General features: G+C 43.6%; 6 protein-coding genes across 6 annotated transcripts; 4 read left to right on the forward strand and 2 right to left on the reverse strand.

Moving 5' to 3' along the window:
• Window positions 1-8,877: 8,877 nt before the first annotated feature.
• PXDC1 (PX domain containing 1) lies at window positions 8,878-32,911 on the forward strand. The gene is made up of 5 exons (XM_058034297.1): window positions 8,878-9,303; window positions 22,012-22,103; window positions 22,388-22,505; window positions 25,207-25,318; window positions 31,272-32,911. The coding sequence occupies exons 1-5, from the start codon at window positions 9,048-9,050 to the stop codon at window positions 31,387-31,389; spliced, it is 696 nt and encodes a 231-aa protein (XP_057890280.1). The 5' UTR covers window positions 8,878-9,047; the 3' UTR covers window positions 31,390-32,911.
• A 76,669-nt stretch (window positions 32,912-109,580) lies between these two features.
• SLC22A23 (solute carrier family 22 member 23) lies at window positions 109,581-218,800 on the forward strand. The gene is given in 12 exon segments (XM_058022569.1): window positions 109,581-110,451; window positions 110,453-110,902; window positions 127,591-127,694; window positions 132,916-133,070; window positions 183,614-183,782; window positions 189,001-189,128; window positions 195,522-195,611; window positions 201,135-201,237; window positions 204,243-204,475; window positions 207,120-207,152; window positions 208,941-209,064; window positions 214,398-218,800. Coding segments are annotated over 12 exon segments (2,022 nt in total). The 5' UTR covers window positions 109,581-110,370; the 3' UTR covers window positions 214,750-218,800.
• Window positions 218,801-219,779: 979 nt separating this feature from the next.
• PSMG4 (proteasome assembly chaperone 4) lies at window positions 219,780-225,802 on the reverse strand. Its single transcript, XM_058025052.1, has 3 exons — window positions 225,626-225,802; window positions 225,442-225,517; window positions 219,780-220,324 (listed from the first exon to the last, which is right to left on the reverse strand). The coding sequence occupies exons 1-3, from the start codon at window positions 225,800-225,802 to the stop codon at window positions 220,203-220,205; spliced, it is 375 nt and encodes a 124-aa protein (XP_057881035.1). The 3' UTR covers window positions 219,780-220,202.
• Window positions 225,803-239,363: 13,561 nt separating this feature from the next.
• On the forward strand, window positions 239,364-242,002 carry LOC131093631 (tubulin beta-2 chain). Its single transcript, XM_058040887.1, has 4 exons — window positions 239,364-239,509; window positions 240,012-240,120; window positions 240,391-240,501; window positions 240,710-242,002. Exons 1-4 carry the CDS (start codon window positions 239,453-239,455, stop codon window positions 241,768-241,770), a joined length of 1,338 nt encoding a protein of 445 aa, XP_057896870.1. The 5' UTR covers window positions 239,364-239,452; the 3' UTR covers window positions 241,771-242,002.
• An 11,506-nt stretch (window positions 242,003-253,508) lies between these two features.
• On the forward strand, window positions 253,509-256,277 carry LOC131092951 (tubulin beta-1 chain). The gene is made up of 4 exons (XM_058039925.1): window positions 253,509-253,652; window positions 254,295-254,403; window positions 254,684-254,794; window positions 255,003-256,277. Exons 1-4 carry the CDS (start codon window positions 253,596-253,598, stop codon window positions 256,061-256,063), a joined length of 1,338 nt encoding a protein of 445 aa, XP_057895908.1. The 5' UTR covers window positions 253,509-253,595; the 3' UTR covers window positions 256,064-256,277.
• Window positions 256,278-256,279: 2 nt separating this feature from the next.
• BPHL (biphenyl hydrolase like) lies at window positions 256,280-275,400 on the reverse strand. Its single transcript, XM_058039939.1, has 7 exons — window positions 275,253-275,400; window positions 272,246-272,349; window positions 270,103-270,269; window positions 265,813-265,966; window positions 263,379-263,510; window positions 259,629-259,752; window positions 256,280-256,643 (listed from the first exon to the last, which is right to left on the reverse strand). Exons 1-7 carry the CDS (start codon window positions 275,360-275,362, stop codon window positions 256,556-256,558), a joined length of 879 nt encoding a protein of 292 aa, XP_057895922.1. The 5' UTR covers window positions 275,363-275,400; the 3' UTR covers window positions 256,280-256,555.
• Between the last annotated feature and the right edge of the window lie 7,042 nt (window positions 275,401-282,442).

Consider the following 282,442-nt stretch of genomic DNA (forward strand, 5'->3'; position numbering starts at 1 on the left):
CATTTACAGTAATCCTGTAGTAGGACATTGTAGCAATTCCTGCTGCATAGCCCTCACTTTCAGCAGAAATTGAGAATTTGTACTTTTGAATTGACAGTGAAGACCCTCCCTCTCACACAAGATGAGTTGGGTTGGTGCCCATGTTGCTGCCCATTTTTGTTGGCTCTGACCCATGGGATATAACAGCATTGTGTGCTAAAAACTGGATGCTTCTGTAGATTTTTTAGCTGGTCTAATTTGGAGCTCACTGCACTTGAAAATTAAGTTGGTGTCCAGGGGGATTAGCGCTGGAATACAACAAGCCTTTACCTGCATGGTATGGAAATAAGAACAGGCACTGGCTTTGCATCCCATCTTCTCCCAAATAAAACAAGCAACCTATCATTAATGCTGAACCTGATAGGTTTTTGTACTTGAAACATCTATGCAGTCAAGTCCAGAGTCTTTTTAACATGGGTAGAAGGTTTTTTCCCAGCAATTTACACTACAACCACTGTATGTCTTTTGCTTCATTCTTCATGTTTATCTAAGCCTTCACAGTGGGTTCTGTTGAGAGTCCTTAGTTGATGTTACAGAAGAATTAACAGTGTCCTATGCAAACACACAAATTTTCTAGGTTTTTTTTATTAATTTCATTATATTGAAAGTGACAAGAGTTGTCCATCAGATCTTGGCTTTATAAGGAGAGGGTGCTCTGCTACCTTTTGTGACCTTTTTCAGTGTGTTTTAAGTGTACATGATCCCAAACCATATGGATGTTTAAGATCTCTGGCCTCTATAAGGTGACAAATAATAATAAGGAATTTAGGGAAAATATTTCTCATATGTCTGCTTGGAAGGGGAAAAATCCCATAAGGCCAACACAGTATTTGATTTAGAATGCTATAAAGGGAAATATTTTTTCTCATAGAGATAAAAAGCCTCGATTCACACATGAGCTGCACCAAGTAGAACTGATGAATATAGCACAATAGTCCTAACAGATTCACTACAAGCCCTGTCCTGAATAACAAAAAAAAGAAACAAAGAGGAAGGGGGCAGGGAAATGGTTACCTTCTTGCTCTTGGGAAGAGTTAAAAAATAGAGTGCTAGCAATATAAGGAAAAAGGGGAAAATAGTCACATATTATTCATGCTTCACTTGTGTTTGGTACATTCACACAGGCATATTACGCATGAAAAGAACTCTGAAATGTAAATAGAGACATTCATTGTGTGGTTTTACTTTCTTTTTTAAGAAGGAAGGGAATAGAACAAATGGACTCCCCACTCTGCTCTTTCTCAGAAGAAATCTCTTCTGCAACCATTCTGATGAAAGCGTAATTAACCTTGTTTTCATTAATGGGTCTTTCCTTTGTAGCTCAGATGACAAAAAATGGGAGAGAGCATGGGCCACCCTTGGCGATCAAGGAAACTTCATAAAAAGTGAGGCTGAGGTTGTTGTGCACAAACTGAACTATCAAAGGTATGATGGCTTGAATTCAATTCCCGTAATTATACTAATGATGCAGAACGTAGCCAGGCCAAAATAACTCAGGTAATTACTTAGCATATTGCTCCAGTTTCTACAGTGGCAGTTATTGTTTACATCTCTAATTATGCTGTGTAGACACATCAAATCACTCACGCTTGTTTTGACTTCAACTATTTGAAGCAGCAAACACCGATGAGCTGTGTCTTATGGATGCTGCCGTGTGAATGAATGCAGTTCAGCAGTACTTGTTCCTCAGGTTCAGGGTCCAATCCTGCATGTCTGTCATACTCAGAATTCCTGTTGCTGTGACTCCCTTATGTATTTCTTTCATTGAGAGCTTCTCCTTGCCTTAAGCAGATGTTGGAGGGCTCTTTGTTCACATAGCTGAGCACTTTGTGTGCCCTTAATTTTAAGAGCATGAATAGCCTATTGCAGGTCAGCAGGATGGCTCAAATGTTTACAAGAGAGTTATTGCTGGTTAAGACACAGAGTTTTCATCTAAAACAAGGGCAATTTCTTCTCCTGGGGTAGTGTAGCAAGAGCAAAGGAAGGACTCATTTCAATTGCTAACAACAGCAGCAAAAAAATACCTCGTTTGAAGTTGTTATCCACTGCCTGCCATTTTTAAACTGAGTGATTTTTCTTCACAAGAATGAGGGGGGGAAAAAAAAAAAAGGAAGAACATTAGAACAGTTCATCCTTAAAAAAAACCCAAAAAAGGATTTGTTAGTATGTGCAAATGGCTCTGTTGGACATGTACACCTCCAGTGGTCATATGCACTGTGATTGGTTTCCTTCCCCTGCAAAACAGTATGTTCTCTAAGGGCTGTATACAAACTCACATGCCAAATGCTACAAATACTTCAGGCTTTAGGATGACCTCTTTCTGCAGTCCTAAGCAAGCTGCTTTCTCTTCTCTGTGTCTCAGTCTCCCCTTCTGCAGACACAGGATAACAATGCTCATCTCTTTTAACACTTTAGGGCTTCCTATTTCAAAATGCAATACAAATTTGCAGTGTTAAGACATCTGAAGGATCATTACAAACCATAGTGAAGGCCAGCATTGTGGACCTTTTTATTGCCCAGATGGCTGATTGCACTAGGCTAAGAGTCTGAAAACACAGATAAATTTTGTCTTGCATATTTTGATGCCAATGGTTTTCTTAGCAACCTACAGGTACATTTACTTCATTTTGCTCTGCTAGAAACATAGTGAAGACATATTTTCTGTGTTGTCTTCAGGAAAAAGGCTCATAAAGGGTAAATTGTCCCACTAGAAATATTCTCCTCTTAGATGAAGTTAGTTTACCCTTTGGCAGGAATATACCTAGCTTTCAACTGCAGTTACAGCTCCTTGAGCATTTATAATACACTTTTTAATGGAAGGAATTTCAGGCTGTTCTATTAAATCCAATTCAATGTCAACTCTAAGGGAGAAGAAGGGGTCTTTCAAGTGCTTTTTTACCCAGAAAACATGTTACAGATTCTAAAAATAGGCTGTGCATACATTAATGCCTATATTATGAGGTAGCCAAAAGTGGAAAGATGTTGAGGACTTTTCAAACTCCCCTTGGCTCCAGGAGGGCTCAGTACTTCACAGAATCTGCCTGAGGGAGAGGGAAGGAGAACAAAATGAGAATACACAGTCCCAGCAGTGCCCTGGCTATGCATGCAAACATTTTGCAGTCAAAACTCCCCACAGGAGCATGAAAGGATGTTTCAGTCTGTAGCTCATTTAATCAAGGGCTCCCCCTCAACAGAGGTGTTCAGAAGGAATGGATCTTGTCCTGTGAACAACAGGCTAAAACAGGAGAGGCTGCTTTGACTTTGGCTTGTACATCAAAAAAAAACCCTTTTAGCAGAATAGTGCATATTGGGGGAGAACAGAAAAAAACCCTATGCCCACCCACCCCATGTTGTTTGCAGGTATTACAGAGGAGAGGCTGCTTTTTAAAGCCCATCATTTCCTTCCACTGCTTGAGTAAGTGTATAAAATTTAAATCCCTATTGCTTTACGAATTATTTTGTTGAGCAATTGATTAAGATTTTTGTTATTCCAGCACTGCACTGGCAACAGAGGCAAATGAGCTAACTGAGCTTCTTTGCAAAGACTTCAGTCTCCTGTTTTACCAAATCTGATAGCGGAGGATGGAAATGTTACCCTATTCTTCACCGCAGTGTTCAGGCCATCCACGTTGTCTGACAGAAAGATTTTAAAAAGGCACCAGACAAAAGCTGACAGATGACTCCAGACCTGGGACTTGTGGTGGCCTTTTGACTTAAATGACTTCAGGTATTGAATAGTAAGTGGCAATTATTAATGGAGCCAGGCAGCTTGGATATAATTTTTGCTTCCCTGTGCAAAGAAAACCTTGCACAACCAGAGAGCCTCTTAGCCCACGGCAGGCATTGTCACTCTCCTGCCCCTCCTGGACTCTTTCCAGGGTGATGCACCAGAAGTTATTTAGACTGATTTTTTAGATCAGCGTTTTGCAATCCTTGAGCTTTGGTGGCAGTAGCAGCTAAAGGAAAAATACTCCCTTGTCGTCCCTTGTCTGGTTGTTCCCGCTCTGTACCTCAGTAATGTGGTTTTAAGCATGGTCACGTGGCAGGGGTAATCACCGTGGTGCGGAAAACATAACTCTGACAAGGCCAGGCTGCCTGCAGTTCACAGCCTGCCTCCATCCTTGAGTTCCAACTCAGCTTTTCCGTGAGAAGCTTCACCTTTAGGTGTCCCTGTCCCAGAGACACTCACCTTGGTTTCAGGTGGAAATGCATGTTGGCTGGTTAGTGGCTGCCACTGTTATAGTAATCTATTTCCTTTAAAGAGGTTAATGGTCCAAACTGAAGTCATGAAACCTGCCAGTTTCACTGGTCAGGTCATGCTCACAAAAGATATGGCTCATTTATTCCTTAAGGTGAAAATTTTCTTTATCCCTTGTTTGCAGTTCTCGACACTCCTTATTACTTAATATAAAGCCTGCCAAAATGCCAAAAATGAGGACTGTAATTATGAAAATAGTAGAAAAGCCTCTTCCTCCTCTGAGAAGTATATAGTTCATGGATGTGGACAGAAAGAGGATGAATCATCATGCCTCTCTGCTGAGGGTGTTGAAGCCACAATTGTAAAAAGTAGTTCTAAAATGACTTTGAAACAATGACAGGGAGAGATCTTAGATATTTAGATGAAGTTCCTCCTAAATGTTGATGCAGTCTGGGAGACAGTAATTTTTGGGGACTATAGTGAGGGCAGAAGAAAATGCTGCAGTGGACTGTAGGCTGTAGGACATGTGAAGAAAAATGTAGATAGTACAGAAATAGCCTTTAGAAGTCTTCATCGCCTACTTTTATATGACAGAAGGTGAGTATCCCTATAATTTCCACTACACTGATGAAGAAACCTGAAAAAGTAGGGCTAACATGTCACAGCACAAGGTTAGAGCTACGAGCTCATTTGGCTTCATTTGTGTTTCTAGCCCCAGTTCATAACCCAATTATAAGAGCCAAGACTTACCTTCCCTTGAGCTTCTTAAGCACCATAATTTGGCCCTGGCATGTTTTCAAATCCAGGCAATTTTGCTGCATCACTTCGATTGTGTTTGCATTGGTTTGGTCAGAGCAACCTTTGCAGGGCCTGAGTCCTTTCAGCAAGGTTATTAAGAGTATGTGGAAGGTACCCTGCATGGATTTTAAAAGAATGAAATCCTTTACAAGTTTGTGAAAGTAAAAGGCAAGACCATAAAATTGATAGGTTAAAATCAATCTAATAAATGGCCAAGCAAATGCATGCATTCCCATAACATTTTAATACTCCAGTGAGACAGTAAGATCACAAAAATGCAAGTGGATAAAACATAGGTTGTTAGCTCTTTATTCTCTAAAGTGCAATTGCCAGTAATGGCTTTTGTCTCAAAATTTAAAAATGGAAAATAATAAAACTGCATGTCCCACAAGAAGGAATAAAATGCATTTTAATAAAGCACATCTTTCTACTTTAAATAAAGTCAAATACATTTTCCCATTTTCTGCTCAGGAGAAACCATGGCAGAGTGCCTCTGTCCATGCTGCATATATGTAAAAAACTTCTCAAATGTAAAGGCCCAGCCTCTCAGTATTTTTAAAAGCTCACAAGAGATACAAGTTGTACTCTGACAGTAAAAAGAGCTAATAATAAAAGATACTTTCATCTGGAAGATGTCTATGTCCTTTGGGACTGTCAGGCCTTCCTGAACATCCATTTTACATTCCATGAAGCAGATAAGCTTGTGAATTCCACCATCCTCCTCAGCACACTGCTAGTCTAAAGCAAATTTTTCCACATGTAAGTGTGGAACGAAAAAAAAAAAAAAGGAAAACATTTCTGGAGCCACAGAGTCATAGATGTTTATTACTAACCCAACTTTTATGAATATCCCTTGTGCTCATATTTAATGTGTGGTCAACATTACATTGCTGTAATAGGGGCTCTCCTGACCTAGGGGGAGACAGGACATATATATGTGCATGTCCTGCCACCTGAGCTGACAATGAGATTAGATTGCAGTGGGTTACCAACTTGGCCCCAGGCAACAAGTGCTAGAAATGCTCAGTGGCAGGATTAAAGCTGTGCAGAGTTCTATTTTTCACTCCAAAAGGGGATGTTGTACTTTTGGACTTACTGGATTAATGTTTTTCTGAAACAGGATCGTTCTCTTAGGGGAATAACAAACTGACCCTGCATGTTCAGCATTAGGCATAGGAGTACTTCTACCTTTCATACTTGTAAAATTCAGTAGGATCTGGCATCAGGATGACAGTTTCAAGCCCTTTAGGTATAGAATTTTCAGCTTAGGCTCATTTTCTGTGAGCATGCAGTGACAGGTACACCGGGGTTTGCATGACTTGAATATTTTCAGTAAGTTGGAAGCATAGCACCAGTCAGACTAAAAGAGAAAAACAGAACCAATTACTTAATGCTTAAACCTACAGGATGACACATGCCGACTTTAGCCCAAATTGAGAACCCCCAGTCACGACCTTGTGGAGTCCAACTGAAGCCAGAGCTCCTACTCAGTGCTGAGAGCCTCAGAGGTTTATTGAATGACACACAGGTCGTGGGAAGGCCAACAACAGCAAAAATCATTCTATTGCAAATCCAGAAAATATCAGTCAGAATGAGCAGAAGTCAAGTGCTTTCATTGCTTAAACAGAAGCAGTGCAAGGCTGGTATCTTTAAAAAAGGGGGGGTTACTCTCGTGGTTCTCTTCCTAGGAGTTTCACTTCCTTTGGGTGTGTGGTTATTTCAGCTTAGCACAACAAGTGCCAGAAGAGAAGGCATTTTATATGCTTGGGTTTTTTTATATTGAAGAACAGGAAAGACCACCATGTAGTTGAACAAGAGGAGGGATTACAAAAGCCTACCCTGAAAAAAAGGGGCTATGTGGAAATCTTTCTACAATACAAAGGTTCACAGTAATTCCTTTCCTGTAAAGCCACACTGAACTCTCTGAACAGCTAATATGTGGCACCTGGGACATGTCTAGCCTGACAGTGATGTGAAAACTCTTTTTGTGGTGATCCAAGGTGATTCTCTGCCACATGTTTTGCCCTGTGAAAGGCTACACACCTCTTTAGGGGAAACAAGTGCCTTCAGGTTGTTTGCTTTTTCTGGTTTCGTACAACAGCTCTGGGCCTGGTACTGTGCTCTGTGAAGTCAGTTTAGCAGGAATAGGATCTGCTCTGTCGTCTTAAGTATCGCCCACCTGTTCTCAAAACCACAGATTTCTCTAAAGAAATGTCTGCAGGTGCAATAGAGCAAGGCTGCAGCAAACAGTCACGTGCCTTTCTGTTTGCAGAGATGAGGCTCAGTTGCTTGTTTGCATTCTTTATATATGACTGTGCTTCAGAGAGAGCTAAACCCGGTTTTATTATGTACAGGCAAAGCAGAAAATATACAATTGGGACATCATTACAACTGTTGGAGTTGCTTTAACGTAGAGGCATGTGGAACCTGAATGATGCAGGCAGCTTACCTGCAATGCTATCTATTGAAAAGAGTGTGGTTTAGTTATTTAATTATGCATTTTACAAAAACCTATTATCTTTCACCCTTGTGCCATCCCATCATGCTTATTTGTGCTACCCCAAGCTGATCCAGCCATGATGTTCTCCAAGCACTGCCTTTTGGCTGATCCTTGTAACAGTGGTCTTTCCTGTGGGCTCTGCTGACTTTTCTGAGAGATTAAACAGCACCTGAATTTTTACCATGTGAATTCTTGGTCTCCTGAGCCACAGATGTCACTCTGGCAGAAACTGGCTTAAATTTTGTAGTAGTGTGAGTGTATCGACCTCTGACCTCCCCAAATTATACAAACAGAAGGGTCTCTCCTGCCCTGGGCCATGGCATGACCCAGAGAAGTTCCTCCCGCCTCCCTAGGCCCTGCCGAGCCCCTCTGTCTCAGAAAGCCTAGTGCCGGAGGCCACTGCCTTCCAGCAGAATCCCGTTTTGGATGATGCATCCTACATCACTGCGCTGTCATTTGCTTCACCTTCAGTACGCATATCTTAACCCCGCAGCTCCAAGGCATTTGCAGGCATCCAGGCATCTCCCACACACTTCCTCGCTCTGCGGTGCTGCTCCGGTTTTGCCAGATGCCTGCTGCCGACTGCTGTGACCCCCGCCAGCTCTCCCCGTCCCCGCTCTCCGGGCGTTCGGGCACCGCATGGCATGTGGTCCCGGCGGGAAGGAGGGACTGTACTTGCAGCACAGACCTCCCCATCTCCCTGCCGTACGCGATGCTGCTGGAGGCTCCTTCAGGGATGCCGTCCCGCCAGACTATTATTAAAGGGCCGAAGGAGTCCCAGGCACCAGCTGTGTACTCCCTTCCTCCTGTTTTCCCTCTGTGTGCTGGCGCCCCTTCCCGCTGGAGGGCAGGCTCGGCTGCCGGGGGCTCCACCGAGGGCACGGCGGGGGCGCTGATCCTCCCTGCCGGCTGACAGCCTGGCAGTCTCCCTCTCCCTCCCTCAGCTGGCCGGGACGGAGGCTCAAGGAAAAAAATAAAAACCGAAAAAAAACTTCTGGGGTCACTGCGAGGAGAAAAAAAAAAATGCCTCGTTATGTCTGCGGTGTCTACGAAAACGTCCCGAGAAGGAAGAGGAGGATCCCGCCCCGCGGGGACCGCAGGGTTCGGGGAAGGGGTGGGCGCTGCCTGCGGGGCCGGGACCGGGGCGTCCCCCCGCCTTTGGACGGGAGGGGCTGTGCCTTCCTGCGGAGCCGAGAAGAAGGGGCCGAGCCACCCTGCTCCCCGCCCCGCAGGGGGTGAGCGCCGTCCCGCTCGGCGCCGTGGGCTCGGCGGGGCAGGGTGCCCCGGCCGCCGTCTATGAGGCACTAGCGAGCCTCCCTCCAGCGCCGGGAGGCGACACAGCCCCGGCGGGCAGGGCCAGGCCGGGGGGGGCGTGTGGCGGGTGGCACCCCCCTTCTCTCTTCCTCCTCCTCCTCCTCTTCCTCCTCCTCCTCCTCTTAACTTGGCCACGGCGGCGCGGGGCGGTGCGCTTCGCCCTGCGCCGGCGGCGGGGGATGTGCGGGCGGCGGCGGGATGGCTTCGGCCGTGTTTGAGGGCACCTCGCTGGTGAACATGTACGTGCGGGGCTGCTGGGTGAACGGCATCCGGCGGCTCATCATCAGCCGGCGGGGCGACGAGGAGGAGTTCTACGAGATCCGCACCGAGTGGTCGGACCGCAACATCCTCTACCTGCACCGCAGCTACTCCGACCTCGGCCGCCTCTTCAAGCGGCTCCTCGACTCCTTCCCCGAGGACCGGCCCGAGCTGTCCCGCTCCCCCTTGCTCCAAGGTCTGAGCGGCTTCCGCGGCCCCGGCGCTCTGTGCTGTGCGGGCGGGCGGGTTTCGGCCGCCGCTTCCCCGGGGTGGCGGTGGCCGGGGAGGACGGGCGGGCGGGCGAGCGGTCCCTCTCGGCGGAAGGAAGGGGGAGAGGAGCTGGAGCCGCTGAGAACCGGACGGGGGGGCAGAAAAACTGCGGGGGCGTTTTGCGGTCGGAAACTCCTCCCGGGATGTTGATTTGTGTTTCTCCTTTTTTTTCTCTTTTTTTTTTTTTTTTTTTTTTTTTTTTTTTGACTGTACATTTGGAGCCGAGGGCTCCACGCAGGACGGTGACCCCAGTATCGCTGCTGCTGTCTCCAGCTGCGCGGCTCCGGGCTGGGCTGGGCTGGGGGAGCAGAGGGATCCCCGTTGGCGCTGCCCCTCTCCGGTGCCTCCGGGCTCCCCGAGGAAGGGTTGGGGGAGGTTGGCAAGGAAAAGGGTGTAGCTGAAAAATCTCCGCATGTTGCTATGTTGTTTGCCACAAGGAGAGGGCAAAAAAAAGGGCTGCGGCGCTTGCCAGGGGACGGAGCAACTCTGGGAGCTGGCATAATTCCTCGCATAACTTCTGAGAAACGGGAATTGCAACAGCGCTCAGTAGAGACGTCTGTTCTCTTCCAGTTTCTGAAGTGGATTGACCAAACTCGAGGGATGTTGTCCATGCTCAGGCATTGCAGAAGCAGGATGTACCCTAGATGTCTTTGCGGGTTGGGTTTAGTTTGTTTAATTGTTGGGGTAATTTTTAGGTAGAGTTACGTGTTCTACTCTGACGTATTTCAAGTGTGTAGAGTGGTGAGGAGCATCCAGTCATCTGAAAATGGGTGTACACCTAGCCCTTCCAGTCCCCCCACTTGTTTGAGTTACGACGTAAATGATTTGGTTGACAGGAACGGGGAAAAGCCGATATTCTGTGCCGGATTTTCTCTGTGAGAGGGTGGGTAAGTTTTCCCAAGCTCTTACCTTGCTAGTGGGACCCCCTTGGAGAGGGTCTGCATTTTGCTGTTCTCTGAACTTGGTCTCCACCGCTCGTAGTGGTGTAAACCCACGGGACTTCATTCCTGGGCCGTCCCTGTGTGACAGCGAGCTCTGTTCCCTGCCAGTGGCGATCTCTCCCGGGCTGCCTCCCCAAGGATGTTTTCTGACAGGTGTTTATAGTGACACAGGTCTTTTTCCATGCTCCTGCCAGATCCCTAACCTCTGGTGGTGGGCTTGGTTTGGGTTATTTTATGTGCCGTATATTAAAACCTTTCCCTGTCCAAGCTTCCCCGTGTGGCGGGAGCCGCAGCCCTCTCCCCGGCCGGTGTCCCCTGGCTCTGCTTTCCCGGCCCCGCCGCCCCGGCGCTCGGCAGCGCTGGCGGGCCCCGAGTGCCCTCTGCAGACGGCGGCGATGGGCGCAGGGCAGCCGCGGCTCCGCAGCCCCGCTCGCTCCGGGCTGCCGGGGGAGATGTCCGCAGCGCTGGGTGCCGGAGGGGCTGGCTCGTCCCGCTTGGGTGCAGGCTGGGAATGGGGCTGTTCCTGCGGAAGCCAGACCCCACCTCTTAGCCCGGGTGCGATTTTTGCTAGTGCTGAGAGGCGGTAAATTCTCAGTAATAATGGCCTTCAAGTGTATGTGGCACCTGGGCCACGGCTTTTGAGGATGCTGGATAGGTTTGGAGCGAGCCTGCCTGTGGCCTGCAGGGCACAGCACCTACCGGAGTGACTATGACTAGAAATTGACGTGCCAGGGTGCCCGTAGTCCTTCTTGCTGGCTTTACGGGCTCTGAAGAGTGGCTTGGCAGCTGGACTGGGGTGTGTGCTGTGTCTGGCTGTAAATGGACTCGATCCTTGGCCTGCTGCCCCTCCCAGTGCTCCTTCCCCATTGGTTACTCACAGGAGCTGCTGCTTGTCCTAAAGCCCTTCTCATTCCTCAGCGCCTCTCTCAAGCGAGCATGGTTCCTCTCCTGTCTCAAAGCCTGCCTGAGCTTTTGCAAAGTGTTCAATTCGTTTCACTTCTCTCCGAAGCATTATTTGTGCGGTTTGAGCCAAATGGGATTATGGTCCCTTGCACTGGATTTACTTGACAGTCCCAGGTAGATACACCATTCATGCACGAGCAGCTGGGAAAGATTAACCATCCTCAGCCTGTGTTGCTCAATCTCTGCCTAAAACCTGGAGCCTTGGCTTACCTTTATCTCAGGAAGAGGCACACTGCATTCAGTAGAATGGTGAATGAGCAAAGCATCAGTTCAGGATCTGAAAAATCGAAACCTAATATAAGTAGATTATGATCTGTTTAGCTTGTTGAAAGGGTGGGGGTTAACTTTGCAACAGAGGCAGAATAAAAATCAGGAGTAGTTTCTAAGCAATTACAGCGTGCGTCACAATTTCAGCAATTCTCTCTTTAAAATTATGCTGCTCCTGCTCTAAAGAAAATTACTTTGCAGAGTATGCTTCTCTGCCTAAAGAACACTTCATCAAACCAACATTTTAAATTGGCTGGTCACAGCCTCTGATAACTTGACAAAGTTGAAACATAAAAATCTCATTTAACTAAGTGACAGTGATGCAAAGCTTTGCATGTAAAAAGAGATTGCATGTGGCATGTCCAGTCTTTACAAAATTCATGGGGTAAGCATGGTTTCTTAATGCCATGTTTAAAAGCAGATGTCGTGCTGTCTACAGTGAAGCTCAATGTACTTTAACCAACAAAAACACCTGACAAAAGCCCATTCTTGTGTGTGTTAGCATTTAGTCATATACATTTGTGTGTATTTATATATATATATACAAATGTATTTGCATATGTATGTGAGTTTATGTGTGTGTGTGTGTGTGTGTTTATCTTGGGCTTCCTGAAAGAAGGTGAATATCAGCTGTGCTTTTATCTGGAGGAAGTGATAAAGTGTTGCAAGCCAAATTTGCATTGCATTGAAGGACTCCAAAGTCCCTACAGATTTGCCTAAGGAGCATTAAAAGGACTAGCATTATCCTACAGCTCAGTCAAGCTGCAGTGTGTTATGTGTAAGGGATATTACTGAGAGGGGAAACTTGAGCTATTTGATGTTATTAACTTTTTAAACAAAGGTTGTAGTTATTTTAAAAACGTCAGCAATTTTAGAAAGAATTGGTTGTTACCTCTATTGCTGGCTTCAGCAGACAGTTCATGCTGTGCAGGAGTGTGCTTCTTTTCTTGCTCAGCATGAGGAAACCATTCTCTCCATTCCTTCCTTGACCCCTCATCCTCCCGGATGAGCTTCCACAATGCTATCCCCTTCCTTATTTCTGGAGCTGCTGAGTGCTTTGAGATTGCAGGGGAGAGGATGGGAGGTGTAGCTGTCTGCAGTGGCTGTTCATCTTGCCCTTTCTTAGATATGAGAGGAGGGGAAGTCCCAGGGGGGAGTAGGGCATTCCCACAGTTTTGTCTTGTCTTTGGTAACTAGTAGGAACGCATGGCAGAGTGCACTCTCTGGAATGTACACTGATGCTAAAGGCCAAGGACATTCAGCAGCACAAGGCATCTCACTGGGAAGCTGGTAAACAAGGTTAGATATGTGCATACCTGCAGGGTGACTAAGTATGATTCACTGTGATGTTGCCAGTAACTTGCTAGTATTTTATTTGTCTTTGAAATCTGCCTGTCCCTTGCTCTAGGCAGATGTACAAAAGAGGATCACAGGAGAACACGGGTTCGTTCACTCCTGCAATGAACACAGCCTAATGTTACTAAACTGTTTCTCTATGCAAAGTCTACTTTTGAATTTAATCAGTTTTCTTGAGAAAGGCAGAGCTATGGACTTAGAAGCTGACTTAAAATTGATGGAAATAGTAATGGTTGCAGCAGACCAAACAGACACCAGAACTGAGGTATACATCTGGAAAAGGACTCTTGCTTTCCCCACCCCCCTCCTGTCCTATTTTCTCTAAATACCATTTGTGAGTAGGTCTCATCTAAGGTTTATCCTTGAACTTGATCCAGCTTCAATACAGTCAGCAGTCACACACCTCCCTCACCTCTGACTTCAGTGCAGGCAGAATCAACTCCTTAAGGAAGCCAAAAGAGCACATTAGCAGTCTTTCAAAACTGGGATTTGTTTTGCCTTTGGAGTGCCAGCCAGGGTGCTTTCTGGCAATCCTCCTCTGCACTTGTTTGTTGCCTTTGTTACCAAGACAGAGGCTCAGATGCTTTTCCAATGTAACTGTTCATATTGTACATACCTGTAGTGCCTGGTCCTGCTTTGATACTCTGAGCTGCCAAATCAGAAGCCCTCTGACAGATTTATTTTATTACTAGATGGGTCTCCCTTCCCAAAGTTCTCATTTTCCTCCTTTCCATGCCTCCTCTGACTCATTCTTTGTCGTGTTTTTTTTTGGTTTTTTTTTTTTTTTTTTTTTTTTTTTTCCCTTGCTCTTCTTTCTGTTATTTTCTCTCTGTTCCTTTTCTTTTCCTCCAGGTTTCCCTCACCGGTGTGCTGCCATCCATGGTTATTTATGGCTCTGCAGAACTTCTCTGTTCCCTTCCACCTTGCAGGTGCTCAACCTCTGTCCATCCATATAAGTTTTCTAGTAGTGGTGGTGATTTCCTGTAGAAACCTTGCACCTTTATTTTGCCTCCTAGCGTAGAAGCAGTCACTTTACCTGCAGCAGAGCTGAGCAGTCCCTCACAGAGACTAGGCTGAGCTCTAGCTCCAAGCCCTGTGCCTGCCTCTGGGGTGCCATCCTCCTGCAGGAAGCAGGTGTTTTCCATGTCCCAGTGCCTGTGCAGGGAAGCTCCTCCAGGGCTGCCATTGGAGGGATGTGCCCAACACAGAGGACAATTCCCAAGGAGCCTACCCAGGAACATTGTTTGCTTGCAAATGCTGTACTCACAACTTCGTTTTCTATATGCTGCATTTTTGTTGTTGTTGTTTACAAGACCATCTGGGAGTGTGATTTATGAGAAGAGGGAGCTCTACAGAAGCAGCATAGTGGTTTCCACAGACGGCAGCTGTTTCTCGGTGCTGTGACAATACAGATAAATACACTGCATCTATTGTGCTCTTTTCATTGTTGACATTGTCAACAGTTCATTAGTGGAGCTTGCTCAGAGCTTCTGTCTGGCAGACAAAAGATGCAGCTCTTGGTTATCAGGCTCTAGCAGAACTGTATAACCAAAATTAAGTTTGTGGCTTCTGGGTTTGTTTTTTTATCAGCTGGATTTCATGGTTCATTTGTAATAATGGAGATAAATGGAGCTGACTGTGTTGTTATAAAGCTAGACACAAGTTGCCTTTTTGTGGTGAACCAAGGCAATGTGTCAGGGAAGGTTTTGGTGGAAAGGAATGGAAATGAGGTGTGTTTTTCATGACAGCTCTCACCTGATAAGAAACCAGCACTAAAAATGGTTGTAGGAGCTTGCATTTTTCAGCAGGTTTTGACTGCTTTGTTCACTCCTATCTCATGCTTCTTTGACATCTTTTTCTTTCTTGTGGTTCATCAAGCATCAAGACAGGGAATTCTGTGGGGAAAGCCTGTCTGCTGTGTTCTGCCACCAAAACATGCCTTCTCCATTCCAGAGATCCTGGGAGATCCCATAACTAACAATACAATGTGTGGATAACCCATCATCTTGAGGGTCTGAGTTTCTCAGCTTTTAACTTGCCTCCTTTCTTTGCATGGGTATTCGAGAGTGCCAGTGTCCTCAGGTCATTGTCATTTTTGCTTTGGGAGATTGTAGTCACAGTTGTTTGGACAGGACTTCTCCCCATCCTGAATCTGCTTCATATGAACTGCAAAAGAAGAAAGGTGTGGGCAGGCTTTTGAAAGCTCTCTCTCTTTCTGCATCAAACAGACTTATCTCAGTATCTTCAACATGTTTGCTACTACCCTGTGGAACTTCTGAAAATAGGGAGTGACTAAAATGAATTTTGTGTACTGATACCTCTTTAAAAATTTTGGTCCTCGTCATCAAGCTTAAGAAGGGCAGCACAATGTGATAAATGTCAAAAGTCCACCTCCCTACACCCACTCTTCTTTTCAGCTCTGCTGTGTTCTTTTAGTTGCTCCCTCAGTAATGCCACCAAGAGGGATCTTGTCAGCGATATTGCATTGATAGCAAATCCTTTGTAAAGGCTGTAGTGACTCCTGTCACATGAGATGGATGAACTCCCCCACAAGGGGAGGGGGCAAATGTGTCTGCCCAAAAGAGATGGGTTGAAGAATTAGGAGAGAGGCATCAAAGAGGAGTTGCTAGAGCCGCCAGACTTAAGTCAGACCAGTGCTGTAGCTAGCTCTAGGATCCTATCCCTGGTGATGAGAACCAGATGCTGCAGAAGACAGCACAAATAAAAGGCAGAGAACAAAAAAATGACAGTCCTGGTCTCTAGTAATTGAAGATCTGACATCCCTGATTGCCTGTAATTATCTGCCCTTCTCTGGATCTTATCAAGTCTTTGGACTTAAGGGATCCCTGTGGTGTTATTTCTGCAGTTATTGAAGAAAAGTTGTGTGAAACAAGCTTTCCCATCTGCTGTGTTTTTTTTCATTTCCTGCCTTTACATACCCCTGAGTATTCCTTTGCCCTTCTAGCAATCTTTTATCCTTCTTTCCTTCATCAGAGAGGAGGCAGCCGTAAATGGGAGCTGGTTTGGCCTTTTCAGAATCCAGCCAGAGGTGGCTAATGCCATAGTTCCCAGGTGGCAAGGTTGAGGGAACAGTGTTTGGGGTGAGGAGGGATCCTACCTGGCAGCTGCTAGGAGGAGTGAGGTATGGTGGCCATGAAGCAGGGGAAAATGACAGCTGAAATGGTGTTGAGAAGACCCAGTTAAGCAGATGGAAGAATTAGGAAGCAGGGCAAAGGAGCAAATCAGCAGAAAAAATGGGGCTGAGTTGTCTGTCATCCTTCAGCCCTGATCCATGTGCCAGATGAGTAGCTTCAGTTTCTGCATGTTTCTGTGGAATATCTGTCTGTGGGTCTGTTCAGAAGTCGACTAGATGTGGTCCCTAGCATCCTGATCTGAGTTTGGACCTGGTCTTTTTTTGGATGAGTCAAATTAGACTCTAATTTAACATTATTCTCTAATGACTAGGACCTTCCTTCTATTGCTCCATCTACATCCTGGATTGTGTGTGTGCACAAAGCTTAGAACATATCTGAGGGAAAGGGAATGAGGGAAAAAGGATAAAAAAGTTTTAGCACTGCAGTGGTAATGAATGCTGTAACTGGGGAAAAGAGGTACATCTCCCTTTGAAGTCTGGTGAGGAGAGACAGCAAAGTAGCAGTGTCCCATGCAAGGCAGCTTATATGTTTTCCCCAAAGATTTGAAATCCCTAACTGCTGCTTGGAGTCTTGTGCAAAGAGAGAAGAACGGACTCATGATTTAAATCTATAAGCCTCAAATCTTACTTGCAGTGTAGTTTAGCAGAACACACTAGGATTTCTCTCTGGATTTATTTGTTACTCATTTTTTTCCCTTTGATACCTAGTCTGCAGTCACCCTATAGGGAATGGAAAGACAATTAAATGAGAGGGGTTCAATGCAACTTTAATCTTCATGAAACACACAATATTTAGGACTATTGGCATTCTGTCTTGCATGTATCTTAGAAAGTACACCTTGGCTTCTTGTTCAGCTTCCTGTAGGTATAGAACTGATTTTGAGAAAATAGGGTATCTCATGGACATTCTTTACTCCTGTCCTGACCAAAAACATGGGGTGTAGTCCTTCAGACTGGAGAGATGGGGTTTGCCCACAGTTTGGTATCACGTATACATAGTGACTTGTACATCTCCAGAGAAACAGACTTCTGTGTGTCATCATTGACATGACATTACAGATACATACTTGACTTGGGCATGAACTTACTCTTCCTTGGAGGGCACTAGAGGATTTTTGAGACAAAGCTCATTGTGTATGCTGACTGTCAAGACTGCTCTGTGATTTCATTATGAGCACATGCTGCAATTCCTGTCCTGCTTCCTGTGGTACAAACATGGGGTGCATTATCTGTGGTTTTCAGAATGTCATTAGTTGCTGATTTGGTGGCTCACAGCAGTAATAGGACAGCCCTACCAAGGCTTGTGTGTTCACATCAGGAGTTGGCTCTCTGTTCGTTCTCCCCTGCTGCTGAGCTCGTTTCCTGCCTGTGTGCAGCTCTGGGCCCCTCTCCCACGCTGAGAGCCAGCGTGCCAGGTACACAGCTGCTGGCCTGCTCTCCCAGCCTCCTGCAGCTGCCCCAGCACCAGGGTGCCAGGCCAGGAGGAAAGCTGCAGGCTTCTGGTGCTGCTTGTGCCATACTTTTCCAGACACATGTTGCTCTGCGCAGAGTTGTTACTTACACTTAGTTTAAAACAGAAAGCAAATCCTTTTCAGTTTTAAGGACTCTGCCCGGGGCTCTTGGTCTGGAAATGGGCAGAGAAAATGTCAAAAGGATTGAATGAGATCACTGATTATGTAATAAAAATAAAGCAGTCTCCCAGGCACAGGTGAGTGCCACACTGGGTTAGGCAGTGTCGTCCCTCTTGTCACCCAGCCTGTTGGCTCCCCTGTGTGCAGGGTGAAGGAATCTTACAAGTTTGGGGTATTTGGCAGCAGGGTTTGTGGCAAAAAAGGAGCCAGCAGGACCCCAGTTTATGTCAAACCCTATAAACATAGGTGTTTATAGCATTTCAATCACTTGGAATAACCGCTAATTGTCCAAGTACAGTGTAGGTAACAAGACAGCAAAGTTTTCCTGGGAGGAGTTTGTTCATGTTTTCCATTAGCAGTCCAGACAAGGGCCAGAGCTGAGAAAAAGGCATGAGAACAGCCTTTCACCATGACCTCACTAACAAATTTCCCAGCTCTGAGTTCAGCTCTGTTGCATGACTGAACAAGTGAAGAAAGCACAACTGGTTCCAAGATACTGGCTGCTTTACTGGTATCTTATTTTTATTTTATATCAAACAGAGTAAGGGTTCTTGGATAGTAAATTCTATTTCCCAGATGGAAATACAGGCTAGACGTGTGTTCATGGCCCATGGGCAGAGACAATAGCCTCGGGACATGTTGTTGCTGCTGTATGGATGCCTCATATGTGGCCAGGGGGTCCCACACACTTCAGATGCATCCACATTTTGGTGCATTTGTGTCAGGGTTAATGAATGGTGGGGGTGCTGGGCTCTGTCTGCAGTGTCAGCTAGCGTGTCTGTGTGTCTGTTTGTTCAGGCGTTTCCAGTGTCTGGAGATCCTACATCAGTCTCTGGCTTTTTTTTTTTCCTCTGTCTTCCTGCCTTGACAAATCTTCCAAACAGGAAAAAGAAGACAGGCAAAGGAGAAACCCCCACAAAGTGAAGGATAGGCCTGGAAACTTGGGTGAGGTTCTATGATCCTTCTTTACACAAATTCTGGCTCCTGCTCAAACCTAATATAGTGCCTGGGTGAGAAAGGAGCTTGGATGGGGCATCCTCGCCTGCAGTCTCTTGCTTCTTCTGTGGAGGCTGGGGTTTCCTGAGGTGAAGCCTCTGACAGGAGTGGTTTGAGGTATTGCCTGCTGCTCACCTAATTGTGCTGGCAAAACAGAAACAGCTCTGTGTTGTGGTGTGGGAGAGGAAATGAGATGCAGGGGAGGGTGGGAGCACCTTAAGCCAGTGTTGACACCAGAGACTTTACCTTGTGAAACCCCAGTGTTCCTCGTGCACGTGGGTGCTATGGATGATAACAGCAGCCAGTTAGAGAGTGCTGAAAGGGATGGAAAGGAAGGACCAGGACCTCCACTGCTCCTGGCTGCTTGGGCAGGCAGTGCCTCACTCTGGTCAGTGTGGCTGTGTGGTTGGGAGCAGTCTCTGAGGTTGTGGGATCATGGTCTATGACTAACTGAAAACCACAAGAGCATCTGTTAGCTTTTAAAAACCGAGACTTGTAGAATTAAGATAAATGAGGGCCTTACAAACTTCATGACAATTGCAGAAGAAATTACAGGCTTAAATATATGTATATGAGGCCAGTCAAGGGGTTTCTGTTTGTCTGGGTTGCAGATGTATGAAAATAAAAGCTTTAGCCTGGCCAAACTGAACTCCCTGTATGGGGAATTCATTTAAGGTCAGCAGCCTTACGTCCCAAAGCTGCACATCTGCAATCACTGAGCACATATATAGGAAGCTGTCCAGGCAGATGTATCACCCTCCTTCCTACGCTGTCTGCTTTTTGGTTTTGATATTACTGAAAGCTTCAGTAAGAAACACTTCTATGGTGTCAGATGTTACAAGTTTTCTGTGCCAGTTTCCAGGTTGGAGTGTGGATTGGCATGGCTGGTGTCTTTCCAAGAGGTGGAAGGAGATAATATACCAGAGCTGGAAATTCCTTGTGAATGCAAGAAGCTGTAAAACCTCCCACGGGGGGATCTGTGACAGTGCAACAGGCTGACAGCCTTGTCTGACTTCTTGGTGAAGCATAAAAAGACCATGTGGAGCTGCAGATGCTTTCCCTGATTACTAATGAGAGAAGTCCTGACCGCTTGGCTGCTTTTCCTCATGGGATGAATGCTCAGGGTTGTTGCCGAGGTGGTTTTGGTTTTTTTTTTCTTCTTCTCCCCCTCCCAGTCTGAATATCTTCATTTGTTTAAAAGTGTCCCTCTTCCTGGTAAAATACTAGTTCCAACAGTGCATGCTTATCTGGGAGATGGTCCGAGATCGAGGGCAGATTTGGGAGGGAGCAGCTGGATGCTGAATCCCTGGTGGATTGGTGGTGAGGTAGCAGCCACAGCTGGGCAGTCTCTGCTCTGACTATATCAGTGTTTATGCACAATGGATCAAGACCAGCAGGAGAAGTGGAGCAGCACCCCATGGCAGCTGGCACCAGGGTGGCTGGCTCTGTTTTCTCTGGTTTTTTGAGGTGGACTGCAGCACGGTCAGCAGTGTGTTGCTAACATCATGGATGGGTGTCTGAGCTGTGGGGCCATTGGCAGCTTCTTCTTTCTTTTAGGGAAAATGACAGCCCTTTAACTGAAAAATCTGAACTCAGTCCAAATGTGGGATGGGAACTACTTGTGGAGGGGCCAAGCAAATCCACCCAGCCTGCACCCCATAGTTAGGATGATGAAGGGTGCTGGAACGCAATTCAGGTCTGTAATGTCAAGCACAGCCCAGCGACTATGCAGTCTGTGGACCCATGCAGATGAGTTTATTCACATTTACAGCCTTCCAGAGAATTTCCAAGGAAAGCTACCCGACTGTAGTGTACACCAGCCAAAGCAAGACACACAGCATCTCCCTTATATGCCTGCTGGCGTGCATTGCTCAGCTGTCAGGAGAGGGGGCGAGTTGTACCTGGGTGAGGGGATAGCCAAGCTGAAAAACAGGCAAAATGAAGCACTCTTGAGCAAGAGAAAGACTTGTACAAATAGGGGACTTTTGTGGGACAACTGTCAAGTAAACCTGGTTGCTTTGGAGACAATCTCTGTTTTATTTAGAGCTGTAACTGGAGGAGAGCTGAGAGCTTCCAAGTCACACTTTTGTCTGGAAAGTTTCTATGGGATTGTATCTCGTTGGTAGCAAACAACAAGGACTGGTGCAGACTGAAACTGTTTGTAGATGTTGTTCCCACACTCTGCAAGTTTGATGGCTCTGTGTTTTAGGAAGATGCAGATACACTTACACAATGTAATATATTGAAGTGCTTTCTCACAGACTGCTTTGCAGATTTTTAATTTTGATGGTTCTAATTGATTGTGTCTTTTCCTGTTCCAGCTTTTTGTTCGGATTTTTTTTGTTTGTTTATTGTGGCTTCTTATATTTAATAATTTCTCTTAAAGATTTCATTTTCATGAGTACATCCTGCTGCTTGGAAAAGATGCACAAATGTAGAAGTTAAATGATGATTTGCGTAGAAAAAGTAGGTTGCAAGCATCAGCAATAAAAGGCTCACTAGAGGGATGTGAGATTTTGGGATTTACTTCTCATATGCCCCATACATGCATCCAGCCTGTGCTGTATTTCCTTCAGTCTGTTGGAGGAGGGGAAAGTTAGAGATGTCCTGCAGGTTATACATACAAAATATGGTATCAGTGTTTGAGATCACCATACCAAGTAATTCCACATTGCATTGAAATGCATCATTCAGGACATTGGGCAGTGAAATTTTGGTCTTAATCCCTTCTGCAGCACTGTGGTAATTCAGTGACTGAATAGATGAAAAAAAAAAATCCTAACAGTTATCTTGCACTTGATACTGACAAACATGATACTGACAAATTTTCCTTGGGCCACTCACTGGGGCTTACAGTCAGAGAAATACAAAACTTCTCTCAAAGCCTTTTGTTTAGCCTGTGTTTATTTTTTTCCCCTCTTATCTGTAGGAAGTGTCTTTTGGTTTTCTTGGGTTTTCTTTTATTTTTTATTTACAGAAAAAAGGATGAATAATGATTCTTGGAAGCTGAAAGCGGGCTGTTTAACTATCACTGCTGGGAATGCTGTGTAGTGAAACTGTGGGTGAGGGAGTAGGTGGTTCTACTTCTGCTTGTCTTGCAATTCCTACATATGGTCATAAACAGCTGAGTTTGTGTCAGGCTTGCAACTCTGCTTGTAAACTACACCCACCTCAGTTTGGGGTGCATGCTTTATCATCAGTTGGTTTAAAAGACATTTCTGGAAGGCATATTTGAGGTTGTTACACATCTTCCTGAGGGGCTGCTTCTGGCTGCTAAAGTGTTCCAGCTTTTGTTTATGCTTGTGATCTGTTTACTTTGTTTCTAGGGCTCATCACAATAAAAGAAGCCCATGATATAGAAGCCAGACTTAATGAAGTGGAAAAGCTTCTGAAGACTATTATAAACATGCCCTGGAAGGTGTGTAAGCCAAGTTCCAATTTAGCCCAGCTTGACTCCTCCTTCATGGGGACATGCACTCTCATGCAGATTAGAATGTGATGGGCTTTGCCAAACTCTGAAAGAAGCAGCAATTTATTGAGTGACTTGGAGGAATGCTGAGTGCCAGAACTCTGTAATGATGCCTCCAAGCTGTCGCTTATTATAAGTCCTTTTGTCATACTATGAAGGGGTGGGAATGGAGAAGAGGGACAAAGCAAATTACTGGTTAAAAATGGATGTTTGTTTTTATTTCTCTTTTTAAGTATTCAAGATCTGAAGTTGTCCTCACGTTCTTTGAGAGATCTCCTTTGGACCAAGTTCTAAAAAATGACAATGTCCATAAAATTCAGCCAAGTTTTCAAAGTCCAGTTAAAATATCAGGTAAGAATTGTTATCTACCTGCAGTTGACACAAGAATGGAAAAATGAAAATTACTTCCTTGCTGTTGCCATTATTATTTCTCTATCAACAATTCAAGATGTCGTTCTCAATAGTGCTTTGTGATACAGAGCATATAATTTTCCTTGTAATACTGTGCAAGGTGCATTCAGACAATAAAGTGGCAGGTGACATGGGAGGCTGACAAATGCAAAGCAGTGAATGTGAGGAAAATGCAGTCCTTACTGCACATCATCACATATGATAGTGCTGTTAGCACTTAGAAAGGAGATTTTGAAGCTACTCATACAGTTCTGTGAAAGGGTAAGCTTGGTGCCAAGCAATGGGCAATATCAGCAGTGAGAATATTAGGTACTATTGGGAAAGGAGAGGGAAACAGAGAAGAGAAGCATAGCTCCCTCTTGAATACAATATGCACAATTTTGGTTTCTTCATCTCAGGATATAATAGAATTTAAAATTATACAAATAAACAGAGAGAATTCAAGTTGTTGAACAGCTTGTCTAAGAAAGGGGTTAATTAAAGAAGGACACCTTCACCTGTGAGATGAGATGAGATGACAGACTGGTGTGATGGAAGTCTACAAAGCTGTGAATAAAGGAGGTCAATTACCCTGTACTTCTTCTGAAACAAGAGCTATAGGTTATCGAATATCATTGACAGACAACAGGCTTTAAACAAACAAAAGAAAAGTTATAATATTGTTTTGTTTCCATACAAAGCATAGTTAAGGAGTGGAACTCACTGTCATAGGATATGGTGGAACTGAAAGCAGAAGTGACTTCAAAAGGGAATTAGACAGGGAAGTGGAGGACAAGTGCATTGAAACCTGTCACAGGTGGAGACATAGGAAGTTCTAAACCACAGATTGCTAGTGGGTGAAGTGGAGAGCCTATCCTTGCCTATTCTTTTAGCCTTTCCCCTCTTCATCTGCTACTGACCATTGTCAAAAGGTCTATGAGCTTCTGGTGTGCCTGGTTTTGTATTTCTATACTGAAACACTTTGTTTAAACCTAGTGCCAACTCCTGGTTTTGTGTCACCAGAAGAGCTTATTTACAGTTAATTGAAGTTAAATACTACATAGTCCTCCAAGGTTTATAATATTGCAAGGAGCTGGTATAATTTTTCTTTGGTACTAACAAAACTATCTCAGCTGAATAATAATAGCATGTTTTAATTCTAAATTATTGTTGGTAGTGACGAGTCACACCTCATTAACTGGAGGAAGATTCTCCTACCTATGCAGCTATCCAGAAGCATCTTGTGGTAATTAATTTCATCATTCAAGTGATTGCTGCAATTAATGCTAAGAACATAGGTGGAAATTTGATGTTAATTGATATTTGCCTCATCTGGATGTTGCAAATGGAAATGTTTCAGTGTCTGGCAGCACTGTCAGTAGATGGCAGTAAATGATAATGGGTAAAGCAGTTCATGCAGCAGTGAAATGCTTTAACTCTTAGGTCAAGTCAAGGACACTAGGAAAATACTGACATTCCTGTTACTCATAGTACAGCTCTCTACCTGGCTTGCAGTCTTGGAAAAGCAGGCAAAAATGTTTTGTATTCTCTGAAAAATCAAGCTGTTCCCCAAAAGGTCCTGCTCAGAATGGTAGGTGGTGGAGAAGAGAGAGAGAAAGGGCTGCCCTCGAAGATGAAAGCTGAATTTGAATTTATGGTGGAAATCTTATTGTACACCATAAATTCACAATCACACAATGATGGCTCAAGATGAGTCATGTGAAATGTGATTCTGCTGGGGTTCAATGTTTTCACAACCCCCAAATGTATTCTGCTAAAGGGAGCTGCAGTAAAATAAGGAATGAAAGTCAAAGATGAGTCTCAAAGTGAGTATTGGCTTTACCTTAATGAGGAGCATGTAATGTTAAAAAAAAATTACCTCCTCTCTCATGCCTCATCTGCTGTTCATTGCTTGAGCTGTATATATAGGTGAAATTTGTTGGTGTGTTTTCTGCCTGCCATATTTTGTACCACAGGCTAATTTTTTTTTTGTTGTGCTGATAATGCAAGGCTGTAACACAAGGTCATAGTGTCTTCAGGCAGATCAAGAGTTATCCTACTTAATTCAGTGCTGATTTTTTTTGAAAAGTGCATTTATTCAAAAGAAATCCTTGTGACTTGCCTAGTTTGATTTTCCATAGAGCACAGATGTGGATAACTTCTCACATCAGATACTGTTCTTTAGTTATTAATTCTCCCCATGGTAGTAAGTCAGTGGAATTAGGTGTCAATTTTAGATATTCTGTATTGGAGGCTTCTAACACAGTTAGAAACAAATAAGCAGTATTAAGGGCAGTGTAAAACATGGTATTTCTTCCTATGTCTTGGGGGTTAAATTAACTTGTATGGTCAAGTCTTGACCTTGTTATGCCTTTTTTATTTTTACTTAAGCCCAGGACTGTCTAAGAAAAATACAATTATAATTTGGTAGTGGTAGTTGCTTCAGATGCTGTGTCATTAATTGGTTAGGTGAATAAAATTACTTGAGCACTGTCAGTTTGCAGATTTTAGAAGCTGTGAAACCAGTTCTTCATTCCTACTTTCCTGTGCAGATTTTCAATGTCATATGCACATATCAGTTCATTGCCATGTCAATTACATACGATACACAGCTCTTTTCCAGCTTTTTTTTTTAATCTTGTTTTCTTTCTTCTCCCAACAGAAATCATGCGATCAAATGGATTCTGTTTAGCCAACACTGAAACAATAGTCATTGACCACAGTATACCTAATGGGAAAGAGAAGCACCTGGATGTAGATTCAGCAGAACATTTGTAAGTGGCGTTTGAGCAGGAGCAATGCTGTCACCTTCACTGTAGCTTTCCCACCCCCCTAGCAAAATGTTATTGTCTGCCTAAGAGCAAGACTGGTACAGCTGTCATCCTGACTGGTTAAAGGTTACTGGGCCTGATTGCTAACACTTCATAGTAATTTACTGTTAAAATGGGTAAAATGGGAGAATGATTGACCACAAAGTGATCAATCCTCTGTGTATGAAAAAAGAACTGAGGTTGCCATGGGGGTGCTGCGAAGGGAGAACAGAATTATTTCTTTCTCTCATGACTGTGATGAGAGCTGGTTTGAGCCCAAACTTGGAAACTCAAATAGCCTAACAAATGTCATATCCTGCTACAAAGGACAGTAGAATGTTTGGAAAGCAAGACACTGTTCTCAGAGGGGAAGGTATCCCTGAAAGGTCAAAAACTGAACAAAGGTCAACAGCTGCACAGCTGGGACTTGGTGTAGCATGTGTATATCCTTAGGGAAAAGGCAAGTTAGACTGATTTCATTGGAAAGTTCTGCTTCCAAGTGCATATAGGTATTCTGGGGTCAGAAACCTGTAACCAGGAGGGCGTCTATGGCCATAAACTAAAGCACAAGGAGTTCCATCTCAACACGAGGAAGAACTTCTTTACATTGAGGATGGCAGAGCATTGGAACAGACTGGCCAGGGAGGTCATGGAGTCTCCCTCTCTTGAGGCATTCCAAACCCACCTAGACATCTTCCTGTGTCACCTGCTCTGGGTGACCCTGCCTTGTCAGAGGGTTGGAGTGAATGATCTCCAGAGGTCCATTCTAACCCCAACCATTCTGTGATACATGTAGGTCTTAAGCCAGTGACTGTATGCACAGATGGGTATTGATGGAAATATGCTCTTACAGATTTCTGTTATATCAGGTGATTGATATTTCAATGAGCTTCAGGTAGTGAACCATTTTAATATTTTTGATGAGAAATATTGACCTACTTTTTCATTAGAGCAGTCGAATGAAGGAAAGAGAATAATGAAAGACTAATGGAGCCTTTCTCTTTGAATGCAATGATCTGTCTTGTCATATTTGAAATGCCAGTCTGTAAGAAGGTTTAGAGCTTGGCAACATTTTGTCAGAGGCTGGAGAGTATGTCTGGCTCGAGTGTAATTTCTTGAAGTCTTTTTATTAACTTATCACTTAGTGTTTTGAATCTTGACCTTGCTAACAGCATTTAAGCTTATAAGATAGTAATAATGAGGCTGAAATGGCACACTAGAGGTAATTCTGTAAGGCCAATACCTGAAAATTAAAATTTTTATAATTCACAGTGGATCATTCTTTGTACTGAGAATGACAAATTATAGAGGAAAATTACCAAAGAAAGCATTTTCCTGCCTTACTTTAATTCTTTAAAAAAATTTATTTAAAAAATATTTATAGCTAGTTTTGATTTTGAAAATGTGCTCCAGCCCAAGCAAAACTTACCAGCCTGAGATCAGAAACTACTATCATCTAACTGTCATCCCATTGGAGTCAGAGACTGTTAAGGTCAGAAAATACTAATGTGACAAAAACTGAATGGTAGGCATAGTTTCCCATAAACTGTAGTGGAAGAACTGAATCCAGGGTAACAGCCTGACTTTGTTTAACTTTCCAAAGGATGTGAAGTCAAGAGTCAAGAAGTTAATAAATTTCCAATGTGTGTTTGATACGGTGCCCTAAATTTTCCCATCCTGCAGCTGTATTTTATAGCCAAGACATAATAGCTAGGAGATAGTGGAACCAGTGCAGCACAGCTGTTTTGTAAAAATTGAACCTTTTACAAAAGCAGAGATTTTCTATACTGTTGGTTTAAAGGTATGTTATTAGCCCAGAAAGGAAACTTTAAAACCTTTCAAATCCTATGCTGCTCCCTTTCAGTTTCAGTAAAACTGGATTTCTGGTGTGTTCTACCCTGAAATCAGAGTTAATTCCTTGTGGACTTGATATCCTCAGATGGGAATTTTTTCCTTTCAGCTGCATTAAACTCTTTATGACTTCTGGGTTTTGGCTGCTGATGGACTTGAATGAGACATTTTGCAGAGCAAGCCTGGATTTTTTGGGAAAAACTGCTTGAAGCTTCAGCAGGAACTGCTCATTCCCTATACTGGTTAGCTGTGTAGCCTGCAGAGCTGCCTGACTAGTGATCCATCAGCTGAAAAGTCTCATACTTGTTGCAAAAGAAACCACGGCACTTTTCCAAATTGCAGTTGCTTACTGTGTTGTTCTGAAGTAGGTCTTTTCTGCTTCCTTCATTTTCTCTCTGATTTTAGTTGACACTACACCACACCGTTGTAAACTATAGTGAAGCCAGTGTGCTCAGCATCCATGTGGCATAACTAAAGGCATAGTCCTTTTGTGTGGGGTTCTTGGACTGTAGTCTAAAGTCCTTTTGAAAGAAAAAGGTGGTAAATAAATGCATTTGAATTCATGGTTTGGTTTTGTTACAGAGGTACCTTTCTCTTCTAGGCCGGCAGCAGAGTCTATGGCATTGGATAAGCTGCCTTTTTGGCAAATTCACTCCAGTGCCTGAAGAAGGTCTGCAAGAGAGTTGTAGAGGGAATTTTCATGGGGGCATGTGATAGGATAAGGGGGGGTGGCCTTAAGCTGAAGGAGAGTAGGTTTAGATTAGCTGTTTGGAAGAAAATCTTTAGATAAGAGTTGTGAGATACTGAAACAAGTTCCCAAAGTTGTGGATTCCCCATCCCTGGAGGCATTCAGAATCAGGCTGGATGGGGTCTTAGAAAACTGACCTAGAGAAAGGTGTCCCTGCCCATGGCAGGGGCATTGAAAGTCCCTTCCAAAGCAAACCATTCTATGATTCTGTGATACGTGCATCTTTTAAATACTTCTAGTGGCAGTGACTCAACCCCTTCCCTGGCAGCTTATTCCAATGCTTGATAACACTTTCAGTCAAGAAATTTTTCCTAATATCTAATCTAAACTTTCCCCAGTAGAACTTGAGGCCCTTACTTCTTGCCCTGTCACTTGTTACCTGGAGAACAGTCCAACCCCACACCTGGCTACCCTCCTTTCAGGCAGCTGTGGAGAGTGATAAGGTCTCCCCTGAGCCTCCTCTTCTCCAGGCTAAAAAACCTCAGCTCCCTCTGGTATTTCTCATCAGACTTGTGCTGCAGACCCCTCAGCAGCTCTGTTGCCCTTCTCTGGACGTGCTCCAGCCCCTCAATGTCCTTCTTGCTGTGAGGGGCCCAGAACTGGACACAGGATTCAAGGTGCAGCTTCAGCAGTGCTGGGTACAGGTGGACAATCCCTGCCCTGCTCCTGATGGCCACTATTTCTGATACAGGTTAGGATGCCATTGGCATTCTTGGCCACCTGGGCACATGCTGGCTCCTGTTCAGCCACTGCTGACCAGCACACCCAAGTCATTTTTTGCCAGGCAGTTTTACAGCCACTCTGCCCCAAACCTGTAACTCTGCATGGGGTCACTTGTTGCGACACAAGTGCAGGACCCAGCATTTGGTCTTGTTGGAGCTCATACAAGTGGCTTCAGCTGATCAATGCAGCCTGTCCAGATCCCTCTGGGAAAGCCTTCCTATCCTCCAGCACATTGGCACTCCCACTCAGCTTGGTGTCATCTGCAAACTGCCAGAGGGTGCACTTGATCACCATGGTCAGACCATTAATAAAGATATTCAACAGGACTGGCCCCAAAACTGAGCCCAGGAAAACACTACTTGTGAAAGACTACCAAATAGATTAAAATGATAAAGAATTTTGTCTTACAACACAAGAAGTAGGCTCTTGCAAAAGACAGTGTGTCCATCAAGGTACTTAGAGGAAAAAAAAATAAGGGCAGCAGTTCAGTCATTTAGGAATCTGAAGGTCCACAGTAGAGTTGCAGAATTTCTTTTGAGAGAAAGAGCTGTTGGTAACAGCACAAAAGCATTTTGACTATTGATGTCATACAGAGCTTCTGACTGTGGTAAACAGTCCTGGTTTATTGAGTTTGGTTTTGTGTGAGCACTCCAGAGCAGTGCTTTGCAGACTGCTGTGCACACACTTCATTTTTGGTGGCAAGAAAAGCTTTCTGCTTAACCACAGCATCTAATGTCCACTGCTTTGCTCCTCACATTCTGCTTGTAGTAACCTATCAGTGAGGCTGGAGAACTACAAAATCTGTGGGACCTTTCAGATGTAATAATGTGGTTTTATGCTGATAAGAGAAACAGAGCAGAATCTGAATAGCCTTCTTGACTCCTCTTCTGCTTTCTTCACTCTATCTGCCCCTCTGGTATTTCATAATCTGTTGTTTCTGGATCACTTGCAGTCCATAAGACAACACAATGTGATCTGTGAAGTATTTTCAAGATACCAAGTCAACTCCCTCGTGCACTCGTTCCCACACACACAGGCAAGTAAACAGCCTGGAGGGACTAGAGGAATGAGGGTAACAAACATTGAAAGTTCAGTCTCATTGCTGTTTCATTTAAAGTGAAGAGCAAAGCCACAGCACTGCAGGAGAAAATCTGTGAGTTTCTGCTCAAGAAAAGGTTCTCTATTTTGGCTCTCATTGTTGGAAAAAAAAGAGATGAGAAGGACCAGGAAGGAGTATGGAAAAGACAGAACTGTGGCTATATGTTGCAGGATGTATAGACCAGGCTGTGCTATAACCCATGAGAGTTCTAAATAAAATTTTGGGAAGAGATGGGAGTGGGAGACTTATCTGTTTGTTTTCCCTGCCACCCTTTTTCAGGTCCTTTGAAATACTCAGCTCTTACATCCCCCTCTAGGGCGAGGTTAGAGGGATGTCCACAGTTGTTTGACTTATCTAAAGAGTCTAATTAGTTAATGTAAATATGAGATGCAGTTTTAAATATTAATTATTTTAAAGCTCATCTGTTTATCTGCCATTCAGAGAGCTTCAGTAGGCCAGCTGGGCTGATAAAGTATTAGAGACACATGTAAAAGTGAGAGCTAGGTTAGAATTTCTTTTTCCATCTTGTACAATTTTTCAGTTTCTACTTCCTTGTATTTCACACTCTGTCATAGTGAATGAAATTTCTTTCAAAATATTAAAGAGAGAGTTTGAGAAAAAGAAACTTTACAGTTCTTCAAAACCCCTTTAGAACTGAGGTGAAATTTAGTCCTTGGCCTGCAGTGACTGCCTTTAACTGTTAGGCTATCTAGGAAGAAGATAATGTTTCTTACCACAGAAATTCAAGCCTTCTTGAAATGGGAACATGTGTAACAGTGAGAAGTGTAGGTTTTAACAGCTCAATGCCTTCTGGTTGAGAGTTGGTATGAGACAGTAGGTGATTCTTGCAAAAGTGCAGGTTATGAAACAGGTGTTGGGAAGTGGGGAGGAAAATACCAAAACAAGTGAAACTAAATTTGGGAATCTTTTTATATTTGTAGATCCTTTGATTGTCAAAATCTGAACCTTGTGCCGTAGGAAGTACAGCTAGACTCTGGAAGAAGGACGCTCTAGTCATTTTTTCCTACCTATGTTAGACACTTGGCCTATTAAAAAGCTAAATCCAGAGAAGGTACCTGTGAAGGGAAGGACTGAGAGTCCAAATTCAGATGTGAAACAAAGGCAGTTTCTTTTTCACTTTTATGTGAGAATTGAGGCATCATGAGTTGTTGACACATGCTGTGGGAACAAAATAGAAAGATGTGGACTTCAACTGCGTGATTCACTCTTACAAGACTCACTTGCTGCTTTCTTCCTTCCTTCCTCACTAGTAACTTTGAAAGTCAGGGGTGACAAGATTAATTGCTTACATTCACCATGGTTCTCACTGGCCCATGGTTTAGTCATAAACACATGAGTATATGAGATGAAGGAGGTGTGGATGAAATCAGCTCCAAGTGCTTCTCCCACTCCCTTAGTACTTTTTTCCCCAATTCCTTTGATTTTCTAAATGACTTAATGCCTTTTGGTGGTTTTTTTTTTTCATCTCTCCTTAGGTTTGAAAGTGTTAGTGACTTTACCTCAGAGCTGGAAGACAGTGATGATCCAACAGCTTATGTCACCAATTTGACATACTACCACCTGGTCCCATTTGAGACTGACATTCTGGACTGAGGCTGCTCAGGGGTGCAGCCAGCCAGCATCCAGCCAACCTCTTCATCCATAGGTTCTGCTATCTCTGGCATTGCATCTCTGTGAATGAGGCTGTGCAGACAACACCAACAGCAGGAAAGCTGCAGCAAGAGTGCCACAAAGCTGGTTTTGTAAATGTGGTCCTCTGTTGTGTGTTATGGAGACATCTTGTGAGGAGGTATCTGCTTTGCTGCTGACAACAAACCCACTTTCTGTGAAAGCAAGGCAGCAGAGGCTTCCTGGGGATCAAGGAAATCTCTGCTATGTCTGTGGGAATTCCCACCCTTACACAGCTGTCAGAAACTTGTGCTGAAGCAGGCACAAGTCACCCGTGCCCCTTGTGGTGCAAGTTGAGTTCCCCTTTTAGGATACCACCAGAAACTTCCTCAGATGGCGTGACCACACTTTTTATGCTTTGTAAGCAAGAAGACAAGCAAACCAGCTGAACTTTGTCAGTTCCCTCTGCAGTTGCTTAATGGAGGTCTCGTGGGTCACTTTTTGCTCAGCTACCGGATGATTGGTGCCTTACACGAGATGTCAGAAATACCATTGAGTGCCTCCAGGACACAGAACACACGAGCTGACAGCTTTACTTCTTTTAATCGTGGGCTTTTGTATAATCATTGGAAGGGCAACTGCTCTTTCCTGGAATAGTAAAGCAGGCAGCAACTGGCAATGCAATGAGCTGTGCATGATGTTTGGGTACCCGGATGATTTCAGAAGTCTGGAAAGCCGATGGGAAAGCTGAGCTGCTCCGCTAAGAAGGGTCAAGGCTGCAGCAGGCACTTTGATAATATTTTTTCTTTTCATGTGGACCAGCATATGTGAATGGTGCTTACAGATGTTTACATCAGAGAGATAATTCCCTATGCATATTTCTTCCCAGAGGATGGGAAGGAAGACACTGAGTTTTATGTTGTGTTTGGACTGAAAAAGAATGATAAGCTGCAGTGTGCCTACAGTGGTAGGAAAAACAGTCTCTCCACTGCCACCCTGTCTCAAGGAGTTTGTCCAGCTTTCTGAGATCTGCCTGGAGAGGTCACGTGCAGGCCTCCTTGTTGTGTAATGCCATGGATTTCAGCAGAGATGGGACCGTGGGAGCAGGAGTGGGATTGGACCCTGCAGCCTCTTGACTGTTGAGCAGTGCAATGTTAATGTCTCCTTGGAGTCTGTCCCTTGCAGAGCACCCTGAATTCCCGGCTCACTGTGAGTGCTCAACACTCACCAGCATGACCTTTCATTGAGCTTTTTGCCATCTGTTTGCAAATATTATTTCGAAGGGACTGAAATGGAAAGAAATGCAATTTTGGACATGTTTCTTGGACAAGAGGCTTGCTTGGTCCTGAAGAAGCTGATACAACTCCCTTCCGCAGACTCTTCATTTCTATCTATAGAATAACAGTCAAGCAGAATTTGTTAATGTAAATAATAAATTATTGAGAATCCTAATTCTTTTACACAGTATGTTTTTAAAATATATTTTAATGAAATAAAATAAAATATAACTCACCTTCAGTACACTTCTGCAGCTTCAAACAGTGCCTTCTTTTTTTTTTTTTTTTGTCTTGTTTTGAGTATACTTTCCCAAATTTTTCGCATCCTCTTTCTTTTCCACATAGTTTCTGAAACATGCTGAGTAATAGCAATTTCTGTGCTCCACGTGTTATTTATACTGTAGACATGGTGTGTATCCACATGGAACCTCTGCCTAGCTGTTGATCTTAGGTCTAGGTGTATGTGGTTAAATGCCACTCAGCTTAGTGGAAGATTTCCGTATTTTCACTATCATCAGTGAAATCAAATTTGGACATGATTGTTTTTTAAGATGAAGCAGATTCTTACAAGGTAAATTTCTGTAGTGGAAAGGAATATGTCATTACTCACTCAAAGACTTTCTGAGTGGCCTCTTCAATTAGAATTGGGAAGATTTTTTTAAAATTTTGTTTGTTTTACTCTCATTTGTGGAGGGATAGAATGTAAGAAAATAAAGATAGTGCAGAAGGTAATCTCACACCTGAGGAGTTGCAGCTGTACTAATCACCAAAGATTAGGAACAGGCTTGCCCTTAATAGGCCACAGCTGTGTCCAATAAGAAGAGTGCTACAAAAGAGTGGGGTAGGTGGGTAAGGAGTGAGTTGGAGTTTGTTGGCTGTGCTGGGATCAGTACTGTGAGGAGATGCCCGTGAGACACCACCAAGAAGGTATGAGAGCTTTGCAATATGATGACAATGCTCATTAGTTTTAATTTTTCTGCTAGTGTTCTTAGTTAACCATGATGAAGTAGAAATAGCATCTGGTAGACATGTGTATTGGACTGTATACTGGAATATTTTATTTCAATTCCTGACCTTGCTGTCAGCCTACCACATTGCTTTGGGTAATTCTAGTTCATCTCCCTTCCACTGAGTTTTCCTTGACTGATATTTTGAAAAGCAGAGTTGTTGGCTTTTGATGCAATGTTGTCCCCTAATTCGTTTGAATTTTCTGATGAATTATTGACCACATGATAACTACTTATCTTTTAAAACACTTTAAATTGCACGAATTAAAAAATAAATAGAGAAGTATTGTTAGTTTTTAAATGTAAAAAATTAGCGTTGTTATTCATTAGTTAACCTGTTCGTGATTCTAAAAGAAACAATTGGTGTAAGGATTTTGTCCCCAAACCCCTCTCCACACCATGCCAAGATACTTCCTGTGTAAGGCTCGTCCTTGAAAAGCTGGTCTATGTTTTCTCTGCAACTTTGGCTTCTGCCCTTGGCACGCATCGTGGGGATCATGTGTACCAGTGCTTGCTATGAGCTGCCTGAGCAGGGCTGGAGTGTGCTGGTATCTGGGGAAGAGCAGGAGGTATGTGTCTCTTGGCAGGAGCAGCAATGACAAAATCTTTTGGGTTTTATTTTTTGAGTCATGAAATATGCTGACATTATAGTGTTGCCAAATCATAGGAGAATTAGGGAAGACAAAGTGTATCACACACTATGCTGTGTTTTGTCCACCAGTCTCTTTTTTTTGGTTGCATCAACTACTATTTAAAAACTCAGTCTTTGATTCCATGTGCATTCTTCATACTTCATAGCAGCAATAATCTGTAGCTCAGTATCAAACCCTAAAATAAAAAAGTGGGGAAAAAAGAACTTTTTCTAATTGCTTCCTGTAATATGCATTCCTGCTCTAGTCAGTTATCTCTGAACTCCCTTCCTCACACATACACAAATTATTCAGGCTATTTTACTAATCAGCTTTCATCAATGTAATTCCTTTCTTGTGGAAATATTCACACCCTGAAGTGTAGTTCTTAAGTTTTATAGCACACAAACTATTCCTGTTTTCAGTGCTGTCAGATAATTTCTTCTTGCTCTAAACTCATTTTCATTCTAATTAGCTCTGTTAGTAATACATACATTAGGGGATTTAGCTAAGGGCAAAATACCACGGTAATAAACATACTATATCTAGATGTAAGAAATGGAGAATTCCTATTTACCTAAAAGCAGCTGTGAAGATTGGTGGGATGCATTTACAATTGAGCTGTACGAATCAGAGTTTCCTGGGCTTTCTCAAACCCTGTTATCATGCCTCTGTTTCTTACAGTTAATGTATATAACCCCACTATGCTCTGTTGGGAGAAAGAACATCTTGAACTTTGGTATCAGAGAAGGGAAGATGGAACACCAAGAGTTAGTTGAGACAGAATTTTGGAGTGCTTAGTTTTTGTCCAAGCAGGACATCTAGCATGCAGATGCCTTGCACTGCAAGATAGGAGTTGCTGCAGAGGTTTGGGTTGTCATTCTTCACAGAGTGCTGTTAAGGGAACCTGCTCAGGTAAGGATTTAGAGAAAAGCTCCTTATTTTCTGAAGATGCCTTGTCTAACTTTTCAGAGTAGTGAAGTTAATTTTCTCTTGTCCAGTGAGGCTACCTACATGTTTGAACTGAAGAACTGGCTGGTAGGAAATAATTTCTCAGCTGCACAAATGCCCACTTCTGCCAAAAAGTATTGGATTAGAGCCCAGTCCTGGCCTGGGCTTGGAGATGCCTTTAACCATTCTTCTTGTAGTCCTCAAATTCTGCTAAACAATTTTCAGAAGCTTTTAGATAGAAATGGCATCTGATACACTGGCAAGAAGAAAACCCAAATGTGAACAGGGATTCTTGATTAAAAGCATCCCAGCAGCAGCTCTGTGTATGTATTTTCCAGCAAACTTCAAAAATGAGAAGATTCTTCACTAAAATGTTTTACAGCATCTGTTGGCACTCTGTACAAGGCCTTGCATGTACCTCTGGTACAGCTGTTTCTGATGCAGCCTGGTAAAAATCAATGCTTGGCCACAGTTGCAGCAAGTGTGTTTGTAAGGTCTGTGAAGTACTGAGCTTCCTTTGGATCCCCTGGCAACTCACAGGAGGCTCTCAATTCCTTGGAGGCACCTGTCAACTCTACAAATCTCTGTGCAGTCACATTAAAATTCCTCCAGCATTCTGGGGGTCCCAAGCAGCTTTGACAATTTCCATTAGAAGTTAGCTCCATTTAGCATTGCAGTTTGGAAACCATCTGCAAGTAATCTTGTTTAGCTGTATCACCTTGTACTGGGTAGGCTGGAAATAGAAATAATTACATGTACCAGAAGCCAACTTTGTTATGTAAAATGGGAAAAAAACCTCACCATCAGCACCACCACCAGCAAAACAGCCATTTCCTATTATTTTCCCTTGTAGCCATTAAAATTAGGTTGAACAGATTCCATGACTTTTGAATGAACATGGGCTCATTTCAGAAGAGGAATATCCCAAATTTTGCCAAGTTTCCTTTTGTCTTATGGGATCTGGCTTCAGTGGTTAAGCATGGTAATAGCACATGGTACGTTCAGCCATCTCACAGTGGCCTTCAGAGAGGAAAACAAGCTGTGGGTGTAGGTCAAAGGGAGGGCAGGAAGCACAGGCATGGCTTGGAAGGAGAAGGAATGAGAAATAAATGAAGGATTGTAATGCAAACTGAGAAACAGAGGAGGTCTCCAGGGATAGTTTCAGTCTTGAAGCTGAAGTAATTCATCTTTGTCAGAGAGCTCTGCTCTGGCACTGTCTGGGTGCTGAATCATACTGCTCCTCACCCAGTATCCTGCAAGGAATGTTGCCAGCCCTGGCTGCTTTTGTTGAGAGGAGATGTCTGTGTCTGATCAGGTGCCTTTGTATAAAGTGAATATGCTGAACTTTCTGGAAACAGATATTTTGCAGCAACAAAATTGATTGTGGTTGCCACTTCAAAGCACTGCACAGCTCATGTAAATGGTTTAGGAATTCAGCTTCTGTTTTAATTATTCCCACATGCACCTTACTCTGCATGCCTTGTGCCCATGTGTGTAGGATTAAAAATGCAGATAGCTGCAGGTGATGGCCATGGGGGCCCTCACAGGCTTGGATTGCCCTGACCAGCATCAGCTGGGACCTCACTCACAACCTCCAACCATTCAGCTCCATCCTTTAGGACTTTTAGCATTTTTTAAGTGGACTACAAGGGTGGTTTCTTCTAGTCCTGCTCCTGAGTTGTTGGAGGGATTCCTTGGGCTGCTTTCTGATGTGAGCTGTGTCATGCTTGATGCGCACTTGGGTGACTGATGACCACCCTACTTTGTTCACAGTGAGTTCCCCTGTTTTGCTTATTATGAGAAGCCTCATCTTTACAAGCATTTCCTGATATTAGCATGATTTTTCCTGTTTTAGAGAAATGCTTTCCCGAAATGTCTATAGAGACTCTATGCCTGGGGATACATTCTTTGTGTAAGACGTGAGTTAAGAGTATAGTTATTTTGTTCTGGAAAGTATAGCTGCTTGATGACTCAGCTGCTAGAAAGCACTGATGTAACATTGGTATTTATGATAAATTAATGTTGCCCTGGGTTTTAGAATAAAACAACAACTTCTATTCACATGTAGTTTCCAAAAATAATCACGTTACAAGACTTTGATGGCTGTGGGATTTTCTTGTGTTTCTTCTCTGATTCCAACCATTTTCAGAAGTCAGTGGGCAGTTTACTTGAAATTATTTATTGATGCCTTCCCTCTATAAAGCTAGTAAATATCTAATCCAATAAACAAGCTGACATTATTATAACTAGAAATTTGAACCGATCTTGGTCATATAACCTGTGGTTCCAGGGGGTAAATATGATCATTACCAGAGGATGAGTGGAGGTGTTCCCTGGCAGAAGACCCAGAGATGTCAGAGGTTTGATAGGTGTGGCATCACCATGGTGCCTGCACTGGTGCTGGGTGTGTTCAATGTGCAAGCAATCAGTTTCTCAGAAAGAAAAAATTCATCTCCTTTCTACTTAATATCATAATATCCTTGAGGTTAGTTGTGGACAGGTGAAGAGGGCTGGCAGTCCCATTCCTCAAGCTGAGGAGACAACAGGGACATTTACTCAATATGCACTGAAATGTGCAGAACTGCAGATTCTGAGCTGTGGGAAGACTTGTAATTCAATTTGTCTCCTTTGTGTTTAACAGCCTGAGCAATGATGAAGGTGGCAGGCCAGCTGTGGAGGATGGGTGATTGGATGCATGACTGAGGGGAGGCAAGGCTGGCTGCTAATGGGAGTAAGCAGACACCAGCAGAACAGGAGCGAGAGTGCCAGTCAAGGGATACAGTAACAGGTACGGCAGCAATATATTGTGAACCTACAGGGCTTTTGCTTAAGACCTTGCAGGCATTTAAGTGGAAAACAGGTATTATTTTCCATAGGGCTACAGTGCCAGACAGGATTTTTATGAAGCATGCAACAGAGCTTCAACATTCATATCTTAGTGAGTCAGAGGAGAGGCGCAGAGCAGTTAAATGGACATAAGAAATAGAAAAGATGGAATTACACTTTAGGTGGCTCTGAGATTGCAGATACAGACTTGGTGTTTTAGCCTGATGAGGGAGTATCAAGCACTGTAGTGCCTAGTAGAAGAATAGAGATTTTTCACCAATAGAGTGGTTCAGGTTAATGAAGGAAGCAGGAGGCTATTAGAATTTAATGTGCAAGTTTATTAGGCATCTAAATGGTGATTCATTAATAGCTGCAAAGGAAGATTAATATCTTTCATTCTATATGCAGTTAGATGCTCTCACTTGGAAGCCTCCCCTAATACAATTAATTAGCCTGAAGAGGGAAATTATGCTCCATGTGTACAGTCCTGTTGTCATTCCAGTCACTGAAGCAGCCTCCAATCTAACACATATCCTATGGGGCTGCTGTGCTAAAAATAGCTGCCCACTGCTTACTGCTACAGCAGAGGGCATGACTGCAGATTAGACACACAGGCTCCTACAGCACTCCTGGATGTGGAACTCTTGGTTAAAGCAGATGTGCACAGCACACAGCTGAAGAAGTGTGACTCTGAGCAATTAAAGCCTGTAGTGAGCTGTCTAGAGCATAGGAGTGATTTCCCCAGGTGGGAAAAGCAGCTTCCCACCTGGCTGTTGCCACACTTCAAGAAGAGGTGAAATTGAATTTCTGCTTAGATCAGGACTTGAGATGGCTCTGCTCTGCATGGTGTTTATATACCAAGCTATTCCCGAGTAACTCACCTCTAAATTGGTGTCAGCACAAGTCCTGTAGCAGGATCTGCTACTCATCCAATTTAAATGCATTACCTTTCATGCACCAGCCTGCAGATACAAGGTATGGATTTTGTATCTCTCCCTCTTTAGGTCCAGCACAACAATTTAAACCTTTTGAATGGTAAGGACCTGGGAGAAAGGATATGATGTGCAATGAAAAGTACTGACTCCTTAGGCTCTCTTCCTTTGACTGTGGCCTGTATCCTAGGTTTATGTAGTCTGAGGCATTTATGTGAGCATAAGAAAAAGCCCTTTCTGAGAGCCTTTTAGACCAGGATTCCAAGTCCTTATTCCATTAAATATTCAGAGCTGAGGAGTGTCTTGTGATCCATTGTAACTATTATCATCAATAACCTTTCCTATCCTCTGGGTGGACACTATGAAATTCCCTTTTCAGAAGCCAAGTCAGGACATTCAAATCAGGATTAATGTTAAAAGCTGAAAGTGAGACAATTATTGTGTTTGTTTTCATCCTACCCTGTTAATACCAGTGCTGCTTAATCTTAGAGATGGCACTGGAATCTGATTTAAGATCAGTATTTTAGGCAGCTGAGCTAAACATTAGTAGGCATGACAACTTTAGGAGCCAAAAGTTATACAGAGTTTAGTTATATTAATAGGAAATTATATGGATGGGAGGGAGGGTGAAATTTTAGATACAGTCTTCCTTCATAAGAATTACTATGTTCCTAAAATTATTGCCAACATAATGGTTTTAAAACAAAACAAGCCACAAATATTGTCTCAGCCTCCTGGTCTGATTTTCCATATATTTCTATACATGCCATTATAGCAAGGCTTTTCTTAGGGCAATTTTTATTCTGAACAGTTTCATTATAAGAAGATATATTCTGATTTTTCTTTCCCCTGATGCTTGTATGGCTGTTTTTCTTCCTGCTGTTCTCCTGTCACTACCACCAAGAAGGCTGCAGCAAAACAGAGGAAGCAGAGAAGGGGGGAAAAACTAAATTTGAAACGCAGAGCACCATAAAAGTGCATTAATTTCCTTAAATAGAATCAGGAGAAACTAGAAGATATTTTAGTATCGGGGTGGGTTTTATACCAATAAAACCTGCTGTTTTAAAAACCTGTCTTTCCGAGGTGCTCTTCCTGTTCTGCTCCCCTTGCTGTTCACTTATACCTTGTTGAGATGTGGCTATAGAGCTTAGATTGACTTTTGGTTTTAACTTTTTGTGCCTCTGTATGTATTTCAACACAGAGTTATCAATACTGCATTAGCATTCTTTTTGAAAGCTATTTAATAATTAGTATTGTAGAGGAGAATTTTCTAAAGCATAGTCAGTGGAAGACTATATGCTATCTCCTTTGTAGATTGGCATAGTAAAATTGTTGCCAAAATAGAGATTTTTAAAAAGGAAGATGTGCTAGCTGAGGCTATGAGCTGGCTACATTGACACAATATGATGTATTATATTCATGAGTAAATTTTAGGTGTTTCAGCATGAAAAGCTATTTTCAAGTTTCTGAGTATGTCTTGACAAGACTTAGGGATATCTGATGCCCAATGATGTGCTAGTTTATTTATACATGCTGAACACAGAGGAGGACCATTTTTGGTAGATTTTTCACAGAAAAGCTCATCTTGTCCCTGCTCTGTAAATGAAGCCTCTTTCTTGACTTGCTGAAGTTAATGGCAATCTTCCAAGTTTTCCTAGCTGCATTCAGGGCTGTTGCTGTTGACATTTGTTACAGGAAGGAAGGAAGGAGCATTCTTTTGTTCTTAGTAGCAAAGTTTAATCCCCTTTAAGAGCAAGAGGAACTGACAGGCAGCAGTTAAACAACCAGTCTGAGGTCACACACAGGGGTTGTGTGTGGTGTATGCAGTGGATGAGCCTCCTCTGGTAACACCAGAATAAACTGGAGGTCCCGTTTTCCCTTATCTCCACATCTATTTTCAAAACCACTCCTTAGGTTTGCTTGTCATGGGTTTGAAATTTATGATAATAATATAATAAAAATATGAGACTCAGATAGGAAAAGGACTTGGTTGTCCTTCCATCCTGTCTGCCAAGCAGAAATGGAGCTGAGGCTACTGGACAGCGCACAGAGCCAGGAGTGAAGGTGAAGCACAATAAGTGGGACAGTGCCCTCATGGTGGGTCCCAGGCAGAGAGAGCAGAATGGACTGGGTGATGGTGACCAGGGCCAGCCAGGAGTCCAGCTGGATACCCAAGTCTGTTGTGACAGGAAGGTGCAGGGTTGGGAAATTAAATTATTGGGTCAGATTTGGGTGCTCAGGGCCATGTACTAACTCCTGGGTAAAATTAATCCTAACTTCACATATAATATTCTGAGCTAACACTTTGTTATTCTTATGTAAGAGTGAAACTGTGGATTTGTAATAGTTCCATGAAACCATCAGATAGTACACAGTAGCATTGGAATAAAAGATTAGATACTATTACTTTGTGGAAAGAGAACAGGCATAAAGAGTCTGACCCCCCCCCCCCCCCCCCGTCAATGCAGTTTTGATCCTCTCCTCTCAAATATATCACAGCAGAGGAAGTCTGAAGAAAGGTAATTCATTTGAGCAAAGGTATGAGATGGTATCTTACAAGGAGCAGTTAAGTAGGAAATTTGCATTGTCCTTTCCCAAGGATGGGTGGATACTGTGATAGAGATCTACAAAATCATGAGTGACAGAGGAGCCAAGAACTTGATTTCTTGTTATTTCTTCTTGCATGTGAACTGTGGCCCATCAAGTGACACTAGTGGGAGGCAGGCTTGGTGCAAACAGGAGGTGGCTGTTCCTGGGAAGTGAATGAGGCTTGTTGTACTGGCTGCCAAAGGATGGTTTGGACAGGAGCCTGGAAAAGTGTTTGGAATAGAGCTTCTTTGAGTCTTACTATCTAGATAAACCACAACAGGCTAAAGTAGTCCCTTAAGGCTGGGGTGAATGTTAGTGTGAAAGTATCTGCCAAGTGGCACTTGTTTTTTACTTCATTTACACACACTGTTGGAGACAGAAAACTGAACTAGATGGACCAAGGTATACAATGCTACCTTTACTGTGATTTAGCTCCTATCTTTACTTTTTACTTTTGAAGTAAAAAGTCTAAGTTACTGTTTTAAATTCAAAGCACATCTGTCCTAGGCATGATGCAAGGTTGTCATATACTGCCATGAAAATTCACTATTTTGTCCTTTGATCTCCCAGATCTTCAGAAAAGGTTTGACACTGTGCAAATCTTCAGAGTATAATAGCAGTGTTAGAGATGAAACAGAGGACTTTGTCTAATGCCAGCTGTCCAGTGAGGAAGGTCACCAATCCAATGGCAAGCCCTCCAGCATGAGAATACTGTGGTTTTATTCTGTCTTGCATCTATCAAGACAGAATGCTGTCTTCCTGTTCATGTGAAGCCTTCTTAAAATATTTGTTCCTTTCCATCCTTCTGCTTTTGCGTTTTGAGGGAATTTGCCATGAGTGGTTTCCATGGTTACGGGGATACGGCTGCTCTTGGAGTGGGAAATCTGCAGAGAGCAAATAGAAAAACCAATTGCATCTGGGACAGGGTAAATGTGCTTTGTATCCTTAATGGTCATTCCGGCCCAGTTGGAAGCTGATATGAAATTGGAAAAAGAGATGTTATTCTTAACCCCCTTGTCTTACTGGGAAATGTAGCACTCTCCTTTACCTTCTTAGATTGCTGAAAGCCCTCTGATTTCTGTGGTCCCTTGAGTACTAAAGGGCAGGAAACAGGCTATGTTGCAAAATAGCTACTAAACCAAGTTGTGCAATTTTCTTGTGTAAGAAGAAAAATGGGTTTTTCTCTCTTATTAGAGTTGTACACTTCCATTTTGTTTTTCCTCCAAATAAAATGGAGGAAAATGCAGGAGCAATGGTTCTCCCTTTGTCTTTGCACTCTTTGGCAGCATTGTCAAATACTCATGCCTCTGACCAGCTCTGTAGGGCACTTGGATGAACCCAGGAATAATGCTGGGCACATCCACAGGGGTGCAGGGCATGCACAAAGATCTTCTTGTGAAGTAGCTGCATTGAGACAAAGTTTGTGGTAAACCTGAAGCCAGCCTTGTCCCATGACTGGCACTGAAGAACACACTGCCTCTGCTATAAAAGTTGAGAAGGCCTTGCCCACAAATACAGAAGGTGAATTAGCATGTCTTTCTGAAAAGGTCAGTACAGAGCATCTGCATATGCTTGTAGCCTGGTGGGAGGAGCCAGGAGATAACTGAGCCACCCTTTAGGAAAACTTTTTATTCTGGAGTGGTAATTGCCAATCAGGTAACTTACAAGACCTGACTGTAGGGAAGAGAAAAAGCAATAAACAAAGCGAAATCCTACATTAGAAATTAAACTTGGTGGCTTCTCTTGCTCTCTTCCTCCACAGATTTTAACTGTAGTTCTTTGCCACTTTAATGCAGAATCACTTATCTGAACAAGCATCAACACAATTTTCAAGGTGAGTGCAGCTGCGTCTTGTAGATGCTGATAGAAACACTCAGGGGACAGACTAACTGATGTTCCAGACAAGACTATCAAAGGATTTATTCTAACTTGTTTTATTGTCATTAATTGATAGAAATCCTTCAGTTAACTACATTAGTAAAAAATGAGCCTTTTGGCAAAATACACACCAAAATCCACCCCATTTTTAAAATGTATTTTTCTCATAATGCCTAAGTTGCAGATACTTTGCAGTCTTTTTGTTTGCAACTTCTACAGTAGATTTCTGCAGTACTTAAGAAAAATAAAATGAGTTTTTGATAGAAGAAGCATCTAGCCATTTAGGGAAGCTTACCAAGCAATAGAACATTGCAAATGGCAATAAATATTCAAATCCCAAAGCAAGATATTTCCAGGCTTCCATATTCCAATAAAATGATTAAAATGAATGCCTTGCTATTTATAGAGGGTGCCAGCTTAACACCATAAGATATTCATATTTATTAGCATGCTCTTGTACTGCTGCCAGTGCTGAAGGGTTGAGGGACTGCTTGCCATGATGGATGGCTTTCTGCCGGGCAGAGCCTGCTGCTGATGCTCAGCCACCACAACAGCCACCTGCCAGCCACGAGGTTCTTCTGACAGGGCAGCAGCCCCTTGATGGGGAGAATTTGTGGCTGATATTTGCTGGTGTTCTGAATCCCCTGACAGATAAGCCCATGATATAACTTTTTAATGCTGCTGACGGTCATAGGGCACAGCTGTAGCTACACTGAATTTGGAGAGAGTTTTGAGATGTGCAGTAGTAATTGTGTACCTCTGTCAATTAGCATTTGCCTGGCTCTGTGTTCTATCGCTTTTACGTCAAAAAAATAACCTCTTGCATCTTTACCTTTGATGGTCATGCAGCAGTCCCAGAAAAATGTGGGGCTCTTCTAGTTCCACAAAAATTAAGCTGGATCTTCAGGAAGTGATGGTGGAGGGTACAAAAAAACCCCAAAGGAGCAAGCCAGAAATACTTCTGCAAAGCACAGTTTATTGTAGCTGGTTCTTTTTCACCATAGTACTCTGTGAGAAGAAGTTCTGCCAGCTGTGTGTTAAATGAGATGAGTAACATCTGCCTCACGCTCATTAAACATCACATACATGATACCCTCTGCAGAATCTGGTGCTAATTAGGCTGTGTAATGAGAGTTATTCTCCTTTTAATTAATGTGAGCAGGGTAGATTTTCAGTAATATCTGAGTGAGTGAGGAACTTACATCTGCTTTGCCAAAAGCAGCTTAGAGAAGCATTTCACTGGACTGAAATGCCATGCAAGCAGCAGTAGCAGTGGCTGTTCTTTAAACTGGGCCACAGGCTGCACTGGAACTGTTGATTAGCTTAAATCTGTTAATTCTGCTGTAGGGAGCTTAGTTATCAGTGGAGTGATGTGGTGGAATTCCTTTCACTTTCCTTCCTTTCTTCTGTCTTGCTTTCTCCCCTGATACACAGGTGGCTATTCTTGAGAAGTGTTGCGCTTGAAAACTGAGTCTTGGGCAACAGCCAAGGTCTTGATCCAGCTCTTAGTGCAGCAAGTGGAAAGATGCCCATTTATGTGAGAAAATCTTCAGATGGCCCATGACAAAAGATTTAATGGAGCCTTTTTTAGTAGTTAGGTTTGCCCTGACTTCTTGGTCTGTGTAATAACTTTGTCTTCTAATGTGTGCAGTTCATAGTCTGACACAGATAGCCTTTTGCAGGGGACAGGAAAAAGATGTTTTTAAAATAAATTCATGTAAGAGGATAGAATATAAAAAAATAGTGTAGGAAGTAATCTTACCCCTAAGGAGTTTCATCTGGGCCAATATCAAAGATTAGGAACAGGCCTGACTTTACCAGGCCCCAGCTGTAACCAGTGAGAAGAAGAGTGCTATACAAGAGTGGGGTGGCTGGGTGAGAAGGGAACTGGAGTCAGGTGGCTCCTTTGTGAAGAAGAAAGAGTCAGTGCTCTGAGGAGCTGCCCACCAAGAAGGTATGAAAATTTTGCAATAAGGAGACAACAGTATGGAACCCCTGCAATAAGATGACAACAAATCTGGATATGTGGAGGTCGAGACTTCTGTACAACCCATAAAAATCAGTCTTTAGGAGAAGTAGTAGAGGCAGGCCTTCTAAAGGCAGGTCAAACACAGGCTCAAGGAGCAGTTATTAAATAATGATAAAAAATTGCTCCATTAGAGCCACAAAGGATCTGTACCATCCATGTAGCAACATTGTCAAGGATGCAGCTCAGCAGTGGGAGATACAAAGGTCTGGCTTTGCCAGACACAAACTTGTCCCCACTTCCCTGCCAAAGCCTATCCTATAACTCCATTTCTAATGCACGGCCTCCTTGTCATGGGAGCTGTGGAAAATTTGTGCATTCTTGAAGCTGGGGATCTCCACGAGGCACAATTTAGACCATTAACCAGGAGCCAGTGAAGTCAAGACAAGCTCTAAGTCATAGCTGAGAGGCAAGATGGCATTTCTTGGGAGAGGCTGGCTTCAGCAGGAAGCAAGATCCCAGCTCCTGCAGAACCCCTGAAAGAAGACCTTGTGTTGCCCTACCCTGCTGCAAGCTTCTCCAAGGATCCTGCTGCTGCTGTGGATCAGGCTGCCTCCTCTGCCCCTCACTGCTCCAGGCAGCAGCACCTGTCCCTGTGCAGGAGGGTTGGAATCTGCTCCTGCAGCTCCCATGGGTGCTCAGCAGCTCTCCTGCAGCGAGCGGCAGCACAGCCCATGGGGCTCACCCCAAAGTGCTCTGATGGGGAGAACTCCTGGTCATCCCATAGTTCACACAGATGGATACACTTTGTGTGGGCTAGGGGCTGCTGCTGGGCAATGAAGGTAAGTAATCTTTTGCAATAGGTTAAAGAGTCAAAAGGCTTTGAGCTGAAACCAGGTGCTGAAGCAGAGCTGAACATGTCTGGTGCTGAGCTGATGAGGAAAATTGCAAAGGCATTCCCTCCCTCTGGTTTCAGCTTTATCACTTAAGTTACTACATTTGGTGAGGCTTCAGAAGCAGCAAGCAAATCCACAGAGGTAGAGCAGTGGTGCAAATGTGTCAAAAATCAGCTCTGCAGTGCTATTCTCATCTGATTTTTATTGAATGTTGTGGAACATGTGGCTATTGTGTAATAGATAGGAATTCAATTACTAGTAGAGGTAGTCCAGCCTGTTTTGAAGAAAAAAAGAGTTTCTGATGCTGTAATAAGGATAACTAATTTCCAGTTTAAGGTAGGCTTAGAAGAGCCTGGCTAAACAGATCTAGCACGTACATTTAGAAATAAATGCCAGAAAAAGCCCTGATTTGTTATGTTTCAAGTGAAAAGGATGTAACTCTGTTCAAAGGAATCATAGCTACAGTTTTGATTTGATCTACCAGCATTAGCTGAGTATATGCTCTCTAGAAAATAGGTCACAGCAAGAAAGGCAGTCAAATTTAAAGACAAGAAATATGAGTGGTAGTGACTAGGGAGATTAAGGTGTTCAGTGGTAGAATGGCACTACATGACAAACAGACCTCTTTCAGCTGGGCATAAATATTAATGCCTTCCACATTCATGCTAGACAGGGCCTTTTATTAAAACCTACTACATAAGAAAATTGGAATCTGCATTTCTTAGGTTGGAGGCTTTGAGCCTACTGTGGCTGCCTAGTCGGAAAAATGTAAAGCTTTTTTTGTAAATGGTCATTCTTTCATCAGTTGTGAGAGTGGGGAATTCCAAATCCAGTTTGACACATGGCTTTTCAGGACAATAGCTTATTAAATAAATATAAAATAAACACTTAGTTCACTTCCTTGCTGCAGGTATCCATTTGTTCAGTAGTTGCTTGCCATTCTAGCTTGCCCTCCAGATTTGTGCCCATGATGTGAGAATAGCCAGGGCTCTTGCTTGAATGTTCCCCTTTCCTAGCTAATATATTATCTCAGCTGTTTAAGAAATATAGTTTTGAACATTTTAGGTGATGTACTCAATATTGTGATTACACATTGTTCTTGTTTGTAATTATACCATCAAGATTACAATGTGACAGTCTGGGAAGAATCCACCATGCCATTCTTAGTGGTGTAGTGCTGTTACTAGGGAAAATTTGTTTAGGATTGTCCTTTTCTAGTGTGATTAAAGGAATTAAATGCTTCATAAAGTCAGATTCAAAGATTTGAGATAAACATACATGTATATTGGTGTGTATGTATATATATACAGACATTTATATTTGAATATTCACCAGCGTTTCCATATGCTGAACAAGGCTTAGACTTTAAAGGAAGATTTTGAAAATTTGGATACAGTTTCTGGGCAAGTACTTAAATCAGTAATTTCATTACCTCTGTCCCTGTTTGTTTCTTGGCTGCTTCTCACTTTTCATTCTTCCCTGTGGAAGGGAGCTTAAGACTCAACCAATACACTTAACATCTTTCCTCAAACATGAGACATATCGAGGCTGGGGCCTGATGGAATTTCTCAAAGGTATTGCTTTTGCTGAGGTTGTTTGTGCTCTAACATGAAGCAATAGCAGTGTGCACGAGGGCACTTAGCTATCAGGAACTAGCCTGGAATTTAACAGAGAAATTTAGAGAAAAATTGTAACCTTTCATCAAGAAGCAAGGCTGTTTTTGTAGTCTTCTACTGGCTGATGGCTCTTTATTAGATTAGATTGGTAATGTTATTATGGAAGGAATTGGCCTTCATGATAGCTTTAGGATGCTGTGAATGTAATGGGAGTTGTAGGAGGAAAAGCAATCATCTCATTGATTCAAGTAATCAATGAAATAATCCTATTCATTCCAGGTGCTTCAGTGATAAATGTGACATTATTCTCTCCACAATCTACCAGAAACAGGTATTTTTGTGAGCATTATTCAGTCAGAGGTTTTGCAGTATGTCATGCTTCTTATGTTGATTCCTGGTGCACTCCCAAATTCTGGTGTGCCTGTGCAATAGCTGATTTGGGATGGTCATGAGGAAATGCTTGCAGAAAATGCCTGTTCACTCTGTGCAGGACTAGAGCTTTGGTGTTTAAAATAATTTGAATAACAATGAAGATTAGTGTCAAACTGAGAGATGAAAAGGGGTTTACAACCTCCAAAATGCAAGATGGCCTGGGGATGATGCAAAAGTGAGCTAAAAAGGAGACCTGTTCTGAGAAGTCCACTTCCAGTTCTCCAGGCAGAGAAGTCAGTGGCAATCTCTGTATGCTGGAATCTGTGACCAATTGCTTGTCCTCAAAGCAGCTGTCCTGAAGGTGGGGAAAGTAGGCATAGGAATGGTGATTTTGTATTCTGGTTTGCATCCAGCACACAAGCACTCTATATGGAAGGCATAGGAGTGCTACAAGAAAATGCCTTCTTTCCCCTGAAATGTAAAGAAATCCCACTGGATTCCAGAGATAAGCCACTGTCATGGAGATATTTTACAAAAAATCCTTTTGACAGGAACTTTTTCTCCTGAGAAGCTGAGATGCCTCAGAGGAAAAGAAAAACAATTATCTGCTGCTGTAGAATGCAGCAGGTGCATCCTTGATTGGTCCATGTGAGTTGTTTGTACTGGATGACCAACCACAGGTCCAGCTGTGTTGGGACTCTGGTCAGTCTCATGATTTTATTATCATTCCATTCCCTTCCTTGCTAGCCTTCTGATGGCTCCTTTCTTTTTTTATAGTGTAGTTTTATTATATAATTTTCTTTTAATATAATATATATCATAATAAATCAGCCTTCTGAAACATGGAGTCAAGATTCTCATCTCTTCCCTCATCCTGGGACCCCTGTGAACACCACCACAAGCCACCCTCCTATAGAGGTCCTATATTGGACCGAGCCAGAACAGTTCTTTAGAAACAGTTTTCTCTCTTAATCTTGCCAGCAATTTTAATTCATGCAGGCAAAAGAGTTGGCATTTGCTACTAACGTTGACAAGATATTTCATTTATTACACTGATTCTCAAAAGCAAAACCAAATAAGTCCCTTTCCCTGTGTTTTGGGGTTTTTGTTGTTGTGGGGTTTATTTTGGTTTTCTTGGTAGCCTATCTGTTCAATAATTTAATGACTCATTAAACATCTTGGAGGCAGAAGCCATCATATTGTACTAAAGCTAATACAAGTCAGTCCTTCCTCTTGGCCAGGACATCATAAAAACTGCAAAATACCGATGGATTATTTGGAATACGAGTTTCCAAAGAACAACTCTGACATTTTCTGTATCCTCAGAATGACTCTTTTGTGCTAAGAAAAATGTTACAAACACACACGGAAACTCTCATTTCCTGATACCTACTTCTGAATGTTCTAAATACTTTCTCAGCTTTCCCTTCCCCTTAGCTGTTCTCATTTGCTGTTCCCTACTGAATGGCAGGTTAACAATAGAAGAAAGGACAGATTAATTGTCATAGGCTGTTGTCTAGAGAGTGTTTTTAAACAAAGCTTAGCTGAGAATTAAAATCCTCATATATCATGTCCACGTCTACAGAGACGTGTCCAGGAGGGTGGCTGCTGCTGCTGCAGTCTGAGACCACCTGGATTGTTTGGACATAGGTAAAGTTGAAAATCACCTTTCAATCAATAGATCAAGCTGGATTCTTGATGGCTATGTTAAACTGCCATTTTTGGGTATCTTATGAGACTATGGAGGGAACCACAGTAAGGTACTCCAAAACTCTAGTGGTTTTGAAGGGGTGATCTTCATGGAGAAAATACCACAAGCATTTAACTTTCTTCTTTTTCAAAGCTAAGATATATTTACTCTGTGTGGGCTGTGTTTCACTGCTTTGTTGCTTTAAAAAAAGATTTCATCAGTGTATTTAACAATGTTATCTATAGCTCTCATTCAAGGATCAGTGCATAGACACAGAGCTGAGCCATACACTAATGTACTGAGGCAGTCTTTTGCTATTTCAAACATGTTTATAGATTGTGAGGAAGAAAAGTCTTGAAAAAAGAAGCTTCTATGTTTTTATGGCTATAAACAAATGATCATATAACTAGGGTCTGAGTATGATGAAAAGGTTGCTAGTATTTTAGGGGGAAAATAATTCATATTTGTAAAGAAAAAGCTCCTAAAATTAGTTTGACATTCACCTACAGTTTAATTTATGTGATTGACACAGAACAAAAATAAGGATGTAGTGCTGTTCAGGTGAGTTTTCTAGTTGACAGCAGTCTGGGGCGAATTGCAATTGCTTGAGACTTGAAATAGCTTTATTTGAACTAACTTCTAGCTGTCGTAGAAAATCAGTTTGGAAACCCCACTCTCCTTCTGATCACTAACCCTGTATTTTGGGGTTTGGAATGGCTGTGTTTGGAGTACCCTCAGCAAGCACCCAGGGTAAGGAGCTAATCTGGATCCAGGTGTGAATGGGAAGATAGACTGAGGGGTGGGGAGGGTCCCCAAGATCCCTGCAGCTTGTTCTTCTTGCTGTGTGGAGCAGATTGGACCTGCAGGTTTGAAAGGAAACCCTCTAAGTAATCTTTGCTAACAGAGCCCAGTGCCCTGGCCAGAGGATATAGGAGTCATTTTCTTGAGGTGCCTTGATCCCTCAGTTCTGCTTTGGGATTAAACACTTGTAGCAACAGCCACAGCAGCTGCTGCAGCAACTCTTTCCAATACACCAAGCTGAACAGGGGGTATCCCCTCATACTGAAGAGGCTTGATCCTGTGGAGTTCTTGGGCCAAATGAAGCACATAGATCACTCTGCTGCCTGTATGTCCAGCTGTTTAGTCAGAGCATGGTGGTGTCTTCCCTGTCAAGGCCTGTTTAGAGAGGGGACAAGCCCATCAGCCCACCTGTGTGTCTTTTATGGTTCCAGATTGAAGGCTGGTGGCAATTTAACAGCTTGTGTGCCTGGACATGTTGTCCAGCATTACATGATTGGTTGGCAGAGTATATTCTCTGGATTTAATTTACAGGGAAACCAGAGCAGCAGATGAAATAATAAAGATAGTTGGGTAAATGGGGTTTCTATTTACACAGATTTCTTCCCCCCCCACTCTGAACCTTGGCACTTTCATGGAGTTGCTCTGCTTGGACTTGTCTGTGCCTAGATCTGGCTGCATGAGGCTGCCTGTGTCTCAGACCACAGCTCGTTCCCTTCATCTTCCTCATCAATATAATTTGGCATCTGATTGCATCTGATTAAATCAGTCAGCCACTGGCTTGCACCAGTTGTGGTTTTGATGTAGTGGTGCATGAGGTTAAGTAGCTAGTACCAAGGGAGGCTTGTTGCTGCTGCACATTCCAGTCAGGGATTTACTTTTTTATGGAAACTGTTTTAAAATTCTCTCACACAGCACTAGAAAGTGTCATTTCTTCCAGAGGTATGATGAAAAGTTAAGTAGGTCATTTTTTATCCTGAAGATATAAAGCTTGAAAATGAAATCTCCTGAAATAGTATCCACTTGGTAAATCTAGCAAGGGGTATTTTTGTCATTGCTTGATGATGCCATCAAATAGATATAATGCTGCTGCAGTTTGGGATTACTCTGTGGCACTGGGTCACTGTTGGCTCTTGCTTTGAAGCAGGCTTTCAGTGATGTGAGCCTTCAGCAGCAAAGTGAAAATATTGTGAAACTACAGTTGGTCTTCAGTGACTTTGGAAATGAGCTGAACATGTGTGTTCACCTCCTGCTCTGTGTTTGCCTCACTCTTCCTTGTAAAAGGAGCAAAGGCAGAGCAAATTGCAAAGTGGATTGAAAAGGAAGCCTCTCATTTGACTAGGAATAGCCTGAGTTGCTGGCTGCTGAGCAGTCTCCCCTGGATCCCTTAAATCCCCATGGTCATATTTTTGTGTTATGTGCTATCAAGATCTGAATGCCTGGGGATGTGCTGTTCAGATCCAGCTATTTAAGGAGCAACATGAAAGCTTATAGAAATGTTCTTTTTTTCTTACTCGTGGTACTCTTCTGCTGAGTGCTCTTCAGGAGCACACAGAAGGCACAAAGTGTTCCTCTTCTGAAAAGCAACTTGTTTAAGTGTTTATCCTGACATTGTAATTCAGGTCAGAGAAGGTTGGGCTTTGCTTGTGCTTTCAGAATCTCTGTTGCTTGTAAATATGACACTGTTTGTAATCTTTCAAGCTACATACATACACATATGCTAAAGTGTATGCATGCATATACTTTGTCTTTAGAAATAAATGCCTCCTCTCTCTGCCACTACCTATTTTTAGGGTACATTTTCCATACATTCCAGGCTATGGCATTTACCAGCTCTTGTCCCTGCTATGACAGAGCTGCAGCTCAGAGTTGTGCCTAGGATGGCAACAAAACATTCCAGCTGTTCCTAATTTTCTTTCACTGAAATAATTCATAGAGGCTTAAAGTTGATGGTAATTGTGGGTGGGCAGATGGGGGATTGTTGGTCACCAGGGTTCCCATGAGACCTGATAGGTGTGTTGTGTTCCCTTTGCATATTAAGTGGTCATAGCTTAAAGCAAGGACAATTCCTGTCTGCGTTTTTGTTAGGGCTGTGCCTGCCTCTGTGTGGCACTTCCTCTGCATTCCTAGTACCTCTGGCTTTCTGGCTGACCACTAATTTCCAGGAGCTGCCCTCCAGATGTACAGACAGCTCTGTCTTTCACCTCTACATCCTACCATATGCTGAGGTTTGTGTTGCAGTAACCAGAGCATGTTCTCTTAGAGCGAAAGATAACTCATGACAGCTTGCAAAATCCCTGCAGACATCTCTTAAACCAGACTGCCTGCTCATTTCAGTTTAAGCAAACACACAACACCACAAAGGGAAGGGAACTGGCTTCTTCTATAAGGATCAGAGCAGGATGAGAACAGGATTCTTCTATAAGTGACAGGTTCAATCCCACCTCCAGCCTCCACTGTGTTTTCATCTGTTCTCTCTGCTTGGCACTGTTGCGTGTGCTTCAGATCATGAATCCACAGGATCTTCTTTGGATCAGCACCCAGCCATGTTTAGGGCATCATCATGAAAGGCATGGTCTATCCCAAATATAGTTCCTGGCCTGCAGTATGACCAGTAAGATCCCTGGGCTCTTGTGCCTCAGTTTCTCTTGTGAGTAATAGAAATGGTGATGTTTCTCTCAAGAGCTACATGAATCTATGGGCAGGGAACACTGCAGATTAATCAAATCTTATGGTTGGTCACTAAAATTTTGTAGACAAGTGTGAGAGGCAGCAGTAGGAGCCACTGGTATAATGCAGAGATTTCTAATTCCACTGGGTGGCAGCTGAGACTGAGCTTAGGTGAGGAATAATGCTTTCTCCTTTGGGTTGAATGCAGTGACTTTTTGCTAGAAGAAAACAGATCCAGAGCCAAGCCTACTGCAAGGTCCCAATGCTGTAACCATCTACGATGGTAATTTACCTTGTGTTTACATTATTTGAATCCCCTATTTAATACAGACAATAAAACAAGATCTTTTGAACCCAAAACCCCATCAAACCTGCTGGGTTTGGATTGCCAGTCATTTACAATTGTTTTAAAGGCTTATAAACCCACATCATATCAGCAGAAGTCCATCCATTTTTCATTTGATCTATTTCCTACTGCAGTCTGTTTGAAAACCAAGCCATGAGAAATCATGTCTCAAAACTGTGTTTGTTGAGGAGGCAGATAAGCAAACTTCTGCTGTGCAGGGGAGATCATATTGCCTACAGCCTCCTTCTTCCAGCTGTGTCAGGCCCTGGCAGAAACCAGCTATTGTATAAAGAGCCTCTGGGCCTGAAATGGCATTCTGGCAATCCTGTAGTGCTGCTGACAGAGTGTGGTGGTGGGTGCTGGCCTGAAGGCACGAGTCAAAGCCCTGTGCCGTAAGGGAAGGCACTACACTTCATCCTGTGCCATCTGGCATTATCAACACCCTCCACCACTGCTGCCCCCAGCATGAAACAATCTCTCAGTGGTCTCTTCCCACTGTCCATCTCAATGCTGGTCCCCAGGGAGGGATCTCTCTGGTGTCTGTTTCTTTCTTGGTGCTTTTGTACTCTTGGACCTAACAAATGGATACCAAGGAGAGCAGGGCACTGAGCCATTTAGCAGTTGGGTCTTGCTTTTCTGTTCAGGAGGCAAAGAAGGAGGCTGCCATCATTCACTCCTGTGAATGATGGCAGCCTTATGAATTAGGCTACAAAGCTGTGGCAAGAACTGTTCAGAGCTGGTTAAATGCTGGATTGGTGCTTCAGGAATATCTGGTGTCTATGTCTCCAAGGGAAAATAAGTCTTATTATCCTTGCTTGCTGGCTTTCATCCTGTTTCTTGAGCACCTTGTCCTTTCAAGGAATTCTTACACAAGCCAAAGATTTCTTTGCATTTGGGCTTTTGGAGGAAAAATAACCCTTTCTCTTTTTCTCTCTCTCTTTGTGCTGCCTCAAAATGAATCACCACCATGGACTTTGACACAGAGCTTCTCATTTTTTACTGCACACTCACTTGAAGTACAAGTGCCTCACTTAAAGATTTTTTTTCATATCTCTTCTTTTCTTACCTCTCCAGTTCATTCAGGGAATGCTGTTCATGTGAGTGCAGTGGGCAGCAAGGGGCTGCAGAAGTGCTCTAGGAAGAATCCCTGTTTCAGAAGAGCTAGCACAGCTGTGCAGGGCTGGCAAAGGCAGCTTTCATAGGAATTGCCTTCAGGCTGACCAGAGGGCATGACAGGAACAGCAAGGCTGTGGTTCACCTGCCCCTGGAGTATTACTTATTTATTCTCCTGCCATCAAAGAGCCATTCTCAGCCTAGACTTAACAGAGAGATCTGACACCTGGGTTCTTCTTTGTCCAGCAGATTTGGGCTGCAGAGGAGAAGCAGGGTGCAGGAAGTCTCTGCAAAGGTGTAAAAGGCTGGCCTGGGTGTCAGTGTATTTGCTTACCAACATGGGAGGGTTTGGGTGTGAGAGGGAATGCCATGTACAATTAGAGAGTGAGAGAGCATGGAGGCTCATTCTTGGGGATTGAGTGTTAATGAGGTTTGACAAGAGTCACAGATGCAGGATGAAATGGTTGCAAAGCTAAGACAAGGCTGGCTTTAAGCCTGAGACACCTTGCATGTTCCTGCTGAAGACATGCCAGTGAGCATGCAAAATGAGGGGCCCTTGTTTGTGTCTGAATTGATTTTTGAAAGGCGTTTGAAGGCTGGGGTGGATGGGCAAGGGACACTCAGAATCTCTGCTGGTCAGAGTGACTCTGAGATAGGTACTTTTTTTCTTAGCCTGGCAGCTGAAGGAGGAGTGAGGATTCTTCTGTTCTCAAGGTTGTTTATTATTTTTTATCTGTCTGGCAGGTCAGGTTGAGGCACACTGACTGCCCTTGAAGGCGATGTTGTCTCTTGTACTAAAAACTATGTGCACATTATTTACAATAACTTCCCAATACCTATCACCTATGTTACACAGTGAGTTTCTACCTTAAACCCATCCAAAAATGCCAACATCACTCAGAAGATGGAGGCCAGGCAGAAGAAAGAAGGACAGGGTATGCCCAAATTCCTCCATCTTGAGACCCCGAGCCCCCATTTTAAAAACTCCATAAATCTATTTTTCACCCTGTGACAAACTAACTATTATTTTACTTAAACTTTCTTGGCTTGTAATTCTTCATATAAAGGTGCAAATTTGCTCCATGGGTCAAAATCAAAGTCATGGGTGTGTCTTGGGCTCTGTGCCAAGGTCTCTGAGCCCCCTAGCACAGCCAGAGAGATGTCCATGGCTTCCAACATGGGGCCATCCATCAGCTGTCCTTCAGCAGCACAGCTCCAAGAGTGTGGAGTGTGGAGAGCAGTGCAGGAGCAGGTGCCCTGAGAAAGGAGAGGGTTTAGCTTTAGCATCTCTTTCTTTAGTGCTCTGTGACACTGCCTTACACTAGGTGAGTAAGAAGCAATGCAGGTTCCAGCAGTGCAGGCTGACATTGTGTAGGAGACAATGAGAATGGTTTTACACTCTAAACTTTATAGATCACTTGTTGCTACTAGGTGGCACACTAAAAGCTAAAGAACAACAGAAGCAAGGTTGTTGGATTTACATCTGTTGCACTCGTGACATTGTTGCGCCAAGCAGTAATAATACACTGGAAAGCAAACAGCAATGAAACTGAATTCTCTGCCTGGACAGCATAGACTGTCCAAAGGGAGCCCCAGATAAAGAAATTAACCCAGGAAAAACTGAGGCTAACTTCAACTCTGTAAAGAGACCTAGCTGAATCAAAATAATTCAACATAGCTTGGCATATAGCTGTGACACCTGGTGCCCTCCCAAAATAGTAGAGGACTTTAAAAACTTTTGTCCATCAAATGGAAAAAATCCTCCACTGGGGATGAAATTGAGAAAGAACCTATCACATGTCCACTGAGCTGAAATACAGCAGAAGTGAAATATACACACTCCCTCCAAGAAGCTGTCAAACTCAGCCCGGTGCCCCATGAGGTACAAAAAAAAAGCCTAAAGCCCTTTATAGGGAGAAGCAGAGCAGGTTGCAGTGGACAGCAGGTGGAGATATCACCCTACACAGCAGTGCTGCCTGGGGCAGGTGCAATTCAAGTGTGCTAGAAAAACTGAGCAGAGCTGTTTGCCTCTTGAGAAGCTGTTTCTGTTTTCTTGTGAACATCAGCCCCTCCTGAGGCTGCGTCCACCCTGCTGGGAGCAGCACCATGCTGTCACTCAGCCTACTTCAACCCCTGCTCCTTGCTTTGTCCCTCTGCTAACTAAGAACAGAGCTGCAAGGCAAAGCAGCTCTAGAAGCTCTCTGGCTCCCTGCCCCGACCCTGGCAGCAGCTGGGCAGTGTCAGGAGCCTGAGGTGTGCCAGCAGCAGGCTCTGCTCTGCCCCCCTGGCAGCGCAGGCTTCTCTGTCCCATGCACCCCAGCCTGACCCGAGGGCACCCCCCTCCCCAAGCTGGTTTGCCAGTGAGTTTCAGGCTGCTTCTTGATGAGTCTGCAGCAGGTGGTGGTCTGATTGAACAACAGATACATAAGCAAAAGGGCTTGATACTGCTTGTTTTTGCACTGGCAGAACCATCAGGTAAGAGCATAGAGACTATCTTCCCTGGTGCTCCTCTCCCATCCTAAAAATCCCAGAGGAAACCTTTTTTCTTTGATGTTATTTAATTTTATTAAAATTAATTCTATTGACTGATTCAACTAGGTTTTATAGGTAATTAATCTGAAGTTGGTGGTTAGAAGTAAAACTAGTTTTACTAGTGGGATGCCTACCAGGAGCACTAGCATTTAGTGAACTGCTTCTTTTGTTTCAACTTGTTTTCAGCAATGCCAGCTCCAGGCTTCTGGAAACATGAACCAATTCCCTTGTGTATCATAAGAGTAGCCACACCACACAGACAAGGCCACAATTAGTGTCTGGGACAACCACAGGAGAGAAATATGTACATGAAACCCAACACTGGACTTAAAGCTGGGGGTCTTTGAGGAGCTGTGGGATGATGGGCTGCAAGGCATATCTGTGTGTCACATTCTTCACTGCTGTCATTTCACTCTGGTTCCTCAACACATTTTCTGCATGTTGAGCTGTTCTAAAAACAGGGTCAAGTGCTGCCTGCCTTACCCTTTTGTTTACCACTGGAACAGATGGATCATTCACTTGTGCACTGCTCAACATTTGAAACCAAAAGCCATGTAATTGGAGCAGGGCATTTTGGACTGATCTGTACAAATAGTTGAACTGACTCAACTGTAATCAGTTATGGAAAACATCACTTGGAAACACAGTATTTTGGCTGATAGCAGTTAGGTGTTAATTTTGTAGTTTATGAACCTGAAACAAAGTTTTAAATTGATATGACATCTTACCAACTGAAAGGTAAATTGTTTTAAGTCATTACTGATATAAATTATTACACCTGTGTCCCCAAAGGAGTTTCTGAGGGATTAAGTGAATCAGTTTAATAACTGATTGCAGTTAAACTGGCAGGAACTATTTTGTGTAAACTGGTCCTTGGGGCTGGGAGGTTTCACAGTGAATCAGGTGAAGAGTTGCACAGCAGCACCTGAGGAGAAATATCAACAGCTGTTTGGAGCTTCTCACATAGCTCTGCTCTGCAAGGATGTTAATGTGTGTCAGCAGAGCACCAATTTTTTGGTATTGTTAGAAAGAACAAAGATCTTCCATAAACCATATCAAGAATGCTGACAACCAAGTGACAAAAACTTCTAGTACAGTATGGATAAATTGTGTTGCTTCCAGTTTCCTAGAAACGTACCAATGTAGCATCTAATTTCCAGCAGGCTCTGGTAGAGCAATTATTGCTTATCTTTGCCATCTGGGAAGATGCTTCTGGATCTGGTTATGATGTGAAGTGTATAAATTTTGCATTGTGTGCACCAGCTCCTTCTGACAGAAATGTGTTTTTGTGAGCATGTCTAATCTCCATCAGACTTGCTCTGGACATGGATTAGTATTGATATGTTTTAGATGTTTACTGAAGAAATAGCAGCCAGGGTATGCATTATTCTACTCCACTGTCCCCTGACTGAGGTTGTGTAGGTTGTGCCACACACATACTGTGCTGTGGTATAGTTTCCTTGGAAAGATAAGAGGATTTCAATGAAACCTTTAAGTCAGTGATATGGAAGAGAAAAATGTCCTCAGTACTCCTGCTGTGTATGGGCAGGAAAAGTTAGCAAATATTTTAAGGCAGTGGCAGTGAGAGCACAGATCATACAATTTGTGGCGTTTTTGGAGAGTATTGGTCAGATAGCATTCCCTTAGGCATCCAGATGGATAGGGTTCAAAACTTCCTCTTGAATATTGATGGTAATGGGAACAACTGTTCACTATCATGTTCAGGTGTAAAAAAGATGTGGCTTAATGGGCACAAAATCATCTGTTTGCAAAGAGCAGCTCGACCTTCCCCACCAGATGCAAGCTCCTAGGGCAGGCTCCAGCTGAGCCTGGCCCATGTACCAGACCCAGACTGGCTCTGACCCTGCACCCAGCCCTGTGCTTGGGAGGACCCAAAATTTGGCTCCACGGGCCTGACTTCCACATGTCAGGCTTGGGCTCTACGGCGCTGTCTGTGCACCTTGAAGCTGAGTTTGCCATCACATCAGCTAGCACAAAATGCCATAATCTCTTTTTGATTGTGAAACACAGATCATACACTGATGACTGCTATCTGTCACCTTTGACAGCCCTCTTGGCAGGGAGCTTTGTGATAGATTTGACATAAAGATTCATTTCTGTTGAGTCAGGGAAGGAGTAAATGAGAATCTGGACAGCTCATACTCATTCGGTCTATGGTGCAAGGATTTAGGGGCTTCTGACCTTCTCTGGTTTCATTGTTTTGGTGGTTGGTTGGATTTTTTTTACAGTTAAACAATTTCAATGAGCAAGATTAACTTCACTGCAGTAAGTAGAAAACACCATGCCCTTGTTAACAGTCTGTCAGCCTGGGCCTTCTCCCTAAATTGATGTAGGACAGGATGGGTGTCAGTTTCTGAGGAGTCAGTGATGGAGGGTGGGAAGCAGTGTGATGTGCTCCCAGTCCATGCTCAGTAAATTCACTGAGCTATGCACACACTGCGCAGACAGAGACTATTCCAGGAAGGCATCAGGCTCCACTAACTCTCACCACAGAACCAAGCTCATCAGGAGCTTGCAAGCCTCCAAAGATAGTCCTTATCTTCTCCTTACTTTAACTGTGAAACACACAAGAAATACAAAACAATCCCTGGCTACAGAACACTGTCAGCATCTGGTGTTTTTAGGGGAAATGCCCTGGGTTTTTCTCCTGTACCCATGGTGGTACTGAAAATAATCTGAATTGCTAAGAATCAGAAGTAGTGCGTTCGTCATTGCATGTAACAAAGAATTTTAATGACATCCTATTTATATCATAAAAGGCACTGTGCATGTGTCACCCTTGTGTTTTGATGTAGCTGTCTCTCAAATATCTTCTGATAGACATCTCTGCCAGTCATTGAGAGGCAGTAGGAGTAAAATATGCTAGGACATTTAACACAATACTGAGTATTTTTATTTGCCTTGTATTCCTGGCTGTGTAGTACTCCAAACTACATTTCACTAGTCAGGTTTGGGAGGGGTTTCCTTGCCAAGGAAGGGCTATGCTGCTGTGAGATTCTTATAGCTGTCTGTTATCACATGATGTGCTACAGCAGAGAGACCCCCACCCACACATAGAATACCAGCATTTGTGCTCTGCTTGGACCAGACACGGCAAAGAAATACCAAAAATATGAGGGACAACTGGGGCAGAAGGACAAGGGTAAGAGCAATAAGGGAAAGGGGTGCATGGCTGTGAACCCCTGCAGGGATAAATGCTGCATGAGTCATCTCATGCAGTCCTTTGGCTAGTCTCAGTGCTCCCACCATGACTCAGGGTTTAGGAATGAGGATGCAAATGCAGGCAGCAAGTATAGGCCCCTTGTGGCTAGCCAGCAGTTGTGTTTTCAAATCATCAAAACCGACAAGAAAGACCTAGCCCTGCCATTAGTCTTTTGTTCCAGCTTCTAGCCTAAAGAACATAAATGAAGACAGGAGGTGATTGTTCTCAGCAGATCCCACCAAACTGGGAAAGCAGCAGATGAAACAGCTGCACAGATATCCAAGATCCAAAAGATGGTTCCTATCCCAGCAATTTTTAGGAAGGCCACACTTTCTTCTTGTATAACTTGAGATTTCTTTCAGTGACATCTCTGAGTATGAAATTTAATTCTGGTGGATGCAGACAATGGTTTTATTTGCTGGTGTTTTAAATAATTTTGTTTAAGAATAATGATATGTTGTATTTATGCTGAAAATTCCAGGAGGAAAGTGACTTTGCTGTGATAAGAGATTCTACTTGTAATAACCATCACAGAGATGGGGAAAGCTAACCCAATATCACACAAACTCTCTCCATCACAGCTGGGAACAAAATAGCAATCTGTTGGTCCTTGGTTCCCAAAATGAGATCCTTCCCCAAAAGAAGTATTTGCAGAACTATTACATGGCTAACGACTGTTGTACATCTTTGTGCATTAGTAGCTGTCTTCTACACAGTTTTTTTTATAGATGAGTTTGCCTTGATAGAGAATTGAGACTCTGTTTCAGATGCACTATCCTCTGACATGGTTTTCATTGCTTTCATTACTGCCTTGCCCCAGTCTTCATTTTCGTCACACTTTGGGGTTTTTCTAGGTTTTATAAGAATAAATGTGATTTGCCCTGGGAAGAAAAGACACAAATTAAACCAAATCTTCACTGTGCAAATAATCTGAAATATCCTATCCAGTATCCAAGAATGATGGCCACCTTAAAGAAAGGTATCTGTTTTTTCCCAACCCACTTATTTTTTGTTTTTGATTGCAGGTAATGCTCTTTATTTTACATTGCTGTGTAGACATTTAAAGCTGTGCAAAGTGAGTATTTTTTTCAAAACTCTTCCTATGTCACCCTGACAAAAGTGACCATACACAGAGTGGGGTGATACAGAATTTTTTTCTCTGAGCTGACTGGATCCATCAGTGTGGAAGATTGAACACGCTGGCATTCAGCTCTGTCAAAAGAGAAACTCCATAATGTGCTCTGTTTCAGCAAATACTGATCTCCTTTGTTGCAAGGCTTTCTGTATGCATCATTAGTCACTTGACATTCTGTGTACCCTAGAAACCCAGAAACAGCAGCATCAATGCTTATTTGTTTATATATTTTAAGAAATTTCATTTATGGTTTGACTTCGGTCACATCACAAATTATCTTTCAAGAGCCTGTCTCATCAGAGAATAGCTGGAGACTGGCCAACATGCCCATGGCCTTGCCATTTTTATTCCTTACTCCAATGACTCAACTGACCCACACCCCTAGGACCTCCATAGTACTCATGACCTCCCCGAGGAGTGCTACAACTATTCATAGCTACAATTCACAGGCTGGCTGGCACAGAGGACCACATTCACCAGACAGGGGTAGAGCTAAGCTGCTTTAGCTGGAGGCTTCATCCAGCAGATGGAGCAGCTGCCTGACTCTGTGGAGATGCCTGGATCTTTGTCCAGGGCAGTGTGATCTGGTGGCCTGGTAATTATTAACTAAAATGTGGTCATTATTATTTGCTAGCATCCACAGGCATGAGAGAGAGCTCTGCCCCACTGGATATTTTGGAAAAATTTTACTACTTCCTGTGCTTGTGTGCTCCCATTAAAATAGTTTCCAACTTCAGAGTTTGTCATTAGGCTCTTAGAGCTGGCAAGGCAAATGGTGATCTTTGCTGTAAATCTAGAATGTCATCTGACACTGGCTTGACTGATGGAAACTGATCTTAGATGGAGCCCACTGTAGGGCTCAAGAGAAACCTGCTCATGCTCTATAATTATCAGTGGCTGTAGTCAAAGGAGCTGATGCACCTTGTGGAGTTAAAGACCCCCAAGTTGTAATGACAGGACCTGTGGGTGCCCTTTACCTTGCATATAAACTCCACATCATCCCATGGGAATGGGAACACAAGGCAAACCTAGCATTCCCAAGGTTTTATGTGCTGCTATTACATTTCCCCTATTCCATCCTGGAATACTTTTCAGCCTTACCTACTCTTTTTGCCAACCTCCTTAGCTGGTGTCACGTTCTGTCAGCTGGGTAAAGTGCTGGTACATTTACTTCAATCTTGACATTGTGACATGTTCTTTAGAGATAATGACAATTTCAGACAGACCATGGCATGACAGGCCCTCATTCCCATGCTGTTTAAACGTGTACTTCTGTAGGAAACCAAGGAGGAGAGATAATGATGCCATCTGTACCCCAACTATGAATCTGGGCCTAAGAATGCAAAATCTGCAGCTGCCCTGAATGTGGGAGCTGCTCTTTGTCATGTCAGAGCTCCAGGCAGGGGGACTGCCTCCTCACACAGAGCTTAAGGGCCATATCTTTGCATCTTCTTAAGCTCAAGCAGAGCTGGAGGGGCAGTTCAGGTGTCACAAAGGCCATGTGCTGCCTTTCTCCACAGAGGCAAACTTGGCTACTCACCAATGTCTTGCCCACTTGTGCTGTTTAAAGCTGTTCCATGGATATGGAGGGTTGTTGCCAGGGCAATAACACCTTGCAGAGAGGCAAAATTACTCAGTGTTTTTCCTTTTTATGACACTTCAAAATGGCAGAAGTCCTTGGAGCTGTCTCTATCTGTCAGTTTGGCATGTTTCACCACAGAATCAAGGGAAGTTCTACCTGTCAAATCGTTCTGTTGTGGCATCTTTTCTACAAGCATTTTTCCTATATATTTATACCTCTATCAAACAACAAAGGTCATGGAGACCATGGATTTGTTTTCAGTTACAAGTGACTGGTTGCAAATCTCCTTCTGACCTGGAAACTGCTTTTGGCAGAATCCTGGACCCATTTCCCACTGGTTTCCTTGCCATGGCTTAGTGATTGCTGTGGGTTGGCTGATCCTTCACCCACAGTTTCCTTGCTGGGGTTCAGGCTAATGTCAGAAATGAGAGCACTTTCTGGGCTGCTTCTGCTCTTTCCAGGATTAGATTTGAGATTTCCAATATATCTGGAGGTAATGCCCATTTTCTCCTGCACAGAGCAGAGCTCTGCTTCCAGAGGCAGTCTGGCCCTTGGTGATTAATTCTTTGGTTAAAGCCTAGGTGCCTTTGATTTAGGCAGGTTTTCTTTTGCTTCTAAGATGTCTTCTCATGTTGCAATATTAAATATCTAAACCCCTCAGGGATTAATTAGCAATAAGTGATACAGGATGTGGTCTGAAAGCTAGAAAAGAGATCTATATTGACAATATGCAGAGACCATGTTTGAGACAAGAGGCCAGTGTTTGATGGAGCCCTGGCTCCTACTTGGCATTCCTGAACATCAAGATAAATTCTTCTTAAAATACATCCTCCTTTCTGATTTTCTGTAGTCTAGCTGTGCTTTGTCTTGACTGGTCATAATAGAGAGTCTACTTTAAATCCCAATTTTCAAATTTCTTCTATCTTCATACAGTAACATCTTAGAAAAGCAAAACTGAAGGTTACATTCAAAACAAGTATTGCACTTCGACTGTGTAGCTTCTGTTGCTTTGGTAATCTCAAAAAATAAATTCATAGCAGATCTAATTTCCTGATTTTCTAATTAGCTACCTTCCTTACACTTGGCAAGAGGAATATATCCCTTGTGGATAGATCAGTGATGTTTCTCTCTGACACCCCTAAAAGCTTCAGTATGATATCAGTACAAGCAGTACTAAAATCCAATCTCTGAATTTTTTGTCAGCTATTGTCTAAGATGCAGAGTCAAGTTAAATACAGTGGACTGGACTTCTCAGGGGGAGCCTTTCCTGCCTCTTCATGTCTTTATTCACTTTTCTGACCAGCCAAGGTGCCAGTTAGTGCCAGCTGCCACGTGATGTTATGGAAACCTACCCAGCCAGAACCAAATGGAGACAAGACTGCCATGAGGTGACACTGATTGCTTTAGTGAGCCAAGCAGCTCCTGGAAAGGTGATCTTAACCAGGCCTCTGTGTGTCTCCCAGCCTTTCTGTGTGAGTGCCCTCTTAACACAGCTTCTCTTTTTGACTTCAAGTTAAGAAACCTGGCATTTTCCCCACAGCCAAGCTGTAAAAACATCAGCTGTTTGAAAAGTTTTCTTAAGGAAACAACAATGGCAAATGTCTTGTCTCCCCTTCCCCAAGCGATGCTCACACCATGAAAATTAACCCCTCGGAAGTGCAGAGCTTTTGTGCCCAAAGGAAATAGTGGAATCTTTACCAGGTTGACAAGCCCTGACAACCTCTGACATCTTATATTGCTCTTTCTCTGTCCCTGTGCCAGGGTACGCAGATACCCAGTGGATATTCCTGGGAAAGGAGCCTGTCAAGCTGCACAGGAGCTGCTTCAGAGTTTGAGTTTGAGTGGCCAGAGAAAATTGATGCCATTTCCTACCCAGGTTGTGGCCTGGCAAGGTGAACTGACTCATTGCAAGAGAAGGAGGGCTAATTCTCTTGGAATGGGAAACAGGCATACAGATTTCCCCTCAGGATGAATGAGAGCTCTGTGGTGAGAATGAGAGCTCAGATGTTTAGGATGAGCTAATTTCCAGCCTGGTTTTATAATCTCTTAGCAGACTTTGACACGCATCTGCCTGTGCAGTGAATTGTTGCATTTCACTGGTGAGTAGGCATTTCTGAGACACTGGTTCTTGCCAGCTGAGATGACTTTGGTCACCCTGACATGTCTTGCCCTTTCTTCTGGGGAGTACGGATCACTTTAATTCTGATTTATTTATTTTTAACATAAAGGAGACAAAACATTTCAACTTTATAATAGAAAGGGTTTGCAGACAGTTTGGCTGTATATATTTGTTGGTGGAGTTTTTTTAGGGTTGGACTTGCTGAATTTTGGTTGTTTGGGAGTGTTTTTTGGTACAAGCAGTGACATCTAGCTCTAGAAACCAGGTTATGGAAAGCAGAAAGATACATGGAAATGTTCATTGGCTTAAATTCTGCAATGGCTTAATTCTGGAATGGTCCTAATGGCCTTTCTGGATCTCTCCCACTAGAGCAGAATTGTTGATCATGCAAGACTTCTTCCATTCTCTGCAGGGGGTGGAAAAATTAAGAAGTACAGTGAAAGCTGGGAGCTGGAGTAGACTATTTTTGTGGTGTCATGTATCTCTATGAGTTTTATGGCTTTATTTATCTATGTCAAGAGCCTGTCTTTGCCTCTTTTGTCTTTTGCCTGTGACTTGAACCCAAAACTTCCAAGGAGAAGAGCAAATTCCAGGCTGATATTCTTTTGTGTGTGCAGCAGGCTCAGATCAGACTATGCTGTCTGTGAATAAGCTGCAGAAAAATCTGTAGGGTAGAAAAGAGAGAGGTTATTAAAAGCCTTGGCAGGGGTCTATGAGTTCACAGCTCAGAAAGGGAGCTGTTGAGAGAAGAGACAGGACCCTCAAGCATGGGGCTTTTCTCCCAAAATAATATGTAAGGCAGGAATGAAAGTGAAGAAGAGTGTTCCTGTGGAAGAGCTCTAGAGAGGAGGTGAACATGCTGACTGAAGGAGATTGAGAGAGGCTGAAGGGGCAGTCAGGTGGAACCAGGTTAGAAAGAATCCTGAGGGAAAATCTGATGCCTTGTAATACCTCACCAGCTCAGTCTTTGCTGGGCAGCTGATTGTGGTTGTTCATGATCAGGCAGATGCCTCAGCTGCTGCTGGATCTCACACTGGTGGATGCTGCGTTTGTGGTGCCTCCCCTTTGACTTTGTGTTTGGAAAGAGTTTAGACTTGGCCAGTGGACTGACCTTCCTGCTGTGTTAGAGCCTGAGGGATGGAGAGAAGCTGAGGTAGGTGCTGGGCAGACACAAGCTGTGGCCTCTCCAGGGTCTGCTTACCTGCAGGCAAACTTTTGTTAGATTTGATTCAGAGTTCTTCTTTCTCATATGATGAGCAGCAAATTTCTAAGTCCTCTGTTAAATCAGTGTGTTCAAAATACTCCCAGACCAACAGAAGTCTCAGAAAAAATTGTCATCTTCCATAAAATATGGCTGAAGTTAATGCAGGTGCTGTCTTGAGTCCATGATAGTGAACACATCCTCAATCAAACAAATTGAAAGGAATTGCTCAGTTTAGGAGGAAAATATTGATGGAAAGCAGCTGAGGTGAACATCCAGAAACATGCCCTCTTTCCAAAATGTAAACATTTCCGTCTACTGATTTTGAAGAATGCATTATCCAGATTGTTAGCATTGCAGGAGTGGTGCTCAGATATACTTGCACATGCTATCAAGGTTGAAATTACTTTTCCTCCATACAAATGTATCTACATGTAGAGTCTAGCTATAATCTGCTTCTTTAAAATCTCTATTGCCTTATAGTAAGCTGAAAATTAGATAAGTGAGTCTGGCTTTACAGTTTGAGCTCTTCCTGACTTCCCTATGATATAATGAACTATTAAGTACCTGGACCAGTTTTGCTGAACCAGTAAGTTCTGAAATATCTTCATTTTCTTGTGCTGCCTTAGAAACCTTTTGCTCCTTTGTGGAACTCAAAGATGCTTTAATTTTCTGGGATATCTTTAAGAGATACAGGCAGAGCAGATGGTAATATATTTGTGTACCTGACAGTGTCATCAGCATTCTAAGAATGGTTGAATATCTAATACTATATTCTAATACTATACATATTCTATTTATAGCATATTTTCTATACTATATACTATTCTAATACTAATATTATAGTCTATAATGTAATTGTATATAATATTATACTATCTATTCTAATACTATACTCTGAGAAATTACTCTCAAAGTAAATGTTATATATGCTATGTTCTGCATGAATAAACCAAAATACATAATTAAGTTTTGAGATGTCCAAAGGCCAACCAATGATAGTTATCATTTACTTTCCATTCTAGATTTCTTTTCTGAAAGCCTTTATCATACAAATTCCTTTGCAATAACTTACAAGACTTGCTGATGAGGAAGGGCAGCTAGTTTGAGTCCTCCTGACAATTTCTTACTTCCTTTTCTTATCTTTATTATACTATGTGGCCAAGTGACAATCTTGACTCCTAGTGGAAAGAAAAGTGTGTTTGGTTTTGTCCTTTCAGGTTTAGTTTCTAGTTTGATCAGCTATGGTGCCACTTGAATGTGGTTGTATATAATTAAACCTCTGTGTGTGTTTTTGTTTTGCTTGGGTTTTGTATTTAATGTAAGACCAGTGCCTGTCTTGGCTGTGGCTTGGCTTACACTGGTTCTGCAGCTTTGTAGCAGAACCCTGAGAGCTACTCAGAAGAGGAGAAGAGAAACCATTAAATTCACAGGGTACCAAACTGCATGTGTTGTTAGCATTCTGCAACATCTTTCTCTGGAATAAGGAGGCATCCAGGAGCCTTTCCCAGGATTAGCTGGCAATGTGAGAGTGAAGAGTGGTCTCACCTGCCCAGTGCAGAGCACTGATCATGGAAGCAGGTTAGGAATGGGATCATGAAGTCTGGCTGTGGTTATTGCCTTGGTTAATGAGGCAATCTCTCAAGCAGGATCTACTGCTTCAGTGCTTAGCCTATAGCTTGAAGTCAAGGCTGCACAGAAAGCCTAGAGGTGCAGAAATCTCCCTTGTGGAATGTGTAGCAATATTGAAAAGATTTGATTCTTTTTTGTTAGGTTGGTCCTGAGAAAAGAAGTAATGCTACAGCTGAGTTAAGCTGTGAGGATCCTTGTAAGCAGTAGCGGGAGGCTGGAACATGCCATACTCCACACCAACATTTTTAATGGAAGTTATTATAGGTTTATTTAAAAATTCTAAAATTATTTCCTGGAATGGATTGGAGTGGAACATTTTTCCAGGTGAAAAGAAGATAACTGCCACTGAAAAAGGTGAAAAAGCTTATCTGGAGAGTAACTGAATAAAAATGGTCTGAGATGTGGATCTCAGCATAAGAGTTGCTGTTGAGATGTCAGACTGTAGTAGAGGCAAATGCAAGAAACCTTCTTGCTCGTTAGCTTTTAATGCTCTCCTCTGTCACTGGTTTGTAGGTACAGTGTTTTACTTATTTATGCCCAAGGTGATGTATGTGAATGAGAGCTGGCAGGAGCTGCTGAATAATGGATGAAACACCCGAATTCTGCTGGTGGCAATTTCCGCAGAACGGGGAGTCGGACGGAGGGCTTGCTGAGCGCTCTGCTATTGCTTCCCTGGCAATGGCAAGAAACTTCCAGCAAGTCCTGGGATGTCTCAGTGAAGAATGTCTTTCTGCAGAGTGTACCTTGACATCTTACATCACGGTCTGTTTAATTTTCTAGCTGATTGCTCCCATTTCTAATGAAGAGTCTGACCAGCACTGGCGTGCAAGAATAGCAATTTCCCCTTTCCACCACCTTTTGCAGAGCTTTCAAAGTGCATTCTTAAAGCCTTTATGCACAATTTCTAATGAATAAGCTTTGCTAAGAAAGACAGCAGAAATGTATTAATTAGAGTAACCTAATGGGCTGGCTGAGCTCTGAATACAGCAGTGGCAGGAGATCACTGAAAAGCTTCTGCCCTTATCTGGCCTTAATCATATATCTTGGTTTCCAGGGCACTTGAAGGCTTTATTTTGAATGCTTCAGAGATTACACTGACTAATATGGGAACAGGGTCATTAGTGTAATAAATCTCAGGTAAATGTAGAGGTACCCTTAGGAAACCTTTCTATATTTGGCTGCTGATAGCAGTTGTCGGACAAGTCTATAAAAAATAAGTGTTGACATATGGTGTAGGGTACAGATACACACAAGTCAAATGGTAACGCTGCCATTTTTCCAGCAAAATGAGGCCTGGCAGTCTAAGCTTTGGCAACATGGCTCTGCAACGTGCCTTGCTTGCCCTGGAGCAAGCCAAGCTCCTCCTTGCTGGGCAGTGGTGTTTGTCTATACAAGACAAACACTAAAGGTCTGATTACAGTTCAGTGACTTGCTCACAAAATGTTGGATTCTTCTCAGCCCAGCTGGCAAAATAGGTATTTTTAACCTCATTTGTAGGAGGGACAGGAGTTGGTTTGGCTACAGCAGCCTGGTTAAAAACATCTGACCATCCCACGAGCTGTGGTCCAGGATTCACTTTGCTTCCTGTTATAGCCAAGCAGGGCTTGACTTCAGTGGGACTTCATTTGGCTCACCCTTTTGATGACCCTGGGCTTGCAGGGTGTGTGGGAGGGGTGCTGGCTGGCTTGATCTGTGTTTTGCTCTTCAGTCCTGAGGGCTTATCTAAAAGTTCACACCGGATAGGAGGGGCTGGAAAACGTGTGGAGAGGAAGAAGAGGAACCAGCCAGTTGTGGGACTATCAAAGGGACAACCCAGTGACATTTGCAGTAAACCAGCTGCCCTCCATCTGGAGCTGCTGTGCTAGGCAAATTGGTGGGGAAGGGATTTTAATCCTTACCTGCCTAATCCCAACCTCCTGGGGATATCCTGCAGTACAACAGTGATGGAGAAACAGCTACCCTGCCTCAAGTAAAGCTGTCAAATGATGCCCAAGGATGTTTGAAAGCACACCAGCAAGATTGTTTAGTGGGCCTGCCTTTGGACAGTGTGATTGAACTGCATCCTAATGAGTTTGTTGCTAATTCCACCCCAGCTTGCTCTGTTACTGTAAACTGATGGAGATATCTCTGCTGGCTCCCTTGCTCCAGCACACAAAGGCTGCTCTGTGTGCATGTCTGCAACAGTGTCACTGTTTTCTTTCTTGTTTTTAATCCTTCATTCCCAAGTGATTCTGGACAGATTGTTTTTCTTTCTGTATAGCTTTGTAAGGATAATGAAGTAGCAGAAGCTGTGGAGGGGCTGTGGGGGAGAGAATTAACACTCTGTTCCTAGCTTTAGGATGACCAGATGCATGAGGGGGACCTGACCCAGGGAGGGCTGTTCCCCCTGCAGTCCCTGCACAGCTCCTGCTCTTAGGCTGGGACACAGCTCCACTTTGATTAAAAACAAAAACGGCCAAAGAAAGCTGAAAAAGGAGAAGGGGGCAGTGCTAAACTGTGCATGTGTGCCATTGGGTAATCTCAGAGGGACAAATTCACAAAATCCAACACAATGGTCCTGGGACACAAGTGTTACCTCTTTGTGGCTCTGTGTGTGTCACTTTTGTCATTACTTTTCACAGGTCTGGGAGAGTCTCTGTTCATCTCTGGGTTTGACAGCAGCTGCTTTTTTGGCTCTGGCATGTGCCCAGCAGCTGAGAGGGATGGAGACTGGGGGTAGATCCTGTACAGTGAAGCAGCACCACAGGGTGCAGGGGGGTTCAGCACTGTGGATTGGAGAGCCTTTCTGTAGGACAAGGTGTAAGGGATGGCATCAAAGGGGCTGGGGAAAACAGCCATTTTCTGCAGAGCCATGGTGGCACTGCCCTGACCTGCTCTGCACTGCTGGGCAGGCAGGCAGTTTTGGTAGTGCAAAGTCATCTTCTGTGGAGGGTAAATGGGGCATTGGGTTTGGGGAGGGGTTGTCTGAGAAAATTGGCTTCCTTCTGCATTACATTATAGCATGAAGGAGGAAGGTAAAGGATGTGTTACCTAGAATGAAACCTTTGGTGTTGGAAATACCAGCCCCCTCAGACCATCCAGAGGCTTTCATTTGGTCGCAAAGATGTCTCTTTCCTACTTACTCTGTCTGAAATTTCTTACTGAATTCCTGACAGCTTTCAGAACATCACAGACCCACTCTCTTCCCCCTTGCTGTGGAAAATGAGACTTTGGTGTCTTCTAGTCAAAACAAAACTAGTTAAAAGGTATAGGGAGTAAAACCTGCTTTCTAGTCCCTCTCTTGACCACCAGCCCTGGTGGCACAGGCTGCTGTGCTCTAAAGAGGGAAGCTGGCTGCTCACGGGTACCTGGCTCACACTAATAGGCCTGCCAGCAAATATTTAGCAAAATATTTAGCAAAAAAAAAAAATCTTTAAGCAAATATTTAGCAAATGTCCAGAGCTACCAGTAAGAAGGATGGTTTTCAAGCAGTTTAAACAATTCTGATCCTTTACAAGGTAGTGGTTGTAAGGGCTGGGGATGTATTCCAGCTCCTCCATTACAAAGAATGACTTTCATTGTTGTGCATTTTTCAGCAATATCCCACTGTGTGGGGCTTCCCTCTAACTTTAAAATTGTCCTGCTCACCTTTAACCCACAGTGAAAGTGCTGATTCAGCATATAACTTGTGCTGTGGTGTACCTTGCCCCCTTAAACTGAGTTAGAGAGAATGAAGAGCACTTTGGATTGCTTCGCCTTTTTAATCTCTCCAAATAATAATTTGGATCTGGATCTCCAAATAATAATTTGGATCTTTAATCTGGATTTCCCAGTTACCCAAAATATTTGTTTTTAACAGTAACTGAGGAATCCCACTTCTGAGTGAGAAGTTAGTGTTATTTATATTAAACATGATCAGGGTTTTTTTATTTTTGTATTTATGTTTTGGATTTTCTATTTGTTTCTGCTTGTACCCACCTACTTCAGCTTTCTGGAGGGAACTACACCACTTGTCCAACAAACAGTTGTCTCTAAAGCCCAACTGCAGGCTTGTCATGAGGCATTTTTGTGGGACTTTCCTCCATGGACTCCTTCCAAGCCTGCCTGTGCTGTTCCTCCCCAGTCTCATCTGTTTCACTGCAGAGTTTGCTTTTTATCTTTGGTATAAATGGTCATTGTTCAGCAGTAGAAAATAATCAGGCCAGAAAACCTGGCTTTGTTCCATCAAGTCAGGTGCTTTTTTTATCCTGCTTGGGAGTGGGGGTGGGGGGATGGAAATGAACCCCTCTAGCTCTGTGTTCCAAATGCCTTTTTCACCTTCTGTGGTGGTTCTTTTGCCTTATGGATGCTGATAGTTGTGGCTGGAGGAGGAAAGCATCTTATCAGTGCCTCTCAGGGCTGCAGTGAGGGAGAGACAAGGCCAACCATGCTGGCAGCTGCCTGTGCCCGAAGGTACAAAAATCTGCTGCAACACTGCACAGGTGCCACACCACAAAGGATGGCTACTTCTTCCCTTTGGGCAAAACACAAAAATGTTATTTCTGAAGTGAAGGGGAGGAGCTACAGCTTAGGCGAAGGGTGATGTTTTCAAAAAAACAGACAAACCCAAATGCATTCTTTTTTCCCTCCCTCTACCCTATTTGCTAATGATATGACTTCTCCTAAGCTGTAAACAATATTTGAAAGTCTTCCAGCTCTAAGCTTGAGAATGTCAAGGGGAAAAAAAAGGGGGGACAGTTTGGCAGGAATGCTATGGAGCTCTTCCTTTACTTTCTGAAAGCAGTTCAGGCAGCCCCAGGGACACTCATGCTATAGTTATTAGTCACGCTGAGTGCTCAGTCTTTCAGAGCCTGTTTACTCTCAGTAAGAAAGGGGAAAGTCCAGCAACAGTCAATCTGCAAACATGAACACATGCCTTCATATTTCCTTGGGGTTTTATTCTCAGATTTGGCATTTCTGATGACATAATAATTAGAATGGAGTACTCTGCATAGTTAATCTGCTATTGTTTACTGATAGATGAGACCTAATTTAACAAAGATCTTCTTTTCTTCTTCCTTGTCCCTACGTGTATTTATCCTTTCCCTAGTTTTTAAGTGCCTAGGGTTGCTTTTTAACAAGTCTGACTATCACAGGAATTAGCAGTTGTTCTCATTGAAATTAGCTGCTGCTTTTCCAAATGTTCTCTTTCCCTTCTTTATTTAAAATTTAAATATTTGTTCATAATGTCTCTGTTTAGTTATCTGGACTGCACAGATGTCTGGAGGGATGATACAGGTCTGAAGGTGTGGTATTCCTCCCAGTGGGACAAAAACTAATGCAAGCAATGCAGGCACTGATGACTCCCAGGGCTAGGAGGGTTACTAGAGTACAGCTAAAAGCCCTCTGAAAAGGAGCCAAGAGGTTGACCCTGCAACTTCAGTGTCATGTCAAAAGGAAGGTGCCAAGAGGATTAAACTGTCTTTAAAATAGAGAGTATTTTTAGAGAACCGGGCTTTTAAGTTACATCTGTTTTGCTCGTAAACTGACTCTGGTCTGATTTTGCAGAAGCTCAACTGTTAATTTTCCTGCAAAGCAACTCTGAACCTCTTCACTTTGTAAGGTTTTAAAGCATTGCTGTGTTTGAACACGTCGTTCAAGTCTGATAGGTCCAAGCTGAAGTCATTTTGCAGGCTGGATGAATTTGACTATCCTGAATGTCCAGAAGGTGGGGTCAACCTGATCCAAGATTTTCAGTAGCAATAAGGAATCAATGGCAAAATGTGAAATTTCAGACCTTGCAAATGCTTGTTTTAGCAATTCATAGATAGTGTGTGGAAAAAGCACTCTGAGTATTGCAGCTGCTAAGTTTTGTTTTATTCTGTGGAACAGAGTTATCCAGTGGACAGGGAGAATGCCTTTTAGTGTAGTCTTTTATTTGTGCTTTGTAAGATATTAGCAGAGGAATATCCAAATGAAGGGGAGGCAAAAATCAAGACCAGATCCTCACATGCCTCATTAGCCATGTGAGCAAACAAATTTCATTGAGGGATAGGAATGGAACAAAAGCAATAATTGAACACTAATGTTAACGTGACTTTTATATGGTTGTTACTGGAAGCGATGTGATCTTGCTATGTAAGACTTTTTTCAGATCTTTAAGTTCTTCCACTTAAAAGAAAAAAAGAAAAAAACAGCATTAGGAAATGCTGACCTAGCTGGTATCTATGAATAGTCTTCTTGGTAAGCATTCCAACTTGTGAGCAAAGCTTTGAAATCTTCCCCTGCTTGTAATGGAGCTGAATGAGTTCAGCAGTAAATATGCAACAAGTGTAATGCCCGCTTCCTCTCTTTGTTCCCCCGAGAGTCATTCCAATGAAAGAAATTCAGTGCACACTAATAAAGTGGGTAGGTAGCTATTGCAGCTTAATAGCTTCTGCTCGACCATTTTCCTTGGCAAGGAGCTTAAGGAATATTTCCAGTGAGGTCATGGTATCTTCATCATGGGCTCTTATCAGGAATTGCCTTTCCTGGTGTCAAGTCCCAGTGCTGCAGATACGCTGCCCTTTGGAGCCCTGGGCTGCTCAGGAGACACAGAGTTAAACACACAGCTGATCCCCACAGCCCATTGTTATTGCTGCAGCCTTCTCCACTTGCACTCAAAATGTTTTCCAAATAGAATATTTACTGGGAATTGTTCTGCTTGATTTTCCCCCCCCCCCCTTTTTTTTTTAATATAGCTTGCAATTCCTTGCATCTTGCTAGAATTTTTTTAGCAATGATACCTCCTTTCTTCAGCTTCATTTTAGTGAGGTGTAGGGTAAAAATATTCTACTTGTGCTACCTCCTGAATGTCGTGCTCCATCAGGTCCAGTGCAGATACCTGAATAACACACCCAAGTGTTGAGCAAATTTACTGAGCTACAAAGGATGATGAGAACATGTCTTCCTTTGGGTCATCTCCTGCCTACAGGAACTTGCCCAGTTCTGCTGTAGGATACCAGATAAACAATGGGATCTCGGGGTGGGGTAATGCAGGAAGGTCTAAAAACTGTTCCTCGCTGCCTGCAGGTAAAATAAGTGCAGACAGAGTAGAGGAAAATAAATTGTTAGTCAAGATATTTGCATTGTATCCATGCACCTTGAGCCATGAGCTTGTTGAACACTCCTCTGCAGAAGAGGACCTGGGCCATAATTTGGCCTGATCTTGTGCCAGTGTTGCTGCATCTGATCTGGGCAGTGCCCCAGCCTAGAGCTGTCGCCTCCCTGCACAGTTCAGGGACTCCTTGGTGGAGGCTCCCTGTGCAGGCAGGGGGTGGGGACAGCAACTGTTTGAGCCAGAAATGCTGCTGGGTTTTACTCAGTGAGCTGTGCCGTGAGTTCCCCTACCCACCCCCTGAGCAGATCTTATGTTGAGTAAGTGTTAACAGTGTGAACCTCCTCAAAAGAGGAACGGAGTCATCCTTCGTCTGCAAAAGTGCGACTGCCTGTTCCCTCTTTGGTCTTCTAGGGATCTTTGGCAAATGGTGAAATAAGCTAGAAATAAATGCTGTGGACTGAGGAGCTGGTAGTGCCTTACCTTCCAAAGGGTTTGCGTTCATAGCTTGGCATCTCTGAGATTTGTCCTTCTTTTGATGGTTCTCCATCCTCTAGCAAGGTGGGAGTCTGCATGGCACCATTCTCCATGGCAGGAGATTCATGTGGGTCTGCTTAGGGCATCTCCACCTGTTTGGACCCTTACTCTGATGTTTTAGGTATAATAAGCATATTGAAAATACCCAAAGGAGTCCCTAACTACCAGAGGTTGAAAAGGAGGTAAATAATGTGACTATATATACCCCTTGCTTAGAGAGACTATAATGCTGATAATTTGCTTGGTGTCCTCTAAACTGATGTTCTCTGTTCAGTTCTGCTTGATTTTATTCCTAGCTTGGTACAAATGCATGCTCTGCTCCTAGAAGATAGATTATCTAGAAATCATGCCTGAAAGAACTTTTTAAATTTGGCTTCAACATTGAAAAGGAACTCAAGTTCAGATGCATAATATAATTAAGTGCAGTCCAGTTTCAATCAGAACCTGTTATTTTTGCCAGACAAACTCCAAATTGAAAAGGGGCAGGGCATTTCTGATGAGCAGCGGACTAACTGAAAAATTTAGAACATAGTTATTTAGTATCCTGGGTCAAAGTCAGTCAATGGCTGAGTAGAATAAAAAGATCTTGAAACACTTATATTTAGAATATATTTTAATGGTTAATTGCTTATTTCAGAAAGTTTCTCAAAATTGCTTAAGCTTTAGGAAATCAAGCCAACATAAAACCAGAATTTCTCCATTACTTTGTTCTTGGGTTTTTTTGTTAAGAAGTAAACATTTACATCTGCAAGTTTGGGCACGAAGGTCATGCTGACAGGCCTGTAGTTCCCCAGATTCTCCTTACAGCCCTTCTTGTGGATGGAAAATAATTAGCAATAATTGTGCCTCCAATTAACCTGGTTGGTTATAACTCTGACCCCGTGCAAGGCAAAGCCCGAACATGTTACACATCCAATGCTGCTACTAGTAACTTGTTCAAATTTTTACACATGGGTGGCTACTATTTATAACAGTTTCTATAGCTGAACCCTCAAGAGTTACTTTTTGCCTCCCAGAACATCATCTAAAATGTTGTGCATCAAACTCTGCTTTGGAGGTTGGTTTTGTGCCCTACCTTTTGAGAAGATTACTGATTTAAGGAGTTCTGCACAGTCCTTGCAGCTCCTGAAAACCTGGCCATTGTCATCAGTGCTCACTTGTGGATGCAGGGCCTGATTTTTTAAGCCAGGTAACTTAAATGTCTGCATCACATCTTAGAGCATATTTCACATAGTCCCTACATATATTTGGTGCATTCTGGTACTCTCCAGGCAAACACACAGCTACTCAGAGCCCCTCCCCAGAGCCATCATGTTCATAGTTAATGGTCTTCAGCCACCTGAGAGCTATGACAAGAAGTTTCCACTATTTACACTGGCCCTGTAGGCCGCAAAGTGCTGCCTCTGGCATGGCTATCCACAAAAAGGGCTGGTTTTCCATCTGTGGGTGTACTGTGCTCCCTTTGTGGAGCACCTGATTCCACCAAAGTGTAGAGGAGCAGGAAGCAGTGGTGGAGTGTGGATCTGGGTGCTGCACCCTTCAAGGTGCTGGCACTGTGACCACACGTGGTCTGGAGTGAGCAAGGAAGAAACAGGAATGGGTGCCCATGGTCTCAGCAGAGGAAAGTGCTGCAGAGGTCTGTAGCACCTCCTGCAAATTGCTGCAGTTGTGAGGACTCGCTGCTGTTGTGAGGCTGCTGCTTGGTGGTCTTCTGTCCTGTTAATGCAGGCAGCAATGGGCTGCCTGTTCCATCCTCATAAAGGAAGCCTGTTTTGTAGAGGACATGATGCAAAGAGCCTGCAAGCTTGAAATGTCTGGATGTCTTCCAATTTCTATTCCCAGAAGTCTTGTTCTAGCAAATGCTGTTGAATGTACACACAGTACAAAGGGGTGCAGGGAGAGGCTCAGCAGGAGATGGGATCATACAAAACATCATCAGTCTTGGACTGTCACAATTAAATAGTCTGCTCTAGATGTTTTTAAGTCAAGCTGGAATGATTAATTGTTTGTGGAATCCCATTACCTGACAAAGGCTCCAACCTGACTCAAATATATGATCAGCTACAGTTCTGCATTTAGGGGCTTGATTTCCAGTCTTGCTGTAGTCATGCTTTTGGACTTCAGGATGCAGCTAAGCGGGAATACTCAACTTGTGTGACAGCCATTGGGAAAAATCCAGATATTGGGAGAATCTTCACCCACTCCAGCAAATGGATAGTCTTCATTTGTTAGCCTATCACAAGGGAAAATAAACAAAGATTTCCCCCTTTCTCAAACACCCAAAATTTCTGCTTCCACTGTCTGAGTTCACAGCAGTTGATAGTCCCTAAATTGCCCAAGACTGTAATTGTTTCCTGTTTATTTAGGCTTAGATATTCATAGACCCAGTTTGAAAAATTACTATACCAGAGTCAAGTAATGAAGTTTGCTTAAGGAAGTCTTGCAGTCCAAGCAAAAACTGGAAAAATTTTCCCTCTTCTTTCACCTGCTGAGGGTGAACTATTGACAAGTACAACAGAGCCGGGCTCTCTCCAGCCTCATTTAATCTCTTTAAACCTCTGCATGCAAGAGCTAGGTTCCTTCCCCATATGCTCCTGGGAGCATGGGAACAAAAGAGGAATTAATGAACTACCTTGAAAAACCAGCAACTTGGAAAAAACAAACCATAGCAATATAAACGAGCAAAGGAAGAAGAGCAAAAATGTATTAGTCATGTTTTAACTGCTCTCAGAACTCAGTACGCTTAACAGTTCAAGACAGAAACCCCAGCAGTTTCATGTTCAGTTCTAAACATTAGCAACTTACAAAGAAATGAAGTGAGGTCTCCTGAGAATGAAATTGTTTATGTCTATTCATATGGTCAAACAAGGGTTTTTGTTGTTTGCAACCTCCCTGCTTACTCCTTCATACTTTATTGTATTCAGGACTTCTAGGCAAATTCTTTTTTATAACAGTAGACAGTTTTGCCTGGGTTTCAAGAAAACTTATTTCATAGTGCATCACCTGAGTGTGCCAATATGTTTTTAATTTACGAAAACTTTTGAGTGGATGAACTTGAGACTTGAACAAGAGCTCTCAGGCTTGAATATTTTCTTGCTTGAAGAAACCATACATCAGAGGTGAAGACACTTAGAGAACCATTCAATCCAGCAAAGCTGCCAGGTGTCCATCAACAATTGGGCTCCCATCTTGAGAGTATTTTCATTTCTCAGCTGTCAACAAACTCTGTAATTTTTCATGCCATATCTTCACCACTTATCTAACTCCCTTTCTCCTCATGATGCAGTAAACATAAAGGAAATAGTCAAAGTGAGACTGTGTGCTTTGCATTTAATAGATGTTGTGATCTGACCACAGGCCCCCAGTGACTGCTCATTGTTCTCATTCCTTTGGCATATTGACTGTGCCAAAAAACATCATCCTCTGTCTGCTATCAAAGACATTTCCCCCTCCCTTTCCTTCCTCTCACCAACTCCCTTTTTCTCTCATTCTTTCATTATGCTCTCGTAGTATTTCAGGTTTCAGGAGTGTTTGGTACAATTTTTGGGCATCCACTTTGATGGGCTCATTCTTTGCATCCAGTTCTGATTTGGAGGCATTAGACCCTTCGTGCATGATGTGCTGGGTTTTTGGGGTTTTTTTGTGGTAGTCTTTTTAAAATCAATATCTGTATGTATTAATTGCAGGCACTGGGTTAACGCTGTGGGATCACAGGTGACCTTTAATTTTGCTGTGTTGCTTCAGAGCCTCAGAGCCTGCAATTCTAATCAAGCAGGTTTGCTGTCTTTACTGTGTTTCCCATAGGATGTTGCTTGCAGTGATATTTGGATGATGGAGAAAATTACATCTTGGGAAAACTTTTAGTGATTTTATATACGTGGCTGAATTAAGTGGTAGTGCATGAACAGCAGTTGCTATATGAAAATTACCAATGATGATGTTTTAAACTGAAGTGACATTTCACACTATTTTCTTTAAAATTAATGCCTAATGCCTCATTTAGCTATTTCACTAAGAATGTGTGGAAGAGGGTATTTCCATGAGTTTTGAAAGTACTTTTTAGCTGTAGATTAAGATGTTGTTTAAAAAGGGGCCAGAGTGATGGCCAAGCCTTTTCATATCTGATCACAAGTCTAGTCTTTCTGACAGTTGTTCAAGAGTCTCTCAAAGAGGAAAAAAAAGAGGTCTAGAACAAAACCTTAAATCAGAACACTATGACTGGAGGTCTGCAATTAGATTTGGGAGGTCTGCCTGGTATTTTGGTCAGAATCCAAGCTGTTCAATGTCAGCACCACATTACCATCACAGATATCAATGTGGCTTATTATTTCAAGTGCTGGAACCAGCAGGACCTGAAGAAGCTGTTCAGCCTCAAAAGTAACGGTCCATGACCCAGAAAAACTTCCAAGTGAGGTGAACAAAACCAATGAGAAAGTGATCTAAAAGAAGCACAAAGGCACAAGACTGACAAGACTTGTCAGCCCTGGAAGCAGAGACCTTGAGGCACATGAACTCAGTGGTCCAGGTGCTGTGTAGTCCACATGGCAGAGGGGACAGAGCAAGTGGATGAGACGGATTCGTGCTGGCTGTATGGAGCTGGGTCTAGTTACGGAGGACATCCCATGGAGAGGACATGAAGCTGTTTGTTCCACTCTCTGATAAGAGGCTTATGAATTGGCCTTTGCCAATAAGAAGCAGAAATTCAGACTGATACACTCATGTAAAGAGGCTGGTGACTGCCAAAGACTAGTGGATTTGTCTCTGTACATTAATCACAGCTTGGAGAAAGGTTGAGTGAACAGTATGTCTTGCTATACTAGTTCCAGAATGAAGCATAATTTCCTTCTGCAATGCTCCTAGTCTCAGTGCACTTCATTAGAGCCACCAGCCTGAGATTTGCTCAGTGGGAGCAGTGGCATTTCCAGCATCTGTTGAGCTGACTTTCAGCCCTCTGCTGCCAGTAGATTCTGTAGGTAACAGTGGAGACAGCAGAAATATCAGCATCAAAGAGAAGAAATTAAAAGAAAGAGTATGGGAAGTGGGATTTTAAATACAGTTAGTTTTCATATCTATTCACTAATCCTGTATTGCTGAGAGCTAGCACTTAAACCAAGGGTCACTGAAGCAGAATAAATGGGCAAAAGATTTTGAGCAACACCTGAGGAGTAGAATCCCCACTATCGACTTTGAACAGTGGGAGCAAAGGAAACTCTTTATTTTCTTGTATGTAACCGGTGTTACAGACCAGGAGCCTCCCCTTGTTATGTCAGAGCAACTGCTCTCAAGTTTAGCTGTGAGCAAGGGAAGCTGGGGAATAAACGTTTCTCTTAGAAACACAGTTCACAGTGTGCTGGACTTGACTTCTAATCTGGAGACATGATATTGGCAGCACTGACAAGCTACAGCTATGGAGGGAGTTCTGCCTTGCCCCAGAAGGGGACAGGTGGGCAGAGCATCACAGGTGGGAGCCTAAAAATTTCCCTTGGGCTTGAAAGGCTGAGCTCTACAATCACTCTGAGCAAAGCTCCAGACCCACATAACATAAGCTGTGTTTTACAGTCAGTGACTATGGAAAGCTTACAGCTTTTGAGTTGCTTTGGTCATTACCTGTGTCTGTCACATGGCCCTGCAGCTGAATGGCAAGATCACAGGACAAGCTAGCAGGGGAGAAAACTGACATTATTCCTGGTGGAATATCATGCTGAGACCCTGGCTTCCTGTTGGAAAAACAGGAAATATTGGGGTTTTTTTCTGGAAGGATGGACTAGTTTCAGTGCTGGGGCACCTTCACAAAAGTCCCTCCGCCTTTACAACTGAGCAGTTTTTTGTTCCCACTGTCCTCAGAATAATAGCTAAAAAGAGAAAAAGCTTTTGAGTAGGTTCATTTTATCTTGCCTGTAAAAGACTGAGACCATGGGAGTTTGTATGCTTTGGGGTTTTGGACAACCCACTCCTAAATGACCCAGCTGGTTGGACTGCTACTAGCTGTTCAGAGACACCACTATATAAAGTGCTTCATTGTGAATTTTTTTTCAGTATTGAGCTTAAATTTTCCTTTTGGATTCTTGCTGCCTCTTCCTAGAGCACTTAAACAACAGCCAATCAATTGCAAAATTAGGAGTAGGGATGGACAGGTGGTCCTTTCCTTAGCTTCTCAGCACTGAACTGTCAAAACTACTTGTCTAGTTTTCTGTTGTAAACACGCCTAGGTGTGAATTGCTAAAGAGCTTTTTTTATGAGCAGCAATGAAGTTGATTGTTTCAGGTGATTTGAAAAATTTACAAGGTACATTGTTAAAAGGCATATGCTTTTTTTCCTTCTTTGTGGTTTGTATCCTCAGTCTCTTTATTATTAACAGAATTTGTCTGTATTGATAAAATTTGAATATTATTCTTTGAATATTACTCTTCTAATTGGGGGAATCTGGAAGGTCAGCTGTTTTGCATTAGTGGTTTGCATTTGTGGGATGATGATGCAGAAGTGGAAAGGTTCTTTTGTAGGTATGTGCTGACAAGTTAAGTGTTTGGTACAACTCTGGGGCAATGAAATTACTGCTGCAAACTTTTGCAGCTGTATCACAGAACAGAAATACCTACAAAGATGGAATACAGTGTACACACAAGATCTAGAAGTTTTGTTTGCTTTATTTTTTGAGCCACACATGACTTCCTTTAAGCGTAGTGAATGACATAAGTTATCTCTTTCTATACTATTAAACATTTTAAGTTATCGTCCCCACTCATCCTTAACATATATACACTCCTGCCTCAGAGGTGTTTTCAGCAAGCTGAAAGTACACCCTCTTACAAGTAAGTGTGGCTCTCCAGGCAAAAGTCCAGCCCTCACAGTGAGCCTCATCCCGGGCAGGATGAAGCAATCAACATCAAGATCTCCACTGAGCAGAGACTCACAGAGGGAAACTTGTTGCTGTTTCACTCTGCAGCTGAAGAAACATACAGTAGTGGCAGGGAGCCTTGGGGCAGCTGATTTAAGGATTGATTTTGCAAGCTGTTCCTTACTATCTGACATTCATAAAATTCATCTTGAACAACTGGTTTTCCTACTGAACTCTTCAACTCTGACCAGAAGAGGATCCTGCTGGCTGGACACATTCAGATCATTTCTGGAGCTACACAAAATGGTACCAGATGCACTGAGATTAGTGAGTAGAGTTTGAGGGGTTTTTTTTCCTGTCAGTTGTAAGAATTTCCTCTAATCCTTCCCTGGGAACTTAGCTAATGTGAACAGTAAAGGCTCTCCCCAGAGACAGCCTCCCATTGCATTCAGCTCTGTACTCAGAAAATGGGGCTGGATTAAAAGAGCACAATTGCTGCTGGGCAGTTGGTTTGTGGCCAGCCGTGTGGTAGAATAGCTTGGACATAAATTTTCATTTAATGCAGAGTTGCTAATCAACATCAAGCATGTGAATGTCAGTGGCTGATAAATTTAATTGGATGTTTGTTTAAGAGCATTAAAGGAAGTATGTGCTTGAAGCATCAAAGAGTAAGTCTTAGAACTTCAAACAATACTCTGGTTACATTTTTGGGAAGGGCTGTCACCAGATCTGTGCTCTCTGGCTGCTGCAGTGATACTCTATTGCATCAGTTTCTGAATTTGCATGGCACTTACTAAAATGTGTGTGTACATAAATAGGTTATGAAAGACAATATACATGTACATAAATACACTTTGGAAGAATGATGTCAAAAGAACATTGTTGTGGTGGGCAGCAAAGACCTAGCTAGCATCAGGAATGCCTGCCAAATCCTGATTTGCTCCTCCTGTCATCCCACCACCATGTATTGTGGGCACAGTTCTTTTTTGATCACACACTGCATTCCTAGCAGGACCATGACTGCAGAGCATGGCTCTGGTGAGAAGCTGGGACTGTGGGAAGAAGCCAATTTCTCCAAAGGAGCACATGTGTGCTCTCTCTGTCCACAGTAGGTAGACCAAAGTTTTTAGCCAGGCCAAGGAAATGTAGGTCAGGCTTCATGAAGAAAATGCAAACAGCAAAATGCTGACATAGAATTACCTGGAAAGATGGAAGAATTGCTGGTCCTGGAGCTCAAAGTAAGGCAGAGCAACCTCTTTCTGCATCATGGGAAACAAGCGGATTAAGTGGCTTCCACTTTCTTTCCCCACATTTCCATCCCATTGGCTCTGAATCCTTGTTTTGTGCCTCTTTTTCACTAAGAACTAAAGTTAGGAGATAGATGACAAATGGGGCAGGCATTGGTAGAAGGGGAAAGGAGCCTTTGGCAGCTGAATATGGTCCTAGAGAAAGGCATTCCTTCCCATCCTGCAAGGCACTGCAGAAATTTTGCAGCTCTCAGTTGCTTCCAGTTGGCATTCTGTGTGTGTCCACCTGCAGTCTCATGTGAAGGATTAAACCCTAAATGTTTAAACTGAAATAGCAGAATATGCACTCTGAATACGTGATGTTGACCTTCCCAGAAAGCTGCATCCTTCTGTGCACCAGCAGCTTTCCTGTAAAGTGAGGGTAATTCAGCATTTTCAGTGGCATTGCACAAGAGGGTTTGTTAATACTTCAGAGCACTTGGATGCTGTAAGGATGTGTGGTGAGGATGAGACCATAAGGAAAGGATTAATTTTGTCCCTACAGTGGGGACTGAACAGTGCACCATAAAGAAAGCCAAGGGCTACGAGCTGAGTGACAAGAAGACAAAACATTGAATGAGTTCTGATTAAGTGACAATCTTTCATTCTTGTGTTGGATGGTGCAGGAACACCAGGGGAAATGCTGTATGGAGTGTTTTACTGAAGATTGTACAACAATTCAGTTTCCAATCACATGAATACTAAAGTGGGTGACTTGCCTCTTTGTGAGGAATGCAAAACCACTCCTAAAGCACACACAAGCATCTACCTTAAACGAAGAAATACAACCAAAAAGCTTCATCTTTGTAAATTTGAAGTCTGTGCCATTTGCCAGGTATTGGATCCCTCAGTCCTGCACATAGACAAGATGACAGCAATGGCAAGCTGATGTTCTCCAGGCAAGTAAGTGCTAGAGGTCTGGAGCTCTTTTGCCAGCAGCTGTGTGTTGATAAATGTTGATGCATAGCAGAGGATTTGGGTAGCCTGACCTTATCCCAGATTTGGGAGGGGGCATACTGAAGAAGGCATAGACTTTTTTTGTTGCAGTCTTTGTCCTATGCTTGTTTTCACTGAAAAGATTTTGGTACCTTCTATTACTGTCTTGGGCTGCCCAACTACACTGGATCACGTTAGACATACATTTTAAAAATTATCATTTCTCATAACCCCATCCTGCATAAATGGCCAAACCATTGTGCATTTTTTGTGGGAAGTGTTGGGTATATTAAATGCAGTTTTGTCTACAAGACCCTGTCAGTCTGTATGTACTTGCAGAAATGGCTTGAGACTGCGAGGCAGAAACTGTAGGAAGCTTTAAAATCTCTTGCTGTAACAACCATGGCAATCAGCAAACCTAAGTCATGCTCTGACTCCCAAATTTTCTCTGAACTTAAGAAATAAATGTAGGGCTTTGTCAATCATCTAAGAATTGCTATGCATGGTGTAACTACATGCCAGAAGAAGGGAATATCAGCCTCTCCTACAAGATCATACTGCTCTACTTATTTTAATCACTCCATTAGTGGTTAAAATTCAGGGATAAATCTGAGTGTCCTAACAATGTCCCTGTGAATGTACATCTTTCTAGGGAGAGCATGAGTGCTTTGTTCTTCATTCCAACAACTTGTCTCCAAACACTCCTACATCTTTATTTTGCAGGACATAAACCAGGATGTTATAAAATGCCAGGAATGAGAAACACAGTGAGAAACACTGTGATTCCCCCAAAAAAGTAGACTGTGCAAGGGACAGAGTGTAAGGTACAGGTTCCCACAGGGATGCAGCTGGCATACAAGTATGACAAAGTAAAATGATGGGCTCCTGACTGATCACAGCTAGGCTTTTGTCAGCCCCTTCAGGAAGAAGCTGAAAGAATGATGCAACCTCCAGTAAAACACATCTCATTCCTTCTTGCTGTCCATCTTAGGCAAATGATGCAACACCTGGGGCTGCTGACACATTGAGCTGATCTCACAGCTGACTAAGGAGAAGGCAGTCAATGAAATGTGAGACTATGCCCACAGCACGATTCTTTTGTAGTTTCTTATGATCAAAAATTATTAGATCAGCAGAAAAGAAGACCAAAAGAGATTATATTCTCCTGGGACTCCCTAATTTTAGATTACAGAGTGAGTTAGTCAGATGAGACACATTTAGAATGAATAGGAGCATCTTTCTGTGCATGCTTGGGAATTCCTTGCTCCAATCACAAAAACCCACTAATAGAGCAGTAGCAAAGCAGGAGCTGAAATTCTCATTTCAGTCAATTTCTGCCCCCATTTACCCCAGTGCAGACACATTTCTGCCTGGTGCTCTGGCTTAGCTGCAGCCAAGGACTCGAGGTCACGCCTGGAAGATCTTTACTGATGCTCTTGATGCTTGTACTGCAGAGCTCCCTGCCCAATTAGAGATAGAAAAATCCATATTTTAAATATTTTTTTAACTTGAGTACATTGCATCTAGTGCTTGAGACAGTGTAATTACAACAATTTGTCACTGTCTGTAGTGTTGCTTCTCTGAAAAATAAACAGAGATCCTACAGTCTTTGAATATGTGCTGACATTAATCAGCTTTTCCCTGATTGTAACTATCATCCTCAGTAGGTATTCAGTTAACAGTCCCTCTTTCGTTGTGAAGCTTGAAATAACAATATTTGGAATATAATGCAATTAATTTCAAGGTTTCTTGCTAAACATATTGTAACCCTTTTTTAGTTCAAACAATGATATTAATGATACTTTAGAGGGAACGTGGAGTTCTTTGACACTGTACTCCAAGACTTCCTGGTTAACAATAATAAAACCTTTCTGCAGTGTGATACTAGCTAGACCTCTTGCAGAACATCTTCAGGAGTGGAATATTGCTCCTCTGGGAGCATAACTCCAACTCTGTCAGCAGGGCAGGCCAAAGCCAGCACCTGCTCAGGGTGCTACCAAGGCAGCTTGCAGCACCATCAGCCATCTGTGGCTGCTGCACCACCAGTGAACAAGGAGTGAATCCTCGAGCACTAGCATACATTCAAAAGCAAAATCTCCTAAATCAAGTAAGTGTCCACAAAAGAGGGAGAGAAGAAATGGCAAAGGTATTGAATTACCTCTGGGATATTGTCACCCAAATATTAATAGAAACCAAGAATTTCTAGGCCAGGTCTCCAAAACAAGCCCTCAGAGTCACATTAGTGTGTATGTGAACTGCAAAGGCTTTCACAAAACCTCTCACCTGAAACAGACAGCACACACAGGCTCCAGCATCTCCTCCCCAAGGATAATGCATGGAAGGATGTACAAGAGACACGTCCCATCTCAGTCCCACCCTGTTCTCTAGTAATTGTAGGCTGGCTAAAGATCTGAAGTGTAACACTTAATTTCTCTTCTTAGGTTTGTGTAATTATTTGTAGCTTTATTCCAAGTAGTCAGAGAAATGGTTTGGTCTCTCTCTGAATTCTGCTGTGATCACTGACACCCTGAGGCACAGAAGCTCTTGCTCTTTGTGAAGTCCTTACCCTCCCAATTTTGTAGCATCACCTTTTAGAGCCATCAGGCCTCTCCCGTGCCATTGTGTCTTGATTTAGAGAGAACAGAGTTTCTACACCTTGGATCATTCATAATTTATTATTCTTTTCCATCTCCCATGTCTAGCTCCTCCTTGGAACAAGAAATGCCACCTAAACTTGAGCCTTTCTAGGTCTTTGGCTGCTCCTCTTTTTCCTTTTTGAAACGTATTTGGTTATTCAACAGCCATTTTTTAAGATAAGCAGCACTGAGCATGCTGTTGTAAGAGGCTAGCCCATTCATTCATTCCTTCATTCCTCTTAAACAAATGACCTTTTGGCATGATAATCTTAATCTTGTCACTTATTCTTGTTTCCTTTTGACAGGAGTTGGAGACTGAGCATAAAACTTAACTGAACTGTGTAGATTTTGAAAACATGTTCATTTTTCCCTAATTTATCTATAAATTAGGTATTAAGAAAGAAAAATCTGGGTAGAGGAAAAAAACCAGAATTTATTTCTCCTCTACCCCCATGACAGTTTTTACTGTTCCATGCAAAGTTTAAGGATTTCAACCACAGATGTGTTGTCTTGACCTGAGGTGTATGCTTGAGATAATTAGGAGCAGAAGTAGACTGTTGGAAAACCTACAGGTTTTTATATGAAATAAAATCCATACCAACCTAAAAGGCTAAGATAAACAGAAATGTTAATCTTATTTTCTTTTCTCATAGTATATTTTCCCCCAGACTTTAATTTCTGTAACTTTGAAATACTGCAACAAATAAGGAAATCACAGTTTGAGTCAAGCTATGGCCAAATATATAAGATGCAGAATCCTGGAGACATTTGACATCACAGCATTATTAACCTTTCATTTCATTAAGATCTAGTGGATAACTGTACTTCCAGGCTTTTGCATACAGACAAGCATTTAGATTGCAGGACATGTGATTATAAATTTGTGCTTATACAAATGTTTCCAATGTATCAGCCATCCCCTGGATGCTGTTTTACAGTGTCAGCAAGTTTAATGTTTATTAACCATGGGGTGAAACAGAAATGTGAAAGCAATACTGCTTCTCAGTTTACTGTGCAGCACTCACAGGCTGAAATGCACCTGAAAGCAGAGGAAGGCTCATGCAGTATTCAGGACCCAGCACAGGTGAGAAATTACATGCATGACAAGCTTGATATTCTGCCTGGGTTTTGCACAGTGAGGCTTGGCTCACAAGAGCTGTGCCTGATGTAGGATTTAATAAGGCAAGGGAAAGGAGGGGGTGATGGGGAACCTCACCTAAAGCAGATTAGGATGCTGGGCTCATACTGCTCTGCAGGCTGGCACAAAGCAGAGCATTGACCAGAGCCAGCCAAAACTCTTGTTTCGTTGGTGGTTGCCAGGTAGCGTGAGCCTTCTGAAGGGTTTATTATCCAAGTAACAAAAGAGGAGGGTGAGTTTTCACTGACACAGAAAGATTACATTGCTGAGGTTCATCTCTGCACAACAATTTTTTCCCCTGTTGTTGCTTTTTTTCTGTCTTATTCCAAGTAAAAAGAGAGCATGTTGGAAGTGGGAGAGAAAAAGCAAAGCTCAGCCTGTAAAAAGAATGGAAACTCGATCTTAGAGTGATTTTAAGATATTCCAGAACTTTTCAGGGACCAGGAATCTGTAAGTTTGAGCTACTGCCTCACCCCAGGACTGCATTTAAGATTGCGGAAGTCAGTGAAGTTGTGGACTGGTCTCTTATCTGTGGAGAAATATGCATCCCAGAGTAATTGCTTAAATGAAGTAATGGTTGGTATGTGATCTCCCAGCTCAGGGTTTCCCAGGTTAAGGGACACAGCCAGCATCTGTATGTTTGGCAACAGCAGGACACACATTTTTACTGCTAGTGCCACCAGTGCTTACAAGGACATGAGCAGGTTTACCAGGGAAGGGAACAGATCAAAAGAGGTTTCTCTGTTTTTTTATCAACTCCTTGCATGACCTCTTGGCCCATCTATCTCAATTAAGAATCACGTTTAAACTTGCAATGCTTTATTTGAGCTGCCTACTCTCAAAATGCAGCCTCCAGCTCTCAGCTATTTTCACCTTCACATAGCTCAAAGCAAATATTGGAGGGGGGAGGGATGGGTATGATATTTAAACCTTACAAAAGGCTGGGAAAAGCCCAATTCTCTTTCAGTCTTGTTCCCCAGAACACCAATATCTCCAACTGATAGCTATTACACAGGCCACTTACTTTATCCTGACAGTCTCTGCTGGAGTTACTGACCACAGCTGGACTCCTGTATTTCAGAAATGCTCACTCCAGAGCTCAACTGTGTGTTGGGTGAGACAGGATCTGACTGCTGTAGGAAGCAGCAGGGCTGAGCAAGGCAGACACAGATGCTGAGGGCTGGAATGCAGAAAGTTTTGCCGTCTCTGGTCTAGGAATGTAAATGAAATAGTTATAGCAGAAGAAATTACTATAGCAAGCTAAGTAATCATGATGCAAATCAGAAAATTTTTTTAAAAATTACTGCATCACCAGTTACTTTTACTTCTAGTTTCTTATCCTTCTGTGCTACACAAGAGTTTCCCATAAAGAATTATTTTTACTGTTGTTATTGAAATTGTTAACAAGAGAGAGCTTAACTTACAAAATAATTGTCACTTCCTGCAGTGTTTTTTTTTTTATTTTTTATTCCATTATGTGCAGCACTCCAGCCTGGCCACAGGCTCCAGTATAAGTTTTCTGCTTGCAACAGGAATTTACTCTGCCTGGTAGCTTCTCTTTCTACCCCTCAGCAGCAAGCCACAGGCACTGAATGGCCAAAATTGGCCCATGTTGAAATTTGTTCTCCCGAATGGATCATACTTGTCCTGGAAATGGCCAAAGGACTTTTGTCTTCAAAGCCCTCAAACCAGCAAGTCCATTTTGAGCACAAGGCTCAGAGGGCAGGGCTGCCTCCTGCCCTGGTCAGATGGCACCCAGTGCCGTGTGAGCACACCTGGCTGAGGGCTTTTCTTCAGTATTGTGAGTCAGTCCTGGGAGCAGAAGAGCTTTTTGAGGGATGAGAGAAAGGACTTGGAATTGCCATGTCTTTTGTGGGATTTTTTGCCTGCTAACAATACTTCCTATGCAGACTGCTTTTCACATTGTGTTTTCTTCCTCCCCCTTGGGACAAACACTGCTTTTCTTTACCAAGAGGAAGGATGTAGTTGCTTACAGACCTGGGGGAGAGAGAGTTTGCCTCTGCTGTCTTTGTTGTATTCATTTGTGGGTTTCATAGCCTGTTTCTTAAGATAAGCAAAGCTTGAACAGTCATGTTTTCTGTCTGTCTTCCTACACAACTATTCTTGAATTTGTTGACAAATGCAATTTTAACTTGATAAATGTTCTTGAGATATCAATGATACTGTATTTCTGTAAGTTTTCAGGAAATAGATGGCAGTTCAGCAGGAAAGATTGTGCTAACATTCTAAGATACAAGGTAATGAATTGATTCTTTACAGCGGAGAATCCACATGGAAGAAAAAACAGGTGCCTGTAATTCTTCCATCTGGAAAGCTGCTATAGAAAACAGGAAGAGGGCATGCAAAAATTAAATATGGTATTGTCAAGACATGAGCAGCACTAATTATATATATATATGTATATATGCAAGTGGAGCATACAGGGTATGCTTTGGAGACAAGGTGATGGTGCAGCCACTTCACTCAATGGGCAAGAGGAAACTTGTTTAGGGGAAGGGTCAGGAGGTAGTTTAGTTTAAAATGCTGGCTTTGGGAGTTGAAGATGAGGGTTTGAGTCCTTTCTTCCTGAGATGGGGTAGTGGGTAACCCTAAGAAGGGGATTAGTCTTCAGTCGTTGGCTTACAAGACCAATGTTTTTATAAACTATTAGAGTTAATTAGAGTTTGAGTAGTTTATTTTCTAGGGCGGCCGCAAGGGGGAATAAAGCTAGAATGATTGTGAAGTAAGTGAATGAGGCTAGTTGGCCAATGACGATGGATGGGTGTTCTACTGGTTGGCCCTGTCCCCAAAGAAGAAGAGCATTCTGCAGCCCCATTTGTGCAGGCAGTGGCCAACAATCCTTCCTGGAAACAGGAAACCTGCTGAGGAATTTGGGCAATGGCTACTTACTAATCTAAATTAAGAGCCTTGGGGAGGACTCACCAGCTTTGTGCCTTAGTTTTCATGTTTGAAAGTGAGCTGCTCTGTGCTCTGGTGAGGGTGGTGCCCGCAGCATCTGCGCTGTACCCAGGCTCTGTGTCACAAATGTGAATCAAGAGCAGCAGCATGAAGGGCATGGTTGTAGAAAAGGACAGTGGGTCAAAATCACTTTTGTCATCCCCTATAAATCTCCCAGTTCTATCTCTAGGACTGAAACCTAAAATTGCTGAGTGTGCAACTTCTGTGTGTAGGAGCACAAACCTTAAATTGCTAGCACTGCATTACCCCGCACTTGAAAAGCCACTGCCTGTATTTTTAACTGCACTTAGGTTGCACGCTGTCAAGAGAAGCTAAAAATTCTATCTCTTTGAATTCGATGATATTGATGATCCTTTAAATATCAGAGAGGTAATTTCTCTGCAGTGTGCCAGCTTCTGGACTTTTGTGATTTTCCAGCACATGCGGATGAGGAAGATCTGTGTGTGCTTGTCTATCATGGATTATCACCAGTCATAACAGAATTATTTCTCAATATTATTGCTCTAATTTGTGACAGTTAGCTAAGATAGCTGGAATGTTTTAAAAACTATTTTTTAAAAGAAAAAGGTTGTTCTGGTAGAATAATCTACCAGATGTCTGTAAATAACAGACAGCTACGATGAAGCCACTTGCGGGCTGAGAGCAAGTTCTCCACTGAGACGTGAGGAAAACATGGGAACATCTGCCACTGCCCATGCAAATGGCAGGTCCCAGCTGTGTGTGACAGGGGAGGGAAGGGAAAGGAACCTTCAGAGGATGCACCTGGCTGAGGTGAAATATCATACTGTTGCAATTAATAAAAGAAGAGGCACAGTTGTCCTGGAGTAAATGTACTGGGGTCTAAGATACCTTCTTTCGAAGAGTAAAATACCTGCCCTATTCTGATGGTCTTTGAATAAGGCTGTTAAAACCACTGATGTAACTTAAATCTAGAATTCAAGGCTGTTTGGTGGCTTAATGCATTGGGCCCCTTGCTGGCTTATGGAGGGACTGATATAGACTTTCATTCCCACCCTAAATCCCTGATCTTGCCCCCTCAGGGATATCAGTTCATGACCCCATTGGTCACTTCAAATGAGCTACTTGACCTGAGTGAGCAGAATAGCACTTGGCCCCATGGAAAATGCTGCACAGGCAACACAATGTCTGTCAGGGGAGGAAATAAATCATGTTGTTCCTAAATGATCGCTATAGTCAATTTAAGAAGGAGTGCTTATATTCTGAAAAGTAATTGCTGTCCAATGGGTTTTTTTGCCCAGCCATGACCGAGCACTTTCTCTCTAGGAGCAGCAGTGCAGGAGGAAGGGATTGTTTGTCAGACCTCCAGTGGGAAACTGGAAGATTTGCAGAATAAATAACATCAAAAGCCTAATCAAAGTTGAGTTTTTCCTAGTAGCACTTCAGGGTCCTGCTTCACTTTTTGCTGTTTCCAGCAGCACACAATTAGTGATCAAACCTGCCAGTCTCTGAGAGCTGGACCATTTTGATGGAATAATTGGGGTTTATTGGCTGTCTCTTGAGGACTCGTTATTATGCTTACAAAAATGGGCAGTTCAGCACAGTCCATATTCTCAGTATATTTTACTGTAGTTCCACCATAATTCCACCACCACTGCACCAATTACATGAGTGATGTGTGAGGGGGGCATGGGAAAAGGTTTTGCTCAAACACAATTCTTGGGTCTGGCAGCTCTTGACTTTCAGAGGGGAAATGAAGTTAGGGAAGGTGGAGGGGTGAGGAGAGACTTGTCTGGTGTGCATTAGGCCTCCAGTACTGACAACCAAAATCTCTGCATCCTCATGCCAAACTTGAAACTGTCATGGGGTGGGACCTGTGCAAATCATTGCTCTGTGTGCTTCCCCCATCACTCCCTCTGTGAAATGACCCTGGTGAATATATTGACATGGCAAGCTGCAAAGAATCGGCTTTGAATGTGGGTTTATTATCTTGGAATGAAACTTGCAGTCCATGTAACATTTAATAGTAAGCAGAGTGGTGGTGTGTGGTTTATTTTATAGTTGTGTGTGTGGTCTAGCAGAGAAAGCTTTTATTAACGTGAGTTTTGCCTTGTGGTAATTTATCCATGCACTTAACTTTGTTGTTGAAATTTCACACCTTTAGCTGCTCTCTGTGTTAGACAGTGAATGTCACCCAACTATTCCCCAGCTCACTGCTATGCACTAATTAGTTCAGAATACAGCTCTGGTGAAACTAAAGCCTAGTCATATGTGGAGATGGTAAAAAGTAAACTGAGACAGAAGTCCAGGGGTGTGTCACAATGGGCTCTGCATCAAGGGACAAAACAGTCAGAGTTTGTTTACAAAGGACTAGAATTCAGCTATTGAGGATTTAAATTCTTACGTATTGTGTGACATATTGCTGTGCCAATTACCTACCTGAAAGAGCTATCAACAGAATTCAGGGGCACAGAGACATATGCAGTTTTTCTGCTCTATCTTGAAGAAAATAATTTCATGTTTCATTCAGAAAAAATATTTCATAAAAATAATTGTCTTCTATAATTAGAACTTAGAGCCAGACCACCACTGGATCTACCATGTTATATTAATATTCATTTGATTGCATTTTTGAAATATTACATGGACCTTTTTTTACCCTCTTCTTTCAGGAGCTTTTCTCTATCTCCCCAGTATTCCAATTGAAGATGACAGCAATATTCAAAGTCTAATCTATCGAGTCCAATTTGTCAGTTTACTTGTGCTGAACTGATAAGCTGCACTCATTGTTTAAGATAAGTTCTTATATTTCAAGGAGACAATATGAGCTCACTCATACAATTACATGAAACACCACTTGGCCTGTGGGGACACTCCTGCTGTGTATTGTTTTCATCTCATCTGTTTCAATGGTATCATCACCATTTGCAGACAGCTGATGACACCAGCTACTTATCAGTCCATTTCTGCTCTTGCTGACAGCTCAGTGTAAATTGCCTAAAAAGGGTTGTGCTGGTTTTCTTTGCATGTTGCACCTGCTGGAGAAGTTAAACTCAGCAATACAATTACAACACACAGCTACGTGCAGCTATGTGGTACATTTAAATATCGACAGTGCCTTCAGACTCAAACTCCAAAATGCATTTGTACCCATTCCTTAATTATTTCATAAAATGCCAGAAGCTTGAGTGAGCTATGAAAGCATGAGCTTGGGATCTGTGGGAAGCACTGCTGGCTTTCTCTTATTTTCAGCAAACAAACAGAACTTGGAGTGTAATTCACTCCTGCAAAGAGTATCAGCACAAAATATATGCATATTAAGCACCTATTTTGAGGACTCAGCTAGGACTTAACTGGTACATTTTGTGGTAGATCTTTACTAGTCACAAATTTCACTTCAAGTGGGTGCAGCTCCAAACTCACTATTTTGTGTGTTGGACTTAGTTTGTTTTGAGACTTTTACTTTTGCTTTCAAGAAGAAAAGGCTGCGTTCTTTTCTATGGCATAGCAGGAGAACTGTTCTCAAATTCCCAGTGAATTATGCTGTTTAAGTCCTTAAAAAATCCCAAGGTTTCCATGGTGTCACTAAAAGGAAAGTATCATTAAAAGGAATGTCATTGCTCTTGCATAAACGAGGATGGAAATTACTCAAAGAAAATTAGTTTTTACCCTCTTCCACAAGGAGTGAAAAAAACCCAAGAAAATTCTCCCTTGTGTGCAGTCTGTGACCCCGGACTGCGTCTTTAGCAGGGGCAATTAGAGAAATTATCTTTTCATTTGCTGGGTTACACCATTCTGCTGCTGTTTCTGCTGCAGAGTAGAATGATGCTTTCAGATGTGAGCTCCAAAAAGAGAGGTGGGTAGGATCCAGGGCATACTGAACTTTATCCAGCTAGCACAAATCCCAAGTGTCTCACTCACCTCAGGACAGCTGAGAGCACCTCTTTTTCCAGGCTATGAATGTGTTGGTCCTCACAGGTTGGCACTGAACCTCACAGGTGAGATAACACAAGAAAAGTGCTACTCCAGCCCAGCACAGCTCCTTGGAAAACCTGTAAATTCATTACTTTTTTTTTTTTCTTCCCAAGGATGCCTGGAAGGCATCACTGCTAAAGGCAGTGGCTGTCATGACTAGTTTAATTAGTACTTTTGCACTCTAATTCTACTAAATTTAGCACCTCTGTCTGCTAATTTACAGTGCAGCTGGAAGGCATTGGATATAGATGGAAAATGAAAAATAATTGCCCTGGCCTTCGGGACTATAATGATGACAGAATTTAGTAAATAGCTACATTTTTTCCCTCTCAGGAAAAAAAGCCAAAGACATGATCACAAATACCTGGAAACAACCAATGTGTTAAATAATTGCATTCCATGTACAACCAGCAGAGTGTACAGGGTATTATTGACTCCTTTTCAGATCGAGTCCCAAGCAGGATTGTACAGACTGATCCTATTAACTACCACCTATTTGTTATCTGGAAGTAAGAAAAAGATGGGGTTTGTATGTGGACTCTGGTGGGAAGTCAAGGTCTTTTAGTCCTTATTATCTTCCCCTGCTGTGCATAGGGACTGACAATTCACTGCCAGAAGGTTCCTGTGAGCAGGAGGAGAGACACATCCTCTTCCTCTACTCCCAGGGAGAACAATAGGGTTAAATAGTTCCACGTTATTTTTCACACTCTCTCCAGAGACTCATAAAACTTTTCCTCCTCATGCCCAAAGGAGCACAGCCTCCTAACAGCCTCGGAGGAATTTCAGACAGATCGTCTCTCCCCAGGGTATCAGCCAAGCCTTAGCAGCACAGTCTAAGCTGAAGATCCCTGGGATGTGTTGTGATACCTCTCACCCCTCCTTGAAAAGTGAAGAAGTGAAGAGGAAAAAGAAATTAAAAGCTGGAAGTGGATGCCACATTAGCTCTCAAAAAGAGCTAGTCTCTCCTCACTGCATCCTCTCCTCCTGGACCAAGTCCCTAAGGGAGGAGATGTGGTCACTTTTCTCCTCACAGATCCAAGGCAAAATGAAAGGACTTTGCACATTCCCAGCTCTCCTGCGGCTGGGAGGGAGCCCTCATCTCACCAAAGAGAGTGGGGAGGCAGGTAGGGTGGGAGCCCTGCTTCCCTGAGGCTTGGTTTTGCAGATCATTACTGAAGACTCCCCGTGCCAAGACACAAGGGATGGAGGGTGTCACCTCACTCTGCCTCCTAGGTCTTTGGGGAGTTCATTTTGTAAGAAACTACAGAAGTCACCTTTCCAGTACAATCCATAGCTAAGGAACATGATTTTTGTGCCTCACTATATCTTAGACCTTGGGAAAAACATAATGTGTGTCTGTGCATGCACACAAAGCCAACAAAACAATTCATACTAGCTGGATATTGCAGATGTTTATGAAAATGCATTTTCCTTAAGATCCTGAAATCCTACAATATTCCTACTGTTTAAAGAATATAGAGGAAAGCACATGCTTTATTGTGCCCTGTGCTAGCGTGGCTGACTGAAAGGATTGGGGTGGATAGACATGTAACAACCAATGTAAGGTAGCTTTGTGCACTCAGTGTCGCTCTCTGGAGGCATCCAACCCTGACCTTCAGCTGTAAAAGCATGCTAGGCTCCTACCTTCAGCCATCTGTGTTGGATTTAAACTAGATGCTGGAAGGGCAAAGGAGATTGGATAGTGATCAAAATTTCCCCCACCACCAGCAATTACAAATGCCAATTGCCTGTTGGGGAATTTGAGGTGCTTCATGGTACTTTGGTGGTACTTTGTCAGCCATAATTTATGCTTTGCTTAATCTATAGTTCTGGAAGACAACTTTTCTCTGTTTGCCCTGGGGTTTTTTGTTTGGTTTGTTTGGAGTTTTTTGGTTTGTTTTGTTTTGGGTTTTTTGTTTGTTTTTGTTTTGTTTTTATCCAGCAGTGATTCTACTATTCAGAAACCCAGTGACAACGGATTTAGTTTCTCTAACTGCAAAATTCAGATGCAAATTACTTGTAACTTAATGTCCAGAAAAAGCTTTTGTATTATTTCTGTCTTCTCTTTCTGGGGGGAAAAGAAAAATTGCTTGAGGCAAATTCTAGAGGTGTTGGGCTTTTGTATATCCCTACAAAATAGATGAGATTCTTCAAAGTAAACAAAAAAGTCAGTGATGCATTAAGTTTTCTGAATTCCAGAAAGGAAAAGGGAAATGAGAATGTCCTGATTGAAATACAATGCACTTTATCTTGGGGGGAAAAAAATCTTACTGGCACTGTCATTATATGCTGAGCAAGATGAAAATACATCCTTAAGTGGAGATGTAGACTTGAAACTCTGTTCAGCAGCCTTGTGTGCAAGCTGTGACCCTGGTGTTTCAGAGAATCTCAACAAATGCCCAATCTCGCTTGTATAAAATGAGATAATGGAAACCATGGCTCTTAAAACCACAAGGGAAGTTTTCCAAAAAAAGAGAAAGGACTAAACTGTGGTGGGGAAAATTATAGCACTTTATAAGAAAGTACAAGTGGTTCTGTGCCCGCTATGTGAGGGTAACAGCATGAGTGCTCCCAAATCATTCACTGGGTATAGAAGGTGTTTTCAGGATCTGGATTATTCCCACAAACACTAAGGTTTACCAAATTATTGAGAATAATATCACGGTAAAGCCTTTGCAGTCAGGGAGGGCTGTAAGCTGGGAATTTGGCACACAAGGAAACTGTTGCAGAATGTATTTATCCAGGGGGTACTTTTGAAACTGTTAATAAAATCTGAAAACAGAACGGATTTAAAGCTCCTCCTCAAGGAGAGGCTACAAATTGGGACATGAAATGTAAAATGTTACAGTTTGTTCCTCTCTACACAATACAACATCCTGCCAGCTACAAAGAAGTTCCTCTTCTGAAAACTTTGTTGCATACTACTTGTTGTGGGAGGTGGAAGGAGGTTCGGAAGTTCAGTAAATACCTACGGTCAAATCAGCGATGGAGTCCTTACACTCCCATCCTGGAAGACCTTAAATTTCCCCAGGATATTGGATGCATTTGAAAAGGGGTTGCAAGTGCTATGGACTTCATCAAAACCGTGTGAAATACCCTGAAAGGAATAGGCACATAAATAAAAGTGAGTGAATTCACTTGTTTCAATCAGCGACCTGATGGAACACATCCCACCAGAACAGTGGGAATCCCAGAATTTTCCTCCTTCTGAGGAACTGGAAATTTCCCAGGAAAATGTCTACAGAACAGGATACTCCCAAATACCCTGACTTTACAGAGCATATGCCTAAATTCCTCTCCTCCCAGAGATATGTGTAACATACAGTTTCCCATCAAAATCTGATCAGAGGCTCTCAAGGTTCTTTTGAAGCCTGAGAACGTCACAATGTCAATTACAAGATGTGCTACAAATGTATGGGTTGTATTTCAACCCCGTGCAACTGGTGACTCAGCTTTGCCTGTTTCAGGCCAGCTATCAATTTGCAGAAGGTCACTGAGGTCCATTCCAAAATATTTTTTCTTCAGCCAAACCAAATGCTGACTGTTTTGCAAAAAGGTGAAGCTGACATTAATGTTTTCCATGACAGTAGTGGCCAGTCCTTAAAATGGAAGGAATAGAGATGCCTAGTATCAGTCACAACTCAGGAGCTTGCAGCTTATGCAATGAAAAGTCTGATTTAGAGCTCACTGGAATTTTAAGTAAATTCACTTAAAGAAAACAGCAGCCCCTGAACTTTGTCCAACTTGGACTCTGTTCCTCTTTTTCTGTTTTTAAAAGAAGTAATTATTAGCTTTGTACCATTCCTACTTTGTCCACTTTCAAGATGGTGAGGAAAAGAAAATTTTGTCCTAAATTTTAAAACTTACTATCTGTAGTTTTCTTCACTTTTTAGTAAGGTCAATGCTCATTAAGCACTGCACTGGTTTGCCTGGAGGTTTTGGAGCTGGTTGGATGCTTCATTCCCAACAGAGTGAACAACATCCTTTACATCTACATTCATCAGCTGGATAAAGGTTTGCCCTCAAATCTGAAAATAGTGGAAGGATGTGTTTAAGTATCTAAGAAGAAAGTTTTAAAATAACTGGCTTCAGAAGCATTTTCCCATAGCAACATGCTTTTAAAAATAATTGAGGGAGGTTAACAGAGAATTCCTGCATAATTACACAAATACATCTTCATCTTTTACCAGGGGATTCTTAATCACAAAAGCATGTTGTAGAGGAGAAGCTGAATGGAGCACCAGTTAATCATCTGCTCCAGGTGGGCTTATGGAACTAAGCAGGAGCCAGAGAGGTGCCTGGTCAGGATAACAGTCTGACACTGAATAAGGAGACCATGAGTAGGTCAACACAACCAGCCTAACAATCTTCCTCCTGCCTAAAGCCCAGGAATAGTGTTACAGCTAATTACCACACAGAGCCTTTTGTCAAAAACCAAATTACCAGGAACACTTGATCCTTATGGAATAGAACTGGAGATAAGAAATGTCCTGCTTAAGACAGCTGGCAGGACAGCTGAAAGAACACAGAAGGCTTTTGCCAAGGTAGGTTTGGGCTCCCTGCCTATCTCATTCCAAACCACCACGAAACTGGTGGAAGCCTTTGATGTTCTCCTATGACGCCATCACAAGCAGGAACAATTTGCAACATTTGCCATCACTAGTGCAGACTTTTTACTTTGTAAGTAAAACTTTTAAAACTCATTGCCCAGCTGATGTCTTCCTGAGGAAAATGGCTGGACTCCTGGCATGGCTGAAAAGAATGTTTACTTGACACCAGGTTCAGGTTTGCCAGCAAGACTCGGCCTCCTCCTTGCCAATTGTGGCCATCAGGATTTCCTGTTCTGCTGGTTGACCATCCATTGACCACCTGAGTGGGCAGTGGGAGGCAGGGAAAGGCCACAGCAAAAACTGCTCATGAATAATCCCTTGTTATCTCTTAATTACGAACAGAAATCTTGTATGGATGAAAGTCTAATTACTTTTTCCAACATCATCCTGTACCAGGTCTGCTTCTTCATGCAATTGTTTACAATCTGCTGTTTTCTTTGGGGTTTTTTAAGCCTGGGGAGGTTTTGTTGCTGTTTGTTCCTTTTTTAAGCCAAACCTCTCCAACTCCAGATGACTCATCCCTTGTAGCATTTCTTCTTGATCCAGGTGTAACATCTCATTCTCTGCTTATTGCTGGCAGCTTTTCCATCCTAGCAAAACTTTTCTAACTAGATGTCTGCAGCTGCAAGGGAACTTGAGTTTCCAGACTGTCTTCTGTATTTTCAGACTTATCAGACACAGCATCCTCACTGGACAGCAGAAGGAAAAAAAGCTGGGACAAGTCTGCAGTGGGTTATTTGTTGAAGTATACATGGTATGACTAATGCTCCTTACCTTTCCTCAGCTAGCTGGGTGTGTGCTGAGCAAACATCCTGGCAAGCTCCACGTGACAGCCAGACCCTACTGGTCCAGAACAAAGCTAGCTGGAATTTCACCCTTCAGCTCAGATGCACCAGGTCCTGGGGTTCTAGTAGTGTAAAATATAGAGCTCATTGGATGAATAATGGGGCCGACCTCTCTCCTTCTCTCCCTTTCTCCTTTTTCCTCTCTCTTTGTTTTATTGTTATTTATTTATTTATTTATTTATTTATTTATTTCAGGAGTCCAGAGACTCCTTGATTTCAAGCTGCATAAATTCAAGTTAAAAAAAACTCCATTATGATAGAAATGCTTGGCATTTCCAGGGTAGTGGTTAACAGCTCAAGACAACCATTGCTAGCATGCTGGAAAGTGGGTTTTGACCTTTATGAGGTAAGATAGAAATCAGTGGTTATGCCTGAAGAGACAAAGTCTGCCAGACTGACCACACTGCAGAGCTGTATTTGCACAAGCTGCCTTGGCTTCCAGATAATTACAAACTATTTAACTGTAGCAGTGCAAGCCTCTTATCTCTCAAATCTTCAAATGTTTATAGGAAATACAACCAAAATTTTAAATATTGTGCGATGATTTTCCCCCAACTCCTTTTTTTTCTCTTTTGTTCCTAAGATCATTATTTTGTTTAATAGGAGAATCAACATGCTCTTTCCACAACTGGAACTAATTAATGCTCTTATTTTCCTCTTAAGCCTTTTGTGTGCTGCCATACTTGGTTTGTATGTAGACAAGAGAGAACGTGCTCTTCTCCTTGACATTTTGGAAAGGATTTATCAGGAGAACAATGAGTTGAGCTGTGAGCCACAGGTGTGGGTACCCACTGTGGATGGGCAGTGGCAGAGTATCAAGGGCTGTGCTTGTTCAGATCAAATGAGGAGAGGAGAGAGAAGGAGAAGGGACCTACAATGGCCAGCCAGTCTATCTGCAATCAGGTCTTGGAGGGTGCAAGCAGCAGTGAGTGCCAGATAACACACAAATAGATGGGTATATAAATGTCAACATCATGTGGCTACACAACCTGCTTTAACTGAGACTTTGCTCCTTCTCAGCCTCTCCATGTGTAACATCCTGCTGGGCCTGCATTGAAGGATAGAAGAAAAGGCTAAAGTCCTTCTGTTGTACCTTGAAGCCAGCTCCCAGCCCATGTCTGACTCCATCATGGACTCGGGAAAAAAAAACATTTGGGTGCTAGGTGAGTCTGAGCTTGCATATACAATATAGGAGCAAGCAGGGAAGGAAAAACTCCCCATCAAGAATGCTTCTTAACCAGGTGTAAAGGGGAGAAAAAAATCAAAGGCAAATATTTGATGTGCAAATAAGGTTCTTGATTATAGGTTCCATTTTTATTAGATATTCCAGTTAGGTCCTGCAAGATTGGAAAACTTGGTGATTCATACATTTTAGACTTTGAGTTCCTATCCTTATATTTGTTCAGTTACTTTCTGTAGCATATACATGTGCTTGCACAGTTAATCTGCAAGCAAGGTGTAATTTATCTGTCTGAGGACTGCACTCTGAGTCACTGAGTTCCCTCAGGGTGTCCTGGTTCCTTTCCTTCAATAATCCTTAAGGAATGTCCTAGGTGCTGTCTGGTTTTTGCTTTCCCTTTAGAAACTGAGTTACACAGTGAAAGCAACAGTAGGCATCTGCATGAGGCCGGCTGTGACTCCCATTATAGGTGAAAATGTGCCCATCTTGCTCCTGAAATAAGTATTACTATTTCAGCCTCGGTATTTCTGTTAAGAATCTGTCAGCAGCCTTAGAGGAGGATGCAGAAAATATACACATATTTTTGCACTAAGTGGTTTTTCAGCATCAGATGTTCAGCTACCATGTTATGACCAAGGGAATGTAAAATGAATGCTGCTAGAGACTTTGGTCTTTTGAAGCAGAAATCCAGCTCAAAGCCTATTTAATTTAATTTAATTGTTCATTTAATTTCATTTATTTAATTCTACTATTTGAAGTCTGTTTAAAATAAAAAAGGCACTGGACTGACTTAATTCCTACTTGATTTCACTGCAGTCCATTGAGGCATTCAAACAAGCTGTGTCTAAAATTATGTACACTGTAGAACTTGTGTAAGCATAAAACAATGTTTTGCATTGTTTTAATGTATACACACAGACAAAAAGCCCTACATCTAAACACCATGAAGAATGCAAAATTAGGCACTTGAAAGCCAAAAATTACTAAAATAGCTTGTGTAAATCTAATTTGGCTTCTCTGTGTGTTCACATAATGTCTGTGTGTTATACACATACATATATATATATAAAGTATATAATACTTGTGTACATACAGTGAGAAAAGCCTTTAATTATGTGACTACTTTTTTGTCTACAGAGTGTTTGCTTTATGGAGTGAACAGGATAGACCTGCTTTGCATGTGGGTCACCTTACTGGGAAGCCAGCTGTTCCCAGCACAGCAGTGACTCGTTAATTGCAGAGACAGGTGATTCACAAATGAGGTGGGAGACTGGATGAAGCATCACTGCTTCTCCAGAAAATGAAATTCATCACTTAAAAAGTCAACTGGCTGGCTGCTGACAGGTATAGAGGTATCTGAGAGAGCTCCTGAACTGCCCTCAAGGAAAATTATCAGGACAAGGTTATGCAATTCAAGTTGAACCTCATTGATCTACATGACTGTGGGGCAGAGGATCCACGTAGGAGCTGCCCTGAAGGCAGGTTGGAAGGGGAACCAATTTCTAGCTAGGAAATGGTCAGAGCAGCTGATGGAGGTAAATTCTTCTGGTGGCAACAGTGGGAACAGCTTGGTCCAGGTTGTGAATCTCTATCCTGCTGTACAGTCATTAAGAGTCCACATCAGTACAATTGCTTTTATTATTAGACAAATTCATAAACTTAAAAAAAGGGGAAAAAAGGTAGTAGAACCAAGTTTACTTTCCTTAAACTTAAACCTTAAGTCAGATTAACTGACTCTAATTATCTTACTTAGTTTTAATTCTTTATTAATCCTGTGCTATATCAGCTGCTCCATCACTTGGCCCAGGAGTGATCTCAGGCTTCTCTCTCTTCCTCAAAGGACTGTATGATGCTATTCCAGTTGCATTTGTCTAATTTGTCAGTCCATGCCTTGAGACTCTGGAATTTGTTTTGCAAAACCACTGCACAATCACAGTTGCGAACAGGATCTGGGCTTCAAAAATGCAAAATGCTGCACTGTACTCTAGAATGTTAAACTGCTGCAAGCTGCAAGCATCCAAAACATCGAGGTTTTTACCTTAACCCATCTGCCTCTGAGATTACCAATATCAAAAGAAGGTAATAAACCTTCCCCTTACAGAGACACCATGAAAATAAATGCATCAATATTTGTGAAGCACTTGGATACTTCAAAGGGGAGAATTCTAAGTCCCATGATGGCATTAATCATTAGTTCTTGAGAGCAGGGTGGAAGATAGTAAATTAAATAAGTCATGGGGCTCCATACCAAACATGGAGAAAACAAAGTATTGAAATGCTTCTCATTAAGACACAGATACTCAAAGGTATTTTAAGTGCTGAGAATCAAGCTTCTTAGATGAGCATCTATTGGTTTTTTATTTACTTTTATTTTTAACTGAACAAAACAAGACATCTGCAAGAAAAAATTTCAGTGATTATGTTATTATAGGTTGTAGCATAATGCACTATTCAATAAAGTTTGCATCAGAATGCATGTGCACCAGATCTAGGGCACAAATTGACATTGCCCAAGCAATCTTAGTTTCAGCATTTACCAATGTCACATTGCTTGACTTTGCAACACATACGTTTTTTTCTCAATAATTAGTGTACAAATAATTTTCTCTGGTTTTAGGATAATACCCAAAGTCATCCACATTCCTCCATGTGCCCACATCAGTAGGAGACAGGGGATGGGAACCCTTCTCTTGCTTCATCCCTCCCTATATGGGGTACATACCTCTGGCAGCAGAGTAAATGACACAAATAATTAGTTGTCATCTTTTTTGAATCAGCATAGGAGGGACAGAACATTTTGCCAGTAAGTTGCACCAATGTTTGCTGACATCAAAACAACAGTGGAAGTCAGGCATTGTTGGTTCAATCAGGATCATAAGAGGGCACACTGAAATAAGCACAGGCTTTTCTAGCTGCTCCTCAGGTAGCCTCGCCCCTTTTACCACTTTCAACTCATTCTTCTTTCTTTTGATTTATCTTACCTCATATCCAGCTTTGACAATACTCAACTGACCCTCCCGAGCTGAAAAATCCCTTGCAGCATTTTGATAAAGCACTGCACGTCCAGATCCAACCCCACAGCTAATCCTGTTTCAAGAGCAGGGGAGACTAGAGACCTCCTGATCTTTTTCAAATTGAATTTTCATATGATCCTATGAAGACACCATGCTTTCCTCTAGTATTTAAATAGTCTTCATTCCAATAGGTAAGTTTATTAATCAAACTTTGTACCAAGTAGCTTTGGTTTATTACATTGTCATAATTCCACCTCTACGCTACAAGATTCCTTTAGACAAAAAAGGCAATGAAGCATGCATCTCATAAAACAATAAAATACAGCTAAGGTTGTTGCTATGGAATGAAGTTGCTGCAAATTCCACATAAACCAGGAATTTATGCCAGGAGTTCTTCAAAGTACTGTGGCTGGCCTTCCAACAATGTGAAAATGTTAACACCAGGGCTAAGGGAACTTGATTTTTTTTTTTCCTTCCCTTGTGTAAACATGATAATATTTCTCTGTGTCCTGGTTTGAAACCCTCTTGAGCTGCAGTGGGTGCCAATAGACAGGATGTTTGTTCTGCAACAGGAGGCTTGTTCTGCAGCAGGGCAATCAAACTGCTCCTGTCAGAGTAGGTCATAGTCACCTTCTCTGTTCCTCCACTGCAAACTGTTGATGACCCAGGTCATAATGGTGCACAAATTTTCTAATATAACTCAGTGAAGGTGGATAAAATAAACAATAACACATTGATTTGTTTTCTTCTTGAATACAGCTTATCTTTTAAACTGTATCTTTTTGTATTTCTGGTTCTTCTCTCTCACGTCAAGAAGGCACTGCTGGAGAAACCTTACTTGACCACAAAATGTAGCTCCTCACGAAGCCTTGCTCAGGAGAGAGAGTTTTGATGCTTAACTTCAGCATTTACTCCTATGTAGGGTCTACCACCCATCTGAAATATTCCTTTAAAACAATTTTCATTTCCTCATTTAAACCAAAAAACAGTTTTCACAGGAGTATGTGAAGGCATTTCTCTTTTTTGAAAGATTTTTTTCCCATAACGTTTTGCTTCAGTAGTACTTATTCATCAAAAATTTATTTCTTAGCTCCTAGAAATGTGTTTTCTTTCCTCTTTTGTCTGCAACCTTCTTCTACTCAGAAACAGTCTCTTGAGGATCACTGTTTCAAGAGCAGAACTTCTACTATGCAAAATATGTAACCCTCAGGAAAATGCTACCTTTGAAATTTTTCCGTTCCAAACAAAAACTCAGGATGTAGAAGCAGCCCAGAAAAGGTGTTTGGGATGAAAATGTTTGATCAGTTTGAGTAAGGGTTGTAACCTCTCATTACACATTTTTCATTGTACTGTATGACTTTATTCTCTTTCTACAGCTCTACTACACCTACTTGCTTCTCTCTAATGGTTCTTTTCCTTCCCGTTTCTCCCCAGTTTTCAATTCTTTGCTTTCTTCAGTCAAATTTCTCTATCCTCAGAACTTGCACTTGAGACCTCCACTCCTAAAATTCTCTTCCCCTCAACATTTTGATCGAAGCCATGATGAGGCCTTTTCCCCTTAGTGGGAAAAGACAGTGAGTGGTAGCTGGGAGTTTCTAGAAGACCTGTCACAAATGATCACATTGCAGAAGAAATGTAGGTATGTTAGGAAGGAGGCAATTGGGCTAATCATGAGCTCACAAAAAAACAAGCACAGAGAAAGCAGATCTTTTGATGGGATGAGTGCAGAAATGCTGCTCGGCAAGAATGGGTAAGAACAAACAAATTCGGCAAGAACGGGTAAGAACAAACACAAAAAAAGCCAATACAACAAATAAAACTTAACTAGAAAGAGCATCCCAAGTAGTGGGAAACCATTTGATAAGCACATCAGCGGTAAGAGGAAGTCAAAAGCAAGTGGATTACTCATCAGAGAGAGAAAGATATTGACTGATGCCAGAGAGGGCTCAGACTGCCTCAGGTCTTCTTTGCACCAGCTAAAAGAGGTCACATTTGATCAGGGGACTGATGTGATACACATTAATGACAAGCGAATAAGGTTTCAGCCCAGGCTGGGGCAGAACAAGATCACTTAGTTAACATCAAGATGTTCAAAGCAACAGTCTGGCTGCACTTTATGCCAGGGTAGTGAAGGAAGTGGCTCAAACAGCATTGGAAACACTCATGTTTATCTCTGAGAATCCAGGGAATAAATAAGGGCAAGAAATAAGCAAACTGATGCCTGTCTTTAAAAGTAGCATTTGAAAATAAGTAAAAAAGCCAGTTTTTCACCCAAGAAAGCATCTAGTACAAATAGACACACGATTTGTAGACAGGGAGAAGGAAACAATAGGGTAAGCAACTATTAATATGAACTTGTCAACTAGAAACTGGGACAATATGGGCAAATTTCCCTTAGCAATGGGGAGCAGAGAATGTTATGGAAGAGGGGATAGTGGACTCCACTCATCTGTGCCTTGATTAGCCTCTATGCACATGCTTATGAGGAAGGGAGTTCAGCTTATCTGAAAAATTTAGGCAGGGGGTACAGAAGTTTGGAAACAGCAGTTGTCAGTGTTTTACAAGCAAGAGGGTGGATTACAAATGCAGTTCCAAAGGGGGTGTTTCGTTAGCAGCCTTCAGAGATGGCACTAACTGGGGAGCAACTGTAAACACATTGGAGGATGACATAAGAATTCAAAATAACCCTAAGAAGTTACTGGGAAAGCAAAGAACATGACTGAGAAGCACTGTGATGAATTGTTTTTGCAGGCAGGGTTACCCCCTGCACACACAGAGGCTGGGGCACTGCTCAGCACGGGCTGCAGACAGCAGCTGAGGAGAGAGCAGAGAGCTGCAGGCAGTCCCTGGCCAAAGAGACTGCAGCAGAGGCAGACAAATTGCAGCTGTTCATCTTAAAGAAAACATGGCACAGGGACGTGATAGCAGCCGTCAGATGTAACAGGACACTGCAACACAGAAAGAGGAGACTTCCCTTTCTGTGAGACTTCCCTTTCTGAGACCACCACATTCACATTTCAGCAAGGAATATTCAGAGAGGAGGATAAAGTGTCACCTGGAGAGGCTGTAGGGCCTCTAAGTACTGGGTGTTCCTCAGAGCAGAATCCAGGGAAGCCCCACAAAAGGGACACACAGACACACTGAAGTGGTGTAGATGTGAAACCTTTCTGGTGTCCTCTGTAAGACAAAGGGCTAAAGGGAGGCAAATCTAAGGCATTAATGGTGTACAATAATTTGCTAGCAGAGACGAGATCAAGTACATGAAATTCCATCAACAACTTGCTCTTCCATTTATATTTGGCAATGACACCCATCCTCTTCTAATGCACACAAGCCTTTTCTGCTCACTAGCTGTGTTCACGTGTACAAGCGTATATTGATCTGTTTTCTCTCCTTCCCCTCTTACAAAGGAAAAAATAACTGCAGAGTTCAGTAATGCACGGGCTGTGCTCTACGATGAAAATAGTCTGAGGCACTTACACGCTGAAGTAAATTTAGCTTAACATAAAAATAACCTTCACAAATTTGAAATGCCTATTTTACAATTAACGTCAGGTGCTAACAGGATATAATTTTCTTCCAAGTGTGTGCTGATGTGACAGGCTGACTGAAGAGATGCAGGCACGTCTCCTCGCCGCCCTCTGGGTCTCAGAGATGCCCCCTTCACCTTTCGGCTCTTCCCTCCGAGTCTCGTCCTTTCCCCGGCCACACAGGGTGCTCCTGCGGCTCGGCGATGCGGTGCGCTCCCGCCCAGCCCGCTGCGGCCGCGCCGCGCTGTTAAAGGCGCACACACCGTGTAAATAATTGATACGGAGCGGGCGCGCTGCGGAGCCCGAGCGCCTCCTCCTCCCGTTCCCCAGCCCCGGCGCTGCCCGCCCCGCAGCCCCACCTGCCCCGGCCGCGGAGCGCGGCGCTGCCGCGGGGCGGCGCGGAGCCCCCGCCGAGCCCCGCCGAGCCCTCCCCGCCCCGCGGCGCCGTCCCGCCCCCGGCGGCGGCGGGTCCCTGGCGGGGGCCGGGCCGGGCCGGCGGCGCGGCGGGAGCAGGTGCGGCCGCCCGGCACGGCGGGGGCGGAGCGGGCCCGGCAGGTGGGGGCTGCCGGGGGGCGGAGGGCGAGCAGCCGGCAGGGTTCGTCCGCCCGCCTCCGGAGGCGCGGCCGGCGGCACGGCGCGGAGAGCGGGCTGCCGCGGGAGGCGCACGGCGGTGGCGGCGGCGGTGACCGCGTCCGCAGCCCGGGCCGCGGAGGGGCCGGCGGGGCCCCTTGCTGCAGAGCCAGATGTACGGGACGCAGGGCTGCCAAGGGTCGGCGGGGAGGTGCTGGGGGCTGCCGCCGCCGCTGCTGCCGCGGCCGGGAGGGAACCCTTAGCTGTGCGGGAAGCGGGGAAGCCGCGTCGGGAGCTGTTATTTTCCCCTCCTTCCTTTGCCTTCCCTCTTGTCCCTCCTCCCCCTCCTCACCAAAACCGGGAGAGGAGGCGTGTTCGGTGCCTTGCTGCACCGGTTTTGCTTGGTTTGTTGTTGCAGGGCTTGGTTCTCAGGGCGGCTGGGTTTTTTCTTTTTTTCTCTTTTCTCTTCCAACCTCCCCGCCTTCTCCCTTCCTCTCCTTTGGCCCATCGCATGCTCGGATCCGGCTGGATCCTTCCTTCGCTTTTCGGCGGTGCCTCTCGGAAGGGGGAAGGGAGAGCTGGGATGAGTGCAGCTTGACGCACAGGCGAGGAGCGGGGGGGCACCGCCGGCAGCTGCAGCGGTTCGTGGCCGCAGGCTGCGGGTGAGGAACGGAGAGAGCGAGGGGCTCCCTCGGTGCCTCCCCTTTCTTCGCCCCTGTTCTTCCTCCCTTCCTCCCTCTCTCCCTCCCCCATCCGTCTCCTGCCGGTCCGGCTGGGAGCGTGTGTGCAATACCTTACGCTGCAAGGTGCGCGAGTGCGTGCGCGGAGCGGAGGGAGGGAAGGACTCGCCAGGGAGCCGGGTCTGCCCCGGCCCCCCCTATGTGAGCCTCCCCGGGCGGCTGCATGGCGATAGAGCGGCGCCGTGAGGCGGGCGGCGGGGGCCGGCCGCTGCCCGAGGAGAACGGCTCCGTGCCGGGGGCCGTGGGGGGGGGGCGCCGCCGCCCCCCCGGGGCCTCCCCCCGCCAACGCCGCTGGGGCCGAGATCCAGGCGCTGCCGGTGCCGCCGCCCGCCGCCGCCTGCAGCCCGCTGCTCCTCGACTACGACGGCTCGGTGCTACCCTTCCTCGGGGGGCTGGGCGGCCGCTACCAGCGGACCCTGGTGCTGCTCACCTGGGTCCCGGCGCTCGTCATCGGCTTCAGCAAGTTCTCGGACTCCTTCCTCCTGGACCAGCCCGACTTCTGGTGCCGGGAGGCGGACGGGCAGGGCAACTGGAGCGGGACCCTGGCGCCGATCCACTCCAACCACAGCGGCAACGGGAGCATCTTCCCCCCGCCCGGGCTGCCCACCCCCGCGGGGGGCAACGCCAGCGAGTGCGGCTGCCGCGAGTGGCACTACCGCATCCGAGCCGGCCTCGTCCAAAACGTCGTGAGCAAGGTGAGAAAGGCGACTTCCCTCGGCCCCCCTCCCTGTCCAGCCCTCGCGGACCCTCTCGGCTCTTTCCAAGGCGAGGGGAGCAGCTGGGCACGATGCGGATCTGTCCTTGCACGCTGTAGTTGGGTCAGTCAAGTCCCCGTGGGTGAGCCTCCCAGCCGGGGAAAGCCAGTCCCACAGCCGCGCAGCCCTTTCCCTGCCGGGGTGTCGCACCAGGTGTCCAGCCTGTGGATTTGTACCCGCACGCTGGTTGCAGCGCTAAGCTGCAAAGTTATGTCCTGAAACGGGATCCTGTGTGTCTCTTTGAGCTCCTGGTAGTGTCCTGCTGTCTCTCGGTGTCTGTGGGAAAGATGCTGGAGGCAAGTGCCCCAGCTGATAAGGGGAAAGGGTTGCACAGAGGGCTCCGGTTGATCTTTGTGCAAGTATACTGAAGCAGCTCTACACGCCAAAAACCAGGTTGATTTTTGGGGAAACTGAAGAAATGGTGACTGTTGTGTGTAAAATAAGTCAAAAGTTCTCTTGAATTTTTCTGGTTATGTACTTATTCTCTTGAAACCTGTCTTGGCAGAGGAATTGAAGAAATGTCTCACTCGAGTTTACTCCAGAAGCAAAAAGTGCATGCTGCTGTGTTTTGTGTTTCCCCATGTAATGACTAAAGTGGAAAATTTCTAGTGAAGAGACTGTGCCGCTTTCTGCTCTTGCTTTGTATTTGCTGAGTAGTGCATATCAAAAAATCACCTTCCCTTTTAACCTGAAAGCTTTTGCTTGTTTATATTATCAGCCCTGCAAAAGCCCCGCTGGCTGCAGATGGGCCTTATTGATACTAACAGGCAGCTGGTGCTCCTGGAAATGTAAAATGAAGTGGTTACACTGGGGAAGAAGTTCCCTTAATCTCAAGACCCCCCTCCTAAGATCAGCAAAAATTGCTTCCTGCCTGGGAGCAGTGTTTTAGCTTAACTGTGTTTATCTAGTTGGGATAAAGAAACGAGGCAACAGTCAGATGAGCAACATAATTGTGCTTTGGTCAGCCAGCATGCACTTATATTGAATCATTGAAAATCATTTCGGTTTCTCTTTGCGTCCCTTGAAAGAGTGTGCAACAGGGGAAAAGCAAATCCCTCAATACCTTGAACCCAGAATTAAAAAGGAAGGTAGCCCAGCTACATTCCTTTCATGAGAGAAACATAGGCACATGTTGGATCTGATTGGGTTGTGATATAGAAATGCGTAAGAAAATTAGATATTTAAGAAGGTCAGATTTTCTTCTGTTTATATACAGAGACTGAGCTATTCATATATTTGGGGGTTTAACACTAAAGTTTTAGCATGAAAAAATTATCTTGAAATATTTTTTTTAGGCTAAACTTAAAAAAAATTTTTTTTTTTAATGTTTGAATCTTTTGAAGGTCATCGTCAAGTTGGCCACAAAAAGGTCAAGGGAGAGTTAGTTTGCTGTCTTGCATGCTTCTTTAGAGATAATAAAAAAAGTGTTCTTTGGAAGAACTTGCTGTAAAGGGCAGATCAATTTTAAGGGATAAACAAACATCTGTGGCCCCTGCTGTCTTGTTTTCTATTAGAAAGAATAATAATCATCTTTTGAGACTGTGGGTTTTTCCAGTGTGGAGTTCTTATTTTTTTGTATGCTCACTTCCAAAAGCCTGGCAGCTTTTTTGCTTTGATTTGTAATCCCATGTAATTATAATTAGATTGTTTTCTTGAGGTCAGGATTCCTCTTTAGTTTGTGCTTTGTTTTTGTTTTGGGGGTTTTCTGGGTGGGGGTGCTGCCTGTTTTTATTCTAATGGAGAAAGAGAGGAAAAATCCAGACAGAACATCATCACAGCTTGGTTTGGACTTCATTTCTTATCAATCCCCAGGAGCTCTGATACTGTGGGAGCAATTCTTGTAACTGCTGACTCCTCTTACATGCATCTCACTGTCCTTTGTGAGAAAGAGCTGCTCTGGATGAATTCAAGAGACTGGATGTTCAGATCACCCTTAACTCTCCTCAAAAATACATTTATTTCTGTAATGTATTATGCAATGTTCTCATCTTTCAAAATAGAGTTTTATTAAATCTTAGTCTAATATATGCTCATCTGTGTAGTAGCCAGGGGTTATATTGAAATATCATAAAGAGAGCCAAAAGTATATTAATAAAAAATGTACTTTTGTTTGGCAAGTAAATCCTCTCGTACTTACCTTCAGTGGTCTGAGCTAACAGCTGCTGGATGCTCCATCATTGCCTTGTATTCAGAAACAATGAAACAATTCCGGTTCTTTAGCACAAAGCACATTTGATGTACATACATATGAGACATCACTGCTCCCCCCATTCCTCAGGGGTTGGATAGCTGTCCTTAAACTGTGTTAAGTTCCACTGTCTCCACAGCCTGTCTTCTAATGGTACACCCCTCATCAGATGCTGTATCCCTGTCCAGGCTTTCTCAGCTCTCCCTTCCCTGGTGCCTCTTTTCCCCCAGCCTATGTCATGCTTGGGATTGATGGAGTGGAGGTCTTGCTATTTCCAGCCCTGCTTGGTGCTCTGTTTAGCCCCACTTCTCTGAGTGTTTGCTGGAGTGGCCTTGCACCTTTCTTGAAGACTGGCATTGCTGTGTCAGACACTGTCATTATCCTGACCTGCTTGACTGAGTCACTGGGAGCGGTGCTTTTTATAGTGCTGCCAGTCATTAGAACTGGAAATGGTAATAAAGGACATAGTGCTTATTATTTAACACTGCTGAGATACATGTAGTGAAGAGGTCAGATGCATAATTTAACCACAGGGATTCCCGTGGCCATGTTAAATCACCCTTCTGAGCTAATGTCCTGACTTGGCACATAAATCTTGGTCTTTAACTCGGATTGTACATAAATATCTTCCCTTAGCACAATTCACTTGCAAGGCTTTTTCACTGCTAAATGATTCCTTGAAGATTTTCATCTCTTCCTTATCACAACATCAACACCACCATACTGTTATAAACGGAGTACACATGTATTTCTTGAGAGGTACACCCTAAACCAGCCCTTAGTCAAAAGGCTAGAAAAAAGCCTTTTTAATGGTCCATGTATCATCTCACCTGTGTCCAAAGGAAGGACGCTAAGAAACACTCTCTATATTTTTTTTTTTTTTTTTTTTTTTTTTTTTGTGGGGAAGCCTGAGATCTCCTTTTAGGCATTTGCAAAGTGGTGCTTCAAGTAAATTATTAGCATTAACACAGTGAGCAACATTGTGATAACTAAATGTATGTAGTCATGAAGTTTAGCAGGGCTGGAGTGTGTGTTCAGCAGGGACTTTTCTAACTCTCCCACCAGTGCCTGCATCTTCTAATCATCTGCAAAGCCAGTTGTTATCTTGGGACAATGTTTTCATGGAAGCTCTTAGTTACAGGATTGATGGTTGTTGGTTTTTTCACTCTGTTTCTAGGATGACCCATCCTCTGTGTTTGATTGCACTAAGTGGTGGGGTTGTTTGCTGTTCTGCACGCTGATTTCTATAATGGAGACCAAAAGCTGGTGATGGACAGGGACTGGGTTTTATTAAATTGCAGAGGTTGATGGCACAGCATCCCTCTGTGCGCGCTTGCAATGTTCCAGATCATTCCACCTCTTGGGGTTGGCGTAAGAGGGAAGTGGTTAGTTTAGTGGCTGCATTTTAATCACTTGGAGCAATTATGTAATAATATTTCATGTCTAGTCACAAGGGAATTCCTGTTGTGACTGCTTTTATGCTCCAGATGCCTTGTTTCCCTGCAATGCTGTTCACTTGGCTCTCAACTTCCCACTTGATTTGGGTTGAGTCATTCTTCTTTCCAAAGTGATATGGCAATGGGTTTACCTATTTGCCACTGGTTCAAACATTCTCATGCCAATTTGGCTGAGCCTCTAGCAAATTGTCCCTGCCAAAAAAAAGTGGAGTTGAAGTCAGAAGAGCCAAATGGTCCAGGGGCAAGGATGTCTGAACTTGAATTGGTTTGGTCTATGATTGGTGCTCTTTGCTCCTGCAAGGGGAGATGTCTGTGCTTAACTGGTCTTCCTTCTCCTTGCTCTTATTGCAGTTCTGGCACTTTTCTGGGCACACCTTCATATGATTCAGCTTGTTAGCCTGGTAGAAAACTTCCTCTTAAAAGAAACTTTTTCTTCTTTTCCTGGGTGTTCTACTGGGTTAATCAAAACTAAATTGTTCTGTGCAGTAACGTGTGCTTTAGTCTCTGGTATTGCCTCGTGGGATTATTGCTGGTATCTGCAAGTAGCCAGAAATGATAAAACAAATAAATTTCTTCGTGATAATAGTGATGATGAATTTGGCACATTTTGCAGAATAATATTTCTTGGGGTAGAGGATAGGTGTACATTTTAAATGGACTTTCAGAATACAGTTATTAATTACTTTGAAGGGATCCCTCTGACAAGGTCCTTCCCAAAATAAGAACTATGCCACCCTTATCTACTCCCATTTGTGCCTGTAATCTCATTTGTTTCTGCATATTCTCTAGTTGGCTGGCCTCTGCAAAGAGACTTAGAAATGCTGATGCTTCTTTTTTTTTCTCTGCAACTGACAGGATTTCTCTTGTCAGTGTTAGTTTCTGGCTGACTGGCTTCTACCTAGTCCCAAATCAATGAAAACCTTGAGTTATTGTACCCACTGCAGCAGTTGGGTCAGAAGTGGCAATATTGAAGCTACTGCATCATTTTGCTTCCACTGAACAGATTGAAGGGGGTGTAGGGACCTGCAAGGCCTAACTTCCAGAGGGCAGAAAGTCTGTTCTAAATTTCTTTCAGCCTAGGCTTTGGAATGACTCTCAGCTTCTAATGGGTACTGAAGGTCTCAACAAGTCCCTATGCTCAGAGGTATCCAGAAATACTGCCAGACCAGAGCAAACATCTTCTACTATTTTATTTCATGGCTTCCTCAGCTATGTGAGAGATCCCAAACTATTTTTTCCCCTTCTTCCCTCTGCAAGTTAGCTGATAAAGAGTCAGTGGTTACTGCTCTGAGCCTTCACAGACTTGAAAAATCTTTCTGTTAAGGAGGAGGTGAAGGGGAGCTGTTGGCTTGTCCTGCTTGCACACACACTGAGTGTGGTGATGGAGTCTCCTGATTATCAGACACAAGTGAGCAACACCCCAAAAGAACAGGGCGAGTTTCTGGGTCAGTGGCATCAAGGAAGGGGATGGGTCTTTTGGGAACAGCACCTGCAACTTCCCATGTGAAGAACTGTCCTCTGCCTGCAAACAGTAAATAATCTGATGTTGGAATAATCAAGTGTGATGTCACAAGGCTTCTTGTTTAGTGAGCCTAGATACTGGTTTTGCTGATTTGGGGGTGTTATGTAGTGGCCAAAGCCTTTTAAAGCGGTTGGTTTAGAAAACAGAGACTGGATTAAGACTGATACTGACATGGGAACTCAGGTAGTTTTGAGTTTTTGTCTGGCATGGATTCTTTTTCACTACAGGAAATGTACATGCAGTTCATGTTTATTATCACTCTTAAGATAAAGCCTCTCAGTTACAGGAATCTGATTTCAGCTTACCATAAATAGTTTGTAGCGTTGCTCGAACTAACAATGATCCTTCAGGAAGGTAATTCCGTATTGAAATCTCTTTAAGATGTTCTTAGCTTTAAGACTTGCTATTGAGCTTTTCATATCAGTAATTTTTTGTGTATATGTCAAACAACTGCCTTTTTTTTTTTTTAACCTCCTGGATGGACGTGATGTTTGAAATGCTTGGAGTTCTGTTTGTTTTTGTTTCCACTCCCTAACACATCCTGTATCTCTGTCATGTAATTTAAATATACCGACCCTGCCCATGTTGTGACAGAAATTGCTGGCTGTGGTGAATGTTTACCAGCTGTGCAGGCAGTCTAACCCCAAATTTCTGAAGTGCACTAACAGTTTTAGCTCTTCTTACCCTGGCTACAAGACTGCAGTACTAAAAGGTGACCTCGTGTTTTTTTTAAAGCATTTGTCAAAGAAAGGAACTGGCACTCAAGGAGGGCATGTAATTTGGAGCCAGTTCTGATGGTAATGTGACATGAGGCTTACAGGACAGCCAAACTTCAGGGGTTCATTTCTTAATGAAACAACATCTGGAATAGCACAAGATTTATGATTTTCTTGAGCTTCAAGACTTCGGCCATACTAATGGTGAAAAGTCTTAAATTAAACCTTAATAAATCAGTTCTAGAGAGCTGCTAGATTTAGAAAATGCTAAAAGAGATACAGAGCTTTTTTTGATATCTCTTTGTGTATCTTTTGTTTTTTCTGCCAGTCTATTTGTTCCTGCCCACCCGCCATCCCTGCTCAGGACAGCTACTCTCGCTCCCTCCCTTTCATATTCCTTCCTCTTCCCGCTCTTCTGCAGCGCAGCCAGGCTGGCGCTGGCTTACCCGCAAGTGGCTGTGGAATTAATTAGGCTGAGATCTTGCTACAGAACAAAGGACTGGGGCTTGCTGCAGACAATGGGTAGAAGATCAGAGTAGCCTGTTGTAGGAATATGCTGCAGCTTTGCAGCAGTGCTGAGTGTTCAGTTCTTGCACGGAATTCCATCAAAACCGCCTTTTTCAGATTTTGGTCACCTCAGCTCAAACGTGTACTTAGTTGTTGTAATGTAATTTATTTTTTATATATTTTACCAGCTGATTTTGACAGCAGATGACTTTGTGTGTGTTCTGAATTCCCTTTTAAAGTCAAAGGGAAAGGAAGGCACTTGAAGGAGGAAAAAAGGAGTTTCAACACCCTTTCAATCCATGTCATCTGGGGTGTGTTGCAGAGGTTTCCAGGCAAACCCCATTTCTGTGTTTGATAACTGCTCAGCATTACTGGAGTTGCTCTGGTCCACACCCAGTGTTGGTGCTGGGAAGCCTGCCCCCACACCAGCCTGTAAAAACTGGCAGGCAACAGGGATTATTGCGTGGGTTGAGTTATTCCTGCTGATCCATGCCGTGTCATACCTGCTGGGAACATGCAATAAGTTTGTAGCTATTCCCACAAAGAAGGATCAGTGCTGTGCTCGGTGTGACTGGCATGCTTGGGGTGGAACCTGCTGCCTGTCCTGTTGGCTGATGAGGAGAGGCTAAATGTGCTCTGGGCATGATGGGCTGGGTAGGAAATTTCAGTGGGTAGTACAAGACTTTGTTAGCATTTTTTATTTTTCTTATAATCTGGGAGAGGCCCAATTGCCGGTTGTTAACACTGAACAACAAGAACAAAAGATTAGGTAAGTGGACGTATCCTGATCCTCATTTCTGGGATGCCTATCTGGATTCCCCAGGAGCAAAGCTGTGAGAATCAGGAATGCTGCCTGTGAGATGCATGAAGTGGTATGTTCGCCTTCTCCAGTGATTTATTGTTACCCTTGTGCATTGTTTTCGGAGCAGGCTGGTCTGGTTCCCTAAAAAAGGTTCTTTGCCTCCAAACAGTGGTGAAGGAATTCATTTTGGCCCAAGTACTGTCTCCCTGCTCCTCTGCAGCACTCTGGAGCTGCCTGCTTTCCTCCTGGCCTTCACGCCAAAGTCCATGATCATGCAGACAGTGTTGCAATGTCCACCCTACAAATATTATTTGGATTAAAGGAAAGGGACTGTAAATTAAATTGTTAGACCTTTTCCCTACTGTGTCTTCCATGGCTGTATAAAATGTTGTCTGCTTGAACAATACAAGCTTGACAGACCAGTTTCACCTTCTGATTTGTAAACCAAGTGGAATATTTTTCTCCCTTCTTCCCTACCCTTAATATTTATTTAGGTCTGAATTCATACCAGACCCTGAGGGTTTTTTCCTCTCTCCTTTTATTCTTGCCTGGGTTGCAATACCCATAGTTTGCAAATGATGAGAGGGCAAGGTCATGTCAGCAATAATTGCATGTTAGAGTTAAGGTGTCTGATCTTTTTATCTAAGGTGGCAAGTTTTTGTCATGAGGAATGTCTTTCTCCTCTTGTCTACCACTTCACCCTTTTCCATTTCAGAGTTTTATGCCATGCTTGAATTTGTAGGGTTTTTTTTTCCCCTGGATTTAAAAAAGGCCAACAAGATAGTAAACTAGATTTTGCTGTGTCAGCCTTGTCAAGTCTGCAACATATTTTGAGCATGCATGTTTTGGCAACCTGAAAAATACAAGTCCACAAAGCATGAACTTATTTTTGATAATGAGATGATAGTGAAAGTTAATATTTAACCACAATGTTGCAGGGTTTTCTTACGTGTGGCTTCTATTTTCGGTGCTTAGACCAGTTCTAAATACAAATTTGATGGCTAGTTTGTCTTTTTTAGTTTGGTTGCAAAGTCAGTCTCAGCAGCACACACCTTGTCCAGAATACGCGTGGTCGTCAGCTGGAAACTGAGGAATGGTACTCAAATGCCACTTTTCAGTGTGTGTGTGTGTGTGTCTCAGTCCTAGGGATGGGCGTGGTTGTTCATGGTCTTTTCATGCAGCCAGAGGGAGGCTAGCAGCTACAAGGTCTTTCAGCAAAAACTAGACTGAAAATTGAAGCCATTTTTGTGGTGAAATCTTCTAATCGTGTCAGGATACATATAGAAAAGTTACTTAGTTGAAGCACAGAGATGTAAAAGAGATGTTGAAACATCCTGCTGCTGCTCTGAGGAAAATTATTAATACAGTATTATGAATACTGTGCAGGAAAGCTGCAAGCAAGATTTTGTATCTCCCAACTCTTTGATGTTAGATGACATTATGGAGTTGGGAAAAATTAGGTAGATCTCATCATCTGAGAAACAAGTTAGTTGACTAATCTGTGGATGGCGAAGGCTGGAAAAGTTCTAAATGTCTCAGAATAAAGGGAACTCCTACTGAAAATAAAAGTAGTAGTGATGGAGAAGTGGGTGGTACGTGGATGCTACAAAAGTTGATTTAATCATGTTGAGTATTCAGAAGATTGTCATATGATTAACAAATCATATTTTAATTATTAGCATATTAACCATTATTATTTACTTAGCAAACTTCCTTCTTCCCTCTCCTAATGGGGAAAAAACCAAATCTGTCATGAAAGCAAGTTTGGGAATAAAAGAGCTAATTGTTCCTGACTAAAGTGTGACGTTGAAGGGTAGATGAAATTTTTCAGCTCTGCATTGTCTCAGGGGGCATTGTCTTAGGAGTCTCTTGATGTGCCCAGTGGAGAGCTTGAGAGCTATGGCATAGGCTAAGGAACAATTTAGTGCAGAACACTAAATTTAAAATCTTTTCCAAGTTAGTTTACTGGCATTGAAATGGAGTCAATATGTGTCCTTTTGCATATTTGAAATTCCAGGCTTGTTTTGTGACTGCAGTGTTGCTTGAGCCTTCTCTTCAAGCTGGGGATATGTCCCTTAAAGGTGAGCCATGACTGAAAGGCTTTTAAAAAGGCCTTTCAGCTGCCTGGGGGGGAATGGAGCCCCACACATGCTGCTTGTGAGCAGGACAGCATCTCCCTGTGGGGCACATTGGGCACAGCCTGCTTAAGCTGAGGTAATTCATATAAGAGGCACTGTGTCTCTGCCTCTCCAGTTTCAAGCAGCTTGAGGAAACCTGTGCCTTAGGTTTCCCATTATGATGGCAGAGTCAAAGTTTTCACACCAGGAGGAAGTGCTGCTGTGCTCCGTATCAGTGCTCACACACTAATGCGTGGCACCGAGCCTTTGTGCTTTATTTTTAAGGCTGAAATATCTGACTAAAAAAATATGCACTTAAAAATTAATGCAGAAGTTACAGAGCTAAGACATGCATATCAGAAAATTGTGGTTTTGAAGGAGATGTATTTCAGCAACTTAAACTATGATAAACTTCAGAAACCATTCAGGAAACTTGTGAAGTCCATGGCTATGCAGTCCTGTGCTATTTTGTAGGGATAGAAGCTGTTTTCATGGTTCATATTATGCTGCACAATCTAATTATATCTTTCTTGGAAGACAGCTAAGCACATGTCCCCTGGCTCGTGTGCCACCCCCTCATTTTCTCCCCACTCTTCTCCCTCCCCATGTCCTCAAAACCTTTGTCCCTGTGGTAGTATCAAAAGTTGTTTCTTTGTTTTACTTTTCAAATGGTGCATTGCCCAGGTGGTCACCCATGTCCGTTGTTAAAGCAATCTGACAATTTCTGTGTACATGACCTTGTGTGCACTGTTCACAAGTCATTTTTCTGGGCTGCAGTTTTCCTTGCCAGGTGTCTGCTGTGGTCAAAAATGGTTTACTGGTTTCTGAGAGTGAAAAGTACAGAAAACGTTGTTTCCACTGTAAAAAAAAAAACAAATTGGGAAAGAAGCTGAAGGAAACAAGCCCTTGCATCTGTTGAGTTAGCAAGCTCCAGTGTATGGTGATAGGGACCCCAGGTTTGTTAGGAGTAGGAAGAAGGCAGATGTTGGGCTAAAACTCATACTGTGGTACCAGCAATTTTCCTCTTGCCACCTGAGTAAAAGTTCTTGCAAAACTGGATGATTATGAACTTCTCAAAATATCAGTGTGTACTTGCTCAGTAAAAATTTTGTTTTGAAGTATTGAGGTTCTGAGAGCTTAGGCACTGTTCAAAGATCTCAGCAAAAGCATCCACTTATGATAAAGCTGGGCAATGTTGGATGTACTTGGCTTTTAGAGGTCTAGCATCATAGAGAGAGGAAGTAGCTTGAAAGTCAGGTGTTGACTGTGTCTTGGGTTGAGGCGTTCCAGCGTAGGTGTGGTGTGGGCTTATTTGAGTGGCTGCTCCAAGAAAACAAACAACAAAACCTCTCAATAACTGGTTTGTTGTTTGTCTTGTGTGTTGTGTTTTTAATGACTCTTCTGGTTTCCAGTCCATTTGTGTCTGATGAAAAACATAAGGAAAGTTGTTGTTTGGGGAGGTTTGCTTCTGAATGTGGCTGGCAAAAAAAAAAAAAAAAAAAAAAGATAAAATTATTAATTTTTATACCTTCTTCTCGATTCTTCCAGGATTAATTCTATTAGTGTTTTACTCTACCTAGTTTTCTTATTTTCAAATGTGATCTTGATATTTCCACTCAGCTGATTGTACTGATGGTCACAAAAATGCCATGTATTCTCAAGAACACTTTATTGACACTTAAAATACAGATCAGGAGTACTTTTCCCAGCTGTGAACTCCAAGGAGAGGCACCCTTACTCTGAACCCTGAAGGTTAAATAGTTTAAATGCTCTCATGTTGCCATGGCTGAGAAGGAGATACAGAGATGCCTGTGGCACTAAACCCCCCCCCCCAGCTTTTGGTGTTGCAGTTGGAGCATCCCTCTGGGAGGCTTCTTCTCCAACCTCCCTTGTGTGTTTTTACTGCACACTTATTTCCTGTAGAGTTGAGCATCACACCATTTTCTGGGTCTCATGCACTTTCTTTAGGATTAAATGCTGACAGAGTGTCATTTTTGCAGGGGGCTGAGAAAGGGAAGAGAGAAATTATGTCCTTTAGCAGTCTAGAGGGAAATCTTGGTACGGTGCTGTCCTGTGGCTGTAATTATGAGTACTACTCAGATTATTCAGTTCTGTGGAAAGGAATTACTGGTAGGTATATTGTATTAGAACTACTGACTGCTTTGCTTTCCTATTTGTTTTGGGGTTTTTTTTAAATAGCACTTGGTCTGCTGACTTGGAGCTTTTCCTCCAGGAATAAGTACTTGGAGACTGTTCTGCCTTTTTTAATGTATACTGTATGTGAAACAGAACAGTATTTTTTATTATTTTATTATTTTAAAACTAGCTTTGGTTCAGATTGTTGAGGAAAAAAACACTGTAAGATAGTTTTTTTAGGAAAAAGAACACTGTAAGATAATATGAAGGCATCACAAATTTAAAGTCTCACTGGGTAAGGTGTTTGCATACAAGATGGATTCTAGTTCTAGTGCAGAGTAAATTGACAGGGTATGGTTATAAAAGATGGAACAGTAAGGAGAGGAACAAAGGAAGGTGAGACCCAGCATACCTCATTGATGAAGAATTGATTCTTATTTTCATGTATTGGTCCTAAAATCTTTCCCGGATGAGCAGGCAAGCTGGTGGCTTTTCCCCAGGCCGGGTTTGATGGTGCTTTGACATACATGATAGATAGAGGACAGGGTTCCCCAAGTGTGACCTTCACTCAGGGCATTGGGAGGTCACAAGGGGCGTGTGAGGCATCAAGATGGGGTGTGAAGGCTGTCACAGCAGCCAGGGGAAGGAGCAAGGCTGCGGCTTCATTCCTGCTGACAGGCTTAGGGCCTTCCAAGGCAGCAGCTCTGGTGATCCTCTGGTGTCTTCTTGCTGAAAACACTGCAGAGAGCAGTCACAGCAGAGCTGCCATCCGCCTGTTTGGGAAAGGGGGTGCTTTCTTTCAGCAGCAACCTGGGCATTGAGCAGTGGAAGTAAACTCTGAAACCACAGAGTGGGAAGTGGGAATGTGTGTCCAGTGCCCCTCTCGTGGGATTTTTGTGCCACACTCTGGGTTAGTGTTGTACCAGAGAATCTCTCCTGCTTTCTCGTTGCTCCTTTTTAGGACAGAAGGGTCTGCCTTTGTCTGGTTCTACATTCACCACCTTATCATATCTAATGAAGGTAGAACCATCCAAATCCTCAACAGGGATTACCTGTAAGCAGGGGTATTCAGTGTGCTTGGGTACTACAGACAACATTATGGTCACTGGAGTGCAAGGGCTTTTGAGACAAGAGTGCTTAATTCACACAGCTTGTGTTTGTAGTTACAAGCATGCAGCAGACTTCACTTTTATAACTTATAGCAGTGCAAATAGTGATGCACCACGGGAGCCCTGTCCAGATTTTCACCCTTTGTAAAGAAGTTACAAGATGGTTCCTATTTGGGTGTGTTACCTTTTGCCAGGTGCCTTCCCAAGCATCCCATGTTTTAAATAGTCCTCCATCTTGCCATGAATTATAGTGAGTCAGAGCATGGGTGGTGACTCACTGATACCAGTTGAACATTAGGCTCCTGAAGGTGTGACTCCTTCAGCTTTGACCAAAATACCCTGCCACAACATGAAAAAATCACTTGCAATACATTACACATCTGCATAAGTGGCAAATTCTCTATGTTGCTGAACTGTTATGAAAAGGAAGCTTTTGCTCTTTAATGTTCCTTTTCCACCAACATATTTTACATATAGTTATTTTTGTTTTGGCATAACAATGCAGTTCTTTTTGTGTAGCAAGTCACTTTATCTGATCTCTTTCTTGTATTGGGAGGACAGAAAGGCTTGGAAAACTCAGGGGCACAGAGAAATCCCAGGAAAGGTTAGAAGCATTCTTTCATCAGGCTTGACACTGTCAGCTCCCAAGTGGGACACCAGGGGATTCAGCCAGAGCAGTTATAGGATTTAATGGTTTCTTTGCTTATAACAGATTAATCTACCCTTTACAAGTGGTGGTAGAGGATTACTGTCCAGTCTCCTGCCAAAACAATCTCCCAGTGCAGATTTACTTGGAGTGCCACTTGAACTGTCACCAGCTCTGCCCATCCCAGTGTTTTGTTCTGCATGGGAACTTGTCACTCCTTTCTCCTTGGAGCAAATCTAAATGTCATCTTTGCAGGATGAAACTACTGGTGCTGGGAGCAGGACCTGCCATGGCTCTGGGCACAGCTGTGCCATGTGGGCACGTGCCAGCTCTGTTATGCTCTGCTGAGCCCAGGTGTGTGAGGGGAGGGGCACTGATGTTGTATAAAGGTTCCTGCTTTATTTCTAGCTCTTCAAAGATGGGGCTTTTCCATGGGGAATGAAAGGGGGAACACAGGTCTCTGGCAAAATCTCTGTGCCTTCAGCATGACAAAGCTCTGCTGGTTTGCTCTGCCGCTGTGTTAAGATATGTGGGGATGATATGCTTGCCATTAAATATGTATTTTGTCCTATTAATGTCATCTTTACCTGAGGCTGCTCTTGACTCCAGCATCCATTTTTCTTCTTTCTCCTTATTCTCATCTCCCTTTGCAAGCTGAATGCTCTGGTGGCACCTACAACTGTCCTGCCAAATTTATTTTGGGTAACTGCTTCATGGTGACCTCTCTCTGGTTTGTGACAGCTGCCAGAGGAGAACCCAGGATATAATTCAGGTCTTAGTACTGAGCAAATAATCTGGGGTCATGGCAGGTTCTCCAGAATTGTGTGTTAAAGCAACTGTTGATATGTTTCCCTATTTGTGTATTTACAAGTTTGGAGGGTTTTGCAGAGGGAGGTGTTTTGGGAAGGTCAGGGCTGCCTGGTCTGTCAGGAGTCTGCCCGTGTGGAGGAGAATCAGCTCCGATTTCTGCTGGCCTGCAGTGAGGCTTAGCAGAGGGCAGGAAAGGGCCAGATGCAGGGCTTGCAAGGAAATAGATGTTTTGTTTTCAGAGCAGCTGGGGAGTTGGACAATAGCCTCAAAAACAAACAAACAAGGGATGACTTGCAGATAAGTAATCGGAGGAGTGGGTGTGTTTTGGGCACCACTGAAGGACAAGCTGATAGACTGACTTTTCTCCTGCTTCTAAACTCTTGCTCTCTGTGCCAGTGTGCCAGAGGGGTTTGACATCTGTTGTCCTGGACTGAAATTTCACAACAGCCCTTGATGAGATTTTGGCTCTTCCAGCCAGGAGCCTTTGCCTCTGTGTAATCTGGTCCTGCACATTCCCTGCCTGGGGCTTGTGTAAGGGCAGGCTAGCACTGGCTAGCAGCAGCAAGCTGTGAAAATGGAAAGGCACCACGATATCTCCCTTTTCTTTTTGCACTTGGAGGACACTACTGTTCCTCTGACATCAACTAATATAAAAACAAATGTTTGAATTTTTATATCTGTTCTTGTATAAATATGAATATTTTTTTAAAACTTAATTTTTTATCTACCAAAAAAATGGATTTATCAATTTTAAGCAGCATATACACCTTCTGGATTGTGAAAATGAATCTGGAGAATTTTAAAGCCTACCTCTGCCTCAGATGTATCTTCTGAATTTTGTTTTGTTTCTAGCTTGTCTGGGCAGATATTTTTGTTTGCTAGCTGGAGATTGGTTCTAGAATTGCTAGTATTAGTAATTGCATATCCTCTACTTGCTTCTGAAAAGTCAACATTTTTGGAGAGCAATCCACAGTGCCTTGCTGAGTTCTTTACTGCAAATTATTCATAGCTATCTGGTGGAAAAAATCCTTTCTCATACTATGGTTCTTTAGTGCCTCCAGTCTGTAGGGTGAAAGATGAGACATATATGTCCCAACTTTTACAAATCATGAGTGGGGAACTCAAAGCACATTTAGTTTAAACAAAAAGCCTGAGCCTGAGTGCTGGCACATTTCTTTCAGCCACAAAATTGCTATAACTCTTGGAGAGGTGTATATTGTAGCAAGGACATCTGTGGCGTTGGACAGAGGGCTGAGTCTTGCCTTGTTTGTGGAAGGGCTGTGCATCATGGAAATGCTTAAAAGTGCAGTGCACCTAATTGAACTCTTTTGAGGGGAGTTTTTTTTGAAGTTGCATCTGACTTAAAAATAAATTGCATAGTTTTACTTTGTGTTTTTGGCTATGAAACCTCAGTTACTGGTGTCAGAAGAGCTGCTACTATTACATTACACACAAACAGCCATTTATTCTGCAAAGTTTCAGTTCTGGAGGATCTGACTCTCCAAAGTTAGCTGTACTTATTTGTCATGAAAAGTGTGTGGCTGCCATTACCATCAATATTTGAACACTTCGCAAACCACGGGCAAACATATCCTCTTACACTTATTCAAGGGTATAAGAGTAACTATCCACACTTTACACATAAAAAAGATTACATTTCATGTCTGAGGGCAATGAGGATGTTGGGCTAAAGCCAGGAATGCAGTCTGGTTCTTCTGGTTTCCTCTGCCTCAAAGGAAAATGGCTTGGAGTTTAGGGAAGCCTCACTAGAAACCTTGCTGTTCCTACCTTTCTCATGGAGATGAGGCAGTGCCCTAGTGCCAGGTTGCCTGAAATGGTCCATTTCCCCTTTCTTTGGACAGAAGGGTTAATTTCAGTATTAGCACAGCTTTATGGTGGAGGTTCAGATCCTGTCTGGTCTCTGAGCTGTGAAAAGTCCCTGTGGGGCTGCTGTCCCAAGAAGTTGCACTGGGACTTCCAGCTGCTCTGCCAGGCCCCATACCAGAGCTTGTCCTGACAAGCTGTGCCTTTATTCAGTCTTCATCTCCCTTCCACCACCTAGGGAAATCAAGATGCTTTTCTGCAAGTGAAAGCACTGTGACACGAGAGCCTGGAGAAAAGGGCCATTAGGGCTCTGTGGCAAAGGAGCTTTTCTCTGCTTTTCCCCATGTTTCCAAGCAGCCCTGAGGAGGTTAATTGGAGCACTTGCTCTTAAATTGTCAGGTTTGCTGCTGGTGGGCTGTGTGGGGCTCTGGTAACAGATGTCTGGGGCTGGGATGGAGAGATGCTCCAGCAGCACCAGTACAGGTACTGCCAGCACCTGATGGAGATTTCCCCTGAGGCTAACCTCCTGTGGCCTGGAGAGGGGGGAGCCCTTGAGTGCTGGATATTGCCATCTTATGATTAAGGATCTGATAAAACTCACTGAGGTAAATGAGTCTCTGCATTGCTTCTTGGGGTCTGGGGTTAGACTTGACAGGGAAAGCTTTCCTCTGCCTTTTCCTTGCACTTGGATTTACCTTTGGAAAAAACTCTACACTGTATTAGTATGTTTAAACACATCTGAGGTACTAATTTATTTCAATTTATTTATCTCTTTTTTATTTTTTTTCTTCCAGTGGGATCTTGTTTGTGATTCTGCCTGGAAAGTCCACATTGCTAAGTTCTCCCTGCTTGTAGGATTAATCTTTGGCCACTTGATAACAGGATGTATAGCCGACTGGTAAGTGAAAAATCTTTTAATGTGATGCAACTATAAATAAATAACAGTATTAAATATTGTTTTGAGTGCCTTCTACTTGATATTCATTAGGAACCTTTGCATAATGGTTTTTAAGGCTCTGAAAGAATCATGATGGACAAACAGTGTAAAAGCATGTTAATTGTTCCTGAGTAATTTAAATCAAGCTCAGTAGCACAAACTATTTGATATTTGGCTTACTTGTTTCCCACTGACACAATTTATTGCAGCTGTAAAGCTAGTCTAGAATTAAGTATTTTCTAATTATACAAGCAAAGCCTTTAGTTTAGGGTTGGGTTTCGTTTTCTTAACAAAGCAAGAGGACCAAAAGAAATTGGAAGCTGCACTGACTTCACTGAATGCATGACTAATGTCAATCCTGTGCTTGCACAGTACCTTTTGGTGAGTTGAAGGGCATTTTTTGCAAACCTTTCAATTGTTCTTTTTCTAGAGTTCTTGTCAGGCAAACATTGTGATGTAGTGTTAAGGATTTAACGCTGACTTATGTGCTGCTAGTTTTTGGGGTATTAAGCTTTAAAAGAGTAAATCATAATTCCTTGAATTGAGGCAGTTAAAACATTATTGGATAAGCCAATGATGCTGAGGATTCAGCTTTAATTTCAAAAGGTGGTCTTGTACTGCTGAAGATTGGAGGAAAAAGTACATGGATGACTCAAGTGATTTCAGTGGAAACTTGAAGCACCTGAAACAATAGCTCTGCAGTGCTGTCCCAGTCACTTCAGTGCCTTCCAGCACAGTTGCCAGTGCTGGTGCTTTTAATGGCCCCAAGTTAACTCTTTTGCCATTCATTAAAACAGGAAAAGAAGAAGAGTTGTCTGTTAGGGAAATCTTATAAAACCTCAGCAACTCGCCAGCCAGTTGGGAGAGAAAAGGCCCCCTGCAGCACTGCAGTAATTTGGATCAAGCATTCCTAGCAAAATTGCATCTTAATTCCCGAATAGTCACTGAAAATTTTTGGGGAAGACACAAATCATGACTTTTCAGTGAAGTAGGGAACATGCATGAAATACAGTTGAATTTGATTAAAATAGCCCAGTAAAATGGGGCTCCAAGAACCCATAGAAAGTATAGAGGGGAAATGAATGAGGGATCTTGCTTGGCTTTCCTAAAATGGAATCAGTGAAGAGAAAGCAGACTTATTACCAAGTTAGGAAAGTGCTGCTATAATTGACAAATAAGCCACAAATAAGTGAACAACTTGTTGCCTAAGGCACTGGCTTGGAGAGAGAACTGCAGTAAGCAGATTTAATAGCTCTGTGCCACCAAAAGGAGCATCCTGTGCTTCCATCCATTTCTGTCCCCAGTGTGTACTTTGTGCTGCCACATGAGCTTGTTGGACCCCTCTGCAAGCTGCTTAGCTGAGCTAATGCAGCATAAAATTACCCTGATTTTCAAATATCTAGAAATGCCTAGTGAATTTAGGAGAATTGGTTTCCAGCTGTGGTGCAAAGGAGAAAAAGGGTAACTTGGTGGCTGGAGGGAACAGTGACCCTTTTGTGGATGACTAGAATGGACATGGTTTGCTGCCACCAAAGCTGGTCCTCATACTCCTGTTTAGTCCACATTGCCAGCTGATGCCCCTGACACAGCAGAACTCCTGTGCTCAATAAGTTTTTTGCTGTTTAGCAGTAGCATTTGGGGCTGGTAAAAGTAGACCCAAATGGAATTTAATTTGCTATTTAATCACAGCTTGAATTTTTGCTAAAGTGTGAGGTTGTACAGATTGTACCTGATAGAAAGAGAAAATTAAGGAAAAAAGATGTCACTCCCAAGCAAGAACCAGGGAGAGTGAACAGAGTAATGCATAAAATGTGTTATAAAAATTCAAATTCTGTTTTCATTTCATTTATATAGCGCTCTCCAGTTCAGATAATTAGAAGATGTTTTGGGGTTTTTGTGCCATTAGGGGCTTTGTTTTCCTCTTTGAAAGAAGCTTTTAAAGCTGAATGAGGCCAAAGCATAGAGTGTATTAAGGCAATTTGCTAAGTAAACTGAGTACTCCATGCTCAAAACACAGTAGGTGTGCACACTGGGACAGCTCTGTGAGGAAAATCTATAGGAGGAAGGTCTGCAAACATGCTCAGCTGTGGGAAGGCCAGCTGTGTCCAGTGCCTGAATAAGTCACTTGTTCCACAGGCAGAGAGTGCTGCTGGCAATTCTGCCTGCTCTGGACAGAGCCTGTTGAGGTTTGTGTGGGAAGTTTCCTCCTGAAGCAGGTGGGCACGGTGTTCATGTAGCACCAAGACAGACAGTAGGTCTGTACCTCTCATTGCCCTGTAGTGCCCCTGCTTTGCTCCTGCTCTGACGCTTTTTGGAGCCTCTGAGTAGTTCCAGTCCCAAAGGCAAGAGAGGGCCTGCAAAGAATGGCATGGGAAGGGCAACTTGACCAGCAGTGAGAGCAAAGCTTGGTTATCTCAGGGTGACATGTGTAGGAGTGTGGGAAGAGCTGCTCTTCTCCTCAGCCCAGTCACTCTCCCCCTGCAGGGCAACTCTGACATCAGGAATATCTTTTTGATGTATTTGCTTATCATACTGTGTGGGGGCTGCAGATTCTTCAAAAGCTTGGGGTTGCTTTGTATCTCTGGTTATTTACCTGTGCAGGCAGCATTTAGCATTTGATCTAGATAGCAGCATGCACTGTAGGTGGAGACTTCCATGCTAAAGTAATCTCTCTCTGGAACAGTTTGGATGGCAGCAGATAGCATCCTGGGGCTGTTTTTCCAGGGAAATTGTGTATAGTTTAATTTCGCACAAGCATTTCCATGTACTGTTAGACAGATAATTCTGTCTGCATATAAAAGGTGCTTTTTTATGCTCTTAGACACCATCCTGTCAAAACACTGCTGGATCACCAAATATATGGCTGATAGCTGCCCTGAAGCTTCAGTTTTTTGAGAAGTGTGCTGCTTGCCTTGGTGAAGAAGATGACTAGTTTTGTGCTTGTGAGGAAATGCCTCTTTTTAGAGGGACTTTCTGGCCTCAGTTGGTTTTTATGGGTTCAAGAGGCTCTTGGATTTTCTGATTTTTTTTTTCATTAGCAGCAACCATTCATTTGTGTCACTTGTATAGTGGTAGAAGAACTTCTGTGTCCTAATGATGGGTAACCTTGAGTACGAGGGGTGGGAGGAGGGGAAGAAGGGAACTGAAGTATGCCAAGCATGAGGTCTTTTTCAATCAACATCAGGGAATGGCAGGTCAGGCTTGTGATGAGAATTAAGTTCCTAATTCTGAGTGTTTGCATAATGCCTTTCATCTGCAAAACACTTCCACAAATACTAATTGGTATGAATTACAGCTTGGCATAACAAAAATGGGGCTGCAAAAGTCTGTGCAGATAGCTGATAACACTAAGTTCGTAGGGTTTTTTTTCTGTATTCAAGGTTTTACATGAGGTATTTCCCCTCCCTGCCCAAGGGCTGTGTTCCATAAATGCAAAATCTGAAGCACAGGCAGCAGCCACTCCCTATGTCCAGCATGCCCCCAGTGTGCTGTGCATCACAGAGTCAGTGGCGCTGTGTTCCCACCCTCAGCCCCACTGCAGCTCACCTGCCAGTGGGCTGTGCTTGTTCCCTGATGGAGAGCAGCCTGATTTCACCTTGCTTCCTTCAGCTTCATGTTGGTTGTGTTTTAAAAGCTTTGAATGACTAATGCCAGCCAGTTAAATCTTTGAGGGGCCTCACAGGTGATACTATAGCTGAAAATAATAATAAGCCTGTTTTCATGCAAGGAGTCATGACAACATTTTCTTAGGTGTGACTTTGGAAAAGCTTGACTGATGACTGGTCCACTCTTCCAGTTCCCAAAATGCAAAAAATTATAATGATGTCTCTTTTTCAGCCCTTCACTCCTTATTTTATTTTAAGTACTGCAAAATCCAAAGTTCTAATTGTGAATGCATATGTATAATGTATTTTATAACTGCTGGTGACAATCTGCTGAAATAATTGAATAGAAATGCTACAGCATGTGAAACTGGACTGAGTTGTGAGATTTAAATGCTCTTTATTGTGCTGACATTCAACCTGATGGCTGGCTTGCAGCTGACAGTCTGCTTTGAATGGGTCTGTGAAAGCTGCCTACGAAAAGCAAGTTCATGTATTCTTTGTGAAAATGGCATATGGAGCTGACTAAAAGGGATCCTCAGTTCCACTGGAAAACTTGTGGGAGTTGACAAGTTGAAAAATTTTGGAAATCTCCACATAATGATCCAATTCTTGCTTAAAAATAGCCATGTGCTCTGGTGCTTCATATCATTCTCCTTGCATAGAAAGAGGGGAGAGAAAAGGGAATTATAAACACTAAACATATGAAAAAGAGATGTTAAAAATGTCATATTCCTTGGACATGAAAGAGCCAAATTCTGCAGTGGCTGCCCCCACATCCAGTGGTAGCATAACTCTTCCTCCTCATCAGCACTGTACCAATGCATGAAACTACAGCTTGCAGCTGCAAAGGAGGGCTGCAAGTCCTCTGCCCCTGTTACCTCTAATGGTTTTTGAAGTGATTTATTCCTCACCCTACCCTCCAGTCAGGCTGGTTTTGTGGGTCTCTCCAACGGCTATGAGGGCACAAAGTGGAGGGACTTGGAGCTCACAATTTTCCTGTGAGTTATATTATTGACTCTCTGAGGCTCAGTGGAGTGACCTGAGCCCTGTTTTGTGTTCAGTCCATGTTTGTTAGGCTTCTCCTCAACAAATGAGACCAAGAAAAGTAGTTTTCTGAGCTGGCTGCTCTTGTAGATGAGACTGAAAAGCACATGTCTCTTGGGAAGAGGAAACCTCTGCAGCAAAAAATACATTATGCCATGAAATATATAATATGTCCTTCTGTGCTACTACAGAGAACTCTGAGAAGTTGATTTCCATCTCCAAAGGACTTATTTCTGGGCTTACAGTAGTTCCTAGATTTATCTTTGTTGTTCGAAAAGGCTGGTTAAATCAAGCACCAATACAACGTGCTGTCTCTGTTTAATCCTTTCTGAGATGGACTTGTCAATGCAAAGCTGGCAGAGGAATCTGGGATTTAGTAAGAAAAGAGGAGAAGAATGGAACAAATGTTAAAAATGGGTAGCAATATTTGGAAGGGATTGCCTGACTTGTTCCCCTCTTTGCCAGTTTTAATGATCCAGCATTATGTCCATCCTGGCTTTTAACACTGTTTCTCCATACTTCCTTACTTTCAGGGTTGGTCGACGGCCTGTACTGCTCTTCTCTGTCATATTCATTTTGATATTTGGACTGACTGTGGCACTCTCAGTGAATGTGACCATGTTCAGCACACTCAGGTTTTTCGAGGGATTTTGCCTGGCTGGAATAGTCCTCTCCCTGTACGCGCTGCGTGAGTATTCCTTCACCGCCCACACAAATGGGTTTTATCAAGTATGGGCTTTGCTGCTCTCTGGCTTCCTGCTTTTGTTCAAGCAGATCAAACCTGAATCATATTGATTGCAAAAACTTTAGCCCACATTTTTCTAAGGAGGATTTTTGCAGCTGTCTATTTAGGTTGCTACAAAGCAATCTGTGAAGCTGTCTCAGAGTTCATTTTAGAAGTTATAAGGTGGTTTGGGTTTGTCTGTTGTTTTTCAAACCTAGAAGTTACCTGGGTCATAGCCATAATGTATAATGGGAGTAGATTCCACCCTGCAGTATTGAGCTCAGTGGGAGACTGACCACTTTGTCTGCCTCTAGCAGTTTGTACTCTGGCACTTTTTCAGAACTTCCTCTATTACTTGCAGAGATATCCTGTGTCCCTGCATCAGGATTGTAAAGTTACAGCAAAAATATGTTAGAAGACTCTGAAATCCTTTTATCAACTCTCTTTATTTTTTGGTTGGGCAATTTTGGGTTTTGTTTGGATGTTGCTGTTGTTGTTTTTGTCTGTTTCATGAGGAGGAAAGCAATCTCTGAGAGAAACTTGAGGGAAAGCTTGTAAGAAATACCTACATGCTCCTGTCTGAACTGAGTAGTAAACTTATGGCCAGAACACTTGAAAACCCCCTCTGGAGGCCTTGCCTTTGGAGAGTGCATCCACAATGCCACCAGCCTATCTATGTCCCTTGGATATGTTCCAGAGAGCATCTTCTGCTTCCTTGGCTGTTTGTAATTAACAGGTAGCACCACATCAACCAAAGAAAACACAAAATTTTCTCCTCCTTATTATGGCTCTGGAAAAGTATTATCTAATTATATCCTGGAAGTTGCTGTACGGATCTTCATAAAATTTTATTTACTTCCCATTGTGGATGGTATCTAACCCATCGAGATTTAGCACAGTATCCTTACTTTGCACAGAGTATTTTGTAGTGTTAAGTTCCACAGTTTTTGTTTTATTTTTGGTCTGTGCCATGGGGAAAGAGGCCTGACTGCAACAGACAAGAGTTGGTTCTGTATTGCACTTCACTGTTATACCTGATATGGTACCCAAGATACTTGATTTTTAAAATTGTCTTGCGTTTGTTCATATAATCTATAGTGAGAATCTTACACCAAAAAATGAAACTACCACTGAAGACATTACACTTTTATTGAGAAGTAATTTAACCTGTGTGGTTCCCATGGGCTTCAGCGATTACCAGTGTGATGTTGAGCTGGATAATCAGCTTGTCAGGATTTTTCACAGCCCAGATGGAGCATGTTAGTTTGTCTTACTTGATTAGGGTTTTTTTTTTTCTAACTTTTAAGAGATTGCTACTGATGATTTTCATGGGGAAATGCTGACTAAGTAGAAGTTTGATTCTGGACATTTTTATGATTGAAGTGAAAAAGTGTATGTGTTGCTTTAGACCAGACAATAGCTTATCAGCCCAGGCTTTCATTCAGAAAATGGCATATTCTGGTTGCTTCATGCACTACTTGGTCCAAAGCAATGATTTGAGTCTGCTCTTTTATCCCCACCCCCTCTAAAATTCGGGTGTTTGCTATAACCACTGCTGTCTGGATAGACAATGCCTAAACAGAGCTAGTAGGTGTTAGGAGAGATCTGTGTGAAATTAGCCGCAGGCTGAACATCAGCACACTTCTGTGGGGGTGAGAAAATGTGAAAGATGCAGCACCTGTGCCTCTGATAAATCTTCTGACCTTCTGTTTCGAGAGATGAGGGGAGTGAGTTTTTACTGTATTAAATAATGTAAACAAAAAGGAAGTTTTCACCTTGGTATAGAGTACTTGGAGAGAAGTAACTCCTAAAGTCTCAAGAGAATGGGAGTTGTAGGGTTTTCTGTTTGGTGGTGGTTTTGGTTTTAGTTGTCATATAATCTCTTAGGCTTCTTCTCAGTCTTTACTTACTACTATCTTTCCTTCTGGTATCAGAAAAGTGTGTGAAGTACTCTTACGATTCATAGCTTCTCTTCCCTTTCCCTTAATGGCCTTGATTTCTTCCCCTGGAGATTTGTTGCTCCTGAACTCCCAGCTGGCTGCCCTGAACAGAACAATAGAAAGTGGCAAGTTTGACCTGTTAGTGGCAGCCATTAGCCAAAATTTCCAAAGCTACTGTGCAGAAGAAAACTGCATAGGCTTGCATAGCCTGCAATGGTAATTAGTCTGCCTCTGGGATCCTTTTACACTGTGTTGAGCTTGCTAGTTGTGCTTGGATTTATGGCCTGCCTGGGGGAAATTGTAAATAACAGTTCAGGATGCTTTGGGAGTGAGAAGAGCACCAAAGTGCTGTCTTTAAAACACAGAGCTGCTGAGATTGAATTGCCTTCACCATCCAAACCACACACTTCTTCATAGCCTAGTGTGTTATCCATGGTGCAGAGTGTGCCAGGGAGGAGCCCTGCCTTCCATGGAGGGACAGCACGGAGCTGCTGTGCTCCTCTATGGGTTTTCCTCAGTGCTGTGCTGAGCTCACCTCTCATGGCCTGTAAGTACAGCCTCCTCTTGCCTGGAGCTGCTCAGGGCTTATCTGAGGGAACTACCTTGGGATGTTGATTTGTTAAACTGAAATTTTGCCTGCAGCTGCCAAAGTTTTGTTGGAAGAGGTGTTTCAGGTGAAATTTTCAGTGAAGCTGCAGGAAGAGACAGGTGATGGTGCTTGCTGTGAGAGGGGGAAGCAGAGGAGCAATGAGCCCAGGACTTTCCCCTCCTGGCCGCTGTGAGTCCTTGCATCATCCAGGAGAATGAAATGCAGCAGATCCTATTCCACTGAGCAAACACATACAGCTTTGAAAGGCTTTTCTTTCATGCTGATGTGGAGCAGGAGGAGCATTTACTGTCTTCCAGAAGTGTTTTCCTGCCTGGAAATGGGTTTTCCTACCAGTCTTCTTGGGTTCCTGTGCTTCTCAGCAGTTAGCACACACCTTGTATGGCCAGGGACCAAGAAGAATCCTTAGTGAGCTCTTCCCAGGAGGGTATAGTGTCTCCCAACATGCCACGCTCAGCAGCAATGTGATGCGCAGAGCAGGTGCTGCCTGCTGTGCTATGCTGGGTGGGTCCCCCACCATCCTTGCTTAGCAGATTTCTGCAGTAATGGCCCACCTCTTGCTGGAGGAGGGTGCTGGGACCATTGGCAAAATATCCTGGAGAGAGAAATGGAGAAGGGATGAAGAGGAGTGCTCTGGCCATGTGGCTTGGGGGGCATGTATGGCCTGCCCAGCATCTAAACGTAGAAGAGAGTACAGACTGGAGGAAGGCAGGAGAAAAGTTGTTTTTTTCTTGGGGTGCCTTCTATCTGGTATTTGTTGCTGTGTGCATATCCAGAGAGGAAGGATGGGCATTGTGCCCCTGTTAGCTCAGATGGATGCATGGTGCCACAGCCTGCTGCCCAGCCAAAGGACAGGAGGTTTGACTTTACCCATTGAGGGGAAAGCCCTAAGATGGCCCTGAGAAGAATTGTCCTTTGGACAGGCTGAGAGGGAGAGGAAGAGGTGTGGGAGCCCTGAGCAGGGTCACGGGTGCCTGAGTAATGCCTCTGCTGGAATCTGTGTATTTGCAGCAGCAGCCAGCCATGCCAGTCTTACTGCAGATAGCTCTGCTTGCTGTTGCAACTCACGTGGGTCCAAGTACACTCAGCAAATGTGGAAGTCATGGGAGAGAGCAAATCTGATTACTTTGAGGGTGGGGAGGGTGTTGCATCTGGGTCACTTTCCTCTCACTGGGTCACTGCCCTGAGCACAGAGCAGCCCTTTCCTGGGTGCCTGTGGGGAAGGGCAGATGCTTTGGCTGGCTCAGCACAGCTCCCTTCCTTAGGGCTCCTTGCCATCAGCTGACACCAGAGCTCTCATGGCTGAGGACAGGAGTTCCCCCTTCACCCCCTCTCCTCTCACATGCTGCTGCCCAAGTCAGGCTGGTGCCAGCATCTGCCTGAGCCCTCTGCCAGGCAAGCCATGCACCTTCCCTCCAGAGACCACCAAGGGTGCCAATGTCAGTGGATTGTGCCCTCTGGTCTCGTCCCCTGCTTCCTTTGGGAGATCTGCTGGGCACAGTGTCTCTGGTGTTGCCTGAGCCTGGGGGATAGAGTGGGACTGGGGGCTCACACTGGGCAGGGCCATTAAATGAGCAAAGACAAAAGCCTTTCCTTCCAGCTGTTGGTGTCCTAAGCTGTATCTGTTTCATGGCCAGGATCCCTGATTTTGTCACTTTCTGGAGCCAAAGCTAGGACTTTGGTATTAATTAAACTATTTAAGGGGAAGGAGGAGAAGTGAAGAGATATTTTTCAGGCAAATGCTCCTGGCAGGTTTAAAGAGCTTCCCACTGAAGAGCTGTATGCTGTCGCTAATGACTGTACCTGAGCTCAGGCAGCACCAGCCCCGGTGTGGATTTGCACACAATTGCAGGCTGTTCAGCAGTTTCATGGGTGACTGAGCTACAGATTATGCTGCAAAATTAGAAAGTCTAGACTTGAATGAACTGGTAAATAAGCTCTGGAAATAGCTTTGCTAGAAAGAAGACGACATCTAAGGTTGGAGCAAGGAAGCAGAGATGTCCCTCTGATGCATAGTAGCAGAATGAGTGGGCATGTTTCTTCTCTTTCACTGTTGGGAGAAAAAAGGTAGAAACACTGTTGAAAATCATAGGTTGTGTTTCAAAAGCCTGTGGAAGCTTGGCAAAAGCTTTCAGACCAGTGAGGATGTCCAGCGCTGATGCATCTTTCTCATTTATAGCTAAGTCATTCTAACCTGTTACTCCTGCAGATTGCCCAGGCAGTGATCTGAAAGGCTAAATGTGGCTTCTTAAGATTTTTTTTTTTAAACGCGTGTCCTGGAAAGCTAAAGCAGAGTGCTAGAAAGTTTACCACTGACTGAAGAATGAGCAAGTGCCAAAATGGAGCAGCTCTGAGTGTTGAGCTGCAGTGATGTCAGATTTTTAAAATACTTTTGCTTCCAGTCAGGTGTTAATAGAAAGAGTGAGATTTATGTGTGTTGTTTTTTTTTTTCCTCCTTTATTTTTCAAAAGTATATAGGCTCTGAAATCCTGAAGCATTCCAAGTTTATAATTGATTTCATTCTCTGTTTTCCTCTCATGACTCTTCAGTAGCAAGCATGGCCTTGGCAAGGCAGGTGAAGCACTGGAAACAGCAGGCTCTGAAGCTGTTCTGTGTAACCTGAACTGGCTCAATAAATAACCCTGCAAAGCATTCCTAAATTGTAGGATGTGGAAAACATCTGATTCCTTTCCAGTGTATTGACATGTGAGTTAGCTCTGCAGTAACGTGCAGTTCTCTCCACTGACAGGTCTGTGATAAGATCAAGGTTGTTAAGCCACCTACCTTCTGTTTATGTAACCAGCCTGCCTTTGTCTGAGTCACTCGAGGCAGATCTGGTAGGAGTGATCACAGAGGGATCCACTGAACGAAACATTTTAACTGGCTCACCTTAAAGTGACCATTAATTGTTAAATGATACAGAACCACTTTGTTTATAGAGCCACCACGGGCTGTTCTATCACTGAGCCGGGATGTGATTTTCTGGAAACAGCACTGCTACAATTTTCGATAGCTCTGTGGGAGAGCTGTAAAAAAAAAAAAAAAAAAATAGTATGCAATAGGAGCTCTCCAGCTGCTCAAAAAAAGTGCTGTGCATGCCTTTTATCAAGTGCCTGGGGGCTCAATTTATGCAAGAGTGGAAAAGGTTATTGGAATTACAGCACTCTCCTTATAAGTATAAATCTTCCTGTTCTACACTGCTTCCCTCACTGTAGTCAAATCACAACTCATAATGGTCTGTTTGTCAGTTTTTCCTCAGTACTTCTGCTGAATTTCCTTCCCTTTCTGATGGTCAGAGTGGGTATAGGCCCTTCGAGGGACACAGTGTCTGCCATTAGGGCAGAGTGGACCCTCGTCCTTATTTTAACCCCTACACACTGTCTTCTGGAGCAGAGGTGCCCTTGAAGCATTGCTAACATGTTATCCTGAATCCTTGAAAAAGTGTAGCATTGAAGGCAGCCCACTTAGAATTAATTTATACAAATTCTCCAAGTATGCCAAAGGAGAATAAAAGTGGGCTCTTTCTAAAGCTCCTTGGAAGGTTAGAGCATGTTTTCTTGATGCAGATATTGCAGCAAATGTAATTTTAATCAATTTTTCCATTTCAGTTGCTGAAACTCTTGTGTGTTGTCAATGTGACAAAAAGCCTAAGGAATTAATTTTATTTGAGGTTCTTTTTGTATGACTGGTCAATTGTGAATGCAATTAAGATAGAACACTGCAGTTGTTACACTTGTGATGATGACAATCAGATGAGATTAGAGTACACTTGCAATTTCCCCGGCTCAGAACACAGCTTGCATTTTTGCCATTTAAAGTGTCTGTCTTCTAATTGTTCCAGAGCAGCTCCAACACTCTGGGTATGCTCAGTCTGCAAAATCTTACCTTCTGTCATGCCACTTGTAACTGTTCAGAACTATAATTACACTTCTAGGGATTTTTAAATTTTTTTCTTTTTTATTCTGAGCAATGTCAAATAGATTCATAAAGCTGAAAGCTTGCTGCCACTGAAAGGAAATGAGAGAGGCTTTTCTCTTCCTCTTCCAAATTCCTTTGCATTGTCTCATCTGCTCACACAACTAATGACTACACTTTAAGGGAGTGTTTAAAATGGATCGTTAAATCCAAAAAGTTGCCTTTTACTTGCAACTCTTTGACCCAGCTGAAGTGGTGTTATTCACTGTAAGAATAAATTGTGAAGTGTCTGTTCCCTCTGCTGGTTTGTTGGGTTTTTTCCTCTCTTGCTGTAAGACAGCTGCTAAATGGCTTTTTCTTGCTACATGGATCCAAGCTCATGTTCTGTGTTGTGTAGGGTAGCTAGTAGTAAAATCTTCCTGTAACACATATGCATCCAAACATGCAGGCCATGTCCAGGTGACTTTGGCTTTTCAAATCTTACTAATTTTTCCTACCAAGAAACTAAAATTTTTGCAGAGAGTATCAGAGAGAAGTTGTACATATAAAGCCCGTTGTGCTGGGACTGTTGGCTTATGGAGTTTTAGTTGCCCTGTTCCTCATCTGTGTCCTGGCATTTGGCAGCACTTGAAAACAGGATGGGCTGGTGTTGGAAATGAGAGGAGCAGTGACATTCTCAGGAGTTGTACTTAAGACAGGCAGCATTCAGGGTTGGATTTGTTTTTCCCCCAGATGCTTCTTCCAGTGAGAGCACAGACACACACACATTTTTTTTGTGTGTGTGCGTGTGCCAACTTTCTGCTGCAGAAGGAAGGATGCATAGGTTCATAAATCACCTAGGAATGAACACTGCTTTCCTTCCCTTTCCTGCCTACCCCTACAGGTTAGCTTGTCAGGAAAAAAAGCCAAGTTATAGCAACAGGATGTGCATAGAGGAAAAGCCGTGTCTATGTAGAAGGTGCATTTAGAAGTTATCTGTAGTGACTTTGCTCAAGTCCAGCACAAATGTCAGTGCACAAATTCACATAAATATTTATGTGTCTTTCAAGGGGAACCATAATTAAACAAGGCTAGCCAAATTCCCATCCCTAGTCATGCAGACATGACTCCTATTTTCTCACTTACAAATAATATAACCCTGTGGGATTTTTACTAGTTCAAGTTAATTAAATTTCACTCAAAGCATGAAATTTGCAGGCAGTGCTCATTGCAGTAATTCTGCAAGTGTGTATTATTTAGTCAGATACAATAAAAAGTTCACTTTTGTTTTAATTCTTCATTTTATTTGTTGACAGTGTACAGAATTTAATCATACAGACCACACCATACCAGTCCTTGTATCACTCATTTTTCCTTTTTTTTAAAAGAAAACTCCTTGATGTAGCATTGTGAATGAATTTGTTCATAAGTTATATGCTGCAATTATTGATGGACCTAACAGTATGAGCTATGTTTTTGTCTTTTGAGAACATCTGGTCCCTTCTTAAATGACTTGTACAGACACTTTTGTAGTTTTTAGAGATAAGTTAAGACCTAAGTGCTTGCTAATATCTTGGAAACTTGTTTGTTCACATTCTTTGAATTCTGGTTATGGTATGAATTGTGAGAGAAGAAATCAGTTTACTGAAGTCTAATGGATGATGTGCAAATCTTTGCACTACTCCAGTTTTAGATATATCAGCTGTTTGTCTGCTTTAGTCACCTATACATTCAGTATGAAATCTTTCAACTTTTCTTGCAACAATTATTGAATTTAGGCCTGGTAAAAAAGCCCAGACAGTATACTAGAGAAAAAGGGTGTTTGAAGAAGGTTCAGTGGCTTGGAAGTATAGCTGTCCTTGATGAAGTGCCTGTACTGAACTGTGGAAGAAAGCACAATCCAGTACTTGCATCAGAAATGGATCCATTTGGATCCGTGTTCTTGCACCTCTCTGGGTGATATCTCCAGCTCCTGGATGTCCCAGCATTTCTCTCTGGCTAGTGCTTGGAGGAATTCTTGGCAGGCTGACAATTCTTGTGGTCTCTCCTTCCAGCTTTCTGCCCTAGTCCCACGGCAGAGACCACTCTCTTGCACAGTGATGCCTCAGCCCCCTCCCTTGCAGTCAGGATTTAAGTGCAAATACATCTCTATCAGTGCTTAGCTCACATGATCAATGCACTAGGTTAAGGACATACATTTCATTCTGCTGTTGTTTATTCTCTGAGGAGAATAATCTCTGGCAGAAGCAGCAGGGGAGAGCAGTGTTTGCGCATGCCTCGGCTCGACTGGGACATGCGAAGTGCCATGGTGCAGTGGAGGAAGGCAAGCTCTGCTGGAGCACTGTGCACTGGAATTGTGATTTTGTTAAAAATGCAGACTGGAGAGCCTGTGTGCCCTGGTACTAAGACATAGATAGGTTATTTAATGTTATCCAGACACTTGAGATTAATTCCCTGGGGAAGCGAGGAGGGCATTTTCTCTATGAGGCGCTGAGTTCAACAGATATTTAAGGACCAGCGTTGTTGTCCAAAATAAATAAGTAAATGGATCCCTAGAGATTTCTGCTTGATGTGAAACTGCTGTCCAGAAGGAACAAAGTGTCAGCCTGCCAGCTCTGCAGGGACTTTTTCCAGTTCCACTGCTGCTTCCACTCAGATTTCAGTTCTTGTACTTGTGGGCACTGTAGCTGTCTCCTGGATATGGAGCACTCGATTAACAGAGTCAGAAGAAAGTAAAGTAACAAAAAAAGCACAGGAAGCGGGATCAATAATGTGGTGAGGCAAAAAGCAATATAAAGGAAGAATTTCTGTGGGGTTTTATGCTATTATTATAGCAAACAAAAATGGATTGAAGACAGGAAGGAAAAATAAGAGCAGCTTAAAAACTGTGTAATGCTGGAAGTAGTTTATGTGGTAAAATTGCAACCAGTATTCCTAATAGCTTCCCATTTTTGTTTCATTTATAGCTTTGACTTTGAAAGGTTTGGTTGGGGTTCTTTGCCTAGAACTTGACTGACTTGTTTTTCAATGTAGAAAGCCAAATCTGTCTTTCTAGGAAGCTTGAGGAAAATTAATTAAAGAGCTTTTGAATTATAGATCCATTAAAAATGACTCTGCTTTGAAAGTTAAATAAATAAATAAAACTGTCAGTGTTTGTCATCTGTTGAAAAAAAAATGTTTCTCTTGTATCTGTACAACAGAGAAACCCAATTACTGAGCTCCAATGCTTTGGAATGTGGGCAGGAGAAGCTTTGATTACATCAACCTTGACTGTACTCATATGAGTCTTTTCAGGTGTCATTTGTGAGTTTAGAATAATGGATCAGCCGTTGTCCCATTCTGTCCAATCAGTTTTCCCATTCTGCTTTTTTTTTTCCTTTTGTGTCTGTGCTAAGTCTGGAAGAAAATATGCAAAATCCACTCTGCATCTTGCAAACCTTTAACCTGATAGATTTGAATTCTGCAGGAGACAGACTTCATCCTTTTTAACTGAGTGTTTTATTTCAATAAAAAAAGCCTTCATGCAGGTGCCTTTCCTCCCTTCCTGACCTTTTCTTTAATGGTGATCTTTCCCTGAGGATAAGTGTTTCATATGGGTCTAGGGTTAGTAACATGTGCCAAAGCAGAGGGGAATAGCTAATGCATGACCCAAAGAGGAAAATAAACCCCAGACTATACAGAATGTACCACAACTGCCTCTTCTCTCATGCTGTGATAAAAGACAATGTGACAGATATTTTTCTAAAATAAGGAATCTGCTCCAATCCAATGAAGAAAATAGCAGCAATTAAATATTTTGTGCCCTAGTTGTTTTGGAAACAAAAAAAAAAAATGGCCAGACAAAGCTGGCAGCACGTCATGCTGGCATGTGTGAATGTGAGCAGCACTGCTGCCTTGGTGCTGTCCTTTGCTGGGATCCTGGTTTTCAGTACCTGATGGGACTTGCATTGGGCATACCATCGCTTTTTCCTGCCAGGACAGCTTTGGATTTGACTTCTGACTAGGATACTTGTATTTGCCTACAATCTCCATCCCTCCTTCAGGCCACAGAAGCATGTCCTGCTTGCCCAGTGCTGCCCAGGTGCCAGCCAGCAGCTGCAGTGTGGCTCTGCCCACAGCAGTGCTGTGCAGGTGGAATACCTCAGGAGTGAGAGGCTTCTGGGAGAAATAACACACCTGCCTGTCCAAGCAGGACAGGGCCTTTTGTTTATGTGTCTGATCCTTTCTGCCCTGATTCTGGGAGTAGTTAAAATCTCAAAATGACAGTGCAGGAGGAGCAGCCTGGAGCTGTTGCCCTGCAGGAGAACCTGGCAGCTGCTCAGGGACAGCCTAAGCTGACCTGGCTCTGTCTGTTCTGGGAATGTCCATCCTGTCCTGGCTGGTCTTCCCACCTACTGCTGGTCCTACTGATTCAGCAGTGTAAACAAGCAGAAAACACCTGATTTTGGTTGTTTTGTTTGGTTTTAAGTCAGTTTTCCCCTGGTCTTTCTCATTCCAAAAGCTCACTGCAGGGTGGAATAAGCATAGGCAAAGGTGGAGAGAAGGACCAAGTGCCTGGGGAGTCAAGGAGAGAGGAGAGACTGCAAGTGCCATGGCATAAATTTGCCTTGCCATAATGCCCTCCTGTAGAAGCAGTTTAAGAGCCCTTGTGGCTTGCTTGAAGTGCAAATGAATCAATTCCTGCGAGCTTACTGCAGCAACCTCGGGTCAGGAAATTCCCTTGGTGTAAACAGATTAGTCTGTTGCAAGTCATGGTGAAGCTTGACTTAATTCAGTGGGGGTCATTCTCAAATGTGGGATTTAAAACTTATTTCTTGCGGGCTTCTTGAAGATTAGACATAGTTTAATTGCATCTTGGCAGAGACAGCAGGTCTAATACATTGAGAAACATATGTCTTGGACAGGTTGATGTTCCTTTCAGGATAGCTGTCTTTGAAGGAGTAGCAGATGGAAGTCCTTCCACCTTTTCTAAGCACTGACTAAATTCGAGAAGAGCAGATAAACTGGCAGCAGAGAAAAGCAATTCTGAAAAATAATTTACAGAGATCTCTATGGCTTTAACTTTATTTATTTAAGCTTTCACAGTGAGAAGCCTGGCTTTGGATTTATTGAAAACTTCTGAAGCTCAGTTGGAGAACCAAATATGATCAGGCCCTTGTTATGAGATTTCCACTTTTCTGGCTGGCTTTTCTTAGCAACATCCAAATTAGTGAATTAATAAAACCCTTCAGTCTACTGATGACAATGAAAAATCTGTGATTCAGACCAAAACATCTTGATCATGAACTTGGCAGTGCCAACCTTGGAGAGCAGAAATGCAGACCATCAATCTCATATTTCAGTACTCTAAAGAGTTGCTTGAAAAGGTCATTTTGTTGCTGTCCCATCTGTTTTACTCAGTAAATTTCACCCTTCAATGAGACTAAATTTTATTTTTTTGCTTTGGGATTAGAAAGGTTAGGTCTTGAACTGGGGGGGCCGAGATGATGATGTTTGTGTCTAGAATAAAGATGCTGAAAGATGTTCTCTGTACTGAATTATCTGTCAAGCTCCTATAACCTTGGTCTTTTACTTAGAACATTTTCAAAGTCTTTGGGATTGTAAAAGTTTGCGATGGTTTTGTTTTTGCTTGTTTAGTTTGGTTTTGGTTTTTGTGGTTTGGGGGTTTTGTTGTTTTCTATTGTTTTTTTAATTTATTATTTCTGTCTTCTGAATTAATTTTTGATTGCTAGTTAGGTGGCTGCCTGAGAATGTCATGCAGCATGCTCATTTCTATTTTAAAATGTACTGTGTGAAGTAGGAAATACAAAAGGAAGTTTCTGGATTTATGTGTTTAGGTTTCAGATGTGTCTCCTGTTTGTTTTTTTATAAATGGCAGTACTGAAAACTGTACTCACTGAAAAGTGAGTTTCACTTTCTCAACAGTGGAATGAAATAGTGCTTATTCTTTGGAGAAGACATCTATGAGAAAGGTATACTGCACCACTTGTTATGATGTATTAGGAGTATTCACTAAGATTTATCTGAAAACAAGTTTTTCCTGATGATTTTGAATTGTAATACTGGTCTGCAAAATGTTATGCACAATTCTAATTTCAAACAGAATTTTAGTGACTTAAATTAAAGCTACTACTGCAAGAAGGCTAAATGCCAAAGCAAACATATTTAAGCTGATTTTTGTAATAGACTGCAGGCAGTCACACTTGTACAATGTGAAATTGGTATGAAATTTGGTACTTTTGAAATCTAAACCTTGAGACAATTTCAAGACAGGCCCTCAGTGTAAAATTCATTAGGTTTCATTTCACTTAACAGTAAATGTAAAATTATCACACATTTAGATAACCTAAACATACAATTTGTTGCAAGTTCCATTTCCTGTTTGTTCTGCAAACTGGTAAATGAGGATGGGAGCAGGATGCGGTTGGCAAAGCCATTGCACGTTGTCTGTACCTGGAGATCCTGGCAGCAGCACAGGTGCCTCTGGAACAGCCCAGTCCTGCCTCAGCACAGGCACCTGTGCAGAGAGGTGCTGTCACTGTGCTGTGGCTCTGGGTGGCCATGGGCCCATTCCTCAGAGTACTGGTGTTCCCCTGAAGGTCCTTAAGGAAAAGTCTTACTGCACAGGAACTGTGATGCTCTTAAGATACCAATGCTCAGTAATTATTGGATCTAGCTGTTAACAGGATATTCCTGTTAATGTGCTCACCCTGTAGGAGAAATGTGTCTGCATTCCTGTCACTGCTCCTAAACTCCCAGCCTGGGGGAATCCCAGCAGCTGCTGGTGCAGGGAGCAGCAGCCTTGCTCACCTGCATTCCCCTCTGCGTCTGCTCCCTCTCTGCTGGCTTAGTTCAGCCACATAATCCAGCCAACAAATTAACAAAAATTCAATTTGTGGAGCAGATTTCCTGCTCTTTTGTTGAAATATCCATTTAGGCAGCAAACATATGCAAATGTTGGAGGTAAATGTCAGGGGAGGTGAGAGTGCTGGGAGGTGGACTTTTGTGATGGGGTGACAAACTGCATCCTGACCAGCATTATCTCCTGAAGCGAAATCTGAAAATTGAACAATAGTGTAGCCATACATTACAGCTCTCAAAAAACACTGCCAGTGTCAGAATTTTCTGCCACGTGTTGACACCTCCTGAATTTTGCCAATTTGGCTGGTTCTGTAGCTGCACTCAAAATCAACTGTGCAAGGTGATGTGGCTTAATCAAAATAAATCAAAAATACTTCTCGAAATATTACTCCCACACTGTCTGTTTCTGTGTTCTGTTTTTTTGCCAGATCCACCCTAGGATTATTGTGTGTTTGCAATAGCAGTGGAACTGGGAATAAGGGAACCATAACCAGTAGCATGCTCTTTCCTTCTCATACCACAATGTCTCTGTGTTCAGGGTGAGCTACACTTCGAGTTTCTTGTGTACTGCAGAGTACACTTCTGGTGGAGCAAAATCAAAAGGGAAAAAATCAGAGCACCCTTCTGTGAGGAAAATTGAATTCTTGAAGTGTAAAATTTTCTATTGGCATCACACAACCTTGTCTGACATGGCTACAGTCTTTGGACGCCCGTAAAGGAAGTTAAAGAAATGATGGCTGAGGAATAGTGCATGTATGGATTGCAGCTGAGCTGACCACCCTCCCATGGAAAGGTCAGGGAGAGGAAGAGACTCTCACTGAACTGTTTTTAGTGGCAAGTTGTGGTCTTTTTTTCATTTGGAATTCTGAAATACTAGGAGCAGACCTAGCAAAGATAGATGAGTGGCAGCAAATGGCAGCAAACAGGTCAAAGGCGCATGATGAAGCACTAAAAGGAAATATGGGAGGATGTGTCATAGAGGAAGGAAAGTGTGTGTATATGTATACACTTATAACACACATTTCTTCTTTGAAAACTGTACTCTATTGTGATAGAAACTTTCTACAGAAAATATTTAGCTTCTCTAGCATCTCCCTGTGCTGGAAAAACCATGGATGTTTTGTTTTGGATCACATTTAATGTCTGTGGTCTCTGGAGATAATGTGTTATTTTCAAATGCAATAATGTGTTGCTTTTAAATGCTATGTGCATTTTATTCCTCTTGTCTGGATTCCTGGATCATGTTTTCATTGCAGATTCTTTCCTTGCCAAACTAGTCTGTTGTGTCATGGGAATCCTTAAGCAACAAGGACAGATTCGGTAAAAGCAGATGTCAAAATATTAAAATTTCTCATGGGATAGAAACTCCTTGTCCCAGACAGACAGCAGGTATGATCTATTGTTGGCATAGTCTCCCAGGCAATTCCTTCATATCTCTTCCTCTTCATCAAGTCCTTAGTGACCAGAGTGGCTTTCAGAAGACACTGCAATCCAGACTGGCCTGGGACAGACAGTCAGAAGATCTGACTCTGGGGGATGTCCTGTACAGGGCTGAGTTGGGCTCCATCCTTGTGGGTGATTTCCAGCTCAGTATGTTGTGATTTGATACTTGTGTGCAGCATGGACATTTGGTGGGAGAGGCAGCTGCTCCCCAAATCTGCAGGCATCACTCCTGGTGTCCTACACACCACTGGAATTTACTGAAAATAAATTCCCAAGTGCTGGCGTTGGCATTTTCTTCATTTCTATTCTGTCTTTTTGCCAGGAGTTGGAAGCATTTAGTCTTTTTATGTACCTTATCCCCTTAAAATAGTGTGGTGAAAAAGCACAGCGCAAACTTAGTTATTCATGTGATGATAAAATTGATATGAGATCAGGCAGGTCAATTGACAAGCAGTAAACACAGGCTTTTAATTCTAGAACGGTTGAGTGCTTGGTTCCTTTTGTAATGTTAATGTATTGCATGTGACATAGGAGGAGATTTTGTGTATGTGCATGATCTCTTAGGCTTGTCTGGAGTGATGAAAATTCCTTATGGTGGCACAAAGCTGCTTTGCTGTGAACCTGGAGCCTTTGGCATTAAAACCTTGGCCATCTCTGCACTGTCACTTGCATTGCCTCAAGAACCTTGACGCTGCTCTTGGAGCTGTGGTGAGGGACACAGAGGGAGCTACCCATGTTCCTGGGAATGCCTGCTTGCCAGATAACTGCAAAAACTGGGCTGGTACTCCAAAACTGTGAGTAAAGATGCGTGCTGTGCAGTGCCTGGCCAGCGAGTACACAGGCATGTGTGACACAAGAATGTTTCCTTGTATGATAGCCACAGACTAATGGAATGTGGCTGGAAAGCACAGGGAGCATGTGGGTGGGTTGTGGAGGTGGTGTTTTGACCTCTAGTCCAGACTGGTCTGTCTTATGCTTTCCTAAAGCAGTAGAAATTTTTGGTTTCTGGTTTATGTTAGCAAAGGGTCACATAAATTATGCATGTGTGGATGTTCTGTCATAAAATCATAAAAAAGTACAATGGTAAAATCAAAAGTCCTGGATTCTCTTTTAATGCTTTTACATTCTAACTCGTAATTTCCAAATTAGAATGTAAAACTGAATTATTTCTCAGCTTAGGGAAGTTTTCTTGTTTAAAAAAGAAGCAGGAAAAAAGGTGAAGTCCCAAATGATGCTATTGCCTTTAAATGTTGGTATGGAAAAAGATTATGGGATGCCCTGCAGCCAGCAAGTCCGTTTTGATCTGGTTTGAATGCTCCTCACTTGACCAAAAGCACATAATGTGTAAGTGTGTTTCTGCATTACTGTTGATCCTAATTTCCAGGCAGTGCCACTTAATGGCTTTTGCTGTTTGGAGACAGGCCTGGGCTGACTTTCCCAGCCGTGCCAGTGTTGTCTGTCCCTGAAATGTCCTCCACCCCAGCAGCCACCACTTCTCCCCAGGGCGTTAGCATTGCTCACTGCACTCTTGGTTTCTTCCTTGACACAGCTCCTTAATGAAACACCTGATGAGTCAGTGTTAACTATTCTCACTTGAGTGTATGGCTGTCACCTCCCTGGAGAAGTTCTGTCTGTGTCTTGAGAACCAAGGAGAGGTGGTTTGCATTCAGCTGCAGCTTCTTTCTCCACATCATTTTAGAACTTGGTACCTGTCGGGATAGCAAATTGGAAATGAAACTGGCCCAAGCAGAAGGAAATGTATGTGTCTCTTACTCCCTCAGGCAGCACTTTTACGTAAGAGGGACACTTTAGAGATGCATATTGAAATATATTTCATCCTTCTGCCCCATTAAACAAGCAATTGGTTTTCAACAGCAGCTCGCAGATGAATCTGAGTCAAAGCAGGATGATTAACTGGAGGACAGCCAGCTTGGCCATTGTTTGTCCTCTCCTGTTTAATACTCAGCGTATAGTGATACACGCATTAGAGACTTCAAGCTCCTCCCTTTGAGAGACAATAAGTAAATTAATCTGTTGAGAAATTGCTGAGACTCCAGCTTCCCTACCAACATTTCCATTTAACCATGTTGAATACTGCTAGCTGGAGTTGCTCAACTCAATGACTCACAGCCAAACACTGTAAAACATCATTTTTGCTTTTCTGCATTTCCTATCTGTAAATGGGTGGTTTGGAGTTCAGTTGCATTGAATACACTGAGGTGAAACTTAATTCCTGTCAGCTGATAACAGCTATTCTTCATTCAAACCCAGAATATGCTCTTTCTCTCACAATACTGGGTGATCTTTGCATGTACATATCAGCAACCCCAAAACTACCTTGTCTTGAGGGCACGTGTGCCCATCCCTCTTCTGAATATCTGAGTTTCGGGTGTTCTAGTGACTAACCTGACTTTAGAAAGACAAGGATGATAAGGAGTGTCTCTTCAAACTCCAACAGGCCTAATCTCTTATATCCCAGTATTTGCCATCCCAATTATTTTAAAGGAAAAATAGGTGTACTTTAAAGCCCTTAATCATGTTCATGGTCCCTCTTTTGGTTTGTTGGTCAGGGAAGCAAACATACTCTATACTTATGGATGCTGACAGGAGAGAAGATAGAAAGATGCAAGAAAATGCTACTGCTGTGTACACGGTGCCTCTTAGCCAATTTAAACCACCATTTTCATCAATTTCCCTTTGTAAGAACAATTTAGAAAATATAACTGTTGCTATCCACAGGGAAGGGGAAGTGAATCTACAAATTGAAGTTCAAGGTTATTGCCACTCTTATCTGTCTATAATACAGGTATATGTCTCTGAGCTGCTGAATATTTTTATTGCTGCTGGTTTAATAATTAATCTGCCCTTTGGAAGCTGCAGGCTTTTTGCCTGGGATTAATGCACTCTTAACATCCCCATGTCTACCACCTTGTCCTGAAAGCTAAGTGGTGCCACAAGAATCTGCTGCAGGGGGCTTGTTCCATCTTTGATCGTGTGTTCCTATGTCTTCATAGAAAGCATTTTAATCCCTCTCTGCTGCCAGGTTCAGACATAAAATCTGCAGTGCTGTTCTACAAATCTCTTCTACATTAGCTTGGAGGGCTGGTGCATTAGCAACTAGCAATGGTAAATGGCAGGTTTCTCTGAACTAGGCAATGAAAGGCGGCATGTGCGTGACTGAAAGGGCTGTTGAATGCCTGTGCCCAGCTAGGAGTGGGGAAATGTGTGCCTTTAAACTCAAATCTTGCTACCTATGGGATAAACTCCTTCCCCCATGCCAATGACTGGGTCAGTTCAGGGCCTTTCTGTGCTTTCTTGGGAGAGACCTTGCTTGGTGAGATGTTACAAGGACCTGTCAGCAGGCACTGCAGTTTTTTGGTGCCTGTGTACTTTGTGTTTTTCCTCTCCTGTCTCATTGGTGTAGAATTAGTATAAAATGTCTGTTACAGTGAAAGTGGGGTGAAGCAGGATGCTCAGCTGCTCCCATTTGCTTGTGAAGATCCCATTAGGTTTCCTGATGGAATTCTCTGAAATGAGGAGCTCTTGCTTCTGTTAATTGGGGAATCAGTACTGTGTGCCATGCTCTGCCCAGTTCACCATTCTGATTTCCATCAAGTGTAAATTATGCCTGCCATGGATTGCATGTTGTACATGCTGCAATGTGTCATTCAGGGGGAAGAATATCCCTCCATCTGTGTGTTGACCATCCTGCTAGGCAAGATGGGATGAAGGAAAACATCTTTTATCCTTTAAGGTATGCTTGATGTATTTCTGATCCCTGTGATAATGGGAAGAAGAGAAGTGAGGCTGGGATGTGGGATAACAGAAGTGTGGAGAGCGACAGAGGCAGCACACTCATCTCAAGGTTGCTTTTTTGCTTCTAAGAAGGAAGTGTTTTGTTGAAGGCAATTGCTTTGGGGCAGCCAGTTATGCAAGCCCTCCTAACTATGAATAGAGGGATATCTCTGTGGGAGAGTGCATGAAGCAGAAGAAATGAAAATAGGAGCTGCTGAAGCTGCATCTGTGCACTGGGGAGAGGGAAGGACAAGGAAACTTAGGATAGACACAAGTAATAACAGGATTCTGACTCTGTCATGTATTTCTGAAACACTGGAAAGAGAGATGAAAATGTGGAGTCCTGATTTTTAACAAGACTTGTTTTCAGCTAGTATGTGGAGTGACTTAGTGGCCCATATAAGCCTAAGCCTTTTGAATAGATCCCTTTCCTGTTGTGTTTGCACTTGATTTTTTTTCTATATACAGAGCTTGAATTCTGAAGGTGTCTTCAGCTCTTCCAATTGCATCTGAGCAGAATCTTCCATGGTGGATTGTGGTTTTTCCCTATTTGTACCAGCAGGCCATGATGTTTACCTTCATGGCTGAAGCCATGGTTTTAATCCAGGTTTCCAGAGGCAAAATGTTATGGTTTTCTGCCTCATTGAACTATTTTTAATTCAGTTAGGGCATTCTTCAGTCTCCAAATGATGCTGTACAGGCTGTCTAGAAGTAATGGAACAACATGGTTGTACAGGTTGTACAGCCTCACTGGTGGGCAAGTTTTCCCTTAAAGCAGGCCTGTGCTGCTTTGTTCCCTGTGGAGCTGCTGTAGCTGCACACACAAGGAGCACTGGCTGCAGCTGATGGCTGGGAGGAACACTGGTGCTGTTTTTCTATCTGAAGTGCTTCTTTCCTCGTTTCTGTCAGTCACCAGCAGAATATCTGCCTCTAATGCAAGGGTGCCCCATCAGAAAAAAGTCATTGCCATTCCCATGGCAGTCATAGAAATACAACATTACTAATTTTATTTTAACTGTGGTTGAGCACACAAATTTCTAGATTTGCAATGTTATACAATTTAGCTGGGTCGGTTGCTGTAGCAGTGACATTTTAAACCATCAGAAATACTGGGTTTTTGTTGTAAAGCCATGTGGATTTTACATTATAAACAGTGATTACTAATTTCATTCTCTGAAATTTAGCTTTCTGTAAGGAATAGTTGTATAAAATGAGAACAAAGCCCTAATAGCTCACAGTTTAGTTGTGTTGGTGATGTGAGTTGGTTAGCACAGGCTCAAGTACTCTTCCTCCCAGGGGCTGAAGAGGATGACTTTGTGCTGGGATTCGACACAGCTTCTCTCAGGGAGCCAGTTCTGTGTACAGTATCCATGGATTCTCAAGAGGTTTGTTTTGAAACAACAAACTATTATTTTTATGCTGCCCTGGCTGTAGTCCATCTGCATTGTAGGGGTAATAGGGTGTCCCCTCTTGCTTCCCTTCGCATTAGGGACTTTATCCATTCCCCCTGTCTACTCCACATGCCCCACACAACTTGCTATTGTCTGTAATTAGTATTTGAGCTGTTCTCAGCTTATAACTATTTATTTGTCTTGGAAACTGGCCAGTGTTTTCCATGGAATTACCTCTCTTTGTTATAGTCAGGGTGGTTTAGGCAAAGCAATACAACAGTTGGTTTTGGGGCACCAAAGGCTAATTGAGGTCTCAGAAACCTTGGTTTGCAGCCCAGAAGTGCACTCTGCCCCATCCATGGCAGATAGTAAGGGCTATCTCTTGCACATATGCAATTAATATTTTGTCTTCCTGCAAAACATGAGGGTTTTACTTGCAGGGATCAATGCTGGTTTGTGATAACAGAGTGTGCTGTAGGAGATGATTGTACTAATTTTTGGTTAACTGACAGCAGAACAAAGTAAAGCAAGTTTTGGGTTGGTGGAAGGGCAGAGCTAGCACTGAAGGATTACCATTTCAGTGGTCTGGAAATGCTTACTTTATGGACATGGGACAACATTTTCTCAGTAAGAGTGTGGATAGACCTAATTAAGCAGTTCTCTCTGGACAACGTTTGTTTCTCAGGTCACTGCAGTGGTTGTTTCAATCAGGTTTCTCACTTGTATTGAAACTGCCCTGGAGTGCCATGAGTGCAGGTGTCAAACTTTGTCCCTAGGCAACGATTTTGTTTATTTGAAGCCAAAGGAGTCCAAGAAGCCAAGATAATTTAATGTGGGCTTCACCCATGAGGTTTCTGCTGCTTTTATTTTTTTTTCCCCCATAGCAAAAGCTGGTGAAGTGTAGAAAGAAATCTCCATGACCTCATAATTGAATAAAATGAGACTGCTAGTTATGTCTGGGAGGATTGTAGGTTGTCATCAATATTTCTTGTTGCATTTAGGCCCACAGACTTTCTTTTTTAAGAAGAGAAGGATTCAGGGTGGATGTTACTGCAGTCTATAGACTTTACTCTTTTTTTTTTTTTTTTTTTTTTTTTTTTTTTTTTTTTTTTTTTTTTTTCTGTATTGTTTCTGCATGGATTTATTTGGGAAGGTTAATTGCTGGGTGAAACTATCTGCCTTGACAATCAATGGTCCTGGGCAAACAGAGGGTTATAATTTTATTACCCTACAAATGAGACTCGAAAGGTTTGCTTTATCTTTGCCTCCCTTGCCCTCTGGACAGAAGCAGGAAGAGATGCTGCTCTTTGGTTGCTGCCTGCTTGTTCCCTGGCCCTGGAGGAGTGGGAGATCTCTTAGGAGGAGCACCACAGAGCCCGTGGTACTGTGAAGGCCCTTCTAGCTGTGTTACAGCTTTTCAGGAACGCAGAGAGGGGAGGAAGCTGCTGTGCTTTGTGGGTATTTCACTCAAACCAAGCTGTCAGGAGGAGGAGGAGGCAGCTCGATCCAGGTTGCCTGTTGTTCCCCCTCATCTGGCTGCATTCCTCTGCTTTCCTACCCCCTTATGCCTCTCCCTAACTTCCTGGCATGCTCTTGTCACCCCGTTTCCTGGCATATTGCATATTGCATGGCATGCTCTTTTCACCCCATTTCAGGCCATGCAGCAGCAGCACAAGAGAGCCTTTGTTTAGCTGGAGTGCTGTATCTGAATGCTGTGAAAAGCATTGTGCAGCTGCCTGTGTTTGAGACTGTGCTTGGGGACGTCTCCGAGGGGATCTGTGTGGCCAGCACCCTCTGAGCTGAGCAGCTGAGCTGTGGGGAGGCTTTAGGGCTACAGGAAGGATGCTGTAATGTGACCTGCATGCAAACACACTGGCTGTCAGTGCGTGGAAGTGTTTCTGCAGAGCAGCTTCTCTGTGTTGGTGTCTCAACAAAGCAAGTCTAAGGATATCCATGATATAGGAAAAACTGTGACATCTGACCAGTGGTACAGAGGCCAGAGAGAGCCGTGGTGGCAGTTCCATCACCCACTTGCAGAAGAAATACCAGTTCTTGGGGAGCTTCTCAGGGCTTCCAGCAAGGTGTTTTCCTTCACTGCCCAGCTCCTGGCCATGCTGTGCCCCAGAGCCAGCCCGTGTCTGTATTGTTGTGGGCCACCATTCTGTACCAAAAGCCATGGAGCAGGGCTGCCCTGGGGAGGCCACTCGCACTACAAGAAGCCCTATTTTGAGTCAGTGTGTTGACGCTGTGCTGCAAGTGCATCTTGTTCAAAGGCTGTACTAATTATAAATTGGTCTTGGGAGCTGAGGGTAAAAATATCTTTAGTCAGCCTGTCTCTGTAAACAACCTGTGATGCTATTTGGAAATGTGGTGTAGTTTTCATGTTGCAGGGAGTGTGTGTGTGTGTATGTGAAGGACTTCAGCAGCCAGAGTGCTGAGCTTCCTTGTGGTCAGGCTGACAAAAAAAGCAGTGAAGGAATTTTTTTGCATGCTAGAGATGGCAAAGTGGGTATTCACGACATTCTTTTCCACGTACTTAGGAGAGAAATTCAAGTTTACCTCAGGATTGTAGGAGGAAGGGTGTTTATTATACCAAGCATATGCTGTAATAGTACCTTCTTTTTTATAAATAAAAAAATGCTTTTGTAACACCACCTCTGTTCTGGCCATATGAATTTGGGTAGATTCTCCCCTGTACATTGCAGGAGAGGATTTGCTTCTGTGGTGGAAGAAATCAGCTGGTTCACTGCTAAATCAAATGCTGATGTGTACTGTCATCTGCAAGGTAAGTTTTCCTACTGCGAAGGGGATGCCAGAGGCAAGAGGAAGAGCTGGGTGCCAGCTGCCAGCGGCAGACACCCAGGGGAGCGCCCATGAGAGGAAGTGATGCTGGATCTGTTACAGGAGCTCTCTGCACAGCTGGAAGCTGCTGCAAAGGCGGTGAGAGGAAACCCCTCAGCCTCCTTTGGCTGTCCTGGGGCTGATCCTGACAGATCTGTCCCTTGGCTCCCAGTGGAGCTGAGTCCCTGTGAACACCCCCTGACCATGTTTCAGGAAAACTTTGAAATGCATGCTGGCTGTTTGGGAAGATGAATTATGCGAGCATAGTTTTCAGGGAGGTAAAGCACTTTGCTTTTCCTTTGTTCTTCAGCTCCACTGTGACTCAAACCAGGATGGTGCAATGTTTGCAGTTTCCTTAGGATAATGCATCTTGCTATAGGTCCTGGGCTGTCCTGTGTTGTGCATTCTGCTTTTTACAGAACAGGGGAAATACAGGGAGAGGAGGGAGAACCAGATACAGCCCCTTTTGGGTGTCTTCCAGTTCAATACTTTGGAACCACGTCCACAGGCTTGAGGAAAAAATGCCTGTATGTGAAAGGGCTTGCCATCGGAACTAAATTGTTCATCATAATATTAAAAGAAGAGTGTGCAAAGATGTAAACTGAGCACACCCCAATGCAGGCTGTAATGAGCTAAAATTATAGTTGTGGTCTTGGGAAAAGACCACACTCTTAATTAGCTCAGTGCTGGCAGCTGCCTGAGTGCATACAGCACCTTCTGCATAAGGATGATGCCAGGCATTCATCAACTTTGTACTCGTTTTTCAGTAGCTTAAATAAAATAGGATTCAGTCTGTATCAGCAATAGATTACAGCACTGCCAGTTAAGAGGGTGCAGTAAATCTGTAACCTCTTTGCACCTGCTGTCTTATAAGTCTCCCAGCTTTTCTCATTTGTTTTTCTCCTTGCTGTTTGTCCTGTAAATGTGTGTATCGAGGTTTCTTGTAATGTCGGCCTCCTCTGTGTCCCCTTCTTGCATCAGCTCTGTTTCCAGCTGTTAAAAGTATGTGCTTGAATCTGTCTCCATCAGTGTTTTAAAAATTGATGGCTTCCTCTTTTAGTTCACAGCCTCTCTCTTTTTGATCATCTCTATTCAACAGTCTATTTTCTGACTCTGTTTTAGAGGAGGTGACCGCCTTGCCTCTCTTGCTGGAGTGTGATGATTGGCATGCATCTTCTGCATTTCAGAGCAAGGGTGAAGGATGTGTTGAGAGCTTTAGGATGACTGAGTGACAGGGTTTTCCTCCTGTTTATTTTGGTCTTTTTTAATGTTGTTGTGGAAAGGATGGGTTCAAGAACCAGGTCTTTGCAAGGTTTTTAAAATCCTGTTAAGTCTGTTTTCTCTGTTTGTCACTAGTAGTGCTTCAGGCAATATATTTCTCCTCAGGAACATGAAGGTCTTGCCTTAACTGATGACAAGCTCAGATGTTACAGCAGTGTGATTTAATTCTGAGAAATGCCAGGGCTTTGAGTGGAAGTCAGTCTGCATTCAGGGTAGTAGTTAATATGCTTGAAGCTGTAAGGGGACGTGTTTGCCAGGATGATGCTGCTCCTCTGTGCCTTTCTCTGTTCACCCCTCCCCCTGACCCCACTTGTCTCTCTGTTTCTCTCTTGTATCAATTAATAATAATCACTGTGTGGGTGGGCATTTCTAGAACCAGAAACTGAATGAACTAGAAATGACCCAGGAAACTTCTGCCATTGTGGATGTATATATAGCTCCTAGACAGCCACAACAAAGAAGATACTGCTAATTATTTTCCAAGTAACTTTGACAGAGACATGAATAGAAAAATGTATGTGAATATTTTTGGAAGATCATCTGAGCTAAAACTCTAAATTTAGAATTTGCTTGATCTGTTTTTAAAGTATGTGCAAGAAGTCTTTAACAGAAAAACTTTTAAAAATGAGAGGGAACTTTTCTCTGAGGAATGACAATCAATTTAAGTTTTACATGAAAACCCGAACAATTTAGACAGGATTTGTATTAGATATACTTGGGAAGGTTGGGGGAAGTGTGAAAGAAGTATTTTCCTGATAAGTTGTTCTGTGTGTACTTGGTAGAAATATCTCATATGACGCAGAGCTCATCTGAAGCAATAACAGGAAAAGAAAGCTGTACAGAGAGCTGTAAAACATGCTGATTCAGGGATAAGAAATTCTTATTTGGAACATTCAGGTTATGATAGTATTTTAGGCTTCCTTCATTTTTGATAAATTCATTTATATTCAGTGATGCTGCTTGGCAGCATCTTGATTTCCACGCTGCAGGAGAGACTGATTCTCAACCAGAAAAATAACAGTGGAGGAGGGAGAGCAGGGAGGTGTAGGTAGGTGTACAAATAAAGTGTGAATGCCTTTCTGCAAAGGGGAAGACTATCATCCAGGGCCTACAGTGGAAGCCAGGCTGACAAAGGCTGTTTTTTCTGTATATTATCTGTAGCCTGGGAGATATTGCAGTGACTCCATGTGAAAATGGGAAAGCAGATGCACATTCCTTTCCCCAAAATGATTGTCCCTACCTACTTCTTCTGAGAAAATATGCCTGACTCTCTCAATAACTAAATAGTTATCCCCATCATCCTGTGTTGTTGCAGCTCTGAAGTGCAGTGGTTTTGGTGGATGACCTCCTGTTTGTGTCCTTTGAACATCTTTCTGGTCCTTCTGAATTTTCATATTGTCTTGGGACAATACTCTAGTTGATTGCTCTACCCTGGTCCACTTCTTGTATCTTTCAAGTCACAGAAGGCTTCATTTGCCTCTGTTCACCATCTGCTGAGTTCAGGCACTTCTTTATCTAATGTAGTTTTGGCTTCTTGCTCTTAGTTTGTGTTCCAGCTAATTTAGAAATGCTCTGGTTTTCTGTCACTTTTGGCTCTTCTGCACAGGAGCCCATTACTGTTCATGGCCCAAAGGAGTGGGGTGAAAGAGAAGGGTCTCTTTCATCCACAGAAGCTCTCTGTGGATGTAGGGCTGTGACACAGTGGCTGAAGAGGTGTATTTTCTGCCAGGATCTAAACTGTTTATGTCCACTTCCTCTTGTAGAAGGATAATGTTCTTGACTGTAGTGTCACTCAGATCTTTTTTTTTTAAGTGAGAATCAGTGAGATGTTGACCAAACTGTTGTAGTTCTGTTTAATTTTCACCTGTTCTTTGGGATTATTCCACTCCTTCTTCAGAAAGATGAGCTTCTGAGGGAAGACTCATCTCAAACATAAAGACTTTCCTTAAAGGTATGGACTTTTTGTATGGACTACCATTCAGAAGAGCAAACATTTTTTCTTCAGGTTTTTTTTACCTTCCTTCAGTCCAGCCTGTAGTCTAAGATGATGTGGGCAGGTTGACTGTGGGAAGAGTTAATAGCATTTATTCTTGTAACTTTGACATTTCCAGCGTTCTGACGCTAGAGCTGATGTGCTAGCCTGTAAGCAGTGATCTGATGGGGTGTGTGAAATCCCTCACTCCCTGCAGCTCGGGCACTCTTTGGCAAGTAGGAGAGCCATGTGAAGGAACTGGATGCACACTAGCTGTTTGCTTCATGCAGACCTGAGCTGCACATCAACTGCAGTTTCTTCATGCTCAGGGTGAGATTCTCTGCCCACTGGAAGTTTTACATATGGGGAGGACAAGTCGCTCTGCATGAAAATTGAGAGGCATCAGCAAATCTTAATCTTCAAATCCATTTACTTGCAAATGAGAAAGAAAAAACTCTTTTTAAAAAAAAAAAAAACCACAACAACCCAACCAAACAAAAATAAAACCTACAAAAAACCCACACAAACCCTACAAAAACACAGAAAAGCTTCCCGAACAGAGATTCCCACTGCATGTGGGTTGGCTGTGTGTTTGTGGGTTTTTCCTTGTTGTTGCAATATATATTTCTCTCTGTTTATTGTTATACAGTTTGCCTTGTGAAAGACCAGCAAGTTGCATACTGAGCCTCTGTTATTTAACGGAATTTCCCATGTATTTTTTATTAGTATCATCATGTGCCTGTGAACAGGGCGGTGACACATAGGAATAGGTGAAGTAAAAGTAACTGCAGTGAAATCAGATAATTGACAGGAAGGTGGGAGTGCAGGGAAGACAGCTTGCTTGGCTGCCAGCTTGACAAAGCATGTTAGTTCACTGGAGTTTTGTTTGTTCTTGATTTTGATTCCCTACTTGAGCTCTGTTTCCACCTGAAGTGTTCATTATTTATGCATGGCAGCACTGTTATTCCTTCAGGGTAAATGCTTATAGCTGCTTGTGCCAGTAGAAGGACTGGGCCTGACAGACTTGATGCAGAAATACAGATATCAGACTGGATTTGTCTAGTGCTGTAGGTTCTCCATACTCTTCTGGGCATTGTCACACCCAGCTTACTGCAAAGAGCATTACTTCTCCAGTGTGTTATTGTAAGGTGTTTTCTCTAAGCTGCTTCTCAGGTGCTGAAGTGAAATCCAGTTTGCTAACTTATCTGTACCATTAAGCCTTTGGAAAGAATGGGGAGAATACCTTGTTTTGCCTTTGTTTTGCCCTGTGCCAGACAGAGCTGATAGAGTGTGACCACATTGAACAAACCCTGGGGAAGGCAGAGAACCCCTGCAGAAATGGGGAGGGAAAAAAAGTTCTTCCTGGTGTTGTGTTTGCAGTGCTGAGCAAACATATTTGCAGAGATTTAGCAGTTTGCAGGTAGTAATATAAAGGGTTGGGTTTGGGTTTTTTTCCCAGGTATTAAGTACTGCATAACTAAAACTTTGTTAAATTGTTGAACCAATTTATATATCACTCTCAAAAGCAGGGGTCAAGCTTTCTTAGCACGGGCAAACATTCAACACTTCTTTTTATTTAATCCAAACAATCTTTCCTGCTGTCAGCCAAATTGCCTATATCATTTCATGTTCTGTGCTGCCAACACATTCTCCCTTCTCCATAGTACATATGATCTCATATTGTGCATAATAACTCCAGATTTTTAATGAAATATCCAAGCAGCTTGACCTGAAGGAAAGACAATTTTCTTTTTGCTATATTGATGCTTTCTATAAATTTTCTATATTAACTGATTCTATACTCTTAGGATAAAATCTGCCAGTAGAAAACAAGTAGAGAATGTAAGGAAAGAGTCATGAGCAGCTTATGGTAACTGCTAAGATTAGGTGGACATCAGAGCATAATATCCACCCTTGCTGCACCAAGGCTAAATTATGGGTATTTTTAATGGGTTGGTAGCTAATTTTAGCAGCACAGCTCTTCAACTGAACTTTTTCATGTGGTTCTTTCAGGCAAGTTTTGCAGCTTACTTAAGCTGGTAACAGAGTAAATTAGTGTTAATCAGAATCAAGCCATTTTAAATGCTCTGACAGGTCTCCATGTGCCAAGAAGGGCAGAGCACTCAGTCCTGAAGGTGTGACAGCTCCCACAAAAGCAATGAGCATTTCCTCTAGCAATATCCTTTCTCTGGCTTTGTAGTTTAAAAGCAGCTTTGTAACTTGTCTTCTGTGGCTGCATCAGGTGGGGACTTGCCTTGTAAAGTAAATATCCTGAACAAAGTCTTGCTATACTTCTACCACAGGCCACAGTCTAAAACTGTACTTCAAATTTTGCGTCTTTGCCCTAAATTTTCTGTGTCTCTAGGCCAAGGTGCTTGTTGTTCCATTTAACTTAACTTTTTAAAAACTTGTTGTCCTAAGAAAAAAATCAACTCATGCAGCCCATTAACCCACAGTGTATCTTCCTCCTTGCCCCACTACTTTCTCCTTTTCCCTGTGCCTGCATCACTTTTGAGCCTGTTGACCAGATTGCGTCACACAAAAGCAAAACAAAATCCTCAAGGTTTTTTCTCAGGGTGGAGGAAGGACCTGGCATGGTTCAGGCTTTTTAGTGGCTCTGCTTCCAGGTAGCTCCTTTGGTCATCAGAAGCCATCCAGAGAGAAAGACAGGACTAGATGACCAGCACAGTTAGGAAGAAGATGCCTGCCTTCTTCTAAGCCCTAACTTGGAGTGGAAGCTGAATTTACAAGCAAGAAAACGTGGGCTGCCCCAAGTACCATATATACCATGGTGAACCATGGATCCTTTCTGGGGATTTGGTTTATCCTCCTTTATTTACAAGGATCTCTGCCAGCAACACACCAAAGACTTGGCATGCAGCTCCTCCTCGTTACCTTGGCCTTCTTTCTGAAGCCAGGCTTGACAACTAGGGAGTCAAAAGGAGAAATCAAAGAGGAGCTTCATCTGGAATTGGAGAGGTCAGCTGACCTACAGAGCAAGATATATTGGCTCAGCTTTGTGTTTTGTTTCAGGGCAATACCATCCCACCAACTCCAATACTGTTGGCATTTGACACCTTCAGAGGGCTCTCAGCTTCAGCTGAAGGGCAGGAGAAGGCATTTGCAAGTGCTTTAAAAGTAGCTAGCTAAATAGGTAAAAGCTCATAAGGCATTTAAGCTTTGCTCACCATTGCCAAGTTTCCACATGTTTAGAACATTGAGTGCTCCTGTAAACAAGATCTCAGCCCACACCCTCCTCCTGTGTAGGTGGCCATTGAGGTTTCCTGTGTCCAGGCCCGTGTGTGACCAAGGCAGTGACTGACCTAATGACTCTGTGGACTGGACTCTAGTGATGGAGCCTTGTTACACGGCTGGCAAGGCTGCAAAACACTTGAGTGTCTCAGAGCTTCCTGGACAAACTGCTGTGATGTGAAATATTTCCCTCTGCTGGAACAGAGGAGTCCCCTAAAGGCAGCTGAATAAAAGAAGCTGCACAGCCTGGAGATGAAAGGAAGTGGCCTCTCCTTTTGGGTTAAATAAGTAGGTGTGGAGCTCTGAGGCTGGTGGCTGTTCTGACTTGTTTCACAGGAGACTCAAGCCCATGCTGGGCAGGGCCTGGGGTACCTGGCTCGTATGAAGGCTTTTAGAGGTCTGATGAGGGGTGCAGGGGGAGGTAATCTGCTGGTCAGAGGTGGCTGATGCCTGTTGAAAAAATACATTCAAGCGTGGCAGCTGAGTTGAGCCAGGGGCAGCACAGCAGTCACGGTGAGGTGTCTCCATCCTCCAAGCAAAAACCACTGTCTGACATTGTCTCCACATTTTTCCTGCCTGAGCAGGCTGTTTGTGAGGATATGTAAACTCTGGACTTCCCCTTAAACAAGAGGATGAGAAAAATGAAATGTGTGTCATGATCATCAAACTGAGCTGAATTTGTGTGTCTGGCAGTAAGTCTCTGTCTTGGGAAATGGAATGGATCTGCTTAGGGATATATTTAAAGAGTGTTTCAATTCACTTCCATATGCAAGTGAATTTAAATTTTATTTAGTGTATTTAAATATGTTTGTCTAATCTCTCTGAGAAAAGTATAATTTGCTCTATAAATGCATTTTACCTGTTAGCTTGGTTTTGTGTGGGTTTATATGTGCGCTGTCAATTTTTGCCCCTGAGATATGAGCCTGTTTCTTTTTTTTTTCCCTTTAATGCACATTTAAAGCTTCACACAGAGTTGTTTCTGAACATTGTCTTTCTTATATCTCCAAACATAAAAAGTTAGAGCAGTAAAATAAGCAGCCCCTCTCACTCCCCTCTCCAAACTGAAGGAAAAGTTTCTAGTGTTAAAAAATTTCAAGAAGTTGTAGCAGTGGTCAGGTCTCCTCTTGCTGCCCCATAGCTGCACAGCTCTTTGTCTCAACAAAACTCATATCTGTAAAATATGGTTACAGTGGCCTAGAATATTAAGGTTGGATGTTTATGATTCAGTAAATCTGGATTTAAGATGGGATCAGAGGCACCCTGCAACCGTATGGTCTTGATGGGTTTATTCAGGACAATTTCACGCTGACAAATCTCTTTTGCTTGCATTAGAGTATATGAACTCTATTTTAATTTTTTTAATACCCCACCTCCTCCTCAGAAGATGATTTTGATCCATCCTCATCTGTCTACCACTGTAACTCTGCCTGTCAGATATTGCAGTCCTGCCTTGGACAATGTTACTCAAGCCTGTCCAGCACCAAACTTGGCTGCTTGTTGTAAGAGAACCATGAGCGGTTTTGCACATTTGACTGTGATGTTGATGCTTCTTAATTTGTTTTTAAAACTTAGTCCTAAGACTAAGGCTTTTCTGGCTGTATGAAGCAAGGTCTAAAGCTTCACTTGACTGGTTTTTAGCATGGCTGGTGACAACCATCTGAGCCAGAAAACCTTCTTTCGTCTGTAATGAAAGTTTTAAAATGGAAAGGTCTTGAATGTTTTTTGTGTCAGCCAGAATTCATGAAGAAATTGGTGATTAAGGGAGGAAATGAAGTAGGCAGAGTTCTTCATGTAATACCAAAAATTGCAGAGTGTCTGCTAGTTGGTGCATGATGTGGTTCCTGTTCCTCCAAAATCCCAATTTTGGAGTTTAAAGTAGACAAGGTATTTAGTATGCAGAAAGTTAGGGATTTGGCTATAGATTTTATATTCTTGCCTTCAGACAACAAGGCTGAAACTTTAAGGTAAAGTCAGAATTTCATTATTTAAGATGCTTTTCGAGAGGAAGTAGGTGGTCACTGGCTGGTAGTAATTCAAATGTGTTGACTTGTAATTAAATATGGTTGTCACATTCATTTGGCACTATTCCTGGAGAACTGGATGGGTGCTGCATGTGTGCATGTGCTCACTGAAGTTGTTGCAAGGCTCAGCTTGCACTTGCTCAGATCCCTGATTAATGGCTGTTTTCCCTTGTGGTTTTTGCCAAGATGAGTTTGGATGGGAAATGGAATTAAAAAGCACTTCATTTAAAGACTAATTATTAGTGAAACAAAAGCTTGTTCAAATGATCTTCTCTTTGAGCAAAACAGAAGTTTACAAAAATATGGTTTTGCTCTTTCAAGTTAATATGTCATTAAACGAAGGAAGAATTGTGGTTTTTTGTTTCTGGTCATCACATCCTTCAGAGTCGAGATACAGTAGATAATATAATGGAAACCGGAGGGAAGAAAAGCATAAGCTTTCCACATCCTGAAACTTCCCAATTCCCATAGCTTGCTTTCAGTGGCAAGTTCAAAGCCCATAGAAGTATGTTAATTTAAACAAACTTATATTTTCAAACTGTGTTTTGGCCATTTGGGGGAAGTTTAGCTGCCAAGAGCTGAGTTAGACCTTCTGCAAACTCTTGTTTCAGAGCATTGGTCCATGGCTTTTGCGAGCTCAGTACCTGCCTTGCTTGAAATCTTTGAGAAGCAAACCATTGTTTCCTTGAAAAGTGTTTTGAATTAATATAATTTTAATTTTTCTAGAATTAATTTAATTTATGGTAAAGGTACTGCTTTTCAAATATAGAATTAAAAACCAATTTTAATTTGAGATAGAGCTAATATAATTCCAGCTTTAAAAGTGCAGAACGGTGTGATTTGTATTTAAAGGGTTCCCACTCACTTCCTAAACCCCCACCCACCCCAGCAGCTCTTGCTTTGCTTGTTAAGGCTTTCTGAAAATAAGAATCAGCCAGCTGTCATACCTGAACTATCTCCAGATGAAAAACCACACACATGAACGAGTTTTCTAGAAAGGAAAACTAGTCCAACATATTGCAGTGCAGTGTTGGAGATAAAAAGTGAGAGGCAGGGGGGTATGTCTGAAAATAAGGTGAGGTTGTCTTGGGCTGTCTGGTATTTCTGCAGCGCACTTAACTTGTCAGCAGGTTAGAACTGAAGCCTGTCATCAGCTGCTGCTTGTGTAAGAAGGAGCATCACTCACCCCATCTCAGGAATGCCCGGGTCACCTCAGGGTGTGCGAGAGCAACAACAAAAATGTCATTCAATGGATTTGACTTTCTAAATTTACCTTTGTACTTCATCTGACTCCCGTGCTGTGCGGTAGTTCTTGCATCAGGGAAGGCTATTTGAGTGGTGTTTGCAGGGAGATTGGCACAAATCCTCTGTCAGGAGTTTGGGATGAGAAAGGTCAGTGTTTATGTGAGTGGGTGGGTGGGTGTGTGCCCAGTGGGGAAAGGAGAAGCACTGGTTTAAGAAGAAATGATAAGGATATTTTATTTTATACATTGAATTTCTCTGGAGGAAAAAACCCAAGTGGTCTCAGTCTAAAGTGTTTTTTCCATTCTTTAAAACAACAAAATTAAACTCAAAGAACAGTTAATTTTTCTTTTGTCTGAATGAAATTGCCAAGTCAAAGGTCACCAGCTTACTTCAGTGCACTTAAGGATTTCAGCAAGCTTTAGACACGATTTAAAAGCATCTGTATCAAAGCCAACCTTGAAGATGCAAGAGAATAGAAAGTGTTCTCAGGTGGTGGAAACAACTTAGCTATAGCTATAAAAATTGGTACAAAGGATGATAAGTCTGTACCAGAAGCAAGGAATGTCTGGGGTGTATGATATTTGGCTATGGGAAGGGATTGGGTGCCAGGATGCTTGGGATGTAGTTCTTTTGGAAGAGAGAACCAGGATCTCTGAAAAATTATGCTTCCCTTTGGTCACTCCATATCTCTACTCAGTGCACAGACCTGATAATGCTGCCTGGGTGTGGAAATAAGCAGGACTGCACCAATGAAATAGGCAAATTTTGTTTGCTAGTATCTCCAAGGAAGAGAAATGTCTTAATTCCTTCACATCATCACTTGTGCTCCTTGATTTCCCATGCAAAATACATCCTCCATCTTTCTCTTGAGAAAGAAATTACTGTTCTCCAAATTCTCACTTCTTCAGACACTTGCATTCGTGTGCTTATGATATGTAGGAGAGGAAGATCTTACTCTTTGAAAGAGCTATCCCAGAGGAGACTCTGGCCTCTCTCAAAGAGGCATCTGATGGCGCCTGCTGAAGCATTTGCAATGCATGTATTGGCAAGGCTAGATTTGGGAAAAAACTCCATCAAGCATCTAACACAGAAGCAAATAGGAAGAGGGAAAGAGGGCAGGTCAGGCTGCTTGTTTTGGGGGATTTGTTAAGACTCAGATCTATGCCTTTGGATTAGGAGCAGATTTGGCCCACGACACTGAGTCTGTAACACCACAGATTGGTATGCCTTTGTTTTCTAATATAAGATACAGAAATCTGCTGTGTTGCCAGCATTGTGAATGTACTAAGTTTTTTCTCTCTTGCCTCTCTTTGTTTCATTCCAAAGATGTTAAGCCCCTTAGTGTTCCAGGCTGTTATGTTCACTCCAAGAGACATTCACATTTGGAGCTCATACAGCACTTTGTACTGAGCTTCTCATGGGGAATGCAGTCACAGAGAACTTAATTTTTTCAGCCATGGCTTTGCTTTTTTCTAATCCTGTATAAAGTGCATTAGATCTTGGGCTTTGAATCTTCATATCCTTCAGTGTGTAACTTATTATAGGGATCAGTTGGTTCAAGGAGTAGTATGTGTGGGAAATGCTGGTAATATTAGACTTTTGTGATTTCTTCTGTGAAGTGCTTCATCTAAAAATCTATAGCACTTGCAGACATCACTGGTTATCTTAAAGCATTATGGAAACGAGACTTTACCCACCCCATTTCATCTGTATTTGCACATGTATTTGGGAATTCAGCGCTTTGGTTGCTCACTTGACAAGGAATGTGATGAGGATCATATCTCATGAACAGAAGGTACTCCTCTGCTATGCCTGTGGTGCTTTGGTGACAAACATCATTCCCCAGGGCTACACAAGCAGCAGTCTTTCTGACATAACAGCTTGCTGCTGAGACACTAGTGACATGTGGTGTGGTAGGGTTAGCCCCAAAGTTCCTCTTTATATTTAGAGAAGGTGCCTCTGGTTGCTGCCATCCCTGCTCCCCCGTTTCATCTCCTGCTCCCACTCCCGTGATGTGCCCTGTTCCCCACGTGCCCTGCACCATTGTCTGGTGTCAAAGCAGCCCCAGGACCTGGGGCAGGCACGAGAGCCCTGAGTGGGTTGGCATTTGTGCAAATACCCAAAAACTCCTGTGCTGGAGGGATGCTGCTCATTGCACCATGGCCGTGCATGGCTTCTTCCAGGCAACCTGTGGCCAGATCAGTGTGCACAAGGTGTTCTCAGATATATTTGCATTTGCAGAAAGGTCTGCCACCCCCCTGCTGGAGACTGCCCACTCCTGCTCTTGCTTATCACTGCTTAATGCTTGCAGTAGTGTTGTGTTTGTTTTTATTAAGAAAAGACAGCAGCAAAACCAACCTAACAAAAACCCCTCTTTAATGCCAAAACAATTTTCTGTTCTCACTGCAAAAAAAAAAAAAAAATTTGAAAGAGGGGAGAAGTTCACTTAAGTGGAAGAACTGCGGTCCAATTTCCAGAAAAGGGGATCAAATAGTCTGAGTGTCCCAGCAGCAAACAGCACCCCAGAGAATTTTGCAGTTAGCTGTTTTCAAACATGGTTTTAATTAATACGATATCTTAGTCCTGTTGAATTCAGAATGAAATCATGTCTCAAATATTGCCTGTTGCTCTCAACTTGTAGCCATCTGAACTTTAGAAAACCTGCTTCAGCTATTGTGGGGCCCAGCTTGTGAATCTTTAGGAGACTCGATATTTTGAATTACCTGGTTTTTGGAGAATGCAATATAAGTCACCTGCATTCTGATGCTTACTAATACTGAAGCATGTGTAGTTTCCCTTTCTTCTGAAGCATTATGAATTGTTTCCAAAATCCATGGGCCAAGTAGTCGCCCTACTTGAGTCAGAAAAGTCAGGACATGAAGATGAAATACTTTTCCCTCAGCCCACCACCTTTCTGGCAAGATGTGAAAGAGAAATCCAGACTACTTCATAGTGAAGATGTGTTACAAACCACATTCATACCTAGGTAAATTCACTATCTCATTTCAGATAATGGTTTTTTATTATTATTTTTTGTGTTTGTTCATTTTGGGGTTTTGTTTGTTTTGGTTTGGTTTTGGGGGTTTCTTGTTGTTTTTTAATTTGCTGCTATTCTGAGCTGGAAAGGAAGTATTGCAGTGGATTTGTATAAAGCTGCTCTACCCTGTCCCAGGAGCTGGCAGCCCCTAAGCAAAAAGACTGATGCATATTTTGAGAGTCAGTAGTTTTTGTGTTAGGCTCCTTTGGTGATACGAGGTGGGTAGTGGAAGTGTGGATAAATATTAAGTGACTGCCTGTGCTGCAGCACATAGTCATTAAGTGGTTTATGTGTGAAACCATGGAAGGAAGGGGTTGGAACAGAGACACTTTCTCCTTCCTGTTTGATCTGAAGTACCTGATGGTGAGAGATATAAACAAGAGAAACGTGTTCGTAGGGTGGTTGGATATACACTGTACTCTTGTTTTAATTAAGCCTTGTCTGTTGCATTTGGTGATGCTTGCAGTGGTACAAATATCTGTTTGGCTCCTTTAGCATCCAACATGTTTTGTTGAAGCAGAAATAGTGTGGTCAGTCACTAAGTGGAAGCATAATTGAAGCATTGGGTCCAGGTCCATGTTTCACAGGCTGCAGGAGTGGTTTTAGTGTAAGACTACTTCTGGGTGTACTTTCATTAGCTAAAAATGTTTGCAAATGTTGTGATCATATGGGTCTTTCAATATCAAAAATCATGCCCAAAGTTATTTTTTATGGAGCTCACTCTGCTGTTGGCCAGTTAGGTGTCTTGTTGCCTCATGTTTTGTTTTAGTCATTAATAAAAAATTAAATTCATATATCTTTATAATTACAAATTCCTGTCTGTCTCTGAAATAAATTGTGCCTTGTTTGAATGTTTCTAGGAGGTTAATGAATAATTGGCTTCTGAGTAAAAGGGAAAATCATTTTAACAGGCAATTGAATCTGGTGTGATATATGAAAATTAACGGTTAGGCTTAGAGCTTTAAATGTGATATAAATATTTTTCATATTTAGACATGAAGATGTCCTTATTACCAAAAATTTCAAACACTGTTATTTATTTTGTATGCCTCTCTATGAATTCAATTTCACAAAAAATGAAGGCTACAGTTTGTGTATTTAGGACCTGTACCTGAATGCAAGGACCCTTTTTATGCTATTTGTGATTAGGTGAGGGAGAGTAAGTCTGGATTTGTGGGTTTTTTTCTTCCTCATTAACATTTTTTCCCTCTTTGTTATGATTGTGGAGGCACTTAATCAAATTGAAAAGTCACCTCTTAGTCTTTGTACCTTCTAAGAAGGAAAAGTGTACAGTGATTTTTAAAATAGAAAATATTTTACATCTGTTGCTTTTATCGTTGGTTTTATATGTTAGCAGCTGATAAGCCAGTAATAAATCAGTGCAAGCCCTGCACGCCTACACTTTTCCTTCTTTGAACACAGCTTGGATATTTTTTGCTCCCTGCTCTCCTCTGTGTGGTGAACTGCACAGGGAGTTTTCCTCTGTTGCAGAAGGATTTGGAGATGAAGTTGCTGCCACATTTCAGATCTTAATCTTCCTTACTGTTTGCAGAGGATTCTTTGCCAGTCAGCTGGGTCAATATTAAAACCAAGCTATGCTGCCTAAAACCTATCAGTGCATCCAATTTCTCATATCTGGAGTTCTGAAATTGGCTGTAAATTGAGTTCCCTTAAAGGGAGGAAGGCCACAAGTGACAAGGCTCAGCCATCTCCAGCCTGCCAGTGAGCTGTGCTGCCAGCCTGGGGCAAGGCAGGGCTGATCATTTGCTTTGTTCCATTTTTGTTTACCAGTGTTTGTCTTCTCCTTTTAGGGGCTTGCATGCCACTTTCTGCCAGTGATAACTGCATATATTTATGTGGCTAGGTTGTCCCTGGGTAATGGTGGTATTGTTGTTGTTATATTGATGTCTTGTTCTCAATTCTACACCCTCTAAAAATTTAGAATTTTCTTTCTGTTTTGCTTTTTGTTTATGTGATTATGCAGAAATGTTGCTGGTGATACCAGACCAGCAATGGAGATGGCAGCCTGACAGTAACTAGCTCAGAAATTCTGTCTTTCAACCTCTCAGCCCTTCTGTATCCATTTGTTTCCATTTCTAAGGTGGTCTGCCTTTTAGTTGACTTTATTTTAATCAAATGCATGTGAGTACAAGGCTGTGTTGTGGATGTGTTATTTATAGCCCTACAGCAGTCAGGTGCAAAGTGATCTGAGCAACAGCTCCTGGTCAGGTTAAAAGAAAAACCACCTCCAGATGAAGGTTATACAAATGACTTAACTCTGTGTAGACAAAGGTGCGGGTGTGTGATGTCTGGATTTTGGGGTGAGAGAAACTCATTCCTGGTAGTGAAGCTGTTGGAGGCTGGTTGTGTGTTTTTGGAGTACCCATCCTCTGTGTTTACTGGCAATTTACCCTCGGGCAGTGAGTGCTGGAACATACAGGCAGGGAGGGCAGGGAGTGAGCTTTACTGTGTGACAGCACATGCTGGTGCCCTGGGAGCTCAGAGTCTCTTGCTGCAGAGTAAACAGAGGGCAACAGCTAATTAGCTGCTTTGCAACTTTTTCTTGATGAAAAGGTAATTTTTTATTTCACTCCCAGTGCACTGGTTCTGCATAATGGGTGCAAGAGGCAGAGCAAGCAAAATAACAGGACCTTCCCTGCTTGCTGCTCCAGGATAAGGTGGTACCTGTGCCCCCTCCTGGCACCGTGCTGAGATTGGATACAAGGCTGGGCAGCTTCTGGGTGCCTTGGGCTGCTCCCACATTTGTGATTTCTGCTGCAGATATCTGGCACCTCACTCATCTGGAGCAATCAGGGTGTTATGTCACCCAGCCTTTGTGCATGCCTGACATTTCCTCTCCTTTGGGCAAGAGCTGCAAAAGAAGTTGGTTAATTTAGAAAAGGGTTGTGTTTTTTTTTTTTTTTGTTTACTTCTGTCTATTCATACTCTTGGTAGAAAAGATATTCCTGCATCTGTGTGAAACATCTGGCTAAATTATAAATGTGAGGAAGTGACTGAAGAAATGGCTTAACTGAATTGTTATTTATTTTTTAATTTTGTAGCTCTAATTTCTAAATCCTGTATTTCATTGTGACATAGCCATATATAGCCTCATATTGCTGTTAAAATAAGCAAACAGTGATAATAACTGAGCTTAAATCTGGTGTCCTGCATTGAGGCAGGCAATGCTGAAGGAAGGTTCTTCCCCATGCAAAGCCCTCAGGAGCCACCTGGAGCAGACCAAGCGCCTAGTGGTTCCAGCCTGAATTTTAGGTTTTCCAGTTCCTCTGGCTGTGGCCTTGTTTTTAGATGAGAAAATGGTGATTAAAGCTTCTCTGTGTCTGGGAATGTCATGCAAGTGGGCAGGGATGTGTGAAGAGACCTGCTTACTGTCCAGTGCTGGACAGCCTTGTGCAGCAGCTTTCTCTAGGGGTCTGGAGAAATTCTAATTATGATTAGAAACATGGCTCAGCAAGATGGGAGAGCAGTTTTTGTCTTCTCTGCTTCCATAAACATAAACAAATATAAGAGAACATTAATTTTATTTTTTCAAATTACGTGTTCACAGACTTTGTTTCAGCAAAAACAGATCTTTAAGATTTAGTTATGCTTACTTCCCATGTAACCCAGAATACATTTTGGATAAAGTTCTTTAGCTGCTAACTTGGTAAAATCTGGACATAAGCCACAAGGTGGTTTTCCTAATTGGACTGTGCAACTTTTCAGATAGGTTTGTAGCCAGGAATCAGTTCCTTCTTGTTCCCACAAGTGTTTGAGAAAGTAGTTTGTAGGTTTGTGGTGTGAATGGTCTGGCAAAGGGCTCTGCCCTCCTTTCCTGGGGATGCTTTGCCCTTGAGCCATGTGCCTGGTGCTGCTCTGGAGCCGTGGAGAGTGTTTCCTGTCCTGTTGGATGTGTGGTTCCCTGATCTGGGAAACATTCAAGCCCTAAGACATTCCTGTGTTGTTTTTGGCAGGAGGAACCCATGCCCACAGTGTGCTCGGGTTTGCTGTGTGCCTGCAGGTACAGGGACCTGCCCTGGGAGGTGCTGGTGTCTGAGCCCTGCATGGGGCTGCTGAGGATCCGCCATCACACCAGGAAAGGCAGGATCAGCCACAAAGGCTTTTTTCCTCCCATTTTTCTCATGGATAGGAATTCTCATGTAGTTTCCCACATTCCTTTATGTGATTGAATACAGTTAGGAAGCAAACCAGTGTTTGAGTTGGGAATTGTATCTCACCTCCTGTACTTTTCCAGCGCAACCCTTTTTTATTCCCTTGCTGGCTCTGCAAGAAGATACAAAGGAAAATTTGGAAACAGTAACTGAATTATTTCTGTTGTGTCAAGCAGTGGAATGATTTATTCAAAGCTGAGTGTGGGAAGGAAATCTGATATGATGAGCCAGGGACACTCCTTCTGTTAGTGATGTCTCTCCCCTCCCATGACCATAATCTTCTTTTTGTCATTCTCTCTCACTCTCCCACCTTCTATACATTTTTTCTCTTACTACAAAAGAGTGGTAAATATGGGAGGTTTATTTGAAGTACCTGAAACTGTTCCCTTAGCAGGGATGATCTAACATCACAAACAACACAACCCTTGCATAGGAAACAGCTCATAAGATTCATGCTGCCATTTATGTACTACAAGCAATCAAAGTATTGATGCACAAATAAAAATACAAATAATGGAGAAAGTGCTTGCAGTATGTATTTGTTTTCAAAGTCAGTAGCAGAACTAACTGCAGGGAGAACCCCTCTAAGATTCTATGACCTTAAGAGTACAGCTTGACTGTCCCTAGGCAAGGTGAAGTCTACACCAGGCTCTGCTGGGTGATCTCCTGGACAGCATTACCTCTATGCACAGCTCTTATCTTTGGCTTTGTACCTCCACAGGTACAGCAAAGCACCATTTGAAACAGAAAATCACGTAGAGAAATAGTTTGGTGATGCTTAGAGAAGTTTGAGAGTAATTCATTTCTCCAGGTGTGTTATGGGCAAATATCTTCACAATTTTAGCCATAGCTGTGATGTGTACAAAGTCTACTGCTGTTGTAATCAAAACAAGTGAAATCCGCTTTCATGAATTGCAGCTGGATTCTTTCCAAGGAGCTGAGTTTCCTTTTAATGTTGGGCTATTAATTACCTCAGCAATTCATTCTAGTTTTATTTGGAACAACTCAGCAAGTGTTGCCATATTTGAACTCTTCTGTAAGTGGCAGGAGTTTTCTTGAAAGAAGTCTTTCACCGCAGAAAAGTGAACATACCCATGGGAGGATGGCTTCTACTTGGGAAGATCCATCTATTCCCAGCCTACTTGCCAGCTTCCATGGAAGGAAGATGTGAAGAAACATTGTCTTTCTCTTTTCCAAAGTTATTGCAAAGCAAGAGGAGGCTTTCTATCCATTCAGCAAAAACATTTATTTCTTACCCCAAGTTTAACAAGATATTACTATTTAAAACTGATGAAGCTGCATATTCATCTTGGCTGTGAGCAACTCTCCAATAAACTCACACGTTTTTCTGGGTTGATTCTGGATAAACTTTGAATCCCAGTGGATGTTTCTGGGTGGTCTGGTTTGCAATTTACATGAGATGCTGGAGGCATTGTAATGCCAATAACCTTTTTATTGTTCTTCACTGTCTAATCAGGTTTTACGAAATCAAAGAATTCTGGTACTTAACAGGAAAACAGCTTTCACAAAAGCTATTGTCTGGTATTTTTAAAGATAGCAAGGAAGAAATTTAAGGAATATTTAAGCTTTGGCAGTGCTAAGGTCATTTAATGTTGTATGTGACAACAGCACAGTGAGGGATGTTCCACTGTGCTCACCTCTATGTGCGTGCGCCTGCAGGTACTAACCTGCTGAGTTACCCTTGGCTTGAAGGGATGTGCTTGGAGAGGGCTGGAAAGGGAATGCTCTTTCCCTGACAGGTTTTGTGCACCATCACTGAGCCCATTGGATCACACTGTGCTGCAGAACTGCCCACAAACCAGCCACGAGCAGACCCCACGGTACAGAGCCCTCTGTGTGCACAGAGTGGTGGAGAGTGTTCTCTACAGTACAGAGATCATGCATTTAACACAAGGAATAAAAGCCTGTAACCAGATACTGAGGACTTGATTTTGAATGAAAAATAGAATTGTCATTGCTTCAGGAAGCAGGTTTTCTTCCAAGGTTGGATGTCATATCTTTTTCACTATAAAATCAATTGACCAAAAGGAAATCTTCACTGGTCTTTCCTCTTCTTTTCCTAGAATATATTTTTTCTTTCCTTATGGTAATATTACTTGGAAGATAAAAGCTCACTGGGAAATGGAAGAGGAAAAACAATATCTGTACTTCTTCTAACTGTGCACCATTTGCTTTTATATCAGGAGAAGTTTCCTCACCATCTCTGCATTACCACAGCCTCATTTTTCTTTTTGTATCCTCATCCTCATGGGATTAAAATTAGAGGTCTGACCAGGGGCTGTCCTGCCTGCTCTTATTCAGGCACAGTGGCTGTGTGCAGTGTTTGGCATGGCTCTCTCTTGTTGGGTGGGTGTCCCAATTCTGTCTGCCTGCCTTTGCCTTCCCCAGACCTGTGTCAGGGTTAATGCTGAGCCCTGGAGACAGAATTATTAATGCAAAAGTCACCCCTTAGTCTGAGTGGCACCTCCTTCTGCAGTGAATGCGTGTGCTGCTTAGAGCACCCAAAACACAGCAGCTCATTGGCTCTGCATCCCTGCACTTCCCCTTTCACAGTGTTCATTAAATATCTATCCAGAGTGCCTGGCATAAATCTTTAAAAGCAAGGCTGCCCTGGGGGCCAAATGTGTGACAGCCCTTCACAAAGAGGCTCACTAATTGCCTTTGATTAAATTGCCTGCACTTCTGCTGGCCCTTGTGCTCTCAGCCAGCTCTGTGTGTTCTGGGCTCTCTCTGACATGGTGGTGCCACCTGAGCAATTGAGGTCCCCTGAGATGGGATGGGTTATTCAGGACATCACCCTAATTTCCACTGATTGCTTCTGGCATCGCAGGGGGACCAGGGGAGGAAAAGGAGCTGGGGGCTTTTGCCTTTACATTTATATCAGTGTGTGTATGATTATGTATCTGCACACGTGAATGGGGTTACAATTGTATTTATGAGAGTTTAATAAACAGCACCCAGGGTTTGCTCAGACTCTGTATGTAATCCCATTCGGGGCTTGTTATGAAGTTGACACAAGAGAAAGGAGCAAGGTGCTTTCCAGGGGTTGAGCCTCTGGATGTGAGGAGCTTCAGGCAAGCTGTCTCCCTTTGATCTGAGGGAGTGGGTGCAGGGCAGTCAAAGCTTTATTATGACCTAAAAAAGCACCAAGTACTTTTCTTGGTCCTCCATTTAGTTTTCTTCCATGCTTGTCTCTTCTGTTTGATAAGCCAGGCTGCAACCAACTCAAGTCTCCTGTTGTCAAACTCTTGTTAGCAATGTGCGGTTCTGCTGACAATGTGCTCAAATCCAGGGCTCAGTGCATCTATTCATTCATCCAACAGCATGCTGGTAATGGTGAAAAAATCCTCCTTGGAGGAGCACACCATGTGGGATCAGTGCTTGCAGAGACAGGGGCTGCCCTGCTGTCTCAGTGAGCTGGGAAGCGTTTAATAGACCTGAAACAAGGTGTTATGTTGTTATTTCTTTGTTCCTGCTTCTTTGAGGACCATTATCCATCTAGAGATTGCAAACTGAGCTTTTGAAACAGCTGCTGTTGAAATGTTGTTAGTCAGTTGATAAATTAAGAGAAGTGCAGATTTCCAGCTATTGAATTTCTTCTCTCTTCTTAAGTAGCTACAATGTTGTTAAAAATTCGCTAACAAATACAGATGCAGATCCCTTTCAACTAAAGCATCAAAGTAAATGAGCTCCTCTGATACATCTCCCATCAGTTTTTGTTTCAGCTCCTCTCATACACATTCCTGTCAAAAAGATGTCAATAATGATTTAGATCCTGCTAAGAGAAAAGGCACCAGCTGTTGTGAACAGCAGAGGTGTTAGGTTTGCAAAACATTGCTGTGACCAATTGTGCATTTCCTTTAGAGAAAGCCACATTTTTGGAACAAGAAAGAGTCCCATATATTTCTGTGCAATCTCAGTTTTTTGCAGAAATAATCAAACATTTATATGGGTTTGGAGAGTATCTTAAGGGGGATAGGAAATTTTAGACTGGAGGCAGGAGAGAATTTTTTTTATAGATGGCAATTAACATGCATAAAAACATATGTCATGGTAAAACTTTTTAATCACTTTTTAATTGCATTTAATTTAAGCCATCTTTATACTGAAATTAGTGTGTTCTCTATCTACCCATTTCTCATGCTCCTTGTCCCTGCTGTTTAGGTTTCCAGGGGCATTCTCTCTGTGTTGTTTCAGAATGCTGTTACTCACATCCAGGAGCTGTCACCAAAAGTCAGTGTTGGCTGGGAGCTGCGGAGATGCTGCTGCTGCTGCTTTCCTCTGGAAGTGGGAGAGATGGCAACTGCAGCACCTCAAATGTGATTTAACATTTCTTTGGGTTTATTACTTTGTATATGGCAGGCAGCATGGTGTATTAAAGGTTTCTTATGCAGTCAGCCATCTGTTTTGTAAGATGTTGTTTGTCTTGTGCAATGTAAAACTTGGCAAATGCAGATGCCATGGGATGAACAGGGGAATGACACGTGCTTCTTTCCCTGCCACTGATGCTCCCTGGGCAGCAGCTTGCATCCAGGGCATGCTTGCAGACATCTCTGCATCCACACACTGGTCAGGCAGCTTCTGCTCAGGGTCTCCTGTCCCTGCAGGAGCTGGGATCAGCCTTGTCCTGCCCTGCCCAGCTGCATGTACATTGTGCCTGGGAAGTCCACAGCTCCTGTAACCGAGTTAATGAGGGTTAAGTAAACACCCTGCATTGAATCCAACCTGGCTCTGTGCTGGTGGTCCAAACCCTCCACTTGTGGGTAGCTACAGACTGTCTGCAGCTCAGAGAGCTCCTCCTAAGATACTGTGACACAGCTGAGCAGTATCAGGCCTGGAATAGGGATGGTGTGTTACTCAATTGTGCCTTACAGGAGCAAGTCAGGCATGTGGAAAGTAAAGAGAGGGAAGGTTGCACCTTGTCTTTTAGTTGGATTTTGCATGAGAGGTATAGCTATATTTACCTTTTTTCATGCTATGCCTCTCTGTGAGGCTCCACAGTGCATCTAAAGGGTATTTTGCCTGGCAAAATAGTTTTGCCTGGCAAAAATAGTTTTGGCACTATCCTGGTCTTTGTATACCAGTTGGTCACCTGAATTAGTTTTGATAAAAAAGAATTCTGTTCTGATTAGATATTTCCTTATCAAGACAGCTCCGTGCAGTAGATCCAGGCAATCTATTGAGGTCAGGAATTAAGTGTGCTGCTGCACATCTGGTGAGGTGTCGTGCTGGCTGCCTGCCCTGGTGCCAGCCTGACGGCTCCGTCAGCTCAGCTTATGTCACTGCTCAGGGACTGATTTGACACATATTAAATGTGTTAATTAAATGGTGGGCTAGCATCTGTTCAAAAGAACTCTCACCAAATTGATGATGTGTGGAAAAGTACCTTTGAAGGAGCACCTGTGTCAGCTCACAGGTGTATTTTAGAATAACTTCTGTCCTGATGTGCTGTTAGGGGAAAATAATACTATTACTCAGCCATTGGAGTTTGAGTCTATTACTGTTCCCTTTTCGTGGCAGTGGATTGGATTTCTCCAGAGAGGAAATTAGATTTTTCCTTCCCTTTCACTCTGTCTCTGTCCTGTGCTTACATCAATTGGTGACTGTCTGTGCACGGCAGTGTGTGTGATAACCTTTACTTCCACAAGTTACTTCATTTGCGGTTCCCTAATAAACTGTGTTTACACATGATGCTTCTTTGCTTGTGGTGACAGCAAAGGTAATCAAGATGATGTGCTCCTTGTCTGAATTCATGCAGGAGTGAGTGTTGTCTTAGCCTGGGCCATTTCAGCCAGGACTGAATCAGAAGTGTGCTAACTGAGAGATGGAAGTGTACATAGCCCATGGGTAGGGCTTGCAGCCCTTAGAAGTTTGTGTCTGGTAACCAAGGGGAAATTTGTGTATATAAGCAGATATGTTGGATTTTATTTTCCTGTCCCCCTAGCAGCCAGCTGTAATCTAGTCTGGGAGTTATTGATAGTTTTTTGCTGCAATTTTATCTGGTCAGCTAGCCAAAAGCTGCCTTGGGGGCCATGTTATTCCAGGAGAATCCAGTGAGACGATTTGTTTACAGCAGAGGGCAAATCCCACAGAGAGTGTTGGAGGAAGACAAGGTCCCAGAGGTTTGAGAGAGCTTGGTGGGAATTAGGAAACACAGCAGCAGCAGGGACAGGGTCACCTCCCAGCAGTCTTCAAGATCACTGTGACGGAGGTGGCGGAGCTCACCGTGCCAAAAGGGTGACCTCAGGGAGCACAGAGGTGGTGGGACGTGCTGGAGGTGCTGAACAGCTTGGGAAACTGAATACTCTTCGAGGCTTTTTCCTTTCCTTTTGTGCTCTGATGAAAAGCAGAGTCCAAATGCAAAATTCTTTCTCAAGGTCACATCCTGCGCTTGACTTTTGGCTGAGCAGGGCTGAGGCAAACACAGTCTTGGTGCTGTAGGCTGTTACTTCCTCTGGGAATTTCTGGTGTCCCACATTTTACACCTAAAGCTATGTTGCCAGGGAATCCTTCTCAAATTATGAGTGTTTTTCACCTGAGTCTCATCTTTTTCCTCCCTTTTGAAGAGGAGGAATGTCTCAGAGCAGTGCTAAGATGGAAGGAATTGAGAGTATTCGGTGTGCAGTAATATGGGGGAAATTGACAGAAACTGGGGGCTTTTGTCTGTTTTTTTTTTTAATATAATGTGCAACTGTGAGTGTGAATCTAGAATCAGACTGTCACTGTCTCCTTGGGGATTTTTTTCAGTGTGAATGCTGTTGGCCAGCAGGTGCTTTGTCTTGGCCATTTTCTCCAAGGGATACTCCTATATAATTACAGTCTTGGTGGCTTACAGATGGAAACTGGGCAGGGAGAGAACACTGGAAAGGCACAAAAAGCTGCTACCTTGTGGTTTCAGATGGAGCTAAAACTTGGGCTGCAGAACAAGGATTGCTTTGTGTTTTGGGTCTGGAGATGGGAAGGTGAATGCTAGAGAGTTGTTCAAGCAGTGCAGTGTAGCCTCTTTTTCCTCTTGATATGCTATTTGCAAATGACTTAATTTCTTTATTTTTTTTTAAATAGAAATATTTGCCTTTCATCCTTGAGCAAATATCCTGAGAATAAATGTCAGCCTTCTAAGAAAAACGAGAGGGTTTCTGAAATCTGAAACAGATTGTTAGCAGTGTGGAAGTGCAAGATGGAGTGAGAAAGGACAGGATGTGGATCTTGGTCCCTCCATGGCAGTGACAGCTTGCCTGGTGGGATTTGGAGGAGATGGGCCATGCAGGGCCATGCTCTGTGGCTACATGAGCTGATATGAACCCAGTAATACTGCAGTTCTTCCCAGTGTGCTGTCTGTATGTTCCCAGACTGCTCCTTCCACAGCTGCAGATGGAGAGAATGGGAGGAAAAAAAAACAGTTGGAAAGGGGAGAGGACAGCATTTTAGATATCAGGCTGTGGCATACTTACGGTGATTTTGTCTGACTTTGCCATCTTCTTTTCAGAAGAAGTTGCCTGAAAAGCTGTTGTAAACGATACCAGCCTAGTTTGTCCATCCCAGTGCCAGGGAGAGAAGCTGTTAGCAAAGACATTTTGCCCTTTCTGATGTAAAGTCCTTGCACCTATTTTCAGCAGTGTCTGTTCCATTTGTCTGGTTAAGCTGTTGTTTGACCTATGGTTTTACCATGCCCCTCTGCTGATGCCCAGAGCAGTGACATCCTGCACAGGGCAGTGGGGCTGAGCCCCAGGGTGCTGCAGAGTTTCTTCAGTAGCTCCCTCACTCACACCCCAGCAAACCTGAGTGCTCGTGGGCATAACACATCTGGCCCCAGGAAATCCACATTTCCCAGCCAGAGGTGCAGTATGCTGTGCATGTCTCATGTGTTCAGTGCCCTGTGCCTGGGATGCCCGTGGGGCCCAGGTCTGGATCACACCTGAGGTAAGACAGCTGCCCTCAGGCTGGGAGCAGTTTTGCCTGAGGGGGTGTCTGGGTCTGGGTTGTTTGTCCACTGTTGCTGAGTGCTTATTGCCTGTGAGAGAGTGAGTCCCATGTGTCCTGAGCATGCCTGATCTCACTGCCCATGTACTGCAAGACAGCTTGGCATGCAGGTTTCAACTTGCCCATACAATCACTTGCCTGGGCCTTAGGGAAATTAGGTCTCTGAGTTGGATGTGCTGCTCTGACTGAGTAGGAATGCTGGGAAATGAAGCGAAATCCTTCCTATGCATATCTCCTTGCTCGCACAAAATTTTCCAAGTGGAGCAAATGTATGTATCTGGGAGTTTTTGGTATTGATGATGATTTCCATGATTAGTGTGTATGATGAGGGTTTGCTCCATGCTCCACCAAGTAACTGAGTTGGAAACTTTCTCATTGATTTGGGGAGCTGGAGCTTGCTTGCTCGATTTGCCATGGGTGGGTAAAGCTGATCTCAGTCTTGGAGTAATTTGATCTGAGCTGGTATTTTTGTCATGTGAGCTGGGTGGAAATGGTTGCAGCCACAGAGGCCTCCTGGTGCCTGGGTGCATGGAGCCCCAGTGTGAGCATCAGCTGGGTGCCTTTCCTGCTGCCAGGGCAAGGCTGCTGCCGAGGGTGGCTCTGCTGCAGGGGTGGGAAAGGGTTCACTGAGAGATGCCTGCTGAAAACTGCAGTGCTGAATCTTTTATCATATGAAATTGAAGCTAGATATGTTGGAAAGTCAGTAGGCTGTCCTCATATGTAAAGCATTTCAACAGAGATGTGGTATTTCATATGCTGCTGGTGTTGCCTAAAAGTCACACTCATCCAGCTAGAGCAGAGATTATTTTCTTGTCATCTCCAGCTTTTTTAGAGGAAAGGGCAGAAACTGATCATATGCATGTGATAACCCAGAGAAGAAAATAGATGCTAAACAATCTCTGAAGCTATTTCCTTTCTATACAATGAGTAACTGCTGCATGCAGAGTTCTTTACTGTGCACCAGTGACTTAATAAAATATACTTTTATTATTTGGTCACTGCTTCCTGACTTTATATAGAAGTTGATATCTCAGTTATTTTTATTTTTACCTGATACTAACCTGAGCAATGCAATTGAAATGCTAAAGCCTTACATATCTAATGCAGACTTCCTGTTTCTATGGCAACAAAACTCGACCTTGTACTTAATGAAGGAATATTGAAGTGTGAGTAACTGTTACTTTAAGGTTTATAAAAACAAACAGAAGCACTTTATATCTGGAGATTAGAGAAATAAAACGGAAATGACCTCTTTGCATAGAACAACAAAAATTTCCTAGGCTTGGGATACTTCATTAGTAAGAATGAAACCATATTAATGTCTTAAGGAGCTCTGTGTTTTAATCTTTTTTACCAAATTAAAATATAAAAGCTTTTTATAGCATGTGAGAGTCTTTGAGAGCTTTTTCTCCCCTTTTTGTTTCCAAAGCTGCTGTGTTTGTGGTTAGGCTAATGAAAATTTGGGCTGCCTGACAACAGATACAGTTTCTTTTTTTATTGGCAAAAATCCATTGGTAGTTTTTATATTGGCTGAAAAGAAAGGGAACAAAATGTGTGGTGTTTAATCCTACATTTGATCTACAAGCTAGTTCCTGGTCAGTTAGTTTAAATCTGTGTTACAGTGATAAATGCAAATTGCAGGTCGGAGAGTGAATGAAGGAGCAGCTGTCATCTCTTCCTATTTTCTTAGGGCTTTTCAGTTAAAATTTTAATAACCATTAAATTGTAATTTAAAACCACCACAGAAAACATCCCATAGAAAAGCAACAATGCTGACAGCAACACATCACGAATGTTTACAGGCCTCTTTCTGTATCAGCATTTCAATAAGTGCTACACAACATTTGTGGCAGGTTTATTGAGCTAAAGTATTAGTCTGTGCAAGTGAATGTGGGCAAATGGGAAATATGATATAGAGGCTTCCATTACAATCTTACTGGTGAAAAGATTTCCACAAGCCAGTCCCATTTTTGTGTTTGCTATTTCTTCTGTGACTTTTTAAAAATTTTGTTGTTAGGCTGTGCTTCTGACAGATTCATCTTCTGACTGAATAAAGCTAGCCAGGGTTCAGGGTTTAAGGAAACATTTGATCTAGTGAACTGAGTTTTATCTACTCACTTGTCACAAGACAGCTGAGGCAACCAGAGAGACCAGTGATGGTGGTAAATTGCCCCACAGCAAAAGGAAGGATGGAGGGCAGGATAAGACAGATGGGAGGCTGGCCTGTTTGAAAGTTGATCAAGATAAGCTATTGGGAAAAGCAAACCCAGAAACAACACACTCAGCAAAATCCAGCTTGGAATTGGCTGAGTCAGAGCATATTAAGTGTGGGCAGGTGGCATCCCATTTGAGCTGGGTGCCTGAATCCTGCTGAGAGCTGTGCTCTTCCAGCTCCCAGCAAACTGTTTGGAAAGGCAGGTGGTGTCTCTGAGATGTGTGAAAAGCCATGACCCAAGATCTTTGGCTTGTGTTTGACCATACATTCTCTTTTAAAAATAAACACCTTGTTGTTAAGTAAAATGCTTCTCTAGGCAGAGACTGAAGGAAATCTGGCAGTGAGGATGCAGCAGGTAAATGGAAGTTTCACCACAGACAGCTGGGTGAGCCTAAATATGGGAGGAAGCAAAACTTATTTGATTCTGCAGAGCTTTGACCAAAGCTCCTGCAGGACATGACCTCCCTTATAGTTTCCTGGAGATGCTCTGGGGGTGTCTTTGCTGGTGGGGCTGACTGTCTGTGTGCTCTGTCTTTCAGGGATAGAGCTCTGTCCTCCCGGGCACCGGTTCATGATCACCATGGTGGCGAGCTTCATCGAGATGGCAGGGCAGTTCCTCATGCCAGGGCTGGCTGCCCTCTGCAGGGACTGGCAGGTCCTCCAGGCAGTCATCATCTGTCCCTTCCTGCTGATGCTGTTTTACTGGGTGTAAGTATTTCTTCCTCCTGCCAACGAGCCCCTGATGTTGGACTTGGGAGATGCTCCACTCTCAGGAAGAGTGTGTGCTTCACAATACAAATTCCTTTCCCCTTGTTCTTCCATCCACCTTGTGCAAAGCTTGACTTTCAAAAAAATAATAACTTTATAATCTGCTGTAGCATGCAAATATGCTACACCCTGCAACACGCTGGGCGCTGGGGAGACAGTCCCCTTTCACTGAGGTGAAGCTGTACTTTGTTATTATTCTGGCTTTCACGTCCCCTTTAAGGACTAAAATAGTTCTTGAGAAGATGCATCCCAGCCTGGCTGTTGTCAGATTGTGACTGCATGGCTATATTTTCCCTTAATACCTATGTTGTGGTTCTGGACTGACACTGTTGGTTTCTTTGATCCAAGAAAAGTTACAAATAACATCTGTCAGCCCTGGAACAAGCATGCTGGGATGTTTTGTATGCCTGAGGTAGTCAGCCCTGAACTAGACTTGATTTTGCCCAAATTAGCACATGCTATGCTGAAATCGGGTGGCTGGTCTGTGCCAGGCATTGGCTTGGGATTGTTCCTACAAGGAATTCCCCACTCCCAACAGTCCCACTCCTCTGTGCCTGTGGCACTGTGGTGTTGGTACAGCTGTCTGAGAGAAGTAGGATGGCTTTCACCTTGGGAATAGTGCCAGGTCCATCTCCACCATGACTTTATAAACATTCAAAAAAAAATCTTTCTTTGTTGCTCTGTCTTAATAGTGACACGCAGTGGCAGCATAAGACAACAGAGGCTTATGAGAGTAGTGTTGTACAAAACCATAACAATAAGAACACTAACAAGTCTAAAATATTTCATTATTGTACACTGAGAAGAATGCACCACTCTGTGCAGGACCAAGCTTGTTAGGTACCATGGCGAACTAGGCTGCTAGTTGTAATGCCTGACAAGTTACAACATGTAAAAACATGTTGCACTATGTAACAGTTATATTTTTGTATTAACTTCTTACAGACCCCTCCTGTGTTGAGGGTGGTAACCCTCAGTGGGGATTTCACTGCTTATTCCCAAGGCAGAAATGCCTCAGCATGGGCAAAATGTGCACTCAGGAGAGTTAAAAATCCCTTGAAAATAATGACAGCAGGGGCAGGGGGTTCCCCCTGTATTCCAACATATAGAATTTAAATAGCCTCATCTTGACAGCCTCATCTACCTCTTTGATGAATAATGAAGAGTGTTTTTGTTAATCTGTGACGCTGTTCTTCTCTCCCTCACCTGCTGTATGCTATACACGTGCTGGTCTGCTCCAAAGCTTCGTGTAGTAATGCCTGCCAGCTGAAATACTTCATGTCCACCACTGGATAAAACACAATATCAAACAGAGTATTTACAGACATTTGCGTCCAAAAGGATGGTGCAGTAGTATGGAGATGCCTAATGAGCATGGGGGATGGCATGGAGAACAGGCATCCCTCAGCAGTCTTCTGGAGGCCACACATTTTTCAGGTGGCTTTGGCAGGGTCTCACACATTCCTGTTGAGAGGTCATTCCTGAGTGACATTGAAACGGATAGGAAATGCCAAAAATTATGCTGTAATCTGCAAGAACTCTGTGGCTTTTTAGATGGACAGGGCAGGCAAACCAAGCAAATAAGTCCCCCTTATATATTGTGGAGCATAGCAACTTGAGAAGTAGTGGTAATAGCCAGAGGATGGGGATTTGTGTTGCCCAAGGTTTTTGCATTTGCAGAAATGAACCTTGGTTGGGATGCCTCTTTAATTATATTGTCGGTACAGTATGTACTTTTCTCTTAGGCTCTTTGCTTCCATCTGTTGCATATTCTCTGGGAAGTGTTACCATTCCATTACCTCTTTCTTTCCTTCCAAATGGAAGGTGGACCCACAGCGGGTGTTACAGATAAAGGAAGAAAGCTAACTGATTGGTAATAAAAGAAGAACTGGAAAACTGCACTGCTTGCTAATTCCCCATCATGTACCCAAAGCAGTGAGTCAACAGATGCTGCAAATAGCCCCTGCACTGCCTCCTCCTTTTCTGTACTCTCTTTACTTCCATCTCCTGCTGTGAGAGTGCTGTTTGCCCCTCCAGGCTGGGGCTTGGCCCTCTTCCCACCCATGGTTTTGCTCTTCTGTTGGCCACATGCACATGGCAGGCTACGCAGTCCCCAGGAGGTGCATGGCTGAGTGGATTGGGAAGCTGGGCCCAGATGGGAGAAAAGGGGAAGGCAGCATTTTTGTCTAGGAGGGTTGGGGAGATGGGCTTGGATACATAAGTATGGAGCAGATACCCCTACTGGACTCTTAGGTCATTCTGGAAGGGCAGAAAGGCACCCATGTACGTCAGACATGGGCACAGGGCGTTGTGACAGGGGTATAAAGATAATTTAATAGAAGTTAGACTCCTTTCAAGTGTGTGTATGTATTAGAGCCATAAGGGAAGTGAAACTCTAACTATACAGAGACCTTATTTCTTCTCAAAGGAAGCTCCAGACAGGATGATGAATGTCAGTAAAGGCATCAATAATTTGAAATAAACTGCTTCCCTCTAACCAAAACTGAAGAAATGGAAAGAGGTGGCTGGTTCTTTTCTGGTGCTTTTAGATAGGATTTACTCGCACCAAGACACAAAGTTGCAATAACTGTGTTTGTTGACCTGAGGCAGCCCCCTAATTGACAATACATTGCAGCCTTTCCATGGGCATCCATTTTCCATCCATCTGTGCAGAATCACAGTTCTCCTTCCAGCTACATGTGGTACCTTCCTGGTCTTTATCAAGGATTCTTTCCTCTTAGGATTTCTACCATCCCCAGTTCTTTCCTTGCCTGTGAAAGCATGACCCTTTGCTTACTGATGGAGGAGGTAGCAGACTATCAGCCAGCTATATGAGGAAAATGCTGAAAACCAAAGGTCAGCAGGAAGGAGTGCATGCATTGGCTGTGGTTCACCAGGGACAAGCTGTCTGCACACCTTGGAGCAGGAGCACTGAGGGAGTGTGATGTACTGCTCTAGGGGAGGCAGGAAACAAAGGATGGAGTGGCACAAAGGGCTTGTGGTCATGCTCTGTTTAAAACAATGGAGCTGATGGGAACTGTAAGCCAAAGGAATTACCCAAAAGGTGACCAAAAGCTGAACTTTGTGACATTAGCTCAAAAATATGTATTATTTTTTACCCCCTCATTTGCTAATGACTGAAGTCACAAAAATTCCAACCTAAACATGAAATGACATCACCTGTAACTTTACCTTTCCCTTCCCTCAAAGAAAACATTATAATTGTAGCTTAATTGAGGAAGGAGGTCAGAGGAGGCTGCACCTTTGTATCCTTGGGCCATCGATGGGCTATACCTATCTCCTCTCTCACCACCTGTTGTGTGAGACTCGAACACTCACAAATACTGAGTGCTTCTTCAGGAAATTCAAAAAGCAAGCTTGTGTTTGTGATCATACTTTTAGTGCTACTTAGTCATCTCACAATTTAATGCATTTGTCAATGGCTGTGTCATTCATACTGTAAGTATTATTGGTGTGTGCTTCCACAGACAGTGTATTTATCACCAGCAACCCAAGAACAATTCCTGTTGCTCAGTAAGTGATACTTGCATCTGGCCATGAGATTTATTGAATGTGACCAGACTTCTACTCTGGCCATGAGAGTCCATTGGGTGCAACCAGGCTTAGTGTGTCACACTGTTGGAGAATTTGTGACCATGGGAGTTCTTATTGAATGTTACTGGATTGATGGCCTGGACTCAAGGCAGCCCATGGACTTTTAAGTGTCCCTAAGGAATCTCTCACTGCTCACACTGAGAGATGGAGCACCTGAAAGATGCTAGGCTTCAGCACTTCCAGTCTGAGCAACCTGCAGGACCCAGAAGATAAGAGACATGTTTGTGCCCAGCCTGTGAAGCCCATCCCTGTGGCTCCTTTCCTTTCCCTCGGTGTGGCTGGTCATCACAGGACTTGTTTGGAACCTGTGAGCAGACTGCTGAAAATCTAAAACTTACAGGCTGGTGGCTGAGGCTGTACCCTCACCACGGCCAAGCATGCAGAGATTTTGCATTCAAAAAATTCTTTTGCATTCTTAAAATTCTTTAAAAAAAAAAATGCTTTTTCTTTACAAGACTTTCTGCTGAAAGATGTGCTAAATCATCTGTGCAGCACGAGGAGTAGTAAATAAGCTGTCAAGCTGAATGGCTGTCATCATAGTTGTTACATGTTTTTATTGGCTGATATAATTTAGATTGCAGTCTGCCTGATTTCTTTCCTTTTTATTTCTTCTTCCAAAAATAATTTCTGTGTCTCAGTTGGAGGCTTTGCTAAGGTGTTTTCCAAATTGTATCAGCCCTCAGAGATAGTACGATAATGGTGCAATTGGCTGCTTAGAAGGACAAGAACTGGGCAGCATCCACAGCAAAGATCAGTGTTTTGTGAAGGAAATTTGAGGGTTTATTATGTATTTGAAGTTAAAAGTAGTTGTTAAATTTGTTTTTAATACAGTCTTTTGGAAGAACAGTAAAAACAAAGTCTCAACATGAAAAAAACCAGAGTGAGATCTGAAAGTTTTCACGTCTTTTGTATTATTGGAAAAAAAAAAAGGAGAGTGACCAGTTAAGCTCATTGATCTGGTTAATATCAGCACTTGTAAGAAACAATTGGATGGAAAGTGGACTTTTTTAACTGTATGCATATATATGTTTTTAAGGCAGCTAACAAAATATTATCTTTAGTCAGGGAAGCTTATGATCCTAAGAAGTAATTCTTCTCTTTCATCTGTCTTTAAAAGAGAACCCAAATTACTTCTGTCAGCTGTTTTCTTTCTTTGGTCTGAATTACCATGTGTGAACTGTTCATCTCATTCACTCCCTTTTTGGCATCAAATGTCTATTGCAGACAGCGCTGCCTCTTCCTCTCATTTCTTTCAAGTTATATTAATGGACAGAGCACCTGTAATATGTTATAAAATTCCAATGTGCCATATATCCATGTGATAGGATACTTGCTCTATGATTTGTGGATCAGGGTAAAAGAAAATATCATAAAATTGCACATTCTAAATCTGTTTTCTCTCTTTTTTGTTTCATAAATTATTCTTCTGTATTTTGAAATAATTACATAGCTTCTGAGTGGTTAAATGAGCAACCAAAACTCTACCCGTTCATCCTCTGACAGAAAACTGGAAGCAGCCCTAACCTGTTTTCCCTCTTTAAAGTATTTTCCCAGAGTCTCTTCGGTGGTTGATGGCTACACAACAGTTTGAGGCATCCAAGGAGCTGATCCTTCAGCTCACGCACAAGAACAGGATGAGCACAGAAAGCGACATCAAAGGAGTGGTACCTGGTGAGTTGGACAGACAACTGCAAACCCCCCAGCTCTTCTCCAATGGCTGCACGTGGCATCACTGCCCAGAATTAAATTGTCCATTTATTGCCTGTAAATCATCTCATTCATTCGTTCATTCATTCATTCTGCTCTTGAAAACCCATTCCAAACTCCAGCACTGTGTTAAAACTCCATGGCCTGTTGAACAGTCCTAGTAATTATAGTCTTGTCTTGCAGTGCCGTGTGTCTTTAGAGACATCTCTTGAAGAATTTTACCATGGCTACAAGAGTGCGCCTTCAGCTCTGTGTGCCTCTGGAAACTGGGTTTTAAGGAAGCTGCTTGCTGGGATCCTGCCCATCACCCAGCACTTACTCTGTTGGTTTGGAGAAGCAGCAGCACCCAAACCCCCTATTCTAAAGTGCCAGCCCCATGGGAAACTTAAACCACGTTAGAGTTTCTCTTTAAAGCTTTGCTCCAAGAGCTGTTTTGCTCTCCTCTCCTGCATCATCTGAGTGATGCTGCTTTAGGGATGGAGGGTTGCTGCAAGTGACAGTGGTAGGGTGCAGTTTTTGCTTGAGAGTCTGAAGTATCAATTCCTTGGTTTACTGATGCTTTTAGAAAGAGCTGGCTTCCCTCATCACCAAAATTGTCACTGAAAAAGCCAAGATCCTGTCTTGTAGATTGCTGTGCAGAAGAGACTCTGTGTGTGTGTGTATGTGTGTTTGTCTAATTACAACAAAGGCAAAGAGCTTCTGGATCTTTATCTCCCCAGTGCACCTGTCAGATTTGGTTCAGGCTCCCCTTTTTCTTCTCACAGGCTTGATTCTGCCCATAAACACCCATTTTGCACTGTCATTTGCAATCTGTATCACACTACCCACTTGTCAGAAAATGGTGGAAACATTTCCCCTGCTTTTCCAACACTAGCTGCTCTGACCTCAGGGGCTGCAGGGGAGCCTCAGCCAGTAGCTCTGCCAGAGGGCAGAAGTGATGGTGCTGTGCTTGTCTGATCCTTATTGAGGATCTCTGGGGTAACTGTGGTTTCTGTCAGTCAGTGTTAAAGGCGTCATTCAGCGCTGGAACAGGCTTAATCCAAGATAGAAAACTGTCACCATTAACATCAGTGCCTAATGAATAAATCAATCTCCATCAGTGAGGGGTGGAAAGCCCAGTTCAGGATCTCTGGTACACATTCCCAGGTCATTGGTGTGGTTTGTGGTGCAGTGAGCACACTGGTGTTAATTAGCTGGCTTGCATGTAATTGTGTGTCTGGGGTTACAGTTCCTGGATCTGCATCACACAACGTGGCTTTGCAGTGTAAATACCATTTTTCTGGTAAAGTTTTGGAAAGCATTAGGGGTGTGAGAGCTGTCATTAACCTGTTGATATCCTCCCCACCTCATGTTTGCAGGTCTTCCTCAGGATAAATTATGGATCTTGAGAAATGATGGGTCCCTAAGCCAACAATTGGCCTTGGAGTTTCCCAACCAATTCCTAAATTTGGCTTTTGTCAGTAAGCTTCTTGAATTTGCAGATGAAATAAAACATATTTTAGGGGAAAGAAAAAACTAATTACCTATGTTTCCTTTGAGGAAAATAATAAAGACAACTGTGTGCTGGAGGGATTTATTTAAGCTATGTATAATGATATTGCCCATGGAGGAATGCTAAATTTCAAAATGGCTTTGTGACTATTATTTGTGACTGATTACTTTTTTCAGCAGTTTCATGGTAGGAGCACACTCTTGTTTAAGGAAGGGACTCCCTTTCATGTGGAAAAACAGAACATTATTGCACACCTTGATACTATGGATCCTCTGACTGCAAATACATTTAGATATAGCAGTTGTCAGTGCAGCACCATTTACAATTTATAAATTATTCAGAACATGGTCATTTCTGCCTCCTTGATGATGAGATTGTTGAGGTATTTTATTATTTCTTCCCTCACTTTTTCTCTTTAAACTCTTTCTGCAGGCCCACACTTAAAGGCTTTTCTGATGCAGCCCTGGAGGGAAGCTGCATTTCTGTAGGAAGAGTAAGAGAGGAGCAGTATCAAAAGAATTAAATAAGATTAACTACAAACTGCTGAAGGAGGATCACCTCTCTCATTCTGGGTGCATGAGGGCGTTGATGGTCTGAGCGAGGACAGGAATACAGTAGGATTGTTGAAATAAGAATGTGATCAAGCTCCAGGCCTTCAGTGGGTCAGGAAGGAGAAGGAGCCCTTTCTCTGCTCTTGTGTGCTGCAATAACATGTCCACAGCTGCTCTAGCATGGATGGGTAAAAAACTGGTACTTGTCTGGGAGAAAGGATGCCTTGAGACTGATGCAGATATCCCTTGTTTTCCCTTTATTACATTGTTGAGCTTTCCTATCTGTGTGGAGGGATTTTTGTTTTGTGATTTGTTTGATTCTTTGTTTTCCATCTGAAAAGGCTGGAAAATGTTTTGCTTTAGTTAGGGGCCATTGTGTTGCTGTTGATTATTGCTCACTGCATTGTTGTAACAGGCTCCTGTGATTGAATTACTCCCAATGTATTTAAATGACAAACTGCTCACTTGCAGTCCCTTCCAGCTGAAAATCCCACTGTAATTTTACTCATACATACCAATCAAATTAGTGTATCCGATATAACAGATCATTACAGGAGTTACAGGAGTTTCATATATACCTATTTTGGCACTTGGTATGAATCCCATAGTAAAAAGAAGCAGTGTTCAAGAGGACAAAATTATTCTGGGATGCAAGAAAATTTAATTTTCAATTGCTCTCCAAGCAGTGAGCGGGCTGATATTCCTTTCTGAAGAATTACACCATTTCCATTGCCTTCTGAAGGCTTTTGCTCATTCATTGGCTACACTGCCTGTAGTGTGAGTGCCACTAACCATCTGTAGGGCCTCTGCTCCGTGGGGAGGTGGCCCATGTGTAAGGTGGGGCAGGGGGGAAAGGAAGCAAAATTTATCTGCTGTTTTTGACAGTCCTTTGGGCTGGAGTGGTTGCCAGTGCTCTCCTGGGAGATGTCTCTTAAAGACAAGAGCTAGAAGTGCAGACAGTGATCCAGCTGCAGCCGGCAGGTCCAGCAGCTGCCACAACAACCCCTGCCAGGGGAAGATGAGGGTGGGCAGCTGATGGGCAATGCCCAGCCAGCAAGATGGAGTGGGAGTGTGCTTACATGGGAAACAAATTAGAGTGAGACAAGGGGTGTTGATAGCAGTCTAGAGTGCTGTAAATTTACATTGCCCTTATCTTCACTAGCCTGTCCCAGGGCTGGTGTTGGTTGCATAAAGGGATCTTTTTCCTCAGAAGCTTTAAGTGGCTTTATTTTTGAGTGCTTGGTGTACCTTGTGATTTTGGGCAGGAATAATTTGCCTTTATAATGAGATTTTTGGATTTATGTGGTTGCATTTTCTTCCTTAATGCTTAAGAAACATAGGTGAATTAGACCTGGTTAAATTACCCCGGTATGTTTTCACTCAAAATTTCACCAGTTGGCTTTAAATTTTGCCCTCTTTTAGAAATAAAAGTTTAAATCTGGTTTTGCATCAAGGAAATTATTTTTATTCAACTGTTTATTGAAATGTCATTTTTTAAACAGGCTTGTTGAATTTTGTTGACATATGTTTCAAAGCATTACCCAAAAAAGTCAGCTTCAATCATGAGCAAATTAAATATTTTGATAATATTAATTCAGTACAGGTTTTTTACTACCAGTTTCTCCAGAAACTTTACCATCTCTCCCTTGTTTCCCTGTAGAATGAGAAGCAAACATAAAATTCAGTGCAGCTGTGGGACAGTCATTTTGACCTTAGTGTCATAAATGATAAGGAAGTACGAAGATTGTTTAAGAAAATGGAGAAAAGACTGTTCAGGGGAATTGGAAATCCTAGAGCACCAACCATAACCTTACACCTATTAAAGGTGTGTTGCACTTTAGGTGGCTTTCATTACTTTTATGGAATGCATTCTCTTTCTTTGTGTAGGGTTGAAGGGTGTGTTTGTTGCCTGGAGCAGATTGTCTGCTGCAAGCTGGCCTTGGCTGCACCAGCACCCAGCCCTGCTGTGTTTGGGTGTCCTGGGAAATGCTCCACTGGAGACACTGCTGTATCAGCAGCTACCCAGGTGTCACACATGGTGCTTCCATGGAAACCCACCCCTGGGCAGCTCTCTTTGGCTTCCCCTGTGTGGGGAGACATTTCAGGTGGTCCTTAACATGAAAATAACTGCTTGGCCAGCTTTGAAAAATCAAAGCTCCCTTTTTGCTCATCTCTGGATGGAAACACAAACCAGTGGTGCTCCTGTGGGCAGAGAGCTTATAGCTGTTCCTTCCCAAAATTCCTTTCTAAGCTTAGAGAAATAATATTGATGTAATCACCAAAGGTGGACAGCAAAGGTAAAGCAGCCAAATAGATGCCAGTACTTTTGCATGCAGGACACAACATGGAGAAGATGCAGGGGTAGGTGGTTATAAGTACTCTGTGTGTGTATGTGTGTGGATTGCAGTTAGGAAAACTGTGGTTTTCAGGGGGTTTCCCTTTGAAGAAAAAAAATTAATACTCTTTCATCTTTCTTGCTGCTGAACAACATGCTCCCATCACTTTTCTTTCAACATAAGCTATTTTTCTGTTTTGTTTTGCTATGTATATTTTTTTCCTAAGCATGAGGCTTGAATCTATGTAATTATATGCATTTTCCTTTTCCACTGGGTAAATAGCAGAGGGAAGGGTGAAAACGCCTTATGTCTGAAAGTCAGTCTATTTCCCTGCAAAGCTTTACTCATATCCTTAGACCATCGCACCATCACTGCACTACTGGCCTAAAGCTTGTGATAGATGAAGAGTGCACTAGCTGGAGAAGAAAAGCAAGTTTCCTGGTTCCACAATATAGGTGCTTCCATGTGATAGTGAAGTACAAACCTGCCAGATGTCCTTCTTTGCCAGATCCTGTTTCTTGGGTGTTTAATGGTGCTAAACTTAAATGCTCCATGCAGCTCCCAGAGCGTGGTCAGGTAAATGTGGGAAATGTAATCAAGACAATTCAAGGTGCTGCTTGAAGGCTGTGTGTCAGCCACAGAGATTTCTATCTCAAAATTAAAAAAGAAAAAAAATACCCAGCCAGTGATTTCTGTTGTCCTCTTATATGTTAAATCGGTTTCAGGAGGGTCTGGGTTTCTCCTGCTGGGCCCCTGTTGTCCAGTAGCTGTCGTGGAGTTTGTGCAACTCATTCAGGATGTGCTGCACATGATAGTGATGAACAAGAGCAAAACTGGTCACTTAGGTCCTCTTCTACTGGCTGGGTCTACAGCAATGGAAGAGGAGAGCCCATGCATGCCCTGAATGTGTCCTCAGCAAAGGTAGCAGTGATATCTGACAGTCCCAGATTTTGGAGGGATCAGGGGGAAAAGGGTGAGAATGTGCCTACTGAGAATGTGCCTTTTGATGCCACTGGGAGAAGCCAAATATGCTAGAAAATTTAAAGGGGAAAAAAAGAAAAAAGAGAAGGAAGAGGGGGCTGTCAGCCTCTGTTTCAATTTGAATGATTCTTTCTCACTAGTTGAGTCCTCTGCTGGCTGCACTCCCGCCTGTTGATTTGTGCCCCGCTGGCACACTGGCTCTTTGTGCACAGGGCTACCTATGCTCCCAGAGGAGCCAGCTTTACAGGCCAGGAACCATGTGCAGAGGGCTGGCAGCAAGCCCTGGTGCTGCTGGCATTTCCCCAGCCCACAGGCACCAGAGGGGAGAGGGCTGGTGAGTCTGGATGTGGATGTGAAGGGTAGGAGGGAGACCTCGAGAACCAAGTGGAAGTGGAGAGCAGTAAGAGGAGACCAGTGGCCAGAGAAGAGAGGAAATAAGACACTTTAAGAAGTGCGGGACCAAAGAATAAAGATAGCTGGAGGGGACTTAGAGAGGCAAGGGCAACAAGGGACTGGGGGAAAGCAATGAAGGAAGAGCAGAGGAGAGCTAGAGGATGGAGACCAAAGGGGCTGCAATCATATGCATTCCCCTCCTTCCAGAGCAAGCTGTCAAGCCCACGGATTCATTCTTAGAGCTCTTCTTTTGCAAAATCCACTCCTAAAATATTTGCTTCACCCCTCCCTGCTGCCCAACTTGCTTGCTCAGCTTGCTGAGGTTCCCTCCATAGCTTCAACAACATAGAGCAGCAATGCATGTGTGGGTGCCTGCAACCTCCTGATGGCCACAGCTCCACACAAGGACATTGGAGGTGCTCTTTGTGTTGTTGTTGTTGTTTTTTTTTTTTTTTAATACTGGTGATGCTAGAAAGCATTGACAAGTCATGCTCTGGGAAATGCAAGAAGTCAGGTTGCCTGGGCAACCCCTGCTTGGCCTCCTGGCATGAAGGCATGATGATCCAGCCTTTAATAACATGATTACAACCTATTTTTTCCACAGGGCATAGGATGGACGAATCAGTGCATAGGATGGACGATGATGTGGGAATGAAGCTGTTGTCTGTTCCTCATTTGTTGCAGAATTTGGAAGGTGTGTAGTGAATGAGGCAGAGGCTTGCAGAAAGAAAAAAGACAGCGCTGGGGAAATGAAGCTGAATACCTCCTGAAGAGCTGTACTCATTCTCTGGGTCTGTCAGGGATGTTCTTGTACCATGATGGAGATTTCCCTGGAATCAGGCCCTTTCAGTGCTGTCACTAACCACAATTTCTTCAGTGTCTGTCTCTAGCGTGTAATTCTGGGGCTTGTTCTGCAGAAAGATGGGAGCATTTATATCAACACCTAAAGGGGTATTGCTGCATGATTTTTTCTCATTATGGACAAAATTCCTCTCTATTTTATCTCCCTGCTTCCAAACAGGAGTAATCTTTGCTATTACTCTTACAAGAAGTTGGTAGAGATTTGCATTTATGAAGTACATATATATTCTGACAGCACTGTAGGAATGTCTCTAAGGAAATCTATGATTTTTTGTACTCACTGGGAAGTTTGGCTAATGAGGCTGAGGGGTACATGTTGAATGGGAAAGGCAGAGATGTCTTTAATAGCTGCTCCTTGGATAACTGCAGTGAACATTCTGGGGGAAAAACTAATGTGTGGTCATCTAAATGCTGTGTCATAATGCACATGAGCAACTGAAGATTGCAACAGCAACCTTATGTCTGACTTTTCAATCTTATTTGAATGTAATTAGAAATAGAGGATTCAAATAAATCCTTGCAATCAGTCCATAGCTGTTAGAGTCCTGGAGTTACAGAGTTGCTCTCATGAACGGAGGTTCATCTTAAGTGTTGTTAGTTTTTATGTCCAGTGCTTTGGTTAGAAAGCCATTCCAGTCTCCATATTCCTCTTGCACTGCAGGTGCATTTTAGCATTCAATTCAAATACACTATTGCTGTCTGGGTTTGTTCTTTTTTCACTTTCACTCCTGTCTGTGCCTATCTTAAATCTCTTTCCTCATGCTATATGAGAAGAGAGCAGCCCTGTTCCTGTACTGAGATGAAGTTCTCTATCTCCTCTCCTTTTATAAATACAATACTCTGGCTTGCCAGAGCTTTAGTTTCTCAAATATTGTAAAAGAATTCCAGTATTTCATTGTCTGAATTGGAAATACCTCATGGCTGCATTAAACTGGTGCATACTTGTGTTCAAGTAGTACATAACCAAGTCCAACACAGGTTTTGCTTATCTTCCACCAGGGACATTTCCCCTTAATCACTGAGAACTTCACATTGAATTTCATATTTTCACTTGCTTTTGCCACATGCTGGATCTCAAGCTCACCCAGTTCCTCCAATGGCCCATTTGCATTGTACTTACCTTTGACAGTAAGATAGTGCCTCACTTTGTCACCAGCAGACCTTGCTGGTACCTTTCTGAGGTTTTTGCCAAGCTCCCCACTCAGATTATTAAACAAGATTTTTTTTCTAAATAAGATGAGTCATCCCACTGCTAATGTCCTGCCATCCACTCATGATTTCTGCTTTTCTGTCCCTTATCTCTCTCTGCCCATCAGTCAATATTTTACCTATCTCATAATTTCTGTATATGGCTTGAGAGCTGGACGAAAGTCCTGGAAGGTATAAATAAACCTGTGTACCCGTAACTCTGCCTGCCTGAGAATAGATTGCTTCACCTCTGTGTTTCAGACCGGTCCATCTCCTGCCGCAGAGCTGTCATGCTCCAGGGATTGATTGAGTCTCTGTGCTCGGCTTCCATAGATCTTTTCACGTTCAAAGAGCTACTGACAGTATCATTTAGCAGCCAGAAAAATCCAGCAAAAGTTCATCACCACAGGACACTCGTCATTTTGGACATAATTTTTTTTTTGGCTTGATTTGGGCTTTTGTCTGTTTTGTCTATGCCAAGTGGTGCAGAGATGGGTGGCTTCATCTGAAGGCTCTAAAGATACTTTCTGATTTTGAAAGGCATGCTCCTGAGATGCAGAGGGTCTCTTGAGAATTCAGCAGCTTTGAGAGCTGGGAGCTGGTAGGGTTCCCCTTCCCATGAGACTTTCAAAGTCTGCCAGTGAATAGTTCTATTTCCACTAAGATGTAAAGAGTTAGTTGTTGACAGTTTTCCTACTGAGTCTCTGAATAGGAAGCCTAGAGTGTGTGTGGGCTCTGGAGTATGGGAAAACTTATTAGGGGCCTCTGAATAAATGGATAGAAATATTCTTATATTCCACACTCTACTTTTTGGTAAATCAAAACTGAAACATTTAATGCTAATTTCTCTGTATTGGTGACTTCGGTGTAAAATCAAAGAGTAAGCTGGGGGTACAAGGAGTTTTTCTGGTGTTAGTTTTGAAAGAAAATAGTTTGCTTCCATGAGGCTTTAATAGGCTTTGGCTTGCCTTTTAATATCTTAACTTTGACCTATGAAGTCAGCCTGAGAGCTGCCACTCTCCTGATGCTCATCAAAGTCAGTGGAGCAGCTCCTTTCATGCAGGCAGGCTCCCTCCAAAGACAGCAGGTCACTTACATGACAGCCAGTTCTGTCTTTGATGACTTTTTTGCAAGTCACATAGCTTATTTTTTCTTATTCGAATTATATTTTGGTTATTGCAGGCCATTAATTTTGCAGTGGGGATTTTTGGTGAATATCTCACTGGTATTCATAGAAGCAAAGGAGGGAGAAAGCCATCAGAAAGATAAATTGTGTTGGAGACTTGGAGGCAAGTCATTCTTCTAAAGCAGGTGACTTAGATTTGGAGTTTTAACAACATCATAGAGAGATGGAGGCGTAAGTAGCTGGTAGAGTCATAAGGCTCTCAATAAAATGCTAGGTTCTGTTTGCATTCTTTGGTGAAAGATTTGAGACTAGATTCTTTTTTTCCCCCTTTTTTTTCTTTTTTTCTCCTTGGTTTTTTTTTTTTTTGGTGGATTTGTTTGTTTGTTTGTTTGTTTGGGTTTTTGTTTGTGTTTGTTTGTTTTAATGCTTATAATGCTGTTACATCTGGAATCAAGACATTTTTGTGTGATGCTGTGATGTGTCCATGGAGTGTAACCCCGGCGAAAGCAGATGAAGGGTCCACTGCAGAAAGACTGCTGCATGAGTAGGGTAGAGAAGGGGTGAGCTCCCCTGTCATGTGTGATCCTCACTGCAGCTGACACAGGAGCTGTTAGACAGTTCACATCACCAAGTGAGCCCTTACCTGAGGGCAGAACAGCAGCTCAGTGAAAAACACTGGTGGGAACTGGTTCAGAAGCACTGACTTGTGAGAAAGGTTGAAAGGGGGGCCTGAGTGCAGGTGAGAAGGATGCATGACAATAAACAAAGTACACATGGATTATAGGAAGACCTAATGTATGAACAAAGCAGGAGTGGAGGGCATAATAATGGTTGGTTGCAAATGAAAGTGTAGCCAAGTTGATCATTGCTTCTCTTGATTTTATTGAGTTGTGGCTCAATACAGCATGTGTTTACAAGTAAGTCTACTCTCTGTCTTGAAAGAAAAAAGTAAAAATTTCTCTGAGAAACAAACAAACAAAAATCCCTATCAGATTAAGAAAATCTGAAGAATATGGCATATTTACCTTCTGCTGACAGAAGATGAGATGTTTTACTTTAGAGGCCAGATCTAGTCATTCTTAGTTTGAGAGTGAACCCTTTTGAAATCTGTGCAATATGTGTCGTTTGGGTAGTGATTTTCATTGTTGCCCTTCAGCTGAAATAGTAAACACCCACCAACAGCCTTTCAAAACCTTGTGCTTCTCCTAGTGTTTGCTTTGACTTTTTTTGCTGTAGAAAGTTTGGCCTGGGCTCAATCATTGCCTTTACAATTATATTTTATCTAACTGCTTCAGTTGTTCTGAATTATTTTGTTCCCACTTATTCCTTCCTAGAATTTTGCTATAGAAATTATTTTTACTTTGTTCTTTGAGATTAGGCTCCAATTTTTTATTGCTTATATTTTAATATGGCCCCGATCCATTGCTGAGTCTGAAGAGGGTTTCTGTAATACAAATATTAATTTAACTATTTTTTTTCTTTTGCTCCACCTTAGTTTTTCCACTTTTGTGTGCTTCATGCTGCATAAGTTCAGGGGAGAAATGGCCATTATCAGGTTGTTAGGAAAGTAGTGTAGCCATATTCTGCCTAAATACAATCACTGATGTAAAATACATTTTGCTGCTTTTGTCAGAAGCCTTCCCAGTAATTACTCTAGAGAGAAGACCAGGAGTGACCTGTGAGCAGTTAATAGATCAAGCATTTGCATGTAAATAGTGTTTGCCTGATTTATTATTTTTGTGATGCACTTTTCAAATAATAGCTGGCAAATGTAGCTTTTGTTTCGTTTGTAAATTCAGGTGACCTTTTTTTTTTAAATCCCCCCCTCCCCCCCCAGCTTGCTTTTATTTTCTCCTGTCTTGCATCTCTTTAGGAAGTTGCTATTCAGCAGAGTAAAGCAGAGGTCAGGGCAGGCCAGGCCAGTGTGGGCAGCTGAGGACACCGGAGCTCATTGTGTATGCACCAAGAGAACTCATGCACCCTTCACAACAGGGCCACGCTGCTGCCTTAAAAAAAAAAAAAAAAAAAAAAAAAAAAAAAAAAAAAAAAAAAAAAGCAGTAGTGAAAGCCTTTACCCCAGAAAACAGACCTAGTCTGTGCTCTTGGTGGGCATTATTTTTGTGATGCTTCTTTATAGCTACAGCTTCTCCTGCTTTTATTGGACTTGTTGCCCACTGATCCGGTAGCTTGGAAACAGTGGCTGCTTTGGCACGCTTAGGTAGGTGTTCAAACTCCAACTTAAGGATAATTGGGAAATAAACAGTGCCCTTCATTATTGTCCTGTGCCAACAAGGGTATCAGAGGCAGCATTTGTAAGGCTTGTGAGTTATTTCAGCATTGCAAAGAAAAGTTCACTTGAAGCTGCCCAGAACTGGAAGGACATGGTGGGGCTTTAGTTCTGAAATGCAAAGACTCCACAGCTGCAGATGCCCAATGATTTTTCTTTAAGAAAATGTCTTAACGTTTAGGACATCCATCAGAAAAATCTTAAATATTTGAAAAGGGAGTGGAGTTGAAGATGGATGAGCTGACATAATGTCCTAGCCACTACATTCTCAAACTTGCATTTGAACAAACTACAAAAGATGACCCATGAAAAATGAGTTTGAGCTCCAGTCCTTTTCATGGCTTTTTAGGTATGCATTGCACAATGGGAGCAGAGCCTGTAGCTGCACGAGTGCAGTCCTCCCTGTGGAGGGTTCTAAAAATTAACAGAATCCTGAAGTTCTTCAAGAAATTTGCTATCATGCTTGTTGGGGTCAAGCTCCATGTTGCTCCCACTTTACATACACATTTTTAACTGGGAGGATGTTTGGAGTATGGAGTTCTTAGTTCTTTTGCCCCAAGAAGATGAAGGGAAGCCTGGAAGAAAAGGAGGAACCTATACTGGACTTTAGGCAGGTAGTTCAGCGTTTTCATAGCTCTCATAAATGTAATTAATAGTGTTCTGCTCTCCAGAACATCCCTCAGAATATCTTAGTTCACAAGTAAATCTTCTCATTCTCTTCAGTGAAATGATAATTCTGATTTGATTTGTTTCAGAGCTGGAAAAGGAAATCACCAGGAGACCAAAGAAAGTCTGCATTGTTAAAGTGGTGGGAACAAGAAACCTGTGGAAAAACATCGTAGTGTTGTGTGTGAATTCGTAAGTGCAATCTCTTTGTTTAAATATCTGTGTGGTCAGTGAACTGGAGCAGCAATGGGAAGTGATGAGGGAGCTCCACTATTTCCTACTGTGGGACCCTTCACTAACATCTTTGATAAATGATCCTGGGAAAATACCAGCTGTTGCAGGGAACCAAATTTTTATGGCAAACATGGAGGAGCTCAGTGGCTCTCTCAGGCAGCAGAACTGCATCTTCTCAGGTGCCATGCTGCAGTTGTGTTGCTGTCACCAGTGGTCTGGTGTGGCCATGTGCTGATAAGTGCTCATGCATACTCACATGTGCTTTGCATCCCAGGTGGGAGTTTGGAAACCATTCCTGCCCCAGGAGCACAGGTTCAAGTTGTGTACATCTGACAGGGCTGTGGTGCAGAGGAAGATGGTGCTTGCCAGTAAATACAAGTTGCTCCCTCGTATAACAGCTGTGCGTGGTGGCTCTTCAAAGGCAGATTACAAAGTGCCTCAGCACTCCCAAATTATGTGCAGGGGGTCACAGGGGGAATGTGCAGTCTCCAACAGGACAATGTGATGCTCACCTCCTAAGGCTTCAGTTTGGACATGCTCATGTGGGCAAAAACAAGCATCAGCCTGAGGGTTTTGCAGGTTACAGGTTCTGAGATTTTCTGTCCAGAACTGACACCTTGTAAAGAGAAAATACATTGGCTTGCAAATTCTGGAAGGGTACCAGCAGTGCATTTTCTAATTTTTCCATCTTGTAAAATGCCCACTTGAATTTTTCATGGTTTTCTTTTCAAATGGGAGGTGGGGCTGGAGAAGGCTGGGAATCACCTTCCTCTGCTAGGTTTCAAAGTATGTAGTTCTCTTGTGGCTTTTTCTTCCTCACTTCAGGGCACTGCTCTGCAGCCCTCACTGCTGTTAGCAGGCTTGTGGATCAGTCAGCACCCAGAGGGGACAGCCCCCATGCTGGGCAAGTAGTCATCCAGAGGCACACAGACTTCAGGGGTCAGTCTCCAGCATAATTTATTGCAGAATCCACTCTGGTTTTATGAGTTTTGTGTCTCTCTTCCACCCACCAGTGAGGGACTACCTCTGTTCTGAAAGAGTTCTTTCCTCTTAGGATCACCAAGTACATTTGGTAGACAGTGTTAAATGTATTTGTGAAAACTGTTTGCATGGGCAATTCTCCCCTCCTCCCTCACCCACATTAATTTGCATATTTGGAAATTCCTTAAATCAGATCTAGGCAGTCCAAAAAATAATTTCTGGCATTAGCACATGAAGGCTGTTTGCATCCAAGCAGAGCATGAAGCAGATGTACATCTGAGGAAATAGATTTCATGTTTGTTTTTAAGGAGTGGAAAAAAAATTAATTTTACTTCTGTTACTCCTGTTAGACAGGGCTGTGCTAAATTTTTAGTTCATATAGAAGGAACCTTCTGCAGGGAACAAAAAGAAATTTGGAAAGACAAGGATTCAATTTTAAAAGTAACTATTCTGAGCTGCTCACCAAGTGAAGAGAATAGATTCTTAGGGAACAGCCTGGAAAGCAAAGTCCAAATGATTAAATAATTTACTTTATAAGTCATTGTCTCAATAGCAACTTCTGCAACTGTATTTGCATGCATAGAAGAGAAAGACAGAAGTAAAGCTGGTTAACTCTGCCCTTTTATTACTACTGTTTTGCTGATTAATATTTCTCTTAGGGGAGGAGTCAGCTATAATCTAGTTATTCAAAGCAAATGTCAATTTTGTGTAACAGGAAGCACTTGTATTAGGTTTTTATCAGGGGCAAGGTGTTTGGTATTAAGGATGGGGTTTTGAACTAGAACATTGATTCACAAGTTTGCAAGAAAAGCTCCTCAGGCCGCGGACTGTCATGCACTCAAGGTCTGCACAGCCCCACAGCTGTTTCTATGCTTATTTGGATACTCAATTTATACTGACAGAGCTTCAAATTCCTGAACTTCAGAAGTATAGAAGTGTATCAGTGTAATGCACCTGCCTTTTTTTCTTCTTTTTTTTTTTTTTTTGTTTTGTTTTGTTTTTCTTTTTTTTTTTTTTTGAGACCTGGATCTGTGCCTCCCACTCTCTCAAGCACTGTTAATTTGTGCCATGAGATTTGTCTTGTGTTAGTGCCAGGGACAGGAGGTTCTTCCTGGCAGAGGAACTTGAGCTGTGATGGTGCAGTTGAGAGATTGACCTCTCCTGTTGCATCCCTGCTGCTATTTTGTGTTTTGTACCACATCAGGGGTGAAGCTGGGGCTTCTCATCAGACTTTTGTACCTTCAGCCCCTTTCTCTTTCTTCCTTTTTTTCTTTTCTATTTTTTGGAGGCACAGGGTGAGACAGGAGAAGGATGTGTGAAATGTGATGGTAAGATGTTGATCAGTGGCATTTCAAAGAAATTTTTTAAAGAGGAGGAGACACATTGTTTTGAAGGGTGGTGTAAATGTGTAGACTGAATTAGATCTTGTTGTTTCATGATTGTAATAATCATTGCAGCACATACAACTTCAAACACTCCTTTCTCAGGGGCTTTCAGTTTTAATGGGCTAGCTTGGGAAGTGAGCTGTAATGCTTGTATTTAGTATGACCAAATGTCACAGGCAGGTGGGTATTCTTGGTGTTTTGCTGTCCAAGCACAGAGGCTACTTCATCACAGCAGTGCTGGCTCTGTACTCTCAGCAGGTGCACCGGGAACAGAGAGATGTGCTCCTCTGGGAATGAGATTTCTCAAATACAATGGGAAAACCTACCATGCACTAGGAGTTCTAAAGTTCCCCATGCCTTGATCATACCATGAGCAGCAGCTAAATGAATAAAGCCAGCAAATATTTGGCTGAATGGAGATTTTTTTTCTTTTGCTTCTTTTTATCAATGCTTATTTTCACAGTAGCACCTAGAGATAGGTCTCTTAACTTAGGGTGTTGTATTCCTGCATCAATTCCTCCCCACACTGAATAACACTGCAGTGTGTGTTCTGCCCTCTCAGCAGTGGTCTCTCTTGCCCTCTCCTGTTTCCCCCAGGCTGACTGGTTATGGCATACACCACTGTTTTGCAAAGAGTATGATGGGGCACGAGGCGAAGATGGCGATTACCCACAACTTCTACGCGGACTACTACACCATGGCCGGGATCGCGCTGGCATCCTGCCTGGCCATGTGCCCCGTGGTCGGCTTTCTGGGCAGGAGAGGAGGACTCCTGCTCTTCATGATACTCACAGCTCTGGCATCGCTCCTGCAGCTGGGCCTTCTCAACTGTAAGTTGGAGATGAGAGCTTTTCAGTACCATGCAACCTTGACATGCAAATAAGGGACCAGGAAATACTGGCATTTCCTTTGCCTGTCCCGGATTTGTCATGTGATACACCTGCATAGTTTTAGAATCTGACTTTGTTTGAAGGTTTCCCCAAACACTTGTTTCTCAGGCTCATTAACAAAAGGCATTGTATTGTGGATGATTCCCATGATGAAGCTTATTGAGCTTTGGTGCTGTATCTGGGGTAGTCTCCAAGAAAACAAGCAAGGAAACAAGAAACGCTTTCAATTTTATTTTGGTGAAACATCTGCCAGGGAAAGAGCTGTATTGAGATTGGGAAGGCAAAATTTCCCACTCAAGTCTGCTTCCCAAGTGGCCTCCAAACCATGCAGAAGTTAAAGCAGTAGGTGTATGTCCTCTGCCTGCTCTTAGCATCTTGCTATGAACAAGTAGTAAAAAGGTAGCACAGAAATCATGCAGCTGAAAGACCCCACTTTTAACATACTGTACGTATAGTCCATGTGAATGTATACCCATGATTTTGGAAAGTGACACATTTCAGATGCATACAAGCATTTCAGATGGCTGTTCCTGCAAAAAGTGAGTGTTCCACCTCTTCCTTTGCAAACAGTAACTTTTGTGTGGCCCTTTGGAGCTGTTTCAGCTATTAAAACTGCTATAGAAATATTCCCTTTCCTTTTTCCATTTTATTTCATGCACTTCATTTTTTGTTCCTTGAGGAGATTGAACTTGATCAATCAGAGAGGTGTTGAAGCAGAGGGAATCTGGGATGTGCTTTGCCTCTCTCACAGTGTCCAATTATTAGACTCCTGTCCCATAAAACCCCACCCCAAGGAAGGGGGAAGAGGGTTGAGACATACTTTGGACAAACTGGATGTGCGACAAATACCAGAACACTGGCTATTGCTGGTTTTAATTTCTATGTTTAGAAATAATTGAGGGCCTTAATAAGAAAGAGCTTTTTGCATTGAGGATGGAAATCTTTCACATTCTTGCATACTGAGGGCAGCTCCAAGCCAGCAGGAATTGTTCATATTTACAAATGCCTCTGTTACCCAGAGGCATTTACTAAGTTCGCCTTTAGCAAACAAGCTATTTGTAGGAGTATAGGAGGGAAACAGGGAACCTCTTTCATGACATGGAGGAAACTCCAGCATCATGTGTGTTTGCTCCCAGCTTGGCACAAATGTTTACATTTCCTTTGAGTGCATATTTACCATGTCCAGCAATGCTGGCTGAGAGTGGGAGAAGCCCTGTGACTGCACCCTCACCATGTCTGTTGATGGACTGAGACCATTCACATGCAGATTCACACTGTGCATGTGTGCAACCTCCCAAAGCTCCATGTTCTTCTGGGGGTGTCCATCAGGGTGTCTCTACACTGAACTTGCCCATTTTAATTTTTTGTTTTCAGGATGGGAGATGTTTGTTGAGGCTGTCAAGGCAATAAACACACTCTGCTTAGCTGAGAGACGGTGTGTCAGAGCCCTTAGTCTGCTCCAGAGCCATGAAAATCTGGTTGCATTTTTTCAAAATAAATGTATGAGGGAGGTGGGAGGCAACACCCTGTAGGACTCATTACAACCTTTTCCATAACAGGTTTAGGTGGTTTTGTGAGCCAAGTTGCCAGAACTAAGATCAGGCATGGCTTTAGGTGCTTTGTGCTACACTGGCACTCTCAATGCAGTGCCCTTGTCAGCCTTTCTGACTCCACTCTTTTCTTTGTGAGAAGAGGAGGGAAAGGCAACCTCAAACTTCAGAGCAGCTCACCCCACTCTTGACCATGGCCACCTCTTCCTTAGAAGAACTAGACATTGTTTGGAGAGAAGTAGTGACCTTTTTTTATTATGAAATCTGTCACAGCATCTTGCATGCTTTAATTTAGCATAATTTGGGTGTAATAGGAAAATGAAATCAGAATTTGAGAATGGTGAGAAAGAGAGAAAGGGAGATATTCTGCACCAGCCACAAACCTGCAGCAGACCATGAAGCTCTCCTTGTTTGACCCCTCCTCTGAGCTCTAGAGTGTCACCTGGAAAGTCACAGAATCAGGATGGGAAATGAGCAGCAGAGCTGTGCCCAGCTCGTGCTGATGCCCTTCTCCTTGCTGCCCAGGCTGCCATATGCTCCTGTGTGGTTAGTGTGACACAGGGACCATCAGCTCATGCTTTTGGAGAGGGATAAGTCTCCCACAAGTCTGACAGCACTGATGCCCAGATTTTGCTCTCTAACCCAAGCTTCTCTTGGCCATTCCCTCAGGGCTGCAGCAGGAGGGCATTTTCTCTTCTCCCCCTTCATTAACAACAAAGAGGCCTTTGTGTTAGTCCCAGTGGTAATTCTGGGGCTTTTAAATATGCTTTACTGCTGGTTTGTTATCACTGTCTCATTAGCATGCTGTCCTCCAGCTGAGATGTGCCTGGAAACAGCATGTCCTATCTGGTGGCCAGGGAAAGATGTGAAGGTTTTGGCATGGGAAAGAATTGGGAGTCAGAGGGTGGGGCTAGGGTGGCATGTGGGATTTACCCTTGTTTTTCAGATAAATAAACATATAAAAACTGTATGTTCTTGTTTCCTCTCCCTTTCTCTTTTTTATCTTTCTCTGACTTCCATGGTCTTGGATCCAGTGATTGGAAAATACAGTCAACTTCCAGACTCAGGTATGGTTTACAGACAAATCTGTATCATGTGGGAAGCAACCCCCAGGAACAGGTAGATCCAAAAGGCCACAGCCAAAGCACCCAGAGCAGAGCTGCTGCCACAAAGGGGTGCAGGGGGAAAGTCCACTTCTGTGCATGCCTTGAGACCCCACTGACAGGCAGGCCTGCTCATCTGTGCTCAGCCTCTTTGTTTAGCATCCCCTCCACATAGGCTGCATGTCAAGAGAAGGTGCAGAGGTCCTCCAAAGTTTGACATACAGGGTGAGGCTTTCTCAGAAAGTCTCCTTCTGAGATGCAGCATTCCCAGTTCGAGAATCTCAGATTTTCTTTTTTTTTTTTTTCCCAGAAAAGAACAGGGGACTAAAACACCTTAAGCACTCTTTAAATAAGGGGAATGAAATTAAAAGATGCTTTCCCAAGATGAAGTTCTGTAGGAGCAATGCAGTAACAAACCTCAGGGGAACAAAATGTACCTTTGTGTATCAGATTTGATGGACCTGTCCTTGCCCAGTTTTTCCAAGGTCTGTTCTGCTGAGCAGCCACAATTCCCTGAGGGAATCAATGGTGTAGCCTCACTTGCTGTGCAAGAGTGGCCTGAGACCCGTGGTTTGCAAGATGCTGTGTCCACATCCTCATCAGCGGGCAGAATTTGCTCTCTCACCCAGACTTGGGGTGTGTTGCAGAAAGAGCTTAGCCCTGAGCAAGCTGTAGCACATTTCAGAAGATGTAACCAAAGAGCTCCCAAATACCTTTTGCTCTCTTGACAGCTGATATATTCAGCAAGAACAAAAGCAGGTGTTAATTTTCACTGGATCCCAGCCAGACAGTCCCTGCCTGGGACTGCACAAAGCAGTTCTTTCTTCAGGCAGGGCTTGGGACATGTGCGTGGAAAGGTGAGAGAGCACTGGCTGCAAAGTTGCAGTCCTTTCCCCAGTGCTCCTGTCAGGCATAATGTGTCCCCTTGTGTGGTGCAATGGTGTCTGTGAGTGATGTGGCCTCCTTGCTGGCCAGGACAGGCCACGTGAGCTTGTGCAATCCTGGTCAGAGATGCCAGCCCTGCCCACAGGAGGAGGCGAGCAGGGATCCAGTGAGAGATGTGCTGTCATCATGGCCAGAAACAGTTTCCTTGAGCTTTGTTTAGATTTACTGGGGTTTCTGCAAGTGCTTGATAGACACTGTTTGCTCCTGGAACCCTTGCTGCCATCCAGCTGTGAGAGGATTGAGCAAACAGCCCTGGCTTAAGAAGTGCCTCGCCATCCTTGGCATCAGCTGTTCTCGCCCACAGTTGTCAAGCTGGGAGTTACAACAGAGGTTGCAGACTGATCTCATGCAGAGGCTTAGCACAGAGATGGGAGCACTTCTAGTTCTTTCCTCTCTTGTCCTGGAAGCCTCTTCAGTGCCCAAGCCCCACGGCACAAGATGTTTGGCAGCTTGAGGAACACTGCCTGTCTCTACTTGTCTGTCAAATATGAGAGGAAAGACGCTGGTGCCTAAAAGACTGACCAAAGGTTTTGGTTTTTTCATGGGTTTTGCCTTTTCTGTGGTATCTGAGCATAAAAAAATCAGAGATCACTGCCATTTATTGGCATGACATTATGGGTTTTTTCATATGTGTTTGTATCTCAGGTGCTTGGAGAATGGATTTTATAAATACCACTTTTAAATTAGTATTACAAAATTACTCTAATTTCTATTGAGGGAGAAGAGTAATATAAATTTCTCTGATTGTTTTCTTCCTTAGAAGTTTGACTTCATTCTTACCTTTTGTGAACACACTTGTCTTGCCAGGTATGAGTGACAGTGTCAAAGACAAATTCTCTGTTGCGTTTTCCATCGTGGGTATGTTCTCTTCGCATGCTGTTGGAAGCCTCAGCGTGTTCTTCTGTGCTGAAATCACACCCACAGTAATCAGGTGAGACTTTGGAACCCCCTTCAAGAGATGGGGACAAAACTATCCTCATTTAATTGATAATGGGCTGTGTAACTTAACACATTGTATGGGAGCACGTCATTGGAGACCTCACAGCAACTTGGGGGCTGCTTTTTGCGGTGGCTGCAGTCAGTCTGTGCAAGTAAATGCATATCTGTGTATAGAGAGGCTTTGTTTTCCATGGCTCCACCTTGTGTCTTGTCGTGGTGATGATCAGCAGGCCTGGCAGCACATGAATTGCAGCTTGGTAGGGTCTTAAATACTCAGCTGAAGCAGTTTTTGTGGTTGAGCATTGTCATTGCTTCACTAATGCTGCAGGGTTTGTTCAAGCAGCAGTTGGGTGAGTCTGCATCTTGGTATTAAAGGAGGAATTCCATGACTCTGCAGAGGTGCCAGCAATCCCTGCCTGCATAGGACAGGTTAACCAGGACAGCTGCAGGGTACTTCAGTGGAGGGAAGGTGTTGAAACATGTGGTTTAAATGCTTTTGGTGCCAGAGGTTCTCTGCAAGCCTTCCTCACTGCCTTAATTGCAGACAAAGCTGTCTTTCTCTTCACAATCTGACCTATCTTAGCAGAGGCTCAAAGTTTTTCTAAAGAGGAGCACTTTCATCCCGGGAAATAGGAGAAATCAGACAAATTATCTTTGTTGGAGAGTTTCTCACAACACATCTTTGTATGGTCAGGGGTTTGTATAATTTTGTACATGCACTGTTATCTTTCACAGCATAAAGGTTGTGCTTCTGTGTTCTGGATTATGCTTTCAGCAATGCCACAGCAATTCAGGAGTTTGCTCTGATTTCACTGAATTTCCCAGGAATGTAGGTCATATGGGTGGGAGGGAGAGAGAGAGAGTAGAGGAAAGAGGATACTTTAATTTTGTCCCCTCCAAATTATATGCCTTTTCAACTACTTTGCAAAAGTATTATTGCAAAACTGTCATCTGAGTAGCCAGAGTCTCCTTGCTTCATGGTCTTTTTTTTTCAGGCTATCTACATTTGTGAAAGCATTTTGTGGATAACATTAATTCCACTGGAAAAGGCAGTGTGAGGAGTGAGATTATACAGCAGCCTGAAACACTAACAGCTATTTATTTGTGTGTGTGTCAATCAGTTTGGTGGTTTTATGCCTTTTTAATTTTCTCCTTGGCTCTGTTTGAAAGACACGAAGATAAGGAATTGACCATGTCAGCCAGAAGAGAATCTGCCAAGTAGGGTCAGATGTGCAGTCTGAACTTAGCAAGCTTTTTTCCCTTAAATCACTTATGTTGCTACAGGCAGGGGGGACAAAATCCTGGCTAGGAGCCAAAATTCTGCTTCCCCTGACTCTGCTGGGTGACACCACAGCTAGATATGCCTCAGGGTCCCTGTTTATTTACAGAAATGATGACACTCTGCACTGCTTTGTGATCCTACCATCACAATAAGATCCCCTCAGGACTGTAATTAGGAGGTGTAACTCAGGACAGTGCATAAACCTGTCTCATGCAGAGGTGGGTTTAAGCTGCCTTCTGTCTTGCCTTTTGGTGGGATCTGGCTACTCCCTCATAATCTGCTTTCCAAAATGCCACCCTGGATGCCTTTGGGAGTTGGAACTAAATGATCTTTAAGGTCCCTTCCAACCCAAACCATTATATGATACTAATATGCTTTTGGTTACATCTCAAGGAAGAACCTTAAGGAGTAGGAAGGCAAAGAGAGCACTGAGACTGCCTCTGGGATTTCCCTGATCAAATCCATTGTCTGCAAATCCCTGAGAGTGGAAAATAGCACTGCCATTACCTGGGGTAGCCGTGGCATGATAGCAAACCCACAGCACTCATCCATCTCTGCTGCTGTGGTGCTGAGATGAACAATTCCAGGAGGAGAACAGCCAGACCCTCCTCACTAAGAGGTGACACCTGCTCCAGCAACATGAGCATTCCACACTGTCATGTGTCACAGAGGGGTCCTTGGGATCTGTGCACTGCCCCCCGGTCTCTTGGCAGTAGGCAGGAGGGCTTTATCAGGAACTATCCTTATTTGTACCTGGGACTTCAGTGCAGACCTCCATGCAAATGCTGAATTAAAGCACCAAGTGTCACTGATAATCCACATGGAATAATCTTCATACCCTACAGCCTGCATGTCTACTAAATAGGAATAGGCTGAACAAAACACAGCATGTCCTCTCCTCATCCTCCACATTCTCAGTTATTATCAAGTGGAAGATGGTTCTGGCTTTTTCTCCCAGTGCCCTGCTTTTGTGCCCACCCAGCCAAAGAGTGGGCGGGATGGCTGAATTAGGGCTTTTTCCCATCAATAGCTGCCTCAAGCTGAATTTCCAGTTGTTGAGGAAACTTTCCTTTGTGACCACCCGGGAGCCACTTGGCACAGTCACATTCACACAGAGGTCTGCACCAGCTCACAGCCTCTCCTCTTGGGGTCCCATCCCCCAGGGATCAATCTGCAGCTGACACCACACCTTGCCCACCCAGCTACCAGCACTGAGTGTATTTCTCAATGCAGTGGGATGCAGGGCTGTTTACTGGGACCTGAATAAGGCCTGGCTTCTCAAAGGTGGTGCTTGCTCCATGAGGCCAAGGGTATGCTGGTGTATTACTTGAATCTCTGGTCTAGGACTGAGTGCACAAAATATCCCTTATGGCTGAGGAGGTTTCCAGGGACTGACTTTAAGAAGTGGCTGAGCTGGAAAACCTGGTCTGATTTCAGTTCACCTGATTCCTGCTTTGTGCAGGAGGCTGGACTAGGTGCTCTCCCAAAGCCTCCTTTAGCCTGGGCATCTCTCTGGCTCGCTTGTACTCTGAGCCATGTTGTGTGTTGACCCATTTGCTCTATGCAGACATGGCTGTCTGAAGACAGGGGTAACAAACCTCTGCTCTCCTGAGGAGTGCTGAGAAGGACAAGACCCTTCCCTCAGAATGCCAGCGTGGATGTCTTGCTGCTCTCTGGCAAAACACTGAGGTAGCAAGCAAGGAAATTCTACCCTATGAGCAAGCAGGACCTTTCTGAGGACAGAATTTTGAATTTTGTGATTTGCCCATGTTAGTACCATAAACCCCATGCAAACCATTCTCCCCAGTGTCAGTGGGGGAGCAGGAGTTGGGAACGTGATCCTGATTGATCATCCATGGGGCCATGCCATAGGAAAGCCCCCCCAGAGCAGGCACTGGCAGGCAGAGGTGCAAGGGAGAAGGCTGGGATCACTGTGGGTGCCAGCAGCCCTCGCACTCCCTCTCCAGGCTCCACTCTGCATCTGGAGAGTGTCTGAAGTGCAGACACTGGCCCCTGCCATGGAATTCCTTGTGCTGAGGAGGAGCAATGCCCCAAAGCACTCAGAATGTTTTTCTTTTCCACTTGCTGCCCCTTGTCACCTGCAAAAATGGTGTGAATCATGAGCTTGCTGCCTCTTTTATCCTATAGCTGTTTTCCTGATATGCACGGAAACAACAGAAAGTTCCTGAGAGTATTTTCAATTTTCTCTTTTTTTTTTTTCCCTTCACATTTCACATCTGCAGTGTAGTTAAACCTTAAAGAAACCCCTTTTAAGACACACACTGAAATGCACTTTCAAGCCTTCCTCTGCCAGGTTTTGATGGCACTGGAAAAAGTAATGCCTACTCTAATTACTGACGTCATACGGAAAAACTTTCCCCCCCGCCCTGTAAATCTGAAGCCACTTGACCCATAAATGACAGAGCCGTCTTTGTTGCTGCCTTTTCCCGTTTTCTTTCAGCTTGCTTGGTGTCCTTCTACAGCAGCATTTAAAACTCACCTCAGGTCCTTCTCAGGGGGGTTGAGATACAATTTAGCCATTGCAATCACTGATGTAAATGAGCCAGGCTTTTGTTGCTCCAGAGCCAGCTTGGAGAGAGATCTGCCATGCATTTGGGACTGGTTGTGTCAATTACTCATGTGAGTGTATTAATGAAGTTGCAGGGAGGCCAGTTGCACAATAGTTGCATTCAGCTGGGTTTCTAAATTGCCATCAGAAAGCTGGCAAGTTTTTAATAAGGGCTTTTGCAGCATTTGGGGAAGTCACTGTTGTCTCTGAATGATGCTTTGCTGAGTCTGAAGAATTGGAACATACATATGTGAATTTTTGATCCAGTCAGTGTCCCAAGAGCATCTTTTGAAACCCATGTTTGCTGTCCTTCAGCTGTCAAGCAAGCAGCAGTGGATTTTGGAAAGGATTGAGTGAAGATTAGCTTTAACACTGTGGTTGGCTGAGTGAATTTGGCATTTGTAGGTTTATTTGTACAGTGATTTCCAGGATGCTTAATAGTCAGGGAAGCTGGTTTTATGCCAAATATTTGACATAAAGCAGTCCATTTGCCCTCGGCAAGCCATCTTCTGTAAGGGCCAGTTGTTGTTGATAGTAACAGTTCTGCATTGGGCCAGGAACTGAACCCCTCTGATCTGCAGAGGGTTTGGGAATAGATGGCATCTCCCAGAGGAAGTGTAGGAAGTGTGCTGCCCTCACAGGCTTGGTAGGGAAGCAGGGTGCCAGTGATTAAACTCACAGGGAGGTCTCCCTCTGCAGGCAGCAGTCTTTGGAAAATGAAGGAGGAGCTGCCACTCTCACAGATTTTGTTAAAATGAGTCATTTAAGGACGGCCCTCTGCTGGCAGGAGACGTCAGTCGTGTCACAGCAGGAGGGTATGGCCTGCCCCAAAGAAACACCTGCAGTGCCACTTCTGTGTGGGGGCACCCAGCAGAGGCAGCCCCAGGACTGTGAGGTGTGCCAGGCTTCCTGCACCAGCCTCTGGAGAGATGCTGATGAGCAAGACAAGGAATTGCAAGAGTTTGCTTGCTTAGCCAAGCATCAGGAGAGAGCACTGAACTGGCCTTTCACAAGCAGCGTCTGTGCCTCTAGCTGGAGGAAGATGAGTCTATTTTCACACTTTTTCCCCCCCTGAAAATTATGCATTTTGTTACATCTCCAGAGTGCTGAGAAGTTCCAGCCATAACATGATTTTTTGTAGAAAATATTCCAGCAGTCCGTGTTTGGTATAATGGATTTTAAAGTCTAATCTCCTGCCTCCACTGCTGAGTGGTGCCAGGTACTTAGAGGCAGCCAAAATTGACTTCTGCACTTACTGCTCCTTGGTGTGTCTGGTCTAAGTGGAGAAGGGTGGCATGCTAAGCAAAATCTGGTTTTCCCTCACTGAATGTGAGAATACTTAGAACTGGGAGTACTTTGGAGTGCTGTCTACACACCCACATGGTAAAGCCTCTCTTTTTCCTATGTGGGGCAGCTAAAGGGGTGTGAAATGATACTCGAGTGTGATTATTTCCCCCTGTGCTCGTGCTTGCAGGGGCGGCGGGCTGGGGCTGGTGCTGGCCAGCGCGGGCTTCGGCCGCCTGACCGCCCCCATCATGGAGCTGCACAACCAGAAAGGTTACTTCCTCCACCACGTCATCTTCGCCTGCTGCACACTCATCTGCATCATCTGCATCCTGCTGCTGCCCGAGAGCAAGAACCAGCACCTGCCTGAGAACATCCCAGACGGGGAACACTACACGCGGCAGCCGCTGCTGCCGCACAAGAAGGGCGAGCAGCCCCTGCTCCTGACAAACTCTGAACTCAAGGATTACTCTGGCCTCCACGACTCGGCAGCTGTGAGCGACGGCATCTCCGAGAACACCACTGCCAACGGCATGAAGTAGATGTAACTGGGTGGATTTTTTCCCTTCTCCTTTTTTTTTTTTTTAATTATTTTATTTCCCCATCTTACATTTCTTCTCTTCCTTTTGTATTTTATTTGATGCTGTTGTGCGGGAGGAGTTGCACTTTGGGCAAAGGTGTTTTGCACAGATTTTACAAACCAGTGATGGAGCAGACACAAACTTAGAGGAATTCAACTCTGCTACTAAAGCAAATTTTGGCATCTTCAACAGTCATGCAGATTACTTTTGAAAAGTTTTGAGGGAAAAGACTCATTTGAGAAAAGACCTGGCTGGCAGTAGCCCTTCAGAACTCTTTTTTTCCTGCCATTAAATATGTATATTTATTTTGATTTATTCTCAAGAAGCACTTTATTTCCTTTTCCCTTCATAGATCACAAAAATGAAGCCATCTTTTAAGAGGTGCAGCCATTCCAAGAAAGAAACCATGGGGGGAGGGGGAGTGTTGTTTTCTGTTTTGTTTTTGTGTTTCTTTAAAGGAAAGAGGGATTCACTGCAAAGTTGAATTGACTTAAACTTAGACTTGTGCAACATTCTTCTGCCTGTCTAGAAAGTCCAAGTGCCCAGATTGCCTGCTGTGTTTGTATACAGTAAAAAAAAGAAAAAAAAAAAAAGAAGAAAAAACAAAGCAAAACCTGTTGTGACTCAAACTCTGACTGCATTTTAGGCAGCTTATATTTGTCTTTATAACCCATGTGCACTTAAAATTACTTTCTAAATTAGTCCTTTTTTGTTTTCACTGAATGCATTGGAGAAAATCCTACCCCACCAAGCTGATTTTTCAATGAGAATCAGCTTTCTGCATTTTAAGAATATATTAATCTATTTTAGGTGGTTGCCACCAGTCCTTAATTGTAATGTAGATGATGCAAATAATTTGACTAATGATGCAAAAATGAGTTTTGTCTAGAATGGTTGTAATTATCAGGAGGCCTAGGATCTCTGACTGCTCCAGGAAAAATGCATAGACCCGCAGTGATAAATAATAAGGAGCATGGGAAATTATCTATATATATAATTATCTACCTTTATTCCAAAAGGGATATCTGCTCCTGGGAAATGAGTGTCCTGGTATTTATTGTCCTAAATGTTTTTAGAGCCAGGGTTTGGGTTTTCAATTTAAGTGGGAAAACTGCTTAAATAACTGTTGGAAAGGAATTAATTGATAGTCTGTGAATAATGACTTACTGAGCTCTCTTGCGCTCTTAGAGATGTGTTCTGGTTCTGACCCAAGAATATAAAATGAATTCATCCTTATTTCCTCACTTTCCTGACTGCTCTTGTAAGATTTTAGTTCAGGAAAAAAAAGTTCAGGAAAAATTTGATTAATTCTACACAAAGCGAACATCCAGTTTACCTCCTGCTGTGCAGATGGCACTTTGATAGTGGCCACTTGATTTCTCTCCTCCAGCCCCCAAATTATTTCCTTTGGCCATTGGCTTTTGGTTCTCACTCAAGAGAATATTGTGAGGATCTAGTTCAATGCAAGGACTCTGTAAACAGCTTTCTTGCATTGTAGTTAACTCTCCCCTCTCTCCCTCCCTGTTCTCCTTCCTCACTCAGGCCATCCATTTGTGATTGCTCGGTAGTGCAGACGTTCAAGCAGAGCAGCAGGATGTCAATGTTGTACTGACTGTCTGTATGATTGCCACTTTGTTTGATGTACATCTTGCGTTCAGAGGCAGGAAAAGTGCTCGTTTGCACTCTCCTCCTGTACCTTCCCTCCCCCTTCCTCCCTTGCTGTATATATTGTCGATTAACTACTGTACCTAACAATTTCCATCCTCCATTAGGCTGCCAATGTCCTCTTACAGCTCCCAATAAATCAGAGATCCACGCTCCCCAGCAGGCCATGCAGTAAGGTAGCACAGCCTCAGATGCTGACGGATGCAAGGGGACAGGCAGACCTGCAGAAGCAACAGAGGTGGTTGCATCCAGAGTAACAATGTTGTCCTAAAGCTGCTAATTTTTACAGAGGATGATGTGGACATTTGGGTTCTTCTTGAGCCTGGTAAGAAACACTGGACCAGTTGATGGTAGTTTCGCCCAGAGTTACACTACTGTGTTTTTTTCACCCTTACTAAACTTGCTGTGACAGCAAGAGCCTGATCTTCCTTACACTCAAGTTTTATTGTCAGGCTTGAGTGCAGCTGCTTCTTTTTGTTCTGTGCTGAGACCTTTGCAGTCTGTGTTCACCCGAGGAAAGAACCCAGCCCTTCCCCACTCGTGCAGTATTCTCACACCAAATTTGTGCAATACCTTTTGCCTTCGATGCGAGATGCTTGTTGCAAGCCACACACATTCAGGGATGAAAGAAATGGGTTCATGACAAAAAGCTGAAGAAGCAAAACAAGGCTTCAGGGAAGAGAGAAAGGGCCTGGGAGAGGAGAAGGTGTGAGCACAGAGGCAGAAAGCAGCACCTGCCATCCATCGTGCTGTGGAGCCAGGGGCTCCTTCCCTCGTGGTCTCCTTGGTGGCCCGTGTGCTCAAGCTGCAGTACAGCTCTTGCAGAGCATCCAGGCCTGTGAACCCGGCTGCTTCCAGCCCTGCCAGTGCTCCTGGTGAGCTCACCGCTGCTATCCACAGCGCTTTAGCGGTTCCTACTCTGGTGGGTGCTCTCCGATGACAGGCACAGGGAAAAGAATGCTTGTTTAAACATATCAGCATTTAGACAGTAAATACATTAGGTGACAGGAACATGCAGCAATTTTTTTTGTTGGTTTTTTTTTTGGTTAAGAAAAAAATCTTAGGAAGTTGACTTGATTTGCTGCTTTTTTGCTTGAAACCAGGTAGTCGGTACTGATCTGCAATGAAGGGAGCCCCAGCTTCTCTAGTCAGTCTGGCCCTCTGCCTCTGTCACAACAATAAAGCAAAAACTAACTTCCTGCCTTGGCAGTTCCAGTTTTGCTCCTTTTCCTGAAAACATGAACACTTCTGTGATGATTATGTTCTTCCACACATGCTCATGGAGTTGGAAAGCTTTCACTAAACCTATCCTGTGTGGAGGAGCCAAGAACCAGGTGATGTAGCAGGGCAGAAAGGAAGCGTGGGGATGCTTGCCCTGCCTTGTCTAGTCCTGCAGCAGGACAGGGCTCTCTGCTGGAGTCCCAGCCTGCTGCACTATTGGCTCCTTGGCCACGTCTCCTCTGCAGCCATCACCAGGAAAGGCTTTTCTCAGGCGGCTCTTTCTGGCCACCACAACAGGGGAAGCAGTCCAAAGCTGTCCTGTCCATTTTTGGCCTTTTTCTGTGAACCTTCAGTAACCTCTAAGCCCATCAGTAGATTTTTCTTTGGGTTTATCATTTAAGGGCTTTCTCCATCTTTGTAAGTTCAAACAAAAATGTGAAGTGACATTATGCTTGATCTTGGGGGTTTTGTCCCCCTTTGTAAGATTTCAGTACCGCTTTTGTTGCCAGACACACTGCAAACAGATAACACCTGTTTGCAAGTGGTTTGTGGCCACTCTGAAAGAGGGTTGTGTGATTTACTTTTGGGTTTCATTGAGCAGGCTTTTTTTGTTGTCGTCCTTTTTAGTGGAAGTATTTTACCTAACTGTTGCCACCTCCTGGAGACAAACACTTTATTGGTCACCAAATTGGAAGCAGAAGTGCCATTAACTGAACTCTGTGAATGTCAAGTTGCGCCTGTAGCTGGCACATAAGACAACACTATTGAGTGGGGGGATGATCGCCCCCCTGTAACTTTTTTTTATTTTATTTTTTAAGAAGAAAATGAAATTACAAACCTCATTTTAAATGTGTTGTGTAAAATGTTTTGGGAAAGGAGTACGGTGTGTTTTGTCTAGTGGGCGAGATCTCCCTCCCCATTTCAGTTTCTGATGAAGTTTTAAAGAATCGTGTTACTGTATGTTTTGATCATGAATAGTCTGGTGGTGCTTCCTCATAGCACAAGCTTAAATCAAGTACTGAAAACAGTCTTACAAGCTAAATGTCTGCATGATGTTACATCTGTTGTACCTACTGAGAAGAACTTTGTATGTAAATGTACAGAATAAAATGATGTTGTCCCATCAGTTTGCTCTCCCTGGTCTGGCTCCCTTGCAGTGACTTCTCAAATACCCAGCAGCAGCTGATGCCTCAGCAAATAGCCCTACCCTGCTCTACAAACAGAATGAGCTGTTTGTAAATCAGGCTAATTAAAACAGCACATTGATTTGCAAGTAATTATCCTTTACAGTCAATTACAGAAGCATAGTTGACTCTGTTTCCTCAGTGGTGTAAATTGAAAAGAAAATACCCTTCAACAGTTGCTTTTTGCTATTCTTGAACTGCATCTTGAACTGCAGCCAAGGACAGGCAGCTGTTCCTACCAGGTAAGGAGGGGCCCTCTGCACCCACACCAAATCTGAGACATTGAAGCCACTGGGTGTTCAAATTCTTTCGGACAAGAGACTCAGCAGCTGTGCCTCCTACAGCAGCAGCCTCTCAGTTACACGTTTTAATTGCTGATTGTGGCACCACATCAAGGTAAATCCATCACTTTTCTGTAGGTGCTTAGGACAGCTGTCTGGAAGCAGCACCAGCAGTTTAGTTTAGGTTTGTATCAGAAGCTGATTCTTTAGGACTAGTCAGGGCTCAACGCAGAATGAAAGAAAAAAACCACCAAAACCCAGATAGTTAACTCCTGGCTGCCATCTCATAAACAAAACAGCCAATGCCCTATTAAAAGATACCCATCCTACCTGAAAGTAAGCCCAGAGATGTAGCAGCAGGATGCTTTCACTGGTGGTCACAGTAGTAGACCTCTCTGATTTTATGTATATGCTCAATTTACATGTGATGCTCTTCTAGCAGCCTGACAGCTTTATCTATTGCTCCAGAACTTGGCTTGTGCTTTTTCCTTCTATGTAGTCCTCAGAGATGCATAAATAACCCTTTGTGAAATCCTTCTCGTGTTCTGAGTGCCCAAGGGATGGGAGGAAATCCACTCTTTAGCACCAGTACTATAATCAAGAGAGGCTAAAAGGACAAAAGTAACACTCATGTCACAGCTTTACCATACAAAAATGTGGGGGTTCTTTATTTGAACACTAAAAGCTGCTATACTATGTTCAGTGCTAGTACACAATAGATTAATTGTACAGATAGCATTTGGAACTGATTTGCCATCAGATCCCAGTACTGTGTGGAGGCCACACACCACATGCACTTTTTCAGTCATGTTCATCCATTGCAGCATCCATTTGCTATCCTACTTTGCAGGGTAGCAAAAAAAAAATTTTGCTTTGAAAATTCAAATTCTATTTGAAAAAAAAGAAAATCCTACTCAAGTGCTCAAGTGTATCTATATTTAATAAGAACCACAAATTCAATCAAAACAATACAAAAGAAATATACTAACTTAATGTCAGTGTGAAAATTGCAATAAGATTTTTCTGAAACAAAACCTTCATCTTCTTTTACAATGATGCACAATCAGAACTTGTCTGGAAAAGCTGTCATTTCTTCTTTGATCCTGTTTTCTATGAGTAAGGTGAAATTGCTGTCTGTGTTTTGAAGATTGTAGCTGACAAATATCTGCTTTTTGGTCTTGCTGGCTAAAACACAAAACAGAGTAGTCAGCCAGAGTTTACTCTTATATAAAAGTGATTATGGTATTTGAGCAAGCCTCTAAAAAAGCCACATCATGCAGATTTCTAAGATGTTCTCCATTCTTGCTGTGCTGGGTGCAGTTATAAACGAAAAGCAGAAAAGTCAATGACCACTGGGGAGTTGGGCAAGATTTTGCACATCACAGAAGTGAGCAATATAAGACTGGTGACTGTCAACTAGTTTTTGACCTGACACAAGACACCACTAGCCACTGGAGAGCCTTGCAGAGCTTGTAGTGGATTTTTGGACACATCTTAAATATCTTACATTGTAAGTGATACCACAGACTGTACTGGACTCTTAGCACTGAAATTCAGAGTTTGTAAATCTGTGCTGTGTAAAACATTACAGGGAAAGTGCTCAAGAAAGTCATTGGGCCTAAATTAATTAAGTTTGGTTTTTTAATGAACCTTAAAAGGTTCATAAGCCTTAAAAGGCCCCAAAAAGCTATGCACCAGTTCTGTCTAAGCTTGCTATCAATTTTGTTTCCATTAACCTTTTTTATGCAGAGTCCATGAACGCTCCTAGAGGCTGGAGAGCCTTTGCTGAACATGATGAAGCCAAGCAAAAGTTCCAGGCTACTGGAATGACAAGTACCTAGAGAGAGGTGCTACAAAATTAAGAGCTGCCTTCCATGACAGAGCTAATTAACAGTGACAAAAAAAACTGTCCAGTGGGACAAGAAGACTTAATTATCAGAGCAGAAGAGATAACACCAAGAACTGTTTTATAAATAAAATACTTAGATTTTACCACACTAATATAGAAAATTTGTGGCTCTTCTTATATATTACTGAAGCTAAACTTTTTGAAAAATGTAAGCACTATACAGGGAAAATAGGCACTAAATTTAAATTGAATTGTGTAAAATAGAAGACAAAAAATTGTATTTGGGTCACGAGATATTCTTGTCCAGGAATGAGCTGGGAGCTAATGACCCCAGACACAAATCAGACTGTTCTGCTGAATATTCAAAAATGTCATCTGAATTTTCAACACTTCAAAATAGAGACACTCGGACTTCTAAGATTTTAATCTTTTCTAAATAGGAAATGAAATAGTTAAATATAGAAACCCATACAATGTAAAAAATGTAGTTAAACAACTCCTTTAAGGCATTTTCATTATGCAAAGGATTTTTTTATTATTTTCTATTCTAACAGGTTACCAGCTTCCTGACTCAGTAAGTAAAGCTGCTTCTGAAATGCAAGGATTCATTTGCCTTTTAAGACTTGGCACTACAAAATGCTGAGATAATGCAGCGTGGTGCTCTGATTGCAAAAATTAGCACCTGGCAGTAGATTTCTGTGGTACAAAGCAGCATGTTTTGTAAGCACTAGTGCTTCATCATCTTGCCCTAAATGAATGCAATGCTAATTCTGAACTAATTAATGCCGTTATCCGAGCTAACAAAACTACAGAGTGCACTGCAGTGTCAAAACTCAACTTGTTAATTATGTTTGCCTATAGAGTCTCTGGGATGCTGCTCCAGTTCCCAGGAACAGTGTGAATCTGGGAGTCTCTCTGGGCTGCCTGTGCCAAGGACCGCTGCTCCCAGGGCTCTGGCCCAGCTCTGAGGGGCAGGGGGACCTTTTCTGTCCCTGCCTCCTGAGGATTCAGCTGGACGTGTGCACTCCTGCGGAAAGGACAAAAGAGGGCACATCTCATGCCTCTGTGGAAGACCATCTGCAGCTTCAGAGTAAAGCAGAAAACTGCAAAGGACAAGGTTTACCTAAAAAGCCCTCCAGCAGGTCTGCTTCCCATGCAGCCTGGGTAATAACTCCTGTTCCACTGGCTCCTCAAAGTGGAGGAAAATCATCCTTGACAGCCATCGGCCGGGATGTGCTGAGTGCCAGGAGAAACTACAGCAGCACAGATCTGCTCCTACAACTTCATGTACTGAGCAAAGGCCCAAACCAAAGCTTGAAGAGGAGCCCAGCAGGAGCAGAAGAGGCAGGACAAATGTTAGACATGAGTTTGTAGACTATTTATGCTGGAAAAGAGGTGATCAAAGTGACCAGTGCCCAGCTGAGAAATACTGAAAGAAAAGATAGAGGTGATTTTCACCAAGAGTCTGCCAGTCCCTACAAAAGGAAGATTGAAGACATGGCACTAATCAGTACTGCAGCCCAAAGCACTGTGATTTCAGGATATGCACATGAGGGAGGCACTAATGGGCAAGGACTTCTTCAAGAATTGGCCTCCAGTATCCTACAGGAAACTTTCTCAGGATTCGGGTTTAGTGAGACACATCTTGTGCCAAAGCAATCAGGCAGGGTGGTGGGAAACAGTCCCTGCACCTCACAAAAGCAGATATAGATATATGTAGAAAGAGGACTAAGAATGAAGTACATGCGTCTTCAGCAACAGAAAAAACTCAGAAATAAGGAAGGAGATAGAGCCAACACACAAAATGCAGCTGTTGTGGCTAGGACCCCTATCAAACTGTCCAGAAAGCAAAAGGAGAATGTGTGCAATGTGATGCACAGCAGCACTGAAACTCCTGCTCCAGGGCAGGAAACCTGGCATTGCAGAAATAGTTATGGGCAAATGGCACTGCATGCTGCTCCTGCTAGTGTCTGTGGAGACAAGAAACTGCACAGAAAAAAATGATGGGGGGAGAAAAAGTGAGAAAAACTGGCTGCCTGAAGGTTACCACATGTCAGGATGGTTAAAAAGGCTACCTTTTTTTATCTTGGAAGTACAACTACAAGTTAGACTTGGCTGTGAATAGCATCTCTGCTATTACAGATTGTGTGGGTGTAACAGGGATTTAAATTCCCAGAGAAAAACTAAACACCAATGACAGCAAAGATGGGTATTTCTAGCTGAGGTGGAGCACAGATTTCCTTAGCAAGCACTTTGTGAAACAAAGATAAGGGATGCTTGTTGATGACCTTGCCGATCCACTGGCCTCAGGGTAAATAAATTTTAAAAAATAGATGAATAAATAAATAAATTTGGACTAAGTGACCATGAGTTGACCTAAATTGCTGGACTGTCAAAGCCAGCCTAAAGACTATGATGCGAGATTTCAAAAAGATGTATTTCTTTTCCCTGAAGCTCAGGTAAAGAGCAAGCACAGTTATTCAAAGCCATAAGTGTATGATAGACTTATAGACCTTTTTTACCTTTGGTTCAAAGGGGAAAGTAATTTTCAAAATAATATACCTTAACCAGGATCACACAAGCAAGAACAGTACATAAAAATAATATGAAAGGAGCTGACCGGCAAGGAAACCTGTACCCCGTGGGTAGATGTCATGGATACAGAGGAACAGGGACCAAAAGCCTAGTTGGGCCACATCTGGCTCAGAAGTTTAAGATGAAATAACAAGAGACACCTAAACCACTCAAAGAAAAAGAAAATAGGAAGGTGCATTATAGTCCAAGGATAAAGAGTAACCTATAGACCAGTACCAAGCAACAGTATCAGCTCTCAGTAACAAAGTATGGGAAATTAGCCATACAAATAATAAAAGCGCTTTAAGAAAAAAATAAAAAAGGGTAAGAAAAAAAGGCAGCAAAACTGAGACAACTCACTAGGAATTGTCAGAAAAGTCAGGTGACTCAGGCAGCCTCTGTCCTAGAACACTGAAAGAGCTAATGGAAGAAATGGCAACGCCAGCTTATGACCTTCAGCTATGAGACATGTAATAAATCCTTTAAGAGAGATAGCAAGCACATGTACAAAAAGAAAAAACCCAAAAGAAGCATGGCAATCACTGAGATAACTCAGAGCTGTCAGCCAGGCTGCAATGCTACACAGAAAATTAGAGCAAGATTCAGAAGAAATGAGTGACAAGGAGACCAAATGGAAAGAGGAATAAACTCTTATACTTTATCCCACATAAATCCTCTCTAACTACATTTTTACTGACTTCCTAAGCATTAGGCACTAATTACACATAAAGAAGCTGTGTTATATAGTACCCCATAAAATTATTACTTGAGGTGGAATGGATTGAACTCGGTGTGTACAGAAAATTGTGCCACCAGGGTCGACTAAAACAGTCTCTTACTTTCATACAGAAGTTATTGTGAAGAAGAAAAGATGCTAAGACCATTTTTCAAAGATTAGTCTTGTGAGCAACCCTTTTTTATATGAGGCCGTGGAGAAGAAGGTGTTGCAGACTCATGAAAGTGCCTGACAATACAAACTCAGGACATACTGTCTGAAATGGAGATCAGCACACAGATCATTAATAATTCTGTGGCCTTTCCATCTGAAACAGAGGAAGTAAGGTGACACTGATGCTGCTTTTAAAGCTTGGTAACAAGCACCGCAGCAGTTCACCAGTAGGAGCTGCACCAGCCACTGGTGGGTGATGATGAGTAACCAGCATGACACAGCTCTCAGAGCTGAGAAGGTGCTAGGATGTACCAGGCCGTGTATTTTTCATCCTTTTAGTACGGACATGGGAGTTTGCAAGCTGTCATTAAGATGCAGGATTTCAGCTACTGCACATAAGAGAAAATGAAGCATCCTGAGCGGAGCCCACGTGGGTCAGTCAGATCAAGGCCGAGCATCTGTGAGACAACCCTGGGCTTCCCAGGCCAGAACTTCTTGCAGTGTGGGGGCTAAAAGGTGCGACATGTGATGCGGGTTGGCTTCATCCTCAGGTGAAATGCACATGCCTGGCATGACAGCCACCTCGCCCACCAGCTCAGCAGTGTCACAGCTTTACAGAGAGCAGGTCACTTGAAACCCCACTCGACAGGTGCAGCATGTGCTGCCCCTGCCTCGCACCCAAAGCCAGGATAAGGACAGCAAATAATTCACTTCTGGTAGTGCACAGCGTGCCCAAGGCCGCTGACTCAGGTACCGCAGACTCGTACACGGATGGGAAAACTAAAGGGACCCGGTGGATTGCATGGAAGCTGCCGGAGCCCGCAGCAGTGCCGGCCCTGCGGCCGGGGCAGCGAGCACCGCGTCCCTGCGCCCCCCGGGCCGGGCTGGCGGCTCAGGGACCCCAGAGAGGCCCGGCGCGCTCCCGACCCGCGCGTTCCCGGCGGGAGGCGGCCCCCGCAGCGCGCCCCCGCAGCGCGCCCCCGCACCTACCCAAGCGCTGCGCCAGGCAGGAGGAGGCGGTGTCCGAGGGGTCCCCCAGGAGCGAGGCGGCCACCGGGATGCTGTCCTGCAAGCGGAGCACAGCACAGGGCACGGCTTAGTCCCGGCGGCGCGGGGTGCAGGCGGCGGGGCCGGCCCTCAGCGCCGCGGGGCTCCGGGGGCGGGCGACACTCACACGGGGGCTGCACATGGCGACGGCCAGGCTGGCCAGGGCGGGCGCGGCGCCCACCCAGAGGAAGAGCGAGTCCCGCAGCCGCATGGCGTGGAAGTGCACCCGCTGCTCGCCCAGCTGCCCGCTGAAGTCGTGCAGGGCGATGCCGCCCGCCGCTCCGCCGCCGCCCGCCGCCTCCATCGCCGCTTCTCCCGCCGCGGCCAGGCCCGAGCACGCAAGGCCCGAGCGGGAGGCCCGGCCCGCCCCGCGGCCTCGGGGAGGCGGCGCTCGCTCCGCCCCGCCGGGAGACACCGCCCTCGGCACCGGCCCTGCGCGGCCGCCCCGTCCGGCTCCTGGGGCTGCGCCTCCCACTCCCCCCGGGAATACCCGCACACGGACACGCACGCCGGTGCCCGCACCCCGCTCCGTGCGCGCCGCTCCCCGAGCCTCCCCTCCGTCCGTGCGCAGACCCCGCCAGCACGAACACGCCCGGGTACAGCGCCCCGGGAGCGCGCCCCCTCCGTGCCCCCTACCCCCTGAACTTGCACTCTCCTCGGTCGGTGCACACCCTCTCCGTTTCCCACTATTCCCCTCCCATCCCAAAAGACACAGCCCCTTCCCGGTGCGCCTGCTCACCCCCCCTGTGTGGGAACACAGCCGCAGCCCCGGTGGGCACCCGCTCCGAGCGCGGCTTCCCGCGGCTCACGCCTCCCCGGGCTCTGCCGCCCGCCCGCCGGGCAGAGGGATAACGCGAGGCAGCCGCAGCGATGGGGAAACCCCGCTAGGTGGCGGGTGAACCCCGGCGTGCGCGCCTGGCACACCGACGGCTCCGGGGAGCCACCCGAGAGGAGCCCCGGGGTTCCAGACGAAGGGGAAAGGGTTCAGCCTTCCCTGTGCAGCCTCGGGAAGGGAGAGGAAGGTCACAGCGACCTTGGTTTCATCCATCTATAGAGGTTTTCGGCATCGGGGATCACAAAGCAAGTGATTCGGGTTTGCATAGCTCTGGAGAATATGGAGCCGTGAATAATTAAAAGCCCTACTTTGGGTGTGAATTCTGTGCTCATCGCTCTTTCCGCCGCCGCACAGCAAAGTCGGTCATTACTGGAGAGGATTTTCAGTAACTGTGCCGTCTGTTGCTGATAAGAGTATTGTCGGGTCCCCGATGGCCGTGGGCCCTTTACAATTGGAAACATGGATCTTCACGCCACCGGCAGGGCAATCATCGCTGTACAAAGAACAAGCACGTTAAGGGTGCCGGTTGGCTTTTTATGAGCATTTCCTCTGCCTCCGGTTTCCTATATATCGCTGGAAATCAAAATTCCCATTTCTAAATGGTAAGACTTCATTTTCCCATTGAAGAAATGGGTGGAGAGGAAAGAACCCTTCATCACTTTTCTTCCCTGAGCCACTCCAGTTCTCCTGGCATCTGCCAAAAGAAAATCCTCATCCCTGTGCTAATTTCTGGCCATGCTGCTGCACTGACACTAAATCCCGGGAGGCAGCTAAGCCCGGCTCAGCTGCCATACGCCGACATCCCATGGCACAGGATCAGCTTGGAGAGAGGGGGGGTCGCACGCCCCACCCCCCCCCCCCGCCCTACATTTGTCACTTGATTCTTCTTGCACAAAGCATTATGGGATGTATGGTGTCAGCCCCCCACTATGTCTGTCCCCTGCCTCGCTGCTGAAACAGCATCAGGCTTGTGCTGGTCCCCCATGCCCCCCACTCTACAGCCAGTCCCGACCCCTTCCCTCCATGTGGGCAGGCCTCCCCCAAGGTGAAGTACTGCAGAAGCTGGGAATTGTGTTGGGGCTCAAAAACCTGTCCCCACAGCCTGTTGCAAACTGACACTTTGCCTGCGGCAGCTGTGAAACAGACAGGCAAATAGGTGACAAAAGCCACCTTGGAAGGGAGAGAGTGTTGGCTGCATGCACTGTGCTCATTGCAGCTGCAGGTTCACTCTGCAGCTGGGAAGGCAGGCCTGGCAACTAAAACAGCCAGGAGCCAGGAGCATTGCAGAAATAAAATTCTAGGAACAGGATAAAATGTCTGCTGGGAGCCACACAGGTGGTGGTGATGAGATTCCTGTGGTTAGACACCTGCAGGTGATGGAGGAATCTGCCCCAGGCTTGTTTGATCAGTAGAGGGAAGAGGGAATATTAGGGCACAGTTCAGCTGAGCTGCTTTAGGTCTCTCTTTTGAGAGAGAAGGAATCTCTCTTGACTGGTTTCCATTGACTTGAAAGGAGATGAGGGTGAAAGGTAAGGCATTGCACAGCTTTGCAGACAGATTTATTCATGCAGGTAAATCCTTCTCTAAGTGTTCAGAGCTGGTTTCTTTGCTATGCTAGGTCAGAGTTGACTTCTGCAATGTAGTCCTAGTGGAGGATCTGTTCTAACAAAGTTCCAGCTCAGGGTGTCTTCCCACAAAGTAGAAATTTGGGCCTCCCTTGTGTGCTGAGCCTTTGTTAAAGTCATCTGCTGGACTGAAGTAAGAGTTTTCTTCACTGCTCTTTCCACGTCAGGTGCAAATGTCTGGTATTGCTTCTGAGGCTGTCTCCTGACTTGTTTCTCCCTACAGGGAACTGCCCCTATTTCATCATGCTGTGATCTGTTCCTCTTCTCACCAGGAGTCTTCTCCAAAGTGCCTGTAACTTCCCTTATACTAAACCCTGCAGACCTCTAAAATTAAGTCACAGGGCTCCTCTCCTTGTTAGCAGTTCTGCGTATTCAATGCTTTTCTGTGAAATGCAGCTGCTCTCTCTAAATCATGGTAAATCCTTGTTTAAGCTCAGAAAAGGAAAAACATTCATCTAGTGACTAAAATGCTGGCTAAGCATTTTTATTTGCAGTGCAGGTGTGTGAGTAGAGCTGTGCAGAACCAGACCATCAAGTGTGAAATGAATTTCTCTATTACAGCACTGCAAGGTCATGAGAATCCCTACAAAATAAGAGGGGAAAGCACTCTATATGTGTATGGACCTTCTTGCATTTCTTTTAAAATGCTCATTTTTTTTTCCCTGTGGCCTCGAAAGCAGCACCCATAAGTCTGCCTTGTTTGTCAGGGATGAGGCTGCAATGAGCCTCAGGTGTAGTGACACACTCTGGAGAGAAAAACAATGATAAAGCAAACGCACCTTGGCAAAAGCACTGCCTGTTTATATGGATGTGTATGTGTTCCTGCTCAGGTAAGATCCAAGCTCTGGGAAGGGTGATTTAAAGGTATTTAGGATTTAGAGGTACTTCTATCTACCTTGTTCTTCTCCAAAAGTTAGGTTGCCCTTAAGAGTCACTAGATCCTAAACCTTGATTTTTCTAGATCATCATCTCCCCTCCAGTACAGTTTTAAGTGAGGAGTAAATCTTCTTCCTGGTAACTGTGAAGTCAAGACCTATAAAGCATAGTTATGAACTGGGATATCACTGAGAGAAGCAATTGTTTCTGATTCCAAAATGTATTCTGTGCTTTGGCTCCTGCATGAATAAAGAGTGAATCTGACGTGCAGGAAGGCAGGTGACAATTAGTGTGTGTCAGTGAACCTCCTGTTGATGCCTAGGATGTTCCAGTTTTCTTGATTTGCCATCCTTCTGCAGAGGAGTAAATCACTCTTGATAAAGCCAAGCAAAACCTTCCAACTGCTCTGCTAAGGCTCCATGACACCAGGCTGCTGCTGTGGTAGCTGTGCTGCAGTCCCAGACTTCCAGGGATCTACTCTGTTTGAGGCTTGGATGCTCATTGTGTGTAGACTTCCATCAGTGGCATCAGATGGCTGAGGGGCTCTTTGCTCTACCTCTACATCAAGGCACCTTGAGGATCTGGAAAAAAATACTTCCTTGTTTGTTTTTTGGGAGGTTTTTTCTGTCATTGAATGGTTTTTCTCAGCTGGATCTATCCTCTGATGTAGATTGTTGTCCCACTGCTCAAAAACTTGTGCTGTCATCATTGAGGGCAGAATCAGGCAAGCAAGAAAGGCAGAAGTGTCTCTGCTTACACTTTAGTGTTACCATGGTTGTGAGGCTGTGGCCATCTAAACCAGTTTAAGCTGGGGCTGGCCCAGTGCATCTAATATGATGATGAGTCAGCATCCTGGCATGGGTTGTTGGTTAGCTGTGATAGGAAGTTGCTCCTGAATCATCTAACCACGGCCATAGAGGTAACCTGAGGACTCAAAACCCTTTGTCAAGTGTTGATCAGCCTGAATTGTAGTCCCAGAAAAAGTGATGGAAAGAGAATCCAGGCTGGAACTTCTGAAAAAGTTGCAGAAAATGGAGGAATCTGACTTGTGAACTTGTATGAAAATCAGTTTAAGAGGTCTGCAAGGGGACTGCACCAAGTTCATGCTATGAATCTCACAATCCAAAGCACTATCAAAGCCAGCCCTCTCTGAAAAACACTAGTAAGCAGATGCAAAATATACACATACAAGCAATTCCATACCTGCAGTAGCTGCTATGACAGTGTTAGCAGAACTGCTACAACACCTCCTCATCATACATGTTGGTACCTAGGCAGGCACTGCTGCAAGGAAATTAAGTTCCTGATTTCCAGAAGACTTAAGGTAATGGATTTGGGTTTTTTTTTCTGGGGTTTTTAACCTCAGCTGTTAGGATTTCCATACATGTGGGATGAAGCCTGGAATGCAGGTGGCACAGCAATTCTCTGTCAGTTGGATCCTCTGCACAGTGTGTTTGATTAGAAATCGTGTCTGTTAGGTTTTGTGCTTGACTGACCCAGTGGCCTCCTGCAAATCCCTTCCACCCTGTTTTATTTCACTCCTCTGCAGACTAGAAGAGTACAGTAATTGTTGCCTATCTCCCTGCAGCTGAACACAGCTCCGTGTGACACACAGCTTGTAAGGACCTTTGTGAGCCCAGACTACATTTCTGCTGATATCAAATCAGACAGTTTCCTTTCATTGTCATATGAGTCATTGGAGGACCTTGCCTTTGATCTGCTGGAGCATTTCAGACTCGTGGTGTCGTAGCTGCTGGACGGGAGGCACTAACACAGAGTGACTCATTGCTCCCCTTGGGGACAGGAGGTTTATGCAGTCAACTGGAAATCATATTTTGTATGCAGATAGACCACTTCATGGTGGAGAATCCCAAAGAATCTCACCCACACCCCTACATAGATGTCAGCAGCTGTAGTGAGATCTGCAGGAGCAGTGGGTTATTACACACCTGTGACCTGACAGGGAAGGGCACAGGTGGGAAAGGCTAATGGAACTGACTTTTTGAAAGGCTGAGAAGGGAAGGAAAAAACCCCATGAGATAGTACTGAAAAATATTTTCCTTTATATTCCTCAATTCAGTTTCTAGATCTTATGTGACATACAAGACACCTGGTGGGTCCTGATATTCTTCTGTCCCTGGGTCACCTAGACCAGTGCCAAGCCAGGGCAGAGAGTATGTAGTGTTCCTGAACCAGAGGGAACATCAGTCTGCTGCAGACTCAGGAGCTCACTTGTCTGCTCAGCCTGAACGTGACAGAGAATCACGTTCAAAGCCATGGAAATTACTGATTCAACATGCAGCACTGGCAGCCACATAAACAAAGGTTTGACCGAGATTCAGGCTGCTTTGGGAGTGGAATGAAATTCCTTTTTTTGATAGATAGTTTGCTGTTGCCATGGTTATGGAACTTGCTGCACTTCTGGTCTCTTCCCCACCCCTCTGAGTACTTTCCTTCTGCTGATGCCAGGATTTCCATTTTCCATTTTTCCTTAACCTGCAGGTCCGACTGGGCATGCCTGTGTGTGGCTTGTCCCATTCTCCAGCATGCCAGCAAGGGCCTGCCTCTCAGTCTGGTTCTCCAAACAGCCACTCTCTTTCATTACTCTTTTAAGTGATGCCATGGCCTTTTCATTTTTCCATTTGCAAGCAAGCTAAACTAGCTGTACAAAACCAGCCTTGATTATTTTCCATCCTCTTCCCTGAGCACGGCAGGAAGCTAACAGACCTGGCATTGTCCCTTAGCAGCCTCCCAGTCTTCACTCAGAAGTTCTTCAGCTTGATTCAGTTTTTTCTCTTGGCTTTTCCTTCCTGCTCTGTTGAACACAATGTTTTAGCCAAAAGAGTAAATATCTCAAACAATCATTTGTACATTACTAGAGAGCAGCAAATGTCACCTGATCCATAAGAATATGATTGCTTTGCCCAGGATCTCCAAGTTCCTAGTACAGTTCTTGAAAATCATGATTTAGATCTGGTGTGTATTTTATTTTCTATCACAAGTATATCAAACAGCTACTGTTTGCCCCCTTGTCGGTGTATCTGGTGTTATTGGTGATACACAGGATATAGCTTTCCCAAACATCACTTCAGTGACCTGTTTCCAAATTCTTGAGTTAAAAACATTTAAAATATTAATTCCCATTAGTAGCCAAAGATAGGGGTGTTCCCTATTTGCATGACAACAGAACAGACAGAATAGTTTGGCTGTCAGAACACATCACCCTAGGAAAATGTTATAAATTCCTTTACTGCATTTTCTAAGTACAATCCCAAGAGGCTGAAACTGCATCTTCAAAAAGTCTGTGTCCTACCCTTGAACAGCAGCTGAAAAATATCCTTCACTGCTGCCTCTCAGAAAGCATGAGAAATTATGTCCCTTTTCTGCTTTTGTGTTTGAAAAAGCTGGTGCCAGGCACTGTTGCTGCTATTTCAGTGTCCTGGCGTGGATTCTTCCTCAGGATTGAAAGATCTGTGTACATGAAGTTAAATGTTTCTTGTGAAGAAAACACAAATTGGTTAAAAGTATCCCTAAATCCTGTGAAGACCCGTAAAAGGGAAAATGGGAGGAGAGAGCAAGACAAAGGAATTAATGCCATTTGCAAGTGATACCTTTTTATAATGCGTTCAGAATCTGAGCCAGCCTCCACACAAATCAATTGAAAAAATACCTGCTCCTGTGAGCAGAAGATAAACCTTGTAATGATGAGCCTCCCTTAGCCATTGTGTGCAATGCTGCAGCGTGTGCTCAGAGGCAGTGTTGGATGCTTTGCTTACCTACCTGCATCCCCACCTGTGCCAAGGTGAGGCCTCAGCCCATAAACCCAGGCAACTCTGCAGGCACAGGTTGACACTCCCCTAAAAGTGCCTGTCAGTCACCTACACAGATGCTCCCGAGTGACAATGTCAGTACTGGCGCTGCTGTCCTCTGCCACCACACCCCAATTTTGCTGCCTTTTCCTCATCACTGCAGCTCCAGTGCAGGGATTCCGTAAAGCACAAGGGGAAGGAAGGGATGGAAACGGTGCGGTCTTGATGAGGACGCTTCCAGCTTTAATAAGCCAGACGATCAAAGCCTTTGTGTAAATCCTGCCACCAGGAGAATGGCTCTGCTGCTGCACTGACAGCACAGCCCAGCCCTGCACAGTTCCCTCAAACCCTGCTTTTGTCAGCTGTGAGCTCCTCACACCCAGATCATCTCCCTCCAGCCCAGCACCGGACGGCAACTGGTGCCAGGGACAGAGACATGGCTCAGTCATTTTCTTTGCCAGTAAGACAGATATCTAATGCACATATGAGTAGTCTGGGGACCAATCTTTTTCAGCCTTCAAAATCACATTTCTTTTCTTTCCACTCTTCTGAAAATGCTTATCAGAGGCACCTGAGAGGCCAACGCAGCTGCTTGATGAGGTCTCTGCGATTAATTTACACGATCATGTCTTTAGCAAAGGCAAAAAGAAAAGTGTTAACGAGTTGACGAGCACACTCTTCCGTACAGCAAGCAGCGCTGCCAGCCGCAATGTAACTGCAGGGAGGAGAGAGCAGGGTGGTGGCAGAAGACCTTGAAAAAAATTTCTTTGTTCAAACCGGTTACAAAGGCTCCTGCTTCCCTAACATACCAAATCCGAGCTGGTAGAGGGAGGCGAGGGATTCAGTAGAAATTAGACTTAGTACTGATGCAGGGCAGCGTGTTGCTATCGGGGTTTCAAGGATGAGTCGTTGGGGTGGAAAGAAATTTTTTTTTAACTGAGGAGAGTCGAAACAAATAAGGAATATTTGCTGGGCATGTGGCTCCTGTGTGCTGCACTGTCAGATTCTGACCTGATGGCTGCAAACGACGGTCATGCCAGCGTTTCTACCCTCTGACAATGCCATTTGCAACAAGACCTTCAAATTGTGCAAATTTGTCCAATTACTTGAGCCCGAACATACACACACATGCACACACACACACACAAAAAAAAATCCTGCTTATGAAAGAAAGGAGCAAGACCAGATTTCAAGAATAACTCAGACAAGCAAGTGAATATTTTCTTTCATGCCCTGCTCTTTTGCATTTACTGAATTTGTTCCACATGAATGTAGAAACAGCTGCATCAGCAACAGTACTGAGGCTGGAACCTTATTAATATTTATGCCTGGCAAGCAGAGCACACAGGAATCAAAATGCTTTCCCATCATTGGTTCAGGGACCCCAGCATCCATTCAACATCTTGCCTCGTTTGGGGCCAGGGCAAGCGGATTTATTAGAGAGCAGATCAATTTCTCATCAACACTCTCACCCAGTAGCAGGCAAACTGCCCTTTGCCTCTTCTTACCTGCTCTTTGCTTTTCATCATTTAGTAATTTCCTAATCAGAGAAACCATTTTTCATCTCTCTTTTGCACTTCTGTAGTTTATATTCCCACATATTATATGTTCATGAAGACTTTATAGATGTTTGAATTATTATTATTAATATTATAATTTCCTTATATGGGGGCATACCCATCAGCCTTATTGTGAATGAGATGAACCAGGAAATAACATCGACACAGGTTCATTATGTGCTATGGGAAACCAAGTGCACAATATGTGGCACTATGCACATGAAAGGCGTCATGTGGTCCTGGGATGTCCTTTAGAGCCTCCTTTGGGGCTTTTTACTGCTGTAATTTTTGCTGACAAAGTGCTGCAGTGAGAGTCCTTAAGCTGAGACTGGGGGGTTTCCTTTCTGAGAGCACTGAGTGGGGTTCTGGCTGACAGCCTTGCTCCAGCTTTTGTTTTGTGAAAGCAACCCTTACTTTGTGTAATAAAGAGGAACTGGTGAGCACACAGGTGCTCTCAGAAAAAATTTAACAGTCACAGAGTTTTAACTATTTGCTAGGAACAATGGTTTGTAGCAGCAGTAAAAGAGAAAGAAATTATCTTGCAATCTGGCTGAAGCCCATTGTGGGGAGGATGCACCAGAAGTTCCTGGCCTTAGCAGGGATGGGCTAGGATGAGCAGCACTGGCAGGGGCTATGGGACAGCTGCCCTGGCCCTGGGCCCTGCTGGCAAGCATAGCAGCACTGTGGGGGTGACCCTGTTCCCCTGGGGGGCTGCCTGGGGGACATGGGGGCTGTGAATACAGCCCAGACCTCACCCACTGGGTTTGTTGGGTGACCAGAGCCCACCCAGCAGACAGGATGGTGTGGGGCCACTGCTGACAGTGTAACCACCCCTCACTGTCCAGTCCTGGGTCACTGTGTGGATGTCTCATTGGGACACATTGGCATTAACCCTGGGTACTGAAGCCTGAGGCAGCTTGGCATTGATGAGCTGTGGGGTTTAAGCATTGCACTGATGGGCAGAGACAGACTCTGGTGTGCTGGCCAGGCAGCTGCAGGCAGAGGGAGGAGGGCTGGACTTTGCTGCTCCCATGAACAGTGTTGATGCATTGCAGTTTTCTGCTGCCTTTCTGCTTTCTTCCTTTAGAGCCTCACAGCTTTCCATGCTGGTGTTGATTCTACCCTGTCCTTCAGCCACTGATGATCATGTTCCTATAATCTTCTCTCTGCCTGCATTTGTACCTTTTCTTGTCAGGCGGGGGGCTGTGCTGCTGGCTTTCCCACAGCTTAGCAATTTTCTCAGGAGTTTGGGTCCAGGCAGTGCTGTTGGGCTATGTTACAGCCAGGGGTTTTGTTGGGAGCAAGGGTAATGAGGGTCACAGCACAGAGCTGTGGCTACTACCAGCCTTGTCCTTTCCCAGCAGCTGACATGGGTGGCTCCAGCCACTGACACAGACTGCAGGCAACCTGTAAGCAAAACCATGAAGACATGTGGAAACAGAGATACTCAACAACATTTTGTTTGCCAAATGTTCCTTCTCCACCTGCACCATCCTGAATTCCTCTCAAATGTACCCAGGGTCCTCCCAGCTCACCCCTCACTGACCCTCTGCTGAGCTACAATGATTCATGCTGAGGAGCAAAATATTGGTTTGGCCTAAATGAACTAATGAGCCACCCTAGATGTCCAGCTTGGTCGATGGCCTAAGACTTCAACTCATGAGAGTCCAAACTTCTAATGTTTGTATAATGCAGCATCCTTTCTCTCAATATACAGAAGGTCTTGGCGCTTCTCTTGGGGGTTTGGGCATAACTTCAAAGTCTGTAAGGAATTTCCATCCTTCTGAGAGGAGCCACAGACAAGGAGTGGGATCTCCATGAAATGTGATGCTGAGCCATGGGACAGGTCCAAGTTTCATTTTAGAAAACATGTTCTAATGACCCACAAACTATGCTGCAGCACGTCCCACAAAAGCACGTATTTTCTATTATAAATTAAAATTACTAAGTCTTTCCCTTGGGCTTTTGTTAGCTGGCTTTTGCAACCTTCTGCATCTAGCAAGGAAACCAGGACTTACTTTAATCAGTGCCCCCTTCAAGAGCGTAAGACAGAGGCTCTGACAGTGATCACACCCAATCTTGTAGTAGGAGGATGGGAACGGCAAAAGGGAGTTTGGAGAGCACGTTAGACAAAACTGGGTTGATCTTCTGAGTTTCATTAAAGGAGCTCTTGACTGCGATTGTCTCATTCCTCCTCTAATTCGAGAACGACTGTGAACAACCTTGCAAGCTGACATTTCATCCGCCCTGCTGCCGTTCCCGCAGTCCCCTACCCACAGCGCTTTTACACCCTGGGAAATCAGCCTGGCGAGTGAAAATGTTGCAGCTCTTTTTTTGTGGTTCCTTTTTTTCCTGCCGGGCGGGGGGGCGGTTGCCGGGGAGATGGGGATGGAGCAGCGCAGCCAGGGCCGGCCCCGGGGCTGGGGCAGGGGCTGCGCTGACAGACACAGCCGTGTGAGGCAGAGCCAGAGGGGGGAGAGGGGCACGGGCAGCCAACAGCCGAATACTTCATTTCCCCGCCAGTCATTCACAACAAGCTGTGCCGAACCTTTGAGGAACCCTCCGTGACAAACACTCACCTTAGAATTAAAGTGGACTCTGTCTGAAGTCTCCCGAAGTGACTTGAACGGCTGCATCCACCTCTAAGGAGTCTGGTCTGGGGGCTGCAGAAAAGCTGACCTGGGTTGCCTCTCTCAACCCTCTGAAAAGCAGCTATTTATTTTTAAAATAAACATTTCACCTATTTTTCTTTTAGTTTCAACAAGTTCTATATAGTAGATATACTTGAATCCTCCCTGCTTCGAAGAGGTGTATTAATTTATTTTAAGGCAAAGCTGTTGGGGTGGGTTTCTTTCTTCCACTGTTAATAATCTGTTTTCCTTGAATTGGATTTTAAAATGGCTTCCTTTGAAGCCTCAAGCTGTTAGGAATGAGCTTAGCGTAGGTATGGAGGATGTGTAAAATCAGCTACTCCCCTTCACACCGAAATGTCTGTTATTCTCCTCTTAAAAAACTAATCTGCAGTGTACAACAGGCAGGATACTTGGAAATAATAGTAGCAAAGAGTCAGAGTACCTGTATTTTGCACCAGCTCTGCTGTGACAGGGTTTTCAGGAGCACACCCGCCGCAGCCATGGGAAAGGCTGGTATTAATTTGAATCATTACCTGGAGCGGTCAGTGGTCCCCTGGAGCTGCTAATCTGCAAGCTATTCTTGAACAAATAATTATAGATGAGGATGTTGATTATTAAGTTAACATGCCACAAAAAATGTACGCTTGGAATTACAGCTACACATTGTTTGTGAAGTGTAGTCAACCAAATAATTAAATTGTTCTTGGCTTGGGCCAGTAAAAACAGATTTCACAGGGACTGCAAATGATAGGATTATTTTTTCTCAAATTCACTACTAAAGAGACAAACGTGAGGCTGTATTTTCTAGCACGCGTTTTGGAGATGGGATGCCTTCTCACCGTAAAGCAAACAAAAGAAAGGTGTGGATGCGTTGGCATATCAATCAGAGGAAACCGGGTTGTGCTGAAGATTGCCTTGGAAGAAGGTAAAATCAGATCTGGAGTAATCCACATGCAAGGTTATCGATCTGCATAAACCAGGTTAGAGAGATTAGGGACATCGGCACGTGTGTAGAACAAAGGAGGGGGAAAGAAGAAGAAATATACCGAAGAAATACGGGTGGAAAATGGTGATGTGCTTTAATTTGCACGTCTAGAGTAGCCAAGTGTAGAATAGACGAAGTAGCCTACGTCTGGTGGGTCACTAAAAAGGGGTTTAGTGGAGTCCCGCCCGGCGCTGGCTACGGGGAGCCCGCCTGGGCAATCGGCGGCTCGGAGCATCCCCCCGAGGGAGCCGCGCCCTCCCTCCGCTGCACACGCACACCGAGACCGTGGTGAGAGCCAGGCGATGCCGAGGAGGAGCGGGCACGCCGGGCTGACCGCCCCGAAGGGTACCGGGCACGGCGGGAACCGTGCCGCCCTGCCCGTGCTCTTCCTCCCCGCCACCTCCTCCTCCTCCGGCGGCGCGGGCAAGTGCCGTGCCCTGCCCGCTGCCGCGGCCCCCGCCCCGCCACCGCTGTAATGCCCGCGGTGACCTACGGGCTGCTCAAAAATAAAGTGAGGGACAAGAAATCATCTCTGGGGACCACATGTTCAACCCTCTCCTGCTCCCCCCTCCCCTCCTTTCTTAATCCCTCAGCATCTGTAATTCCGCAAGGAAGCGCCGAGGAGCGAGAGCCGCTTGCTGCAGAGCTGAGGGAACCTCCCCCCTCAGCCCCCGGCCCCGGCCCGCAGCCCCCGCGCCATTGTCTGTCTGCCGCCGGGTCGCGGGTGCCTGCGGTCGGACGGGGCACAGCGCGGAGCAGCGCGCTTGGCTGGAGAGCGGCTCCTGGCTCAGCTTCGCACCAAATCCGACCTTTTTAGGCATAGAGAGAGAAGCCGAGCTCGGCACCGAGGCGAGGCAGGCGGGGACCGCTCGAGGGCAGGCAGGGCTGGCGGACTGGATCAGCGCACAGCCCGTGCTGGAGGGAAGCCCACCCGCGTCGTGCCGAGGGTGGAAAAACTGGGTCAGGGCGCGGGGCTCCTGACCGCCGGTGCGGGCTTGTGCGGGCACACGGGCGGCGACCACGGGCGCCTGGTGATGCCGCCCGGTGCACGGTGCCTCCAAGGGGGAGGGAGTCTCCCGCCGGCACCGTGTGAACGGAGACAGCGGCGGGGGGGCGGGGGCAGCCGCGAGGTTCCCCCTCCCACCCCCCCGACGGCAACGCCCGCTGCTGCGGCAGGGAAGGCTGCGCTTCACGGGGAACAAAAGGCTGCGGCGGCGGCCGCGGGAGGGCCAAGGGTGGGACGGTGGCCGCAGGGAGGTTCCGCGGTTCACACGTGGGCGGCCCGGCCCGGCTCGGCCGCCCCATCGCGGCGCTCGGCGCCTTTGTCCCCTCTGTCACGCCGGACCGGGGCGGTGGCGGCGCGCCCCGACCGCTCCCGCCGGCCACGCCCCGGCCGCGCCCCCCGCGCCCGGCCACGCCCCCGCGCGGGACACAATGCCCGGGCCCGCCCCGCCCCCGCGCGCTCATTGGCTCCGCGCCGTTCCCGCATGACGTCACCGGCGGGGCGGGACGCGGCGCCCGATTTAAGGGGCGGCGAGGGGCGCGGCCGCCGCAGCGGCGAGTGCGGGAGCGGGCGGAGCAGGCGGCGAAGGCGGCAGGAGTAGCGGGGCGGCACCTTCGGACACCGGCACCATGCGTGAGATCGTGCACATCCAAGCCGGGCAGTGCGGCAACCAGATTGGCGCTAAGGTACGGACCGGCCACCCGCTCGTCCGCCCGGGATTCCGCGCGTGGGGCGGTGCCCGCTCAGCCGAGCTCCGCGTGTCCCGGGGATAGCGCTGCCGAGAGGGCGGGACCGCGACTTCCCGCTACGGAGCACCCTCGGGCTCCCCCATCCCTGCGAGGGTCCGCGCGGGACGGTTCCCGGCTATTCCCCCTTAGGGGGAAGCGCGGTGGGGCATCCGCGCCGTGGGTACGGCGCGCCTTGGGGAAGAAGGGTAGGGCGGGGTCATCGGCTGCTGTCCATCAGCCCCTCGCGGGCTGCAGGGGTCCCGGGCGGGCGGGGGAAGGGGCGGCGGGGCGGTGCCACACCCCTCCCGTCGGTGGGGGGGTGTGCAGGGCGCGGTGGCGGTTCGGTCTGGCCGGGGGGCCGCACCCACGCGCGGCGAATCCCCGCGCGCCACGTGGCGGGGACTTGGCCGGGGGACGAGAGAGGGGCGTGGCGGCACTGACCACCCGTCTGTCCCCGCAGTTCTGGGAGGTCATCAGCGATGAGCACGGCATCGACCCCACGGGCAGCTACCACGGGGACAGCGACCTGCAGCTGGAGAGGATCAACGTGTACTACAATGAAGCCACTGGTAATGCCCCTCTGTAATGAGCTTCCCGGGGGAGGGGGAGTAGGGTGTGCAGGCAGGGGTCCCCCAGCCCTCTCTGCAAAGGGTGACGCCCCAGCACAGCTTAAATGGCTGCTTTGTTTTCCCATCCCTGGATTTTTGCAAATTCCCACACCCTCCATGCCCTCAGCAGAAAATCGTGGGGAAGCGGAAGGGAGCCCAGCAGGGCTCCTGTGACACCGGCTGCCTGCTGTAGGGCTGTAACCCTGCTGCTGCTGCTGGTTCCCCCCACAGGTAACAAGTATGTCCCCCGTGCCATCCTCGTGGACCTGGAACCCGGCACCATGGACTCCGTGCGCTCCGGCCCCTTTGGACAGATCTTCCGTCCTGACAACTTTGTCTTTGGTGAGTGACTGTGGCACGGAGGAGTTCCCAGAACTCCACACACAGAAAAGGCTCAGAGCGAGTATGCAAGTGACCCTGGGGAGCCCGAATCCCCATAGCAGAGTGGGGATGGAGAGAGGGGAGGGGCCCAGAGGGAAGGGGCAGTGGCATCACCTGTGTCTGTCCCCGGGGCGCTGATGTGGCACGCGACTTGTGGTCTGGCCCGCAGGTCAGAGCGGGGCTGGCAACAACTGGGCCAAGGGGCACTACACGGAAGGCGCCGAGCTGGTGGACTCTGTGCTGGACGTGGTGAGGAAGGAGTCGGAGAGCTGCGACTGCCTCCAGGGCTTCCAGCTGACCCACTCGCTGGGCGGAGGCACGGGCTCCGGCATGGGCACCCTCCTGATCAGCAAGATCCGCGAGGAGTACCCCGACCGCATCATGAACACCTTCAGCGTGATGCCCTCGCCCAAGGTGTCGGACACGGTGGTGGAGCCCTACAACGCCACCCTCTCCGTGCACCAGCTGGTGGAGAACACGGACGAGACCTACTGCATCGACAACGAGGCCCTGTATGACATTTGCTTCCGCACCCTGAAGCTGACCACTCCCACCTACGGGGACCTCAACCACCTGGTGTCGGCCACCATGAGCGGCGTGACCACCTGCCTTCGCTTCCCCGGCCAGCTGAACGCCGACCTGCGCAAGCTGGCCGTCAACATGGTGCCTTTCCCGCGGCTGCACTTCTTCATGCCGGGCTTCGCCCCGCTGACCAGCCGCGGCAGCCAGCAGTACCGCGCCCTGACGGTGCCCGAGCTGACGCAGCAGATGTTCGACTCCAAGAACATGATGGCCGCCTGCGACCCCCGCCACGGCCGCTACCTGACGGTGGCCGCCATCTTCCGGGGCCGCATGTCCATGAAGGAGGTGGACGAGCAGATGCTCAACGTGCAGAACAAGAACAGCAGCTACTTTGTGGAGTGGATCCCCAACAACGTCAAGACGGCCGTCTGCGACATCCCCCCGCGCGGCCTCAAGATGTCGGCCACCTTCATCGGCAACAGCACGGCCATCCAGGAGCTCTTCAAGAGGATCTCGGAGCAGTTCACGGCCATGTTCCGCCGCAAGGCCTTCTTGCACTGGTACACCGGCGAGGGCATGGATGAAATGGAGTTCACGGAGGCCGAGAGCAACATGAACGACCTGGTCTCCGAATACCAGCAATACCAGGATGCCACTGCTGATGAGCAGGGCGAGTTTGAAGAGGAAGGAGAGGAGGATGAGGCATGAAGTTGAGATGGGTAGGAGTTAAGTATAGTCTGAGCAGGCAAGTATTCATTGAGAGAAGGAATCTGTGCAGTTGTGCTGAAGCATGCATTTTTTAATTTGGTGCTCTCCACTGTTGCTTCTGTCAGCAGTTTTGTATCCTTGACTGTCCAATGTAACAGTAGTTGCAAAATACTTCAGAGTCTTCTGTTGAAATGGTTAACTTCTCAAACATAAAGGCTTTTTGTGTCCTAAACTGTCTCCTCTACTTTATTTCTCTCTAGATTAAGCAAGTAATTCTTGTGTAGTTTTCTGTAGCTTCGCTTCTCAGTTTATTCCTGAACTTCAGTGCAAGGTTAAGCTCAATAAAACAAGAATTCTCAGGCTGTGAACTTTGCAGCACATGGGAGCTATAGTAGCTCAGCTGAAGATGCCAGGTATTTCTTAGGAAGTCCTGTGTTTAGCAGTGTGGCTAATTGTTGAGGCAAAAGCTGCTTTATCTGATAAAAACAAGTTGCTGCACTTGAATCATGTAATTCCTCTTTATGGACATACATGGTAGAGAGGTCAGAGAGAAAGTATTGAATTCCACATTGCAGGCTGTCAAAACTGATTTGACAGGATAGCTGCAGGCTTCCCTTCCCAGGCTGCCATTCAGCAGCTTATTTAACTTGTTCCAGGGACTATAGTCCAGGTATATGGGTGGCTGATTGGGATTTGACTTGATGCTGAGCTCACTTGTCTTCCCCTCAACTCTCCTCTCTAAATACAAAAGTTCTATGCAGAGAAGCATAGGTTTGTACTAACAGGCAACTTGAGAGCTCAAGTAGAAACTCAGGCTTTTTCTCTTCAAGAATAAAATGTGTTTCCTGAAAATAGCCACTAACCTGTCCTTAACTGCAAAGGGATTGATTCTACAGGGCAATCAATTCCCTCTAGGAGACAGGAGATGCTGGACAGATTTCTAGGCTCAAAGGTACCATATGGTACCAGAGCATACCATGCAATCTTAGTCACCTGTAGATCCCCTGACAACAGCTGTGTCCAAGTTACATGTTTACAGGGCAATTGTTTGCTCCTGGTCCCTGCAGCAGGAGATCAACCTCTACCCAGGCAGGGGGGAGCAGTGCAGCTGCACCCCGCTGTGCAGCTTTGCAAAGGTAAGTGTCATTTCTTTACAGTGAGGGAGGGAGGGGGGGATTGATGTTCCTATCTTCTTATAGGATGCAAGAACCCTGAATGAATCTACAACGTTCTTAACAGCAGTTAGCAAAGTTTCATAGATCCTAATCCTCCCACAGAGCAAGAGTGAAATCCCTCGTGGAGTTTAGCAGTTGCCCAGCATGTAAGCTTAGTCCTTAGTTGATTCAAACACTGCTTACGGGAGTGGTCCTGCACTAGAAAATGTGTTGCTAAGAGAACTGCTACCAATGCTACAACTGCTGCAGTCCTTGCTGCTCTGAAAGAGCTGGTATTCACATGTGTGCAGCCTCTATTGTGATCCTTTGCTGAAATGCTTGCAAGGCATTACCGGAATAAAGAATGAAAAGGGAGCTGCTGTGCATAACTAATATCTTGCCTGTTTTGAGTCCTCTGCCTGTGGACACTGCTCTGAATGTATGCTGTTCTTTGCAGATGGGCCTGGCCACGCTGGTGTGTGCAGGACAACAGGCACTTGCTAAAACTTTTCTCTCATCTGTAGGTTTGGTTTCTGGTGTGCAGAGGAGTGAGAAGCTCTTGAACTGCCTGGACTGTCCGTAAACAAACACAGTCCTGTATACCTACAACATACTTGTGTTTCTTAACACTTGAGCCGTTCTAGGATTAAACATTAGACAAATTGAAGTTGTTTTTAGTAACTGAGTCAATACATGCTGCCTCAGGCCCTTTGGGGAAATAACACTGTATCTGGTTGCCACAGTAACCTTGCCTTGAAATTACCTAGCTGGGTTGCACTTGAAGCTGTTGATCATATAGGTTTGAGTCAGCAAATGAATCTAAACAGTTTCACTAAAAGAGAAGGCTTTGGTCTTTGATAGTAGAGATCTTCCTTTCAGCTGTGACACTGTAGCAGTTTTCACTAGTATTCAACATGTCTAGCATCTAATTCTTAGTGTAATTACACTCTGTCTCTAGCTAATCCTTAAATATAGCTACCCAAGTGACACATTTCACTACAGCTCCCTTACTAGAAAGTAGGACACCATCCTACATTGCTTGCCTGTTGTTTCTAGTCTGGCTTTTTTTTTTTTTTTTTTTTTTTTTTTTTTTTTTTTTTTTTTTGTTCTAGAGGAAGAAAGCCCAGAAATAGAAATACTCTATAAAGAAACATGTCCTTTCATAAATTCTACATGTCTTATTTGCCAATCATAATCATTAAAAATTAAAAATCAAGCCATCATTTCAGTGGGAGTTGAGAAATATAGAAAAAGGGGATACTGAAAGATTTGAAGGGAAGGTTCAAAGCCTGGTAGGAACAGTAAGTCAAATATAAGGGAGGTTGAGTCTCATTCTGGGCCTGGGACTGCAGTACCTATTTTTGTCTGTCTTTGATCTTTAGCTGTATTTATTGCCCAGGAGACCTTTCGTTATAAAAACTGGAGCTGACTGCTATATGCAAAACAACAAAGAGGTGTATTCACAGGTCTTTGTGGTTGCAGTATTTCTGTTTCACAAAGAAAGCAGAACCACTGGAAGGATTTCAGATGAGGTTATCTGACTGCCTTAACCTCTCCTGGGTGAAGATTTGTTTTTGTTCATGTAATGAACATTTAGGGCTAAAGGTCTTGCATGAGGCACCCTGTTTGGAAGAAATGGAGATAGATAATATAAATTTAGTGGTCTGCAGATTAAGCCACTTATAATGACTGATTTGTGTTGAGATATAAGTTAATAGTATAAAGCAATCTATTCTCATTTCAATAGATCAGTTATGGCCTGAAGGGAAGCATTCTCTGTTGACAATTAGAGCTGATAGTGTTGGAGATGGTAACAATCTCTATTTTTTTTAAAATTCCCTCTGTTAAATGTGTGGAATTTTTAAGCACATTAGTAGAGTGTCTTGACCAAGGGAAACAATCAGTGCTTGATTGCTGTTAAGTGCAAGAGGGTAAAGATAAATAAGGCTGTAAAAACAAGGCAGCATGGAGATTTAATTTGAATAGAAATGGCAGGAGTCATGGTAGTACTGGGATGCCCTCTCTCCTAATTTCTCTTCCCTGGTTATTTCTAGAACCTCAGTCTAAACCATTGTAGCAACAGTGTTGTGGAAATATAATCCAGTATGTGGTCTGATATTTGAAAACTTGTAATGGGATTGTAAGCTTACATCTGTTTTCTAACATATGCTTTCCAGTCTTTCAAGTAGGAGCAATAATGATTCTCCTCTTCCCAAGATACATGAAGTGCCTATATAAATCAAAAATTGGGTTGCATTAAGTATAAAATGACATGACAGATAGACTAACAATCAAACCAGAGGCACATTCTGTTGACAGGTGTATCCTTCCAGAAGGTATGAGGTGATGAACAGAATAAACAAAAGTAGCAATAGGATTTAAAACCTGAAGAAAAAATCCAGATGTTTGGGGTTTCTCTCCAGTGAATTCCATGCAAAAACAGGGCAGACCTCTAATCTGTGCAGGGAAATTTGCTCATGGATGATGCTATCACGTGATAGCATAGCATACATAGCATACATAGCTCAAAAGTGTGTGGTGCTAGTAGGTTTCTCTAGATATGCAAGTTCTGTGGGCTTAAAGAAAGTGTGATGGGCTGACAGAGTCCTTATGGGATGGTGCTGCCATGCGCTACTGCAAAGCACAGCTCTGGTGCCTGGAGCGACTCTGGCAAAGTGGGGCAAGAGGGACAAGTTTTCTTGCCTCACTTGAAAAATTCGGGGTCTCTTTCTAATGCAGGGAGTATTGTTAGAGTTCTCCTCTTGTTTCCTTTGTCCTTTGCTCTCCCTGCAATCCCCATAGCCAAGTTATGTCTAAGATCAGGATGAAACCCAGTAATGGCTTTCAGAAGGGCAAGTTACATGGCTGTTGCACTGAAATCACTTTCCAAATACCCTCCTCTCTCCCACCCAAAAGAACCCAAACCCAACCCCCCACATCTCATTGTTTTATTGCTATTTTTTTCAAAGAAGGGCTGTTAATCTATATTAGATTCTGCCTCACAGTGGGAGGTGCTTTAACTACTGCTTTCTGTTTAATGAATCCTAATATTTTTCTTTGCTATAGTAGCTATGAGGAGGTAAAATCTTCTCAGGAGAAATTGTGTGACTATCTCTCATTATTTGATACACAACTTTTCTCCTAAAGGATGCTATTCTGCTTTTCCTCTCCACATCAAAGCATAATGAAGAAACATGTTTTAGAAATGATAGCCTGCACGGGAGTTATAGGTTACATTATTCTCCAAGACTGTTCATTGTAGGGAAGGCACTGTTTTTTGCTTACAAATAATCCCCTTCTCAATCTTCCCATTTGTTTTTTCAGCTGCTTCTACATTTCCACAGAACAAAGCTTGTGACACTTTTGATGCTTTGTGTGCCTGGGGTAATCTGAGTAAGGTTATTTTTTTCCCCTTTTCTTCAGCTGAAAATAAATCTCCACAGAGAAGGAACTGATTTTGTATCAGGCATAAAAAGGAAAAAAATTTTTTGAGAATTTTTCACCTTCCATTCTAAAATCCATTCATACTAAGCACCTGCCTTTTGATACTTCAGCAATCACCTATCCTGGGCTGTTTGTTTTTATTAAAATGGGAAAGAGCAGACTATTTATTCTCAGATAAGACCCATTTAAATGGGAGTATCTTTAGCTTGCCTACAAGAAAATTCAAAATCAAAGCATTTGGTCAAAGAAAAGTGCCTCAGGACATGATGCATTTTGGAAAAAGACATTTCTTGGCCCTGAATCTCCTGGACAGCTGTCCAGCTGGAGCCCTCTGAGCAATGGAAACCAAAGCAGAGGGAGGATGTGGGGTTTGCTATGAAAGCCTGCTCATCCCCAGACATTCTGTCAGCAAAGGACACAGTGCAGGTGACAACTCCTCTCCCTGGGAAGCTTAACAAGAAATGAACTGTTTCCCTGCTCCTAGCTTCCCTCCTATTTTCAGTATTTTACTTGTGAATCTGCCAGAAAGAAAAATTGTGTCTCTTTGAAGTGTGTGTGTATAAGAAGGCTATCTATTTACAGTATCTAGGTAAAAAAGGAAATAATTTAAGAGTAGGTCATTCCCTCCTCCCCACTCAAAGTCATTTTTCCCTTACGAGCAGAATTCCACTTGTAAGGGAAGAAATCAAGTTAACTCTGTTAAATTCTTGTTTATTAACATTTGATTCTTCTAGTGTAGAGATTTTCCAACTGGTCTCAATTTATCCATATGTCATCCTTTATAATCAGGTTATTTTTCTCACTAGGCCTCTTTGGAAAGCTTAAGGCATAGGTTTTTGTCGTTTTTTATTTTTTTATTTTTAGTTAGGTTTTTTTTTTTGGTTTTTTTTTTTTTTTTTTCATTTCTGGCAAGAATCCCTCTATCTTTGGAAAAAAAATTTAAAAAGTTCAGTTTAAACTGAATGTGAAAAACCCACACTTGCTCCAGAGTGGCTGAAGTGAAGTGGCTACCCTGGTAGAAGCTGTGTAGCTTATTCAGTAAAAGGTTCTGTGTTGTTTTGCAGTGAAAAATGTTTTCACATTTTCCATGAATGTAATAGAAAGATACTGCCGGTCTCCATAGTGAATAATTAAATGAGGTTTCAAGCAGAATTCAAATGGTCTCACAACAAGCTTTACAAACACTTAATGAAATTCAAGCACTGACTTCTTACAGCAGCTTCACTGCATCCAGCCTATTGCTGGTCTTATAATTAATAAATTAATTGTGTGGCTCTTTTTTTTTGAAATTTCAGCCAAGAAATTTCCAGCTCCACCCTAGCAGGCAGGGATTAGAGATCTTATTGGCATTGAGAAAACTGCCACTTCCATAGGTGGGGCTGATTCGGTATCCTCCAGCTGCCAAAAAAGGATGGTCCTATTCCCCTTGTCCCTCTTCGGGTGTTACCTCTGTGTCATTTCCTCTACCAGCTTCAGGGCATGTCTGACCTTTTCACGAGTCTTTTCCTTTTCCTTAGCTCCGCAGTTAAGGACAGAAAATTGAGGGGGTGGAAGAAAGTTTTTCTTCAATTAGGTGGTGTGCCAGAGGGAGAACATGTGCAAAGAAGGAGGGAAACGTGGGCAGCTGGAAGCAGGAGAGAGCAAAACAAAGTATTGTTTGTTGATTCAGCCACCTAGTGCAACATCACCCTGAACTCCCCTGCAGAGAACCCGGGCAATTTTAAACAACGTACACTGAAACCCACCACAAACTACGGCGTCTCTTAGCCGACCTCACAAGATGTAGTTCACAGTTTGCCCAGTGTCAGTTTGAGTTACTTGTAACTATCAGATTGCAAGACAGCAAGGAGGCTAAGGAACAAAAGAAACAGTAACTAGCAGATCAAAGTCTCTATCTGTACCTAGTTCTCGATGACGTGCAGGAAGTGAACTGCCCTGGAAAACATGATAGCAGCATTTCATTTCTATTGGTGCTAGATCTTAGGCATCTTTTGACTGGAGGACCCAGTTCGTAGGGATATCAGATGTGTTTGATCTACTGAGCAGCCTAAAAAAGGTAGATGCAGCCTGGATGGGGGCAGGAGCCATCTGGCTGCTACCCCATCACATCTGGTGTGCCAAGAGGAAATAATGAGAGGCTGCATTGTTTTGCTTTTCTTCTCAGTAAATCACTGCCTGATGATGATCACCACATTTTCCCCTTTTGGAATTGTTTTGTGACATGTGATCATGTTTATTATGGTAACTTTGGAAGCCAGAGAAGCAGGGTTCTGTTTGCTATGTCCTGTAGAAGCACATGCACAGAAATGCCTGACTCTCAGAGGATATAATCTAAATTCACAAAAGGAACCATATGGTATGGAAGAAATATTAGATTCACTGAGAAGCTGTTCTCCCCTCTAAAGGTGCATGGGTTATTTCAGAATTGACTGTGTCCCGAATTGCTCTGTAATGTGATTTTCTCTCACATGCTTATCCTCTCTCCTCTTTTGTTCTTTGCCAAACACACAGACCCTCAGGTATAATAAACAAAAGTTCAGAGGGCTCTACAATGAAGCTGCTTTTGTTCATTCATAAAAACATGCTCAGCATTGCTGTATCTAACACATTGAGTTAAATGCCTACAGTGAGTTGTAATATTGAAATAAAAATAGATTTCCCTTTTAGATATTTTATTACTAGCATTAAAATCACTTTCACAATCATTTCATCTTCTTGCTGGCAGAATATTCTTTTATCTTAATGCATATTGCAAATGATTAAGCATTGTGTTCCAAAGGTGGCCTCATACAGTCCTCATCAGTGGGAACGTCATAGTTACCAGGTAGAAGGCAAACAATAAGGTAACAAACAGAGCCTGCTCATTTGAGTACCAACAGAAAGCCTCAAAAAGCCATGTATTCTCTGATAGACATAGCTGAGCAACACATGACATCACCCAACACAAATGACTGAGATTAAAGCTGTGGGCAGACATTTTGTGTGCTTGAGAAGCTTTCCTATGTGTATGCTCATGATTCTTTCTCAAACAATGGGAAATCACAGACAGACATGAAAAGGTTGTGGGATCCCTGTTGCCTCCCTTGAGCATCCATCGCCAGGCTCCTTGTTGCCTTGGAAACTGGGTAGGCAGGGCTTGATGCAGGCAGGGAGGAGGCTGTGGCAGAGTTTCGGCTGCCGAGGGGTCCAAGGGTGTTCCTGAGCACATGCCCTGCCTTTGTATGAACAGGAGAATTTTGGCTTTCATTTGCAATTCTGACAACTTAGAATTTATAGAGCTATATTTAAAAAAACCAAAACAATAGGGAACTCCCATATCTAAGTATCCTTGATGGCTAAGATTTGTTAAAGTGTTTGCCATAATGAAACGCTGTGAATTGACATTCAAGTAGTTGACATTTAGTTCGGTTCACTGTGTGTTCATGGATGTTCAGCATTGTTGAAGATGAAGGAATTTGTACACATAAACATGTACTTCCCTTTAGGTACTCAGAATAAAACCTGGAGCTACACCCTCACCCTGAAAGAAACAGTGGGAATCTACAAAGAGACCAGTACTACAGTATCTAAGAATTAGTTTCCTAATAAAAGAATTCTTAGTGGAATAACTCTAAAGGAGGTCACCATGTGCATGTGGGAAGACGAAATCTCAGGGAGTGTCCAGGTGTCTTCAAGAGAAGAATCATAATGCTTCAAGCCAGGACTTTGTGGATTGCCAGGAATATTCTGGACCCAAAAAGCTCTTCAGTGTTTGTGTGGATCTCTCAGAGATGCAGTTGTGTTGCAGTCCCACCAGTAGTTAGAAGATGTAACTTCCTGCTGCTGCCCAGAAACGTGGGTTATGCCTAGAGCAAGCACACATGTATATGCCTAAGTGGTGTGAAAAATAACAAAGGCTGCCTGTGATTAAGTGTTGCTGAAATATGTCAAAGGAAAATACTGACGACAGCTGGGCTATAAAGAACACAAACTCCTAAAGAATTTGGTGAAAATATCTCAGTGCCAGCACAGTCCTGAATATTTTGTGATTGCAAAAGCCACATGGAATAACACCACACTTAATTCCCTGTGTTGCAAAGCTTAAGCCAATCTCTGCTCATGACATTTCACAGCAGCTGAGGTTTCTGCACTAGGGAAGAAAATGAGCTACAGTTGATAAAGTCAATTCACTGGAGCAAACTGAGAGCTACTTTTGAAAATACAGTCAAAGCACTATTTCAAGGTCACAGCAGCCAAATTCCAGGCAAAGATATGGTAGTTGTTTAGCCACTAGTATTTCGGGCTGTTGATGGAAAAAAAAAAAGAGTGAAAGTGGTGACATTGTGCATTGATTTATATTGTATTAAGCACAGCTAACCTGAGTATTATGTAAACTATTCTGATCATTCTGACTTTATTCTTGATAGAGGTAATGATTTCCCACATCAATTATTACCTCACCTTTGCAAAAATCTTCATGTTTTGAAGGTGTTATAATTGCAATATAATGTTATACTGCAGTGAGAAACTGAGATTAATAAACTGTCAGTCTGGTGTTCCTGATCACACATAGCCTCCCACTCCTTTCTTTCCCTTTCATACAACCACACTATTGTGGAGGTTGGACAGAACCTCTGGGATCATTTAGTCTAGTCCTTTATTTTGCCTGACAAGGTCAGCTAGAACAGGTTAATCAGGGTTGTCCCCACTAGGGTTTTGACTGTCTCCAAGACTGGCACACCACAATCTCTCTGGGCAACATGTACCAGAGCAAAGTGATTTTGGTTTTGTTTTTAGGGGTTTTTTATGTTCAGATTTCTGTATTTCAGTCTGTGTCCACTGATATCATGTGATATCATGTGTGGCTCAGACATGTCCACTGCCTCTCCTCCTGTCACTGCACACCTCTGAGAGGAGCCCGGTTCCATCTTTTTTACTGCTTCCCATCAAGTATTTATACACACTGATAAGAATCTCCTGAGCCCTCTCTAGGAAATCTGGTCCCAGCTCTCAGCCACTGTGTGTGACAGATGCTCCACTTCCTTAACTGCCTTCATGGCCTTTCATTGGACTCATTTCAAACTGGCCATCTCTCTCTTATATTAGGGAGCCCAGAACTGGATGTACAACTCCAGATGCATCTCACCACAGTCTATCCCCTTCCATGACCTGCTGGTAACAGTCCTCCTTAAACAAGGGTGCTGCTGGATAACCCTTGCTGTTAGGGCACACTGCTCACTCATGTTCAACTTGGTGTCCACCAGGATCTCCAGGCTGTTTTTGGCCTGGAGGAAAGCTCCTTCCCATCTGGGTGGTCCCCAGCATGTACTGGTTCAGTGAGTGGGTTGTTCCTTTCCAGCTACAGGACTTTGCACTTCCCTTTGTTAAACTGCATGAGGTTCCTGTCAGCCATCCACTTCTCCATTTCTCCAGCCTACTGTGGTCACTCTGGATTGGCAGCACAATCCCCTGGTGTGTCAGACCTTCCTCCCAGTTTTGTATCATCAGCAGACTTGCTGAGGGTGCACTCTCTTGCCATTAAACTCACGAATGAAGCAGTTAAATGGTGTTGGCCAAGGATCAGCCACTGGAGTACAGCACCAGTGCCTGGCTTCAACATGAATTTCATGTTGCTGATGTCAAGCCCTTTAGCTTGGCAGCTCAGCCAGTTTTCACTCCATCTCACTGTCCATTTATCTAGGCCATAGACCTCATCAACTGGCCTACAGGGATGTCATAGGAGACATTTCAAAAGCCTGCACAAAATAAACAATGTAAACTATGCTGAGCCTGTTGATACTTGGGAAAGTTTTAGGGCTTGCATTACCAGGCTGTCCCCTTGGTGCTTTTATGTTGTTCTTAAGGTGAACTCTCTCCATTATGCTGAACACAAGGCACATTGTTTTGCTTCCTCTTTACCAACCTATTCCTTGCTTCACTGTGGGCTGTCATCTCCCTTCCCTGGTGCTAGAGTAAAGCTGTCCTCAACAGGGTGGCCAGATGGGGAGCAAAGCTACTTTCACTTCTGAAAAAAAATTAGAATTGTGAATCAAGTACTATTTTACAATCAAGTTCAATAGTTTCTGCACAATCAGTTATAGACCCTGCTGAAATTTGTTTGTCTCCTTGGCAGCAGTGCAGATATCATTGTGCATCACAGTTGGCTAGTTGGTTCAATTATATTCTCCTTGTTGTCCTTGAACTGCTCCTCCTTCCTTGGTCATCCACCATGTACTTTTCTCAGTTTTTGTTGATTTTTTTTTGTTTTGGTTTGGGGTTTTTTGTTTTTGTTTTTTTGGTTTTGGTGTGGGTTTTTTTTGTTTGTTTGTTTGTTTGTTTGTTTGTTTTTTTCTACAAGAGATCAAGCAGAGATGCTACTAGCAGGATTCAAAGTTTTCCAAAATGAGATGTGGCAGGCGTCTGGTACCATAGAAGACAACTTCACTTTCAAAAAAGAGACATATTCCATTCCTGTATGTGGTAAACTGCTATCTCTGCTGGACAACTCCCAGAAAAAGCCATTCTTTAGCAGCAGCATAAAATTTTATGCCAGCCCTCTGTGTTCCTGAAATTAGAGCCTCTTGTATACAGGTTTAGCAGCACTACCTAAAACAGAGTTCTCTGCTTGAAACTGGCTGTGGGCTTGAACATCACCACCCAATCTTTGCTTGTTTCAGGTGCCTGAGCTATGGAAAAATTATGCTTGGGCTTCAAACATATTGAAACATGATTAAGCAGGCCTGAGCTAGAAATACAGGCTTGAGGGTACTAATAAAACATAGCAGCACGTGCTTTGCTGCTGTGGTGTAGTAGAGGCGAAGGAAGCAAGGGCACGAGTTCCAACAGGTGTGCAAAGACGAGTTAGGCGGTTTTGTTTTCTTTTTCACTTTTTCACTCCAAGATAAGCCACGTCGTATGCGATCCCGGCCTTTTCCCCGACGGCTGAAGGCGAAGTTTCCCCGGCACCCCAAGGCAGCGGCGCTCAGCATGCGGACGAGCCCGCAGCCTGCCCCTCCCAGAGCGGACCGGACCCGGAGGCGGACGCGGAGCCCGAGCGGGGCGCGGGAGACAATGCCGGGCCCGCCCCGCACTCCGCACCCCGCCATTCCCGCCGCACGTCACCGGCGGGGCGGGGCGCGCCGCCCCATTTAAGGGGCAGCGAGGGGCGCGGCCGCCGCATCTGCGAGTGCGGGAGCGGCGTGGAACGAGGCGGTAACAGCAGCGGGGGCAGCTTCGGACACCGGCACCATGCGTGAGATCGTGCACATCCAGGCCGGGCAGTGCGGCAACCAGATCGGCGCCAAGGTACGCACGGGCGCGGAAGCGGGGCGCTCCCACAGGTCGCACCCGCGGGTGGCGCTTCCCGAAATGAAAAGCGACCCGGGCTTTGCTGAGGCGTCGTGACTCCTGCCCCTGTGCCGGTCCGTGCCGCTCGGAGCTGCCGCGGGGCCGGGCGGGGCAGGGATGTGCCCGCGCTGCCGTCCGGCGTGCCCGGCCTGCTCGCGCTGCCTCGCCCTCTGCGGCCACGGCGCCGGCTGCCGAGGGAGGGAACGGGAGTGTTCCAGTGCCACACACTGTCACCGCTGAACGTGCGCGGGTGTTGCCATCTTGTAGTGGCTACAGGGTCTTAAGCCAATGCTAGACAATGGGAGTATGACAAATTGATATAGCCAGAGATGGCTACCCTTTGGATACAAGCTACAAAGGAATTAACTTGCACTTCAGGGCTATGGCTGCTCATCAGCCTCTTGCTAGTTCAGCTGCTGCGGCCAGCGAAGCCCTTGTGCACTGACTCACCTTCCCACCCGGCAGCTGCTCTGCCATGCGAGGGAGTGGTCAGGGCCGCGGAATGCATGGGGTGCAACGAGGGTGTGTGATTGGCACTGGCCAGCTGTTTCCACTGGCACTGGAAATGGCTAATTGCCATTTTTCAAAAATTTCCTTTAGTTCTGGGAGGTCATCAGCGATGAGCACGGCATTGATCCCACGGGCAGCTACCACGGGGACAGTGAGCTGCAGCTGGAGAGGATCAACGTGTACTACAATGAAGCTGCTGGTAAGTGCCTGCTTGCTCAGATGTCCTCAAATAAATGGGGCAGCCATGACAGCTCATTGAGGCTGGAAATATCCCTGAACAAGTGCTGTCATCTGCCAGCGACTCCACTAAGAGACCTTTGTTCTCAGAAAGGCTCTGATAACACCGTAATCTTGATTGTGACAGTGTCTCTCCAGAGAAATGCAGGGAGGTGGAAGGGAGCCCAGCAGGGCTCCTGTGACACCAGCTGCCTGCTGCAGGGCTGTAACCCTGCTGCTGCTGCTGCTGGTTCCCCCCACAGGTAACAAGTATGTCCCCCGTGCCATCCTCGTGGACCTGGAACCCGGCACCATGGACTCCGTGCGCTCCGGCCCCTTTGGACAGATCTTCCGTCCTGACAACTTTGTCTTTGGTGAGTGACTGTGGCACGGAGGAGTTCCCAGAACTCCACACAGAGAAAAGGCTCAGAGCAAGTATGCAAGTGACTCTGGGGAGCCCGAATCCCCATGGCAGAGTGGGGATGGAGAGAGGGGAGGGGCCCAGAGGGAAGGGGCAGTGGCATCACCTGTGTCTGTCCCCGGGGCGCTGATGTGGCACGTGGCTTGTGGTCTGGCCCGCAGGTCAGAGCGGGGCTGGCAACAACTGGGCCAAGGGGCACTACACGGAAGGCGCCGAGCTGGTGGACTCTGTGCTGGACGTGGTGAGGAAGGAGTCGGAGAGCTGCGACTGCCTGCAGGGCTTCCAGCTGACCCACTCGCTGGGCGGAGGCACGGGCTCCGGCATGGGCACCCTCCTGATCAGCAAGATCCGCGAGGAGTACCCCGACCGCATCATGAACACCTTCAGCGTGATGCCCTCGCCCAAGGTGTCGGACACGGTGGTGGAGCCCTACAACGCCACCCTCTCCGTGCACCAGCTGGTGGAGAACACGGACGAGACCTACTGCATCGACAACGAGGCCCTGTATGACATTTGCTTCCGCACCCTGAAGCTGACCACTCCCACCTACGGGGACCTCAACCACCTGGTGTCGGCCACCATGAGCGGCGTGACCACCTGCCTTCGCTTCCCCGGCCAGCTGAACGCCGACCTGCGCAAGCTGGCCGTCAACATGGTGCCTTTCCCGCGGCTGCACTTCTTCATGCCGGGCTTCGCCCCGCTGACCAGCCGCGGCAGCCAGCAGTACCGCGCCCTGACGGTGCCCGAGCTGACGCAGCAGATGTTCGACTCCAAGAACATGATGGCCGCCTGCGACCCCCGCCACGGCCGCTACCTGACGGTGGCCGCCATCTTCCGGGGCCGCATGTCCATGAAGGAGGTGGACGAGCAGATGCTCAACGTGCAGAACAAGAACAGCAGCTACTTTGTGGAGTGGATCCCCAACAACGTCAAGACGGCCGTCTGCGACATCCCCCCGCGCGGCCTCAAGATGTCGGCCACCTTCATCGGCAACAGCACGGCCATCCAGGAGCTCTTCAAGAGGATCTCGGAGCAGTTCACGGCCATGTTCCGCCGCAAGGCCTTCTTGCACTGGTACACCGGCGAGGGCATGGATGAAATGGAGTTCACGGAGGCCGAGAGCAACATGAACGACCTGGTCTCCGAATACCAGCAATACCAGGATGCCACTGCTGATGAGCAGGGCGAGTTTGAAGAGGAAGGAGAGGAGGATGAGGCTTAAGCTGCCCGGTATCAAAGGAACTTCTGTAAAGCAGGCATGCATCTGAATGACTTCTGATAGTGGTGGTGAAGCATGTTTTCTAGAAACTATGTACCCAATTATCCTCTCAGCTTTTGTGACTTTGCCAGATTTCTCAGTGTAACAGTTCTGAATCCTAATTCTTACAATGTTTTTTGTCCTTTAATATTAAGAGCACATAAAGGCATGTATTCAAGGTCACGGTTTCTGTCTTTCTTAACACCTCGTTTGGACAAAGAACAGCTGTTTAGCCTGGGTGGCAACAAGTAAGTTTACAGAAATCTTGCACTACAGTGGTATGCTCTGATTGCTGAGGCTTACATGTTCTTAAAACATATGCTTCTCATGCAAATATGTTTAATGTTTTTCTTACATGACACAAACCTACCTATAACTCCATTGCAATGGAAATTCCAACGAAAATTCCCAAACAAGGCAAAGGCTAAGCACCTCTGACTTGCTTTACAGTTCATGTCAGCGTAAGAAATTTTCCACTTCTCTGTTGAAGTCCTTTGCAAAACGCAGGTGTAAATTATGCTTTCCTTCTGGCATCAGAAGCAACCTTAACAGAAAAAAACCCCCGCTGATTATGCATTTTATTCTGTGAGGATAGGTAATTAAAATGCTTGTTGCAGTTTCCTTGCCCTTGGTTACCCAGTAAGGAATTGTAGTAACTCATTTTAAGTACTGTCCTTATGTGTGTGGTTGGAATGTGAACCACAGCAACAGTTGGGACAGCAAGCATACTACTTGTCCCACTCTGGGGAGGATAAAATAAGCCTAAACCAAATTTTTGTGCCCTAGACCCAGTTTCTAGAAAACCTTCAGGTGATCTTCAGAGAAGATAAGTTCCAAAACTTATGTAAGATGCATCTTTGAAAGGTATGTAAAGTACCTGAGCACTTTTGCTTCTTTCAGAGAACAGTAATTGTGACAGGCAGTGAAACATAGAGTTCTTGTCGTTACCCAAACTTGGTTAGTATTTGTACTTTGTCTAATCTTTCTGCAAAAAGACAATTGTAATCTAAAACCATTCATCCATTAAAATAAAAAGGTAAGTCTGAACTTTTCTGGCTATGCCAAAAGCTTAGAAGTAGTACCTGTGAATAAGGTTAAATTTTTATAATACAAGTGTGAGTTTGACATGCCTAAAATTCTGCTTACTTTTGCTTTCTATCTGAGACAAACTTTATATATCAGGGATGAACACTTCTTTATATGGAGGTGGGAAACTCTTTAAATTGTCTTGTTTTGCCACATACCAAGCAGTTCCTAAAGAGCTAAAACCATTTTGACTTATACTATGCTGCCTTCACATCCAAGTCCCACTATAGCAAGAGGGATCACCTCCTTTTGGTGGTGCCAAGTGCTGTTTTGTTTTGGGAAAAGCGCAGCAGCATGTGAACGTACCCAGCTTCTCTAGTGAATTTCATGAAGTCTGTTTCTTGTAAGGTAAGCAGCACACAGATGCACAAACTAAAGCACTGTGCATGCAATTTCCTATTGCCATTAACGTTTCTGACTATTGTAATGCTACCAGACTCCAGCCATGCCATTCAAATGCAGAATGATGGCACACTCTTTCACCATGAGAGAAACCAGCAATGTATCTACACTGTAATCAGAAGAAGCTTTTTCTACTTTACTACTACATAAAAGTCAAGGCAAGAAAAACTGATGGTGGAAGCATGTGTTACTGAAAACATACTGAATATAAGATTTTCTTTCTGCTTCACAATGAAAAATTGGCACCTTTAATGCAACCAGGAAAGAACAGGACCATGTGCCCAAGCATTAATTTCTGAGAACACCATTAGTCTGGTTTCTTTTCTGACAAATAAGCATAAAGGGGAGCACTTCAGCACAAAGGCATGGAAAGAATCACTGTTTAACATTTTATTAGATGGCAATTTCTAACAGTGTTTTCTCTTTAACTTGTCTTCCAAAGGGAAGTTATCAGATTCTTGTCTATTTTCTTGGGATGATTTGCCTTAGTCAGCAACTAGAGTATTTTGGAGCTCAGTGAAATGAAGCAGGATGATAAGTGTTCTGAACAGGGCATGTAGGAGTGACAAATCAGCAGACATGAAATCAAACACCTGCATGAAATTGTGAGGAAGATATCTTGTTCTCATCTTTCCTGTAGCAGAATGTATTACTATGATCAGCAGGGCTGACTTAGAGGTATCATTCATTTTTGCACTGAGATGACACCAGCAAAACAGTTCCCTACACTCTGCATTCATAAAAATGCTTTCCCCCCCTCCACTACTTCTGTTCTCCATTGCTAATCATCACAGTCTGTTATTAAGTAGTAATAGAATTCTTGCAGTTGTGTGCAAATTCATTAAGAAAATTCAGGTGGTAAAATCCCAGCTTTTTATAGGAAGCCTTTCTGGAATTTTCACGTTGTGCTGAATTTTGGCTGGGATAGGGTAAATTTTCTTCACAGTAGCTGTTATGGGGCTGTTTTAGATTTGTGCTGGAAACAGTGTTGTTAACACAGAGATGTTTCTATTATTGCTGAGCAGGGCTTGGACAGCATCAAGGCCTTCTTGTACTGCCCCACTAGGGAGGAGACTGAGGGTGCACAAAGAGCTGGGAGGGGACAGAGCTGGGACAGCTGACCCCAACTGACCAAAAGAATATTCCATGCCTATGGCATCCTGCTGAGCATATAGAGCTGGGGGAAGAAGGAAGGGGGATGTTTGGAGGGATGACATTTGTCTTCCCAAGTAACTGCTATGTGTGATGGAGCCTGGCTCTCCTGGGGATGGCTGAACACCAGCCTGCCTGTGGGAGGAGTGAGTTAAGTCCTTGTTTTACTTTGCTGGCATTATTGGCATTAGCTATTAATCTGTCTTTATCTCAACACATGAGTTTGGTTTTTTAACATTTTTACTCATCTGATTCTGTCCCTGATCCCGTGAGTGAGGGAGTGAGTAGTACTGAGTTGCCATCTGATGTTAAACCACAACACACATTAAACAGATTTTTCTTGTTTATATAGTAATGTTTCTGAGCGCGCTTGCACATTTTTTTTTCCTCATTCTGCTTTTCTTAAAAACATGGAAAATTCATGGGACAGGTGGAAACAGAACTCTGAGGTTGTTCACATTATTAGGGCAGAGCAAACAGAAGTGAACTGTGTTTCTCTAATAACTGGGAATCTCTCTCCATTCATAGCATCTAAATTCCTTGTTCTGCTGAATAGGACAGAAATGAGGTCTCTTATAGCAAAAGGAATGCAATGGTCATAACAACAACTTTGCTTGCTTTGATAAAGCTTAGGGAGTAGTAGTTTGTGTAGTGGAAAGAGGAAAAGGAACTTGGTTTCACTCAGAGGGCTTTAGGAAGGAGCTCATTAAAATACTTTTTATACTGCAAGGAAAGTCCAGCTACCCAATTTGCATAGTAACTTGCTAGGGAAGTTTAGGATAGCTCTCTGTGTGGCAGAGAGAACCTGTCCAAATACTTTTTCTTAAACAGTGAGTTTGAACTACATTTCTTCAACAAGGGTTTATAAAAATTCCATCATTTAACTTACCGAGAGCCTTTGATGTGCTTATGAATGTATTCTGCATGAGCTTGTGGGACCAAAGGGTCCTTCTCACCATGAATTATAAATGTGGGACATTTAATATCTGGCAGCAACTGCTGGCAGATACTACCTAGGGAGAAAACAAACGAAGGTCACACTTTGGTTTAAAATTGTATGAAAGATGAAACTGCTTCCATGAAGGGCTCTGAACTCCATTGGGCTCTAGCTATTGCCTCTCCTTGTGGATTGTGTGTGATTAATCTACAGAACTATGTAAGCAGGACTATAATTAACATCTCTTTCTCCAAAATCTTACTTCACTGCAATTTGCTCTATTAATGGATACTAGCACAAAAGGATACAGAGAATTAAGTACTTCTGTTCCACATTTCCCCCAGGCTCCCTTTGACTCTTCAAAGCCAATACATGAATCTCATTCCCAGCTTTGTTCTTCTCAGCCTTAGAGTTTTATGGCCCTCACCTTAACCTACATTTTGATACAGCAGTTATCAGGTTACAAGATTTGCTACTTTTTTAGAACAAATTAACTTAGGCTGCACTCACACCTGTTGCACCTCCCAGGCCCATTGCTGTCTGCAATGTTCTAATGGACTGATCCCAGCTGGATGCCAAGCAACTACCTGAGTCCCCCATCACTCCCTCCACAAGTGGACAGGGGAGAGAAAACAGACTAAAAGGTTCCCAAGCTGAGATAAGGACTAGGAGAGAGCACCCACTGAATACCACTGTGGGCAAAACAGACTCAGCTCAGGGATATTAACTGAATTTATTACTAACAAAATCTAAGCAGGATCATGAGAAGTAAAATAAATCTTAGAAGCTTCTTCCTGGGTTCTACCTTCTGGCTCTCTGTGGTGCAGGGAGATGGGGAGTGGGGGTTGAGGTCAGTTCATGACAGGTTGTTCCTGCTGCTCCTCAGGGAGTCCTTCCACTGCTCCAGTGTGGGGTCCCTCCCACAGGAAGCAGTTCTCCATGAACTTCTCCAACATGAATCCATCCCACAAACAGTGTTTCCCCACAAATTGCTGCAAGGTGAGTCATCTTTCCACAGGGTGCAGTCCTTCAGGCACAGCCTGCTCTAGCCTAAGTTCCCCACTGGGTCACAAGTCCTACCAGGAAACCTGCTCCTGTGTGGGCTCCTCTCTCCATGGCTCTGCAGGTCCCAGCAGGAGCCTGCTCCAGCATGGATTTCCCACAGGTACACAGCCCTTTCTTGGGCATTCACCTGCTCTGGTGTGGGCTCCTCCAAGAGCTGCAGCTGGATCCCTGTGGACCTCCATGGGCTGCAGGGGCACAGCTGTCTCACCAGGGTCTGCATCATGGGCTATAGGGAAATCTCAGGTCCTGGAGCACCTCCTTCCCTTCCTTCTTCACTGACCTTGGTGGCTGCATAGTTGTTCCTCTCACTTATTCTCACCCTGCTCTTCTCTGGCTGCAGTAACATCTGTGCAGTAACTCTTTTTTCTTTCTTAAGTCAGTTTTCACAGAGCTGTTACTGCCATCACGCCTTGGCCAGTGGTATGTCCATCTTGGAGCAGGCTGCCATTGGCCCTGCCAGACACAGAGGAAGCTTCTAGGCACCCTGCAGCCCCCCTGGTACCAAAACCTGGCCATGCAAACTCAGCACAAATGCATAACCGTTTGATATGAATTGTACTAAAGCTATTCAAAAGTTATTTTCCCCACCCATTCATAATTTTGTTTTCTAGTCATTAATCTCATTAGAAGGAATTTTAATGGTTTTACTTAGAGACTTTTCTGAATTTTCTCCCCTTTTTCCCCCTGATTTCTTAGTAACCCAGTTTTCAAACTCACTGCCTAACTTCCCACATTCTTGCAAAGCAATCTTTGGGCAAAACATCCTCAAGGGGTTTTTTTTTCTGTTTTTCCTTGGGATAACTTAGTCTATTTGCAATTGTCACCTTGCAGCTACCAATAGCTGCAAGATTAATGCTCATACATGCACATTTTCCTTAGCGCTAAAGTCAGAAGCTGTCTCACAGTTTTTCCAATTATTTGGTTATTTATGCAGCCTTTGTTTGGAATTCTACTGGTTAAATATTTTCATTTAGAATATTTTACGCATAGTCCTCTAATACCTGCAGAAATGTTGACTATTTTTCAGAACAAGCTCCAAGTAAATTTAGGTTATTTATCTAGGAACATAGTTCGCAGTCAAACTATTATTTCCTTGTTTTCAGTCCTAAAACTGTATTGTACTAAAACCATTAAATTATATTTATTCTAAAAGCATGGGAACAGCAAGAAGAATCTTGGATGTTGCAACTTTATGCAACTTACTCAGCTTCACAAATTGTTAGCTCCTTCTAAAAGTTCATTTCTTATGGTATTTTACACTAAGAGCTGTCTCATTCAGGGAAAACAGTCTAGTTTTAAAAAAACTTGAGGTTTTGGCCAACATTGGGTTTGCTGTCCTCCCTTTATCTCTGATGGGTTTTATTAACAGCTTTTCTCATATCTGCTGTATCTGTGCCTTTGTTACAGTGTTTTAAGTTTAATTGCAAAGTGGCCTGTCTGTAATCTAAGTTGGAAAACTGGTTTTCCCCTGGAAAAAATCCTGCAGTCTGATAGCTGCTCATCTCTCGAAGCAAACATTAGGCTTCTCCCAATATCTGACCCAGTTTCAGCATCTAGATAATTCAGCTCCTTGTTACATGTTTCTTGGTGGCTTATTTTTCACAGTCACTTTATCTCAGTGTCTGAGGCATGTGCAGGCAGTGAAGTAATGTCACAGCCACAGATTCACCAGCCTGGGCTTTGCACTTCAGAAAAAAATAGTTTTAAGGAGATTCTAGAAAAGCTAAAATAAAATTGCAATATAATTTGTTACATCACATTACTAGGAAAAGTCCTAGTCCTGTGTTGATCCTATACAAAAATTTATGGAAAAAATATGACATGAAGGAATATTTTCCCTGTAGTACCTGCTGCCTGTTAATGTACATTACCTTCTATCTTTCATTATCAGAGTTACAGAAAAATGTGTATATGAGTTACAAACTCCTTTTTTTTAATACATTATGAATTACTGCTTTAGGCAAATTAAAAGCAAATTCACTCTGAATCAAAATAGAACTGCAAATTATTATTCATAGTATCCTTGGCTGAAAAGGTCTATAAAGAGTAACTGCAGAAATCTTCAGGGATAAAAAGCTATATTGTGTAGTTTTGTTTTATTTTTAAACACCTGAGCTGCTTCAATAGTGTTTTTAAAATGTGCTTTTTAAATTTTGAGTTATCAAAATCTGAAGTCCCTTCTTTTTTAACTCACATGCTACAAGGTTTGAAAGAGTTCTTCAGCTCTGTTTCGCAACAAGTGAAAGGAGCAGGCCTTAATTTTGGTACATCTTAACTATGTCACCAAGAGAGAATCCTTTGACACAAAGACAGAAGAGGAGAGAAAGATTCTGCTTGAGCAGAACCCTTCCTATTTAATCTGCACAAAAGCAATGACTTAATAGTGCAGATTTGTGGTGGAACAGGAGGAGAACCTCAGCAGCTAATGTTTTCCAGAAATGTTTTCCTTTGTACATTTCTGGTTCTGTGAACCATCTACAGAGTAATTGTGTTATTCCTGAGTGTGAGTCAGACCCAGCTTTTAATGCCATATGCAGAGTCCTTCTTTTACTGGCTGCTAGAAGTACTGTTACATTTTTTTTATCCAGAACTGCCTGCTCCTCTACTTGCCTCAGTTCAATATTGTGAAAGCCTTACCATCTGAATTTTCAGCAAAGCGTGATATTCCATCTACCCAAGCCTCACAGGTTTCTGCAAAGTACTTATGGCCATACAGCTCTTCCAGTGGTTTCCTGACCTTTTCACTCCATTTTGAAACATCTCGGATGCCTGCACAAAATAAAGTTGAAATATGTTATGTCCTTTCCAGCAAAAAGGTCCAAACCACACCTAATATGGAGAAGTTCTCAAACCAGACTGCAAATATGTATTTCAAAATTGAAACTGCAATGAATATTTCAAATAATTCATAGTATGGAAAGAGTGTAAAAAAGACAGTAGTACAACCTCTGCTGTGGTCTTCTCAGTTGTAGAGGAACATCTTGTTATTATTTTCCTTGTCACAAGGAAAACCAGAAAAAACATCCTATTCAAAGGACTCAGTCCTAAAACTTCTGATGCTTCTTTCTGGAGGGCTTTCACAAGAGAAGTTCAAGGGATACCTTATGTACAAAAATAGGATTTTTTCATAACAGTGTTCTAGACCTGGCAGTTCTTTTTCATATCCTCCAGCCTGTTGCATCAACTCATGGATGGAAGTTCTTCCATGGCTCCTACTAACTCTTAGAGGAAGGAAGCTCTTACTAAGGCATTCCAGCAAGCTGACATCATGGTACATTTGCCATAGTTTTACACAAAAACAAGTGACTCAATAGAGATCTGTGACTCATGGCAGGCTGGCTAAAACTGTACAAATAATCTGACATTTTAGTTATTTATTTATCAGATTTTTCTATTTTTTTCCTCTAAAATTTTTGGTACTGCTCACAAACTAGCTATTCAAAAGGGTTCTTTTCACTAAACTACATTCCAGCTGTACAGCTTTGTACTGACAAAATCTGAAAAAGTTGGCACAGCAGAGAACAGCACAGTACTGAATCATCAAACTGCAAAATATGCCACTAGCAAAGGTTTTAATTGGTTTCAAAAGGGAATTAAGGGAAGAAAGGAGTGAGGTGTTAATTAACAAAGAGAACCTGTCCAGCCAAATGACAGAGGTAGCAGTGACTGAGAGTATTTTATAACAACATCTGATTGGAAATGAGTCTGCTCACCCCAGGCTAGGTGCTACTGAGCAATGGCTTCTCATATAGAACCTACTGTTTTATCCTTGTGGCTGGCATTAATTTAAAAAGAGAAGGGAGAAGCCAATGTTGAAAGGACACAGATACCAAATCTTTCCTGCCAAACCCTCCAATGCAGCTGACATGCACTGACGAGCCAGTTGTAGAAGACTTGTGCTGCTAATCTCTGAGCTCTATCAGCCAGGGAGAGATGTTGAAAGCAACAATTTACAAAGGACAAAGGCCAATATTGCAGTGGGTGCTGCATGTAAATAGGGCACTTGTTGTTGTTGTTTTTGGGTTTTTTAAAAATTTTTCTTTTACATTTTAGCCTGTTGTGTAGGGAGGAGATGAGCATTTCATAGTTATACAACAAAAAATCATAACTATAAAAGCATGTAAAGAAATAAAGCATTTTACAGAGCTAAAAAGCATTTTGCTTTCTGAACTAAAAAATATATTACTACTGCTACTACCAATTTTAGTTTTAGTTTAGGTGAGGTAAATACAGATGTGCAATACATACACTTGTAATTCTGCTGAAGCAAGAGAGATTGAACAGCTGGTATAAGTCAAACTCCAGTCACTAAAATGAAATTATACTGGGTTACATTTGTTGAGAGCTGACATGGTTAACTCTTTTCATTTCTATGTTCAACAGGAAATATGGCCCCTTTCTGAGTTCACCAGCCATTTCTTCCTAATTTTCTTTATAGTGAGCAGTGATCTCAGATTCTATTTCACATGAGTGGAATAAGGATCAGAAGTCCCCTATTTCTTTACTTTGCAAAGGTTTTCTAATGATAATAATTAACTCTGAAGGAATGCAAATGGTAAAGACACCTTGGGACATTTACTTGAATGATTCATTTGTTTCCTGAACTTAAAAGGTAAGTTATGAACTTATTTTCTTACTGTCTATATTATATAGCCCCTTGAGGCAAAAGCTGTAATGAGCTAGCCCAGTAATTATCTGTGGACCTGGTTTTAAAAAGGTTATGCAAGATGTGAGATAAGAAATTTGATAGCACTATTTGGAATTTATTTTTAGAAATTTATTACAACAACAAAACTCTGACTTCCTGAAAACTACTGATAAGCTATTGTAACTTCTGCTTTTCATCAGGCTAAGTTGGTAAGGACTTGTTAAAAAATCTGTTATATTACCCTTAGAGTAATTGTTAGAGAGTTTCTCATTATAACTTAAATCTATCCCTATACCTCACAATGCAGTGAATTTCGTGTCATATTTCTTTAGGTTTGTTGTGTCCTCAGCTCTGTCTTCACTTAGCTGTCACATGACTAAGATCCTTGGGTCAAGTAGAAAGTAAATGAATTCATTTACGTACCATTGTAAATTCTCACATCCTCTTGAGTAACGCTGGCATTTGCTCCCCAGACAACCAACTTATGGATAAGATTTGGGTATTTTGCAGCAGCAATGAGAGCTGTAATTCCACCATCACTCCACCCCAGCAAGGAGAACTTCTTAAACTTCAGTGCCTTGATTCATACAAGAAAGTTACATGCAAATCATCAGCTGGATTTACAGCCAAATGTCAAATATTTCTTGAAAATGAACTGTAACATTTTAGGCACAACACCACGTAGTTGAACTATAGTTAGTTTTTATAATTAGAAAACATAATTTTCTTGCTATACATAAAAACGCTTTTAAAAAGTCAAATTTAGAAAACAAGAAATTACCCATGCCATTTCAATTTTCTATAACTCTTTAATGAAATGGACAGTAGTCCTATTAGATTCTTGCTGTGTTTTAAAAAGCCCTTCAAAAAAAGAAAAGCTGATTTAAAATGGTGAGTAAAGACCTTTTCAGAGAGCCTGATGATTTGAAGAATCTGTGTAAAAGCTGGCAAAGACTATCACAGTGTGGATGGTAAGATTAAGCTAAACTTAAGAAAAAGAAAAGTGTAAGATTTGAAAAATGGAAGCCAGTGATCTGGTTTATTGATGCTATCTGACTTAAAAAAACCCTGCTTTTTGGTAACAACCAAAAATGCTTAAAGTATTTTCTAAAGGATTGTATCAAATTGTATTCACATTTTCTGAAATTTGTCTGTTTGAAATGTTACTTCACGGTCAGTTGCGATTTGAAACATTAATATCTAAATTCCTCTTTCTTCAAAAGGAAGGCTTAGGGCAAAAAATATGACAACCAAGACCTTAATTCATTCTGACCAGTGACAGGACCCAAGGGAATGGCATGGGAAGAGTTGGGGGAGGTTTAGGTTGGATATCAGGAAAAGGTTTTTCACCCAGAGGGTGGCTGGGCACTGGAACAGCTCCCCAGGGCAGTGGTCACAGCACCAAGCCTGACAGAGTACAAGAAGCATTTGGACAATGCTCTCAGGCACATGGTGTGACTCTTGCAGTGTCCTGCACAGGGCCAGGAGTTGGACTCGATGATCCTGATGTGTCCCTTCCAACTCCAGTTCTGTGATTCCATGATAATGATTTCTACTAGAATTTGAAAACCTTGTTTCCTCATAATCACTATAGGTCATAGGGAGTACTGACAGTCACAGGTGAGAGAATTTTGTGTGTGTTATGTGCAGTGGAGAAAGAGTGGGGAAGGTAAAGGCACTCATCTGAAGGTTGTAGACAATGGTTCAATGGTTAAGCAGTACTTGAAGTTTTGCATATAGGAACTGCGGTTTGTGAACTCATTCACAAGAAAATATATTTTGCAGTGTTTTTTGCTTTTGTTCTGCAGAAATTACATCTTTTAGATGTAATCAAGGAGTGTATTGTACTTTTGGAGGATAAACGAGCAAGTTAGTTGAATGAGTTGCTTTGCTGCTTGGTGATGTCGGAAGTCCAGGCCCGCTTTGTTGTGACAGAAGAAAGCAAAAATCCAGGAAATGAGAGAAACAACTACAGAGGGAGAAAAAGAAGTTTCTACTTTGCTTGTAAACTTAATGCTCAAGTGAGTCACAACTTTACTAATCAACTCAATATTTAGCAGACTTCTATCCCTATAAGGCTTTTATGGTTTCGGTTTTATCCTCATTATTCTGCTCACTGTAGTTTTCACCCATTTTAGATTTCACTCTGCGAAGTTGTAATTACTAAACAGAAAAAGAAATAAGGTAGAGGAAAGAAAGGGACATGTAAAGTGAGAGCTCAATAGCAAGAAAAGAGAACTTTGAATTTTTGCAGTTGATCAGAAGTTGGCCCTGGTCTGATGAAGAAGTAGTTCATCTTAGTCCAACTTTCACTATTGTGCTGCTCAAGGGCTCCCGGTGTCTTGGCAGATTTTGGGGTTTGGCAGCAGTGCTTGTAAAGGTTAAATTTTGATGTTGCTACTGTTCCTCTACTGCCAATAATAAATGATGGAGCTCAAAGCTGGCTGAAGGATGGAATAGCTGATTAAATTTTTGTTCTTCATGCTAGGTTATTTGAGATCTATTTGCCTCCAGTATTTCTCATGTTTACAAGCCTTTATCTTGATGCATTCTTTGGGGTATCTCAGGATGCCTTTCCAGCAGGAGGAATTTAATTTATCCTTTGCAGCCTTCAGAAAAACAATATGATGTAACAGATGTGCTGAATAAGGTGTGCACTTTTGCTTGCTTTAATTTTTAACTATTTACAGTACAGGTTGCTAATGTAGCATGGGCAATAACCTGAAAAAATAACTGATTGCACAGCAGAGTTTTATGGGTGATTTTGTGCTGCCTTTACTCAGTGAGTGAAAAAAAATCTCTTTAGAAGTCACCTCCTCCATCCAGGCCTCTGTGAAATGCAATCCAATGAGCACATACAGCAGTGAGCTGCAATACAACATCACTCTGCACTGCATCACTCCCTGCACTACAGGGAGTGTAGCAGAAGCAAAAGTTGCAGTTGATCTACAAAAACGTACAAAAGCTCAAGGCCATCCTTTTGCTAGGACAGTGGCTCTGAAGAGTAAGAACTTCTTAAATATCAACACTAATTATTTCCCTAATGATTGTTTTAATGCTATTGACTTTGCTAGCACTAAACATTGGGGTGGAGGGCAGCAAAGTGGGCTCAGGTGCATTATACTCCTTTTATTTCAAGTAAAGTCCTTCACAGAACACACACACAGATACAGAACAGAGCCTTCTGCATAAAGGTCCTAAATACTCTGCAGAATTTCAGCTTTTGTTATTTCACAGAAACCTTGCATCACTCACAGTTCCAGCAGAGACACCATAATCTGAAGGAGACTAGAAAAAAGTTCTGAAGGCTCACTCATATGGATGTGCTTTTTGGCTGATTGTAGGCTGGATGATGTATATAAACCATTATATTCTTGAAATCATAGTTGGAATGATTCCTTGGGATTTGTGCTATCCTTTGTAATATCCTAAAATAGCAGCTAGTCTCCCCCGCTTGGAAACACTTTAGTAAGTTGTTATTATATGCTTATATTGAGAAACATCTTCAAAAAACCAGGATGCTATGCCTCATTTGCTTTGGCAGCTCTAGAGACTGGTAGGCTGCTGTTCTGTTTGGCTGGAAGCTACATGGTTACATTCCCTTTGGGGAAAGCTCTGTTTAATATTTTGCATTTATTAGTATTTGATCAGAGACAAGAAAGGGGGACAACCATTTAGACTGCAAGTTTGTCACCTATTCATGGCAGCATCGTTATTTTCTTTGCTAGTGTAGCAGAAGAAATTGAAGATTTACAGTACAGAGAGATAGCTTTTATGGTTGGAGGGCAAATCTGTGTCTTAATCCCGATTCTGCTGTCAGACATACTTTGTTTCACTATGCAGAATCCACCTGGAAGGCCACATTTCCAGTTTCAGATGGGTTTTCAGAAAGGTTATTGTTTATTATAGAAATACAGTTGGACTGACTGTCAGAATCTTGCCTCATATTTTTGGAATTTTAATGCTTCACCAATTTTCTTAACATGACCAAAGAGACTGTATATCCTAATATAAAAATGCCAGAATATTAGCTAAAGCTAAACCAGAAAATAGTGTCAGCAGTTATAGGACAGAATAAAAGAGAAACACAGATTTGAATAAAAAATCTGAAGGATTTTTCAAGAAGGATAAATAATAACAGCTTTAGGCCATATTATTTATAACCACAATAGCTGTATTAATTAGTAAGATTTGGTATGGTCACAGGAAGCCTTTGATTTCCCACAAAAATTACTTCAGTAATATGCTGTAAAATGCAAAGCATCAAGTTAATTTTTAGAATCAAATGTTGCTTATAATGGGCTGCTCAAGGCAAAATGCCAAGATTCTATTTGATAGAAAATTTTCTAAGAGCCTTCAGTATGGTAATCCCTTCAATTAAATTACTTTGCATAGATTTTGTTTCTTATACACACATTTAACTACACTTATATGGTTCTTGGCTGCAAACCTCTTAGGGCACGGTCTTAGAATAAAATCATATTGCTCTATATTAATTCCTACTGCTGAACCTCTATGCATCCTGCAGAATAGGTGGAAGAAGAAAATATTTTCTGGAATAGTGTGTATATGCTCACTTTTAAGCCTACATTTGTATGGTCTTTTCATAATTTGCTGTCTGCTGGAAACAACATTCCTCCTTCTCAACATTTAAGGAAAACAGCTTAAAAAAAAAAAAAAAAAGAAATAATAAAAATTTCATAATAGATTTACCTGCATAAGATCCACAGCATCTTTTGCATCCCTCTCAAAGAAATCTGGAGGAAAGTCCCGAGATGGAGGAATGGACTTTCCATAACCCCGAGGATCCCAAGCAACAACTGTGAAAAGTTGCTTATTCATAGACTTAAGCTGCGGTCCAAAATCAGTTTGACCACTCCCTGAAACATTGTAATTTTTCAATTTTATTAACCACCATACTGCAAACATAGTATACATACTCTAAAGGGAAACTGGGGAAATCTTGTAACTTTATTCCAAATAAGAGATTACCCAACAAGTGTACTCTTTGATTGTCAGTATTCGTTGCCACTCTTAGACAGGAAGTGCCACAGCTAAAATCTTTAGAAGCATCTGCAGTACTTTCAGAGCAAACCCTTTCTGGTAGGTATGAAAGGTTATTCAAGAACAGCATTCTCACATATGATTAAATACAGTATCTGAAACTGAAGTATCTGAGTAGGGATTTATATTAGACAGATTTAAATGTGGGCATTTAATTGCCCATGTTACCTGGGCAATACAGGGGAAACTGAGAGAGCAGGAATATTTTGCTATAAATTTGTAAGTGAAAAGCACTGTGCCACACAGTTATGATTTGATAAAGCATCTCTATTGGTGCTTAAAGCTGACCTTTAAATACTTTGCTGCCTGAGGAGACTGTGGTGACACAGAAGCATAAAATTATATAATTTTATTTTTCAAGTATGTAGAAATAAGCCAAATACAGCCATTTTTCTGATGTAGAAACATTTCTTTCATTAATTACTCAGACCTTCAAAGCGTTTAAACATGAAGTACTCCTGTCTATTGCACTAAGCTATCTATGAATGAAGGTAACCTAGCATGAAGGTAAGACTGCAGTCTGTGCTGTTTTGTGGTCTTGTGGTAATAGTATCAAATGCTATTTGATTAAAACTTGTTCAAATTTAATGTGCTGAAATATTAAATACATCCATTGCTATATTAAAAAGGTCATTTAAAGGCATGTAAAAGGTTATTGTTTCTGTTTACAAATCAGTCCTCAGACACCCTCAACAGGTCTAAGTTATAAAAAAGGCTTTATATAGCCTGCTATGATGATAGCAATGTATGCAAAATAATAATAAATAATCATCAATAACAATAATATTGCTCACAAGTGAAGAAATATATTATTTCTGTTTAAAGAGTTTGTATTGGCAATAGTATTGCTAGTTTAAAAAGCTGCTTAAAATCAATAGATTGAAATATATTTTTCATATTTTGAAATACTTGAAGGATGACTAGTATTAAATTTTTTCCACTCTCCCCTTGAGAATTCTTTGAAAGAAAGAACCACTCCATGAAGACCTGAAAACGTTGCTGCCAAGAAGAACAAATGTTTCCTGCTCTTCAGTTCTTGACATGTTATCATCTTATCCAGCAATTCAATTAATCATTTGCCCAACTCTGAGCACAGTAACAGTCCTACTGACAGCCTGCCATGAACTGTTGGTAAGTCTGATGGATCCTTTAAAACTGCAAGAACCCAGAAAAAATAGGCTGTGTTAATTTTAAAAGGCTGATATCAAAAACAGCATTTTCAATGGACAGACACCACTTAGCCAGCAGAACCTGTTGTCCATCTCAAAAAACCACTGAGAATCTTAATGATGTGAAAATACATCTTTAAGCAAAAAAATTAATGTTAACAGTGAATTTTTCACAATAAACTGTAAGGCTTGCATTATGTCTATAAATTCAGTTGAAATCCATCCAGCTTCTAAAGAGGAATGCATAATTCACTCTGTGTAACAAATATAGCTGACCTGATTTTTTTCTCCCCCTTCTGCTATTTTCCACTTTGTGTAGCTATTTGCCACCTCTCCTGGACACCATCTTTGCACAGTTAAATCCAAAAGTGCAAGTGACCGCTAGGTAAGTCAAGACATTGTATAAAAGGTGACTGGTAAGATAAATGAAACATTCTAAAAACTGTTAACTGATGGCAACAACTCTGCATTTCTCCTTCTGTTTTAAGTGTAGCAATTTTTTTTAATGGCAATGCTCCATAAATCAGGTGTTGAATACATTACAAAATAGTTTTGTGCATTCTTGCTGGAGACCAAATGGATAAAGAAGTGGTTGCTCTACAAAGAAGATAAAATCTCCAAACCTAGCATTCCTGGAAGCAGAAGAACTGCATGGCTTCCTTCTCCTGTTTGCTGATAATGCAGGTGGACTCCATTCACTTGGATTTTGGCAGATGTTATTGAAGTACTAGGTATAGGGAAAAAGGAGAGAAATAGGAAAAGATTCAGAGAGTTAATTTTTATTACTTCCCAGTCACTCCAGGAATACAGAATAAATACTTTTCCTAGATATTAATGACAGCACTGTGAGATTTTAATGGGTTGCTTGCCTTTTGTGGGTGCATAGAAGATTAAAAAAAGCTTCTCAGGAGCAAAGAATTATTCAGTTGTTACCACTATGACCACTATGATATATATTCACACCTAGGCTAATGGCTTAATATACTTAATATACCTAGGTATATTCCTACCTAGGCTAAAGGCTTGGGGGTGGGAAAACAATCTTGATGGTACAACCAGGAATATACAGAAGCAGCTTTACATGGCTACAGAAGCATTGAAATAAATACATTAGAGGGGAGAAACCTCATTCTGTCACAGCATAACTTTCAACATGGCTCATGTTCACCTTGCCATTACTAAACCGAGCCTCTTCATCTGCCAGAGAAACCACAATCTATTGTTGCTGTTCCTCATGAACCACAGGGTCTGGAATGAAAACCACTTTGCACTGAGATGAGAGCAGAGAAGAAGAATGTGATAACAATATTTCTGTCAGTGTAATCTCACCAGGATATAACACTTAATTGGAAAATACCACATGAGCAATAAATCCACACACAAAAAAACCACCACAGAAACCGACTGCACAGGCCATCTCTCAGCCCCAACACTAATCTTGAGTACAAAGCAGGACATATCTGTAAATGCAAATAAGTGACCCAAGAAACCATGTCCAGATACAAGCCCCTAGTGAGAAGCAGAAGTAGCACAGATTCAAAGTATCTTCTTAACAGTATAAACTATTACATCTGTTCTCCCAGGCAAATTTGTGCCCTAATGGTTGCAAAACATCTTTTCAACAGCCTAATTCATTTTATTTAAAGCTAATATGATAAAAATCTTGCAATTTGGTTACCTATTGAGTAGCCATAATTTTACCTAGATTAAATACTGATGTCCCATGAGTTCAATCACTGTGAATTTCATGTGCATAGAGACATGTTGTTTTCCAGTTTTAGATACAATAACAATCTCTATTCCTTGATATGCACTGAGCAATTCATTAACAATTTAATTTAAATATATAAAGTCTGAACTAGTTACAGTATGTATAGAGTTGAAAGTGGTGGATTACAGGTAAAAACAATCCCAATAATTTACACCCTTTTTAGAAGAAAAATGAACAATAGCTTGCAGACTCATGTTCCCAATACATAGGTGGCAGTTAAACCACAGAAGCTCTTCAACACAAAGCCAATTTTGATTTTACATAAAACTTGGGTCCATGTAACCCATCATGCCACATGCCTCAATAAAAGCTGTGACTGTGCAGAATAGTATCAGCTCCTTATGTGCAGATCCAATTTGAGAACTGGAGTACAAATCTGTGGCAAGAGTACAGCACAAAGAAATTCATTGTGTAATTATCACCTTGGTGAGTTTTGCTGAATTGCTATGCTAATGGGATACAAATGATAGTTTGCTTGTAATGCTAAACTTCCTTATAGTCCATGTATCATATTTGATGTGGTTTATACACTTCACAATTCAAATTTTGCATGTAGCACTCATATGGCTGCCTTAGCCCCTTTTTGAATCCTGACTTCCACTTTTCTCTTTATATTTTTTTTTTATTTTTCATATGCCATCTTTTAGTTTGTCATTAATTTTAACAGGTATTTTATTATAGTACTTGCCACAGTATATCAGCACATTGTTCTTATAAAATTTTAATAATTATGTGTTGAGGTTTTATGCTTATGAGGTTTTTTGCTTATGTTGAGGTTTTTTGCTTATAATTGCCAAGCCAGTTTCAGTTCCTAACAAAACAGAAATAATCAACATCTTGTTACTTTTTTAAAAACAGGAACATACAGTTTAATAGACAGAGTTATATATTCTGCTTTCCTGATTCAAATTTTTTTTCACATAGTTCTACATTTTTAGGATTAATTATTAACATCACGGCCTTGAGAATTTTGCTGAGTCTGTGATGCTTTTCCATTCTTGGATTATGCCTCGGTGTGAAGTCCACTGAAATGCAGGAGGGTATTTTCAATACTTTTTGGACTATCAACAAATGAGTTGGGCTTTTTATGCACTGAGAAATTGTATTGGAACTGGCAACACCTCAGGTGTACTTAGTCCTCCCAGTACCAAACTTCTGTGAGTTTGAAATCACTTCATCAGTTTGCTTGTCATCAGGATGACTTCACTTCTGTTAAGTTTTCATAAAGAATGTTTCTTTTGTTGGTTGACAGAATTGGAAACTCTGGTAAAACAAAAAACCCACCGTGATATTTCGAATCAGTAACGTTAAGGCGTATAACTCTTTGAGGAGCATTGGATACACACTGCCTATGTTTACCAAGGCAGCACAGATGCAGAGTGGGCAGATCTTGTGCTTCACCTCGTACTCTGCAGGAGCGCAGCTCAATCTGGGAACTAGCCCTGTTCCAGCTGCGCTACAATACGACCTGCTCTTTATCTGTGCAAGGGAAACAGGCAGCACTACGTCAGTTTTCCTCTGCGGAACAAGCAGCATGATCTACATTAGATCCATGTGCTCTCTTGGCCACCCTTACCAGCAGCAGGTGGCCGAGGGCAGGCGGTCAGGGCACGTCCGGCCCTGCGGGGCCCTGGTACGGATCCTTGGGGATCCTGCAGGGAAAGCAGGAGCAGGCTTCTCAGGACACGGCCCGAGTCCCCGCTTTGCCACCTTGTCACCCTCCCGATCCGCTGCGCCACCCCCTCTGCTAACACGCCTCGTCCATCCCGCCGCCTGGCTGACAAACACCCCCTTCCCCAAGCCGCGGGAAGCGAGGAGGGAGCTGGGGAAAGGGAGAAGGAGGCGGCTGTGGATTTTACCCGTAGCAGGCGGCCGGTCCCCGGGCCGTGAGCGGCGCTGCCCGGGCGGGCGGCTGCAACTGCAGCAGCGCCAGAGCCCGGAGGGCCCGGCCCGCGCTCCGGCAAAACATTGCACACAGTGAGGCCGGCCTGGAGGGGAGGGAAGGAGAACGCGGGCCGGCCTGGCGGGGAGGGAAGGAGAAGGCGGACCTACCCGCCTCCCGTCCCGTGTCCCGCCTCCCTTCCCCTCCCCGCCGGGCGGGAGACGGGGCCACCACCGGGGCTTGTGCAGGGAGCGGGGCGGTGCGCTGTCCGCGCTCTGACTGGTGGCTGCTGCTGTCACTCAGGGCAGGACGAGAAGGATTTGGCTTCTATGCTGTGGCCCCGTCCCCCGTGGCGCTGATTGGCCACCCGGCGGGAGTTGGGGGGCCGGAGCAGGTCTGTTGGTCCCTCCCGCCGGGTGGTTCCCCTGTTCCTGATCCCGCCTTGGAGCCCGGGCAGGGATAGTGCTGCCCCCGCTTGAGAGCACGAAGCGAGGGTTGAGGGGTTTGCTCTCTCCAGCCGCCTCCAAGGGCAGAGCAGCGCCCAGAGCCGTGCAGGTGCTTGGCTGCACCGTCGGGGAGCGGCGCGCTGTGAGCGCCTCCCTCCTCTTCAAGAGACGGAGACGCGGCAGCGGCCGGCGTGCCTGCGGGGAGCAGAGATCCCAGCCCCGGGAGATAACGGGGGCTGAAGCCATGCACTGCCCCTCCAGCACTGCCCGTGATGCGGAAGCTCCTGTGAGATACATAGGGGACACGGGGTCGTGTGTGGCTCCAGGTGTGCCGAGGAGCGGCTCCCTGCGTGCAGGGACACAGAGGGCAGCTCTGGACGGTGCAGCCTCCCCGATGGCCGTGCCTTCAGCCTCTCAGAGTCCAGACACTCCCAGCCCCGGGCAGGAATCATTGACCCTGCCTCGCCAATGCTACTTGTAGGGCCTGCTTGTGGTGAATAGGCTTTGCCCTGGCAAGTGCCCGTACTGATCGGGACTGGGCACTTCTGGAGCAGCCTGGCTGCTTTCGTTTAACGCAGCACTTGGCCTGGCTTTCCTCTGCACATTCTCACAACTTGCACATAAAACACCAAGGAGACCACCTGCTTTCCTTGGTGTCCAGCTGTGTTCATTGTTGTCTGTTTTCCAAGCATGGAGGAGAATGGATGAGTCTGAGTCACAGCCAGCCAGGGTGATGATGGAGAAGATGGTGAGGAAAATAGCAGAAAGCTGCAGAGCTGATACAAAGCTTGGAACAGACCTAAAGATCTCCTGCCTTATACCTGGATGAGGGGAGTTTCCTCAGGACAGGTCAGTGTCACGTATTCCAGTCCGGCAGAAGCTCAGAGACTGCCCTGAGAGTGAATAGTTATCAGCTTTCCCACCCCACTGCCATATGTGTGCATGGAACTAAAAAGTCTTAGAGACGAATGACAGTCGTAAAAAATCCCAGCGCATAAAGAGATTAACTCAACTGTGTAAGCATACTGGTTCAGTTTATCCCCTGAGCAGATCAAACCATTTAAGATTAAGGTCTTTAGTAGGGATAATTACAAGATATCCTTCATCAGGACAAGCTGCCTTTGCTCTTGCCTGGTGACATTTACAAGTCCCTGCAGTTTCCTCAGTTCTTTGGCTACTTTCAGAGGCTCATCTTTGTTGTGAGTCTCACTGTCTAAGTTTCTTTCTAGTGGAAAATGACTGGAGGGAATGGCTGACTATTCTGTAGGACAAAGAAGTAGCTTGGTCTACTGCTGTAAAAATGTAAATTTTTTTCTGAATTCTGCATTTTCTTTGAATCAAAAGGAGCTCCTACCTCGTGTGTCGCTATGAGCTTTCAGAGGGAAAGGTCTCCAACTTGTATGCAATTTCATGCTGGTTAAAATGCCTTCCAATCTATTCTTCCTCCATATCCACTACTTACTAAAGCTGAAGTAAACATAAATTCTCAGAATGTTTGCTGAAGGATGAGGTAGAACGGGTTTGTCATACAGTATAAGGATGAGGGAAGAGGTAAGTAGAAAGGTAAATCCAAATGCCCTTCCTAGTTGAGAGAAAAGGGAGATGGGGAGATGTATGTACCGCCTAGACCTGGGAAAGTTTCAGGTGGGTTAACTCCATTGTTAGAGTGACAGGAATTGGGAGGTCCCTCTGGAAAAAGGCTGTCACAGTGGAGCTGTTGCACTGTGTGTCATCTCCAGCTGCAGTCACAGCTCTGGAGCATTGGAGGCTTGTAAAGTGGACATTCCTCTCCCAAGTGCCTGCACCATGCAACTCCTTCCACAGGCAGTGTCCTGTCTGAAGAGAGAAAAATAGTGTGGCATTTGGGCAGAAATGGCATTGGCAAAAGACCCTTGTCTGTGTGTATGTTGAAGGACTGGCTTTGTGACAGGAGCAGCTCAAGGAGAGTTGCTCTCTGGGCCTGAGGGGAATGGCCCCAGGAAGAACTGTGAAAGCAGGACACTGCCAAGGCTGAATGCAGGTGGTGGATGATCTGAGGACAAACAGGGTAAACTCACAGATTCAAACTGTGTTCAACCTACTCAGTTCACCAGAACATCCAGTCTTGTTAATAAAGCAGATTTGCACATAATGATGGGCACCTGGGAGAATAAAGTATTTCAGTTCAACTATGTCCTCAAATATGTTTTCATAAATTACTGGCTGAAAGGAGAGGAAAAGCTTTGAGCAACTCAGACACAGGCTGCTCAAAGCTTTTTGCATTTTGGCTTGCTTTTACACACATGAAAGAGTTGAGAACTGGAGCACTAGTTTTCCTGACCACTCCCATAAAATATTTTTTTTTTTTGTCCAATTACTTCTGATGGTTCAGGCTGGAAACTACCTGTTTCTGGGAGAAGAGAAGAGAAGAGAAGAGAAGAGAAGAGAAGAGAAGAGAAGAGAAGAGAAGAGAAGAGAAGAGAAGAGAAGAGAAGAGAAGAGAAGAGAAGAGAAGAGAAGAGAAGAGAAGAGAAGAGAAGAGGTAGCAGGTGCTCAGCAGGTGATGTGTTCCTGAGGACAGATTTCCCTTTTAACCACCCTGTCATTTTTTGACCCCCTTGGTGTTGCACCACTCTTCACTGTGGTCACCTACTACTGGCAGGTTTCCCCTCATATCCAGGTAATGCTCTGCAGGACATCACTGCTGCACAGTGGCACTTTGTCACCTCTGATGAACCATCACAGTCCCTGCAGCCAGGCTGCACTGTTGGTGCTGCATGGATTTGTTCCTTATAGACCCGAACACCAGGGGAAGAGTTTTTCACAACTTCTTGTAAGGGACAAAACTGCACAACATTGAGAATTTCAGTATGCCTATTAAATTACAAGGAGGAGTCTTCTGACTCATGATTGGATAGAAAAAAATGTGTCTACTATTTTTGAATTTCTGCAGGTTGTAGAAAATCTAGAAAAGACCTAGTCAGTTATTGACATAGTGGGTCCCTTGAGATCTGCTGGATCATCAGGCAGAAAGACTAATTCCAGTTCTCAAGAGGCATTATTTTCACCCACACAGGTGATTCTTCTATCAGGAGCTGGGATCCCATACAAGACACGGGAATCATCAACATTAGCAGGAATTTAACTCTGGAGTTTTCAAGAAGGAGCTCATTTGTCAGGGCCCTTGGGGCACTAATTGGCTTTAATGGCCACAATCAGCCTCAGCTGGGGTCTCCCCACACCCTGGCTCATGGAGCCTAATTTCAGCTCAGAACAGTGCCATCACTCCCTGCTCTAGCTGTGCTACAGCCATCTCTGTGACTTGGGGTCTCCTGTGATCCAGGTTCTGTTGTAGACTTTGGTTCCTGAGTCTGTGAACACACTGACTGTTTATTTTTGCTTAATTTATTTTAGCTGCTTCCATGAGGGGAAATGTCTTGCTACTTCAGGACTGTTTTGTTGCTTGGGCTCTTGTGCCTCTTGGATGTTGATTGTTATGTTTTCACCTTAGGATAAAAATCTTGTTGCTTCAGCTCCACAAAGAGGCACGATTTGGGTAGCGGGGAATTGCCAAATTCAGAACAAAGATGTGAAAATACTGATACTTCTGTGATTTGGTATTGACCTTCCAAACAAGAAAGACTGAATATGACATGACTTTTGAAGCTGTGAGGTGTGGGGAGTGGCAGTATGTGGTTTTGTAGCAGGAGGCCTGTTTAGTTAGAATATTAACCAAGCACAAAGGAAAGGATGCTTTGTCATAAGCAGAACAGATAATAGAAAAGATCCCAGATACCTTGGCTCAAAGAACATTTCAGACTGATGAAGAAACTAAAACACAATATGTAATGATTTTCTTTGCTTGCCTGCAGTTTTCTTATTCTAGCAAAGGCTAGTGTCTGCCTGAAGCAGACACTACTGAAGCAGTGTCTGTATATCTTTTGTATGTTCATGAATAACTGCATTATAAATCTGACACACCTGTACTTGGGCACTTCAGTGGGAGGTGGTTTCATAATTTCAAAGTTGAATATAATCTCAATCTTGTAAATCCAAGCATAATCTTGGTATAATTTCTGACCATATTTAGGACATTCTAGACACAGAGACTTGAAATTACTCCAGATACTCAGCTATGAAGGAAGAAACAGCTTATCCCTTGGAGAAGGCAAGAATATCATTTAGAAGATAGTTCTTTATTGGTTAATGGAAGGGGTTGTGCGAATCTATTTTGATGAACTTGGTGACCAAGATATCCTTTCCAGGGCTGCATTTAGGTTTCTCAGCTAAAGAGAGAGGGGTGTGTGTGGGGTGCACAGGAGTTGCAACCCATCATTCAAAATCCAGCAGTATTACTGGTTTATGAAGGAAATTAGTGTGGGTTTTTGTTTCAAGCAGCTCTTATCTCTCAAGTGTCTCTCTGAGCTCTATAGGCTGCAATGCTTATTATCAGATCACATCTTAGCTCTGGCAGAAGTTAGTATCTGTACCAAAAAGATGAGGAAACTGTGCTAAAGAGAAAGGAAGTGACCTACTTTAGAGTTGTAGAGGAGGGGGAAACCCAGCATAAGTCAGAATTCTGGTCTGCTGTGTTTCACTCATAGGCAATACTTCCTCCAGCACAAAGATCACTTCTAGTCTCTGCAGCCTATTCTGACCCTGCCTCCCCCCTTCCCTTTTCCCCAGGGGCTGTGTTAAGGGGCTGCACTTTCACTAGCTGCTCATGTGCATTGAGGAACAAATGAGCATGGTCGGCTGACTCCTATTGCTAATTGGTATGCTAGAAGGGAAACCTAGCATGCTGCAAGGAGCACTTTCTCAAGCCTGTAGAGACTGCAATGAGGAAAGGGTAGGAAAAAATGCTTGGAGGACACTAGGATGCTGTAAAGAAAACTCTCCCAAGTGCTACTTGGCTGTAACGTGTCCCTGCTTGTACTGGATGATCCTTCCTACTTTGTTTCCCTGTAGCTCCTTCTCACTGTGTACATGGCTGAGTTTGCCTAAGCCTCTGAAACATCTCAATTTCCTATGTGCCTCCATGCTGAAAGATGGTTTTCATTTGTTATTGAGCAGTGCTGAAAAATCCATCAGAGAAAAGTGGCATAGTTTACTTAAAGCTGTTTGATTAGTCAGAGGTTAAGTGCTGAGTGTTGCCTCTCCTTGGAAACTGGCCTCTGAGGAAGAGGAGCTGTATGTAGCCAGCTCAGCTCAGTGGTCACATATCAAATACTTGCAACAGTATCTGAGTTTTTAATGCAGCATTATTAATTGGTATTATTTAGCAACTCTTTTGGAAGGAGTAAAAATTCCTCATATTCTTTAGCTGCTTGTACACTGTTAGTGGTGGCATAGTAACAAAATTAAACAAATTAATTGCTCTGAATTACATGGACTCAGTCCTCTCTGCATTTAAGCGTTTCAGCACAGATTGAGTGTTGTGTGATAAGGGTAGCTACTGGGCAGGGGTTGTACTTGACTTGTATTTGATCTAAAGTCTCCAAGCACTTAGTCTCCTAAGATGGGAAAACATAATGTCCTTGTGCATAACTGGATGAGTTCACCTCCTGCTCTTCAAGGAGAGACCATAAGGAGGGCTGCTGCAACCCACAGCCTTTTCCTCCTTTCTTGCACCTCACCAGTCTTAAGAAAAATCTCTGTAAGGCTGCTGCTGCCTCTGCCCTTGAGGCTGATGGCTTGCCAGTTTGATGTGAAATCACTCTTCTGTCCTTTCTCACCTTTGTTTTGCCATGAAAGGTATCAGATCTATCCCATAATACATCACTCTTTTTTCATCCTTGTCCCCATTATTTTCCTGCACCTTTTATCTCTCATGAAAGGTTGCTTTTCAAAACTCAGCTCCATCCTTAATTTTTTTCCTTGGTTTTTTTGAGCAGTGGGAGAGGCATAGGGGGTGGTGAATGAAATGCGTAATCCAGTAAGCTAGTATTAGCTTCTCTCTCTTCCATACTTAATGTTTCTGTAAATTTTTAGGTCAAGGAGAGCACCAACTTTTCCTTGGACCTCCTGTACACCATTTGCTTTTACATGTCACTTAGTTAACCTTGTATTGAGACTTAAAGCTTTGATTTCAATTATAGCTGCCTTAAGAAACAAGACCAGTCTTAATTAAGAGGTAGTAAGAAGATCCACAGACTCCCTAGGTAGTTTATCCCAGTAGTTCATCATCCTTATTATTGAATATGTATTCTAATTTGGCATGCCTGGCTGCTGCTTTCAGGCATTGTGTCCTATTATGTGTTTTTCCACAATATGCTAAAGGACTTGTGGTATTTTAGCCCTTCTGCCCAGGAAGCTGAATGCTCTCTGTGTTTGAGTTCTGCAAGGGCTGTAGTGGAGGAGTTTGTCTCCAGGTGAGTTCAGCTGTGTTCTGCACCATCTACAATGTCACATGAACTATGAACACTACTCTAGAACCAGACTTGACAAGGACCAAAGCTAAAGTGACCTTCATCTCCCACGTCCTGCATTAAATATCTAGGACTGCCCCATGTCTAAGTCTTGTTCTAAAATGCTTCATGTTTGTGCTCTACATCTCTGTTCTTCTTGTTTCAGAGAGTAAGGTCCAGATTTGCTTTAATAAAGAGGAAATGAAGCATTTAATGTAGGCCCATTAAATGATCACCATTCATTCTGTGTATCAAATAAGAAATCAAAGATTTTATGATTGAAAAATTGCATATTGTTTAAATAAAGACTGCAGATATGGGAGACTTTAAAAACC

The sequence above is a fragment of the Melospiza georgiana genome, chromosome 1, assembly GCF_028018845.1.
Source record: "Melospiza georgiana isolate bMelGeo1 chromosome 1, bMelGeo1.pri, whole genome shotgun sequence".
NCBI classification, from domain to species: Eukaryota; Metazoa; Chordata; class Aves; order Passeriformes; family Passerellidae; genus Melospiza; species Melospiza georgiana.

What these genes read in the sequence shown, in the direction of transcription:
- PXDC1 (XM_058034297.1), top strand. Translation starts at nt 9,048, where the DNA reads ATGGCTTCGGCCGTGTTTGAGGGCACCTCGCTGGTGAACATGTACGTG. An exon ending in TTATAAACATGCCCTGGAAG is followed by an intron (nt 22,104 to 22,387) that starts GTGTGTAAGCCA and finishes TCTCTTTTTAAG; the next exon opens with TATTCAAGATCTGAAGTTGT. An exon ending in AAGTCCAGTTAAAATATCAG is followed by an intron (nt 22,506 to 25,206) that starts GTAAGAATTGTT and finishes TTCTCCCAACAG; the next exon opens with AAATCATGCGATCAAATGGA.
- PSMG4 (XM_058025052.1), bottom strand. Translation starts at nt 225,802, where the DNA reads ATGGAGGCGGCGGGCGGCGGCGGAGCGGCGGGCGGCATCGCCCTGCAC. An exon ending in TCGCCATGTGCAGCCCCCGT is followed by an intron (nt 225,518 to 225,625) that starts GTGAGTGTCGCC and finishes CTCCGCTTGCAG; the next exon opens with GACAGCATCCCGGTGGCCGC. An exon ending in CTGCCTGGCGCAGCGCTTGG is followed by an intron (nt 220,325 to 225,441) that starts GTAGGTGCGGGG and finishes TTTGTGTTTTAG; the next exon opens with CCAGCAAGACCAAAAAGCAG.
- LOC131093631 (XM_058040887.1), top strand. Translation starts at nt 239,453, where the DNA reads ATGCGTGAGATCGTGCACATCCAAGCCGGGCAGTGCGGCAACCAGATT. An exon ending in GCAACCAGATTGGCGCTAAG is followed by an intron (nt 239,510 to 240,011) that starts GTACGGACCGGC and finishes CTGTCCCCGCAG; the next exon opens with TTCTGGGAGGTCATCAGCGA. An exon ending in TCCTGACAACTTTGTCTTTG is followed by an intron (nt 240,502 to 240,709) that starts GTGAGTGACTGT and finishes TCTGGCCCGCAG; the next exon opens with GTCAGAGCGGGGCTGGCAAC.
- LOC131092951 (XM_058039925.1), top strand. Translation starts at nt 253,596, where the DNA reads ATGCGTGAGATCGTGCACATCCAGGCCGGGCAGTGCGGCAACCAGATC. An exon ending in GCAACCAGATCGGCGCCAAG is followed by an intron (nt 253,653 to 254,294) that starts GTACGCACGGGC and finishes AATTTCCTTTAG; the next exon opens with TTCTGGGAGGTCATCAGCGA. An exon ending in GTACTACAATGAAGCTGCTG is followed by an intron (nt 254,404 to 254,683) that starts GTAAGTGCCTGC and finishes TTCCCCCCACAG; the next exon opens with GTAACAAGTATGTCCCCCGT.
- BPHL (XM_058039939.1), bottom strand. Translation starts at nt 275,362, where the DNA reads ATGTTTTGCCGGAGCGCGGGCCGGGCCCTCCGGGCTCTGGCGCTGCTG. An exon ending in TCTGCTTCCAGGAATGCTAG is followed by an intron (nt 270,270 to 272,245) that starts GTTTGGAGATTT and finishes ACAATGTTTCAG; the next exon opens with GGAGTGGTCAAACTGATTTT. An exon ending in GGATGTGAGAATTTACAATG is followed by an intron (nt 263,511 to 265,812) that starts GTACGTAAATGA and finishes TATTTTGTGCAG; the next exon opens with GCATCCGAGATGTTTCAAAA.